The 288358-nt window shown below is 39.9% G+C and overlaps 16 protein-coding genes, 1 non-coding gene and 1 pseudogene across 29 annotated transcripts; 6 read left to right on the forward strand and 12 right to left on the reverse strand.

Annotated features, from left to right (window-relative positions):
- Positions 1-8747: 8747 nt before the first annotated feature.
- LOC119741618 lies at positions 8748-19672 on the reverse strand. The gene is made up of 6 exons (XM_038217443.1): positions 19103-19672; positions 14326-14430; positions 11570-11823; positions 11104-11179; positions 10783-10920; positions 8748-10348 (listed from the first exon to the last, which is right to left on the reverse strand). The coding sequence occupies exons 1-6, from the start codon at positions 19194-19196 to the stop codon at positions 9789-9791; spliced, it is 1227 nt and encodes a 408-aa protein (XP_038073371.1). The 5' UTR covers positions 19197-19672; the 3' UTR covers positions 8748-9788.
- A 6827-nt stretch (positions 19673-26499) lies between these two features.
- Positions 26500-40177, reverse strand: LOC119741609 (E3 ubiquitin-protein ligase RNF126-like). The gene is made up of 10 exons (XM_038217429.1): positions 40007-40177; positions 38710-38777; positions 37349-37421; positions 36760-37046; positions 35868-35936; positions 30530-30605; positions 29670-29763; positions 29385-29500; positions 28099-28226; positions 26500-26838 (listed from the first exon to the last, which is right to left on the reverse strand). Exons 1-9 carry the CDS (start codon positions 40091-40093, stop codon positions 28119-28121), a joined length of 978 nt encoding a protein of 325 aa, XP_038073357.1. The 5' UTR covers positions 40094-40177; the 3' UTR covers positions 26500-26838; positions 28099-28118.
- A 1883-nt stretch (positions 40178-42060) lies between these two features.
- Positions 42061-50219, forward strand: LOC119741766 (ADP-ribosylation factor-like protein 15). Of its 2 annotated transcripts, none has more exons than XM_038217657.1 (7): positions 42061-42173; positions 43288-43436; positions 45942-46086; positions 46279-46338; positions 46582-46682; positions 47182-47289; positions 48589-50219. In XM_038217657.1, exons 2-7 carry the CDS (start codon positions 43368-43370, stop codon positions 48742-48744), a joined length of 639 nt encoding a protein of 212 aa, XP_038073585.1. In that variant the 5' UTR covers positions 42061-42173; positions 43288-43367; the 3' UTR covers positions 48745-50219. The 2 variants fall into 2 exon arrangements, with proteins under 2 accessions (XP_038073585.1, XP_038073584.1); XM_038217656.1 differs by having other exon boundaries at positions 43306-43436; positions 48589-50218.
- A 2146-nt stretch (positions 50220-52365) lies between these two features.
- On the reverse strand, positions 52366-56366 carry LOC119742208 (NADH dehydrogenase [ubiquinone] iron-sulfur protein 4, mitochondrial-like). The gene is made up of 4 exons (XM_038218260.1): positions 56184-56366; positions 55170-55345; positions 54061-54134; positions 52366-53363 (listed from the first exon to the last, which is right to left on the reverse strand). The coding sequence occupies exons 1-4, from the start codon at positions 56313-56315 to the stop codon at positions 53260-53262; spliced, it is 486 nt and encodes a 161-aa protein (XP_038074188.1). The 5' UTR covers positions 56316-56366; the 3' UTR covers positions 52366-53259.
- Positions 56367-56378: 12 nt separating this feature from the next.
- LOC119742209 (28S ribosomal protein S36, mitochondrial-like) lies at positions 56379-60717 on the forward strand. 2 transcript variants are annotated; one of them, XM_038218261.1, is made up of 4 exons: positions 56379-56467; positions 57126-57186; positions 57454-57602; positions 58719-60717. In XM_038218261.1, the coding sequence occupies exons 1-4, from the start codon at positions 56444-56446 to the stop codon at positions 58734-58736; spliced, it is 252 nt and encodes an 83-aa protein (XP_038074189.1). In that variant the 5' UTR covers positions 56379-56443; the 3' UTR covers positions 58737-60717. The 2 variants fall into 2 exon arrangements, with proteins under 2 accessions (XP_038074189.1, XP_038074191.1); XM_038218263.1 differs by having other exon boundaries at positions 57126-57180.
- On the reverse strand, positions 60590-70248 carry LOC119742207 (RAB6A-GEF complex partner protein 2-like). Of its 4 annotated transcripts, none has more exons than XM_038218259.1 (9): positions 70070-70248; positions 68068-68205; positions 67750-67904; positions 67325-67408; positions 66719-66868; positions 66262-66402; positions 63787-63917; positions 62499-62676; positions 60590-62196 (listed from the first exon to the last, which is right to left on the reverse strand). In XM_038218259.1, exons 2-9 carry the CDS (start codon positions 68166-68168, stop codon positions 61967-61969), a joined length of 1170 nt encoding a protein of 389 aa, XP_038074187.1. In that variant the 5' UTR covers positions 68169-68205; positions 70070-70248; the 3' UTR covers positions 60590-61966. The 4 variants fall into 4 exon arrangements, with proteins under 4 accessions (XP_038074187.1, XP_038074185.1, XP_038074184.1 ...); XM_038218257.1 differs by having other exon boundaries at positions 67750-67907; positions 70066-70248; XM_038218256.1 differs by having other exon boundaries at positions 67750-67907; positions 70070-70247.
- Positions 70249-70744: 496 nt separating this feature from the next.
- Positions 70745-96743, forward strand: LOC119742205 (non-lysosomal glucosylceramidase-like). The gene is made up of 16 exons (XM_038218251.1): positions 70745-70914; positions 76560-76645; positions 79784-79899; positions 82551-82778; positions 84433-84684; positions 85071-85173; positions 86382-86535; positions 87510-87635; positions 88528-88718; positions 89345-89449; positions 89801-89908; positions 90408-90559; positions 91471-91577; positions 91960-92102; positions 93116-93429; positions 94353-96743. Exons 1-16 carry the CDS (start codon positions 70745-70747, stop codon positions 94587-94589), a joined length of 2592 nt encoding a protein of 863 aa, XP_038074179.1. The 3' UTR covers positions 94590-96743.
- A 7483-nt stretch (positions 96744-104226) lies between these two features.
- LOC119742206 (tyrosine-protein phosphatase non-receptor type 9-like) lies at positions 104227-144861 on the reverse strand. 3 transcript variants are annotated; one of them, XM_038218255.1, is made up of 10 exons: positions 144719-144861; positions 128228-128371; positions 124083-124172; positions 122995-123119; positions 112734-112950; positions 108570-109465; positions 107210-107370; positions 106039-106268; positions 105619-105826; positions 104227-104942 (listed from the first exon to the last, which is right to left on the reverse strand). In XM_038218255.1, exons 1-10 carry the CDS (start codon positions 144785-144787, stop codon positions 104716-104718), a joined length of 2367 nt encoding a protein of 788 aa, XP_038074183.1. In that variant the 5' UTR covers positions 144788-144861; the 3' UTR covers positions 104227-104715. The 3 variants fall into 3 exon arrangements, with proteins under 3 accessions (XP_038074183.1, XP_038074182.1, XP_038074180.1); XM_038218254.1 differs by lacking the exon at positions 144719-144861 and adding an exon at positions 129594-130371 and having other exon boundaries at positions 122995-123113; XM_038218252.1 differs by lacking the exon at positions 144719-144861 and adding an exon at positions 129594-130365.
- A 5641-nt stretch (positions 144862-150502) lies between these two features.
- Positions 150503-156714, reverse strand: LOC119741978 (kelch-like protein 24). 2 transcript variants are annotated; one of them, XM_038217965.1, is made up of 3 exons: positions 156395-156714; positions 151732-153142; positions 150503-151259 (listed from the first exon to the last, which is right to left on the reverse strand). In XM_038217965.1, exons 2-3 carry the CDS (start codon positions 152947-152949, stop codon positions 150783-150785), a joined length of 1695 nt encoding a protein of 564 aa, XP_038073893.1. In that variant the 5' UTR covers positions 152950-153142; positions 156395-156714; the 3' UTR covers positions 150503-150782. The 2 variants fall into 2 exon arrangements, with proteins under 2 accessions (XP_038073893.1, XP_038073892.1); XM_038217964.1 differs by having other exon boundaries at positions 151732-153497.
- A 1542-nt stretch (positions 156715-158256) lies between these two features.
- Positions 158257-169135, forward strand: LOC119741732 (galactose-1-phosphate uridylyltransferase-like). The gene is made up of 11 exons (XM_038217604.1): positions 158257-158462; positions 160245-160414; positions 161798-161876; positions 161977-162025; positions 162161-162290; positions 162895-162951; positions 163928-164050; positions 164178-164310; positions 165173-165256; positions 165928-166082; positions 167317-169135. The coding sequence occupies exons 1-11, from the start codon at positions 158438-158440 to the stop codon at positions 167374-167376; spliced, it is 1065 nt and encodes a 354-aa protein (XP_038073532.1). The 5' UTR covers positions 158257-158437; the 3' UTR covers positions 167377-169135.
- Positions 169136-171479: 2344 nt separating this feature from the next.
- LOC119740900 (ubiquitin-conjugating enzyme E2 R2-like) lies at positions 171480-193134 on the reverse strand. Its single transcript, XM_038216375.1, has 5 exons — positions 192826-193134; positions 180963-181049; positions 177666-177766; positions 175415-175549; positions 171480-174392 (listed from the first exon to the last, which is right to left on the reverse strand). Exons 1-5 carry the CDS (start codon positions 193000-193002, stop codon positions 174161-174163), a joined length of 732 nt encoding a protein of 243 aa, XP_038072303.1. The 5' UTR covers positions 193003-193134; the 3' UTR covers positions 171480-174160.
- A 5745-nt stretch (positions 193135-198879) lies between these two features.
- Positions 198880-208493, forward strand: LOC119740716 (retinoschisin-like). Its single transcript, XM_038216098.1, has 5 exons — positions 198880-198928; positions 199792-200016; positions 203791-203938; positions 206104-206281; positions 207224-208493. Exons 1-5 carry the CDS (start codon positions 198880-198882, stop codon positions 207371-207373), a joined length of 750 nt encoding a protein of 249 aa, XP_038072026.1. The 3' UTR covers positions 207374-208493.
- Positions 208494-214987: 6494 nt separating this feature from the next.
- LOC119740533 lies at positions 214988-216818 on the reverse strand. Its single transcript, XM_038215876.1, has one exon. The coding sequence runs from the start codon at positions 216336-216338 to the stop codon at positions 215589-215591; it is 750 nt and encodes a 249-aa protein (XP_038071804.1). The 5' UTR covers positions 216339-216818; the 3' UTR covers positions 214988-215588.
- Positions 216819-221252: 4434 nt separating this feature from the next.
- On the reverse strand, positions 221253-240445 carry LOC119741166. Its single transcript, XM_038216872.1, has 11 exons — positions 240083-240445; positions 232942-234083; positions 232193-232330; positions 230725-230943; positions 230164-230244; positions 228388-228573; positions 226100-226237; positions 225376-225510; positions 224156-224310; positions 222637-222796; positions 221253-221504 (listed from the first exon to the last, which is right to left on the reverse strand). The coding sequence occupies exons 1-11, from the start codon at positions 240171-240173 to the stop codon at positions 221409-221411; spliced, it is 2541 nt and encodes an 846-aa protein (XP_038072800.1). The 5' UTR covers positions 240174-240445; the 3' UTR covers positions 221253-221408.
- Trnal-uaa lies at positions 228746-228817 on the reverse strand. Its single transcript has one exon. It is a non-coding gene; the product is annotated as a tRNA-Leu (tRNA).
- A 4035-nt stretch (positions 240446-244480) lies between the features above and the next one.
- Positions 244481-264753, reverse strand: LOC119741246 (major facilitator superfamily domain-containing protein 12-like). Of its 4 annotated transcripts, none has more exons than XM_038217000.1 (12): positions 264601-264749; positions 257522-257806; positions 254111-254241; positions 253024-253231; positions 252183-252291; positions 250710-250898; positions 249769-249861; positions 248794-248886; positions 248036-248203; positions 247149-247243; positions 246162-246292; positions 244481-245003 (listed from the first exon to the last, which is right to left on the reverse strand). In XM_038217000.1, exons 2-12 carry the CDS (start codon positions 257710-257712, stop codon positions 244825-244827), a joined length of 1587 nt encoding a protein of 528 aa, XP_038072928.1. In that variant the 5' UTR covers positions 257713-257806; positions 264601-264749; the 3' UTR covers positions 244481-244824. The 4 variants fall into 4 exon arrangements, with proteins under 4 accessions (XP_038072928.1, XP_038072925.1, XP_038072926.1 ...); XM_038216997.1 differs by having other exon boundaries at positions 244825-245003; positions 257522-257809; positions 264601-264753; XM_038216998.1 differs by lacking the exon at positions 264601-264749 and adding an exon at positions 264392-264563 and having other exon boundaries at positions 244825-245003.
- Positions 264754-265803: 1050 nt separating this feature from the next.
- LOC119741247 lies at positions 265804-270646 on the reverse strand (annotated as a pseudogene).
- A 3613-nt stretch (positions 270647-274259) lies between these two features.
- Positions 274260-285039, forward strand: LOC119741757 (snRNA-activating protein complex subunit 3-like). 2 transcript variants are annotated; one of them, XM_038217638.1, is made up of 9 exons: positions 274260-274346; positions 277072-277358; positions 278205-278315; positions 278698-278758; positions 280085-280186; positions 280842-281089; positions 281631-281783; positions 282513-282620; positions 284162-285039. In XM_038217638.1, exons 2-9 carry the CDS (start codon positions 277132-277134, stop codon positions 284307-284309), a joined length of 1158 nt encoding a protein of 385 aa, XP_038073566.1. In that variant the 5' UTR covers positions 274260-274346; positions 277072-277131; the 3' UTR covers positions 284310-285039. The 2 variants fall into 2 exon arrangements, with proteins under 2 accessions (XP_038073566.1, XP_038073567.1); XM_038217639.1 differs by having other exon boundaries at positions 277125-277358.
- The last annotated feature ends 3319 nt before the right edge of the window (positions 285040-288358 follow it).

The raw sequence follows: 288358 nt of genomic DNA on the forward strand, positions 1-288358 counted from the left end.
CACTTTGCTTATCTACCGGTGAAACCATTTCCCTGGAATGACCCCCGGTGCAGAATATTGCATAAAGTCAATTCCACAGGACCCTTGTATGTTAATAATCCAGATTAACATTCAAATTGTCCCTGAAACTAATCAACCGTGCTCTTTCATTGTATTTTTTCAATTCAATAGTTTGCGGTGACAACACGTGACAGCAAATTTCCTTCTTGAGTTACGTGTCTATCTGCGAAGGACCTGTTTTACCTTTGCTCGTCGTCAAGTGCCGACACAAACTTCCCCTTATTACTGACTGACCTCATCCTCCAAATCTTATCAACTTTCCGATTCATTTCATTAACGCGATAGGAACAATCCAGAAAAAAAAGTGCAGCGTAATAGCAAAGATTGTGACAGCAATTTTTTTTTCTTAAATTATCTTTAGTACATAAATATTAAACACCTTTAGCAGACAAATGTTCCTACTGTCGGCCTCCAAAGGATGAGAGTAAGTAATAATATTAATACAAGCTATAATGACAGAAAACGGCCAGTGTTTAGCTGAAGAAAACGTCATAGAAAATAATTGAAAATATGTCTAATTGTTTATGTTGTTTAGTCTCGTTATTAATTTTATTTCATTTTGTTCAAACGACGTCAGAGTTCAACGACATCAAATAACAACTGACGACTGGCTGGTTGCGTGTTTACTGAATGTGTGCATTACATTCTGTAACATGCCGCGAAGCAGGCAAATTGAAACTAAAAGCGGACGTTCAACGTTTTTGTTGAGTTTTCCCTTTTTACGCTGTGTTGAACAGACGGGCGTCCATTATTCCAACCGCACTGTCTCAGATATCATTACCACTGAAGAATTGGTGCATCTGGTTGCTACTGTTCGAACTCCATCTAGTATCGTGCGCTGACGTGACGCGGAGCAAGGCATCAAGCATTTTAGTGAAGAGCCCCCCTCCCCCCGGTCAGTTCAAGCAGACTGTTGGAACTGAGCTAATTAGCATTTCTATAGTGGGTGATCGTCTAATTGATGCTGGAAGAGAATTAACTTGTGCAGTCGTCCGTGGGAGAAAAAAGAACTTGTAGTTGCCAGTTTTCTGAAGGAAATGGCTTATGTTTGTCTTGTGAACGTTGGCTAGCTTCTTCAATAGCTGCAGATTGGTTGGCTGCTTTGTAGAGAAGAGTCAAACAAGCTCTCAGCCGTTTCTCTTCCAACAAATCCCATTCCAGGTTCTTTTTTATTGATGTTACACTACTTTCCCTGCCAAAATCTTTGGATAAACCAACGGAAGAAAAGCGCGGTTACCTTGTTAAGCAATTATCTAGAACAAAACTCTCAAGTCCGGATACCGGATGACCGTTAACCGCAGTCATTGAGGATGTACAAATCTATTTGGCTTTTTGCCCTAGCCAAAAAAAGACAATAGCAGATCGGTTGTTGAAGTGATTAGGAAATAATCGATTTGGCGGTCATAATTTATGGCAGTGACCCCGGTTAACGGAACAAAAGGTCATCCGAATGACCTTTACCACCACGATTGTTTTTGTTCTCAAGGTGAGCACCATGGAGTTTCATTCATGGATTTTCATTGAAATGCAGGTATCCGTGCTTTCGTGGGCTGCAGGTATCCGTGCTTTCGTTGGGTGCAGGTATCCGTGCTTTCGCATTCTATCACAAAAGGCTCACGTTTGTGTTATTGGGTGATCTGGTGCGTTAAAATAAATCTAAATCGTTAGAATGTGTTTCTTTATATCTTTATATATATCTTTCTTCAAGTGATGACGTCATCTAACTTAGATGACGTCATCTAACTTGAAGTAACGTGTATGTAAATAAATGTATACTGATATTTATCAAACCAAAAATGACGCATATTTTAAAATTAAAACCAATGGTTCCACTGTAAGGCTGGATTCTATATTTTTTTTTTCTGCTTCGACCAAAAAACCAAAAACAACTTAACTGGGCAATGTTCAATGAAAAAAAGACTTGTCCGCCCGATCAGCCTGCGTTTGTAACTCAACAAACGCGAATCTCTAGTTTATTTTTTTTTAAATGTGAATTGCACCTTTAATCCATTTCAGTTCTCTGGGACGTTGTTGCTGTGACGTCAATTGAGGTTATCGTTGAATGCCTAATAACTAAATTAAGGTATTTTTTTTTAGAGATGACCTCAGATACTTAGTAAAACAGCTTTCGAACCAAAACTCCTTCAATAGAATAAATCATTCCCTACGTACAGAAATTTACATTTTTCAAGTCGTGATGATTGCTTTAAAGTGGGGGACACCTTCATGGTTACACGCATGCTCAGACTGCCAACAGTGCTAAGGTGTTAAACGGAAACTTATGTAGGCCTATGTGCCATGGATTCGAGGAAAAAAAATATTTCCACAGACCCTTTCAGTCAATTGATATTAAAAGAAAGATTATGGCAGCCACGATCTCAGCCAACCACCGTGTGATTTCTGAATATGTAGGCAATTTACTGGAAGTCTAATAAGGTTTTCACACTTGATCCTTGTCTCTGAAAATCGGAACAACAGCTGTTGATTTACTTTTAATCCCTTCAAGGAGTGATACACTTCCGTTATCTTATATTGACACATTTTTACGGAAACAGATGGTAAGGGATTACATCGACTTAGTAAAACTTGCATGCTGCTTAGGGTTTTTGGTGAAAGATACGTCTGCCTTTAGATGAATTTAACAACTTCGGCAAGGGGAAGAATTGCCGGGATAAGTTCGCAAGGACTACAATCCCGGCCAAAACGGTTGGGACACTTCCTGAGCCTGGCACGGTCACCCATTCCCCCGCTCCCCCGGTCAATATTGTTCTCTTCAGCGGATGGAGCACACACCGCGCAGTGAGAGACAACATTGAATGGGGGCCGGGGGTTGGGGGCCCAGCGAGATTTGGCCAGGATTGTAGGTTGTTTACAGTTTGTGCTGGGAAGGAAGACTGCTCCCAGAATTGAGTTCAGAGTTTGGCAATAGCTCAGGACTTCCTTCAGGAAGAAACCAGTAAAAATCTCTGTTTAGATTCCGGTGTTTACTGAGTGACGAGGTGTGGAGAGTCAGATACCAATCTGTGCAGGTTAGAAATGAATCATCCGGAATGGCATCATGCCAGATAGCACCAGTCAAATTAAATAATCCTCGTCGAATCCTCAAATCTGTCGTCCAGTAAATTATGAAAAAAAGGAACGATAGATCGATCATTGGTATTCGACTATGTTAGGTTTGGATATTGGACAGAAGGGGTGCATACCTATGTTTCCCAATCCTAACCCTAACCATTTTTAACCCTAACCCTAACCCTAACCCTACAACTCCAAGGATTTTGGGGAACATCGGTATTGGAGGACATCGGGTAGACCCCGACAGAAATGTGTATATGAGAAAAGAACGAAAGAGTGCAACAAAATACAGTAAAACAAAAACAGCATGGCACGGCAAAGCGGGCATATGATATGTAACCAAAAATGTCGGGGGAGGGGTTCCAAAGTCTCGCCGGACTGACCAACATGTATGCAAAGCAACTATAGGCTGGACCACAGTGCTCAGAATTTGGTTGCAGTCAGACCAATTTTATCCACTGGACTCTGGAGTCGCTTTGAATAACTGTAATAGTCAATCGTTCGCGTGTAGTCGCCGGTAATTGTTTCAAGTGGCCAACGTATTATTTTCATTAGAGTATTCGGGTTAATTTAGTTCGTTCGACTCTCAAATTCCAGTCTTAAACTTGTGTAAATAAAATCAAGACAGATTGAGCTGAGCATACCTAGACCAGGTGACAGGTCAAACCAAACTGGAGACAGAATATAGACTTTTGGTGACTGCTCTATGTTACGGCATCCCTACTAGAACGGAGCATGGCAGGATGTGGGTTCATATCACGGCTTGTCGAGTGAGGCTGGAAATCCGTTTCTCGTGACTTTCTGCAGAATTGGACAGAGCAGGAAAATGATGGAAAACACGATTTCTTTTTCAAAAGTTAAAATGTTACAAACTCCAGCCAATATGCAGTATCACATGTTCATGTTGATATAAGCGAAACAGGAAATGGAGGATTGATTGCGAGGATGAGTGGACGTAATAATTCACAGCGAAAGTTAAAATACGTAATATATACGTTGGAAATAAAAAAGCACCAAGTATACACGATATAAACCCACCATTAATGTATCGAATCAGGATATAGACCATTATCATGTTGCGGTCATCTTGATTTTTTCCCATTCAAATCAACGCAACCAAAGCGAGGCTGGAACGGAAAATAATCTGTTTCCTTTTTGCACAAAAAACATTATCATTCAGTACTTTATTGGATACAGGGAACATGACTGGAAATGATGGCAGCATGATAAAGGTCTATAGGAAGAAAACTTTGCCATCGAGAGGTTACTATTGAAAACGAGGTTGAAAATTATGTAACCCCTGGGGGCAGGGAGGGTCAAACCAACTTAAAGTTCAGGAAACAGTTTTCAGAGATTGAAAAATATTAGTTCATTTCGATAGCGAAAAAGAGTCCAATATCAGCATGCTACCCCCCCCCCCTTGATTTTACTGCAGTCAATGCACTTATCGTGAAGTGAGTCATATGACTTGCAATGTGTAGAAATTATACCTCATTACGTTTGTGGAAATGCGCACAGGGCTGTTATCAAGATGGCGGTCGAGGGACAACAGGCATTGGGGGAGGGGGGGGGGGAATACACGAAGGCTGCGTCAACTTTACTTTGATTTACATGTAACGTACCCAGGGTGTCTGTTCTAATTTCCGGTTCAAAACATTAATCGTATCGTACTTTCCCGACCCTCGCCAGCTCATATTCTCCAAACTGCATCAGCTGAGGGAGATTTCTGTAAATTATCAAATGAAAGCACATGTGTCGGGATAAGGAAAAACAAACTGGCTAACTTTTTATCTTGTTGGCAGAGGGCGTATTCCTCTTTGACACTCATCTGCGGAGTTCAGATTAAGTACAAACACGAGGTAGCGTTTAAGGCAACGTAGCGTTGATGGTGACCTTTGATCCTTAGGCTTTTTACAAGTCTCTTAGGAATTGATATTAGACCATCTTAGTTCTTGATTCATTCGTTTCAAGCCACTTTGCAGTCGCAAAAAAGACCGCCGTTGCAATGACGTCATACGTTAAACTGAAACCAACTTAACTGCTTTCTGACCGTGCATGAACTGTCTCAAGAGGGCGCTTCATGTCATATTGACCTCAGTTTATAAGTTCACCTCTGCAATCAAATTCCCATAGACGCTAGTGCTAAATGCCCATACTTCAAAATTCTTTTTTATAAATACTCAGAACTCTCACAGGTATTTTAGCTGCACAGAAAAATGATGATCAACATGTCATCTTTCATTTTCTTTTCATTTTCTTTTCATTTTTTTGGTGGGTTGACCATTGACTTTTCGAGATATTCTCACCCAAAGAAGACGACCCCCATTTCCCCAAAGCGGAAAAGTAGCCATCTTGAAAAACGATTCCTCCGCAACTTGGCAAAATAGCGCCACTTTCGAGCCTTGAAATGCTTTAATGTACATTCATAACTGAGTGATAGCAATAGTGTGACGTCATTGTTATTTTCTTATGAATGAACATCGAACTAGCTGAATAATCATGATCCATTGACGATATATGCTGCAAATAAAACACCGCGTGCCGGTGTAGCGTGAATTTACGTTTCTATGAAATTCGGACTCATTGGTAATACTGCGCATGCGTAAGTATGGTAATTAGGAAAGTGACCGGTCACGTGAGAGGGATTAACCAATTATAGGGAAAAGGGGTCCAATTTTCATAGGAGACGGATTTTCATGTGACACCGTTCCTGAGCGAATAGAGCCTGAAAGTTCACCCCTGGTGCAAGGGCGGATCCAGAACACAATTTTGGAGGGGGCCAAAAAAATATTTGGTCCCCCCAAAAAGTTGGTCCAAAAAATTACGGCTTGGGGTTCGGGGCCCGCTTAAGGGCCCCGAAAAAATTTTGGATTCTAGAAGCTCTGTGGTGCGATCTGAGGCAATTTCTGACCACTTTAACCAATGTTTTTTTGAGGAAAAGATGGTGGTGTACTCATTGCCTGCCTTTATTGCGATGTCACATAAAAACAAAAAAAAATTGGTTTCGTTTTGGGGGGGGGGGGGGCCATGGCCCCCTTTGGCCCCCCCCCCCCCCCCCCCCCCCCGGATCCGCCCTTGCCCTGATGGCGCGCTTCCAGAACCCTGGAATGGGATTATAACGTGCAGAAGTTCTAAAATTTGCAATTATTTTTGGTACATTTATTTATTTGAAAATAACCTTCGAAAAACGCTTTTGTTATGCGCCTATCAAATGTCCCCCCCCCCCCCCCCCCCCGCTGCCCAAGGTCCGATGTCGGGAGTTGGTCAAGTTTGTTATGCCCCAGGGGGGCATATTGGTCTCTCAAAAACATTTTTACTATTGGCGTACTACATGTACATGGAAAGGCAATCACTAGTGCGCCCCACGTATGTATGCCGGGGATTGTCACTTAAATTTGCCCGAGGGGTGGGGATTCTGTCACTTCAAAAGTGACAATCCCCACGTTTTGGGTGGGGCAGCCGGGGGGGGGGAGGGTCTGGGGAAATTATTGATAGGCGCATTAGTGTTACTAGCATCTCAATTTATGGCAACTGAAAAATCGCCTGACGTGAAAATCGTGCCAAAAAATTACCTCTCACTTCCGAAAATCTAAAATACATGTGGACTAGCGGAACTCGATCAGTGTACTCGTACGAAGATGAAATTGTATGACATAATAATATTGTGTGGCTGTCTTGGGCGCAAACTGAAACTTAAATAGGAGACTGAAATGTCGTTTAGGATATACAATATTTTGAATAAACTTGAAGGACTCATTAGCATGGACTTGCGGATGAAATGAGCCAATTGCAAAAAACCTGCTGGAGCAAGTTTGACTTGTATATTGAGAGTGCACTTGTGTATTCTCGCCCTCACTTTCTGTGGCCAGGTTTGAAAAGGTTTTACTGAGCTGAATCCCCCATGGAAGAGCCTGGTATAGATAAGCCTGACTAAGAAGTGTCAATGTACCTGTTGGGTGGGGTGAGGTGTGATCACATGCGTGTCCGGTGGGGTGGGGGTTGGATATAAAAAGTGCAAGAAAATGCAGAGAGTCGGTGCATGAGTTATGTTGTGCTTATTTGGGAGTCTGATCAACTGCACGGAAGTCAAGTTCGCTTGCAGTTTGCAATAAAAGATTAGCATCGTGACTTCAGAAAAGATCAAGCACTAGTATTTAAGCTGTGGAATTTGGTTTTAATTAAGGAAATTAAAAAATTGCGGGTCCAAACCGATGAGCGATGGGCCACTGTGACTAAGACAATACTCTGTAGAAACTACATCCGTGCAGACATCATTGCTTGTGTTAAAAATTAAAGGTTTTATTTGCATTAAAAATGTCCTTTGAATATCAAATTGTTATCTTCGGCTCAGGGCATAGATCCACATACATTTACCTCTTTATTTCGGAAGGCAAACATGCATTGATAACCAACAGAAGATAACCCAAAGTGGGCATTTACAACCAAAAAAGTGTGGCAATTAATCCTCATAATTTTAAGCAGGATCATTACATTACAAATCTTACATCTGAATACTTTTGGTTAATGTTCGGTGGAATTTACAACAAATCGATGATATACATGCCACTTTCACGCGTCACGCGAAAATAAAGCGAACTCCCCCATGACTACGTTATTTGCGTCTATAGCAGAGCCAATATATTGGGTCTGTAGTGTCTAAATTTAACTAAAACAAGAAAACTCACGGATGACCATGAACTTCTTAAACTTTACCGTCCCACCAGCAACCTCCTAATTTTTTCTACGCTTGATGCCACTAAGGCCTACCGGCGTCTTAAGCCTTCCTTTGATGTCATCTGACGGACCGGATCCTGGGCTTGTATGGGGTAAGATTTGTCCAGCCCCTAGTGTAGGGATATCCTCAGGTCTAGCCCATACCCAACGTACCCAATAAAACTCGTTAATACAAAGACATCTATATTCTACGGCCTATCTTTGCGTTACACTGCTCCCTTTAGTTGGGCAAACCTGTAGCTAATCTCACGCCCCTTGCAAAGCCGATTCGCAGAAAGGGAATTATAGAAAATGTGCTGAGTTAGTGTCCGAAATTAAATGGGGAAAAGTATTACTTCAGACAGGCCGAACAAGAACGGTCATGTTCTTGGTGTTGATAAAATAAAATCTGCTTTACAGGATGAGTTAAAAAAAGAAACCCAAATGGCAGGACCATTTTGTGTTAATGAAGTTCTGCATGTAGCACTATCAAAATCTAGGATATGAAAGCCCAATTGATAAGCTTTCGTTTAATACTACAATAATCACTCATGTACTTTTCAAGTTACAGAATTTTAAACACAACCGCCGTTTTAAAGTTCTGTCCACGGATCACAAAAAAGGTGTGTGTTCTCTCAGCAAAACGAAAACAATTCACACACATCTCTATGTGAATTATTGAAAGAACACTAACCTTTTTTTGTGATCCGTGGACAGAACTTTAAAATGGTGGTTGTGTTTAAAATCCCGTAACTTGAAAAGTACATGAGTGATTTGAATGATTCTTATACTAAAAGAGAGCTTATTAATTGGGCTTTCATATCCTAGTTTCATATTAAGAAAATGGTCCTGCCATTTGGGTTTCCTTTTTTTTACTCACCCTGTATCGTTAGATTCGTTAGATTTCATTTTTGGTATATGTACGGCTTCAACTGGTATCAAATGATTTTGAAAACGATCTTTTTATTATGACATTGCAGGTGAACCGATACGAATTAATGGCCAAGGCTATTCCCATACAAATTCTATCTTTTTGTTGCAATAACTATTGGAAAATGATTATATACATAATACAGTTGATGTTATTCGCCCAGCTGTTATCTCTCCCGCCCTGTAAGAAGCTTAAACGTTATTCGCTGTTTGAAATATCTTAATTCTAATTTTAAATATGGAATGGTTATTTGTTAACTTTTTATGTCCAAGAGATAAATACCTAAAATGCTATTTCGTTTCAAAATATTACATATCATTTCGCACAAAATATTTACAGTCTTGCATTTTAAAAATAATTATCATACTTATGTACAGAAGAATCACGATGTAAAAATGTCATCAGGTGTTTCAAAAAGATGGCATCGATAAAAGGGAGTGCATGTCGACGGGCATGTGTCGAAAGATATAAAAATGTTCGATGGATCGTAAATTCAATTCGGCAAGTTGTTGTTACTGTTAACGTCGACTTGTCCTTTAAGCATGTTGGAGTTTTGCAGTTAGCCTGGAAAACTCTAAAAACTCTCTTAGCTTAACCCTAACCTTCTTAGCTTACTTCTTACAAAACTTTGAGGTATTTTCAGGAGACAAATGTGATCAAACCTTCAGTCTTTGCATGCGATAAAAACGGGGCATTTTTCGCCTGTGCCCTATTTTTTTTCTTTGGTTGAGAATTGCAATTCCGACAAAGTGTTGTCTTCAGGTCGTATAAGCACCATCAAATTGAAACCTCTCAGGTTTTGTTGCTGTAAGCTAAGACAACATTGCTATAATTTAGCTAAGGTGCTATGGTGCAATGGAGTTGCGGACGGCAAAATGTTCCCCGAGGAAGCCAAAAATGTAAGGATTTTTACAAAGGAAAAAACCCATTCTTACTTCAATTAGGGAACAGAGTTGATATAAAACTGCAGCCTGAGTGTGACTTCATTTTCACTTGAGACATTCTCACCGAATCAGTACATGTTATCGATGTTGTAGCCAGTATTCACCAGCCCATTAGTCGGCGATGCGACGTAAATGTTCTCGACTTTTTCAGGGAGGGGGTCAGTCTCCTCGACCGGCGTGAGTTCTGGTTTCGAGGCCGGATTCGATCCCGGGATATCGACGGTACTCGTCCACTTGCCGTGGATCGATTCCGAGTAGTTGCTGACGTTCTCCATGGACACCCCCCTCTCCTGGTAGCGGGGCTGCCAGGATCTCTTCTTAAAGTACAGCAGTAACCAAACGACGGAGATTAAAACACCGATGAGTACCACTGAAGCAACGGCGATTACCGCGATCATTGTGGATTGTGCCATCCCTTTCCCATTGCCGTTTGTCTGTGGCAACTTTTCAGGCGTCGAGACGGTGCCGTACTTGATTGTCGAGTCGGTAGAGGGCGGTGTTTCAAACGTCGTAAACGTATGCGGCGCGGTAGAGGGCGGTATTTTAATCGTAGTTGTTTTCTGTGGTTGTTTCTGCGTCGTTGGTCCAACAGAGCTTGTGGTAAACATCTCTGTGGTTGTCGGCGGAACTGTTGAAAAAGAAGATTTATTTGCTTAATTTTTTTCACATGACCTCTGAATTATCGGCAACAGAATGAAGACAATATAATAACCGCAAACTGGAAAGCAGATAAAAAAAAAAAACCTGTTGTGCAAGTAGGCGAGATTGACGAAGAAAACAAGTGGTGCCCAAAAATAAATAAATAGGCGAACTGACTTTATGTCCATCACGGAGAAAGATTTATATACAAAAATATTTTCTGACACCAAAAAGGATGTAAGTAATGTACAGAACACATAATCAAACGTCAGTTGCCTTTGTCTTGTGTTATTTTATTCAACTTGCTTAAAAAACAAACGATGATCTTTTTCGTCACAATGGAACCACGCTTTGGTATTGCGAATTCTTTTTAAAACTATGAGAAGTTAAAATCATGGAGAGCGAATCTGAATGTAGGCCTACCTGTTGTTTTTGGGCGAGGATTGGTATCAATCTGGCAGACTTCCCCCTTGAAGCCACTGTTACACACGCAGGTGAAGGAGTTATTACCATCGATACACGCTCCGCCATTTTGGCACGGCGTGCTGGCACATTCATCGGCTGTTGAAGAGAAAGGAGGTTTTACTTTTTCAAAAAATTAACAATCATTTCAAAATTATTTCAAAAGTAGAATTTACTAACATAAATTCCTTCAGTGCACTGTGTTAAATGTTCTCTTAAGTGCAAGTTAATAAAATAATTATTCACCTTTCCGGTTGTTATGAGATTAAACATGAAACTAACCTCCAATTCGAAGCGTTATATTCGTCAGACCGACAAAGCCCGTCGAGTTTTCAGGAATATCAGCCTTGAAATAAATCTACAATAAAGAAAAGCAGAACAATAAGTAAATGGTTACGTAAAGACGCAAAGGTAGCTAGAATCTACGGACCACTATCTAAAATCACTGTTGTTTATACCTGTTTTCACAAAAGTTTAACAATTTAATCAAAATACTTCTTTTTTTAAAAGGAAATTGAGTTGGACAGTGCCATATAATTTCGTCAACGGTCGTCATGTATTATTTAATAAGTAATTTTATGTTACCTTGTTTTCAAGGTAAAATAGCTAAAATATTTTTTTTTTCAAAACTTTCATTCCCCCCCCCCAATGGAAGTTTTCAGCACTCCTCATCATCACGTATACAGAATGGTTTCCATTTCTGATTTTGTGGAATAAAACGGTCAAAAGAAGCTGAAACAAAGGTTACCTTGAAGTTACTACTCTGAAGGTCCAGGCCTATGTCAACCTCGATCCAACCGGCCCCGTCCGTACCGTTGCGTTGCGTCAAGACCTGCTCTGGCCGCCCAGCCACCTCGGCTACTACGGTCAGTGTGTTTGGCGCCCCCAGGCGGTAGTAAAAACCCAGCATGGTCATGACATGAGGTTGGGTCATGCTGGCGAGTACAGCTTGGTGAGGTCCAGGAGGGGTGGTGTCGGTTAGAAGAACCTCCGCACAATGTTCTGATGTAAGAAAGAAAAATACTCAGACTGTTACAAGGTCATGGCTTAGACTGAGATATCAAATTAATGTAATGACCATCCTTATAGGCTAGTTCTTTAAAGGGTCCGTGAAATGATTTTTTTTTTGAGGAAAATAATTATTTTGTGCAACTTTCTGTACTCCTCTACTATTTGATATCCCTTTTTGGTTATTTTATCTTGAAAAGTGCACTTCTTTAAACACTGAAAATATTACATGCTTTTCCGGACAACTGAGGGCGCTGCTGCCGTGATGTCATTTCAGGAAAATACTGCTCAGTTAAGGGGTTTTCTGTTCAAATTGTGAACCCAAAAATTTGCTAATTGAAAACGTCCGTGAGAAAAGTTTGCTCACTGGCCTTACAGCCATGTATACTGACACAACAACGAATCACAAAAGGAAAGAAAATTTAGAACAAAATAGTATCCAAAAAGGCACAAATATCCTTGAAAATGGCAACACGAAAATCGAAAATAAGGTTAAATGGGACAAAGGTGCATTTTCAAAGATTGCATTAAAAAAGATTACATTGCAGGAGCCATTGAAAGTTGCAATCCACGTGCTCTTTTTTCGCATAGTAAAATTTTTTTTGTTCAAATTTTTTGGGTGTCTGCAACCCTCCGAAAAAAGGGTTTTTATTTTGGGGAAAAACAGATCCGCTTTGCGAGCAGACTGGCTTCCAGTCCGTACATTATCGATACTGATTGTGGGGCGGCAACCAGCCCACCCGGCTGGAACGGATTTATTGTCAGGTCGCAAGTTATTCAATAACAACTTGGGCCGATATATTTGGTCTATGTCTCATTCAAAAGTGAACAACATTTGTACATATTTGTATAAAAATGGCAATAAAGGAAATGAATCTATCTTTTGGGATGAAATTCGAAAAAATGCACAAGGAATGCAACTTAATTAAGCTTTTGATCCTCAAATCCAAACCGAAAATGTATTTTAATCTATCTTGCCCTAATGTAGGCAAGTAGACATGTAGCGGGTCTAGCCTGCAAAAATGTTAGAAGGAAGACTTTTAAAATTATTTTGTTGATAATTAATTTGAATTGTTACGGAGAAGGATGTACTGTGTCTCCACTTTCAGAAACGTTCAAGCGCCGTTGACCATCATTCGATTCATTGAAAAACTAAAGTAAATGCGACATGTCATAATTCCTTGATTCGCCGCTTTTACATTACTTCGAAACTGCGTTCAACAAAGCCTATACTCTGAAGAGGCTATATATTTGACATGAAACTGATCCTCTCTACGATAAGGAATTTTATATTATCAACAAAGGAGTGGCCATAACCTTTGACAAGGGCAGAAATATAAATTGGTTTTATGTAAATACGGAATACGGTGGCGGCCTTTATGTTCTTGGACTCTGAACTATGATGTTAGCAGTCGGGAACGCGGAATACAATGCATCCAGTGCGATAAACACAATTATTTCGCAGTGTTTGAGGAGATCTTGCGTAAGTTTCGGTTTAGTGGTTTTTGTAATGGGTGGTAAAGCAACAGATAAATGATTAACTTTTCTTAGAACAAAAATGTAGACGTACTTTCAGGTCGACAATTTATCAAAGACTGCCAAATTTGGTATCAAATATTTCCTTTTTTAAGAGTACATGCTCTTCGTTTTCCTGTATAGGCCTATTGTGTAGGCCCTAATTACGTTTGTGGAACTTAATTCAATCTGTTTTAATAACATAAATTGGGTCGATGTACATATCGATAATCAATTCATACAATAAACGAAACAATAATAACCTGTTTCACATAAGCAGGTGATGGGAACATACGGGATTTATGCGTAAATGCCCATGACGTTTAGTCAACTCTGTCTAAGTATAACCACACATTGCGCTTGTTTTTCATTATAATACATGCGCTCTATAAAACGGATAAGTGTATTCAAACAAGATGACTCACGATATTAAACCGGTTCGATATTGTGGGGTTATCCCACCAGCGTATTTGACACGTGCGAGGCACGCCCTTCATTAGATCGCTGTGGGAATTTTCTAAGCTGCGTTTAAGCTTTAAAACGTTCGTGTTTAAACAACTAGTACGAGGTCTATATTTTTAACACGTGTGTGAAATACCGAGGCTGGCATATAATTAGAACCGGCAGGTGCGCTCTACTTACCACTGGTAAAATATGAATCGAAACTGAGAAATTCAAACCGAGAAAATTGCATTTTGGTGTGAAATGGTTGGATAAATATCTGAGGATTAACAAATGTGTCTGGTATGTAAATAGAGGCCTACTGTTCCAGCAATAAATAGCATGCATGTGTTATTATGATGGACGCATTGGTACAAATCGACACAGATGAATAAAATACGCATGGAAAAGTACGCTTCTGATGTTGGGATATTTGGTCATAACAAACTTTGTCTTGTTGAGCTAGTGGCTCACTATAAATTTTAATATAACATAATGTCGTCTGAATACGTCGACAAAATGAATATTCAATAAGCTTACCTGTTCCCGTACTGGCGGAGTCTGACCTCTGAACCCAGTCTACGTCACCGTCATTTGACCAATCACAGAGGTCGTTCCGAAAAAGACAGTCTTGCGCAAGCACCCCTGAAATATAAATAGAATATTGACAATATTTATATCTTCCAGAAATCATTTTTGCTATTGAGATATAATAAAACAATTTGTTAACAAGTCTTCAGCGCCGCTTTTTCAGAAGACATGCGCAGGTTCTGTGACCATGCGTGATAGACTATAGAAATAGACAAATTCATGTGTACGCTGTACTGTATGTCCCATTTTTTTTCATAAGTTGGGATGAAAGGAAAATCCTGAAATTTTCCGGAAATAGTCTGAAATTTTCCGGAAAATTCTGAAATTTGAAAAGTAGGCGGAGAGTGGGCTGTCTAACACTGATGTGTTGCGTGGGTGTACAGACAACTGAGTAATGATTCTACGTCCCATCCCCTGAACAACAAGTTGGACGGATCATGGGACGGACGAGAAGGGGCGGTCGAGGACGAAAAATCCCACACGAAAATTCCCTTATACTTTTTCAACAAGTCAACATTTGTGTTTTCTTCTTTTAATAGATTTTCAACTTGTATGATTTATTCGATCAAAAAACTCCTTTCTCCCTTTTTGGACGCCTGCAAACCCCTGAAAAAGGGTTTTGTTTTGGGCACAAACAGATTCAGAGCAGACATGCAAGGAACGCGGAACGGTTTTCAAACGGGGGGTGGGGGGGGGGTCACCAAAAAGGGGCACTTGTTCAGTAAAAGCCATAGGCTTATTCCGTCAGTGCAGCAGCGTATCCAGCGTATTTTTGCACCAGGCACTTCGCCTCCGTAAAATCAAATAGTGTCGGGGGAGGGGGCACTTTGGTACATGGGGACCCCCTGCCCCCGGTTCCGCCGCCCCTGGCAGACTGGCTCCCGGTCCGTATGTTATCATCGAAACTGATTGTAGGGCGGGAACCAACAGAGTTATTGTCTGGCAACCAATAATTCGAAAGTGTTTAGTAATAAATCAGTAGGCCTAATTAAACATGGGGATGATTTTTTTTTTTCGTTTGATGTCTCCTTTCAAAAGTTAATAACCTTTGAATTGCCAGAAATAGCAATTTAGAAAAGGATATTTTTTTTCAGAATGAAACTCGAAAATAGTACAAGGAATACATTAAAAATGAGCACAGACACGAGGTTAGGTTAGTTCTTGACAAACTCCTTATTTATTCAGGTCAATCTGTTTTATTTGGGATCAGGATTGGCCTTGATCAGTTCAAGTGACGCGTCGACCACCCCCCGGATATGATGGGATGTAACTAATGGTCCACTAATCCAAGATGATCCACGCGGTGCTAAAATAAAAGTCTGTAGGCTATGTTTGGTGCTGATCGTCATACGCGCTGAACGGATTCCATCGCGTGTAAAAAACGGAGTAATGCAAGCTGTGAAATTCTGTCCATGCAGGAATATTAAATTATTTTGAAAACTTATGCTACTGTAAGACTTGATATTTCGTATACAGATCAAACAAAGTAACGTGAGGCAGCGGCGTATACGGGGGGGGGGGCGTAAGAGGGCGCACCGCGCACGTCCCCACCCCCTACAACCCCCCCCCCCCCCCACTGGAAATTGAGCAATCGGAAAAAAATCACGAAACCATGATTAACGTGTTTAACATAAGGTGTGTTTTCCTTTTAAATGTATTTTAGCGGAATGACCATGAATTCGGTCAAGTTGAACAGCTCCCCAACGAAAGATGGTGTCCAGGCCCCCCCCCCCCCCCCAATTTGATTTTACGGAGGCCGGGTGTCCGGTGTAAAAAAAAAAACCATCCTTTGAGTACGGAGAAATTGGGCGCCACTCCACTGTAACATCCAGCCCCTCCCCCTCCCCAACCCCCAACCCCCCCCTCCCCAGGATGAGAACCCTTGCTACGCCGCTGACGTGAGGTGGTGGTCAATAAGAATGACATATATTGTCATCGTCACAGCAGAAACGTTACTCACATTTTGATTAAAACACAACATTGACGATTTTGGCAAAATTATTCAAGGTGCATATAGCAATTACTGAACTACTATGAATACCGTAAACATCTTTGGGATCTGCTTTAAAAACTATTGAAAAGTTCCGCCACATCCGCCGATTCCGAAACAGGAAAACAGCATTTGCAACATTTTGGACAAAAACAACTTATCAAGTTTTTCTCGCCAGTATAATTAAACGTGTAAGACCTAAAGGGGTTCATTTCATGTGTAAAGATATCAAGCAGGCATGATAGCGGAAGACAAGGGCTTTATTACGGAAGTTTAAGTGTTCGTTACCCTGAAATCTTTGTGATGCAAAAGGTATAAACATAGGAGTACATGTCAAGTTGGGCTTTTCTGTAGACTATCACTTCAATAGATTGGCCAGTTGTCTTTCGCAACAGACCAGTCATGGTATTGTCAGAAATGTCGTTTGTAGCAAAATCATGGTTATGTTACAATCTGGCATTTTGTCCTAACATGGGCGGGGCCACAAAACTTCAATGGGGGCGGGTTTTAATGATATGCCACTTCTACAGTGGGTTGGCACACAGTGAAACTATTGTAACATTTTATGCGCAGTTTGGATGTAAGCACAGTCCCGAATTGGAAAAACAATAGTCAGAAAAGTGGTTGTTCCTTCCTCCCTTAAAATAGCTAAGCCACGCCCCTCGACCTGTCCCCCGTTGATTTTCGTGTTATTCGGCACATGTGGTGTAGGAAAAGCACAGTCATGAGAAAAAAATTAAATCAAAAAGTTGTTGAATTGTTGGAATTACTGTTAAATTTCAAAGTTCAATGCGTCTTCTAGAAATATTCGTGGTTTCACAATATTTCCGTCACTTGCAGTTATTCTACGCCTCGGGTAGGCTATGGAGTTATCCCGCATATAAAAAGCCTAAAATAAGTTCCCACCCGACTCTGAACTCACTCAACACCCCTAGCCCTCCACACGCCCGGAAATACAAGCACATTTAGTCACGGACACACAAGGGTGACTAAAAGCACCCACCTGTGTATTGTACAATCGATCAAAGGAGGATTTGTCAAAAGTACGGGGAGGCATGCCCCGAGCCCCCATGCTGCGCCGTGTCAGACAGGGTAATGTTTAGGCTAGGACTGCCCCCGTCCGTGCATGACTCCAAACGCAAACATGTCACATAAAAGAGTTTCAATGAACTATGTTCGTCATATGTTCTGTGAATTGTGTAGTCTTCGAATCATTTTCGGTCGAATGCATACCATACATGAGCTACAACTTACAAGTTGTATCAGAGCTACTGATATAATTAATGTGTTCTTAAGTTATACATCCAAATTCGTAAGTATATAGTCTGTTACTAAAGTGCAACATTGGCACAGGTATTTATAAGTATCATAATGATGCATGTTTTTTTTTCGAGAGCAAATTAATCCTTTGTTTTAACCGTCAGAAATCCATGTATAAACACGTGTATAAAATTACGAGAAGTTCATTGTTCCTCCAGTCAAAGCATCAAATTACTTCAAAGGAAATCTCGAAACAAAACCCGGTTGATCTGGAGAGAAAAAAAACTGCCGTAGGCCTGTCTCCATTACTAAACTGGTTGAGTGATATTATAATCGTTTACATCCTGCCATTTCCGCACTCTAGGAATCTAAATTTACACGAAACCCGAGATGGAATGATCGTTATTGAATTAACAGGCCGTAAGCAAATGGGCGAGGTTCTACGTGATCTCTGGGCCCGTCCCGTCTTCGAATAGAGACTAATTGGGAAGAATCATACTCCATTTTCTTCGGGGAGGTCGGCAATAAAATGCGACAAAACCTCTTAAAATGACAACCATGACGGTTTAAATGCCACTGAATACGGGTTGAAATAACAGTATTTGATATTCGATACTTCAATATGTCAACTCTTCTGTATTCATTTAAATCAGCTGTTCTGTAATCATCATGAAGCATGCACGCAGTGGAATAAGAATTTATTCATTTTTTTTTTACCAGTACGAATTTCAAAAATGATTTTAAATGGGCCAAAACTAAGCCGTATCAATTTGTGATGAAATATATCTCAGGTTGTTAAAGTGTATTAAGCATATTTATCACCGAGGGCTTGTTGAAAACGAAAAACGTTGAAAACGTTGAAAGCGTGAATTTTTTTTAAACCTCTTTCAAATATTCACTTTTTGTGAAAATAACGGAATTGCATGCTATAACATCAATTTTGGGTTCTGAGATTCAGCTCCATTGCAATACACTCGTTCGCTAGTATAGTAACACGTATTTTTAAAACCATGTATAAAACGGCCATGAATTATGTTCATCGTTGATTATTGCATGATGATAGGATAGCATAAACATTTATTGTGGAACGTGCAGTTCATACATGCATGCCAAAAAGCAATATTCGATAGCACCACTGTCCTTGATTCGTAGTATCTGAGCGGTTGTTCTACATCACCACTCCACTGTGCTGAAGTGATATGCTGCACGCCAGCATGCACAAGACTATAAGGCCCTACTCAAGACGCATGAGTTGCCATGACAACGACGTGCATCCCGCTGTAAGCCCAATACAATCTTGTACCTTAGGTTTTCTAATATTATTAAAATGCATCTCCATGTACTGTCGCATCAAGTACGAGTTCCTTAGATTTAAGAAGGGCATACATACATTTAAAAAATAGCATCATAATCTACAATAAAACGCATTTATTTATATCGATAAACAATGCAATAAAAATGTTAATTTTCGCTCACCTTTGTTTTGTAGGCCTACAGCGAGCAAAATACTCCAACAGAGCAGTATATTCCATGGACTCATGATTCTTGCGTTCCGTTCGCAGCGTTCCATCCTTCAAAATAGCCCCAAAATTGGAATTGGCTATTTTATTGAATCATTCCCTGTATAGACTCCCTGTCACGCGACCCTCAACCTTCGAGCGGCGCACGGCAGACGGATCGACGGGGTGTACGGTGCGATTGGTCCGGGGGAGTACGTGCGAGTGACACGGTGATGTCTGTCGTCCGCTGCTGAGTGTGATTGATGCTGGTAATATACAGTTGGGCGTTCCCACTTTACTGCATCATCAACAAACGACGATGTACACTCGCATACTGCGCACGCCTAGATGAGTAGGTTCATATCGATATGGGTACACAACACACGAGTACATTGCTCATACACTAAGCGCTGACAAAAATATTGTCATGGGTGTACACAACAGTGGCGCATTGTGTACCGTGCTGTGTGTGTGGGACGATAGGCTCGTTAAATATTACCCTTTCACAATAAAAGGAATGCCGAACTCATGAGTAATACCGGCCTACCACACACGCTTCATACACTGGCGCTCCGAAATAGTTCAAAGCGGCCGGGTGGTATATAACAACAGTCTCTTTGATAAGAATATGCGCACAATGACATTCAGCTTGGGTCTTTAGAAATTAATATTCCGGTGTTTTTATTTTATAATAAGCAAATTTGTGGTTTTTGTAAGGGTTGGGAATTGATTCAGATTCACAGACCGAATGTAATTCGGTGGGTCAGTTGAAACAAGGCAACCACTTGTTTGGGGGAGTGTGAGTCATAGGGAAGCCCCCCTTTTACTTTTAGAAACAGGTGAACAATGATAATTCTCTGTAAAGAGTTGACGACCTCGAAATGGAAGAATAACCCACAAAATCTTCAGATTTTGTGGTGGTGGGAATCGTCCAAAATGAATAGAGACCAAAAATTAGGTTCTGGAAAACACAAACACCATTGTTGGGTTCGGGCTGGGAGTATTTTGAGGGCCAAAACTGGGCAACTTGTTTGACTTGGTGCGGTCGTGGTAATATTAGGGTCTATTGATAATGGATTCTTTGTGTATTGTAGATTGTATTCAAATTTGTCTTGATGGTGCAAAACGGGGATTAGGGTACACTTTTTTTTTCTTGAGAAAAAGACAATCCAAAGATAACCACAAGAACTTACAATTCGTGAAATGATCTTGATTGTTTTTTTTATTTAATAGTCGTTTCATTTTACTGAAAAGAAAACTTCAATTATTTTACAAATTGTTATTAATTTAGCAAATTAGTCGGATAATCCACACGTTTCCCTCTCAAATAAATCAAACATACACAAGTCCAAATTTACACACAAAAATGCAGCTATTAAAAACAAAAAACTCAGTTTCAACAAGCTACAATTTTTTTTTATGTTCGGCTATTGTTGGTTGCATGGCGTTACTTGTGCATACTGCGGGGAAATGTGCATATAGAGCCTATGGAGGCATAACAATAATTGGTTGAGACCCAATATCAGTGTGATAATTCTTAAGTGAGATTTGTTGCAATACAGAGCCCCATACAGGGATGTAGGCGCTTTAACCCCCACTCAACCCGCCCCACCTCAAATTGGGCCGCCGAAAATAGAGAAATCATGGAGAAAAACGTATCTCATATTGTTCTGAGGATTGATAGGATTCATACGGCAGAAAAAAAAATCAATAAAAATACTTTTTTTAACAGATGAATGTTTTGAATGCTAACATTACATGCAAGTTCGGATTCCTTTAAGTAACAAGATTTGTTACGGTTTTTTTCTCAAAAACAAGAGCGCCCTTTACCTTAACAATTTTCAAGATTCACTTTGGACACACACTGAACAAAATAAAAACTGACATTTTTGTGCTTAGCAGCGCCGTAAAAAGGTTCACTCGTGCATATATAGTAAAACAAAGCGCTGTAAGATGGCTGCTACACATAAGGTCTTTTGTGGGGGTTTGCAACAGACCCCATTGCATGGTGTGTCCTTACTGAGGATAGTTTTTCATCTTTTTCTTCGACAGTTTTAAAATCAGTGACAATGATATTACACAGCCAACTCACTGGTATCACAGATGAACAAAGGCTTGTCCTCAGACCTTTCCAAATAAAGTAAATATTGTGTAAGTTATCGTATATTTATATTTAAAAAATAATAATAATAATCCATGCATTTCGAATCCATAAATTAATGAATGCGGGCTTTCAAACATATAAAATAAAGGCTCATTTATCCTCATTTTATGTTTAGCATCTTTACAAAAAAATGCAGATTTGGGGTTTGTTTAGGCAATTAATAGGGCAATACAATCCTGTAGCAATTTTTTTTTAAACTTTCGGATTCTTCATGCAAATCTTTAAGAAATAGTAGCGAGGGCAAGTAGATGTATAGCTACTCCGAGTGACTATTATAAAGTTTAGCTAGACATCTTATTGCCAGCTTTTCTTCCTTTCACGCACGGACCAGCTATGGATGCAAATGTCCTTTTGAACAGTTTTATTATTTTTGTTTAATCATTGATGCCAAATTATGACAAAAATGAACGTGTTGACTTAAATTACAAAACTTGGCTTATTTACAAGTTTAATTTAGACCGGTTTATATTACGATTATTATAAAATATCAAAATCAATCATAAAAAGATTTCAACAATTTCCATATTGTCCTTTATGAATTTATTGGTTTTTTAATTAATGTGGGTTTTGAATCAAATCAAACCTCGAGTGGTGTTTGATTTATGTTCTTCCAATTACAGCGAAATCTCGAAGTCAAACTCTGATAACTCAAAACAACTGTTAAGTCAAACAAAGAATCCATTCCCTTCAGTAGTATAACAATGATATACAACCCTGCTTAACTCAAAACTCTGCTGAAGTCAAATTTTGAACCTGTTCCCTTGAGGTCTGACTTATCGAGATTTCACTGTACTACCACCCAACCCCTCCAAAAAGTAATGCATTACAGATGTACTATCATTCCAAAATACAACTTCCTTTCAAACAACTTTGTCACCCTTCTGAAACCGCCCCAACCCAATACCCCCTCCCCCCCCCCAAAAAAAAACCCCAATAAAATTATTATGAAAAACCTTACTGAAGTGAAGAATAAACTGAAGCATCCTGTGAAATCATGGCACCTGGTGTGCTGTCATTGTCCAGAAAAGTGGAATTATTTTTTTTAATCAATTTCCAATGATGGCCGGCCGACCATTGTTGGAAAAAACTGCCTTTTGTCAAATACTGCCCCCAATTTACCAAATTTACTTAGTCCACATTTTGTCCAAGCCAGCTAGTCTGGTTCCTTGACCTGAAAATTACCTGACATCTATAAATTGCTCCGTTTTGTCTGAAGTAGGTATGGGAACCAGACTAAAAGTACAACATTTTGTTTCAAGGTTTTTCCAGCATCCATGAACACAAAACTTTCAATATGTAAGTGTAACAATATTTAAATACTATAAATTACTAAATCCCCAAATTCATCCATTTCTGAAAATTACAGCAAAAGCAAGTGTTGTACATTGCCTTTAATTGGCTGTACATGTACATGTATGTTTGGTAAAATTGCATGATTGCTGGAATTTAAAGTCTGACAAATGAAAAATAATTCCTAAACTTGAAATCTGCACAGAGTGAAGGTACCATTCATATTTACCAAATTAGACATCCATTCAGATACCAGCTTGATACAACAAATATCAGAAGAAAACGGCTGATATGTGATTACAAAACAAAACCAAATCAAAAAGAATCAAAGGAAAATAATGACAGTAATAATAAATGCAAACAGAGAATAAGTCTTAGAAATGAACAACTACAACAGCGAGAAAATAACACCGAGCTACATGTAAATAAAAATGCAGTGTTCAGGGTGAGTTTAAAAAAACAAGAAAACCCAAATGGCACCCCAGATCTGCATGTAGCACTTTTCAGATTTAGGATGTGAAAGCCCAATTAATAAGCTTTCTTTTAGTTTAAGAATCATTCATATTGCCAGGAACACATCAAGGAGTTTTTGCAGGAAGGGGGGGGGGGGGTTCAGGCCCGTCAGATTTTGTTTACGTCTGATTGTTGCGGACAGGCGGACATATTGGTAATTATTGTTACTATAATTGTTATAATTTTAGGGTAGGTAGTAATTTTAGGGTAGGTAGTACGGCTACGCATTCCATCCGCAAGTTGCGAAACCAACAATGTGCCCAAGTCTTCAACATTATGAAGTTGGCGCAGAGCTTGGAAGAAGAAGAAGACGTGTGGGACTTAAAATGGACCGCAATCGCCTGCAGATTTAGTGCATGCCTACTAGTTTCCCCCATTTTTTCGGGGGGAGATTTTACAAGATTCCCAAGACGTCATTGTGATAGTGTTTCGTGGGTGATTGCGGTTCATGGTGATAACGCCTTGTCGTTACAGGGGCTATCACTTAATATGGCCTGTTTGGTGTTGGGGTCGTCTGCTGTTATACAATAAGACTCATGATTACTCTACGTTATCACACCTTCAGTGTCTTTGTTGGTGAACACAGTTTACAGCAAGGTTAAAAAGTAAAATTGTGTTTTTCTATGACTTATTCAAGGAATGGGCTCTTTTGGACTTACAAGCTGCATAAGTGCACTTTGAACCACTAACAATATGTGCACACCATTCCTGGAGCGCACTATAGAAAAATGGAATTTTGAGGGAAATGGTTACTATTTCAAGGGGAAACCTTCCACATTTTATTGGTCTCTTACCTAATCTTCTTTGCATATGATTAATTTCTACTGAATTTGAAACTTTCCATTGCAAAGGGAAAAAGCATGTGGCGTAAAGGTATTTGATGGATACACCTAAAAAAAAAAAAGCTATTGTTTTATATATTAAAGAAGCTTATAATTCTGTGAAAAATATTGTTTCATGTCCTTAAAATGTAAACAAGTTTATATTCTGTTTATGTTTGTATTTGTCGAGCTTTTCAACACCTTACAATTGAAAATCTTTAAAGTTTTGCCTATTTTAAAAAATATGTAGTGACACAGAATTTTCAAACCTATTTACAAAACAAAAATCATTTCCCAACAAAATGTAATTTATACAGTTACAACCTTCAAACATCAATGGTATTTGTGTGTTGGATTACTGGTTTTTTTTAAAATTTAATACAACCCCAAAACGGTCACAGTTACTTTCAGGATATTTCTTTAGAAGCCTAAACTTAAAACGAAAATGGAATCTGGCTTTTGTCTAAAGCTACATCCATGTTTTTAAACGGGGTAAAATCTGCTGGAGGAAACAAGGATCATCTCATCTCTTTAAAGGTAGAGTAGATCATTTGCAGCTATCCAAAAAGTAACTGACAAAATTATTGGTGAAAACCACACTAACTTGGTTTAAAGATAGTAATGGCACTAAACTCCCTGTGAAATTATTCTTTCTGGCATGCTGTCATTTTGAAGAAAACAATATTAAAGAAGGTCACATCCAAAGATGCGTCTAAAGACGCATTTTTGGAAATTTCCGTTTGTAGTTCGTTTTTAATTCGGCGAAGCCGTGAATGGGTGAAGCATTGACACGACGCGCGGTTGCTATAATTTGTCGGTTCAGTGCGTGACATCGCATAGCTGCAATCGCCTGAATGAGAACGTGTCCAGGGCGCTGATTTCGGGCGCAATTCAAAACATGACGCGGCAACTTTTGAATTAAAATCAAGATCCTAGAATATACTTTTCTCGGAATATACAGCATCCACTGAGCTAAAAGTTCATTAGGTTAGTTGTTAAGCACCCTTCTTTAGATTTTGAGCATTTTGTTGCTTCAAATGAAAAACATGCACTAATGACCAATTTAATGAACAGTCTGGATGTGATATTTTCTTCTTCAGGACATGGAACAAGGCCTCTTTTTTATCATTACACCTCATACTTAATTTATGGACCAATGTACTTAATTTATTATTCAAATATAACATGGTTCAAGGGTGGATAGTTAACAATTGTTGACTGCATTGATGTGGGATATGTCATTTTTAACACCCGAGGGGCGCATAGCACGTGACCCGAGGTTGCTAAAATGTGGGTTAAAAATGGCATATCCCACATCAAAGCTTGTTTTGTTATATCGTGCCAATGAATCAAAACAATAGATGGTTGTAACTTACAATGCAAGAAATAAATTAAGTCAGTGCGGTGTAAAGCTAGATAACTGCAGGCTTTTCTGCCAGACATGAGACTGAGTGGTTGCGCATTGCATGCAGTTCTCAGTCGCATCGCATATGAGGTTAACCAATGGACCGATCCAGTAAGCACCGCCCCATGGCATTCTGACCAATCACAGACGTGATTTATGTCCGACATGCGTGCACAAATGTCCAACATGCGTGCACGCGCATATGATGCGCGCGGCAGGAAAATGCAGTGTGGCATTGGAGAGGAGCACGTGTTAATTTGCACATGTGCGCAGTGGGAGGGGCTTACTGGATCGGTCCATTACAGGCTGGATACATGGCCACTCTCGACCAATGAAATTACAGTATCCAAGCACATGATATAACAAATAATACTAGCTTTCCTAGGTATCAAAAGCTTACAAACTAGTTCCCGAAGTAAAAATGAGGGACCAGATTGTCAACTTCCAACAAACCATGTTATAATGTTTTACTATACCTCATATTACTATGCTCAACAAACTTTCATCAAGTTATACCTTCCACCATATTCATGTGTGGGCACTACTCCCATGTGATAGTTCTACAATTGCTTTCATAAAGCACATGCATAGTAGAAGCTATGTAGTAGAACCCATATTTATCCTATGTGTGAATCTTCGCATGCGCCCTTGGTAAATAGCAAAACTGACATGTGATGGTGAATGGACCAGTAGGAAGTTGGCTCTGGCTCATGAATATGTATGTGGTATAGTAATGATCAATATTCCCTTCCACTAAGGAAATAAGGATTTTTTTTTCTCCTGGAGCTTTCATAATTCCTAGAATTTTTTGGTTCGGAAAATTTGCGATCAACAAGACAGAAAATGCAAGTTAGCGATCACAATGCTTTGTAAATCAAATTCCACCTTATGAACACTATGCTTTGGCTCAGTCAATGACTTGCAAATCAGGGCCCATTTACACGGCGCTGCTTAACAGTTAGCAGAAAAGTTGTGCTTAGCATAGCAGAAAAAGTTGCTAACCCTAAGCACTATTTCACGGCGTGGATGTGCTAACGGTCGCGCAAGCATGGAGTTTCTATTGTTACGTCACTAAGTTAAGCAAATTTTTCCTCTGAAGTAAGCGTTTTTTTTTTGCTGTGCTTATGCTTACGGTCTCCATGAAATAGACGGAGAATCAGTAAGCAGAAAATCACGTGCTTAGCAGCGCCATGAAATTGGGCCCAGGTCAATTGTGAAATATGAGCTACCCTAACGAAGCCCTTTATAACACACAATGATAGCAAGATTTTGAGCAAGGTTTTCAAGACAGACTCATTGGAAATTTACAATTTGTTCAGGAGAGTAAATACAGAATGAAATAACTTGACACGTGTTATTGTCACAAGATACCTTTAATTACCAGAAGCTGCAAGTTGTTTGTATTGGTTGGTTGTAGCTTGGCCGGTATGTGGAGGGTGCATACAAATGGTGTAGAAGCTGTGGGAGGCTCAGGGTCTGGACGAAAAAAAGACAAAATGGCTGCCCACTGGCTGCATAACCTGTCATGGCAAGACAAAAGAAAATATTCCGAGAATTTCTTTAAATTTTTTATTTTCTGTAATGATGAACTGTGTTTCTTCTGTACAAAAATAAAATTAAAGGGCCATGAAATGGATTTTACACTGGAGCACATTTGTAGCAAATATCCATTCATCTGACATGTATATAAACTACAAGACATCCCTTTTTGGTAAAACAAAAATATTGAAAAGTGCACTTTTTTATCATTTAAAATGTTTCATGCTTTTCCGGACAACTTAGGAGGTCCTTGTTGTGATGTCACTTTAGGAAGATGCTCTTCAGATCAGGTTTTCTCCTTTAAATTGTAAACTGCATATTCTGCTTATAGAAGCGTGTGCATAAAGTTTTCTCACTGTACTGTCGTATACTGAAACAACAACGAACCACCAAAAGCAGAAAAGTAACCTCAGCAAAGCCCCCAAAATTCTAGTGACTCTTCATGCTGAAGCAGATGTAAAACTGAAGTTTCTGCCTTGAATGACATCACAGTTTTGCTCATAAATATGCATTAGCATACAGAACAAGCAAGGAATCAAAACTAGATAAAAAATATAGTTAAATTGAACACAACTGATTTTTCAAGGGAGACATTTTAAAATATTGTCCCTTTAAGTCTACAATAAAATTTTCACAAATCAAACGGATGCCATACCACACAGGCCATCAGCCTCGGTCCAAAATGTTGGCAACCGGTATCAAATGGGGGGAATAATCGTCATAGCGATTTTTGGCAAGGCATACACCTCCAGAGTTGGAAAATATGTGATAGCATCGCAGCGGTGGCAGCTTTTTGGGTGTTATCACCCTTTTTTCAAAATGTCCATCAAAATGCTTGTTACCACTCTAGGGGCGGTATACCTTGCGCATGTGCACTATAATCATTTATGCCCTGATTTGATACTGACCAAACCCCCAGGCTGATGGCCTATATGACATTTTGTAGTACTTAAAAATGTTGACAAATTCTTAACCTTTCAAGATTTTAAGGCAAGCTTCTGAACCAAGAAGAATGAACTAAAGGTTTCTTGGAAGCGTGAAGATCAGCAAATTCAATTGATTTCAGCGTAAACAAAGGGTTGCTCAAAATGAAGGCATGGCACTGTAACCTACAAGCCCGAATGAAGCAAATGAAATGCTCAGTTTCACAGCAAGATGCCAACTAAGTTTACTCTGTAAGATTCAAACATGAGTCTCGGTCTCTCAGAGTTGAAAAGGATGAAACCGAGGGCTCTTCTTACCTTACCAACTGCATGGTTTACTAAGAGAGAGAAGGCGTTGAATCACTAGAACCATTTCCGGTGGTGTCGATGTCTTTCTCAGTACTGAGGCCATCCAGGCTTTTTCTACATACTGGGCAGGAATTATGCTAAAAACAAAAATTGATAACAAAGGGCTTACAGACATGTACTAACAGAAACTACGGACTTCATTAATTTAGTAATATCTTGAGTGGTGGCTCAATTTCCGATGTTAAAAAAATATTACCTTTGTAGTAAAAGGAATTATATTGGTCACGTCTGCATGAGAGGGAACGTATGTAAGCATAGCCACATGGCTGAAACGACGCTGCATGTGTAACGTTTGCGTTTCAGCCACAGAGGCAGTATTGCATGGGAATTTTTGAGTGTGGCATTCTTATGGACACTGCACATAACACGCCCTCACTGGTGAAAACAGATAGATGATGAATATTTAAAGTTGCGTTCTCCATGCTCTTCAACAAACTCAATTTTTTGGGCCCTGAGCTAAACCACACAAAGAAATGTGCAGGGATTTCAAGTGTTATCCATACTCCACAGAGGATTACATCGAAGGAATTTGAAGTGTGGGTGCTATCTCTGTGGGCAGGAGTGGTTTTTGCAAATCTTGAACGGTTGTGAATCGCAGAAGACTAGGAGGGTAAAGGAGACACTTGAGGGGGTAGTCCATAATACTCACACCAGTACATGTGCTGAGTGTGTCCTATAAACTGGCTCACATGACCGACCTGCACAGTACCATCCAGACCTACTGCTACTACATGGAGTCTACGGCCAAGTGTTTGATGCAACAACGTTCAAGTGATATCTTATATTAATATTAATCAACCCTAACTCCCTAGACATTTTTGCTAGGATGTAACCCTCAATCCTGCAAAATCCTCCAACTGCCTCTATGTAAAAATAGCATACAGTCTCAATCCCGCAAAATCCTCCGTTATTTCTTGAATGCGGTCCTTGGAGGGGTGACCGCTGCCTAAATCCTGCAAAAACCGCCAGCAATCACTGTCAATATGTTGAGGCAGAGCCAGTGACATCCTGGAGCAGTGCAGAGGATTTCAAGTACAATACAGGCCTACATTTATGCACGGCTGAGCATAAACAACACAAGGTCCGGCCCAAGACCTTGACACAGTGCATCCTCCAAAATCAGCAACACACTTTTTCCATGTAGCCTCAATCCTGTGAAATCCTCCATTTTGCAAAGAGGATTTTGGAGAATTTGGGAAGAGTAGGGTTAAGAGAAGGGACAAGACCTCACTCACCAGTTCTAACCATGGGATGATGCAGTCGGGATGAAACAAGTGCTTACAGGGCATCTGCTTGACAACTTGGCCAGCGCTGAACTCGTCTTTACAGACGGGACATTCTAGATTATTCTCTGCAGTTGACAACAAATGGGACAAATAAAACCAATATTGAAACAGACACTGGATGTACCTTTAAAACTTTTGGTTATCCACACAGTAATGGAAAGAATTATTGGATTATTATTGAAAATATGTTGCAATGAAATCCGTCAATAATTTGTAAAATTCCAACAATCTTACCCGTCTGTTCATTGTTAATCGTAGTTGTCTGCAACTTGCCAATGTCTTCCTGTGATGCAGGTGATGGGCCCTGCCCTTCAACATTATTTAGTAACTGGTCACAGAGAAAAGAAATATTTCAAAATCTTTTTTGAAGGAAAACATTGTAAACCACTGATTCTAATTTTCTTCACAGATTTCACGAAACGCATCGCAACTGACGATCTACCAGAGGACTTGCGATGGATTGCCGCTCTACGATCAATCATGGCTACTATGGGTTTTACGAAGGATTTCACTAACTTCAACGTATTACTGTGATGCGCTGTAAGTGTATTTTTAGAACCATTCGAGGACTGTTTCATGTATGGTGTGTGAAATTATTTGACAGTCATCAAATATTCAGTGAAGAGTCGTTATAATTTCTCTCCAAAATTTTCCAAATCACAACACAACATGGCAGTAGTTACTTGACTACAGAACACCCTCGCGTCAGACCGTAATTAAGTTGGTAATTTGAAGTTCATTTTCTAAATTTAATGACTCTGTTCTTCAGGAATCATTAGTTCATGAATTCGCATACCAAATTTAAAGATTTTGATCCGGTCTTTTTGACTGAAATGCCTTTAAGCCGGCTGCGAAACAACACTATATTTACAATGACATGAAAACTCATTGAAACATACGATGAGTTTCCATGAAAGTTGCGATGTGTTATATCCATTGTAAGTTTCTTGAAATTCTGTACAGCATCCATTGTAAGTTACGATGTGTTATCCATCTTAAGTTAAGATACAATTAATCCTAGCGTTTTATGAAATCGGCATCTGCTACCGTAGGAGCACTTCAAATTAATTGGATGTTGGCCCCTCATGTCTTACCTGGGTAATGATGGCATCTAGACCTCCCTCTCCCCATGCATAGTCTCGTGGGTTGCCGTGAAGATTCAACATCTGACTGCCATTTCAAAAGTTAAAATAAAATAAACACTTCATCAGGTAACTTTACAATCTGAAGGAGGAAATGTACCTACATATATCTTCAACCATGCTGTACTTGAGTGAGCTGTTCATGAATTTTGAAATTTATACCAATTTGTACAAAGCATTCAGAAACAAACAAAAATGCATTTTTTCACCCTTTCGCACCTTCCTCTCTGAATTTCATGAATCCCAGAACCACCCCAACCAGAGGGTCTCCTATACCCAAGGCCAACTAGTTGGTGCCACTAGTTCCACTACCCCTCCCCTACTTAGTCAGTACTTCCCACCACATGCAATATATTCTCCACAAGCACAGCATCAGAGATTTTCACATGGCGCCCATGAAGATCCAGAACCTGCTTCAGTCACATGACTGGCAAGATCCCAATCGCAGACCAGGAGCGTACAGAATCCCCTGCCAATGTGGCAAAGTGTACATCGGCGAGACTTGCAGGACCTCCCTACCAGACTCAATGAACACAAAGCCCATGGCAGACGCTATGACAAGTCCTGCATAGCCAAGCATTCGCACACCGAAGATCATCAGATCAACTGGCACCAGGCTGAACTCATCACCAGCATCGAACGTTGGTTCCCTCGCCGCATCAGAGAGGCCATCGAAATCTTCAAGGACCATACAGTAAGGCCAAAAGAAAACAAGTCAGGTGTGTTTACAAACACAAATGCCCCGCAACCGTGACTGTTCCCATGACATAACACCACTCTTTTAACATCAACTTACATGTACCTTGGTCACATGGAACATTCATTGACAGCATTAGTGTCTTCTGTAGGTTTTATATGAATTAATACCTAATCCCTATAATCTCAGAATAAATACAAGATTTCTATTGTTTTAGCCACTGTGAACTTGACCCTTGACCTTTTGGCCCCAAATACAATAGGCTTCTTAGGATTACCAAGAACAATCCACAAACCAAATTTGAAGTTCATATGTTAAGTATTTCTCAAGTTATCGCGCTGACAAGATTTCTATTGTTTTAGCCACTGTGAACTTGACACTTGACCTTTTGGCCCCAAATACAATAGGCTTCTTAGGATTGCCAAGAACAATCCACAAACCAAATTTGAAGTTCACATGTAAAGTATTTCTCAAGTTATTGCGCTGACAAGATTTCTATTGTTTTAGCCACTGTGAACTTGACCTTTGGCCTTTTGGCCCCAAATGCAAAAGGCTTCTTAGGATTGCCAAAAACAATCCACAAACCAAATTTGAAGTTCACATGTAAAGTATTTCTCAAGTTATCGCGCTGACAAGATTTCTATTGTTTTAGCCACTGTGAACTTGACCTTTGGCCTTTTGGCCCCAAATGCGAAAGGCTTCTTAGGATTGCCAAAAACAATCCACAAACCAAATTTGAAGTTCACATGTAAAGTATTTCTCAAGTTATCGCGCTGACAAGATTTCTATTGTTTTAGCCACTGTGAACTTGACCTTTGGCCTTTTGGGCCCAAATGCGAAAGGCTTCTTAGGATTACCAAGAACAATCCACAAACCAAATTTGAAGTTCATATGTTAAGTATTTCTCAAGTTATCGCGCTGACAAGATTTGTCCGGACACACACACCCACACACCCACCCACCCACACACACACCCACACACCCACCCACCCACCCACCCACCCACGGAAGGACAAGGCGGAAACAGTATGCCCCTTCGGCTTCGCCGCGGGGCATAAAAATAGTTCTGCTTCCGATTACATGGCATTCGAAAATAGGGTAGGTAGGTAGGGAAATTATTTTTTTTTGCCAATTTTTTTGGTGTACAATCATATGGAGGCGTCTGCATGTAGTCAAGGGCAAAAGGTAGAAATTGACGGTTTTGGGTAATTTTTCCTCATTTTTCCAATAAAACAAAAATCAGAGTAGGGGCTGTCAAAATAGGGTAGGTAGGGAAACCGGAAGCAGAACTATTATTTTTTTTGGCCTAACCCAAGACATCGGTTTGTTTATCAGTGACATCTAGCCCATCCTCCCCACACAGTCCATTGGGTCTTCTATACCCAAGGGCAACACAGTTCACTCAACCTAGTCAGCCTATGGGCCCCCTACACCATTGGCAACCTTCCCCTCCACTCCCTTCCTCAACAGTGACACGCCTCACTGATCTTCAAGCATCCCCAAGCTTCTGCATGGACCTCACACCGACATGCCTCACTGACCATCCAGCATCTCCTGCTCCAACTAGGACTCCACTGTTCCATCCTTGAGGCGTCTCACTGCTTCCCATCCCACTGCATGACACCACGGGCAGAGTACACTGTCCGAAACATTGAGTTTCCCTTTTTTTCCAGAACCTCACAAACTCACAAAAGAGATTTGTCACATGGTGCTACCACATACCTTAACCCTAACATGATTTACTAGGAACCATACTCATCCTGGCAAATTCCATATGGGAAACTGCACACACATATTTCTACCTTTGATTCTGGAGGTGTGCTAACCCAATGTAAAAGACTGTCAGTTTAGGGGTACTGTACCCATGCTGACAGATTCCAACAAAACATGCCTTTGGGGTTTGATGGGTTGAGTTCTGTTAGGGTTAATCTTATTGCTATCTTCACCATGCAAACCTTCAAATTTCTTAAATCTGGACCTCCTATTGGCGTTACTCTGATGGGTAACAGTCGCAGTATGGTCTCCTCGGAAGTGCACTGAGTGGCAGATTGAATGAATCAAATAATTTTTTTTTGTGGTTAAGCTAAACCCCCATGAAGTGGCCATTGTGTAGTTACGGGCCCTGTTCCTTTAAGAGAACACAAATCCACTTTTACTTTAGGTTATTGGACTTACCAAACTAGTTGCCAACATTTAAAACCGACAGGAGCGTTGCGGATAGAGGACAGTGTTTTGATTTTTGAGCAAAATTTTGGGGTTAAACCACGGATCCTACACACAAGGATGAACGACTCGGCCCAACTCCTGGTTAGACGCGTGATAACGGCCTGTACTGGTGGCAAATACCATGAATACTTTTCAGCAAAGACCACTGCGCGCGGTGGCTTTCAGATTTGAAAGGCTCTTCCCCGATCTGGCCTCGAAGTCTGTCAAGCCAGCGAATTATATTTTTGAATATTCATGAGTCTACATTTTTGGTCTTTATTATTGAATTCTGATAAGTGATAACTACATAACCATGGTAATGCCGAGCACAATATCTTTAGCTTTAAGATGAACAATGAAATGTCGCTTTTGTTTCGTCGGTTCGGCATCCTATCTCTCTAAAACTTTTTAATAAAAGCCTAATTAAAAACGAAATTTGGGTAAACGGTGTTCTCCTCGAAATTTGACGTTTATTTCCTGGGTAAATACTTCATCTATGACGACAAAAACTGCACAATACCATCTGTTATATCCTGAAGTATTTATTTTTAAAATAATTTGGAACAATTATATCTTAAATAAGAAGTAGTTTTACTTACAGTTTTATGAATATTTCCGTTTTAGATGTCGTGCAAAAACCCAACACAATGGCACATCTGGAAAATTCGCGATTACGTGCCAACGGGTATTAATGCCCGTTATCACGCGTCTAACCAATTAAGGCAAGTCCACTGAGTGCATTTTGTACTAGAGCTCAGAACAGTCGTTTATCCTGGGTCTAGGATCCGTTGTTAAACGATGATGAAGACAAAAAAGACAACACAAAGATAAACGCACCGTGAATGCGCAAAACTTTGTTGATTCGTATGGCGTCAACTATAAAATGCCTAAGAAAATCGCATTTTCTACCAAAAGATACTGTGCAAAATTATTCAAAAATAGGGTCATTAGGATTGAACAAACCAACCTGGTAGCAAAAGTCATTTCGGAATGATAAAAACACTTTTAAGGACTTAAACGAAAGAGGGGCATTGCGATACAAAATTGCCCATGAAGCCATCTGAATCGGGATGTACTGTCTCCAAGTCCATCACAACATGGGATTAACACTAAGGCCCAAAAAAAAATAGTTGGTCTCTGGTCAGCGCGCGCGTCGATTTTAACCATGCGCGTCAATCTTTTTTTTTTTCCAAAATGTTCCGCGGTAGCTCCAACAGCGCCCTCTATTGCCACACCTCCTCAAATTTTTTTACCAAAGAGCACCAAGGAATGGGAAATTGCTCCAAGGCAAATGATTGAGGGCACTAAGGCAAATTATGCAGGACACCAGTGTACATGAGGACACAAAAAAAAATAATAGTACCCCACCTTGTCTGTACAATCCAAGCTTGAAAAAAAAAAAAAGCCGCGTCGCTGCATCAATTCCGGAACTTTTTGTCTGACCAGAGACCAAGTATTTTTTTTGGCCTAACAAAGGAATGTGTTTTTTTTTTGTCAAAGTTCATTTGAATAGCTTTTGGCTTGACTTGGGACTGAATGACTTGTATAGGACTTCTGAGGACTTGTGATGGACATGTGAGGGATTTGTGAGGACTTGTGATGGAGTTGTAATGCCCTTGTGATGGACTTGCGAGGACTTGTGATGGACTTGAGATGCCCTTATGATGGACTTGTGACGACTTAGGAGAACTTGTGATGGACTTGTGAGGACTTGTAATGCACTTGTAATGCTCTTGTGACAAACCTGTGATTGACTTGTGATGGACTTCTGATTGACTTGTGATAGGCTTGTAATGGATTCGTGATGGACTTGTGATGGACTTGTGATGGACTTGTGATGGATTTGTGATGGATTTGTGATGGACTTGTGATGGACTTGTGATGGACTTGTGATGGACTTGTGATGGACTTGTGATGGACTTGTGATGGAATCGTGATGGACTTGTGAGGACTTGTGATGGATTTGTGATGGATTTGTGATGGATTTGTGATGGATTTGTGATGGACTTGTGATGGACTTGTGATGGACTTGTGATGGACTCGTGATGAACTTGTGAGGATTTGTGATGGATTTGTGATGGACTTGTGATGGACTTGTGATGGATTTGTGATGGACTTGTGATGGACTTGTGAGGATTTGTGATGGACTTGTGACGACTTGCAATGGACTTGTGCTGGACTTGTGATGGACTTGTAATGCCCTTGTGACATACTTGTGATTGACTTGTGATTGACTTGTGATGGATTTGTGAGGATTTGTGATGGACTTGTGATGAACTTGTGAGGATTTGTGATGGATTTATGGTGGACTTGTGGTGGGCATGTGATGGACTTGTGATGCCCTTGTGATGGAATTGGCTACAACACTGTCTCCAATATAATACTCACACTGGAAAGATGAAGCCGCCGGGTCCTTGTGACATAGGGTTGCCGAGACCCAATAAATGCTGCAGAATTCTAGAATTATAAACAGAGAAACATTTACTTAAAGGGAATGTACAACATTTGCTTTTGCTGTAATTTTCAGAAATAAATGAATTTGGAGGAATAGAATGTTAAAGCAAAGGTTGTTACACTGACTTGTTTCACGTTTTGGGTTCGTAGATGCTGCAAAAACCAAGAAAACCAATCATGTTTTTGAAGGAAAAAAAAACAGTTTTCTCCAACACTGGCTGACCAGCGTTGGAAATTGATACAAAAATACAACTTTACTTAAAAATGTCAGCACACCAGGTGCCATGATTGTACGGGATGCTTTAGACTGTCATTCCTTAACAGTCCAGTAAAGAATTTAGTGGTAATTTGTATCTTCCCTTTAATTCCATGCTTGAGATTTACCCCGACTATCAAGCTTTCAAATCATAAAGGTAGACTTCAAAAATATAAATGTTCTCCTTTGAAAAGTATTAAATAGTGATGTTTTATATTCCAAAAATTGGTCTAGCCAATTTTATTCATATGTTTACGTTTTGAATTAAGACTCTCTTTCAAAATTGACCGTACATAGACGGCCAATGCCAGGAAAAAAATTCTTCAAATCAGTCACCAATCATGTGAACAATTGCCCTTTTCTTTTTTCTGTGCTTACGAGCTCAGAACTTAGGGGAGAAATGCAACGACCGATATCCACAATTTGCACAAAAGAAGGTCAGCTATGCTTTTGGCTGAACATTTTGAAAATGTTGGTGCCTTAAGTGGACTTAAGTCTTGAACGGGATGTGTTCTACAGCTGTGTTCTAATGTATGATATCATACTGTGGGCAAACCACCCATTACTCACGCTATCATATCTGCAGCAGGGTCGCCCCTGTTATCTCTAGGTCCCATGCGCTGCAGGGTGAGTCTGGAGGGCCCCCTCGACGGAGCAAAGTGATGTAACCTAACAGGATTGCTTCCACCTATGGTTATTGTGTTGTTGTTGCTGCGTAGGTTGCTACCGGGGTTATTACTACTACCACTGCTGCTGCTGCTGCTGCTGCTGTTGCTACTGCTGTTGCTGCTGCTAGCTTGATTGGGACCAGGTTGTGACCGGTTTCGTTGTTCCGGACTGGACAACTGATTCCATAACTGTGAAGAAAGCCGGTGAAATGATAAAAAAAAAACATAATTGAGTTTTTTTCTGTAATGGGACATTTCCATCTTTGTTTCGTCTTGAACACTTCTGTGAAGTATCAAGTTAATGTTTTTAACGACCTTAACTACTGAGGTATTTTTGCTCAGAACCATCCTGAGTCCTCCATAATCTGGCACAGTCTAGTCTAGTCGTTGCTCTGGCACTCTTGCACACTCGTGTCAGCTGTGTGTCCAAGACTCGAAGTACTCAGTCAACAAAGCGCTGGTACTCAGTACTAAACTGAATTGAGACTTACCGATGAGAAAACAAGCGCTGAATCAAATGGTTCGTTCCCGTCAGCCCCTAGATCATCACTGGCATCCGACGTTCTGCAAGGAAATAAAAAGGCTTTTCTTTGAATCACATTACACGGCTTACATTCAGAAAGAAAGTCAAAGCTCGAGTCCCTACTCCCTGGTCATAAATCACACAAAATCAACCAATCTGAGTACGAGTCTCTTAGTTTAGTTCAAATTGAGCCCAAATCTTGAGTGAATGACTCAGTCCAAAACTACCTTCATGGTCAGTCTGCGTTGAAATAACCTTCAAATATATTCAATTCATAAAACATGATTCATAAATGCCTAAGACAATTCATAAGATGAATTTATCTAAGACAATTTGATTTACCTAAGACAATTTACCCATTCCTGTTGGTCAAGAGCCCATCACGTGGGTGGTTTTAAACGGTTGATAAAACAAGGCTGGCTGGTTTGAAATATTTTCCGGTTTCACATGAAATTTGGACTCCTGTGAAATCTACTCCCTTTTACCCTTTTATTGGTTGAATGTTCACAATCTTCTATTAAGCATGCGCAAAACTACCAATGAATCCGTATTTTCGAGAGTCCTAACTTCAAACAGCATCGGCACTACCGCAAACCACCACATCGTGCAGTACGAGCCACGCGCGCCAATCTGCGCATACAACGAGATATCTACGACTACCCGCAAGAGGCTCATATCATAACATAGCTAGAGGGGTGTTTAAAAAAACATGAAATCAAATTGTTGAAAAAAATCTTTGAAAATTTATAATTTTCGACTTGGTTTGACTTTTTGACTCAAAGGTATAATTATGAATGGGAATAAATATGTTCTCAGCCGGTATTCAACCAGTATTGTAGATAAAACTGACTCAGGGGCCTGGTTGCCGATAGATGCCCCGAGCCAAATATCAGCGTCCAGGCCCCTGAGCCAGTTTTAAACGTACTAGCTTAAAAACCAGCCAAGCACATTATTTATTCCCTTTAACCCTTACCCTACTAAACCCTCCAACGCATGCCAATATGTGCCTCAAGAAAATCTCCTATGTTTTTTGCACGGCCCTCCAATATCTGCCATGTCATTTCAAGGGTAACTGGACAGGCACTCCAATACATGCCACAGAGAACAATGAGAGTCCTCTGATAACAAAGTGAGTGCCCCCAGCTGGTCAGTATGAGGCACCCTCCAGGGCCTCCAACTCCTGCCAATTGGAGCCTTCACTGTTAAGACAAACTATCTGCCAATAAACTGCAGCTGGAGGGCATTGGCATAACCAACTGACATGCAGTAAACTACCCACAGAGAGTAAGGGTTAAAACTCTTGTCAGGCAAACAGCGGCCTTAGGCTACCTTTCTTGATCTTCCCGTTCTCCCACTTCCTCTATGAAACCTCCATGGCAGTTGGGACATGTGAAGTCCTGCAGTACAAACATAAACATCAAATATTTGTAGTTATCTGACAGAAAAAAAAGTCAAAATTACTCTTGTATGCTGGAAAATGAAAAAATTAATTAAGTCAAAAGAAAATTGCATGCAGTATCCCGACCCTTTTTTAAAAACATACACGTAAAAATGTATTTTTCCTCAATAACGATGACATTGATATGCTCTAGCCATAATTTATTTAAGAAAAATACAAAATGTTATTGTGTCTCGAATCGTTTCAACAATGTCTGTGAAAATTGACAATGTTCAGGTTTCCTACATTTGTATTTCAATGTATTAACATTATCAAATCCTTGGAAAAAATGTTGCAAACTGACATCAATTCAGCGGTTGTGTACAAAGTTTCTGGAGAGTCAAGACAATTTTCTGAGTATTTCCTTACAAAATTGGAAATAATTTTCAGTCCCAGATTCATGTCTTATCATCATTTTTGCAATAACTGACCTTCATTGAGATGATTAATTAGCATGATTAGGCATAGGTCCAAGTTAAGCTAGGACTCTACGAATCGCCTTTTTTTTAACATTTGGACATGGTCAGGTGAAAGTTGAGTCCAAGAACCACCACCATTTTTCAATTCCCACTGAAGCCTACAGGAACACATAAAGCAGTTTGATTTGAAGACTGTTTTGGGGGAGAAATCTGAAGATTTTGATTTGGGGTAGGCCTACAACTTGAAGTTCAAGTGAAAATGGTAAAAAAAAAAAAGATTGGTATTGGTAAACGCGATACGGCTATGAATCTCAGACTCCTACTACTATCACCCGACCATGTCCAAATGTTAAAAAAGGCGATTCATAGATTCCTATCCTACTCCTCGTTACTCGGACTAAGTTTAGAGGCGACAGATTGCAACATTTTTTTCCAAATCCTTTTGAAAGGTCCCCAGTCATGCCTGCTTTGAATGGAACACACTAACAAATAAGGACTCTAACCATTTAATCTTCATAAAAAAAGCTTAAAAGATGAAAATAAGAGAGCAAGGGCCTAAAAAGAGAGCATCGATAGACGATAGGCTAAAATTAAAAATTGGAATTTCCCATAAAATTGCCATGACTGCAGTGCAGTGCAAAGTGCAATGTTCACAATTTAATTCTTTTCTAATTTTCTATTCATTTATTTAACAAAATCACACAATTAGAACAAACATAAACGCAAGCCCAAACGAAAACTTCAAACTCATAGTACAAGTGGGACTTACGGGTAGTTCTGGAGCAATTTCTGTCGAGCATTTGTGGCAAAAAAATCTCGCAGACGTCGAGCGAGAATCTACCACAGCTTCCGCCATATTTAGTGCAATGCAATGCGTATGCAAAATACACAGTACGTAACGACACGGATGTCAAGGAGCGCATACAAAATGTAATCGTCAGGGTGTCCGTAAGGTAATGGCAAAATTCTGCTAGATGCGCTTCAAAAATCTGCTAGATTTAACAAAAATCTACTAAATCACGTTTTATTACACGAAATACACTATAAACAGGCCTGGCAGACCGCAGATGTTATAAAATTTCCTCAAACAAAGCAAACAGCACAAAATGTCCTCTAAAAAAATAAAATTGAACAAGAATATAAAGAAACATTGACGTTTCTCAAACTTGTTATGGCTTGCAATGGTCTGAACATGGTCTGAAGTACTTTACCATGTACTAATAACACGTCAAGCTCAAATTGAAGTTTTCCAAAAGTAAATCAGCCCTATTTTTCAAATCTGCCATATTTTTCTGTCAGACCACCAATAATTTACCGATCCAGTAAGCACCGCCCCATGGTGTTCTGACCAATCACAGTCGTGATTTATGTCCGACGTGCGTGCACAAAAGTCCGACATGCGCGCACGCTATGGTGCACGCGCGTATGGTGCGCGCGGCAGGAAAATGCAGTGTGGCATTGGACAGAGAGCACGTGTTAATTTGCCCAGTGCGCAGTGGGCGGGGCTTACTGGATCGGTTCATTAAACTATCGCTGTTTGCGAGTAAGCCACGCCCCTTAGACAACCCTATTATAATGTAGTTTTTGAACACTGTTTTGTTTGTCTCAGATTTTGCACGTTCCGCGTCCATTTGAATATCATGGACAATATTTCACACAAGCTGCGACCTGCTTTGACTAATGCGATTCTAATGCGATTCTACCGCGCGCGATAGGTCAATTTTACAGAATTCTGCTAGAAACTTGCTGAAAAAAAAATCTATTCTACTAAATTTTCTGTCAAACTCGATTTTTTTTCCCGAAAAATTCTGTCAAATTTAGCCGAAATTCGGCTGAAACGGTCATTCTGTTAGTAACGTCTAAACTTTCACAAGTCGTTCCTGCTGAATCATGATACCCGTACCTGCTGTAACTGATATCCGTTGCCACGTTCAAGTCTCACGACGTACTTTACATAAAACATGTGGCCATGATGCGCACGAGGGGGCGTAGCCTTTTAAGTTTGAACATCTGGGGGTGGCCGGATGGATGGGGTACCGGTAATGGACTAGATAATTTCAATAGTATTGCCAGAAAGTTTAACCGAGGAAAAATATTTTGTGCGTCCTTGTCATAATGAAACCAAACTAGATTTTTATGTGCTCCTATCATCTATAATGTGATATGACCACGCCCTGATCGATGGCCGAAATATTACAAATTTTACGAGCGTCTCAGTGGTGTCACTAAAATGAATAAAGTGACTAATTTTTATAAACCACGTGTTTTATTTTATACATTGCTGAACCAGCTAAACGTTTTTCACAAGATTTCAAATTCATCAAATCAAAATTTGTGAATGTACATGCATGAATTAGAGCAATGGATGAGCACCTTCAGAATGTTCATCTTCATGTTAGTGAGTAATTATGAAATTATAAAAGAATACAATTGTAAACTCCATGCTTATTCTACCTTAATCATGTTAACTGAATAATGGGCCTATGTGTGAATTGGGTTAGTTTCGGTTCCTGTATATGTGCTCCGCGGGTCAGTTCTTCTGTAGCGGACTTGGCAAAGTTTAGGTGATGTCCTTCTCTAGCACGTTAGGGTACAATGCTGCAAAGAAAATTGTTCCCCTTTTAACTTTGTGTGGATTTTTTCCAAGTAATTCTCGCAATGAAGAAAAAAATCATGTAGATTTGTTTAATATATATTAATATTTATATAAATTGATTATCTCGTTAGAAATTTGTTACGATAGTTACGATTTACTCCAAAATCGGTGTCTTTTTGGGGGTGTCAATACCTTTCACAATAGCAATATATATGCCAAGTGTCAAAGGTCAATTGCACTTATGTTTACTGCAATTTTTCATGGCAGGCGGCTTGATGAGTCTCATTTGTCTGAAGTTACTGAGCAATATCGAAGAAAATACTGAAAATTCCGTTGGTTGGTAGGTGCATCAAGTCCTTGTGCTATTTTTCTCAATGGATTTTCAAGCTTATGTCGTCATAAAACAGGGGAAACTGCGCAAATACATCCGCTAAATTGACGTTCTCAGATTTACTAGTTTTGTATTTTGTTCAGTGCATTTTATTTGGCCATGGTTTGGCCATTCCTTCCTCCATGGTTTGGCTGACAGTGACATGGCTGAGTGTTGTTTTGCATGTTTTACTGTTTTACTTGTTAATGTTTGGACCATTTGCATTATTTTAAGTAACAATTTCCTCGGAATATTTTAATATGATATAGGGGCCTATTCCTGGTTATTCAGCAGACTAGGGCCTAGCCTACGTTAGCTCTACTGAGTGGAGCGTTGAATTACGGGTACCCCTCCATACCCGTAATTCAACGCTCCACTCAGTAGAGCTAAGCCTACGTAGGCATGGTAGGCCCCCCCCCCACTCCTGCATTAGATTTTGTCAGTTTTCCTGAAAAAAAGTTCTTGCTATTCACATTGTTTTTCATTGACTGTCTGTTGACATGCTTGACCACATTTGCACAGTTTTAACTTTCTTGTAAACAACAACATTTGTAAAGTTGTATTTGTAATTGGTCACAAATTCAAAACCTTTAGCGTTGGTTTTGGCTTAAGTTGTCACTGCTCTAAAGTCTTTAATAATCATGTCAGATTTATAAATATATTAGGACACCAAAGTTGCAAAGAAAAGTCTTTGATAATAAATCATATCACTCCAGGAAAGAATGTTGCAACCTGACGCCACTTCAGCGGTTGTGTACAAAGTCTATGGAGAGTCAAGAACATTTTCTAAGTATTTCCTAACAAAATTGGAAATGTTTCTCAGTCCCAGATTCATGTCTTATCATCATTTTTGCAGTGACTGACCTTCATTGAGATGATATATGACAGGTTGCAACATTCTTTCCCATATGAGATTTAAAAATAAATTAGTTATTTATTAAAAAGATATTCCTCAATCAATTATTACTTTACCGTTTCAGGGTATCATTTCACATAAGGCACAACATTCAGGTATCTGCAACCGGGAACCAGCGTAGTGAATAATTTTACCCGCAGCCTCTTTTGTAGTAGTGGTTGTACCCAGAATTCTCTTCATTCTTAGACTTTGCTCTGGTCTGGCGCCCTCTGCCGTGTGTGAGCTGGTTGATTAAATCCACCGGGATCATGGGGAGTTCCAGCGTCGGTCAGTGTTGTGGACTGGTCTGGGCCTTTTGCAGAATTGGTGCTCATAAGGTAATCTTACACCCCAACTAAAGCATCGTCCCAGCTGTAGTTCAATTGCTGGGGTTGTCACAACTGTAGTTGGGACCATTCCAACATCAGTTGGGACCGATGCTATAGTCCAGGTGTCACAGTAATATCATGGCATGCCAGAAAGATATCATGCGACAATTGAAGAATTGTAGTCAAGTCAAAAAGCATCTATAAGTCGGTCACAAGTCAATCAGTCCCTCCTGAACCAGTGTTGTAGTCGAGACCGGATAGTCCGAGACCGAGACCAAGACCGAGACCTGAAGATTCGAGACCGAGACCGAGACCGAGACCAGCCCCTTCAAGGCGGACCGAGACCGAGACCAATATGGTCCGAGACCAAGACCGAGACCGAGACCGAGACCGCTGATAATAAATAACAATAGTCGAAATAAAAAAAAAACAAGACACGTTATTATAGTTGAAAAATGTAACCCTTCTATTCACAAAGAATACGGACCAAATTTTGACCAGTGGCAATGTTTACAAATTGATACATGACACCTTACTTGAGCAACAAGTAGTTACACTTAAGAAATATGGGCTTTGACATGTTGTCTACACCCAATCGTGACAAAAGTAAAAAGTTAAAGGTAGATGTTTCATCTGTTATAGGAACTCGGATCCTAAACTCCACAGTCACCCCCTTGGTTTCAGCTATGACTTCTAACGGATATTTAAAGATGCAATTTTAATTTTACATTGTGCCTCTTTTTTCCTAAAATAAATATAGGACTTAACTTCTAACAAGAATTGTGTACTTGATTTTAAAAAATGGGAGCTAGAAAATGTTGAATTAATTTTTTAATTTTTGTCATAGAATGTGGACTTGTACGTATGTAGAACCACAAGTTGCGAGGTGGAAGCCAGAATGTGCCAGATATGGATTTTGAATTTTTTTCTGAACGGGATTTTTAATTTTTGAGGAATAATGGGGTACTTTAAAATGAGCAGCCAGAAAATGGGGTCTCATCATACACTCTCATGGCAACAGTGAGTGGTAACTGGTAAGAGTGTGTGAGTTCAAAGCTGGAAAATCAGGTAGAAAAATTTACTTTTTCTTCAAAATACTGTCCCAAATTAAAGAGAACATTGTGTGGGGTCGAAAATATAACTAATTTGAAGCACCTCATTTATTATCAGAATACAAAATGCAAGTGATTACGCCCACAGGGGTGGGCTAAACTACACAATCCCCGAAAATGGTTGACCCTTATTGCATAAATTGTTACAAGTTTATACTTTGCTTTATGTGGCCGACTCAACAGATAAATGCCGAACTGGTTCCAAATCGTTCAGTGACTGGTACTGCTGCAGTTTTACATGTACTTTGGGGACTTTCCAACGTGCAGTCGAGTCCAAACCGATCGCGATATATAACAAGCTTGATCTACAGGCTAGCAAATGTTTTAAATAACAATGGTTCTGAACGAAGTGAACACAAAGTAATCGATCGAGCTGTAAAAGCTACATATTGCCGGTCTCGACCCGAGACCAGCCAAAATATCGAGACCAAAGGGGACCGAGACCGAGACCAAGACCGAGACCACAGCTTCCGAGACCGAGACCGAGACCGAGACCAGCAAAAAGTGGTCTCGAGACCGGTCTTGAGACCGAGACCGGTCTCGAGACCTACAACACTGTCCTGAACTAACAAACTATTCAAAAGAACTAACAACATTTCTTTGTCATTTTTCATCCCTTTACTTTTCGACCTGACTTGTTTAAAAGTTGGTATATATGATTTTGTTTGTTTTTTCCGAACGAAATTTAAAGGAATATAATGTTCTGAAACAAATACATTTGTTTGTTTGTTTTTGCAGGCCTTTATACGGTTTTCAAAAGTGGTTTTAAATGGCACTCTCCAGTTCAGAAATTGTGCACATTATTCAGTGAGAATTAGGAGTGCCCTCTCTTAATTCAAAAGTCGAACTTAATTAATTAATTACCTGTCGTGGGTTTTTCGTGCAATATCTAATTGGAAAGCTCCTAAATAATGTTATATTAAGAATTATCAATTCAATTTGAAAATATATTTTTCAAGGTGCCACACACAAAAAGCATGTATACACCAACTTTAGCTTTTGAATGACTTTTGATTGGCTTGACTACCAGTCTGAACATTCAACATGTCCAATAGTAGGTTTGTCCAGTGATGTCAAAATTTCTTTTGGAGTATTAATGAGTAAAGTAAATTAGCCAGTTTTCCAAAAGCTTGACTTAGGCAGTGTCTGAATTACTTGGCAACAGCTTGAAATTACACACATGTCTATGGTAGCAGCTACAGTCACTTCCCATAGACGCGTCTGTAATTTCAAGTCGTAGCCAAGTAATTCTGACGTGGCCTAAGTGTACCTTAGCTGTGGAAATAGTAAGAACTAACATCTTGCAAAATGGGCTTCTTTTGAAAGAGACTGATAAAAACTTGGGTTCATTTAATAATGCAAGTGACCAAGATCGTCCATTTTGGTTGTAATCTTGTCCCAGTGTTGCCAGAAGCTGTGCTGCAGAAAAGAGTCACCACCACGACCGCAGTACACCGTCGTCTGTCTGGGTCTGTCCGGGGCCGGCAAATCAACTCTGCTTACTCTGCTGTGTGGGGAAAAGACAGAGGAAGTGATACCCACAGTCGGTAAGATTTGAGCATTCACATTGAATTCCAGGCTGGTATAGCTATTATTGATGCTGAGGTTAGTTCACTATTGACTGTTATGTAAAATTTATGGCAGTGTGTAGCTACTCACAAGAGCAAGTGAAGAAAACGTCAAATTGAAATTATGCTCGGATTTACTTTTCATTTGTTTCCTCTTTTGACCAATTCCAGGGTTTAGCATCAAAGCAGTTCCCCTTGACGATGCTGTACTAAATGCCAAAGAATTAGGAGGTCTGTAAAAAAAATTTGCTTTTATCTTTGTCGATCAATTTACTTATTTTTTTATTTATTTCAAATGCAGTTGTTGGAGAGCAAGGGACAAGAAATACACATGCAATTTTAATATGAAATTTGAAGGGTAAATGTTTGTGAAGAAACTCTTTAGCAGCTGTTAACTTAACTTGCAACTTTTAAATGAGATTTTGAACAAGTAGAAATGAAAGCAAGTTTTGGCAATTTTATTAATTTCCAAAGGAGGAGCCAATATCCAGCCCCATTGGCATCGATACTACGAAGGCACTGAGGGGATTGTGTTTGTGCTAGACAGTGCATGCTCAGATGAAGCTTTGCAAGAGGTAGGCAAGTTGTAAAAATGGAATACTTTTGTAATCCTACATAAACCAAGCTACTTGACATCAAGTCAGAGTGCACAGAATTCTATTCAATTGATTCAGAATGGCTATTGTCTTTTCATGCATCTGGTCTACATAATGGGCCAGATTTAGCCCATTCATTGGCGTTACAAGGTAATCCTATATGATAGCACTGCCCGGCTCTCTGCGCCAGCCTACAACCTAAGTCTAAGTAACAAGTGAGTGAGTTAGTCAGTCACGTACAAAGAGAACAATAGGTTGGTCTCTCTGGGACCAGCAAACTAATTTTAAAAACCAAGCAGCGTGACACAAATCAAATATTTGACATGATCCTAAATCACGAAAGTGACTTGGGATTGGTTTCTAAATTATCTAAGAAGGTAGGAACTAGAAACCCAACCGAGGTCTGTCTTAGAGAGATTCCAATCTGTCATTAGATTTTTCCTTCATAGTTCACTATGTCCTTCTATTTTCCATCCAGTTATCTGAGGTTTTGTCGTCCACCCTGACCCACCCATCCCTTCAAGGTCTACCCCTGCTGATACTTGCTAGTCATCAAGACAAGCCAACAGCTCGCAATAAAGACCAGGTTTGAACACTTTCCTCCTTTTTAAAGTTGATATAGCAGAAACATTCTACAATATTGCGATTAGCCCTTTCACAGGCATAATGTCATTTACACTGTATACCAAGTGCTGTGTTTAAGCTTGTGAGTAAAAAGTCATATGATTACGTGAGTGGGATAAGGATTCGAACCCACAATCTCCGGCTTACAATCTCCGGCTTGGTGCAGACATCAACCACCAAGCTTGCCACGGTTGGCTGGGGGGTTCGAATCTGATTTGGCAGTGGATACCACACTAAATCATTATGTTTTACTATGGGAGAGATTCCAAATTGTATTGTGCGCTTCATCAAAGACAAACTCTTTTTTTAGAACTAAGCAGGACTGTTCTTATCAGAACTAAAAACTACTTAACGAAAGTTGATAATAAGCAGGACAAGTTCTTATCAGAACTAAATACCTACTGAGCGACAGTAGTTATTACCACATGGTGTTACCGCAAACCGAAACGATACTGATACTCCACCATGCAAAGCTTAAAATCTTATATTCATAAGAACTGTACTACTCGGAAACAGGCTTCCAGATTTGAAAGGTTGATAGACCAGCAGTTACCTATGCTAAACATTGGTCCTTTTTTGCTGAGTTCAAGACTTATCTTGATCTTTGGTTTAAAACCAACCCTCCTCAATCCTCCAAAATCAGGTGTTTTGGAGGATTGATCAGGCTGTGTGCCATTTTTTGTGCCAGTTGATTTTTGGAGGAGGCATTGTGTCAAGGTCTTAAGCTGCACCTTGTGTTGTAGATGCTTAGCCATGCGTAAATTATGCCTCGATTATACTAGATATTATCCGCTTCATCACTGCTTCTGGATATCACTGGCAATTCCTCATTGCATTACAGTAACTGTTGGAGGATTTTGAAGGATTGAGGCAGTGGTCACCCCTCCACTGAACAAATTCAAGAACCAACAGATGATTTTGGAGGATTGAGGCTGTATCAAACTTTCACATGGTGGCAATTGCAGGATTTTGAAGGATTGAGGATGGATCGTAGCCAGAGGGGTCTAGGCAGTTAGGGTTAATATATGATGAGTGCCTCCATGTCAGAAGTCATGTTGAACATTGTGAAGATGATATAATCAGGATTTCAGGTTTGATAAGTTTTCTTCCCAAGTCTCAACCTAAACATTTCTTTGCCTTCTTCCTTCCATAGAGTTTTCAGACTTGCAAGCTACATTGCTAGGGCGCCTTGGAGGCATCTTCGTCCCAGAAATAGTAACAAATAATATTAACGATATGCATTTCTTTAATTGAATTCCAGCTGACAGAAGCCCTCAACCTGGACAGCCTCAAACAAAACCATGAAATGATTCTCCAGCTGTGTTCGCAGGACGACATTCCCAGCGTGAGAGAGGGCCTGGTCCGCTTGGCTCAGATACTGCACACGACGACGGACCACGAAGACAACAGAGTATGATCGGTAGGCTCCCCCATGTTGGCCTGTAATAAACTCCGTTGATCAAAAAGCGAGAACGTACTGTCATCTATTGACAGTCAAGTAGGTGAGTTTGGTGGGGAAGTTAGACCGAAGCCTTATCTTGTTGGAGTTGTTCAGTACTGTCTTACCAAGTTTAACCAATGCTTGGTAAGATTTTTAAGGGTGCTGTACATAAAGTAAAGTTGAACTGAGGTTTTTTTATACTAGACTTCAATGTGTCAGCACTGTTAGAGGACAGATTTGAAAATTGCCAAAGTCAACTTGACTAGAGAAATAGAGCCAGAGCAAGAATTTGGAAAAGTTTGGAAAGCCTTGTATTTCTGTTTTGAGCTCAAGGCAGTGTTAACTATCAGGCACTTGTGTGCTTCTATTAACCTTAAGGCAGAATTGACCATAAGTCATTGTGCATTTTTGTCCTTTGAAGCAACAAAAGTGCTCAAAATTCAAAGACAGATGCTTAACAACTAACCCATTTATGGAATCGCCCAATTACAAACCAACTACAAACTGAAATTTTAAAAAATGTGTCACTTGACACATGTTTGGAAAGGACCTTCTTGTAATGTTTTCTCTCAAAATGACAGCTTGCCAGAAGGAATAATTTCACAGGGAGATTAGTGTCATTTCTATTAGTGTCATTACTATCTTTAAATAGAACAGGCTTAACGATAACTTGGTAGGTTACTTTTTCGATAGCTGCAAGATGTCCACTCTACCCTAGCCAGTTTTGGAATTTGGAGGAAGTTTTGCTAATATTTTTTTCTATTTCTTACTTTGTGCAGGAAAATCATTGGTACATTCTCGTAATAAAATTCATGTGGCTGGGCCAGATGGCAGTGGGTCCTTTAAAGTTCTTTAACCCTAACTCCTAAATACAAATTGAAAGTTTGAAGGATTTGGAAGAGCTACGGTAGATGAGATTTGCCAGTCTCTCTAAAATAGAATGTATGTTATATGATTGATCATTATTTTTGTGGAGGACAGAGAATGCAGTGATGCTCCATATTTATGTAAATAAATGCTTGCGGGCAAATGAGGCTTGCCAGTAACATACTTCTGGATTTGCTAACTGTTACAGTGCAATACAAGTTTTCAGGGGGAAAGTTTTGCTAAATGTTTTCCACTATTCCTATAAACTTTGTGGTACCTAAATTTTCCCGCGACTCATTTTTGAAATTGAGTCAAGACAAGCATGATACTGATCAGTGATCACTGGAAAGGCCATTGGTGTCTCATTAAGTACATTGTGAATTATAAGAACTCCACAGAGCAGATTGCAAGTACTCTGTTATCTTTTATTTTAAAGTTGATTGTAGAAGTCGGATGTGAATGTATTCAGTAGTGAGTAAAGTCTGTCACGAGTCAGTGTGGCCCATCAGGCCAGCGTTTATCTCCGGTTTCAGTAGCATGAAACGACTGAGAATATTTCTATTCCCCCTGGATGGGATGCTTGTCCATCGCAGGTTACTCCCCAGCTAATGCCGGTACCCATTTATACTCCTGGGTGGAGAGAGGCAAGTGGAGGTGAAGTGGCTTGCCCAAGGACACAACATATGGCCAGCAGCTGGATTGGACCTCTGATCGCTGGTCCCAGAGCGCAGGCTAAGTCAGAAATGACAGTCAGTCAGTCAGTCGGTCGGGTACAAAGAAGACGATAGTATTGGCCCTCTGGGACCAGCAAAAAAAAAGGGGGGTGTGGTTTTGTCTTTGCTAGGGCAGGGGGTGCGGAGTTTCATAAATGGATACCATATGAATTGGTGCTTAAGATGTTTTTAGTGAGGGGTATTTTTAGAGAATGGCACACTTGCTGTATATTTAAGCATGCTTAGTAGAAGTGCATTTTTATACTGGTTTTTTTTTACCTATGTGTGTTGTGTGCTCTAGATGTTGGTATTAGTTGATAAGGGCTGGGACCCTATCTGAAGCCTTTCTAGTAATACTTGAGTTGGCTGTGTGCGATCCGATGGGAATGAATGGGGGCGGGGCTTGGAAACACTTACAGGGGTGGTTATGCTGGTAAGATTACATGTGTACAGTTGATAGGCAGGGACAGTTAAGAGTGTTTATATGATGATTACATGTATATGTGATGATCCACTGTATCTGTCATTTAGCTATCCTTCATTGTATATTATACATCTTTTTTTTTTCAGTTCATACAACTGCTGCTGTAAAAATCATGGTAAAATGTTTGTTTCGGTGCTCATTTTTGTTATTGTGTTGTCACAAATATTCTTCAGACAGAAGTGGAGTTGTACCAAACAAGGGTTTGTACATGTAATTGTAGTGGGCAGTGGGTGACGCTGTGGGTAGTTTGGAGGAATTTGTTTATCTATTCAGGTTGTATGTATTTTCGGCAGAGGAAGCTAATATTTGCTTTCTGGTTTGTTTGTTTGGTTTTATTTGGAGGGGGTTGTTAGGGTGAACATCTGTAAAATATAATTGGTTAAGCCTGAAATACTGTTCTTTTTATGAGTTTATAAATAAGTGGTAAATATTCTAAGATTGCTAATTAGCATTTACGTGTCTTACGTTGTACTTTTTTAGGTGTATTGTAAAGTTTCCTTTTTTACGTTACAGAATCGGGACCAAAGAATCTTTCATTTGAAATAGAGACTATAAATAGAGATCGATAGCTGCTAGAAATGTTTTGGGATATTTCCATGATAATAGTTACAATGCTCCCACTATAACCGTGTCCCATAAATATAGTGAACGCCTGACAGAGGATGTAATGTGTGCTCGGCATATGGATTACAGTGTGTACTGTATACTGAATTTAATGCGACATTAGCATGACCCCTATGAAGTGTACTTACATGTATGTATGCATGTGCAGGGGCCATCTTGTACTCTTACATTACAGTATGTACTGTATGCTGAATTTAATGTGACATTAGCATGACCCCTATAAAGTGTACTTATGTATGCATGTGCAGGGGCCATCTTGTACTATTACAAACATCATTCACGAGAGGTCACCATAGTGCTGTGGTCAGGAGAAACTCTTGTAGACCACCGATCTGCAACATAAAACAATTCAGTTGTTTCACTCATTGCAATACTGTAGTGCACAATGTATCGGACAGATTTATACACACTTGAATTAAATCTTCAAATTCTAATCATAGCATTATATGTTTTCCTTTTATAGTATATAGACAACAAAATTAAGAATTTTATTCCAGATATTGAATAGCCTTTCACATGAAGGATATTATTTCAAATGACAAATGACCTGTAATATTTTATTGTCCCTTCCATTGCCGTCCTTGTTTACTGTAAGCCTGATACCGATCAATTGTGAACAAATTTTAACCCAATGTTGGGGTTTTAGATTTATTTATGAACAAAAAAAATTACTGTATGGCTTTAATGCATGAAGTGTATGATAGACTGCATTTGATTGTACCGCAGCCAAACTATTCATGACGCAAATTCCATCGTATGAGTATTTGATGCATTGCTTTTGTGAATGGTCATGTGAATGAATAAATTGATTCAGAAATTAATAAAGCTTCCTCTTCTAGGTGTTCATGTCATTAATTTTTTTTTTTTGACTAATTTTTTTTTTTGAACAAAAAAGACAACACTGCAAACTCATCAAAAACATAACTCCCAGATTTTTAATTTCAACATATCAACTATTTATTTACAATGATCGTAAAACACACTGTTTCCAGATAAAAGCCAACTATGCTGCTCACTTATTACCATTCTTATAGGGGACAAATTAATCATTTTGGGGGACATTTTAGGTTTACGTCAGGTCACACTAAAATATCTTGTTCGTGTCTTACAAATCAATTCTCCCCCTCCCCCCCCCCAACAAAAAATGTGATTATCAACCACCCCAACCCTTCAAAATCAAACTGTATGTTTTGTTGGAATATGTTGGAGTGAGTACTGCAGTAGTAAACTGATCATGCACATGGAGTCAGGCATACCACCACAATCAGAGTCCAACAGTTTGGGTGTAGAGTTTACCATAATCAGAGTCCAACAATTTGGGTGTAGAGTTTACCATATGGTGTTGGATTTTGCAAGAGTGAGGAAGGGTCCTAGTAAATCATTTAAGGGGACTAGGGGAGGCTATTTCTGAATATAAAAATGGGTGCAAAACATAAACACTGGAGTAAAGTTGAGGGTAGGTCAAATCCGATATAAATTTGATTTATTTTAAAAGGGACATGGGACAGGCTAATCACATTGTGCCAACATAACATACGCATGCATGCACACGGGTAAACATTCCTATGTTTGAACAGCTGGCATAGCTTTTCAAAGAAGTAAAAGCGTGTATCCCCATTTAGACACGCATTGCCAGTGAAATGTAACAAACATTCCTAACATGTGAAAAGTCCTGTGACATTATGAAAATCACCTGTGGCGCAAACAATACCTGACTGGTTTTCTTTACACATTCAATCTGAACATCCCTAAATGACCTAGTTTGGAATAATTTAATGATACTGGCTAACTAGTTTATTATCTCTACTTTGTGGAAACTCTCGTCTTTTTATCCCAGGAGAAGTTGGCACCGTATGACTTGGGTCTCATGGTTTTGGCTGGGAGTTCCTCAATCTCATACCACCATCCTGCAAGGGGAAAAGAATATAGGAGGAAATCAAATTAATACATTTTGCTGAAATCTAAAAACAGAGAAGAGCTGACAGAATTAAGAGCAGGGCTAGATTAAGTGTTCCGTAGGCCCTAGGCACCAGTGTTCCTAGGCCTTACTACGCCCTAGGCACCAGCACCTATTTTGCAGCGCAGGTAAGAACTGGAGCCTCGCATTTCATGTTGATGCTACGCTGTGCTAAGCAAGCCAGGCCAAACTGTAGCTCTAAAAGCCTGTTGGCACCATGTGCTTCAGAACGTCAAACTTTATACGTAAATTCTATACGTTCATGTACATGCAGCTACATCAGTGACAGTTGGTGAAATCCAAAATTCAGAGAGAGATGCTAAAATGTTTAAAAACTTTTGTGCGTGCGTGCGTGTGTTTTATGCCACACTGTGGTATTTTTGTAGGCCCTCAAATTTTCATAGGCCCCCAAATTTTTCGTAGGCCCGAGGCACAGTATCTACTGTGCCTATTGGATAATCCGGGCCTGATTCAGAGCCCTAGCTAAAGAAGATGACAGAAGAAAGCCTCCGTCACAGAGTATGTGTACATGACTGTGTCATCATGCAATATTCAAGATGCCATTTTACTTTCAGTTTTCGCTGAAGAAATTAGCTGCTTTCAAATGATATTGACATATTCCAGATATTGTGGTCTTTTTAGCTCACCATTCTTCTCAGCAAAACTTGCAGCCTCTTCCTTGGATCCAAATGACAGTGCTATATTGGAAAGTGGATCAGCCCTGGATGAAAGAAAAAAAAAAAAAAGTTTTCTTAGTTTATTCAAACATTTTTAATTTTAAATTGCGTTCAAAAAGGACACATTCATACCACGGGAAAAATTGACAGTGGAGATACGTCAAGAAGATGCACTAGACTCTTCAGTTCCTTTCACACAATCCAAGTTCTCTGTGTTGGACCCGTTTAAACCCAGGGATTTCAGGAGCCCCTTTCACACTAATATTATAAAAATCTAACACGGCTTCTATACGGGTGAATTTCACCTTGGTCATCTATGCCTGACAGGTGTATAAGCTTTGTTGGACCATGTTTGAACAGACCTTATTCTGTTCATGGCAGACCCATGAGCAGACCTAGTCCAAACATTTGGGACTCTCAATACTGTGTATATGAGAGTCCCAAAATTTAAGGTACTGAAAACTTGCAATACAAGAAAATAGACTGGCACATGAAACAACCCGTCATCCCTTTAGTACTGCATCGGTCAAGGGTGTCAAAAGAAACATCTGGTACACGGTCTCTATTTCTACACATCACTCCATGGTCTGCCACCGGACCACTGCAGGGTCAATCTTATCAAACAGTTGGACATGTACCAGTCTAGTCTTAGACTTCAAATTGAAATCACTTGGCTTCAATCTCAGGTACAAAATGTTGAATAAAAGTGTTCTTTAAGAAATGAATTGAGACTTCAAACTTGGCTGGTGAATACCGAGGACCTTGTCATGGCCTCATGAAAATTTTGGAGAATTTTGTCAGCTAAAGGGTGAGTAAAGTTGACCCGAATTTGTTTTGCATGTTTTTCTGCACTCAAGGTCCCGGTCTGAGGCAGCTCCATTATTTCAGCACGGGTAGATGAGACAATAGTATGAAAATGCCTGATGTGAGACAAATGAATGTAAAGCTATGATTAGCGAGGTTAATTGTCTACACAAGGAAAAAGCATTGAAAGACCATAGAGTTTTTTGAGAGATAACTGGTGGAGAACGGAGCCAGTGTTCTGAAGTGATTGTGTCCAGGGTCGGCGTAGTACTTACGTGGATGCCCAGCCCATGAGGGGGTTCTCCCATCTCTCCCTGGTATCAAACTCCATCTTCCACTGGTGGGTCTTGTTGGTACCCGACTGCATGGCGTTCTTGGCAGGGATGAAGATACGGACCTTGCGGGTCTTGATGTGCTCCTCAGGGATGCCCGACACTGTGGTGATGTCCATCTGAAGTGAAGGCGATGTGACAGGTTTCCCTCATTGTTGGGAATTTACAATAGTGTGCAATATTGAAGAATTTGGGAACAAACTGATTCTTAGAAAAAAAATTCAGTTTGGTTTAGACTGTGCTGACATGAGTGGAGTTGCAAACAATTTTTTGGAACTCAGACAACATCTATATTTTTCCTACTTTAAAATGGAATTCTTTCCCACTGATAATAAACAAACATAGTATTATTCAGTATATTCACTTGAGCTTGTATTGACATGGCGTTGGTAAAAAACAAATGTTTTCAATTTTTTTTGGGGGGGGGGGGGTTTCTGGGCTATGTGTGCAAACAAGAAAAGGGCGCTTTTTGAACACTTTTGAAAGCCCAGTGGACGATTCACACCATGTGTGCATACTGATTCACGTATGCACTAAGTACGCACCAACAATTTTATTACGAATGTGCACAAAGCCATAGCGTCTTTGGGAAAGAGTTCCATATCCGGCCACCACGGCATATGCGCACCGCATACACTTCCTGACTCTTCAATATGGCTGCCTATACGATCGGATGTCCGAACGACATGTTGTGTAGTGTACCCAATTGAAAACAACTTTTCCTCAGATGTTTTCAATTTTGCCAAATCTTTAATGAAAACACATGGTGAGGTGAAATTTGTTGTTTGGTGGCGAATGTGTGGTGGTCGGATACGAAACTCTTGCCGCTTTTGAACAGCTATTGGAAACGCCTCCCCGAACCCAACCACGCCCCCAAAGTGGCCCAGCCTCCGCCGCGAAAGTAATGTCCGGAAACTGGACAATATGTTTAAATTCCATTTTCATGAGTAAACCTACGCTCTTTTCCTTCACAGTGTCAACTCTGGTTTCTTGTGCTCCCTCTTTTAAAGTTCTCCATGATGAAGTAGCGATGCACCTCCGAAAAATGCTTAAATTTGATGATTTTGATACACAGCGAAACAGCGACATTGTGTCGCACTGTTTACTAGTTAACTGGTGACCAGACGTATTTCTGATAAAGTTATCATTCATCTCGAATGGAACCAGTTAAGGAGTTCGCCACACTAAGTTGATAGGGCGCCCTCTTCGTCGTAAACATGTCGGCTGCTCGTGCAATCGAGGTAAATTTCTGGTCAGATTTTAGCGATTATTTCATTATTTTGGGCGGTGACTTGTTATGTTTTCAAAAATTGAGTGATGGATTGATGAGAAGATTTCAGTTTCGATTAAATGTAACAATTTGTTCCACTGTTTCTATTGATTTCGGCCGGGCCCGGGGGTGGGGAAAAAAGGGGGGGGGGGCATGCTTAAGGGGGAAGAGGGGGGTTAAGACTTTGGGGAGTTAGTATGGCCCTATTCACTCCCGTTATTTTAAATTGAATGATAAATGCCGGGCATGGCAAACTGACCTGCAAAACGGTTTGCATGGCTGGGGAAGGGGGGGGGGGGGTTGAAAGCCTGATTTGACAGCCAATTGGATTTGGAAAGAATGTTGCAACCTGGAGCCACTTTTTCTTCACATATCTCAATAAACATGATAAAGGTCAGTCATAATAGCAAAAGTGTTAAAGGACATGAATCTTGGACTGAGAAACATTTTCAATTTTGTTAGGAAATAGGGGCCTACTCTCCATAAACTTTGTACACAATCGCTGAAGTGGCGTCTGGATACTACATTCTTTCCCCTGCATGCCTCCAGTTCCTGCAGTCCCTACAAACATTTGTGAAATGCATGTATGCCTATAACTTGATATCTGTTGTCTTTCCTTTTTCTTACAGAGGATTCGGCCTCACATCCCACTGATCAAATTTCGCTTTGTCAAGGGATCTACTGGTACGGGTATATTCTTTCGTATTGGTATTTAAAAAAAAAAAAAGAGCATTTACGAAAGTGTAGAAGAAAAAAACACAATAAATGGAAATATAACGGTTTATGTGATATGAAATTTGTTATTTTGATTTCTTTACATCATACAAATTTTGAAAAGTTTTTAGTGTTTACATAATAAAAAAAGTATTCATGCAAAATAAAGATTGTGTAATTTTAACAATGGAGGTTGCTGACCAATGCCTTTCTAACAATTGTTTTATTCACTTTGCTTTTCAGGGTCAGTTGCCATTGGAGCCTCTAAGGCAAAGTCTAACTCCAGCACCTCAAATGTCGGCACCAGGAGAGGAGACAGCATAGAATTCACATCTTTGCCTCTAAAGTACAGGAGGCTAGCGTTAACTCCTCAAGAGGTGGATTACATCAATGTGAGTTATAGCTTGAAACTATATGTATCGCTCTTTATGTGTTCGTATCTGTTCACCCATTTGTCCCTCAGTCCCTGTACTCCATCCCCCCCCAAAAAAAAAACCTGCCTGTTACTCCCTGTACGCCCAAAACTGCCCCAGCCCTATATGGTTTTGTGGATTTGAGTAAATACAATATTAAATTCACATCACGCAGACGCAAAGTCCATCATATGAATAGTTTGGTTGCAGTACCCGCTGCTATATCAGATTTGAACCAGCCAGCCAACCCCGGCAAGCTCGGCGGTGGAGTGGTAAGACGTCTGCACTAGTAAGCAGGAGGTCGTGGGTTCGTTCGAGTACAAACTGAATAGTTTGTGAATTTTTCTCAGGCACACTCGGCACACAGTGTTCATAAAATACGTCGGTGAAGAGCAAAAGCATATATTGAATTTACATCACCCCGACACAATTTCCATCTTCTTACAGTGATATACGTAGTACACTTTACATGAAACCTGATGCCCTGAGAAGAATGTGCCATTTGATTCCTACAAATTTGTAGATTTTGAGGAATTTTCGTCTATTCTTTTGAAAACGAAAATTAAGAAAACATTTTTTAAAAATTAAGAAATTCATTAAGAGCTTAATTTAGAAAATCCTCAGAGTGTAAGGTTATTATTTAAACTTGCGTTCCTCGTGCTTGTCAACCCAAAAACATCCTGTTTTCCTTTTTTGGACCTCTGCAACCCTCTGAAAGAAAAGTTATTTGTTTTGGGCACAAACAGATCCGCTTTGCAAGCAGACTGGCTGTCGGTCTGCACATTATCGATACTGATTGTGGGGCAGGAGCCAGCCTAACCCACGAGAACGGAATTATTTTCTGGCAGTCAGTTATTCAAAATTGTAAAGTAGTCATCAATAACTAAACATGGGCCTTGTTTTGTCGGTCGATGTCTCATTCAAAGAGACAAAACCTTTGTACTTTTGTATTTTTTTTGCACTTTAGAAAAAGAACAATTTTTTTAAATTTTTTAACACTCAAAAATAGCATGGAGAACGCAAAATTTGTTCTTTTTGGTTCTGAATGCATTTTTTACTTATCTTGCCACTTTGATTTTTTGCTTTTCAAAACAGAGAGGAGGTCCTGACTAGATTCAGGAGTGATGCAGCACATCATTACCCAGAACATCTCAGCTTGATTCCAGCATGTTCTCCACAACAGTTATATACTGGCCTAGGGTGGCTAGGGACATTCAGTAACGTGGACTTTCCATTGGCTGTGTCAAGGAGTGAGTCATTTATTCAGCTCATTCCCAAAATTGCTTCTTGATCCTTCACTAATTTGAACAAGAGTGGTATTTTTTTCAGGTGGGGGTGTTATTTGTCATAAGGTTGTGTAAAGCTGCTATACCTTGATAGCGACAGGTGCAAAGGTTAAAATAGTAATTACAAGGTTCACAATGGTCATTTGGTTACCAAATAATAATCAATGTTTTCAGGTCTTTGTTCGGACTCAAGAGGTAAACATAAGTGCTGCATCTGCACAGGTGGATGGAGCTAGTTAAGCTTAGGAGGATCTGATAATGTTACGGTGTTGGGATGCTGGATCTTGATTGGGAAAATGTGTAACCTACGGGCTCCGTGCACATGTACCCCTTTCAACAGTAAGAAAGGGAGAGTTGGGGGAAACCACTGGGAGAGACATTCGATGCTGCCTGATGCTTACGCAATTTCAAAGACGCTGTGGTTTTGCGCATATAAAATCAGAAGTGCGTACTTCGCGCTATATGCATGCAAACCAGTACAGGCATGTGGTGTGTTCCATCCATGGAGCTCTTGAAAGTGGTTAAAAAGCGCCCTCTCTGTTTGTGCATGGAGCCCATAAGGAAATGGTTGGCACGTAATACATGTATGTTTCTGCCTCCCTTTTGCCCCCCCTTGTGCCTCCTTTGGCCGACCAAAGGAGTGCATTGAAGGATGACTGTCGCCACTGCTGTGCCTCCATTTGGCGTTGGTTGCCGTAGGTTGCACAGGGGAAGCACAGGGGAGGCAGGCAAGTTGCTCAGTGGACGCACAGGTCCACAGCTCATAGCTCGACATGAAAATGCCCGAAAATTGCAGTTTTGGTGGTTCAAGGGAGGCACAAGGATCGCTGGAGCAGTTACATAGAAATCAGATTTTTTGGGTTTAGGCGACCATTGAGCGTCCTGGCCGTTTTTTTGGTTGCTTATATGTGATACAAAGATTGCAGCCCTGTGTAAAGGGGGCCTTAACAGTAATTTTCCACCCATATCGTGGTGCCAGGTCACAAAAAGAATTGCGCATAAAAGACGTATCTCACTGATATATAGACATCCAAAACCAATTCCCATTAACCTTCATTCATGTACAAAATGCTTTCCTGTCTGTTCAGTACCTTTGGCATTTGTGTGCTTCGGTGTGCTCATGTGAAGTATACTGCTGTTTCCTGTGTACTTTGTGTATTCACATTCAGTTGACAGTGCAATACGTCTGTTACGTTTCCACTGAAAGCAACATTATTGGCAACAGTAACACAGGGTTGAAGACGTCACGGGGGGGGGGGGGGGGGGGGGGGGACAGATATATTGGCTACCTCTCGGAACAGGTGCATGTACCCTGAAGGCCAATTTACATGATTTACACATGCAACTTTGTTGCGCGCCAATGTCATGTGTTTTATAAGTACGCACAAATTATTGAGAAATTAGTCCCATGACTTTGTTTAAATGTTAACAACCCAATTGATTTGGGCATATCATATAACTGTAACAATGACGCACAACAAATCACTTTCATGTGTAAATTGGCGTTTACAATTTTTAAAATAAATTGTGTTAAATTGAAAAGGTTCAATAAACTGAGTTGTTTGAAGGGGACATGGGTGGATCGGAGAAAAGTCTGACATCGGGCACAAGCTCTGAAATTGTTGGTCAAGACCAAGCACAAAGAACACATTGACATGTAAAAATAGAGTCTGTGTTATATGAATGGGTTTATCTATCCCCCATGTTGTTTTTATTTGTACAAATAATTTAATTTCCGTTAATGTGAAGCATTTATGCTGTATAAAAAATATGCAAGTGTATAATAAAAATTCCATTTAGCATATAAATTCTGCTGTGTGGTGTTTCTTTACTTTGCCGTGAAATTTTCCCCTTGACATGAAATTATCAGCACACAAAAGGTAACAAACATGAAAAAGAAAATTGTATTAATAACATTCCTCCCTTTTACCAATAAATATGATCGGGTAATAATGATCCCAGTGTCAATCTTTGTAAGCAATGTGTAAAGGAATAAAGTTGAATTTCCAAGAAATTTAAGTCCTCTTAAGAAATAAGTTCTCTTAAGAAATATGACGATATGATACAAGTTATGTTCCATGATTGCTTTTAACCCTAACTCCCTAGCATGATTTACTAGGAACCATACCCATCCTGGCAGATTCCAACACCATATGGGAAACTGCACACATATATTTCTGACTTTGATTCTGGAGGTGTGCCAACCCAATGTAAAAGACTGTCAGTTTAGGGGTACTGTACCCATCCTGACAGATTCCAACAAAACATGCCGTTGGGGTTTGATGGGTTGAGTTCTTAGGGTAAATAAAGGGTGAATTTATAACTGTTTCTCGGTTTGAAGCAATATGGGCACTTGGGAGAAACTCTCCATGCCATTAACACAATTATATAATTGAATAATTAAGATAAAATTGAATGGTTAAAAAAACTGGTCTCACTTGATCCAGTTCAGTAAGCATGTCACTAGTAGAAAAGACAAGATTATTTTAAATAATATGAACTCCATCCACCAATTTGCACTTAATGTCAATCCAAAACATCATTGCCATTTTCTTCTGCGAGTCCATGCCCAGAAGTATTCCTCTAATGAAGATGCCTTTTAAACAGATTCAGTCCAATTTATAAGCAAGTTCGGACTCGATTTACAATTAACCATGGTTCAACTAACTTCACTCAAAAAGAAGGATGGTTGGACTACTCTAGATGACTATTTGAAACCGGACCACAGTTCACGGTTCCATCACTGGTTACCAATAGCCGTGCCCTTCATAAAGCACAGCAGGGAGCCAGGACCAAGAAGTTTTGTGCTGACGTTTTGACCATCGTTTGACTAGAGGCGTTCGCATGTTGCTATTAATGCGCAGGCCTAAGTTACGTCACAACTTAACCGCTGGCGGACTAATGGTCCTTGCCAAAACTGTGTCACTTGCATGCACAAACCACTGTTCACATGCGTGTCCTTCAATGGCTGTCATGAGAAGGAGATACAGCGCCCCCTACAGTCAGCCTTGCCCACTAATGGGCAACTTACAACAAGTCGGTGCATGGTCACAGTGCTCACACTGTTACAGCGGCTGGGGTCTTGGTCACCAGTGTTGTACTCGTGGAGGCGTGCATGGGGTTGGTTGGCAGAATCTTGATAGGCAGATTCCAGACTAGCGTGTCGACATTCAGATTCTGTGGTCCCTGCCACAGGGCACTCTCTGATTGGTCGGCTGGTATCACATGATCAGGCAGCGGCTCCTTGGCCGTGATGAACTCAAAGTGGAGCCTCCATTTCAAGCAAACTGAAAGAGAAAAAAGGTGGCAAAGTTGACTCTTCAAACCTTTATCTTTAGTAATGAACAATACTTAGCTGTCTTGTAAGATGGAAAAAAAAACTTTCTCCTTGTTGTTAGACATCGATTTTTGTCATAAGGAGGTACATTTGCCTGTTTAAATATTAGATAATACTCTTAACTTTGTCAACGTCGCAACAGTTCAGTCAGAGTTTGGCCAGCAGTGCATTTTGCCCTGGTTTCTTGGAAAACTGCAAGATCTAGATTGTGACAGCTATTAATTAGTGTAATAATTAAGCGGTCACAGATACCTATGTCTGTTATGAACCCTGGAGTGACGTGGAGTGGGATAGGCAGGACCATGTGTGATTTGCTCATGTGAAGGCAGAATTCTTGGTGTCGGCCGTGAGATGACATGGATACACCCTGATGAGGCTTGCGTCGACATTCCTCTGCTATGTGCTCCTCGCTTTGAAGAACCACAGAATACTGAAACGGAAAAGAAAATATAAAACAGACACTTAAATGCCAATTCGAAATAGAAACCAGTGCACGAAAGTTGTTATGTCCCATATTTCGAAGCTGCTTTGAGTAGCCAATGGCAGTAGAGGCAGAATCACAACGTCTGTGCTGATGAAGATTTGAGTTTCTGGTCGAAAATTTCAGGTACAACAATTTGTGTTGAGATCAAAATGTTAAGACAAGATTTGAAATCTAATCACGCGAACATATGTGCTGATCATCCTGTTCTTCACTGAACAACATGATCTGCCATGAGTCTCTTGTGGATGCTTTCACGTATCTCTCTTTTTCGATTTTAGCCCTTCACCCCGAGTGACTTTCAGCCCTGTAATAGAGTGTGTAAGTCTCGCCAATGCACATTCACTTTTTATATGAACGTCTTGGTACCAAACACTGAAAAAGTCTAGTCACAGACTCCCGTTTCTGAATTTACCCAACTGTTATCTGCGTAATCCATTGGATGGAAGTTGAGGTCAACAATTTTTTTCAATTTCATAATAGTTGTCAATTCACAATATTTTCAATATGTTGTAAATTGTAATGCTTTATTTTCAATCAAAATACCCATGTATTGCCTTGATTGGATGAGCCCAGTTAGGACACAAAATAAACACACACAAAATAGGACCTAACACACATTGTAGATCCTGGGCCCAGTCTTTTGGGCTCTACTTACCGTTAGCGAAAATTCCCTGCTTTCTATAGCAGAAAATTATGTACTTACAGTAAGCTTATTTCACGGGTTAGCGTGGAATTTCGACTTCTGCGCATACATACATCCCGTAACTAAGGATTCTGTGCTTACAGGGTTAGCACAGAATTGATCTGCTGGCCTGCTTAGCACAGAATGGTGATCGTAAGTACAAAATTCTGTGGTTAGCAGAGCCAAGAAATTGGGCCCATGGTACCCAGGGGTGCTATTTTCTCGTAAAATCTGACAGGTTTTTGAGGTCAACTTACATGCTCTATGGGAAAATTCCATCAAAAAATGTCAAATAGTGCCTACTTTGAAATATTGTCTACTGTTCAAAAATAACATCTACTATTCCTGCATGGCGTCCATTGCTACAAACCCACCTGAATGCATGGGACCGTGCAGCCTGCTGGGAACTCAATGGTACCAATGATGTCTTCTCCCAGCTTGTAAGCAGGCTTGAACAGGCAGAACCGTGCCACGGAGCCATCCGAATTCTTAATGTTATAAGAATCTGTGAATGTTGAAATAAAGACAAAATACTAATGAATTGCAGTTTGATTTAACATCTGAGGCCACTCCAATTTTATTAGTCGTTTTACGTATTTTGTAGGTGCTGAGAATGGTCGTCAGGCAGGGGAAAAAAACACCCTGTATTTTCACAATGGTACGACCTTCACAATCGATGCGCCCGCCTCGGCATACGCGAGCCATGCGGATCTCTTCTCGGCAGAAACAGCAGCCATCGCCCGCGAGCGTGGAAACCCAGAATTTGGTGATTTCTTCACTCTTTGTTACTCTGTAACTTCATTAATTCTGCTTAAGTATTGGATTGAAATTTTCACAGATGAGAGATAAGATATTAGAATGGACTGAAAAAAAGTGTTATTGGTTTGTTCTTTTTAATTATTCGGATCAATGTTTCGAGATATCTGTTGCCAGGGGAAAAAAATTAAAATAAGAAATATGTGTTTCCAATTTTTTGTTTTCTCCATTTTTCAACAATTTACGTCGCCGAAATCCATAAAACAACTAATAAAATTGGAGTGGTCTCAGCCAAAGTATCAGAAACACTGTTTTCTCAATTGTTCTCTCACAAACGCTTCCCTGCAACTGTGCTCTGAATTGTTAAACGTATTCTTTCAAATACTGATATAGTCCTCTTTGCGTCTGATTTACTGGCTCAGCTCCTTGACTGTCACTTGTGAATGAGACTTATTTAAGTCTCACTTTGGCCCCAAAAATTGAAAAAGGAATACCCTGTTATGCCAAATGGGCTAAATATGGCCACATGCATGACGTAACTTCCAGACAACAGCCATTCTGAATTGATTGAACAGAACATTTTGTAAGCTGGGACACTCTTTACTAGGCTTGTTTGTCTTGGTTTTTTTTCAGTGATAAAAACAAGGGTAGGATGGACACCAGTGTTGTAGTCGAGACCGGATAGTCCGAGACCGAGACCAAGACCGAGACCTGAAGATTCGAGACCGAGACCGAGACCGAGACCAGCCCCTTCAAGGCGGACCGAGACCGAGACCAATATGGTCCGAGACCGAGACCGAGACCGAGACCGCTGATAATAAAAAACAATAGTCAAAATTAAAAAAACAAGACACGTTATTATAGTTGAAAAATGTAACCTTTCTATTCACAAAGAATACAGACCAAAATTTTGACCAGTGGCAGTGTTGACAAATTGATACACTGACACCTTACTTGAGCAAAAAGTAGTTACACTTAAAAAATATGGGCTTTGACATGTTGTCTACACCCAATCGTGACAAAAGTAAAAAGTTAAAGGCAGATGCTTCTTTATCTGTTACAGGAACTCGGATCCTAAACTCCACAGTCACCCCCTTGGTTTCAGCTATGACTTCTAACGGATATTTAAAGATGCAATTTTAATTTTACATTGCTTCTTTTTTCCTAAAATAAATTTAGGACTTAACTTCTAACAAGACTTGTGTACTTGATTTTAAAAAATGGGAGCTAGAAAATGTTGAATTAATTTTTAAATTTTTGTCATAGAATGTGGACTTGTACATGTAGACCCACAAGTTGCGAAGTGGTAGCCAGAATGTGCCAGATATGGATTTTTTTTTTTTTTCTGAACGGGACTTTTAATTTTTGAGGAATAATGGGGTACTTTAAAATGAGCAGCCAGAAAATGGGGTCTTATCATACACTCTCATGGCAACAGCGAGTGGTAACTGGTAAGAGTGTGTGAGTTCAAAGCTGGAAAATCAGGTAGGAAAATTTACTTTTTCTTACTGTCCCAAATTAAAGAGAACATTGTGTGGGGTCGAAAATATAACTAATTTGAAGCACCTCATTTATTATCAGAATTCAAAATGCAAGTGATTACGCCCACAGGGGTGGGCTAAACTACACAATCCCCGAAAATGGTTGACCCTTATTGCATAAATTGTTACAAGTTTATACTCTGCTTTATATGGCCGACTCAACAGATAAATGCCGAACTTGTTCCAAATCGTTCAGTGACTGGTACTGCTGCAGCTTTACATGTACTTTGGGGACTTTCCAATGTGCAGTCGAGTCCAAACCGACCGCGATATATAACAAGCTTGATCTACAGGCTAGCAAATGTTTTAAATAACAACGGTACTGAACGAAGTGAACACAAAGTAATCGATCGAGCTGTAAAAGCTACATATTGCCAGTCTCGACCCGAGACCAGCCAAAATATCGAGATCAAAGGGGACTGAGACCGAGACCAAGACCGAGACCACAGCTTCCGAGGCCGAGACCGAGACCGAGACCAGCAAAAAGTGGTCTCGAGACCGGTCTCGAGACCGAGACCGGTCTCGAGACCTACAACACTGATGGACACCTACTTGGGCGTTTCCTTGAGGTGACTGTGTTCAACACTTGGATGGCAAGATCAAGGAGAGAATTCTGGGTTCTCTCTTCGGCAAGGAAGGGATTACTGGAGGCAGCCTGGTCATCTTGTTCCAGTAAGCTGGTGTCACCAAGACCTGAAAAACAAAAACAACCAATGTTACGAAACGAGTAACCACAATAAGAGACCATCGTTAAAAATCGATAAAAAAAAAATCAACTTTTCTTGAAAATGACAGCACACCGGGTGCGATGATTTCACAGGATGCTTGAGACTATTATTCACTTACAGTCCAGTAAGGTATTTCATAATAATTTAGTAGTTTTGTTTTTTGATTTTTGCAAATGTTGTATATTACCTTTAAAATAGATGAAGAAACCAGAGATGTAAAATGAACAAGGAATGAGAACGTGACTGCTACTATCATTCTTACAACAGGTCCATCATCTCACCGTAAAGCACCAGAACTCTGAAGGGCACTCGAAGTAGTTTGATGGGGCAGTTGACTCGCTGCATGCCTATGGTGACCTTGTAGGAATACTTGACGGCTTGACCACGATATGAGGGGGGTGCGTCGCTGGGAATGGTCTCACGATAAAAGACTGCGACAATGAAATTATAAGGCATATAGACTGAAATAACTTGCACTGTTCTTGCATTATGGAAATTGAAGTATTTTTTATAAACACCGTATACTCAGTGTTGTCCAGAGTCGTTGTGAGAAAAATTCACGAAGTACTCGGGTGGGACTCGAACCCACGACCTGCTGCTTACTAGTGCAGACAGCTTACCACTCCACCACTGAGCTTGCCGGAGTCCGCTGGCTGGTTCAAATCTGATAAAGCAGCGGGTACTGCAACCAAACTATTCGTGAGATGGGATTTGTGTCGGGTAACGTAAATTCAATAATGACTTTACATCACCCTGATGCAAATTCCCTCCTTTTAACAATAGAAACCAATTGGAAATGTCAATGCTTTCATCAACATAATCTCCAGTCAAATTGGGGCAAACCAACAAGCTAAGTTTGCTGTTCCCAAAAAATTTCAATAACTTACATGTTTTTCTTTCACCAGGTTTCAGCTTCAGATCACAGAAAAGAATCTTGGGCTCCGTTGAGAGAATGCAGTTGCCTTTTTCTCCTAACGAACACAATTATTGAGGGAACTTAGTTAATTTTTAATAAAACCAAAACACTGAAAGCAAATTTGTTACTGAATTTATATAATTCCCTATGCTTTTTGTCTTCCTGAAGACCAAAGGGTGCAGATAGAGAGGCAAGTTGTGGTAAAGTAGCTTGCCCAAGGACACAGCAAATGGCCAACAGCTGTCTTCGAACCTCTGACCCTCTGATCATGAGTCACAAAAACTAACCACTACGACACACTCCTTACCGTAAAAAAAGGGAGAACAACAGTTAGGTTCTGGGGGTCACTAGGGAATGGGCGGGGGAGGGGCGGGGGTTGCTCAAGGTTCTTCTTACCCCTGCTAGGAGCCAGGCTTGTGTTGACGGAACTCTGCAGCATCTCCAACTCCTCGGACTTTTCGTCGGCGGGCATCTTGGGCAGGATGACTTTAGAGCCACTGATGTGACACTGACAATGTAGCTGGGCACTGGCCCAAGCGAGGGATTCCACACTGCTTGGGTTGGGAAAATACAAGAGGAAAAGGCGAATTGGTTTAGTCAGTTAAAGGATGGTGTATATGAAAGAGTTCAGCGATATGCATTTCAGGAGAAATTTGGAATCAAATCTATCAGACATGACCAGTGAAGTGACCGGTAAGCTAGTACTTTTCTCACCTAGTGCTACTAGCAGAACATGTGAACGTAACGCTGCATTCCAAGACCTCCCTAGCAAGGAATGTTAGGCCTCTCGTCAAATGTGCGCTGACTTCAATCATGATGACAAGGGGGGCTCAGTATCAACTAAGGCAATATCTGCATAGAAACGTGAAATGGAAGAATCTTCAACAGATGTAATAAAATTATTTCACAGATTATTCATAACATGGAATTTGCGTCAGGATGATGAATTAAATACAGGGTTTTTGGCCCTTCACCGACGTATATTTTATAAACTCTGTATACTCAGTGTTGTGCTGAGTGTTTGCGACATAATTCACAATCTACTCAGGTGGGACTCGAACCAACAACCTCCTGCTTACTAGTGCAGACGTCTTACCACTCGGCCACCGAGCTAGCTGGGGTCGGCTGGCTGGTTCTAATCTGATATAGCAGCAGGTACCGCAACGAAACTATTCATAACATGGAATTTGCATCGAGATGATAAATTCCAAGCTGATGAAATTTTGAAAAAACTTTGTGGAAAGTATTTCAAAATAACAGATCTCATAGCGAAAGTAGCAGAATTACAGTTTATATATACGCCTGGTTTTTAGGTTGACTTAGGCAAATCTTCATTGTTAACAAAAATATGGGCACAGGAAAATGTGTATTTTTCAAAATTTCAATTAATCTTTGAGCTGGTCTAGTCTCGGGCAGTAAAACAGTTAATGTTATTGAGCCTTCTTCTTTATTCATAAAAGTAATCTTTCATTTTCAGAAACATTGATTCACAGACCTAATACAGGTGGCTACCAGACTACCCAGTCACGAAATTGTGCAGTGAAGGGGTAATAAGTGTTCTTCAGAACCCCTTTATTTGTTCAATTTGTACACAGTTTTATCGTTCCAAAACAACTTCTAGTTGGAATACATTAATTAAGCTGACTTATGGGACAGTTTGCACTGCACTAAATCCTGATTCGTAGCCCTAACTGTCCCACAATGCTATGCAACAAATACTGTTAAAATTGCACACTTCCGATCTGTCCATACCGCACCGTAGTATCATGTCGAACTCTATGTTAGCCTGAGGAACTCCAGACCTAACAGTAACACTCATGGCATTGGGAAAATCCGAATTTCTCCATGACGGGCATGAGCATCATGTGGGCTGGGGTAATACTCAAGCTATTTTCTATAAGTCAGAGTGGCATCCGATATAGACCAAGCAACGGAAGTTTTTTCCAAAAACATAAAACATGGTAATTCTCATGACACATGATTAAGCCATGGCTTAACCATGGAGGAATAAGAACACACTCCTCCATCTGTCCATGGCTTATTCAAAACAAAATGCAAGAACCATACAAAAATGGGAGATTTTTGAGACGCCTGGTGGCCCATAAATGTGGCCTATTATTTACTGGACTGCCTCCGTAAACATAGGCCACACATCCACATGTACAAAAATCGTGTCGACTTTGCCAAATTTTGATTTTCACATTTAGGCTTACTTTGTAGGTTTTTTTTGCTTTAGAAGCATTCTCACCCTCTATATAGGCTAATCAGAAAGTGCTGCCTTTTTCAGATGTATATTTTTCGTGAAATTTCCAGATTCATTTTTACACGTTTGCGTATCAAAATTTCAACATGAAATTTCACAAAAATTAGACATCTGAAAAAGGCAGCACTTTCTGACTAGCCTATAAAGAGGGTGAGTATGCTTCTAAAGCAAAAAAATCCTACAAACTAAGCCTAAATGTGAAAATCAAAATTTGGCAAAGTCGACACGATTTTTGTACATGTGGATGTGTGGCCTATGTTTACGGAGGCAGTCCAGTAAATAGGCCACATTTATGGGGCTAGTTGGCAGCAAACACGCACACCAGTCATGCCAGTGCAGTGTATACAAACCATCGAGCTATTTTGAGCTCAAAAAAGCGTCTCAAAAATCTCCCATTAATTTATTTAAAAAGCGTTCAGTTCGGTACACTAATTAAAGGCTTCCTAGTCCTACGTGTTGATGTTACACGATACGGTGTATCAAGTCCCACATGCACACAGCAGCTGCAGGTACTGCACTTCAGAAAACGTACACGTCATTCACTGCATGTCAGTTTTGTTCTGAGAATCATTGTTGACGTCATATCCACAAAGCAGTTACTAAATATAGATGTGTCACGTGGACGGCCTTTTTTTTTGGGACGTGAATGAACAGCTGATGGTTAGGCTGGTTCCGTCGTGAAAACTTCGTGTGTTTGAGCAGTAAAAACTAGAGGCGGGGACCAGTTCACTTGCGCACTTGTGTGTTTACAACACTGATACAGATGAATGGAAACGCACACGGAGTCGGTCGTCAGACGGAAAACTGCCGGCAAATAGTACAAATTTAACTTGAAAAAGTGTCATTTTACTGTAGAATTGGACTACGTGTTTTAGTGTTCGAGCAGGACCAAACGTGTTTAGATTGTCTGCCGTGAGTACATTATTGCATCAAAATTAAAGTTGTGTTTTAGAAGTTAGAAAGTCTGCTTTTTCGACACAGTATTCACTTCAATCAGTGTGTTGTGGAATTGAAACCACATGGTACATGATTAGACCGCAGGGTTTCTTTGTCGTGAACTTCCTGCTTCGATCCCATCGCCTAGTCTAGTCAGCACACGTCCACGTACGTACACATCGCACCCACGGTATGGCCAGTGCGAAGTCGGAAGCAGACCAGCAGGAGCTGAGTATGGGGCATTTTGGGGTGCCAGAATTTGGCTGGAGAGTACCGCTCGACCACGAGTTTCCGGAGAAGTGGCAAACACTGAAGCGTCTGAGATTCCTTCATATAGTGAAGCTCATTCCCACAATATACAGGTGTGTACAAATTCCTTCCTCCATGGTAAAATGTTATTAAACATGTTAAAGGCCAGTTTCTGATTGTTCTTTGAACTTTTTAAGGCACAATTGCAGAATACCCCGCCACTCAATCTATCCACCTCGTAGCCGGCTACGAGGTCACGGTTGATTGACCTCAATAAACATTCTCAGTGCTACTTGTATGTGCTATGCGTCATGCTCCATCCATTGCACTCCCACTTCGTGACTGCGTAGCCGCCAACAGGGTAGTTGGTTTGGACTTAGAATTTTTTCAGCAACTCCCATTCATTTTGTGTTGCTTCGTTCTCAAGCATATTCAAGGGGACTCCCACTCCGTAGCCTCGTAGCCGCCAACAGGGTGGTTGGTTTGGACTTAAAATTTTTTCAGCAACTCCCATTCATTTTGTGTTGCTTCGTTTTCAAGGGGACCCCCACTCAGTCATGTCAGTATCCGCGTAGCTGGCAATGGACTTGAATTGTTTCTTTTGCAGTGATTCCAACCTCGTAGCCAGTGATTTTAGGGGTGTATTTCCGAGTGGCGGGGTATTCTGCAATTACTCCCTTTTTAATTAAGTTAATTTTATCGCCAAATCAATTTGAAAAAATTAAATAAAATGCAAACATCCATGAATTGAATGAATATAGTTTTGAACAATTTTAATAAAATGATTATGGATGAAGGAGACAAAAAAATAGCATGTTGGAAAAGAATGTTGCATCCTGACGCCACTTTTTACAATTATCTCAATGACCGGTCAGCCTTGGCAAAAATGTTGACAAACATTTCCCATTTTGTTAGAAAATACTTTAAAAATGCACTCGGCTCTCCATAGACTTTGTAGTTTGAAAACAACCAAACAAGTGGCATCCGGATACTAAATTCTTTCAGTAAGTTTATACTTATTTTTTAAATGGCCGCCACTTTGACTCAGGAAATGACATGCCAGCTTTAGGCGAAGTAAAAAAACAAACATGTTTAGCGTCCCCGCCCGCTTCCTTTTTAGAGGCCGCCTCCTTTTTTTTTTTTTTTTTTTTTTTTTTAAAAGACAAAAATTGATAAATTTTAACGATCTCTGCGCAGAAGAGATGTTCGGTTCTGCATAGTTACATCATTTTGGTCTCATTTTCTGTTGCATCTTGCCCATAAGAAGCCAATATGTCATTTCCTGAGTCCAAGTGGCGGCCATTTTGAAAAAAAGCTGGTAACCATCTTGAAAAATAGCCCGGCCGCGTTGTCTTGAAAAATGTGTCGGGCGGCCATTTTGAAAAGAAAAAAAAAAAAAAAAAGGGCCTCCTCCTTCCTTTTTGTCAAAGAGGCAGGACGCTAAACATGTTTTTTTTTTTATTTTGCCTTATATGGACTAGATGCAACAGACAAAGAGGCCAAAATGAAGTCACTGTTTAAAATTTATCATTTTTTTGGTAAAAAAAAAAAAAGGAGGCGGCCTCTAAAAAGGAAGCAGGCGGGGACGCTGAACATGGGTTTTTTTTTATTTGGCCTTAAATTTTAAGTTAAAACCTCCACTTAAAAAAACGATATGGTAGGGAAATTGTGAATTTGTTGTGGCTTCATATAAATTCTCAAGGAAATGAATTTTATATTCCTTACCACATTGAATTTGTTCCTGCATGAAACTATGAAAATAAGCCTGCAATTGGCTTTTTGGGCTGTCCCAGATGAAATCAACGTTGTGTACGTTATCGTTGATTTCAACTGAATCAAATCAAATCAAAATCAGTAAGGTTAAAACTAAGTTTTAAATCAAAACTATTAAGTTTTAAAGCAAAACTAAGTTTTAAACTAGATTTTGAATCAAAATCATATCAGCAATATTGTGCACTGATTCTGTGCATCATGGTGGTATGATTTTTTTTCCCCTTAAAGTTCCACGTCTTCTTTTCTGAACAGTAATAACACAGTCCTCAGAGAAACAAAGTTCATTATCTGATTCTGATAAGAAAAGCACACAATTGATCTGTTTGGCAACTTGTGTTACATAATCCGCAGAGCCAGTCTCTCCATACAGATGTTATCCTATGGGATTAGTAAGATTTTTATCACTGGCCATTTGCCATGTGTTGATAAGATGTACTTTTTTTTGAAGAATTGTAAATGTTACATTCAGACTCTGCGTAATGAAGTCCAAATAGTCTCAGAAACTTAATTTGACCCTTCAGTAAAATCTGGGGTTTAATTAACAAATCCTGTCTGAAACTTAAAAAAGGTCAGTTTGTGAAGTCCAATACTCAGCCTAAATATTCCTTTAGAAAAATTGCTAAAAGCATATTCAAACATTCCTTGTTGTGGACTAGACAGATTATTGGAATATCCTTATTGACAGTTTAGATTTAAATGGTAAGTGGGGCTGTTAATTGCTGGGAAGTAACAACAGTTTGCAATATGTTTTATCATTAGACTTAGTTTTTTTTCTAAGCAAATGTTTTTCAGGCTGAAAATCTTACAAAAGATTGTTTGCTAGATTGTGTAACTTAAAACTTTAATCTGTTAAGATATGTAGCACCCTGTTATACAAATTGAAATTGAAGTGAAGGGTCCTACCATAGAGTAAGTTCCTTGCTTAATTAAAAAAAACTAATTTAGTTTCGGGAGATTAACAAGCAGATGAATGCACATACGTCTATGGTGGACCATGGAGCTATAATGGGTGGACATGGTAACCAAATCCGCACTCGGCAATTTTTCATCTTATCAAAACATCGTAAAGCATGGTGCTGTAAAAAATTCTCAAAAATTTGCATTAATTTCAAAACAAGAACTTTTCTTTGATTTTGTTGGTACCCCGCTATGTTTTTGCAAGCGTTTGGCGTTCTTGCATAAAGGCTTAGCTTATTATTTTAGATCGCTGTCATACCGTAAATGCAATCCTCTTTTTATTTTGGATTGATTAGCCAATGAAAATAGTCAAAGCACTATTCAGGGCCAGACGTTTATTGTGCATGCAAAAAAACTAGATGTGAGAAAACATGTTGTCTAATTTTTTATATTTTTTTGAGTTCCTATGCCCTTGCATACTTGATCTACGTGTACTCCTTGCAGGTGTACACACATGTTGATTCTAATGAAGAAGCTGTTCACCGTCGTCTGTCTAGTATTAACAGGAAACACACTTTAAATGGATCCACTGTTAAAATATTTGCTACATGTACATGTAGCTCCATGATGGATCACATGCTTAAAAAGAACTGAAGAACACAGTTTGTTATTAGAGCTTTAGTCATTCACAGACAGTCTACACTACAGAATAGGTACAGAAATGGTGGCAAACATAGGCCAAGAAAACAAACAAACAAACATGTGCTTCCTATTTCCCTACCCAACTTCAATCATGCAGAACCTTAATCTTTTTATTTGAAAAAATAATTTATGATGCTACAAAACAATGTAGCTGCCCCCACCCAAGTTCTTAGCGACATCGTAATGCATTGTTTGTAAGTTGTTCGGCAGTGCAGTTTTGCCGCACCGTGCAGCAAAGCTTATCAACAGCATAGCAAATGCAGAATGAAAAGTAAATTCAAATACTAAGTGTAATGAATGCATGAAAAGAAATGTTTGAAAATTTAAATACTTATCGCACCATTTTCCCACCCTATTTTTCTGGATTTAAATATTTAAAGCAAACCAACCAGTTTAGGAAAATAGAGCAGAGTTCTTAGTAAAATAATTTGCCTCTGAATTAAAATTAAGAAAACTACCAATAAAAAAATTGCTAAGAATTGACAAACTTTGAAAAGTCTGTACAAAGTTTGTTGATTCCTAGCAATTTTCTGTATCAGAATTTATTTCACTTTGAAATATATGAGTCTTGGTTTTTTTTGTACAAAATCCTGAGGTTTGCTGTGAAAGAAAATGACTTATTGATGACTTCTTGTTCAAAAGAGGAATTCCAGTTATTCCATTTCATTTGGGGGCTGAGTCTTGAATTTATTTGATCAAACTAGAAGGATTCAGCCCAAATCATGTTATTGAGACATTAAAAAAAGATGAAGGCCAAAAATATACATCACGTATTGCTTGTATATAATTTCAAACATAGGACGGGGAACGCATCTTTAAAAACAGATTCAGACTTGAGCTGAAATGGCTGAATTACAAGTCTGATTCTGATACAGTGTTAAACAAACCTTTGCCACCGAGCTCTCTCATAAATACTGGTACACAGGCACATGTACAGGTACAATGAACATGTGTTGTGGAGCTTCTTAATTTATTATGCAATTTTATAATCTGATGACGGTGTACACAAAAATGATGATACATACATGCACCGGTACATACATTTAGCCATTTTTTATTTTATGGTGAACGTATAAAAGTACAATGCTAAAGTGCACATGACATACCTGTAGTTTTTATTGGCTTTTAAATTAATAAATTGATGTTTTAATTTTATTTTTATTTTTTATTGTGTTTTTTTTTGGGGGGTGTATTATTTTATTTGATGTTATTGTTCTGGTTGTAGCCAGCTGTCCTGTGTCCTCAGGCCAAACTCGTCTTTTGTGATAAAAGACCTTCACGCTTCAGCTGTGCTGACTGACGTCATAACTTTATTGAAAAATTGAAACAGAGTGTTAGGCCTACTGTTACGTAAAAGCGGAATATTCATTATTCAAAAAGAGATTGATACATGTAGGCAGTCATCCAGTTATCGAGTTGTGCATCCTATTTATATAAAACCAGAATCACCTTTCGTTACATATTCTTGCATAACATTTTACATACATGTATGTAAAAAAAACCAGGCACATACATACAGGAAGATTTTATGATCAGAGTAAATTTGGACATTCAGTACAAGTAACACTGCATTTTCGGACGATCACACTTGTGTTGTAATATAAATTTGGAAAAAAAATTGTAAATTACAAAATTGGCAATTTGCTGGGATGCCAGTTATATTCTTATCTTTGAGCGCACTTTGCCCATTTATTATCTTGTGTCCATCAGCGGTCTCACTAAGTGACTTTCCTGAGTTAAAAAAAACATAAAGTAATTTGTCTCTAATGATGGTTTATTTTTTCTATCAACAAGCACTCAATTTTGTTAACATGCTGTGTTACCATGTGTAGGCACTGTACGAGGACAGTGTGGTACAGGGATTGCATACATGTCTTAACTAAATTGGACATATCATCTTACGTGTACCAGTATATTTTTGCATTTGCATTGTCACCCTTTGTGGGTACTTCATGCATTTCCTCTGATAAATACAGCTATCTCACAGTGTTTTTTTTTTCTCTTTGGCATCGAGTTTGTCTTTCGTTCTGAAAATAAAAGTGAAATTTAGCCTTCGGCCGCAAGTATAAACTAATCATATATTTGTGGGGTGTAGGGGTTTTGATTTATGTTGTCACATTTTGGGGGGATCGTGATGATTAATTACAGAGAATGATCAACTTTGCTCTTTTTTAAATCTATTGGCTGATATGAGGAACATTTCCCTTGGCTTTTTGCAAGGCAAATCAAAAGTTATTCTTTCTTGGAATACCAGTCATTTCATATTTTTATTGCATCTTCAGTCACTTGAGTTTTCTGGGCAGTGCTGCCTGATAATGTTCCTGATAATTGCTTACTGTGTACATTGTAGAGAGGTTTCAATGACTTTTCTTTCTTTCTTTTTCAGATATGTGAAATTTACGAAGCGAATGAGAGCTCTCGGTCGAAGACCTTTCATCGATGTCATACCCATCCCATTCAAACCGATATATGGTAGGTTTTAAGGCTTTTAAAGATTTTGTCTTCAATGTGCTCTGGGTCCTAACCCGTAGCAGATATGACCCAACTGCACTGTCTCAAGGAGTTACACAGCTTTAATGTTGAATTCTTTTCCAAGTCCCCAAGTACACTGAAATGTTGCAAGGAATGTCTACAGCAAGCATCATGCCTAGTCACTAAGTACATGTACATGTAGTAGGAATTATTATTATTATTATTATTTATTCGGCCAACAAGTACAATGACAAAGCAAATATAAATCAGAAAGTAAACAAAAAATAGAAATTGAAAAGTATGACCAGACAAGACGAAAGACTGATGCGAGTAGGAATGGGTTGGAAGGGGGGGGGGAGGGAGGGAAGGGAGGGTGGACAGTTTGACAGGGGAGAGGAGATAGAGGGACGGAAAACAAGAACAAAATAACATTTCAAACCGGCCAGGGTAAACAAAAGTGTACTTAAACACTGTAGCCCTAAGGCCTGCCTACCCAAGCTCGAAATGTCTACACAGAAAATAAATAGAATACAATGCAAATAAAAATATATAAATGAAAAGAAAATGAACGAAGAAAACAAAAAACAAAAAACAAACAAACAAACACCCCAACACCCCAACAAACAAACAAACAAAGCAAAACAAAACACAACAATCCAATCCAAAACAAAACAAAGCAAAACAAAACAAAACAAAACAAAACAAAACAAAACTAATCAAAACAAAACAAAACAAAACAAAACAAAACAAAAAACACCAAAAAACAGAATCAAAAAAACAAAACCAAACAAAACAAACAAAACAAAAAACAAATACAAAACAAAACAAAACAAAACACGAGTAACTGAGCATGTCAACTATACAAATCAATGACAACTACAGGGTGTATCAAAAAAAAGTATACACTTAGAGAAATGTATCAAAAAAGGATGTTTTATAATTTTTCAAAAATCTGTCACTAAATATTGATGGACCAAGGTCTTACGCTTCAATTGCCACCATGTCAATCTTCAGCTGTTCCGCATGAGTGAACACTCGCTATTTACTTTCACCAGATTTGAATTGGCTTGTGCACAAAAGCCAAATGGTTAAAACACAATCAAACACCGTGGTAGGGAAGTTTAGGCATGTGCTTTGTTGCTCACAAATTTTCAAGAAAATTGGATTAACCCTTAGTCCTCCACAGGCCCACCAAGTTTGGACTCAAGTTGCGCCTTCCTCAAAACATTAACAACAGCATGACCTTACAAGTCAATGATTAGGCCTAATGGTAATCGTCATGAGGGAATGCAACGTTTGCACTTCATGCATGCACGATTCAGTCTTCGACGTGGCCACCATTTCTTTGCACACAGACTTCTGCCCTCCTCAGCATGTCATAAACTGCGCACCTAATCATTGCGGCATCCTGCCTCACAACAGCAACTTCGGCAGTAACACGTTCTTGCAGGTCATCCAGGTCTCTTGGTGGAGTGGTGTACACCTTAGACTTAACATGGCCTCACAAGAAAAAGTCCAGTATGGGGTAAGATCGGGTGATCTTGGGGGCCACTCGACGGGACGGTTTAATGCGAAGAAGCGATCGCCAAACAATTCAGTCACGATCCTCCTCTTGTGCGGTGGTGCCTTATCTTGCGCCCACCAGGCATGCCTAAATTGTCCATTTCTTCTGCCAGGTCGATAATGACAAAAATCATTGACATGCTGAGGAGGGCAGAAGTCTGTGTGCAAAGAAATGGTGGCCACGTCGAAGACTGAATCGTGCATGCATGAAGTGCAAACGTTGCATTCCCTCATGACGATTACCATTAGGCCTAATCATTGACTTGTAAAGTCATGCTGTTGTTAATGTTTTGAGGAAGGCGCAACTTGAGTCCAAACCTGGTGGGCCTGTGGAGGACTAAGGGTTAATCCAATTTTCAAGAAAATTTGTGAGCAACAAAGCACATGCCTAAACTTCCCTACCACGGTGTTTGATTGTGTTTTAACCATTTCACTTTTGTGCGCAAGCCAATTGAAATCTGGTGAAAATAAATAGCTAGTGTTCACTCATGCGGAACAGCTGAAGATTGACATGGTGGCAATTAAAGCGTGAGACCTTGGTCCATCAATATTTAGTGACAGATTTTTGAAAAATTATAAAACATCCTTTTTTGATACATTTCTCTAAGTGTATACTTTTTTTTGATACACCCTGTATACAAACTACCCAACAAATAAACAGGAAATGAGCAAACAAACAAAAAATCCCAACAAGCAAACAAGTACCTCTTCAGACCGACACCCCAATAACCCCTCAAATGCCCGCACAAGCAAACAAAAAATAAACAAACACACATCCCCAAAACCCAACAACAAACGAACACCCAAACTACCCAACAAACAAGCCCAAACAAAACATTGGGGAAAAAAAACAAAAACAACCAAACAAACAAACACCCCCTACCAACAAACCCCCCAAATAACAAACCAAAACAACCCAACAAACAAACACTCCCAAAAACATACAAATGAAATGCTGCTGAAAAACAAGCACACAAGCGGAACTAGAGATTTACACATAAATATACATATCAAGCGAGCACTTTAGAAAAGTTATCGGAGATCTTGGAAGTGATCAGACAGACTTCTTTTGAATGAGCATGAAAGAGGACTTTTGAAGAATTCAGGTATTTTTATTGCTAGAATCTGCAGAACAAGAGCTTTCTAATGATATACATGTACATACACTTGTGAGTACTGAGTTCGGTAACAGAAATATAGACCGCCAACAAAATTCAAGTTGTCAAACTAGTTTTTAAGAACATGGCATTTAATAATCCCGCTGGAAAAAATATCTGGAAAAAAAACCCCGCAAAATGATACTGATAAGCCAAAAAAAACATGTTGTAGGCTTTTTTTTTCTTCAAATGACGTGCTGCCTGTCGGTACGCAGATGACTGTATCATGCCACGCCTTTCCTTTTTATATCATTTGTGCAGAGCGATAATCCACCATTAAGAACTGAAATTTCGTTCTAATTCGGCACTCAAGCGAACGAAACTACATTTTTCAGCAGTGTATGCTTTCGTCTGGATTCTCATGTTTTTGATGATTGATTTCCTTGTTGATAATTGGTTGATTCCATTCTGACTATAGGGGTGCCCATTGGTGGGATAGGATGTGGGGCCATCAACAGAGGCTGGAAGGGTGAATTCTGCCGATGGTCCCTCACGCCGGGGATATACACCTATGACATAGTGGAAGCGAACCAGGTAAGAGATGTATATTAAACCTTAATTCCTAAAGTGTTTGTACCTGGTGGAAGGGGGTCCAATCTGAGGACTAGCCCCCCCCCCCCAAAAATAATAGTTATGCTTCTGGTTACCTACCCTATTTTGACAGCCCTTAGCCTAATTTTTTTTGGGGGGGGAATTAGGGAAAAAAAACCAAAAAACATCAATTACAGCCTTTTACCCTTGACTACACGCAGACACCTCCATTTGATCGTACACAAAAAAAGTAACCCCGAAAAAAATTCCCTACCTACATACCCTATTTTCAAATGTCGTGTAATCAGAAGTAAAACATTTTTTTTGGGGGGGGGGGCCCCTTATTAGAGATGGATGACTCTAGCACAACAAAGTACAGGATGTTAAAAAGAAAAGCCCAGGCAAAATCTAGTAAAGCTGGACTCAGAGTGCATGGAATTCTATTCAGTTGAATAAAAGGTCAATTCACTGAAAATATTTTAATGCATCTGTTCTACACAATGGGTCAGATTTGGCCCATTCATACAGGGTAATCCTATACGATAGCACTGCCCGACTTACAAGCGACGGGGAGTCAGTCAGTGAGGTAGTAAGTGAGTCACTGAGAAGTGTTTACTAACCATTTACAAAGGTACGAAATACACAATTATGTCATCTCACATTTACATATATTAGAACATGTTGAAAATCATGTTTGATTACATCTGGCGATTATGATCTCTCCTAGTTCAAGTGTAACATCAATAGTTACTTGAAGTAATTGTTCTTTTTCTTCAATTTCCTTTTATCTCCTTCTCTTTGTAGCCCTCATCTTGATTGGCCCTTTAAAAGGGCCTTGCGATGGGCGACTCTCTTTAAAAAAATGCCTCTACGTACATTGTATTTCTAGCAGCAAATAAAGCCATTAAAACAGCAAAAGCTTTCAACATCACACTGTATCAAAATTCAGATATGAGCCAAAAGGAACCTTTCTAAATTAAATTCTAAAAAAATCCTCAAATTTACAAATTCCTTATGCCTATTCTTATTTGTTTGTATTTTTTTCAAGGAAAATCACCCCCCTTGTAAAGTTGTAGTGGTCAGGCATCATTTTATTTTTTTTCAATTTTGAAGATCTAGTAGGGTTACGGTTAATATATTGAGAGATGTATGCAAAATGAAAATTACGATGTTTATTAAAACCCATTAAAGTAAGGGTCTGCCGTCCGTGCACTATTATAATTTTAAAACCTTGCTGGCTGTGATTCACTGCGACGATAAAATCAAATTTGCTTGCTCAAGCAGTAGGCATGCCGAAATTACGTCAAGCCAAGCGAATAATGTGACATTATCCATCATATAGCACACAAAGTACAAGTGTTGGGGTTCATAACTAGCTGTCGATGTAGGTCATGCAGCGCTAATGTGATTTGGATCTTGAATTTGAAGACAGTTTTTTTCTCAACAAAACTCCCTTCGTTTCTGTAACGATAGTGAAATGGAAATGGTAAATAGCCCAAAGTTACAACAATTACTCTATTTTTTGGTTAGAAAGTCTGTACTAGCTTCTGTGAAAAAAATCTCTATTTCATATTGATTGAAACAAATAAATGCTGCATTGGTTATAAACAATAGTATATAGACTGCCTATTATAAGACTGGTAACATTTACCTCTTAACTTGCCCGGGGGGCCAGTGAAAAAAAATCAGCAACCTGCCGAGTCGAAACTGTTGTGAAATTCTGCATGACGTGTTTTTTAATGTGTGAAAAAATCAAGAAAATGTCTTACGAAGCTGTGAAAAGTGCAGTGAAAAGGCCTAGATGGCTAGTACACAAATTTGTTCTGTAAAAACCTCATGTGTATCACAAGACACTTACGGGATTTTTGAGAAAGGGAGCTTGAATAAAAAAAAAACCGGTGACCAAACTGTTGTAACGTACAGGACATACTTTTAGATTTAGATGACAAATAAAGGCCTGAAATACATGTACTCCCTAAAGATATTTGTCAAGTCTTTGAAACTCCCTGCCTTAATCTTGCTTTCATTCTCCCTATAATCTTTCACAGTTTTCTTCCGCAGATTTGTTATTTTTTCCCAATCTTTTTCCATTCCCTCTTAATTTCTAGCCCACACCTTTGAGTGGCCTCTGTCTTGTGACTGAGCGATATCCATTAAAGGGACCATGAAATGGATATTTCTTAGGAGCATACATGTATTTGGTGCAACTTTCTAATCCTCTTACATACATATGAAAACTAACTGACATCCCTTTTTGGTTCATTTTACTGAAAAGTGCACTTCTTTAAACATTTAAAATTGTCCATGTTTTTCCGGACACTTTTCCGGGCTGTTGCTGTGGATTTCACAAAGACACTGTTAATTTGAGGTGTTTTCTGTTCAAATTGTGAACCTTGCTCATTGGCTTTACTGCCTAAAAAACTGAAAAGGCTCCAAAATACCCTTGAAAATGGCAAAATAGAATTTGAAAATAAGGTTAAATGGGGACGCAAATGTGCATTTTCAATGATTGCATTACAAACAATACATTACAAAATGTACATGGGCCCCTTTATAAAAACAAAGACACAATGTATGTTACAAATACTCTCTACATTATCATCGAGAGTTTGAGGATTTAGTCTGAACCTCTCTGGCCTGTCCTCTGCCTACAGTTCACCGTCAGAATCCAGCGGCCTGGTAAGCCAGTGTACCAGCAGGTCTTGTACCCCGGCCAGGTCTCCAGCAGGCACCTGGCCCAGGCATGGCAGTGGCAGTTCCCTGGCGACCAGGCACACTACCACGGCCTGTATCCCCGGGCATGGACAGTATACAGGATACCAGACCAAGATGTCACCTTGGTGTGTCGTCAAGTCTCGCCAATATTCCCACATGATTATAAAGTAAGAGATTAAGTTATTTTGTTCATTTTTATTTTTGTAAATTGAGACAGATTTCTTCTGTTTTTTACTTTAAATTTTTTTTGGGGGGGGGGAGAGAGAGATGCATAGCATAGCAAGATTTATAGCACATCACTAAAACATTTGCCCTGAGGTCAGGCATGCAACTTTTCCTCAGATAAGCTGATTTTCCTCTTTTTTTTCTCTTTTGCTTCTCTTGTATGCCATTAACGACTGAAAAACACTGTACAGAGTCTTTAACAGTTTGGGATGTCCTTTTTTTGTGACTTTCCAGTTCAATGCTCGAAAGGTCTGCATAAAGTAGGTCAAATGAAGATTGAAAATGAAAGCATACAAGTAATACAATGGAACACGAAACGGGACACAATGCATCGCATTGTGCTACATGTATCTGTGGATTAGGTTGCTATTTCCTGGTTGTACAAATTTTGCATTGGTTAGGGTAAAACATAACTACATGCATTGGGTAGATATTTCCTGCACTTCCTAAACAAGGAAGAAGATTTCCACTTTGCCAAATTTGACTAATTGCACTTTGACAAGCACAAGAGGAAGAAAAATGTTTCGGGAATTGAGTTTTTTTTCCCCATTACTTAATTCATACTTAATGGGCTTACCAAGTTAACTTCTAGCAGGAATCATACTTATTTTGCTTCAATCTGTGTTAATATTTCATCCTTAATGCCGATTGTCTCAGAACAGGGCTTTGTTCCAACAGCTTTTTTAATTACATCAATTTTTTTCCCCTCAAATCTGGTTCTGCTTATTTGTCTGTACTTACAATGTACATGTATCGATCTTGTCAACGAAACATTTGCTTTGCACGTTATGTGACATGAAACTACAGGATCATGGGTAATATCTTCCTTGAAAACTCATGGACATTATAATATTCATGAAGCACACATATCAACAAGAAGATGCTACACGTGCACATCATTATTACCCCAGCTCATTGGGTCCAGAAAACATTCCAAATAACATCTCATCTCCCAAGGGAGTATACAGCTCGATGCTGCCATTTTCGCACAAATCAGCAAACATTAAAGGTATCCTTTTACATGTACTCCTTGGTGGGGAGTAGCAAATAGTAACAAAACGTCTTGCCTGAGGACACACGCACCACAGACCCAGGCTGGGCTCGAACCCACAACCTGCAGAATCACCTCGAAGATTTCAGGTTTGATGCTGTAGACCACAAAGCCACTTGGCATGGGTGGCTTGTGCGTAAAGCACTCGCCTCTCACCACTGTGGCCTAGGTTCGAATCCCGGCTGCAGACCGACCATACATGCCATATGTGAGTAGAGTTGTGCATCGGTTCTCTCCTGTGCCACGAGGGTTTTTCTCTGGGCTTTCCAGTTTTCCTCCCTCTGGAAAAATCGAACACTTTCCATCTAAAGCTGTGCTCCGTGGTCATATATGGGTCGATGTGGCTAACTGCCATGGGCGCCTTTACAAGCCAGCGGCTCGACCACGTTATAGCCGAGTCCTTTGCAATTCAGCTTCTCGGCCTCCCAAATTATTATTATTACATTCCAGTGAAAAAGTTAAATTAATTGGCAGAATCCTTTTCATTAAAATGAAATTTGGGTTGTTGTTTTCAAAATATAGTTTTGTCCTTTTCTACCATCTAGGATACTTGTCTACCAGTGGGCGTGTTCGTCTGGGAGGTCCACAACCACGCCCAGACCCCAGTCGACGTCAGTATTATGTTCACGTGGCAAAACGGGATCGGTGCGGACAGCGACAAAAACGGCGGCCGATGGAACGAGGCGTTCTGCAACGAGGGAACGGAAGGTTCCACTGAGGACTCAGTGATAGGGGTGTTGCTTCATGACGAGGCGCCCTCCATGGGATGCACCATGGCCATCTCTGCAGCTAGTCAGGTAAAGTTTTTTTACATTAAAAACAAAGTCAGATTCCTTGTCAACCATTAATAATCACAATTTTCTTTGAAATGATAATTTAGATTAAACGATTCTTCAAACGACATTTGAAAACAATCCAATAACAAGCCTTGTTTGAACCAAGTATTTTAATTTGTTACAATTTTTATGGCTTCTAACTAGCACCCCTTGAACAAAGACATTGACAAAATGTGGAACTGCCAACATAGGGCTGGATAGCTCAGTTGGTGGAGCACCGAAACAGCAATCAGGAGGTTGCAGGTTCAAACTCCACTCCAGTCAATTTCTTTGTTCAATTTTCTAATTGTTACAGTTTCGATAACAGTTTTCAAATGAATTTTGCCTCTGTTTATGACCGTATGCAGGAAGGAGTTAAGGTCACGTACTGCACAGTGTTCGATCCCAACACCAATGCTGATGCATTATGGGAAGATTTGTTGCTGGACGGACAACTCAACTCCTCAACAGGTAAATAAAGTCCCTTGCCTTTGAATTGGAACGGTATAGATGGCATTGTGTAACTAAGACATGAGATCCAGAATGTGAAAGTCATGCATGTGGAATTGTGCGTGCACATCCATTTTTTCATCTTAATGTGCACTCAAATGTAGCATCTTAAATGAAATCATGCGAGTGCTGACCCACAGCTACAATTGCAGGCCAGCATCTCTGTTTTTCACTGTTTTTGAATTTACCTGATTACTAGTCTGGTCCAGAACCAAATTGATGCAGCCAGTCCCAATTAGGGCTGTGCATTGGAACTGGGTACCTGAGTTCCCAACCTGATGTCAGGAACCGGTTCCAGATTATGGAATCGGGGAACTAACTACACTGTAACTTTACAAATTACTTAGTAACTTCTCAGACAATGAAACAGAAAGATTCCAAATGTCATTTGTGGAGAATTTTTTTAATGCAAACCAGGCTAAATGGAAAAACAAAACAAATTCATGTTTATGATGCTTGCGAAAATGCAACTTAAAGCTACGTGTAGGCCTATTGAGCTCACTGTACACACTTTTATCTTGCTACCGTATATCGACGCACCGATGTGGGAGTACTATCGTGCAGACCTTTATGGACAATCTGTACAGCAACTTCAGAGATATAAATTTTGGGGTTGATTTCTTTAATCGGGTACGCGGGTACCCGTGTCATTTTCAATCGGGTACCCGATTCCCGTACGACCCGTAATGCACACCTTTAGTCCCAATCGCTGACAATCACTGTGAAGTCAGTGTGGCCATAGAGGGCGTTATCAACAGCATGAAACAAATCCAGTCTTTTGAACTTTAGCATAGCGACCCGAGAAATACCAAGTATATACCTCAGCCATCAGCCATGCTGTGTTGTACGTGTCCATGCCCCCCCCCCCCCTCGCATGAGGTATGCTTGGAATTTCCTGGGTCTTGTTGCCGATGTTCCCATTACTGCATTTGATTCAACTTGTTGATAGCTCCCCCCACCGCCAAGCGTAGTGGTGGCTTTACTGCATAAAGCTGAGTAAAAATCCAGTCCAGCTGAGCTGCATAAAGTTGACCAAAAATCCAAGTCCACTCTTGGACCGAGACTACATGTGTACAGACCCTGTGTCTTGTACACATATCATGAAGGTCTAAAGGTTTTAGCTATCCGTTTTCTTGTAAAACAGTTAGTTACTCTTCCTTCCTTTGCAGTGCCAGCTTTCAAGACAGATCAGGATGAGTTGACTGCAGCGGCGGTCTGCGCATCGTGTCACGTTGAAGAGAAGAGTCGGGGCAAGATGGAGTTTGTCCTAGCTTGGGACATGCCTAGAGTTCACTTCAAGAGCAAAGGCCATTCCTACTTAAGGTACAAACAAACATTTCACTTTCACAAAAACATCTGACACTTAAACACTACATTCAGAGGAGACCACAACTAACGTAGAGACTATCAATGGTTTATTAACAGAAAGGCAATAAGTAAAGCCTGACATAAACGTCTTTCAAACGATTTAGATGAAGGAATTTCTGCAACTTTTAGGCTTCTTGTAGAATAAGAATATTACAAGGCTACCATTTTTTCAGTGATAGTTTAACTGTGGAGTGCCGTGGCCTCATGGTCTGGCATGTCTGGTTGTGGGTACGAGTCCAGCCTGGGGTTATGGTGCCTGTGACCTTACGCAAGGCACCTTGTCACTGATTGCTTCTCTCCACCCAGGAGTAAATGGGTACCTGTGAGGGCAGGGATGGTTATTGTGATTGATTGTAGCTGCTTTGCACCGAAACGGCAGCATTGAGCTGTATACTCCTCAGGGAGCTGAGATGGTATTTGGAATGTTTCAGTGGCCCAATGAGCAGTGCAATAATGATGTAGCGTCTTAAGCACCAATTGACCTATCGTCGTTTGCGAGTTAGCCGCGCCCCTTAGACAACCCTATGGAAGTTTTGCACACTAAGTTTTGTTTGTCTCAGATGTTGTGCGTTCCGCGTCCATTTGTATATCATGCAATTGGACAATATTTCACCAGCTGCGTTGACGTGATTCTTATGCGATTCAAATGCAATTCTTCCGCGATAGGTCAATACTAGTGGATACGTGTGCTTTATAAATACACACTATTATTAATAAGTTTTAGAGGAACATTTTTATCTTGGTTTTTGCCTATCACTGACATACTGTCAAGCATTGTATCCTCAGTTCTGTCAGAAAGCATTTGAGAAAAACATTCAGAAGAATTTTAGGAGTCTAGATGTCATACCACTCAAACAGAGACCTTGCCAGCCTCAGTTGCCAATTTAGCAGTGAGAATGATATAATATTGTGTGTCATATGTTTTGCAGGCGATACACGCGCTGGTTTGGTCACAACGGCAAGGCGGCAACCAGACTATGCAGCCACGCTCTACACAGCTATCCCCAGTGGGAGGAGGCCATAGAGTCCTGGCAAAGACCAATCCTGGATGAAGAGTAAGTATATCCAGCTTGAGTCAGGATTGTTCTGAATTAAAAAAACAACAACTGGAACTCTCACTGTATGTCATAGTCATTTGTAATGAGTCTGTGTAACATCATCAAACATGCAAGAAGAGCTTTGATAAGGCCGAGTAAAAAAAAAAATAGTTTCTCGTCCGGGGTTTTTGAAAAAAGGGAGGAAGCGGGGCTTTTTATATTTTTTTTTATATTTTTTTCAAGATGACCGCCTTTTCAAAATTTCCTGCAACCGTTGGTGTTCCACTGTTCAAAGACACTTTTAAAGATGAAAGACAAGTTGGACAAGAGAACTGAACATATTTACAGTGTCATTTAGAGTTGTATTGGTATTAGTATTTATTTTCCGATGAATTTGTAGACTTTTTCGGTGTTTTTCTACTACATTTTTCAAAAATAAAAAATAATAAAAAAATCCAGGCGGCCTCCAAAAAGGAAGCGGGCGGGGACGAGAAACTTGGTTTTTTTTTTTACTTCGCCTAATATCAGTACTACAAAACTCGAAACCCAATGGAATATGCGATGGATGGATTTGAAAGATTTTGATATGGCATTTGGTGGACTTAGGGAAGTCCCTGGTTGAAGAATTGCAATATCAGTGGCTACAATTCTGCAGTTGCTGAGTTGTGTTTTTAGGAGCTAAGGTTTGAAAAATGAAAGCAAGTTTTCTGCCAAGTTACAGACAAACAAACAAACAAACAAACAAACAAACAGACTAACAAACAAGGGTTTTTACATATTTTAAGCTTAGGTTGTCTCCATTTAACACAGTTGTATTTGGTGATCATACTTTTATTCTGATGGCAAACATAGTCACATGGGTTCTTGCTATAACCGAATTCTTTTTTTCGTCTTGCGTTTCTCACTTCAGTACCTACCCAGCCTGGTACAAGTCTGCCTTGTTCAATGAGCTGTACTTCATGTCGGACGGTGGCACCGTCTGGCTTGAGCTACAAGAAGACCAAAGTAACGGCGGCACGACCTGCAGCAATGGCGTGCAGGACCGTCCGTGTAAGATGACCGAACTCAGGAAGGATATGGGGCTGTTTGCGTACCTTGAAGGTGAGTAGCCGTGGGTCCGGCTGGGCTTATAAATGACCGACAGCCAGTGTCACAAAACAGTGCATAGCTAACGCCATGTGTAGGACTTACCCAACAAATTTGTTGCGCAGCTGAGCAAAAACCTTACAATCAATTTCACAAAACCTGACATAGCTGCACAACGTTTAAAATAATCTAAAGTAAAGTAAAAACTGATTGGTTAGGCCAAAAAAAAAAGTCTCCGGTTTCTGGTATGCGCGCGCGTCGCCATAGCCATGCGCGTCGGCAAAATGAAAAAGTTTTTTTTTAATGAAAGATGATGTCCCAAAACCGCCAAACTCACTGGTTTGACTGGAATACTGCTGCTGCACAATTTTAATGTGTTTTTAGATTGGGTTATGGTTGAGAATAAGCTTTATGTGGCCTCTCTGGACTCCCATATATTTGCTCTAAGTTTAGTCGGGCACCATTTGCAGTCATCAGCACACATTTGAAGCAAAAAAATCAGGTAAAAAAAAAAAAAAGCCGCGTCGCCGCATCACTTTTTGGGCAAGCTCCATACCAGAAACCGGAGACTTTTTTTTTTGGCCTTATGTTTGCTACTTTTATGTCACTGCGGTTTTTTTTTTAATGTTGACTGTTTGCAGGTCATGAGTACAGGATGTTCAACACGTATGATGTTCATTTCTACGCCTCATTTGCCCTGGCAATGTTGTGGCCAAGAATTGAGATCAGTCTGCAAGATTTTATAGGTAAGGTTCAGATCTAAGGTCCGTATTACTTGTTTAAAGTCAGTTCACATTGTCTCTCTACGCTTCCACGTCCAGCATTGAGGGGAAACGAAATGGATCTTTAACCCTACAAGTCCCTGTACCAAGTCTCTGTACCACCCCAAATGCTCTGTCTGTTACTTCCTGTAATGCCCAGCACTGCCAGAGCACTCTATGGTCTTGTGGCATCAACAGGATATAAATACAATGTAATACAATGTAGTCCAGGTGCTATTTTCAATGGGTTTATATACAATCATCTGATATAGAAGAGACTTAATGTTTATTCCATAATTTCACAACATATGTTGCATTTGCATATTTATTTTTCAGGGAGTTGTGTGAATGTGATCGATGATGAATCCTATTACCAGATAGCCAATGGTAGACTGGCCACGAGGAAACAGGCTGACTGTATACCACATGACATAGGAGATCCTGGTATGATAACAGGATTTTTTAATAATTTCTCAAATCGTGGGGCAGACATTAGGCAAATGTCTCAGTTAGAAGACCGTCTGTAAGCAGTCTAAATGGTGGAACGTGGCCTGGCGGTTAGGGTTTGTGGCTCAGAGGGTCAGGGGTTTGAATCTTGCCACTCGCCATGTGATGTGTCCTTGGGCAAGCCACTTCACCCCCACTGTCCCCTCTCTGCCCAGGAGTATAAATGTAACCTGCAGTATTCTCAGGTATTTCATACCAAGGGAACTGGAGATAAAAACTGGCATGAATTTAGTAACTTTAAGCATCCGGCAGTGTTTTTGCTAGCTCTTGGAAATAAAGGAGAGCTATGCAAAACAGTTGAGTAGAAAAAAAAAATGATCTCACATCATACTAGCCATTAAGGCCTACCTCCCGCGTCAGAAGCACCAGTCTATGCCTTTTTCATACTTATATATATGACCACATGTCTTGTTCCTTACCTTCTCATGCTCTGCAGAAGAGGAACCGTGGAAGCGAATCAACGGTTACTACCAGCACGACACCTGCAAATGGAAAGACCTGAACCTCAAGTTTGTCCTGATGATCTATCGGGACTTCTATCAAATCCAGGACCTGGTGTTCCTCAGGGAGATGTACCCAAAGTGCAAGGTCAGACAGTAGGACAACATTGAAACATGGGGAAAAAAACAATTAAAAAAATGATACAGAAAGGCACAATGTCACGTGTTTGGAAAGGTGACTTAGTTCTTTAAAGACAGAGTAGACCATTTTGTATAATGTACATTTTTTTCATTTGAAGCAGCACAACTGCTCAAAATCTAAAGACGGATGCTTAATAACTAACCCGATTAAGTTTTAGCTCTGTGTAGCTCTGTGTATGCTATATGTTTCGAGAAAACACAATATTCTGGATCTTAATTTCAATTTCAAAGTTGCCTAGTCATATGTTGAATTGCGCCCTCTTGTGACACAATCCCGAAATCAGTATTCGGAAACATGATTCTCATTCAGCCGGTTGTCACCCATTCGCGGATTTGCCCAATTGCAAACCAACAACAAACAAGAACACATGGGGCAGATTCACAGAAATTTCCAAAAATGCGTCACTTGACACGTTTTTGGAAATGACCTCTTTCGTGTCAAAATGACAGCATGCCAGAAGGAATAATTTCACAGTTTAGTGTCATTATTATCTTTAAACCAAGTAAGCTTTTTCACTTTAATTAAATTTGGTCGGTTACTTTTTGGATTGCTGCAAATTGTCTGCCCTGCCTTTAAAAAAAAGTTTGAGTCACTTCAGTGCCATGCTACTAATTTCTGGAACAGCCTGGTAAGTGCCACAGTGTGTCACAAAGAGCCCCAACAAGCGTACTTACTTTTGAAAGTACTATTGCCAAGGTTTATCACTTTTCTTTAAATACAAAAAAGCTGGTGGAAGATTTGGCCATAGACAGTGGTATTATTTTCTCTATTGTAAAATAGTTTGTCTTGTTTTTTAATAGATTTTTTTCCAGAATGAAGCTTAATTCTTTTCAATCCTTTTTCCTGTTTGTACTTAGTCCGTCATGGAAACGTCCAAGCTACAGGACACAGATGACGACGGTTTGATAGACAACTCAGGCTCGGCTGATCAGACGTATGATGCGTGGGTGATGACCGGAGCAAGGTCAGTCTAGAAATGTTCAGGCTTGGATGACTCCAACAAATTTGAAATTTCCCAGCCAAAAAAAGCTTTAATAAAACCTAATAGACTGCTTGCATTCTGCAGCCATTTTTGAGGTGATTTTTGTTATATTAATTCTCTTAAATATAATGTTTTCACCACCAATCCTGTGCATAAGTGGAAACAATTTTATTTAAGACAATTTAAGACAATTTTTTAGACCATTCTGTAATATATTTCTATCCTGCACCATACTACACTGTGCTAGGTTTTTCTTTCTGAAACTGAATTCAAAGCCATTTTCTTTTCTGATTGAGGAGCAGATATTATTACCGATGTTTCCAATAACAGCACTAAATGGTTTTGTGTTGTATTTTCTTTGCAGTGCATACTGTGGAGGTCTTTGGCTGGCTGCCTTGCGTTGTATGGTTGAGATGGCACACATCCTTGGCAATGAGGTAGACGCCGCGGACTATTCAGAAATACTTGACAAGGGCAGAGTATCCTATGAATCCAAACTCTGGAATGGTAAGACCGAACGTCAAAGCTTATCTTTGTAACTTATATATATCAGTGTTCTAGTGAGTGCAAAACAAGTCTATCACAAGTCTATCACAAGTCTATCACAAGTCCTCACAAGCTATCACAAGTCCTCACACGTCTATCACAAGTCCTCACAAGTCCATCACAAGTCTATCACAAGTCTATCACAAGTCCTCACAAGTCTATCACAAGTCCTCACAAGTCTATCACAAGTCCTCACAAGCTATCACAAGTCCTCACATGTCTATCACAAGTCCTCACAAGCTATCACAAGTCCTCACACGTCTATCACAAGTCCTCACAAGTCTATTACAAGTCCTCACAAGTCTATCACAAGTCTATCACAAGTCTATCACAAGTCCTCACAAGTCTATCACAAGTCCTCACAAGTCTATCACAAGTCCTCACAAGTCTATTAAAAGTCCATCACAAGTCCTCACAAGTCTATTACAAGTCTATCACAAGTCCTCACAAGTCTATCACAAGTCTATCACAAGTCCTCACAAGTCTATTACAAGTCTATCACAAGTCTATCACAAGTCTATCACAAGTCCTCACAAGTCTATTACAAGTCTATCACAAGTCCTCACAAGTCCTCACAAGTCCATCACAAATCACCCAGTCACTACCTGTTCAAGTGAGCTTTGACAAAGGCGTTCATTTATTATTCATGTGACTTGTGACTGGACTTGTGACTTTTTTTTTTAATAGGTGTTTTTTATAGGGTTTTATAGGTGAATGAATTCAAGAAATACATAATCAAAAAAATGTAACAACTAACAAGCACTGTTTCTTTTGTAACCTGTGTGACATCACAGACTTCAAATGGGCATAATTTTGCTGAGAAAAGTCAGTCTTCAAAAGTTAAACCTTCACTGTTTAGGAGAAAATGTACACTTTACCAATATTTAAAAGATGAAAAAGACGTATTTCTACGACCTTCTGAAAAGAGTCAGTTTTTGACAAAACACATCACATTTATTGAATCTCTTTTTCAGGCAAGTATTACAACTATGACAGCAGCAACACGTCGCCCAGTAAGACCTGTATGGCCGACCAGACAGCGGGTCAGTGGTACCTACGAGCTTGCAATCTAACCACAGACCGTTCAGGAGCCGACGTCTTCCCCACGGATCACGTCCACAGTGCGCTAGCGACCATCTACAAGATGAACGTCCTGCCGTTCAGGGAGGGGCGGTTCGGGGCCATGAACGGGGTCAAACCAAACGGGAAGGTTGATTCCTGTAGCATGCAGTGTGAGGAGGTGTGGACTGGGGTGACATATGGCCTGGCAGCTAGCATGATACAAGAGGTAAGGCAAGGCACTGCCATCTCGAAGTGTGATGACATAGAGCAAGTTGGAGCAAAGATTAAAGTTAACAATAGTTTACTAACTTTGTTCGAACACAGGATGGTTGGACTTCTCTAGTTGACCATTTGGAACCAGGGCACGGTTGCATCACTGGTTATCAATAGCTGTGTGCATCATAAAGCACAACGAAAACCCTGGACCAAGAGGTTTCGTGATGATGTTTTTGACCATCCTTTGACTAGAGGCGTTTGCATGTTGCTATTAGTGCGCAGGCGTAAGTTACATCACAAACCAACCGCTAGTGGACTGATGGTCCTCGCCCGAATTTGCTCATAGGTGCACAAGGGTAGTTCTAGATTGAACATTTGTGGGCTATAAAACTGAACTGTGTCATTTTTTTAATGCCTTTAATGCAAAAATGGAGTGGGTTGTTTGGGGATATTTTCTGGAACTGTTGAAGCCATTCAGATTTCTGCAACTTGTCATTTAGCTGAAAACAAGTTTTGGCAACCCCCTCCCAGCTCCCCATTGGTTATACTTTAAAAAATAGCTTTCCCAAAGAAGCTTTTAAAAAGATAAGGGTTAGCACTTTTACAGCTTCATAAACAGAGGAAGACATGTGGTAAATTAAACTTACCTGAAAATTTCACTTAAAAAAACAAACAAACGAAAATCAAAAACAAAGTCCCGTTCATTCAACATACAACGGATAATGGCCAGAAATATCATTATTCTAGCCATTTTAGTATGTAACAAATGTGTCATGAATTAATTTTCTTGCTTTGAGTGCTATGATAGAGTTTACAGCGCTTATCAAAGTACAAGAAATGCAAAATAGAATAATTCTGTGTTGCCACGCAACTTTTCATCAGAATTTATATCATGGATATCGCATGTATTTTAATTTTTCTTCTAAACCCCAGGGACTAGTCAAGGAGGGTTTCCAGACAGCTAGCGGTATCTATCACACCTGTTACGAGCGGGCTGGCCTGGGTTTCCAGACACCAGAAGCCATCTTGCTAAGACAAGTCCACCGATCCACGGGCTACATGCGCCCGCTAGCAATCTGGGCCATGCAGTGGGCCCTGGAGAACCGCCACAAGGGGGCAGCATCCGAGGACTCGGTGAAAACCACCAGCGAGAGCAACGGGAATATATGATTGTTCAATCTGTAGACTTAAAAGCTTTTTGTGTGATAAAAGTTTTTGCCATGAGTAAGAACATGCATGTATCAGTGTATCGCATTCTCGATATTAAAGATGTGTACACAATATGTATGTTTGTTTTGAATGCAGCAAGCTGTAATGCTTTGGCAGTTCGAAAACTTCAATCAGGGTATGTAAATTATAGATAAGATGCTCTTGACCAAAGTTGAATAGAAATAATTAAACTATGACTTTTTTTGCATGTCTAAATCATGTCAAGCTTTACAGTATTTGTTGTCCATAATCTTGCTGAGCTAAGGCGGCATACAAATAAAATGACAAGTTTAATTTATCAATCTGATCAAAAAATTGCCAAAATCAAACTGCTTTTCAAGTCCAGCAAAGGGAACTGCTTGAAATGGGATATGCACCTGTGACCTATGGATGTGCACCTATGGCCTTCGGATGTGCACCTATGACCTATGGATGTGCACCTATGGCCTTCGGATGTGCACCTATGACCTATGGATGTGCACCTATGGTCTTCAGATGTGTACCTATGGCCTATGGATGTGCACCTATGGCCTATGGATGTGCACCTATGACCTACGGATGTGCACCTATGACCTACGGATGTGCACCTATGACCAACAGATGTGTACCTATGGCCTACTGATGTGCACCTATGACCTATGGATGTGCACCTATGGTCTTCAGATGTGTACCTATGGCCTACAGATGTGCACCTATAACCTATGGATGTGCACCTATGGTCTTCAGATGTGTACCTATGGCCTTCAGATGTGCACCTGTGACCTACGGATGTGCACCTATGACCTACGGAACACCATACTGGTGCTGTACCATTTGAGCCATCCCTCCCCATGTAAGCAGCTTGCATTGAAACTCATACATGCTGTGTAAGTAGGGATCGTGCCCACAGTCACTATGCAACATTAGTCAGTTTCCTCCTGTGGTTAGAGACCTTGTGCAAATCACATTGTATGTTCATAGGTATGTACACGTCACTGTCTGGGATTTCTGTGCCACACGAATAACATTTTGTTCATGTGTAACATTAGGTCTAGGGACTAGGTAGGAATCTCAGAATGTCGGCTGAAAAGATGTTGCTCAATCAATTTTGCATAATCAATACACGCAATGCTATATGGTCTAAATAGTGCAAAGATCGTATAGTGCCGACCGCTGCGCGTCTTAACGTGCGTGTGGCATGCAATAGATCAAAAAGGGTTAAGACGAAAATGCACGGTGAATGGAACCAAAAATGCATGGTTGTGACGTATGACGAATGTCACATGACCTACGATTCTCCAATCAAATGACAAGGATTTACTTGGGTGTTATGTACAAATAATGAATGTTTATGAGTGCAACGGTAAGGAGAAATTCATGTGGTGACAGATGGAATATTTGGTTTCACGAGGCGAAACCGAGTGGAATGGAACATTCCATCTGTCGCCGAATGAAATTATTCTTTCCATTGTACGAATGTGAAACATTCATTATTTGTTTTATACAACGCCTGAATAAATCCTCGTCATCTGATTGATCAGAGCCTACAATTGTGTGACCGTGCAATGAACTTGTTTTTACCTTTGGATAGAACTTCTATTTTTGCATTGCGGCTGGGTCGAGGGTTGGGATGAATAATGCAATGACATGTGATCAATGACCTACCAATCAGGTGACGGGGATTTATTCAGGGGTTGTATAAAACTATTTAAAGGCTCAAATTAGGTTTTGCCCTTCTATTTAAAGACTGAAAACAGTCACAGGTGTTAATCATGGTACCGTGATGTCAAGTCTTTCTGCAAAATCAAAAAGTAAATAATGCTATTTTTAAGCTAAGAGTAACAAAAACATATTTTTAATTCCTTGTTGACTTGCCTCTTCCGTACCTCCATATACATATATTCCCACCTGACATGACATCCATGTATTGATGTAACAAACGTATCTGCTTCCACAACAATCATGGAATTGCAATTCTGTAAATTAACAAGTATTTATAACTATGGTAGTTTAGTGAGAAAAAAAGTTTTTAATGGCATGGAAGAAAAACGAGGCTACTTATTAAGTGTGCTAATGTGTGGAAGAAGAGTAAAGAGCTTATTTCTAAATGTGATATATCCTTTCATACTGCAATGGGGGAAAAGAACGCATCATCTTTATTTAAAAAAAAAAAAAAAATTCAGCAAAAAAATTAAATGCCTCAAATGGTTTGCTCTATTCTGATTGGTGGGAAATTACCCATGGGGGGTTTGATTCAGCCAATACGACCGCATTGTTCGGTGATGTTGATCCTTTTTTAAATTTCTGTATAAAATGTAATTGATCCGAATTTACAGACTACCAACAACGTGTCAGGCAATATGTGACTTGGACCCAATTTCATAGCACTGGTAAGCACACGATGTTCTGCTAACAGAGCCTCTGTCTATACCATGAAGACCGTAAGCATTAAGCACATAAAAGGCACGCTCACCTCAGATGAAAAAGTTGCTTAAATCAATGACGTAACAATAGAAATTGCACATGCAACCGTTAGCACGTCCATGCCATGAAATAGTGCTAAGCACAATTTTCTGCTCTAGTAAGCACAACTTTTTTTGCTTACTGTTAAGCATCACTATGAAATTGGGGCCTGTTCTGGGCTGTTATTTGCTGTGCTGTATTATACTTTGCTTAAAGATATAGTCCATCATTTGTAATTTGTGCATTTTGTTCGTTTGAAGCAACAAAAGTGCTCAAAATCTAAAGAAGGGTACTGAAGAACTAACCTGATGAAGTTTCAGCTCAGCTTCAGCTGTACATTCCGAGAAAAACAGCATTCTAGGATCTCAATTTCAAATCAAAAGTTGCTGAATCATGTTTTGAATTGGGCCTTAATTCAGCGTCCGAGACACGTTCTCACTGAGCCGATTGCAGCTATACGCGATGTCACGCACTGATCCGACGAATTATAGCAACCGCGCGTGCGTGTGCGGCGTGTCAACGCTTGAGCGCGCTTCGCCGAATACCAAAACAAACTACTTTGGTTTCACGAGGCGAAGCCGAGTGGAATGGAACATTCCATCTGTGGCCAAATGAAATTATTCTTTCCAGTGCACGAATGTGAAACATTCATTATTTGCTTTATACAACAGCTGAGTGAATCCTCGTCATCTGATTGGTCAGAGCCAACAATCATGTGACCGTGCAATGAACTTCTATTTACCGTGGGATAGAACTTCTATATTTGCAATGCGGCTGGGTCGAGGGTTGGGACGAATAATACAATGACATGTGATCAACGACCTACCAGTCAGGTGACGGGGATTTATTTAGGGGTTGTATACAACTATTTAAAGACTCAAATTAGGTTTTGCCCTTCTATTTAAAGACTGAAAACAGTCACAGGTGTTAATCATGGTACCGTGATGTCAAGTCTTTTTTCAAAATCAAAAAAGCAAATAATGCTGTTTTAAGCTAAGAGTAACAAAAATATATTTTTAATTCCTTGTTGACTTGCCTCTTCCGTACCTCTATATACATATATTCCCACCTGACATGACATCCATGTATTGATGTAACAAACGTATCTGCTTCCAAAACAATCATGGAATTGCAATTCTGTAAATTAACAACTATTTATAACTATGGTAGTTTAGTAAGAAAAAAAGTTTTTAATGGCATTGAAGAAAAACAAGGCTACTTATTAAGTGTGCTAATGTGTGGAAGAAGTGTGAAGAGCTTATTTGCAAATGCGATATATCCATTTACACTGCAATTGGGGAAAAAGAATGCATCATCTGTATTTAAAAAAAAAAAAAATTCAGCAAAAAATGTAAATGCCTCAAATGGTTTGCTCAATTCTGATTGGTGGGAAATTACCCAGGGGGGTTTGATTCAGCCAATATGACCGCATTGTTCAGTGATGCTGATACTTTTTTTTTATTTCTGTATAAAATGTAATTGATCAGAAAAAAAACAGACTACCAACAACGTGTCAGACAATATGTGACTTGGACCCAATTTCATAGCACTGGTAAGCACACGATGTTCTGAAAACAGAGCCTCTGTCTATACCATGAAGACCGTAAGCAGTAAGCACATAAAAGGCACGCTCACCTCAGATGAAAAAGTTGCTTAAATCAGTGACGTGACAATAGAAATTGCACATGCAACCGTTAGCACGTCCATGCCATTAAGTAGTGCTAAGCACAATTTTCTGCTCTAGTAAGCACAACCTTTTTTGCTTACTGTTAAGCATCACTATGAAATTGGGGCCTGTTCTGGGCTGTTATTTGCTTTGCTGTATTATACTTTGCTGAAGCAGCATTTTCTGTTCACAGCTCTGTTGCATTACACCATATTTGTGCTTTGAGCAAAAATCTGAGGTTTTTTTTGTTACTGATGGACAGAAAATGAACTTACAAGGGTCCTTACACACCGTCAATTGACCTCACTTCATGTCTTGATTTGTTCAGGTTTTGGCCAGCGTAGATGTGACAACTCTTATCGTATATTGCAGTGAGTTCTCTCTATACGTGCAATATTGGTGATTTTTGCCGTTTTTCTAAATATCGTAAATGAGAAAATTATACTCCTGTCCTATTAGAGTGTGCGTGCATCAGAAATAGCAGTGGCGATGAAAGTTTTGTGATTTATTAAACTTTCTTTTTTCGAAAATGAATTCTGGGATTGCCACGCCTTGCTAAAAATGCATGTTGTTTTTTGACTTTGCCGTTTGTTTTTACAATTCAGCTCAGATAGGTGTGTGCTGCCCCCAACGTGGTGTGCACATCTCCATTAGTGTGTTGAATGTTGCAACAGACTGCGCGGTATTAGTCAATCAAACCACTAAGAACACTTTTCTTTTCAATTTTTAAGCTTTTTTTTTTTGTCTTTATATTGATGTTATTTCGAGCTTACCAGTGGAGCTGTGAAGCTATTTTAGAAATACCTGTAATGATTTTACTAAATTGGTGACATGTTTTCTACTGAGCACAACCATGGATATTGAAATCCAAATTACCTAATAATTTACAATTTCAATTAAGTTATAACACAATTAACGATGGGATTTTTTTAATGAAAAATTGTAACTAATATCCCAACTGATTTGTATACTTAAGTTTCTACTCATAAACCTTTTTTTAATCCCCAAAGAAATTATGGTTTATAATTCAAGCGCACAATTGTTGTATTTGATGTGTGTGAGTGCATATTTTAATAGTTCAGATACATGTAAACCATTAACACAATGTACTTATTACTCAGAGGTATTGAATAATTTAAAAATTAAAAAATCTTTTAACAGATGGATAGTAGAGTGGATTTACACAATTTTTTTAAAAGATATCTTAGGTATTGACCTTCACCCCCTTGTATTTTGTTCAGGCCCCGCCCCTATGTCAGCTTCTCTGGGATAAAGCTGTGTTCAATGAACATATCTTGGTTAATGTTTTAAACATCTTGGTACATTGTTTGGAAATCTATGGTTTTGTTAATAATTACCTATAATACCGATGCTTGTCATTTACTATATTTGCCATATTTTAATACCCTCTCAGATTTCCAAATATCACCTGATCTATTTTAAAATTGTCTGTCACCTTATCGAGTATGTGTCATACAAGTACATTGGTTTAATAAGATTTTGGACTTCACCAAAATCTCTGGAAACGTATGTTATTCTGAGAAAACAGGCCATAATTTTAATTGGTAAGCCGAACAATGATATCATGTTTTCTGTTAACACATGTGCTTTCTTTATAGTGCCAGTTTGGGAAAACCAGATGTGTATGTACATGTATACATAGGCATTTTATAAAGACAGTTTTCTTTGGTATTAAACTACAAGTAAAATTCCTAGAACTCAAAGTGGGATAAGTAGAATCTCCACTTATCTCGAAGTCGTACTGCATTCCTAATCGAGAGAATAGGATATAATGTGTATGTTTTGTATGAGGTGGTTTTTTTTTTCTCCATTTTCATGGGGCAGTTTTCTCAGACCTTAATGACATTCCAAGACAAAACTTGCTTCATTTGGGACTTATAGCGAGGTTATTTATTGGGACTAAGAACAGTGGAAATTTACCCTCGTTTTAGGATATGCAGGGTTAGGGCAAGCACTTTTGTTTGCCGAAGATCTAGTGTGAGACGTCACTTTTGTCTGCTTTTTATGTAAATTTCAGTAAATTTTTACCCACACAGTTTAATAATTTAACTGAAAGATATAAACTTTAATATTTAGAAGGGGAAAAAACACATTTTACCTACATGTATGTCAGTTTAAATACGGGTTTTGACTATTACAAATGTCATTTTAGTCGGTATTTATTCATGCATATTACACAGGTCGTTAGTGTTTTATCCGATTAGTGTGTTTGTTTTTTTTCCTTCTAGTTAATGTTGTAACAAAATCCGCAAAAAAAGAAAAAAGAATTGCAATCATGCGAAGATTTAATTGAAAAGAAATGAATAATTACAAATGCCATCATTTTAAATAAACCAAAAATAGATGAATAACTTGAACTAATGTCTTTATTCGTTTTTTATTTTCTCAAAGGATATTTCCCGTCGATCTTAATTGTGCATTCGTCTGGCAGACGTACTCACTTCACATGACAACACAGACATACAGACAAATACAATCAAAAGCGAGAAATCACAGACATTGTTGTGCATATTTTTATTGACAATTTACAGGCAGTTACATCACGTTACTTCACTTTCTTTGAGATTTTGGTTTTTTTACTTACAACTATGCAGTGGTTTACAATAACACACTTTGCACTAATCAACTTGCTGCAAACGTACTGCAATTTCTACACACAAACATGATCCGACCTACGTAGATTAACTTTGTACAGTACCAATTTCATACTTCACATTTTGAAGGTTCCTTGCATTATCTTATTTTTTTGTGTAAGAGCATTTATTGTTTTAAATAATACGTAATTTTTCGAAGCATGAACGATGATTTTTCCCGATACCTCATTTATCATACAGTAGGAAAACGTTTTTAACAAAAATAGATAAATAATGTTAATATTTAATGTTAGCATGAACTGGTGCATATACTGTACATACTTTACAAACACAAACCCTTGTAAGACAAAAAGATGAATATACATGTATTTTTTTTAAAAATCTGTCGCTATGGATTAAATATTCCTGTGACCTACGGTACGTTAGTTTAATTATGTTTCATACACAGCGTTGTCACGTGGTACAGAACCTGCAGTCGTACCAACCACAAAGAAACCAACAAGCGAATATAAATACAAGAATAAACAGGTGTTGTCGCAGACTGAGCTGACAACTTTTTTCAAATAATACTGACAACAGCTTTTAAAATCTACATAAGAAACAAATTAGAGGTCGAAACTTAGAGTATGCAATTAAAGACGATCACATGATTCTAAAGGGTATGACAACAATCCATCTTACAGGATTCAATAAAAAATTCTATGCACCATGATACAAAGAGCATTTGTTTGGGACGAAAATTATCCAACATATTTTTTTTTTGACTCGGACTTTACAAAGGAGCTGTAACATTGCCAGTGCATCTTTATACAAATACACATATAAAATCACAGCTACATAATTAGAAAAGAGACCAATTGAAGGGGCAGTGCCAAGGAGATAAAATATCGACTTTTATCCCTGGCCGTTTACATTCGACCTACACAAAAATCATGCACGTTGTAGCACTGCCCCTTTAACTTGTGCTACAAACACTGTACAGTTCTGGATTTCGTAATTGCTTCATGATTTAAAAATCCCCTTTAAGATGACTTGTGTTAAAATAAAGCACCAGAGTCTCAGATGTCAAACTCGTTTGTAAATCGGTGCATATCTGTGCAATAACCGATAATTTCTGATACCCACTGCAAAAGTTATTAGCACAGAGGCTGGAAAAATTGCGAGTTGGTTCATGGCGACCTAAACGTTTCACTATTCTTCAACTGGAATGTTCAACACTATGCGCTTCAATTTATGCAGTAACGTTTTCAGCATACATTCTGCCAATGCTGTGCAGCATTATAAGGTTGTTGATAAAATCCTTCGAATAATGTAAAAACCAGGGGAACAGCCTCTTTTTGTAAATCTGTTTGAAGATGAAGAGCAGGCAGGCAGATATCACGGACGACAAAGAATAATAAGAAATTTGGACAGTAATGTTATCTTTACACCTCTCCCTAAACTTTGTGTCATTCACCACCCCCCCCCCTTTTTTTTGTCCCCCCAAACCTGCCCCTCATTTCAGGCTGGTTTACACTTCACATGAACTTCATTATGAAGGGTAATGACAAATGTCACAAATGAAAGTTCAATTCTTGACATCATAAAATTAGTTTCCTTTTTCGCTTTGAGTACACGCGGCTATGTTTACCTCCAAAACTACTTACTTTTCTTGCCATAATCCAAAACTCAAACAGTACTTTGTTGCCGAAAAACCAAACTCATTCACAAAAAAGACAGTTCCTCAACTTGACGTCAAAAATAAGTAATAAATTACAAACGCAATAAATAAAACCTGATACATTTATACACTGAGCGCCAATCCTTGCATAGAAAAAAAAAAGAAACAGCCTTTATGAGGTACGACACTCGCAACCTGGCCACACGGTTAAATATTTTGAAAATGAACTTTCTGATATCGTCTTGTAGAAACTACGGTCTATTTAAATAAATTTAAGTTGAGGTGAACCGGCTAGCATGGCATTATATACAGAAAATGCAATTAAAAATGTTCCTTAATTAAAATACTTTAGTTCAACACATAACCAATTACGGTGTACAATAAAGTCATGATTTTGGGACAACAAAAATAGGAAATAGAGTTTTGTCATGATCCTTAAAAAATTCCTACAATGCCACAAATTACGATTATTTACATCTTTTACAAAACAAACACAAAAAGTGAGACAAGCTACAATCTCAATATATTGAGAATATGCAAGTATGTATGGAATTTACAAAAAGAAACAGTTTGAGCCAACATATTGCATTTTTTTTATACACAAGGGCATTTTTCTAACCTCGTCTGTCCTGGCTTACGATTTTCAAATGATTTTGAGAACAGTGTATACAATCTTATAAAAGACAGACAGAAACAAATGGCAAACGTACAACTGCACTTTTTAAGTTGAATCCTTTTTCAAGTCTGGAAAGTATGATACACAGGTCTTACATTAAGTCGGATGACGTGTATACACGCAAAGGTTTTGCGGTATTCGGAACGGATGACAGATATTATCGCAACATGCGAGGCCGGAAATTTCTGTCTGCGACCCGCTCGCAGCGATCAAGGCCAGAAATATCAGGGTGTGCTACCCGCAGATGATGGCCTGAACCCGTCTAGCATTTAGGTTTGTGAAAAACAATCCCACGCCTGGGTCCGGTCGATGTCAAAATAATCCCGGCACGAACTGGTTAAAAAAACTGGCTGTGATCTGAGTACTTGGGATTTGGATTATAATAGCAACTGAAATATGTATATCAAAAATCAAACCAAGTATTTAGAAAAGGATTCCAAAATAGTATTTCTAGCATAACTGTTATAAGCTGTAATGTCCGGAAATTCTTAAAGCTAAGGCTTAGTTCCAACAGTACAACCTTCTATTACTGTAGGCATATAGGATCATTTGCTCTTCCTGCATTTTGTTCTTTTCCAATAATAACACCACTCAAAATCCAAAGGAGAATGTTCAAAACCTAACCTGCTGAAGTTTCAGCTCAGTGGATTTTACGCTTTTCCAGAAATCAGTGCAAAAACCATGCACAACCTTTTGAATTGATCACGAACCACCATTTCATTGATATCCAACGATCAGTCAATTGACTCATTGTTGGAAATCACCTACATCTCCTGATTTCTTCTAAACGACAGCAAGCCAGACGGAATAATTTCACAGGGTGTTTAGTACCAGTACGATCTTTAATCCATGTAATTGTTTTGATAATAATTCAGAAGGCTACTTTTGGATAAATGTCAATGATCCTATATGCCTTTAAGGGACTTGAAAAAGGACTCCGCTACAACATTGTGAAACTGAAGGGAAACCAAACAACAGACTGAAGCCTTACAGTAACAGACTCCTGGACTTGGAGAACCAATTCCAAATCAATCGCTTTCGCTCTCGCTGTCGTCATAACCAGAGAAATTGACGGGACCCAGCTTGCCAGCCCGCTGGGTGAACTCCACGATGGAAAAGTAACAGAACTCATACTGGTCGGGGGTCTGGATGCTGAATGCCCGCTGGGCTCGCATGCGACGCACCGTGTTGCAAATGTCGACGGTGTGGACGTCTTCCAAGCGGGACAGGCTGATATCTAGGGTACAGAAGGTCCCTGTTGATGAAACAAACAAATTTGAAGTCATTATTTTACTACTAAATAACCAACCGCTTTATATTTTTTTGCTGAAGTTAAGCAAATATGCAAATTATGCATGGACACCATGGGTGCTTTCGAGTAGCTCACACGGATTGACTCGGGTAAACGCAGACGGGTTAACCATGATAGCCGGACTAGTCGAAGGCTCAACCGCGAACCATCACGATTCACACGTGACGCCTGTAGCCGTGGCCATAGCCGTTTTGAATTGGGTCTTAGTTTGAGATTTACTGCTTTTCAGTCAATTGCAAAACTCAAAAAAGTTGGGCTGGAATTATAGCCTCAAAGGTCGCAATGAACTCAATACATGATTACCTTTAGACTTCAAATAAAGTTAATTTTAAGTCCACTTGAGATTTCGGCTGTCCAGCCGCCATATTTGTCTGATGTGTCCCAGTGGACGGGACACATCACGCGCATGTACTGGTTCGTGTAGTACTGGTTCGCACGCATATTGCACAGAGTATATGCAAGTAAGCACAAAATCGCATGAGCATCAGGAGTCTTCTTCCCTCCCAGTGGTCTCCCCCAACTCTCCCTTTCTTACCACTGAGGGGGGACTTGTGCACGAAGCCCATATGAAGCTGTATTGCAGTTTGTACATTTTTTGGAGAGCATCGGATATCCTTACCTGTCCGTCCTATCCCTGCACTGCAGTGCACCAGTATGGGTGGTCCCAGCGGATGGCTAGTCCACACAGACCCTAGCTCCTCCACAGCCTTGGCCTGGTACCTACGCACCTCCTCCCTGAATTCCAGCATAGCCTGGGCAGAGCGCGGCGTCCCAAAGTCTGGCCAGCTGGTGAACTGCATGTGAGTTACTCGTCGCGTTTCTCCCGTCTGTAAGAAAACAAAATTCGCAATCAACTTTATCTCACTTCTAAAGTCTAGACAAGTGGACAAACTTGCTAATCCTGGTGATTTTCAATAATCTGTGGGGAAAAAAATCAGACTCTTCAGCACTAGCTCTACCACGCAATCCAAAACACTTCAATACTTTTAAGAGAATGCCCTATGTTTACTGCAAGACTACTCTTTTCTTAACAACCCACCTGCATATTCTGCACGCTGAAGACAGTGATGGTGTAATCTCGCCGTCTCTCCATCTCCAGATTCTTGACGGCGATGAAGCTGTAGTTCTCAGACGACCCCACCTCCCCGGGCCAGTACTGGCCGCACTTCAGCCGGCCGCGCTCCACCGTACGCGTCGTCATGACAACCACCAGGACGCTCTGCTCCCAGATCATGCGCCAGAAGTCGCCAAATGTTCTTGGAAGCGGACCTATGCCAAGGAGGAGCGATTAATCAATCATTCGAACAAAATAGCCCCCAAAGTTCCTGTTATTGCAATTTTAAAAATACTTGGCATTCGTTCCCGAAAAAAAAACCTGGCATCAGTTTCAAAAAAATGTAGCTGCCATCTGGGCGTTGTCTTGGCAACCAGACTGAGAAGTCCAGATGGGATTTGAAGTACTTGGAGAATGTGCATGAAGACCTGGAGGTCATCATGTTTAAGATCTGGCTGCTAAGATGGAGTATCAGGTCTCAACATTTGCTATGGTAATGTGATTCCATACTTCACCTTCCAGGAAAAGAAAATTAGGTTAAGGAGAGGGTATTCTGTTGCATGTGTACATGTTTACGTGGTTTGTTTACATGGCTAACATTCCTGTCTGCAATTTCCAAAGAAAGCATCTGAACATTCCATTAACTGTTTGTGGTGTCAATAAATAACTCGGGGCAATTCCGTAAATTTGGACGTACATGTCAGACACTTTAATGAGCTGCTGCTGGAAAAGTGAATGTGATACATCACTAATATGTGACGTCTAATGAGTAGAACACCACCACCTTATCAATCCTTGTACATGTTTTTTGTACATCATGTGGTTGGACGTATGCTGGATTTTATGGAATTCCCCTCAGTTAAATTGGTTCCAATGGCAATGACCTATGTTTTTTTATTATATATATATATAAAAACAGCCAATTGCAAAATAGTGGTGAACAAATGACAAAGTTTTTGTACTTCAATTTCAAATGGCAATAGGTTCCATGTAATGAAATAATGGCTTACCTCTACCATCCTCAATTATGCAAAATCATCCAAATGTCCCAGTGGACTCTAAAGGATCTCAGAGGGTTGAGGCTTATGATATCAACGGTTTCACAATTTCCCAACAGAATTTTGAAAACGTTTTTTTTACTGGACTTGCAGCTCACCTTGGGCAGCTATGAATGCATTCTTCTGCTTGTAGCCATCCATGGTGTTTGCGTTGATGTAATCCGAGTACGGGTCACCGTTGGTCACTTTTAACTTGACCCGTGAGTGGTCGTAGCACAGGACGTCGGCGTATCGGTTCTTTGGCAAGTTGTACTTGTGCCTGCAGGACAAGTGATGGAGTGTCGAGTTTCATAAGAGATCTCTGGCAGGATTTTTTTTTTACATTGAAAATGACATTTGAAATAAAGATTTACGGATTGCAAATAGGTTTCAAAATTACTAAGTGCCTCTGTCCTGAAAAGCTTACATTATGATTTTGACAGGAAGATACAATGTCCCTCTTTTGGGAAGGTGTGCTGTAGTAATCGTTTGTATTTTGGCTGGTTTAAACAATATGAGACCTGCTCCCACAAAACCCGGACAAAGTTGACAAATTTAGTTTTTTAGGTTTTGTGCAAAATGATTAAGCTGCTGCAAACTGCTCACTGACTGGATGGACCTGAAATATACAAATCAAAAAGTTAGAGAGGCCTGATATATTTCGTCTTTAGCAAAGACTTCTTCAGAGGCAAAAGTCTTAGCTAAAGACAAAATATATCAGGCCTCTCTAACTTTCTGATTTTTTTTAGGTTTTGACATGTTCACAATGCTGAAGTTTTCAGGTTTAAAATGACACATGACTTCATAGGTACTGAGACCCTATCACATCTGGAAGAAGGGATTAAGTGATAAAACACTGACAACCTAATTATGAGATAAACTTGCATATTGAAATGTTTTTGTATGATTTTCTGTACACATTTTTTTTCACTGAATTGACAAAAACACACTTCTACTTGCTGGATGATATTCACACTTTTGTAGACTGTAGATTTAAAGTTCCCGTTTCAGAAACTCTGAAAACTTCAAAATGGTCAGCTCCAGCCCAAATTACTTCGCATGCCCTTTGTACAAAAACTAAAGCTGCAACTTTGTCCGGGTTTAGTGGGAGCAGGTCTCATACATGTATGTGCATTTTGGGGATGCATACACTTTTTGATAAGTGCTTATAAGTAAAGCCTGGTCCATACATGTATATGGCACAGAAGCAAACACTAATTTGTCATGGTAATTTGTCATGGTAAGAATTTGGTGCTTCAAATTCTCAATACATTTTCAACTTGGGCAAATTTCACCTCAACTGTTTCAAGATGCCAAATTTGTTTTCGACCTGTGTCTGTGGGGGAAAATGAACTGGTCTTCACCAAGCCTCGGCTGAAGTTAGCATATTACTCAAAATCATTGCCACTGATCTTGCATATTAAAAACAGCCCCCCCCAAAAATATTTGAGAGATGAGTAGTCTCAACTCCAGACTTACTTTGAAACATTAAAATGTCCTACAGGTGGTTCAGCCCGGATCATTGCATATTCCTGGTATATTCCCCTCTGTTTAGTCTGCAGTATGTAATCTACCAGTCCATCTAAGTCCATTCCTGTATCAGTAGGCTGGTGCACTGACAATTCCTCCTTGGGCGCATGCCTGACTGGCATGGTGGGGGCAGGGTCACAGACTTGTTCTTGTGGGCGGGGCGGTTTGGGAGGGGGTTCTGTGGGCATATCGTCCAAATCATCATCGTCGTTATTGTGATTGGTCTGGTTGATGTGGTTGGCGATGGCTTCTCGTACTGGTTCCGTTTCGTGTTTCTCCCTGGTCTCTTGTTGACCCTTTTCCTCTTCGTCGTCGTCACTCACCACGCACCCCTGGACAATCTGGGGGTGGGGATGGTGGTCAGTCCTGCCCAACACGGCTTTGCAGTCGGGGATGTCGCTGTTGTTAATTCTCTCCAGCATGCCCATGTGATCATTGATCTCCTGGGCGAGATTACGGAGCTGTGTTGGGCTGGATGGGGCCGAGTTGCCCGCGCTGCCTGTCTGGCTAGGCACGGCCACCCCATGACTGGCGTCCGATCCAATGCTAGACGTCCGCTCTCGCTGACCGGCCTGTACGTGGTTCAGGTACGGCAGGGGGACTTTGCTAGCAGACGGGATCCCACCAAAGAGTTCTACAGCCTTGCGGTTTGCCTCCAAGGCAGCCAAGCTATCGGCAAACTCGTCGCTCAGATCCTGTGAGTTGCGGTTGTTGTCGCCCGCCTGGTGGTTCAGGCAGGAGTTGAGCCAATCGAGGTGTTTGATCTCGGCACTGCCTCCGAGCTCACGGGGGAGTGCCATCGCTGGGATGTAGCGACAGAGACGCTCTGCACTTACTAACGTCACCTGCGCAAGACAGAGAAACAAGAATAAACATGAAGATGAAACCTCAATGATAAAAAAACAGTACTCAGAACTGTAGGTAGACTCAGAGGCTGCTCTGACTATAGTGACCAAAACGATACACTTGATCTGTTACACGCACTTAGTTTGCGTTATAGTATAAAATCTGCTGCCCAGAAAACATGGTAAATGGTTGGTTAACGTCCAATGGCCAAAAGTAATGTCAACCACCACAACCACATGCCACACTAATTGCTTGTTTTCAAAACCATTGCTGGCAAAACAGCATCCTCTAGGAAATATAACAAAACTGTCCTTCACATTTCTCAGAAAACAAAAAGGTAAAAAGTGTAAAAAGGATAACGTCATCACAAATGTTTATATAAACACTGCAGACAAAAGACAATAGCAAATCGTGAACAATACAATTCCAATCCCCAAATGATGACCTCTGAAAAAAAAGTACATGTAATATTCAAATTTCTGTTCCCGCCATAGAGACCTTTTCAGATATCACATATGATGCACAAAATGCTCAGGGTCGGAATAAATGGTAATGTGTAAGGAAAAAAAAGTGAAAATGCGAAGAACAAAAAAACAGTTTCAAAAGATCAGTGAACATGACTTTGTTGAATGAGCAAAAACATTTAAATAACATTTCTTGCTGGATCATATCCTTTTGTGAGCATTTTGGGAAAACAAGGTGCGGAACTACCAGTACAAATACACGTACACATATGTGTACATTGTAAAACCAGATACTTTTTTTACAGGAAAAGCTTTGATTTATCTTTGCTGATAAAACCGTCCAGTTCCACCAGGAAACTTCATACATGTATTCAGCAAATACTGGTATAATCCACGGTGACTTTCCCTCCTATTTCTCTTCACCGTTACATGTACATGTTATTGTTACATGCTATTGTCTTTGAAATGCAAGGACAAAGTAAATAGGAAACATCAAATAGTTGCTGGTAACCCGGTTTTTTTTGTTGAAAAGAGTGACTTGTGTGTGCAATGCAAATATGCACTTCATACATCTTTCAAACGGCTTCCGGGGGTGAATTGTTTTAAGACGACAATGACACTACGAGAACAAAATCCTTTTTTTGTGATACAGGAAGTGGTGTTTTGCACAAAGGCCTTTTGACTGAATACTTCTTTCTTGTTGTTGTTCAATAACTTCCTGGCAACGAAGAAACAAGTTTAGCTACTGAGGTCACACCGTTTGCACAAAGGCGTTTCGACTGATACTTCTTTCTTGTTGTTGTTTTAATAACTTCCTGGCAACGAAGAAACAAGTTTAGCTACTGAGGTCACACCGTAGGTGGTTACCGACCGAGGAAGTAGGGCACCAGTCAGGGCAATGTTACCACTTTCTTTCCTCTGCGAGCCTCGGCGATGGGATATGCAATACCTAACTATCGACAACGACAGGTACAATCTACATTTGTGCCAATGTAATGGGTTGGATCGGTGACTAGGCATCACGAGGAGTGATCTCCAGATAGATTCATTTCCTTTCCTCTCAGAGAACCCAATCCTGCGTGGGCTGGTGTACACACTAACGCACAACCAATTTCAAGACAAGAACTTCTCCGTATCTAAGTGGTGTGCCATTACTTTGGCAAAATCAACAGTTTTCCCGTTAAAACAGCTATAAATACAGTTACTTGAGACTGTCACACTTAGACTCTGGGATGGCTTATTTGGAAATGTATTAATCTGGAGAAAAAAAACGCTGGCATTCCAGGTAAATTACACAATGACAAATGGCACTTCCGGCAATCAGTCAGACTGAAACAGATTTAATTTTGCCGTCCCCCACCCTAAAAATAAACCTGGCTAAAATTTTAACGACATTTCGCAGAAAATGTTGCTCTCACCGAGTAACACCTCACATATCCGAGTACCGATATTGAGATCTTCCCGGAAAAAGCAACAAAACCCAACATATTCCAGGGAGAAATAGAATAAGTGAATGTTTTAAGTTTCAAGTTTGGTTTTATTCCACTCAACTTTACAGTAACATTTCAACAATAATTTAAGGATATTTGGGATGTATGAATGAGGGCCATCTACATGTACATGTGGAAACACATGAGGGTTTGGAAAAATGACCCTAAAGGTGGGTACCAATAGTTGAGTGGAAATATTTGTCAATTAAAGTTTCAAAGTAACCCAAGAACAGAAGAATATATAAGGATGTTGAGAAAACTTGCCAACATTAAGCAAAATATTGATACAAGGCATTTCTGACTCTACTAATTGGCGTTTACCAAAAGTTTCTTTTAGAATAATTACAAAGACAAATGACGCAGAAGGACTAACACAGACACGGACACTGGACATCATCAACAAACTTCAGCTTTGTTTAGACTTATCTGCCCAAAACAGCTGACTTTACCAAATATAATTTGATAACGAAGTAAGAGACAACAAGTACAGACCTCAATTAAAAAGAAACAGAAAGATTTGGAGACACGACGATCACTTTAAATATTGGCCAAGGAGATGATGCTGAAGAGAATGGTTGACAATTGGAAGAGAAGAAATGGATGTAAAATTTGAAGGAAGGTTGTTCCAGATTGTTAGTCCACGGAACAAAATATTACGTTGAGCAAAAGAAGTCCAAAGTTGGGGAATCTGAATTTTACTTTACTTGCCATCATTTCCCCATTATATGCAACAGAGTGGTAGCCTGTACATAAAATATTTCTAAATATTTCTAAATATTTATTTCCATTTTTGACCAATTCCATGAGTTTTCCTAGTTTTCTTGTGTGTTTTCAAAATTCCCTGAGTTTTCCCTGACTGGAAAAATGGAAATTCATTTTCAAGCTTTCCCCTGAATTCCAGAGTGCCTGGGAACCCCATTGTCTAAGAGTTCTTTTCTCGGAATTCAGTTAACAACTAAATCATAAATTCACTTTCAGAAGAAAACAAAGACAGCACAAGCTCAAGAACTCAACTACAAGTATAGTAAAAACCCTTGCCTGGTAGTTATCTCCGCAAAAGGAAGGAAAAAGAAAAAAATGGAAATGTTTGATCACAAAACAGTAAAGCCCTGTGTCACTTTTTACATTAGCCTAGTCTGAACTTTGCACGTCCTATGATAAACATGAGTGGTCTTCCCAGTAAAGTAGGACAAATAGGCATGGTAGTACTGCAAGTAGTACATGTACAACCAAACCATAACATACTACATGTAAATCTGATAGGTTTTGATTGATTTTGTAAGAGTCAGGCCACATTGCTGGGTCAATCTTACCCGTTCTTTAATTTTTTCTTTCAGCAATGGCGCAAGGAGCTTGTACATGGCCTTGAACCACAGCGGCGGTGTCACGACATACACCCGCTTCAGTCTGGCCGGGTAGCCCTCACGGAGCATGCCCAGTAGCTTCTTGCTCAGGTTCATGTCGAAGTTGGCAAACGACGACTCGGTCATGTTGTAGATGCAGGTCAGTCCGTTCCGCTGGGTGTCGTTGCTGCACCAAATAAATAAAAAAACAAAAATTTAAATACAAATCTCTGCCTGAAAATTTATTTTAGAGACTGTTTCTTGTTTGAAAATTGTAATATAATTCATCTTCAGAACTTCAGAAGTTAACAAAAATAATGACCTTTTCATGGGCAATAACCACATTTCATGACTTTTGAAGTGGTATATACCAAAAAGAAAATTTTCATAAAGGTCACATTAAAGAATATGTTTTATACTCTGTTAACTAGCCTGAACAAAAAAATATGACTACACTTGAGTATACCAGCTTCTTCACATGTAAATGATACAGACTTTTGTATGCATGCTTCTTTGTACATTACAAAATACAAAAATAAGATTTTCCAAAAAAAATGTACATCTTTATGAATATTAATTTTAAAAGGGTACTATAGATTAATTTAAAAAAAAAAAATTTGGATGAAGTATGTGTACCTAAATGAATGTCAATATCAAATACAAGCACACCCCCCCCCCCAAACAAAGAAAATAGTAGGGATCAAACCATGAAAGATACTGAATGACGAATAAATTACATGTACCGCCTATCAAGAACATGTGTGAGAAGATTTATGAATGGCGGGAACAGGGTCACTGCAATTCCCCACTACGATGACAGCAATCCTTACATTCTTAGAGAATTTAATAATGTCTGTATTCCCCCAGGCCTGGACCCTTCTAACACTTAGCCACCCCCCCCCCCCCCCCCTCCCCCCTCAGGAATCAAGATTCAATACTCGGTGCTTTGAGTCATCAATTCATGCCTGTGTGTGTGGGCAGGGATGCCATAAGGAAACTATGGGTACTGAGAAATGATAAATATACAGGTTTATGTACTACAGGAGGTGTAGCCTCAGCAATACATGCTACAGTTGTGGCCATTAAAATTCTATCCACCACCATAAAGTAAGGAGTAAAAATTTGACTTAATTTTTGGGGGAGGGGGATTATTTTGACAATTACTTCAATTGTTGGTTTGCCGTCTTTGGGTTTTGTTGGTTTTCTTCTGTCCCGCATTAAGCCAGCCTGAATGACACACTTCTAATCAGCCAAACTACAATGCACATGTATACATGTATAGAGGAAACATCATCCACATAACACTAAGCCTAACCCACCTCAATCCTCCAAATTCCTCCTTTGGAGAATTGAGGATGAATGGTGTTGAAGAGGAGGATGATTGAGGATGAATGCATTATGAGAGGCAGGACTGTCAGAGGATTTTGAAGGATTGAGGCACTAGGTACCGGTACATGTATCCTTCATTTGAACATGTGTGCACAATTTTGGAGGATTTTGGAGGATTGAGGATGATCCCTAGCAAAAAGGGTTAGGGCTAATGAGAGCTGAAATATGCCACTTTAAATGAAAGTGGGGCTAACTTCGATAGAGCATTAGTCATCAATTACAATGTGTGAGTACTGTAAAACAATACTGAGCTAAAAACATTTCGCAAGATAAAAATGTCGACCTTCTGCAAAGTATCATTATGGTAAACAACCAATCGTTTTCAAAGAAAAACCGTTGGAATACTAAATGTCGAGAATATTTATTTATAAAAAAAAACAGAAAACCTACAAACTTCCCTGAAATCCAAACAAAGATATCTGTGCAGGAATAACAGTGTACATGAACAGCTGCTGTTCATTTCTGATCCTTTTTAAGTCCAAAATTCATCATCAAAAGCAAAATCAACCATTTCTCATTAATTTACATTTTGTATTAATAAGTATAAATACCATGATAATACAGCCCTTAAATTGTAAATATATTCCAACTGCTCACACGATATCTTGTAATAAATTCAATTTTGTAATAAATTCAATTCACCGGCGGCCCCAGTGCATGAGGTATTTTCAGCGATATTGCCACTTTTTTGTCACACGGGTATGTTTGGGCATATGACTCATCTATTACTCTTGCACGGGCAGCCGGGGTGATCCGTAATCATCACAGGCAGAAGGAATGTCTTTTTAACACTCTCAAGCCGTACAGTCTTTCTGATGCACTGAAGAAAAGAACTGAACAATCGCACGCAGGTTTTCAAATTGGCACTAATCACACAATGGGTTATTTCACGCATGAACTCCGTCATAGTCATATCACATACAGTAGTAATGCTTCGTGATAATGACCATGAATTAGTAAAAAGGTAATTTCCTGTTAAACAAAATTAGCAGAAATTCACTACAGTACATGTACCGGGCACCGACTTTCAATGGACTTTTTTATATTGTTTAAACACAAATCTTGGTCCATAAAAAGATAAAGAATTATCATGTGAAATTTTACACAAAAATTTGCTGATTGACACAATTTCAGAGAAGAGGAATTCTCAGAAATGTGAGCAAGTTCTGCATTCATTTTACAGACTTTTTGTTATTCTGTAAAATCTTATGTATACATCACCCTATTCACATAGATCTGCAATGTCATCGTACACGTTCAACATGTACATTCTGTAATGTGTGTTTCATTTTCATTTTCTGGGAAATTTAAGAGGGTTTTTCCCTTCATGTTTCATAAATATATATTTTTGGTTTGCATTTCTGCATCAATGAATCCATAGTCTGTGACAGAAATGACTAAGCAGAGTTAAGCAACTAGCAGTGCCAGCTTATGGTATAATGGACACTTCACTGCCCACTTCCAAGGACATGGCTGTATGGTGACTTATTAGACCGTGTTTCCCAGCCAATAATTTGCCTTCAATAATATAAAACCCACTCACTGGATTACTAATCCTGAGGAGTTGTGTGAAGTTAAAAGGGACAATGAAATAAACAAAAAAACTGTGGATAAAACCTAAAAAATAACAGTAATATCCTGAAAAATTATTCACAGAGGTAGGTTGGAAAATAATTGTATTTTGGTATTTTTTGTTATTTTTTTTGAGGGGGGGGTTTGTTCTTTTATACTGACTTTGTTTTTAAGGATTTTACAATACTTTTTTTTGTTTAATTATGTTTAATTAGCCATTTAAATTATTTAATTAACTAATTACCTACATGTACATGTATGAAAGGAAGTCAGCACAGTTTACCCTTTCGAAATTGTTTTGGCTTAATGTGGCAACATAAAAGTTTCAGGTCGACAATGTGGGTACAAAAATATCCAGGTAGTAAAGTTGGGCTACCGTAAACACACTTTTAATTTTTGGCCTAACCCTGTAGTGAATAGCTGAAATTATGATTTCATAATTTCAAATGTTTCTAACAATATGTACATGATGCATGTACCGGTACTGGATGTTTCTAAATGACATACATTTACATGTACATACATTAACCTTTTACTCTCACTAAAAAGACATTCCTTTTATTTATCATACTTGTCACAACTTCTTATTTTTCTTGTATTATACATGTAAATCATAATCAGGTGGGTTTTCTTTTACATATTCAATGACTTAGCAATCGGCTATGTTTGAAAAAAAACCATGTCATTTCAATAGCCGTTTTTTAAAAACTACTTACAGGTATAAGTGTAGGCAGCAATCATGAGAAGTGATAAAGACGACAGAGGTGAAGCTTTTTGGAAAACTGACGACAGCAACACAATAAAACGTGTCTGTTTTCAGTTCCATTTCTGGATTTTTGTTCACAATTTTTTTAAATGCTGGCAGCCTAGAACTTCAAAACCAACCTAATGAGGCAATCGAATGAAAATTGGCTTGGAAAGTACCGGTATCTAAAAATGTATCGTCCAACCCCTTCTGACTTCCTGAAAATGAGCTCAAACCCCAAAACAAAACCAAAAAATACCCACCAAAGGCCAAATACATGTGGGTGTAAATGCTTATAATTAGATTTCTGCTACTCGGTGGGGATGGGCTGATGATGTCAATGTAACCGACCAAACGTGAGTCATTCCTATACGAAGGTACCTGGGCTTTGTTTTGCTTGCTCGGTACCCCGCATGTCCTACAAGTGGGAACAGGAAGGGCAGAGGACCACTCAACTCTAATTATCACAACTGAATTTAAGGTGTCGGAACCAACATCATACACATGCAGGACTATATGTATGTATGTATGTATTCTCAAGCTTCATTTCTTGTGAATTACATGTACTGTATGCAAGTTTCAAATTACAGGAAAAAAATACACACTGTGCAGATTGTTATGGATAATCACCACAATGACAAATTAATCTTCAATAATACCTACATGTACATTTGTACGTACATCATACAAAACATGTATTGTAAACCTACACCACGTTATGGGAAGGTTTTTTTATTCGGCAAAGTAGGACCAAGTTATGGGGACTTTCTGTTGTCCCCACAGCATCTTCGGTCCCCACAAATACCTTGTACAAAGTAATTTATCCCATCAACTACTGAACAACAATGTGTATCCACGTTACAATGCAGTACATGTCTGCCTATGCACCAGATTTTCATTCTCAGGTTTCAGGTGAATCATAACAGACACGTGATTCAGTTACAATACAGTCACTCTATACTCCTTTCCTAGCTCCGTGCTCATTACTACAGGTGTTTCTATACAACTGCACGTAAATTTGTGTATCCAGCATCAATGCACATATACGGGTCATGATTAAAAATTTAGCTTGAAAGAGTGGACCTCAAAATTACAGCGTGACCCAAATAATTAAGCACTCTCACAAGCTTGCATATTGTTTGTACCCATACAAGATATCAAATGCTTTTAAGATACTTAAAGTCTTATTTATCACTGACACAACGTCTCCTTGTCTCCTCAAGTCTCCTCCGTCTTATTAGATTAACTGTGACCATCAACGGTCACCCACAGCGAGAAACGTGCCGCACAGAATAACCTACAGCATCCCTGCTGAAGAGCAATTGAGCAAAGAGCCAGGAAAAGCCATCTGAAGTTCTGCACAGGATACAAAGGTTGAAACGTGCGAGTCTTCCACCTGACACCTTCAACATCCGACGATATCCTTGCAGCGGGTCGTGCATTTGTATTAATGGCTCTGTGGTGTCCCACTGTCCAGCGGGGTCAATTACATGGGGCAAGAATATTCAGTTCAATGGCATCTTTACTGCTTGTCAAGTTACAAGACTTACTTCAAGAATGGTTACATGTACCGTACATGTATAATATAGGTTGCTTACACATTTATAATTATTGAACTCATGTATACGGACATACATGTATGATATGTACCACGGATAAAATATTGCACACGTACATGTATTTCAATTCTCTTCATGTTAATATGTACATGTACATGTACATGTATGTTATGTTTGTACCTGTACATCTCATTTGTGCATGTACCGGTACTTCTCTTCACAAATATGGCATCTGCACAAATGTACTGTAGACACTAAAAATAATGTTCAAAATAAATATCTAATTCAAATAACTTCTACATGTACCTGTAGATGACTGTCTCACAGTGCCACGATTAGCGGCTCGATTAGCGGCTATATTTCCAGATATATTAATTTCAAGAATTTAAAAACTTTCTTGTTGATTATATCCTGGCTAAGCCAATGTGATGTATAATTTCGTCCATGGTTTGACAAGCATTGTAGCTTCACATACGTCAATTTTTTGCTAATCATGAAAGAGATTGTTTACGACACCAGAGAAGACATAATGTGTTCCAAACAACTTTCTGTGGAATAGCCATATCAGAATTACTCCATTACAAAGAAATGACTAAGCAAAGGTAGAACAAAAAAAAGTTCCGAGAATTCAATGCATTTCCACCTGATTGCGCCACGTTCCAATCAGCCCAGGAATTGGCAATTTTTTTTCCAGCCAGCCAGCACAGTGACATACAGCACCATGCTCCTCTTTTAGCTCTCAGCAATTTCATTAAGACATTTCTCCGACTTGTAATTCAATCGCACGAAAATGTTCCAGCAGGCAGTAACGTATAAAGGATTCTGAGTCAGGGGAAATCATGTGAGCTGTGTAGTTTTGGCTGCCTGTACACCTTTTGATGTGGATGATACCAACATTAACATGCGTTCTTTCTATTGGGGGGGGGGGGAGGGGGGGGGGGGGGGGGGGAGGAGGGGGGGAGAGGGGGAGGAGGGGGAGAGAGGGGGGGGAGAGGGGGGGAGGGGGGGGAGGGGGGGGAGAGGGGGGGGAGAGGGGGGAGGGGGGGGAGAGGGGGGAGGGGGGGAGAGGGGGGAGGGGGAGGGGGGGGAGGAGGGGGGAGGGGGGGAGAGGGGGGGAGGGGGGAGGAGGGGGGGAGAGGGGGGAGGGGGGAGGAGGGGGGGAGAGGAGGGGGGAGGGGGAGGAGGGTGGGGGAGAGGAGGGGGGAGGAGGGTGGGGGAGAGGAGGGGGGAGGGGGGAGGAGGGGGGGAGGAGGGGGGGGAGAGGAGGGGGGGGAGAGAGGGGGGGGGGAGAGGAGGGGGGAGAGGAGGGGGAGGGGAGGGGGAAAACTGCAGAGTGAGGCTTGAATTCGTGGTATGAATTCTGGGTGTTGGTAGAGGTGAGAGTTAAACATTCACTTTCGTCTTTCGTCCCATTTCTGGATGGATGATTTGTTTTCAGTACCCGTCTTCAAAGTGCTATTTGTTATTTCAACTGAGTAACAATGAATTCACATGTCTGCATACATGTTCATGTATATATATATACATGCAATTACTTTTGGAACACAGGCATCCAATTTTAAGTTAGCCTTGGTCAAGGCATTTGGCGATAGTGTCCGATGATCGTTGGTCGGCCGCTAACATAAAACAGTAGCCGCGTGCTATGCACTCACGTAACACATGTACATGTACTGTGTGAAGCGCGAATAGCGACCACACGTGACTAGACTACAATATGCAAATAATTTGGTGCTGAACGCATGCCTTGAAACAACCGTACGCCTTGGCTTATGTTTTTTCTTTATTTTGTCACTGGATTTCCAATGACGGCCGCATATCCGAATAAAGATGAGATTATTATTCAGTACTTGGTCGTGGAGGCTCATATTTCACATGGAGGGAGAGCTTGATAGTGTGGCTACATTCTCCAACAAGTTTGGAGTGCACGGACCAAATATCACTCGATATACATCCAGGAACAATAATGAAAACTGTCCGAAAAAGATCGTAACGGTTGCTCCAACTGATTTGCGTATTTAGCCTAGCTGCTTGAGGTCACTGTTCGCGCTTCATACATGTACATGTACAGTACGTGTGCGTGCTTAGCGCGTGGCTTCTGTTTATGTTAGCGGCCAACCATCGATCATCGGACACTATCATCTAACGCCTTGACCAAGGCTACTTTAAAGATGGCTGCAACAAAACTTCTTTCAATATTAAAGTACAAGTTCATAGTGCGTCTACATGTACCTAGTGTATTCATTTATTTATTCAATTCATTATTTATTTATTTGGTTATTTATCAACCACATCCAACAGCGGACGCACCGCCAATTACCGGAATGGAATCAAACTAAAAAATGCATGAGCATAAATATTAAAACCATTAACTATATACAAATATTTAAAAAAAAAATTACCTGAGAAAAACGTTTACTGGGGGGTGGGGGGGTGAACACCGAGGGAAAAAAAAGCTAAATTGAAAACAAGCTTTAAAAAACAAAACAAGCATGGAAATTTGTTTGATCATTAAGGATTTCCGTTGTCCTATTGGCGTCTTCAAATTGTTTGTTCATGTCCTTCAAATTTCTTGCAACTCTTTTATTTGACAGTACTTACATGGCAGTCCTGTTGCCAGCTCAGGGCATTGTGGAGGGTTGGGGGGGGGGGGAGCACAGTACCCGTTGAGGGGCACACCACAAGAAAAAAAACAAAATTTCATATACTTATGACGCTTTGGGCTTTTGCCAGAGGGGGGGGGGGGGGCAATTGCTTGCCAGTGGAGCCTGGCCCTTCCGGGGACGGGTCTGGTGCATGTTTGTAACCTCAGGACAAGCTGCATCATCATTCCCATCTCATTGTCATTCAGTGTCCTCAGTGTACATTCTATCCCACCAACATGCCAAAAAAAAATCCCTGTCAAGACTTTTCTAAATTATTTTCATTGTTTTCATTTCATCAAGGGGAGTGTGTGGCCTAGTGCTTAGGGTTCGTGACTCATGATCAGAGGGTCCGGGGTTCGAATCCAGCCGCTGGTCATATATTGTGTCCTTGGGCAAGGCACTTCACCCCCACTTGCCCCTCTCCGCCCAGGAGTATAAATGGGTACCGGCATTAGCTGGGGAGTAACCTGCGATGGACTAGCATCCCATCCAGGGGGAGTAGAAATATTCTCAGTCGTTTCATGCTACTGAAAACGCCGGCCTGATGAGCCACATTGGCTCGGGACAGACTTTACTTTACTTTTTTTCATTGGTCAGAACTGACAGGATTAGAAAAAAAAAACCTGACTGCCTGTCACGCGGAAATGCTGAAAGGGATGTTTCAGCACATTACGCCATGTCAGTGAAAAAGTGCAAAATGCAGCCATTCATGTGCTTTTAATTGCACATAAATCCTTGACGAATGACAGGTTCTACACGTAACTTCCTGTCCAGGTACAATGAACTTTCAGAGTGCATTTACCGACAGATAGCTTCAAATTAACATGTCAGCTTGATGGCTCTTTAATTCTACAAAGTGCAGAGTCTGAGTAAGGTGATCATCTTTATGCATGAGGAGCCGACTTGTCTGCCATCAATATTCTGTGCCTGATGTAAAGTTGTAGTCTATTTACTTGGAGGACAAAACGTGAATGATAAACAATGGAAGTTCCCAGTTCCTAAAACTCCAATTCTGGATCTTTTCCCCAATTTGCAAGCTGAGAAAGCAAACTATTTAAAAACCAGACATCCTAAATCAACATAAATCATGACTATAACTCATTTTCTTTTTTGATAATATGACATTTGTTTCCATCTTTTTTAAAACTATTTGTACAAATATACAGGGCAACTATTTATAAACATTGCTAACTATACTGTTAATCTCTTACCCCTTTACAAATTTATCGGTAAATTAAAAAGAAAAACATAAAGGATTGCTGTGTCTTTTTTAAACTATTTGAAACTGAAATTTTAAATCCAACACAAGTAAAATTCCCCCCAAACGATCCCAAAATTTCACCCCCCACACTCATTCAGGCCAGAGAGAGAAAGAGCAATGTTAAGCCCAACGTATCTCTATTTCTCTATTCTACATCCAGGCTAAGCCCCCCCCCCCCTCTCTCTCTCTCTCTCCTCAGATGACTCATGGGAAATCTCGACAAGCTAATAACCCAATCAATACTTCAACAACGCACTGACAGACAAATCCACAATCCTTGCGTTGGCTTAGGCTAAGAGGCACTCAGTCGACAATCGGATGATACAAACCGCCAAGAAAATCCTGAAGGATGAGTTATGTGTCGGACTGACGTTAAGGGACAGGTAACAGTCGCTGTGCCAATTGAGGAAATGAAATGTTAAGAGGGTCCACTCCCCGTACGGCCATGATGAACGGGGTATCCTCAGAGATGTCAGCAAGACACGGGACTCTTTAACGCATTACATGTAGATCATTCTATGCATATTTACTTTGTTGAATTATGGAAAAGCAAAGCCCACCGCAGCATTAATATATAGACAGTGAGATCTATGATGGCACCACAAGCAAAATTACTCCATACGACTCCCATTAATGGCAACACATGTTAACTTTTTCAGATTCTCTGATATCAATACTATAACATGACATCCCCTACACCTGTTGCTTTAAGTGGGAGTTGATAAAATTGTGCAAAATTGCCTAGTAAAGATTAAGCAATCATATTGAACCGCTCACTGTGACTTTCTGCCTTAACCCTAACCCCCTTGAGTGATTTACTAGGAACCTTACGTCACTATTACAGAATCCAACACCATATGGTAAACTCTACAACCAAACTGTTGCCTCACCCCATGTAAAGCATAATCAGTTTAATGGTGCAGCACTCACTCCAACAGATTCCAACAAACATGCAGTTGGATTTTGAAGGGTTGGGGTTGGTTAGGGTGAACAGAAAATCAAGTCGTTCTGGCGATAAACAGCCCGACATTATTACCACACACAAACACAAATCTGGACTTACTCTGACAAGGCATGGTCCAGCTGGAAGACCACTGCCTGTAGGACAGCCTGCATTGGTACTGCATTGGGAGCATGTAGCTTGGCTGAGAATAATGCAATGGCTGCCCCTGTTGTGTCTCTCTGTGGCTGAGGAAAAGTTGAGAAACTAATACACCTAACACATCACAAGGTCATAGCACACATGTTGCCATTATGGTCTAGTTTCCTGTCAGCAGAGGGGTTCCAATGAAGGAACTACATGTACATGTACATGTACATGCAATATAAGGCACCAGCTTAACGTGGTGACCATTTCAGTCTAGTTTCCTGTCAACAGTGGGGTTCTAATGAGTGGATTTTGTATAAAGCTTCAGCCTAAAGCGGAGGTCATAATGGTCTAGTTTCCTGTCAGCAAAGGGGTTTAAATGAGGATACGTAAATATAAGGCACCAGCCTAGGGTGGTGGCCATTATTGTCTAGTTTCCTGTCAGCAGAGGGGTTCAAATGAGGGTACATTAATAAAAGGTTTCAGCCTAAAGTGGCGGCCATTACGGTCTAGTTTCCTGTCAGCAAAGGGGTTCATATGAGGGTGCATACATATATGGGACATGCCTTGGGTGGAAGCAATTACGGTCAGGTTCCCTGTCAGCAGAGGGGTTCTAATGAACAGACTTAGTATAAGGCACCAGCCTTATGGTCTAGTGACCTGTCAGAAGAGGGATTCAATTGAGGGTACATAGACATAAGGCCCCAGCCTAGGGTGGTGGCCATTAGGGTCTAGTTTCCTATCAGCAAGGGTTCTAATGAAGGGACTTAATGTAAGGCACCAGCCTAGGATGGAAGCCATTATGGACTAGCTTCCTGTCAAAAGAGGTTCAAATGAAGGGAGTCCAAATGAGGCACCAGCCTATTTTCGTCATTGGTTTCAATGTCAAAAGCAGTCTTGTCCCTTATCAGTAGTGAGAATGCAATACATAATGGTTTTCAATGTACACTTGCAACAGGAAGATGCTATGGACTTATGTATTGAAACACTTTCCACCTGTTTCCATATTAAGAACTTTGAATTGCCTACTTTTGTAAGTATTTTTATTTTAGTTTCAAACTTACCAAAATAGTGAACTTTCCACTGAGCAACTCTCTGCTCAGAGGTTCCTCCGTGGGTGATAAGTGGCCCAGGCCTTCCCTTTGTCTCAGTGCCTGTGGTTCACACAAAAATTACACACTGATAAAAACACTGAGGGTCGATTGTGAATTTGTTAAATTTTAATCTGCATAAATTCGTGGGCATACATGTACATGTACATTTGTTTTTTGTCTACATTTACATGTGGAAACTCTACGCTCCATGCTTACTGTGAATACAGTCGTAGAATACTGTTGTATGCAGCATTTTGAAATCTGGGTTAAAAATACATGTTCACTGTCTATACATGTGTGCATGCAAATGCATGCTTGAATGGTAACTGTACATGCACATGTACATGTACATTTTCCTATGGTATCACTATAAGTACATAAAAATGGCAAGGAAGCATACGTGCACGTGTCACAATCTCAGTGCATACATATTGTAAGTACCAGAACCACTAAAATGTTTTTCAACAGAAATGTGCCTCATTGTGTGGTTTCGGGGGGGGGGGGGAGGATTGGTAAATTCCATCACATTCTGCACATGATGCAGCACAAACCACATTGCTAAAAAAAATATAAAAAAAATTTTTTAAAGAAGAAACACAAGACTTAAGCAATAAATCGTTGAGATAGCCTTATTCAAAATGTCTCAGTTGAGGGTGCATTCAAGTATTCACTGCCAAATCACCAAACCATTTAAAGTGCAGACATTAACCCTAACAGGGGTATGGATTTTGATGAATTCAGGGAGGTTAGGGTTAATATTAACAGTGTCTAGACCTACAATGACCTTCTTGAAGGTTGAATTTGTAAAAGCAACAGCCCATGACAATAGTATTAAAAGGCTCTATTTGTGGTGTTATTGAATACCGCTAGTGCACAGGGAGTTCTTTTTCCTCGTATTGACAAAGAACAACTTTCAATGGAATGTCTGCCAATTTATCTGATTTCCAATTTAATTTTCTCGGCATCGTTAACAGTTTGACTACATGTACATGTTCATTATAAGATGGCTGAAGGACATCGATACAACGTAAATCTTGTAACCAGTACCAAAACAGATCATCGCACTTAGGGTTATTTCAAAGACAAGACATATTGCAAACCAAGTAAAGTTGATCCTAGAGCACTCAAAATTCTATTCAATTGATTCAGAATGGCCTTTCACTGGAGGTGTGTTCATGCATCTGGGGGCCAGATTTAGCCCATCACGGGATAATCTTATACGTTAGCTCTGCCCGGCTCCCATCACTAGCCAACAATCAGACTTGGGAGGTTTTTCAAAACCTTTGCTTCCTCTTCGGCTTCAGATTTGCCTCCGACTTCTGAATCACCGAGAGGTGAACTAAACAAAGTATTCAAACTTTTGGTTTCATATCAACCGATTGAATGTTCCTAAAGCATAACAGGCACCAAAATGTAGCTGGAGTTCCCGAAGTTGGGGGCCTAAAAAAAGCCCAAGACGAAGCCAAAGTCAGTAGTTTCGAAAACACTCTCAGTCACAAGGGATAGTCAGTCAGTGAGTTGGGGAGTGAGTCAGCCAGTGAATGAGTCAGCCAGATACAAAATAGAACTATGGGCACTCAAAGATCAGCCCCCCCCAAAAATGTCGGTCTTAAAATGTAAAAATGCTCAACAAATTTACAAATAAAAAATAAAATTTCATTCAAAGCTAACAAGTTACAGGAATGTGAAGATTGTGTGCCTGTAATGTACTTGTGGTGGCTCCCCAGGATCAAACGTAATAATATTATTATTATTCAAGAAGGTTGGCCTAGAGTCTTAAGGAGTCCTCTGCCACACACACATGGTCAATTAATTGCGACGCTAGTCTTGCCCTGGCAAACCTGTACAGTACAAGATTGCCTTTCCATCGAGATCACCATGGCGTGAATTTTATGTTCGTTCCGTCTGATTTGTAAATTCCTTTTCCTATTACGGTCCTGCTCATCAAGAGATGACATCAGATGGAAACATCTCAAGTTCAGATTGAGCAATTTAGGGGCTGCTCATTTAGGAAGTTACTGTCTTTTCCATATGACTGTCCTTTGAAGACATGAACATATGTCCAAGTTTGAAGTTTGGAATTTTTTTTTGAGGGATGTATCCACCTTACTGGTAGAATTTCAAAAACTGCACTGTAAGGCCAAAAAAAAAAATAGTCGGTCTCTGGTCAGACCGAAGTTCCGGAATTGATGCGGCGACGCGTTTTTTTGGTTTTTTTGGTGGCTTTTTTTTTTCACGCTTGTATTGTACAGACAAGGTGGGTACTATTTTGCTTTTTTGTGTCCTCATTATACATTGGTGTCCTCCATAATTTGCCTTGGTGCCCTTTATCATTTGCCTTGGTGCAATTTCCCCATTCCTTGGTGTTCCTTGGTACAAAAATTTGAGGAGGCTTGTGGGTTCAAACTCTGATGGGGAACATAGTGCTTGTGTTTTTTGGGGCAAGACACTTGCCCAAATACAATTACCTCTCTCCACCCAGGAGTATAAATGGGTACCTGTGAAGGTAGAGACCAGAATGCGCTGATCTCGAGCTGCTGCAAAACCTGGTCTCATGGCCTGATGAACTGGGGTAATAATTGTGAAACACTATGAGACCTTTGGTATAAAGCGCTTTATAAGGACCACATTATACGTGTAAAGGTACCACTAAGGAGACACGTTATCGTAATTTCTTTGCACGGTGGGAGACATCGGTCATTATAATGTCACAGCCCCCCCCCCCCCTTTTAGAGGTACAATTTTATTGTCACAATTAGGTGATATTTGTTGCTCGTGGTCTAGTTAGTAAACGTATCGAAATTTGTGGAAAAAGGACAAGGGAATATTGGGTTAGGGCACATTTAAGTTTGAAAAATTTTGTGCACAAGTCTATGGGGATGTCTCCCAAATGTCCAATCCAGGGTAATAATAAGTATTATTATTATTATTAACATTGATGCAAAACTGTGGGGGAGAAAAAGGAGCACACTTGCAAATTCCATTTGATATTTCATACTGTATATAATTTTTTAAAAATGAGAAATGTCAAACCGCTAAATATCATGGGTCAATTGTCGCCCACCTTTCCAATCTATCCAAATGGCCACTATTCACAACGGCCCCAGTGACTTCTGCTTGGTTTTGTCTAAGTGGGTCACTCACAATAATGACCCAGAAATGATTATCGTTTCAAAATACTGATTGGAATGGCTTTACACACAATCAAATTTCAGGGTTGGATAAGGGTCAGGTTTGAATAAATTTTACAAGGTAACCACGTACTGTTCAGGTACCGTACATGTACGTAACAATGTATGTACATGTCCATGTATCCAACAATAGGCAAATGTGCTTGCTATACACGGACAAATGTATAACTGCCAGTATGATAAAAGAGGTCTTTTAAACTACACTATCACATGTATCGAGTAGGATATTTATACACTCAACCAAAAAGAAAGTCCCCCCTTAATACTTTTTTGTCTAACTCAAAAACTACTGGGCTCATCGTGCTCAAATTACGACTGATCAGTACAGAAATTCCTTAGCAATCCAGCCATACTCTTTGTTTGGCCCAAAACTGTGATAATGTGTACAAAATCATGCAATTTATGACAAACGTTACTGAAAAAAAAGTTGCACTTTTGTATACTTGCAAGGTGAGTGTGAACCACAACTCAAGCACGTATACAAAAGTGCAATGGTGTTCGGTATCATTTTCCATAAATTGCATAATTTCGTACACATGATCACTGTTTTTGGACAAATAAAGAGTATTGCTGGGTTGCTGAGGAATTTTTGTACTGATTAGTCGTTAATTGAGTGGAGGTGCTCAGTAGTTTTTGAGTTTGAAAAAAAAGTATTGGAAGGGGGGGACTTTCTTTTTGGTTGAGTGTAGAAAAACTAGAATGAGTATGGCATTGGGAGAATTTGAAATATTCACAAAATAATCAGCAGAGGGTTTCAGGGGCTGCTGAGGGACCAAGAAAAAGTTTGAATTTGCCCAAAAGCACCCCGTAAAATTACCTATTTCTTTTGTTCTAAGAAACTTTTATAGGTTAAAAAAGAAATCCTGACGAATCTCACCCTTGCCAGACACAAAATGTGAAACGTCTCGAGTTTGGGCCACTTACCGCATGGTTCTTGAATAATTCTAGTGCCCTCTTCACATCAAATTTCCTCGCCATCAGGAATCGTACGGCGGTCTTCCATGATACCGGGGCCACGTTGTACTCTGCCCGTACTCTGTTTAAATGGTCCAGGAACAGATGTGTGGCCTAGGAAAAAGACAAAACAAATTGACAACCGATCATAAGTACTTCAATTTTAGTAGTGGGGTATGATTTTCAATATTCATGCTTTCCTGATACGAAATTCTATCAAACATCATAAATCCTTGAGTTAAGATACAACAGAACACAGTTCACAAAAACAGTAACAATACATCTGTGTCAAGTAAAAGACCCCTCTTGACATTGTTTTGTACATGTATAAACTCTATTGATACATGTATTACCGAAATTCAGTATTACTGTACATGTACATTGTACATGTACATGTATATCATGCGCACAGTATGATTAGCACTCTATGTGCCCATGTAGAAACATTTCACAGGCTCTATATGTGTACATGTACATGTGTATGCATGAAAACATGTGTACACAGAAAATATCATGTTGTTTTGAGGGGTTTTTTTTTATTTGAATGTGCAAACATACATACGTTTTACATGTACGTAATCTCTGTAGCCAAAGGGAAACCCCCCAATACACACCAGTTGTAACACTGAATGACGGTGTCGTTTGGAGAAAAAAAAATCAGTACATTATAATCAAATAAACTGAATGAGACTTAAAGGTTCAGATTCAAATAAACTGAATTGAATCTTAATCTACTTTGTCATTTGTTTGTCATTTTACCACAAAATTAACAATAAGAAGGCCACTACTCCCACTATCAAGGTACTCCCACAATGTCAATTATCCATTCTAACACCACATGTGTCATTGAAATCATCCTTCACATGCCCACTATGGACCTGGTGGGTGAATTCATTCATGTACATGTACAGCGCCTATGTATGGAGTATACACAGTAATGTACATGTACATGTTTCAATGTCATATCTTTACATAAACAGCGCATGTACAAATTAAACTACCGGCCGGTACCATGAGTGCAACCTTGTACATTTAGATTGCACACATGTATGTACATGTACATGTATCATGTACATGTACACATACATGTGCATGTACATGTATGTATATTTGTACATTGTACTAGATTGTAAATATTTACATGTAGATGAACAATTTGTATTAAAATGTGACTGCATGGTCATACATGAACACGTACATGTATGAACATACGTACAAACATACACATGTACATATGGAAAAGCATGTGAATACAGTTTGTATGTATGTATGTAGCATTTCAATGGCTACACATGTACATGTATAGTACAAGTTTGACATTGATGTGTCCACTTACTTCCAGAAGATCTCCCTCCATGCAATCTCCCTGCATATTCTCATCACTGTTACCAGTATCTCCTGAACTTCCCATGTCAACCGGCATGGCTTCGTTGACAGTCGGTCCGTTATGTACTGCCACTACTAACATGGTCACAACCGTACCTCAGACAGCCGAACCAACAGAACCAGATCGAGTGACTTGAATACAATGTGACAGTTTGATGTCAAACGCACACGACGTGAAGTCTGCTTCAACACTGATGAAACAGTTCTCAGTCTTGCCTCAACTGTACCAGACACCAGTTTAACAACTTTAAGTTTGTAAGTCCAGAATTGTACCAAAGTGTGCTTTCCTTCTTTAAATGTAAGAAATTTCTGCAAGCCAAGCGTTCTAAAACTTCGCTACAGTTGCAAGTTCTGTTAATAATTGTGACAGTTTACAAACTTATGCTCAGATTTATACAAAAATTGTGCAGTTGGATTCAACAATGATCATGACGTGACGGTCTCTGGTCTCACGAATTGATAAGACGCATAGCAACTTCAATGTCTGTGTAGAGCAGTTTGACAGCAGTTGATGACGGTATTAAATCAAGCAGTATTCTCCAGCACTGCAGGCTGAGTGACAATGAAGTTGGTAATTTGGGACTGGTGAACGTACAGGAAAATTCCCAGAAAAACAACACGATACACGCAAGTCGCTGAGCCTGGGACGGTCAACCAGATAACAGTCTAAAGGCACGGTATACAAAAGCTGAATTCAGTAACAGACAAAGCAGCGTCACACACATACCCAGTGGTCATTGATATCTGCCAATGATAATCGCAGAGTGTTACGTGATCAGGTCCTGCAAGGTCTATTTTTTTTCTTTTTCTCCAACCAGGAAATGACAAGTTCCGGGAAATCCGTGAGGCAATACTTCATAATAGACCACAGTTCTGCATAGGGAAACTTGCTGACAGCAATTTTTTTTTGGTTTTTTTAATGTTTTTATTCCGTGAACAAAAGCTTGCACGTACAAATTTATATCCTGTTTCGAGTTCCAATGCACACAGGAGAAACACCTTTTGTGGAAAAAGGGGCGTTCCTGTCCTGGATTTCAACCATGTGAGACAATATTATTCCCAGAGAGTATCAATGTCATCCCCTGTGTAATGGAATTCACTTCAGGATTTCTCATTCATAAGAATATATATATTTCACCCGGGCATGCAGCTATGCTTCAGTTCTTTTCACTGTACCGTGAGCAGATTTCTGGAAACAGGACAAAACGACATCCGTGCTAAAAATTGCCACTTGATGAATGACGTAGTCTGGGAATTTATAATCCAAATGTGCCAAAAATAAATGTGGGCAGTTTTTAGATATTGGGCCTGTATTTAAAGTACGACTACACGCATAAGTTGTTTTGGGGTTTGTTTTTTTTTTCACTCATTTAGAACCACTAGTGCATGGTACCGTAATTTAAAAAATTTTGATTTTTTTTTTCCTTCCAATTCTTTTTCATTAAATCACTTTCATCGGTCTAATCATTCATTCAACTTATTTTATCACTACAAGTCTGTTTGTTACTTTGTTTTCTGTGAAATTAACTCCCTTTACCCCCTCCCCCATAGTATTCACAGATCCAACAGTATTTCTCCCAACCACTTAAATGTAATCAATGAACAAGTCATTCATACTCAAAAAATAAAGTACCGGTTCAACTAATTCTTTCCACGTGATGCAGCACTTAAGGTGCAACAAAAACACTCAAAAATGTTGACAATACGACATCATCATACTACGTTGTACATGTATGACATGGGCAGCCCAAAGTGTGATTTTCATAATACCATTTGAGGCAATTTACACATACCTGTGTGCATGTACATGTACATGTACGGGCTAACCTCTATGCTGGATCCAAGCGGATATTGTCAGATGTGCCCTTATTGATTTGACCCGGCGTTCAGAGTGACACCAAAAACAGTCAAAGGGGTTGACAGTTAAAGACAACACTTCAAACGGGCAATTGATTTCCTCACTGGGTTTGGTCTCTTTTCAATGTACACGTGTACAACTAGGCCTACTATATAAGCAAATCTATTACCTGCGATGGACTGGCATCCCATCCTGGGGCAACCAAAAATATTCTCAGTCGTTTCACGCCACTGAAACCGGAGATAAACGCGGGCCTGATGGGCCATATTGGCTCGTGACAGACTTCACTTCTTTTTTTTTTACTTTAACCCTAACCCCTTGAGCACTTTTACTAGAAAGTATCCTGAATCTGCCAAAATCCACCAATTTTGTCATGCAAAAAATGTTGGTGTCCTGAGTCCATCAGAATCCACCAGTGAGTCCATCATTATCCACCAGTGAGTCCATCAGAATCCACCAGTGTACATGTAGTACCTCATACACACCAAACATGCAAGGAGTTAAACTGTTGAGATCCTGAATCCATCAAATTCCCCCAACTGCTCAATATGGAGGTATCCTGAATCCATCCAAATCCTGCAGTACCGCTAGGCTTACTGTCCTAAATCCATCAAAATTCACCAACTCTTTCAATATTGAGGTATCCTGAATCCGATGAAATCCTCCAAAACAGGGTTATGTGGATTTTGATGGATTCAGGTACATTAGGGTTACTGTTACAGTACCTTTTGCCTCTTTTCCCCTCATTTCCATTTTTTTTAACGCATATTCTACCCCTTTCACACTAGCAAGAATCCAACATTGCTCTACACTACACGTGTAAAATCCAACCCCGTCAGGACCTGCAGGATCAGGCTCTACCCAGGTAGAAAATCCAAAATCTACAGCAGACTCGTGTACACACGTATTGGTCGGTGCAATTGTGAATCATGGGATGTACATGTAATGTTTGACGGTTCCTGGTTCAGTTTATGGTGAGCCGTGTTGATTTAATACAACACAGGTAGGCGAGACTATAATGTGAAAAGGCCACAAATCTCCAGGAAGAAATGGAGAAATGTTTTGCTGTTTTATACCTAATCTCCAACTTAATCTTTCAAAAACTGTCTAAATATTGTCTTGATTTATTTCTGCACAGATGCTGCAATACAATGTACGGTATGTACCGGTACATGTAACTACATACATGTACATTGCTACATTCCACTACCACCAGCTGCTGCACCATTCACATGTTCATGGATTGCTTCCATTTCTTAGTCTGCATTATTTATGGAAACCACATCCGCTTTTTTGTCCCTTTGAATTTGAATGGCTCAAATTCAGGACAAGTGGATGCTTACAAACTACCACGCTTTTAATATGCTTTAATGTTTCTTTGATTTGTAAGCCACAAATATTGTGGTTTCATTGCAATCTGTCCAGGTGTGAAATGATCCATGCTTTGATGTAGTGCACAAGAATGGCACAAAAGACATGAAAAACCTGTCGGTATACGATTACGTTACAAGTCTATAGTGCATACATATCTAGACACGTACAGATATGTGCATGCACTTTGGCGAGAAATTTGTTAATAACTCTAACCCTAACCCCCTAGGCCTTTGTGCTACGATGCACCCTCAATCCTTTGAAATCCTCCAACTGCCTCCAAGTCAAAATTGGATTCAGCCTCAATCCCCAAAAATCCTCTTTTATTTCTTGAATTTGTTCAGTGGGGGGGGTGATGACCACTGTCTCAACCCTGTAAAATCCTCCAACAATCACCGTTAAAGGGCTTTTGCAGCAATTTTCAGAAATATATGGATTTGGAGGATTAGTATGTTATAGCAAATATTGTTAAACTGACTTGTTTCACGTTTTGGGTTTGTAGATGATAGAAAACCAAGAAACCAATCATGTTCTTGTAGTCTGGTTCCCTGACCCCACTTAAGATGAAACAGAGCAATTTATTGACTTTGGGCAATTGTAAGGTCAGAGAATCAATCTGGCAGGCTTGTACCCCTTAACAGGTGTGTAATCAATTGCAAAGAAAATGCGGAATGACTAAATTTGAAAATAAGAAGCAGTTTTTAAAAAAAACATCAGTTTTCTTCAACACTGGTCAGCATACCAGGAGCCACGATTTTATAGGATGCTTTAGACTGTCACTCCCTAACAGTCCAGTAAGGTAGTTTGTGATAATTTGATCATTTCATTGTTTGATGTTTGCAAATGTTGTACATGTATCTTCCCTTTAATACAAGTACATTGAGGTAGTGCTGATGATATCCAGAAGCACAGTAGATGATTTCGAGTATTATCTAGAGGCATGAATTTATGCATGGCTATAATAAAACATAAACAACACGAGGTACATGTACAGCATAAGACCTTGACACAATGCATCCTCCAAAATCAACTGACACTTGTGGGAAGAGGATTTTGGAGGATTTGGGAAGGTTAGGGTTAATGTCTGCAAACAAGGACCACAAAATATGTCATAATAGGAACAAAAAGTTGTTCAATCTTTGCCACCATCCCATATACTATAGAAGCCAAGTCCCTTTGCAACAAACAGATGTGCACGTACATTCCTAAACTTAAATCCTTTCACTGGAAACTCATTCAACAAACTACTTTCCAAAAGTAACATCAGAGCGATACAGATTCCCAGAAACAGGCTCTAAAATTAGAGATGTCTTACAATACATGTAGCCGTGATGTAGGTAAATATCGCACAGGTGCGTTCGATGCCACTGATCTGATTTCAGGACCTCGATTCCTGAAAAACTGGGACAGAACAAGTACATGAAGTGTGAGATTTTTTTTCTGTTTTTGACAAAGCAAATCAGATTTTTTTTTCTTTCCAGGGAAATCTGTTCTGAATCGGCAAAACTGTATCATCTTACAAAAATATTGCAAACTGCAACTTTGTGCAAGTGTTTTCTGACGCATTCTAAAGTTCTGTAAGTTCTGGAAACATTTCTACTGTTCAGCCTGCATGCTCTATATTTTAAGTAGCCAGTCAAACGTATCAACAGTTTCAGATGAAGGCATGGTTGCCCTGCACACCCTGCTGAAGCAAACAAAATCCAACGAAATTATTGAGATATCTGCACTGTGCAACAAAATCTAACAGCAGCATGGGAGGCGCCAGCTGAATCCAACATAATCCAACGAAAAGACGGCGTAAAGTTTTATAATGTACAATGTACCAGTACGTAAACCTTGCGCACTGCTCCGATCAACAATCCAACTGAATATGCCCACTGTTTGACTTTGGTAACCCTAACCTTACAAAATCCATCAAAATCCATTCCCTATCTTGGGGGATACTGGCTGATAAGCCATGTGTACCAAGTCCATCAAAATCCACAAGCACCAGTGGTGGATTTCAACGGATTTGGTCCTGAAGCATTATGTGAAGCAGAGAGAGGACTTGATGGATTTTGACGGACATGTTCTTCTACCTACTGGTATGGTAAAACTAAGTAGCGAGTTAGAGTTAATTAAAGATATAGTCCATCATTTGTAATTTGTGCATTTGTTCGTTTGAAGCAACAAAAGTGCTCAAAATCTAATGAACGATACTGAACAACTAACCTGATGAAGTTTCAGCTCAGCTTCAGCTGTATATTCCGAGAAAAACAGCATTCTAGGATCTCAATTTCAAATCAAAAGTTGCTGAATCATGTTTTGAATTGTTTTGAATTGCAGCTATACGCGATGTCGCGCACTGATCCGACGAATTATAGCAACCACGTGCGCCTGTGCGTCGTGCCAATGCTTGCGCGCACTGCGCTGAATAACAAAACGAACTACTAATTTAAATTTTCCTACGGCGTGTCTTAAGACGCACCGTTGGGAATGCCTTCTTTCGTTGATTATTTCAACATGATAGCTTGCCAGAAAGATTAATTTCACAAGAAGTTTAGTCCACTTACTATCTTTCAACCAAGTATGTTTTTCAACAATAATACGCCAGTTACTTTTTCGGATGGCTGCAAATGATGGACTATAGCTTTAAGATACAGCCACAACTGAAACAGGTCTTTCTCTTGAAAGGATGTATTTTCAGCATCTTTTGGTCACAGGGAGGCATAAATACTACTTTAAACAGTAATTTAGCACACCCATTAGAGGAAACCAAGATCAATGCAATCAACCGCTGCATCCATTCCAAGAATCGTCGGCAATTAAGTGACATGCATGGTGATATTAGTCATGACCTTGGAGTTGCTCTACTGTCATTTTAAAATGCATTAGTATATCGCCGCTGAATCTATGTATACGTTATACGTGAACAGGTAATTTAAAGTATACGGCCTCCATTAAGCCAGGCTAGTAATTTATAGAGTTGACAATTTGTACCGTCGTAAATTCATTACATGAGGACATAAATACATTTTCCCCTTTTGTTTTTTTTTTACTTCTTTTTTTTTGGACAATAATTTGTACATAAAGTAATATAACAACAAACAGGATACATGTTGTTTCTATCTGGGTTTTTTTACATACATTGTAAGGCATGTAACGTGTTATCAAAGCTCCAAATTTCAGATGGTACCGGTAAGCGTCCACAATTTTCACAGAATCTCTGTATTTTAATATGAATGACATTTAGATTGTAGGCGAACCACATGGGGTGTATGTGAATGTACATGTTCGTAATGCGTAATTCACTCATACATAAATGCACCTTTCCTAACGCTCATGAATCTAATCTCTTGTGCATCTAAAGACATGTATTTATTGAGTGTCAGGAACTTGATACAGTATGTAAATATGTATGAAGTGTATGTACATAAATCAACAGGGATAAGTTTGGAATGTGCATTTCAGGCAATTTGTATTCCAAATTCAGTAGCTGAGCAGTTTACAAATGTACTATACAGGACTTGTCAAGCTTTGGCAGGAACCTCCAGAATGTACATGTACATGTATAGTACATGTCACATGTACAGTACATGTCACATGTACATGTACATGTACAATTTATTGTTTAATAATCAGTTAACGTCGGAGGCCGTGTTAACACACGCTGGCTGTTTTTATACACAGGCACGGCAGAAGGTTCAAACGTCAAGAGTGCCTCGACTCGCCTCCGGGTGACGCCTATACACGCTAATCCCTCGTGCCTTTTGTACACACACAAAGTCTGTGGAGGCAGACTGTGTGTTGATGCTGTGCATGGCCTATTGTTGTAGAAATCATGCTCCAGTGCACAACCCGGAGTATTGAAACATTAACCCTAACCCACCTAACTCCTCCAAAATCCTGCTAGCGGTTTTGGAGGATTCTAGAGGATTGAGGATGAATGGTGATTTGAATCAAATGAGGATTCTGGAGGATTGAGGATGAATGGTGATTGAAGCACATGAGGATTTTGGAGGATTGAGGATGAATGGTGATTGAAGCACAAGAGGATTTTGGAGGATTGAGGATGAATGCATTTTGAGGCAGGACTGTCTGATGATTTTGAAGGATTTGACGTTGGTTATCCTTCATTTAAACACAAGTGCAAAATTTTGGGATGAGGAGGATTTTGGAGGATTGAGGATGAATGCACTTTGAGGCAGGACTGTCTGACAATTTTGAAAAATTTAGGCGGAGTTGCAAAATTTTGGAGGATTTTGGAGGATTGAGGATGGTTGTAAGCAACAAGGGCCTAGGGGGTTAGGGTTAAGGATTTGGCAAGAAATATCGTACAAATATTGTTGGAATGACTCTTGCAAATCAGTATTTGTAGCGTTTGGCTGTATATCAGAAGTTGGCTGCTATATGTTGCCCTTTTCGTAAAATCGAAATTTTCGGCAAAAATAATCCCGGCGCGAACTGGTTAACAAGTACGTACACTGTTCAGAACAGATCTGGACACGAATAGACTCCATGCATCAACAGTATCAGTAGATGGCATTTTTACCTCTTTCAACAGCTCCAACATGGAGGGACACACTGTATACCGTATGTATACTTGTTATGTAATTGTGGGGACTACACACGAGTTGTCCCACATGTGGTACTATGGAAACTTAAGATGCTGTGGGGACAGCAGAAAGTCCCCACAACTCAGTCCTAGTTTGCCTAACAATAAAGAACGTCCCCATAACGTGGTGACGGCCTGTCCACACAGGTCCGTGTGTGTGTGTGGTGCAAAAATGTACGACTTATTTTATTCCGAGTGTGCACAAACCAGTTGTGTCTTCACGTAAGCGTCAGGTGTCATCGGCATTGTGTTCAGGGGGCGCGTTTTGGCGCTGTGACCGTTAACATGTTTCTGGTTCGCGGCCGTTTTGGCGCTTCGGTTACACTGAAATGACGTCATTGTTTCGACCAAAGTTGAACCGAAGTTTCGTGTCGGTTCACTTATGTTTCAAGATGGCGGAAAGGTAAACAAGCTTAGCAGTCGACGTTACTTTTTACCATAAATGGGGTTTAAATAGTGGGTTTTTACCTTCAATTGGTACGAAAGTTGATACAGAATATCAGGCCTACTCTTTTTAGAACTTTAGGGAAACGCTATAAAAAAAACCTCCCACTTTGCTTTGAATGTTATTGTTAATCATGTCCGGTCGCCTCGTGATGTTTTTTTGGGTTGTGTGCAGTCACGTAGCAGTAACATGACGTCATGAACAATTTTCCGGTCAGTTGTTTTCGCGGTGCATAGGAAACATGTTTCAGGTCACGGCTGTGACGTCAGAAACATGTTCCAGTTCAAGGGCCGCCAAAACGTGCTCCAGATGTCCCTCCCAGTGGTCTCCCCAGCTCTCCCTTTGTAACCGTTGAGGGGGTACTGGTGCACGGAGTCTATGTACTTGCAAAGGTATTGTGTACCTGTGCTTTCACATCAAGCAAAATGATTGAGTTGAGTTTCTGTTTGTTGTTAAGTGTTGAAAGACTGAAACAGGTTTTCACAGAAACTAAAAGAAATGCTTGAGAGCTGGCAAAACCAGGATGTGGATTACATGAGAGATGATGGTGTTACTCTTGAAAGCTTCCTGAGCTTACTCAAGGACCCTTTTACATATTTGTTCAAAGTTTGTTTAATACTATGACTTTAACCAATTGCGTCATTTTCTTCCTCGGTCAAACAAACTTGGAACTGAATTTTTTTTTTTTTTTTTTTTAAACTATGCACAGTACATGCCATCTCTGCAATAGTCAATATTCAGAGATGTTCAGTTGTTCACGTTTGATAGCCTTAAAAAAAACTACTGTAACAGAGTTCGACTTTAGCAGTAGCCCGCTAGCCAAACTATTCCTTCAGTAGCCTGGCTGGTGAGTCAAACATTATTGGGATACGGAAAAGATGAAAGGACAGGAAGAAATAAATCATTACATTCAGAAAGCAAACCTGTATCAATTTGTGTCTAATTTTAATAACTGTTTAGGGTTAAATTATCAGATCTGTTTATTAAAAACACTGACAAGATTGCCTCAGGATTCACGTTTTACATGTATGCACATTGCTGTTTATGAGACACTCTACAAAAGAAAAACATGCGAGCTAGTGAAAATGCCCGCGGGTTAGTTAAGAGTCTGTTTCAGTAGCCCGGCTGGCTAGTGAAATAAAAGTTAAGGACGAAGTCGAACCCTGCTGCAAGCACACTCATCCACATTCTCCATTCCAAAGTTTAAATTAATAAGCACACTGAAGAATTAGGAATTAAGAATTCCATTTACATGTAGAGAGTTGATGTTCACTATTTGCTTAAAGTTTATCATCTTTGAGAAGTTGGCACGTATTCAAGAAGTGTGTAGCTAATAATATTCCCTCCTATGTTCTTGACCTACATGTACATGAAAACTTCTTTATAAAATGCAAGGCTCTATCTCACCGAGATCCCTGAAATATTAAGTTGCAATAAAACCTTCCGCACACCAACTTGTTCCCCTTTGATGAGGAAGTTGTGATGAATATTTGATGATTGCATATCAACATGTCAGTCAGTTAGAATATTGAGTGTCACTGCCTGGCCAAAAATGGTAATTATTCAAAACATGGAGAAGTTGATACAGGAGGAAGTTGACAATGTAACCTTAGTTTCGACAAGAGGTTGACCTCTGCTCAGTATTTGCACAGGGAGTGATGTACATGTATGTGTTATTATTTGCAAACACGGTACAGCAGAAGTTATTATAAAGAAAGTAAAACTATGCGCAAGAATTGAAACCGAAATGTGTATCAAGTGCATTAGAATATGGACTATGTGCACAAGTACTCTCTCAAAGGTTACAAATGGAGAGTTGGGGCAGACCGCTCAGAGGGACCCTCGAACGCATTGCCGACGGCACCTGACGCTTACACAAATATATGACCAGGATGTGCAGATTCAGAATTGAAAAGTAGTAGTGCGCACTTCGCGCCATAGGTGCATGAACCAGTATGCACACACAGTGTGTACCTCCCAATGGGGCTCTGGAAAGTGGTCGCAAAGCGCCATCTACATGTAGTGTTCGCGCACGGAGTCCATTTTTGAGCTTTGCATAATGCATGGGCACTCTTACAGTGCACATCAACACATTCAAATTAAAACTTTATGAGGCTACAGTGACCACATTGTAAACACTCCATCATGATGAGGTGAACATGACAGTAAACAGCGACAAAATACAGGCATGAGAACTGAGTGAAGATTCATTGCCTGTTTTCTTTTAAGGAAGCAGTTTAATTAGAGGTTTTTTCAGACAGTTCCCAGCTAAGATCTTGTTTTTAACCACACAGCAAAGCTTTCACCCTGACCATCTCTATTTAGTGTCCGTGAAATTTAAGCCCTCCTTGTCCTTGGCCATATTGCATGCCCAATCAGTTCACAATAACTTACAAGTAGAGGAAGGGATTAATTTCAGTTTGGACAAATCGGAGAGGGGAGGACTAAGGGAATTGGTAACTACAGTGTACAGTATGTAGATTTTCAATTATATGGCAACAAATTGAATCTAAAAGTTATTTGTTGAACCACTGGGCATTGTGAATATATGCCTATAAAGCGTTAAAATTTGGTACAAGTATGGTCAAATTTTGTACAACACTAGTGATACCCCGGTATGTGTAAGTTGGGTAAAACAGAAAATTAGGAGAAAGTTATAACAATTAACCCTTACTCTCTGAGGGTAGTTTACTGCATGTCAGTTGGTTATGCCAATGCCCTCCAGCTGCAGTTATTTGGCAGATAACAAGTCTTAACAGTGAAGGCTCCAATTGGCAGGAGTTGGAGGCCCTGGAGGGTGCCTGATACTGACCAGCTGGGGGCACTCACTTTGTTATCAGAGGACTCTCATTGTTCTCTGTGGCATGTATTGGAGTGCCTGTCCAGTTACCCTTGAAATGACATGGCAGATATTGGAGGGCCATGCAAAAAACATAGGAGATTTTCTTGAGGCACAATTGGCATGCATTGGAGGGTCAAGTAGGGTAAGGGTTAAAAGCTAATTGTATTTCCTTCCTTTAAGACCTGTGCTTAAATTATATTATGTACAATGAAAAAAATAAAACACAAAAATCAGTAAATTTACCCGTACTTAAGGTATTGATATGAAACCAGATAGAAAAGAAACGTTAACATAAAATCTTGAGCATGTTATGGTATCATTTGATTGGGCATGTGAAACGACAACCAACTGTGTGACTCAGAAAAAGGTTTCCTGAAACAGAAAGTAGAAGAGCACTTAACAGTGGCAAGGAAATAAAGAAGACAAATATTCATGTGAAGAAGAGCAAACTTCTCTCGCTACTTCATATCCTGAATAAATGATTGGTTGCTTTTAAGAATTAACTCTCTAATCCATTAGTCTCTTACTCTCTTTATCATCATCATCACTGTTTCTAGAATGAACCAATATCAATACAAGTTGCAAAGAATAAACATTCCAAAAAATGTCTGTTTAAACTGCATAAAAATGAATAAATCCATTTCACATTTCATCCTCTATGACATGTGGGTATACCTTTTTGTGATGAAACAATTTGTGACTGAATTAAAATTAACTTTTATTAACCCTAACCCACCTCACTCCTCCAAAATCCTCCTGGCGGTTTTGGAGGATTCTAGAGGATTGAGGATGAATGGTGATTGAATCAAATGAGGATTCTGGAGGATTGAGGATGAATGGTGATTGAAGCACATGAGGATTTTGGAGGATTGAGGATGAATGGTGAATGAAGCACAAGAGGATTTTGGAGGATTGAGGATGAATGCATTTTGAGGCAGGACTGTCTGATGATTTTGAAGGATTTGGCGTTGGTTATCCTTCATTTAAACACGAGTGCAAAGTTTTGGGATGAGGAGGATTTTGGAGGATTGAGGATGAATGCATTTTGAGGCAGGACTGTCTGACAATTTTGAAAAATTTAGGTGGAGTTGAAAAATTTTGGAGGATTTTGGAGGATTGAGGATGGTTGTAAGCAACAAGGGCCTAGGGGGTTAGGGTTAAGGGTTAATTTTTACCCTTAACCTGCCCAACTCTTTCGAAATCCATCCCCCAATTTTGGTGGATTTTGGGGGCTTGGTCCTGCAGGTCTCGTTTTAATTATCCAACTTTTCATCTCAATATTTCCCAACGCACATGAAAGCCACTTTGGAAAGAATGTTGCAACCTGACGCTGTGGTTTTTTTCCTTCTTTTTTTCATACACATCATCTCAATGAAGTTTAGTCATTGCAAAAATGATGACAAGACATGAATCTGGGACTGAGAAACATTTCCAATTTTGTTAGGAAACACTGAAACAAATGTCTTGACTCTCCATGTGGAGTGTCATGGCCTAGCAGTTAAGAGCACCGGACTCATGTTCTGGTGTTTCAGAGGCAACAGTGACGTGGGTTCGAGCCCGCCGGCGGACACTTGTGCCCTTAAGCAAGGCACTTAACCATTCTTGCTTTGTCCTTCCGATGGGACGTAAAGCCATAGGTCCCGTGTGTTGTGTAATGCACGTTAAAGAACCCAGTAACACTTGTTGCTAAGAAAAGAGAAGGGGTGTCCTGGCAGTGGCCACAGCACCTTGTAAACCCTTATAAGGTGCTACATAATGGGTCTCATATTTCTCATGTACTTCATTCATCTAATAATAGACATAACTCCCAGTTCCTTGAGTACCTATACTCCGTTGCAATAATGCCTGAATAGGTTTCTGCAACGTAACCATAGGCCTACAGATACAGATACTTCAGATAGAGATACCTTAGTATAACCCTAGGCATGTCAACACGAACATAAAGTATACAATTTTCCTAATATGCAGCTTAACGGCTGAGAATACTGAGTTGGATTTTTGGTGCGGCTGCTAAAAATGTTACCCCAAGATTAACGTCGGGTACCTCTTGACATACATGTACATGTACTCATACATGTTCAAAATGCAATACCAAAAACGGAACAACTCAATCCTGATGGTGCAAAAAATGATGAAAAAAAAAACCCTTTCTGTACCCAGCAACATGCAGAAGTTACATGCACATATCGGAGATCGGCTGCGATTGACTTGTGCATGGCTCCTGGCAAGACTGTTTCCCGGCCCCCTAATATTGCAGTCAGAAGGACAATGGGGACAGGGAACCAGATTTCTCCATATTGCTCGGTACAGAAAGGGGATTTTGTTCACCATTTCTTGCACCATCCGGATCGATTCATACAGTTTGTGCACCGGGTGACAAGTCATGGCCAGATATGGGAATCTTTCCTACATGTACGGAGGTACCGGTAGTCCAGTGCGACGGCCACATTTATAGGGCTATGACCACCCCATACTGCATGGGGAAAAATGTTGCAACCTGACGTCACTTTTTTCTTCATACAGTCGTTTTCCTAGTTCCGGATAGCAAACATCATTCTGACAGCTTTCAGCTCAACTACTCCACGAATTCAAGTGACATTGATTAACAAGTTTACCTTGAGTGATGGAGATACTGCACAATAATTTTCCAAATTTAAGCTCCTTTTAATTTGACTTTACAACGCCAAAAGTACAGATGCCCTTTTTTCTACATGTACATGTAGTTCTGGATCAGTTCAATCAGTTCCAAATCGATCAAACCCTGCTTCGCATGAGAAAAAAAATCAGGCGAGAAAATCAATTTTCTTCCAGAAAAACCCCAAATCAAGTACATTTCTGATAAAGTATTATTTAATTTTAAAAAAATAGTTCATTCAAGAGAATTCCAGCAAATTCTAAAAAGAGAAAAACGTAAATGATTTTGAAATGTTCGTCTGCAGCGCAACGGCATGAACTCACGCACGGACCGAAAACATTTGACACAGCACAGAATACGTCACACACTATCAATTAGTTCGCGTGTAGTTGGGTCGAAAGTGCACACGCAATCCGGAACTACATGTAGGCAAAAACATACGGTCATTCGTAGCAAATTTTCTACAAACTGTCCAAACATGTCAAAGTGCAACTCGGAAATCTGGCCAAAATTCCTCTTCTAATTTTATCGAAAAGATCTTTGTGTATCATGAAGCTTACATTTTCCTTTTCAAAATGCACTTCGTCAGAAAAAAATTGATTGGAGACTAATCCAAAAAAGGTGGGTTTTTTCTTGAAGTGATCCGGAACTAGGAAAAATCTGGAACTAAGAAAACTACTATATTATATATCAAATTAGGTTTTGCCCTTCACCGACGTTTAAACACTTTATACTCAGTGTGTTACCTCCCGAGTGAAAGTTGGAAAAAATCACTCGGGTGGGACTCGAACCCACGACCTCCTGCCATGCCTGCTTTCTAATTCTAGTGTAGATGTCTTACCACTCGACCACAGAGCTAACTGGATCGTCGGGGTGATTTATATCACCCCGGCGCAAAATTCCATCTTATAATAATCATCTCAATAAAGGTCAGTCATGGTCATTGCAACAATGATGATGAATCTGGGACTGAGTCTGAGAAATATTTCCAATTTTGTTAGGAAATAGTTATGACAATTTTCTTGACTCTCCATATATATATATTACACGTCCACACGTCCTAAAGTAAAAGTCACGTTAAAAATGGACCATGTATTGTAAATGTAAGACTGTGCACTGCCCATTGCTAGCCACTGGCACTGATTTCACAATATTTCTGTAAGTGTAATGTAACCACTTCCTATCCTATAATTCAGGAAAAATTTGACTTCACTTGGCACCAGTCGTTTAGTTGCAACAAGATATTAAACCCACAGACAGTATCCCTCACACAAACACAACCAAAAAAGGTCTGGAAAGCGGGAAAAGTCGCCGATTTTCTACTTACTTTCTCTTCGTCTGCCTTCAGGACAGCCGCCATGATGCCGCCGTACCCGTGCTGACATCCAATGCGCATGCGTAATTGGCCGTGGAATTTAATTTTCCAAGAAAATGAAAAGCTAGGCGAAAGATGAGTGAAAACTTGCTATGCGAAGTGGGTGGGGGCGGTATGATCATCTGACGCGGTGCAGTTTGCTTGGAATTTTGCGGTTTGCGGTCCACAAAAATTAGGAAGTGGTATCGCACTTTCCCCCAAAAAAACTTAATTAGGCTAAGTATCATAATTATAACTTTCATTCCTCAGTAGTGTAGTTCAAATCATTCAATTTCAGATTCAAATCCTTTCAGTATATAATTAGGAATTCTTGCAGTGACGTAATTTTGAAACTTAATTGAGTTAGTTATTTTTAACAATGTCCTTTGTCCCTAGAATTGTTAATTCACCCCCCCCCCCCCAAAAAAAAGTAGGAAGGTTGGGGGCGGGGTTATGCCAGAGGGCGGGCTTCACATGCAAAACAGAAAATAAAGATGGGACTGAACTTCACTCGCATGTTTTATTTACCCGATTCTGACAAGCCGATTTCATAATTATCATGCAATCATCAGAGGTCGGGATTTGCCCTTCACCAACGTATAAACACTGTATACTCACTGTGTTACCTCCCGAGTGAAAGGTGGAAAATCACTTGGGTAGGACTCGAACCCACGACCTCCGAACCCGCGAGTCCCACCCGAGTGATTTTTTTCCAACTGTCACTCAGTATACAGTGTTTATACGTCGGTGTGAAGGGCAAAAAAGCTAGTTTGATTTACATCATCCCGACGCAAAATTCCATCTTTAATACGAATGATTAAAAAGAAGGTACGAAATCACTGGCATTATTTCCATTTCCTTTAATTTTCGAGTGGGAGGCAACATCCGCCACGCCCTACCCCGACATTGTTTCCCGATATCACCGCCACGCCTTTCCTTTTTTTCGAATTGATCCCCGACCCATGAGTGTAATATTGGGGGGGGGGTGTTCTGTTTTTGGGGGGTGTGCTTTGGTTTTTCCCCTGATATTTTGTGTTGCTCACTTTCACACCAATTCCATAAACTTGGCAGATGTGCAGAGCATTTCTTTCTACTTTTTTTTCCAAATTTAAAATAAAAGTCTTTCGGGTTTAATATTACAACAACAAAAACTTCGGATAGGTGGTCAGGGCGCAAGCGAAATTTTTTTCCCAAACGAGATTGGACAATATAAAAAGAGGGCCCTCTCGCTGCGTTATACATATCGTCACCGACACCACGAAGTAACAGTCTACCGTCACGTGTTAAACCATATTTTTTTCGATTTTCAGTTTTTTGGATTTTTAAACATTATTCATCAAGGTCTACCATTGCACGAAGTTTCAAAGCTTCAAGAGCTTTACTTTAATAATTACGCTAAGTATCCATGGCAACTGTTGCGCAAAAGTGGCAATTTTCGTTTTCACGAAGTAACACTCGAGTTCGATTTACCATTGCAATGCATGGCGCACACTCTGCTCATAAGTGAGCAAAAACGTTTTCACGAAGTAACACTCTTCTTGTAATAAGTTGTGCGCGCGCGTGCTGACGTGAAGTTGCACTTTCCTCGTGTTGAATACATTGATTAGTGTTACTTCGTGAAAACGAAAATTTACAGTTTCGCAGCCTTTTCGGTTTCACGAACTAACACTCATCTTTTTTCTTTTATTTCTTGTTTATTTAATACACAAACGGGTGAAAAACAGCAGATTTAATAAATTCAATTCATCAAGTGTCCACAACGAGAAACCCAACTGAAAATACTCAGTCGTTTTGACGAAAAGTGTTGTTTTAGTAGGCGTTCAACTTTAGTTGCCGTTTTCTTCGATTGCCAGTTGTTACTGGTATGTAGATGGGTGTTACTTCGTGGTGTCGGTGACGATATTCATGATGGCCATCAGGGTAGTCCTGAAGTCGTTCGGGTTTAATATTAAAAAAAAAAACTTCGGATAGGTGGTCAGGGCGCAGGTGAAATCGAGTTCGAGTCTCATAGTGAGCGTTTTTCACTTCTTCTCATGTTACCTTAAATAACTAAAGTGAGGAAAGAACCTCTCTCACAAGATGTAAAGCCTATCTTTGGTTTATGTTGGAGAAGGCCCCCCCCCCCCCAAAAAAAAGTCTCCGGTTTCTGGTATGGAGCTTGCTTTTTTTTTTTTTTACCTGATTTTTTTTGCTTCAAATGTCGGCTGATGACTGCAAATGGTGCCCGACTAAACGTAGTGCAAATATATGGGAGTCCAGAGAGGCCACATAAAGCTTATTCTCGACCATAACCCAATCTAAAAACACATTAAAATTGTGCAGCAGCAGGATTCCAGTCAAACCAGTGAGTTTGGCGGTTTTGAGACATCATCTTTCATTGAAAAAAAAACTTTTTCATTTTGCCGACGCGCATGGCTACGGCGACGCGCGCGCATACCAGAAACCGGAGACTTTTTTGGGGGCCGAACAAGGCATTAGATATGCATGTAATGGATCAATCAGAAGATGGGAAACGGATGTCGGGGGGGGGGGGGGGGAGGGGATTCGCGTCCCGGGGGGGGGGGGGGGGGGGTAGCAGGGAAATGGATGCATTTTTCTGCAGCAGACATCCTGAATGGATAGTTTCCTTGTGAAAGTTATGTTTATTCAAGAGCAAAGAATAATGACGTCACACCATTGTTATAGTCAACTACAGTGATGTGAATCAATATTAGGTTTTGCCCTTCGCCGACGTATAAACACTGCGTCAGTGTGTTGTATTATTACCCGAGTGAAAGTTGGAAAAAGGTCACTCGGGTGGGACTCGAACCCACGACCTCCTGCTTTCTAGTGCGGAAGTCTTACCAATCGACCAGCGAGCTTGCAGGATCGGTTGGTTCACGGACCATTTACATTTAGTGGTTGGTTCGACTCTGATAGCAGCTATAGCGGGTACCACATTATCATAAGATGAATTTGCGTCGGGTGATGTAAATCTAATTAGATGTTTGCCCTTCACCGACGTATAAACACTGCACACTCAGCGTGCAACCCTCGGGAGTGAAAGTGAGAAAAAAAATCAATCGGGTGGGACTCGAACCCACGACCCTCTGCTTTCTAGAGACGTCGAGTTCCTAGTTTCTAGTGAATCTCTTGTCTTCATGTAGAACCTTCACCCCTTTCAACTGGATGGAGTGGGCAAATGACAAGCGCAATTGCGTCAACCGTAGGGCGCTGTGTGCGTTCATGTTGTCTGTGGGAGTTGCAGCGGCAACCTCGTTCCTGGCCCAGGGCGTAGGGGCAAGTGCCCGTTTTCTGCACAATATTGCCCTTTTTCTGAACCCATCGGCTGTTTTACTTGTGCCTTTTTGTTTTTTAATTTCGACCATGTATCGATCTTAACAGCACCATAGATTGTCCGTCATGGGCGTAATCGTCGGCTTTGAAGTACGCCCCCATCGACAGATGGTACCTCCCCCCCCCCCCCCCCCAACATTTGATTTTACGGAGGTCAAGTGTCCGGAGGAAAAAAAACGTGTCTACATTAATTTGAGCACGGACGTGCCCAGTGCCCTTTTTAAGAGATTTTTACCCCCCCCCCCCACTAAAAAATGACCTTGCTACACCACTGCAAGGTGTCAAGCAGTACACTCCCACCACTACCCGCACTGGTAACGAGGTTGGAAATAAAGTAAGCCCTGAAGACGCCGTTGTTGCAGCGCTATACGGAGCAGTAGAATGATGATATACACGTTTTGCCAGATGTAGATTGGAGAATCATTCTAATAAAATACTTTCAAAACTCCCTAAGTTTATTGAGAGTCTTCTAAGTATTTAGAATTGTGTCCGTTCTTGTCAACTGTCCCTTTAATTAGGCTTCATTGCTTTCGAAATTAAATTAAATTTCCAAGTACAAGCACTTTAACTAGCCCATGCCTGTAGGCAGGTTTATACTTGCGTTATTGGTCGTTCACATTTCAATTAAAAAAAATAATAAGAAAGGTCCAGGTTTTTTTGTTTTAAAAATACATGTAGGTAAATTCAAAAGGACTTAGATTAGGCTGGCTACGGGCCTGTTTTTTCCGGTGTTCAGCTTTCCTTCGACTGTCTCACTGATGACACACTTAAGTCTCAACGGCTTTCAGCTGCAGGGAGACCCACAAAAAGTTGTGCAAGCAGACATCTTTAAATTCCTCAAAAAGTATCAAACATCAGCATTTCATGTTGATGGAGTACATGTATACAGGGTGAGTCCAAAAAAAGAAAGAAACCCAAATGTCGGGACTATTGTTTTATTGAAGGTCTGCATGTAGCACTTTCAAAATCTAGTATATAAAAGCCCAATTCATAAGCTGTCTTTTAGTATAAAAATCATTCAAATCACTCATGTCCTTTTTAAGTTATGGCATTTTAAACACAACCAACCTTTTAAGGTTCTGTCCACGGATCACCAAAAAGGTGTGCGCTCTTTCAGCAAATCGTAAAACAATTCACACACATCCCTATGTGATTTGTTTTCGTTTTGCTGAAAGAACGCTGAACTTTTTTGCGATCCATGGACAGAACCTTAAAACGGTGGTTGCGTTTAAAATTCCGTAACTTGAAAAGTACATGAGTGATTTGAATGAATCTTGTACTAAAAGAAAGCTTATGAATTTGGCTTTCATATCCTAGATTTTGAAAATGCTACATGCAGAACTTCCCTAAAACAATGGTCCAAACATTTGGGTTTCGTTTTTTTAGACTCGCCCTGTATTGTATGGTACTCTTGTGTATAAATCACCGCGGAAAACTTTGACGGAAATTCATTCATGCAAACAAGAGATGCAACAGATTATAGAAATGGCAATGTGTTTTTCACCCGTCCCAATGTGATTTACACAGTTAATGAAAAGACCCATTGCAAAGTGCCGGTTGAGCGATTTCCAATGCAATGTGAGCTCTGGTTTGTATGAATGGGTTTACATGACGTTTTCACTAATTATACACAAGAGTATAATAAATATGCTCCATCAAAATAAAATGCTTATGTTATACTTTTTGAGAAATCTGCTTGCACAACTTTTTGGGGTCACCCGTGCAGAACAGACTATCGGCAAATTGGGAAACGGATGGAATAATACACATAAACAATATTATTATACACATAAATTCATTGTGTGTTTTTGGATACTTAATTCAATCAAATAACGTGATCAAATCACGTTGTTTCACGACACTAAAGTACACTCCGTAAAATGTTGGTTTGTTCTTAAATACAAGTATTTACTAAGAAATTATTAAAATATTTCAACTCTTATAAATAATTATAATACGAGTTGCAAAAAGTTTCCCCCTTCAAGCATGTTCACCCAAGTTCTGTACTTTTCGAAAACATGCATTTCAATTTACTATTCAATAATAATGTTTGAATAACAACAGACGCATGAATTTACTGTCCAAACTCTTCTAAATATCTTTCAAGCAACTTACATCAACAATTTTCACGTCATTTGGTACCAGCCAAAAAAAAAACAGCCAAAATCTTTCTGAACTCGGTTTCACAGTCACATTGTATTATGGTACACTTCCTACTCTTGCGCAACGTGAACGTGAAAATAGAAACAAATGGAATTTCAAGGCGGATTTGAGATTTTTCAAAGATAGATGACTTCTTCTTATCGAGTCCACTTCACAAAGCTAAATTCGGCACAGATGGCCGAGATGATAACACATAATACAGAAATCAAATACCATCTGCAATGCATCTGTCTTTGGAGTATCGCATGTTGTTAAAAAAAAAAATTCAGTATAAATGTCAAAGTAATTAAATCGATAAGACGAGAGGCGGTGGCACCCAACCATCCCTCAATCCAACGGGGTTTGAACCTGCGACCTCCGGATTGCCGTTCCAGTGCTCCATCAATTGCGATATCCACACTATGTTGGCGGTTCCCAAGTTGTCACTTGGCGTAAACAATGTTTGGTTTCTTTTGAACTTGGTTAAGATTGTGTTGGTGATCATGCTCATTTTTTTTCAAACAGGTTCATAGTGAAGTGAATGGTCAATATCGATCGTTTAAAGTCTTTTGATGATCGCAACACAGCTGTGTAGTTTGACTGGATAGGGAAGTCCGTAGCACGGCGTCCATCGGTTTGCCACGGGGTCGTAGCACTCCATGGAATCCGTCAAACTGTTGGGTTGGTCCTCTCCTCCGTTCACGTACAACTTATCGTCACAGACTGCGGCCGAGCATAGCGCCCGCGTGCGTCGCATACTAGTCACCTGGCTCCAGGTATCAGAGATCGGGTCGTACCGGTGTACGATTTGAGACAAACACCCCACGATGTAGATACGGTCCCCCAGGACCCGGGCCGCGATCCCTGACAGAGCGTGAGGCATCGGTGCCCGGGGGAACCAACGGTTGGATCCTGGGTCGTAGCACCGCACGCGGTCGGTGGCCACCTCGTCCGAGAGAGCTCCACCGAAAACGTAGAGCTTGCCGCCGTGCGAGACGGCGGCGGGCGAGCTGACAGCTTCTGGTAGAGATGTCACCTGTGAAACAGCAAATTAGAACAACCAGTTTGATAAGAGAAGTTTTAAAAACTGAGGGATACCTGGAAGTCGTTTGTCATAGTTTAGAAAGTCAATCATAATCTTTCTTGATGTGAGAAAGAAATGAAGTCCATGCTTTGTTGCGTCCCAATATCTCTTTTAATGGTAAACATCAAACCATTTTTGGAGATAATTATACATGTACCTTGTACCAGACGATGGTATTTTGCGTCGGGGGGATAAATATTTTATATGATAGAGTTTTGCCCTTCACCGACGTCGTATTAATATTAGCACTGAGACATACAGTGCTTATTGTTTATTAATACTACGTTGGTGAAGGGCAAAACCCTATTTCAAAAAAATACATTTGTACCAAAAGAAGCGTCCAATTTGTGCGACATTTTGACGACCTGGTGCAAACTAAAACGGTGAGGGGCAATAACTTAAAAAATGATATACATGTACCAACCTCTTGCCATGTCTTGGTCCTCGTGTCGAATCTGTCCACTCTTGCCAACCTTGCCGTACCGTCATAACCGCCTACAAGGTAGATGAAGCCATCTAGTATGGCCGCTACCCTTCTCTGTCTGGTTCCCGCCTCAATCTCCGGAGATGTCAGGGTCTCCCACCGGCCGCTGGTCGTCTTGAATACCGAGACATCCCCCCTGAAGCCCGTGACATAGATGTCGTTGTTGACTACCTCCACGCCGCTCACGGACTCTGCTGAGGCCGGGAGCAGGGTCAGAGTGCCCCACCGTCGGTCGACAGGGTCGTAGTATTTCAGATCTCTGAGCTTGGTGTTTGCCGGCCCTACGCCACCCACAATGACGATGACTTTACGGGAACGAGTCTGTCTTCTGTTCAGCCTACCCGAGACAAAAATCTCGCTGCCACCGTAATAGGAACTCAATAGTTTGTTGGTGTCGATGGCCCCAGTGATGATTTCGTTGGTGAGGACTCTCTCCGTGAGATACTTCCGAGGCAGCAGGTGGGAGCGTAGGTGAGTAAGCAAAACGTGCAGATGGCTATGCCGCTGGCTCATGTCGGCCAGCGTCCACTTCAGCATGGTTTCGCACACGTCCTCCTCCGACTCAACTACAAGCTCGTCGCTTGAAAAATACTTGACCAAGATCGCCAGGGATTGCTTCAGGATTTCTCCATAGCAGCAGACCCGGGGAAAGTTATCCAGGGCATAGGACCAGGCCTCGTGTGAGAGCTCCTTGCAAGAATGCTGCTCAGCTAGCAAGTAGATTCCAAGACAGTTGGAAGCGTGGATACGATCCTTCAGAAACGACTCACACGCTTTCCTCACCGGAATTATCTGCAGTAGGTCCGCAGCGCTCAGAAGACCCTGCACGATACTAGGCGTGATGCTCACTCTAGACGAATACGCATAATCCAAGACCAACTCCATGCTGGTTGAAGTAACTCCTTTGATGACAACCATTCTCTCCCGACTCTCCTTCATGTCGTTGAGAAACATGCTCCTGAAGTAGGCACTGGAGGCCGTCAGAACATTCCTGTGGCAGTGGTACTCCTTATCTTCAACTCGCAAGACGACGTCGGTAAATCGACGGTCCAGCCGCTGGTCTTTCAGCGCGGCCAGGAGTTTCTCAGGATGGGCCACATTGTGGAAATCAACGGCATCTTCCGTGCTGCTCGTCTGAGCGTCTGTCAGTACTCGCATGGTGGCTAGGCTCTTCTGTAATGTTACTCAAATGAATAGCCTACTCGTAATGCAATCAACTGGGTTCAATAGGCTGAGCTGCATGTGTTTGGGAGGCAAATAATATTTCTAGTTTTATCGACCGTTTATCTGAGACAGGGTCCAACATGTGAGAGCCTGCAAAGTCGTCGCTGGTGTATACGTAGGCCTACGTCTGAAATGTGCAAATCAACAGAAACGTTACTGCTATAAAGCCTTGTAATGTTATGTTTGTATGCAAATCAAAGCCCGATTCAGGTGCAAGTGCTGTTTACTTGGGCTTTATGGATCTGTAAAACGTCACGGTTGGTGCATACTCAATGCTTGGTGTATAGCGGGTTCACGGTTAGGTCCCATCGATCAAGCATCGATGAAAGCATAAAAGTACAGACTGGAAAGAATACAGTTCTTTTTTTTGTGTTCGCAACAAAAACGTTCCATGTGACAACACCATGTTTTCCTTCCTCCGTGCATAAACTCAGTCACAATACTGTCTCTTGTGGGTCAACTGACAACGAACTCACGACTACCTTTAAAGGGAGGGAATGCAATGCACTATATTATTATTCTTTGGTCGCTGTTTACGGACATAAAACAATTTTGTTTGCGAAATTGAATTTTTAACCACGACGAGATAGCCTGCTGCATGAAACTCAGTCACAATACTGTCTGTACCGTTCAATACTGACAACCAACTTTCGTCGACCTTCTAAAGCGGGGAGGGAATGCACTATATTCTTTGGCCGCTGACGGTTTACAGACACAATAATTTCTGCTTTCAAAATTTAATTTTCGACTACGACTAGATGACCTGGTTTTTGCTATACTGTACATAAAGAACAATTGTCAATGGCCACGTTGTGTCACTGAAAGGACCTTGTGTATTTTTTGTTTAACTCAGACACTGATCGATTTGTTTTGATCGATATCTGAAAGAAACAGCTAGGACAAGCACTACCTTGTAAGTATTGGGACCAACTCTTTGTGTTTGGGTAAATTTTAATTATTTTTTTTGCTGTCGCCTTCATTGAGTACCGGGCAGATGAGGGCGATAGTTTTATTTTACATGTCGTGACAGTTCTGACCTCTTTTTCTTTTCTTTTTTAGAGATAAAAACACATTCCCGCCAACCCCCCCCCCCCCCCCCCATCACCAAATTAAAAAAATCGTCGTCGCCCCTCTGTATATGGTAAGCATCAATGTTAAAATGGAAAATATGACAGTAATTTACAAAAGAACGGACTTCGGGATACATATAGCCATATTAAACCATTTTATTTAATAAATTAAGATACGTTGGATGAAAAGGCCATAATTGTACATTGTTATAATAACGTCAACAGTGTGCGCGCTGCGCTGTATTGTGTTTGAGGCAACTCATAGCCTTGACCAAGGCTATCACCACGTACATGTATGTTCACTCAAACCATGGTCCCATTTTAAACCATTTCTCCAGTTTTATTACAAACAAATAAAATATGCCGCTATATGAGTGAACAATTGTTCAAAATGATATATTTCCAATGTATTGCGAATTGGACAGTTCAAGACCGTCCGCCGACATTTTGTCGGTGCAACAGCGTACATTATCACGCCGCTACCTGCCCGTGCTATTCTGCCGGACAGCGAATGTAGGGAATAGGTCAACTCGGACCCAGGTCAAATTGTACCCATTTAATCGAATGCAGGTTAACTCGTATCTATAAGCACCCGTATGAATTAAGTACAAGAAACGAGCTATTGACTTTGGGATGGAAATATACGAAACTGTCAGGTACATGGTGAAAAAAAAAAACTCTCCCTGAATTTGTACCATGTGCAACATACATGTACATCTCATACGTACGACACATGTATTTTAACGCGTACGTATGAATCGTATGTCGTACCTACGACATACGTACGACATGTAAGTCGTAGATGTAAATCGTACGAGATACAAGTCGTTCTCACAAGATATGTTGTATGTACGACATAATCGACAAACAAGTCGAACATACGAGTTACAATTCATATTTTGTACACACGAGATATTAAGTCGTACTTATATATACGACTTTGTCGTATGCGACATATATCGTACCCTGTCGACTCGACTTATGCACGACATATATGTCGTACCGGCACCTGTCGACATTATGTCATATGTTTGATATGTCATACCCTGTCGACATATATGTCGTAACCTGTCGATGATATTAGTCGTACCCTGTCGAAAATATGTCGTACCCTGTCGATATATTAGTCGTACATACGACATATAACTTATAAGTTGTTCATACAAGTTAAAATAAGTCTTACAGAATAAGTTTGCTGAAGGAGAGATACCCCTCCCCCCAAAAAAAGTCAGCGGTAGATACATACTCAATAGTGTGAGCGCTTTTTTGGCCGCTGAACGTGAAAGCGCAGCGTGTCTCACTGCATGGCGCCAGCCGGGCCGGTGCCTACAGTGGACGGCCCCAACGTGGCCTCTGTGCATGTTGACGTCGTTTTTGCCGGCGTGCGGTTTTGTACCGTTTGCCGTTTTTTGAAGGTCTAATTTTTCATCCTTTTCATTTCATTTTCGACCCAAACTATGTGTAACTTTATAAATATTATTCTACTATTATTTAAGATTTTAAGGGGGTGTTTTACAATAATTATTGTTACCACAGGCCGTCTGGTTTATAAACCTTTGGTCGTATTATGCAATTTAATAAATATTCATATTTTTGTCAGCCGTTATCCAATGAGAGAAGACTATTTACCATAGCGCGAACTAATTATCATATTCAGCATACACTGTTGCGTCAAGGCTATCTTCTGCCTCGACTTACTGTACGGCTGTTTGCGGAAGTGAGTGTGGGGCGTACGTACATGAACACAAAGCACACGCAAGGGTCGTTGGGGCTAACGGTATAGTACAACATTGTGTTGCTGCGCGCGCCGTGTGCGGTAGCGGGAACAAGCTCATATGGGAACAACTGATAGCCTTGGTCAAGGCTAGGCAACTCAAGGTTGAGGACGGCCATGTATCATATCAACAACAACCGCATAAAATTATCATAATTAATGGTGAAACAGCTTTAAATTCATTGCAATTGTTTGCCAGGAATGTGATGTAAAAAAAGACTGATACAAACTTTCAAAATGTAATAAAACAACATGAATATGTCCATGAATAATTACAGTGCAGGTCGATCAGCCTTGGGCAAATGAAGTTACTATTTTATTCTTCGAGATCTCGTGACAAACTCAAATCCGAGGTCCGTGAGAATTTGTTGCACTGTGAATAATATGTTGTTATAAATATCAGAAGGAAAAAACACAACACAGTGTTATATTTGTAAACAAAGCAAGAACCAGCTGAATCGTGTCTCCGCTTCCGTGTTATGCGGAGGCGCAGCGGCGAGCCAGACCGATTAATTGCTAAAAATACTAGGCCTACCTTGTTGCCGAATGGTTTCGCATCATAGCCGCATTGCATTCAACCAAGTCTTTGCGAAGCCGACCATGAGACTGGGCTCCGTGGATAACGGGTGATACTCGGCCTCGGAGGGACCGTATCGACAGAAGAAGCTGTTAAATTTTGGCAAACTGTACTTGAATTTTTCGTGATGCCGTGGCCGATAAATAAATGGTTTCGCATGACAGTTTGACTGATCCAATAGTCTACACAAACGGACCCATTCAAACGCGGTCATGCATTCATTAATGGTCCACCTGTACCGTGTGTTTATCAAAGGCGGTTCATAATTCAACTACGCGTACATAAAAAAAATACGAAGGCATCGATAGCGCAGACAGGTATACGTCTTGCTCAGTCAGGCGTGACGAAAAACGATCAGCGCTGTATTGGACTTGCGGCCTATGTATATTTTCAAGTTAGGCCTATGGGCCTATTTATTTCGTATCCTAACTTCGCTTTGCGTGCAAATGCAAAGTCACTGCTATACCCTAAGGCAGTAAGAGCCCAATCTGAGCAGCATTTGAGGGAAAACCTTGGCCTTTTGCCCTCTCTTTATTAATTTTGGTGCTTAAATGCCAATTCATTCCAATCAGCTGCGAAGTTACGGGGGGGGGGGGGTGGTCAGGTTGGCGTAGCGGTACTTTCTTCGCCTTCCACTACGTAACCCGGGTTTGAATCCCGCCTTGCCGGGCCACAATGTGGATTGGGTTTTCATTCCCCACCTGATTTCGTGGCTTTTCCCCGGTATATTATATTCATCTGGTGTTTTCCTCCCAGCTCTCTCAAACTTAATTTTTTTTTCTCATAGTCTTCTCTCTACAGGTTTCTTCAGGCTTGCAAGCTACATTGGCTTGGCTTTTGAGGACTCCTCGGTTTCATACATACGAGAAATTAATAATAATATAATTGTTGATCAATTTTGCTTGTCATGTGACTGCCACTCCAAGATGCATCAACATACCTACTATTAATTTAAAGATGCATTCCCCGCGCTATTTTTCGACGGAGTTTTCCCTCGAAAAAAACCTTTTTGTCAATGGCTATTTTTAAAGCATTTTTTGAATGAAGCACCAAACAAAAAATATCCACCAACGCGTTTAGTTGTTGAATTTCTTTCCAAAATTCAAATAATTTTGCCCTCGCATGGGGGGGGGGTCATTGGTGCGTAAAATGAAAGATCTTTTTCAGCCGCCCAAAATCAGAATAAACAAATATTTGTTTTTGCTTAAAGAAAAGATACACATTAGATATTTCGTTAAGGGAAAAAAGGTACTTTTTTTTTAAAGGTACGTCCCTGAACTTGTTTTTTTATGTAAGGGAATTCTCCTTTCGTTTGGTTTTTCCTGTGACGCGAATTACGAGTGAGAAATTGCTAGGAGGCAAGGCTTTTTTTTGCCATTTGCTATGGCACAACACCAACTCAGTGTTATGTCTCAGACTTATTTATTCACGTTCCGTGGGCTCTTTGGCTTATTATCCTGCATGCACTGTGTAAACTGACGCGTGGATACAACACTCTTTGGTTTTCATGTTGACAAGAATTATTAGCCTTTATAATGCTGAATCGTTATGACTTTGGCACACATAAATTGCAGTCATCAAATTGTGCACATGTTGTACAGTGGTACGTTTAATCGACCTTATATTACAAGCCAACCCAAAGTTGAAAAAAATCGTAAGAGAACGGAAAGCCAGAACCAATGTTCCCTCAATTTTTAATTTTCCAATCAACTAATTTTCCACTTCACATTCAGTGTTCACATTACCACTTTTAAAATAGCGCCCTCTCTAGTTTCAAAACATTTTCAGTCTGAATTCCAATAGCTACCAACGTATTCCTGGTTGGTTCTAAAAAGCAGCCAGACTAGCCTACCTGCAGAATTTGTCTCTCCTTCGAATGTGTGATAAACCTGTCGGTTCATCTGATAAGTGATAAAGACAATCATTTGCCTGAATTTATTACTTGCAGTGATCCCACTTGCTTGAGTATATTGTGTTTTAAGTGCAGATCGCGAAAGCAATATGGCAGAAGCCTTCGATCCAAAAGGTAAAGATTTTGTCACTGGTTTCGTGATAATTTATTGTTGATCAGTGTTACTGTTAGCGCATTGGCCACGCCCACGCACTGCCACGGAGTCACGGACGTCCGTGGCGTAGAGTATCCTCGTGTGACCATTTTTCGCGCACTAAGTACTTTGACCGATTTTTTCTTGCAAAAACTAAATCCTACACAGTAATGGACTATAGTATAGTATTGTAAGAATGACTAATAAACTACATGGAAAAATAATTTGAACAATATCGAACGTCAAGGAAGCACCAAGAACGTTGTCGTCTGCAGATGAGTCAAATTGGCTGCCACAAAGGTTTCGTGCCCATAATTCACGCACGAACGGAAAACGTCATTCTACGGAGTCTCCATTGTGTCCTACTTCTTAAAACAATGTGGATCGATGTTTGTTGAATAAAGGATAAGTTTATGTGCACAACTTTGGTCTCTACATGTAGTTTGATTAACTAACTTTTGTTTGCCATCCGACATTGTTACTAAATACACGTTTGTTTAAATATGAAATAAATGAATTTCTTTTGATTTTGGTAAAAACAACTGCATGCAAAATATTTAGAATCATATCATAATTGAAAATTTGAGGTAAATAAACTAAATCCACAAATATAATAATACTTTTGTCGAAAGTATAAGAAGCTTAGGTAAAGCCTATGCATGGAAAGAGTTCCGAGAATTTTGCTTTGCTGAAAATCAACCATGTGCCAATTACATAACATTTCACAAATGTATGCAGATTCTCCCAAAATGATAGAAACATTTGCAATATAACTTAAGTATGCTGTGGCTATATTTTTAAGTACATGGACAAATATATTTGTTGCTCATTTATTGCTCATTCTAATACACCTGCGATCAATCAATCAATTATACAGGCGCGCGCCTGCATGTGGTCGACCATACCATACCGTGGCCGATCCGATCGCGCCGCCTCGACACATGGTTGCATGATACACATCATTTCAATAAAAAAAAAAACAGGTATTGACTATTGGCCTACTCTTTGGGTACTTTAAACATTACAATTAGGTCTTATTCCCACAGAAATATGTTTTAAGCCATATTCATTCCAACAAACAACTCGGTACCGAAATCTGCATCTCTGCGAAACATCGTAAAATAAAAATGCGATATAAGGCGCACGTCGTATTTCGTGCTCCGTAATTCTGATTACGCCCACTGTTGTTTAGTGAAAGTCAACCGAAGTTGTCTTTCACGTTTCAGGGTTGGACGGCGACACTGATGATTGGAAATTCGTAGCAATGTTTTTATTAGTTTTCTGGGCCATTTAATAATGTTACGTTTTGTATCTAGTCAGTACAGCAATAATTTACACTCTCTTTGATTTCTTTCAAATTACTTCTCGGAAAAGCTTTTGATTTCCGCATAACTGCATCGAGAAGAAAGGCGATGTGACGATAGATCAACGACGGTGATTTGACGTTGGTCCGTGTTTTGTGAAAAAGATACAAGCCGAGAAAGTTGGTTGCGCGAATATTGGGCAGCGCGAATTTGGGGCACAGGACGATAGTAACACTCGACTCTCCATAGACTTTGTACACAACTAAAAGAAGTGGCGTCTGGATGCTACATTCTTTCTATCACGGCTATTAAAGTAAAGGACACAATCAGGCCAACCCTTTTGTATGGCGCAGGCAAATATTTGCCCGTGCACACGAGGTCGAGGGCACGAGTTGATCCCCCCCCCCCCCCCTGTAACATCTTTGAAGTAACCACAATGTCAAATGATTGTGTTCCCAGAGCATCAGCACACACGCTACAACCCACTGAAGGATGAATGGGTGCTGGTGTCCCCGCATCGGATGAAGAGGCCATGGAAGGGACAGGTGGAGAAAATCCCAGATGAAAACATCCCCCGGCATGACCCAAAAAACCCACTGTGCCCCGGGGCCACACGAGCACATGGCGACGTAAGTGGGAATTCAAGCAGTGCGTGATGTCCCACTGTTTAATCTGAATAGGAGTTGTCAGGCAGTCCATTTGCTAAATAAATTCAATGACTTTGTTGTTAAAATACAGAATTAATCCTGACCAGTACATACTTTCATGAAGTGTTTTGATGGATCAGCACTGTTCAAGCTAGCCATTTCACATATGTCCGAAAATAGTCTGGACATTTGGGACTCGCAAAACTGTGTATGAGAGTCCCAAAACTTAAGGTATTGAAAACATGCAATTCAAGAAAATAGACTGGCACATTAAACAACCAGTCCAACACCCCATTAGTACTGCATCAACCAACTGTGTTAAAGAAACATCTGGTAGCTAGTCTCTATTTCAACACATTCTCTCCATAGTGATACTGAGTGGTCAATCTTTTCGAAAAGTTGGATATGTACCAGTCTAGTCTTAGGCTTAAATTGAAATCACTTTACATCGCCCTCAGGTGCAAATTGTTGAAGAAATATCTCCTTTAAAAATTGAATTGAGACCTCAAACTTGGCTGGTGAAATACTTAAGAATTGTCTTTGCCTCATGAAATTTGGAGAATTTTGTCAGATAAAGGGTGCTCAAGTTGGCCTGAATTTGTTTTGCACCTTTTGTTCTGCACTTAAGGTCCCAGTCTTCTTGACAAGGATTTTTTTTGTGGCACTGGTTTACTGCATACTGTTGGATACCGGGGAATTCAGTTTTGTAGTCTAGGTACTTATGATAGGTCACAAGTCATCACAAGTCAATCACAAGTCATTGCAAGTCAATCACAAGTCATCACAAGTCATCACAAGTCAATCACAAGTCATCACAAGACATCACAAGTCATCACAAGTCATCACAAGTCATCACAAGTCATCACAAGTCATCACAAATCATCACAAGTCATCACACGTCATCATAAGTCATCACACGTCATCACACGTCATCACAAGTCATCACAAGTCATCACAAGTCATCACAAGTCATCACACATCGTCACAAGTCATCACAAGTCATCACAAGTCATCACACGTCATCATACGTCATCACAAGTCATCACAAGTCATCACAAGTCATCACAAGTCATCACAAGTCTTCCAGTCCTAAGTCAACTCACAAGTTGTTCAAATGAACTGTGACAAAAGCTTTAAAATATTACTGTTCAATCTCCTGTTACTTGCAACCAGACTTGCAATGTACTTGTGATCTGAACTCAGAACCGCGATTGCAACACTCGGAGAATTCGGACAGAAAACCCATCAAAGATTATTGGCATCCTAGGTTAAAGAAGGAGACTTTAGATGAACACACCATCCATGTCTGATGAGTTTGGGGAAAAAATATCTCTTTTTGAAATCCTATTTTGTCCTCTGTTGCAGGTGAATCCAGAATATACAAGTACTTTTGTCTTTGAGAATGACTTCCCAGCGATGTTGCAGGCTGGAGCGCCAGAACCAGGTCAGGTTACATTGTTGTTGTCATTTTACTCATTTTTTATTTGACTACGTATTTGAAAAGATCACATTAAACGTATTCATGCTTTTGACCCAATTTGCAGGGCCAAGTGAGCATCCGCTTTTCCAGGCAAAATCTGCAGTTGGAACATGGTAAAGAATCTTTGTGTTTTATAACTTTTCAATACTGTGGTTTAAGAAAAGACTTTACAAACTTGCCCCAACTAAAACAAAAAGAAAATGAAAGTGGACTGAAAGAGATTCTCTTATTTTGTGTTAAATTAAAAGTCAGGTGATGTGCTTTCATCCGTGGTCTGACATCACGTTACCTCTGATGTCACTAGTGGAGATTAAGGCCGTGGTCGACAAGTGGGCAGATATGATCTCTGACTTGGGGTCAAAGTTCACATGGGTTCAGGTAAGATTGGTAATGTGATTGGTTTGCTCTACCGCAGTTGTGAGAGTCAAGAATCATCTCCTTGAATATTTGGGATAGGTTTCCAATAGGGACGATTTGACGTTGAATGTTGTTAACGTTAAGCAAATATTTTAAAAACCGTTTAAACATTTATCCATTTCAAAAAGGCTGATGCCTGCACATTATGTTTGTAGAACAGCATGACTGACATGATAAATCAACACTGATTGACATTACAAATAGCAGGCAGTCATTAAAAAAGTAAAAACTTAACTATGTGTACCCAAACACTTTCTGCAGTGAAGTTGTAAGTATAAAAGCTGATAACTTCATTGCCGGAAGATTCTTACGGAGTTGTTCTAAATACTGTTACTATAATACACGATACAATGGTCCTATTGCGGATAAACTTGTCTCAGATATTTAATAAATGACTCCTAAGAAATTGACAACAAGTGAAGCATGTATTGTTTCCATTTCGGTGTTGTTTTTCTTGTTGTTTGCTGTTTTTAACTGTTTGCTGCTGTTCGTCTTGTTTTTTGTTGTTGTCCAATTCATATTTGCACAAAAGTAATTTGTGCTTTTGTCTTTGGTTAACATGCAGGTATTTGAGAACAAAGGAGCTGTCATGGGCTGCTCCAATCCCCACCCACACTGTCAGGTTAGTGTTTCAGTGCATCGTGTTGATGTAACCAATGAGAGCGTAGATTACAATCTAGATCATGAATATGCATAAGCAGTTTTCAATTTGGGCGATTCACAATGCAGTGCACCACCAAGAGTTTGCCACGGAGTTAATTTTTCCCAGTGCATTGTGGGAGATGGTCAACAAATTAACAGCGCGGGACATTTGAAGTTCGTTTTTCCAGTCAGTAATTTTCGTAAAGGTATGCTTCGAGTATCTGTTTGCCCTTTTGTTTTCTTTTTAACAATGTGGTGTTTTTTTGTGAGGCGGCAGAACGCTATGCCCCAATCTATAACAAATTAGTTCAAGTTGTCTACTGACACTCATTCAAATGGGCCATGTTTTGTCGACCGTAAACTAGAAAAATGGACTCTCCATGGCAAACTCTTGGTGGCGTACTGCATTGTGAATTGCCCGAATTCACTGCCGAAGTGTGATGTCACCTCCTCCTTAGGTCAGGCTGACTTCCTCGACAACAGTTCGCGTGCATTCCGTAATGACAAATTTCACGTACGTTTAACACACACAATCACAAACAGCAATTTTACATCCAATTTTTATAGAACATTTTCACAAATTAGTACCTGAAACGGGTAAAGTGTTTTGCAGAAGATTGTCGCTACACCGGTTACAACCACAGTTGCACTTATTTTCGCTTCCCAGAGGAGATTCAAGTCAATCATAAAACTTGGGTTTACAACCGCCATAGCAAAGCGCTGTGTTCACGTTTGGCCGCTGCATTGCACATGAACCAATAACCATGGTTGCACTGTGTTGATCTCTGAGTGACATCATGACTTCGGCAGTGAATTAAAACCAGTGGAGGCCTGATATATGGCAGTGCTGTGTCTTTAACAGATTTACGTATTTCAAGACATAGTTTAAATCAAAGAAAACTAATTTCTTTGGTTCAGAGTAGGGAGTTGACCCTAATCTTTGTTTATTTCCCTAGGTTTGGTGCAGCACGTTCATGCCCAATGAACCAAGGGTCAAAGACAAGAATCAGAGGGAGTACTACAAGACTCATGGAATACCCATGCTGGTTGAATATGTCAAGATGGAAGCTGAAAAGAAGGTGGGTTAAATTAGTGGACTTCCTCCCCTTGTTAAGTTTCCAAGACCCTGTGCATGTATCTTAATTTGAATGACTTTCTTGTTCAACCTTTTTTTTATTTTAACATCATGCACTCATTTTTTTTTAGGAACGAACGGTTGTAGAAAATGACACTTGGCTAGCAGTAGTACCCTACTGGGCCGTTTGGCCGTTTGAAACTATGTTGTTACCACGGCGACATGTACTCAGGCTGCCAGATCTCACCGACAAGGAACGAGAAGGTAAAAAAAAAATCTCAAACAACAGGTTTTTTTTATTGCAGACTTTTTTTAATTGGAAAATTATCAAAAATCCTTAAACTGACACATTTAGTAAAATTAAAGAAAAAATACTTACCTTGAACATACTTCAACACTTGATACATATTGTTAAAGGGCCATGCTATGTAAAAAAAAAAATTAATTTAATCCTTGAAAATGCACCTTTTCAGTGTGTCCATTTAACCTTATTTTAAATTTTCGTATTCAAGTGTATTTTGGTGCCTTTTTTGTGAATTTATGTTTATGCCAATTTCTATATTCATGAGCAAATGTGTGATGTCATTTCAGGCAGGAAGTGCAATGTTTAGCACCAAAAGTTGCCAGAATCTTGGATATTTTGCTGATAAATTTTCTTTTCTTTGGTGATTTGTTGTTGTATCAGTACATGGCAGCAAGCCAGTGAGCAAACTTTTCTCACAAATGTTTTCAATGGGTTCACAATTTGAACAGAAGACACCTAAACTGAACAGTGTCTTCCTGAAATGACATCGCAAGAACAGCGCCCTCAGTTGTCTGAAAAACATGGACAATTAAATGTTTAAAGAAGTGCACTTTTCTATAAAATTAACCAAAAAAGGAATGCCAAATAGTTTTCATACATTTAAGAGGAGTAGAAAGTTCCACAAAACATATTCCTAAGATAAAGTCATCTCAAGGACCCTTTAATATATCTGGTTAAATTTTTTTTTTTTTTTTTTTTTTTTTTGAGCCGTACCTGCAGTCCCTTCAGACCCCCTTCAAACTGTTTGTGTATTTTTTTCTTTCCATTCTCATGTTTTCTTCATAAAATCCATATTTGATTTTTTTTTTTAAATCTCCCCAGGCCTAGCGGATATAATGAAGAGACTGTGCACTAAATATGACAACCTGTTTGAAACATCATTTCCATATTCTATGGGTTGGCATGGTAAGCATTAATTGTTCAATCAAAATTCAAAGAACATTCACAAGTCGAATCACAAATAAGGTTGTTAGGAACAGGGGATGAAAAACGACAAAAGAATGCCGTTGTAGCAGAGAGATTGACATGAGATTGGATGCCTCTTGATTGACTTGTGATCGAATTGTGAGAACTCCATTTCAGCTTTGCAAAATACATACTTGTACACACTCTAAATTCAATAAACAGGCTTGCAACTTTTCCTCGGATCAGCTGATTTTTTCACTTCACACTTTGCCATTCAAAATTGTAAATCACTGTACAAAGTCTTGTAAAGATTGGAGTTTCCCCTTTTTTTCTTTCTTTCAAGTTGCATGCCTGAATAAAAAGGAAAAACTGGCAGGATAGAAACCTTGATACCTTTTCTATGTTGGGCTGTGTTTGCCAGAAACTATCGCATAACCATTGCAATGTACCGGCCCTGCCAGTGAACCCTTCCAGCCTGTCAATCAAACAGCACGCATTGACCAATGATATCATGACGTTTGGTCAGGTGACCACGGTAGCCAATCAAACCCAGTCACACGCACTGTGAGAAATGCACACCAACCAAATGTGGGCGGGGCTAAGGGCCTAGTCTGGACCGTTCCATTCTGACAATGAGTGAAATCAACCCCTCACCTTACATTCAACCTCAGGTGCGCCCACAGGGGAGGCGCTCACTGATGACAACAGCCACTGGCAGCTCCATGCAACATACTTCCCCCCTCTGCTCAGGTCGGCCACTGTGCGCAAGTTCATGGTGGGCTATGAGATGATGGCTCAACCACAGAGGGATCTGACTGCAGAGCAGGTAAATATAGGTTTTCCGGCTATTTTAAGACGTTTTTTTGTTTTCATTCCTATTCCCCAATTCTAATATTAAAATTCGTCCGAGAAAAACTTCACATGCTTTTAGTAAAATCAATTTAGTAATAAATTTTATAATTCAATTTCAAAGTTTGGCCAACCTATTTAAGTATTCGGTCAAGAAATATTCGTCAACACAGATTGAATTCGCCTTAGCTATTGCCGTATGACAGTATTCAGAGATCAAATTAGTCATATGTCAATCAATTTAAAAGTTGTGTTAAATAAATTAGTCTGGTGCGTGCTAAAGCATACTCCTTGCATTCTCGAGCACAATTGGGCACATTCCTTCACATGTTATCAGACCAAGTGGATGTGCTTTACTCAGAGAGCAGTTACCAAAAGACAAGCGTATAGATTACCAAGAACAACAAACCATAGATTACTTAAAAATTTTGAAACGAATCAAACAAGTGTTCGATTGAAAGACATTTCAAAAACTATGACACTTGGTTCCCCGTATGTGCCCAAAACTAAGTCTAACATGTTTTTTTGAGAAGATAAAATCAAAAGAAACAAACGTTAGTTTTATGAAGAAACAAGGAAATAAAAACAGTGGAAAATTATTCTTATCAGTAGCCTGTGCGTCTTCTACTGAAGAGGTCACAGTGAAGTATGATAATATTGATCACAATTTGGATTACATTGTGTGGCATTAGACAAATTTGTTTTCTGAACAACACTGTTCAGCGTAGACATGACAGAATTGCAAACGCATGGCGAACATGTGTGCTCATGGTTTTAATTTGCTTAAAAAGGACAAAATTAAACATTGAAAGTGCACTTAATTGATTTTGCTGGACGAAATTGGATATTAGAATGGGTGAATTGGAAACGAAAACGTTTGAAAATGGCCGGGAAAACCTATGATGTGCTATTGAAAAAAGAAAGAAATTGTGCTAACCAAAAGCACATGGGACAACAAATTTATCTTCAAGCAAACTTGACATTCAGTGAAGTTGGAACAAGCACTCTTTTCAGCGGTTATCCTTACGTGTAGCAGGATTGGCGTGCACATCTTTGAGTAGCGCGATACACGGAGTGCGGTATGGACCGTACTTGTGTATGGGATAATGTAGCACGGTTTGTTGCCATGGATCGACCAATCAGGATTGAGGATTCAAGGTTACTCGAAGATAATATAACTTTGTTCTGTTGTTCATTGTTTTTCTCACAAGGCTGCTGAAAGACTACGGAATCTACCAGACGTCCATTACAAGGAAAAAGCCAGCAAGTGAAAAAAAAATCAACAAGTGCAAGTGCATAAGCTCTGATCATCTTGCATAAACAAGTGTAGTCTAGGGGCTAAACATTGTTATTGTTTGATACGCAATAACCTGCCACCGCGATAACCGGCCATCGCGATAACCGGCCGCCGAGAGAGGGCGCTATCACGGCCAACCAATATCACCCACGAACCCGTCAGAACGTCTAGGCCAATTCTTAAAATCTCCCTCCCCCCACCCCCCCCCCCAAAAAGAAATAGGGGAAACTAGTGCGCATGCACGACTTCTGCAGGCAATTACGGTCAATGTTCAGTCCCATACATACTACTCACAACAAAAGAGCTGACCAGTGAAATTGCACAAAAGTCTTGCTGCATCTTTTATACTACTGGAAAAAATTTGAGAGTTTGCTTCGGAACTACATTTTTTGAATTGCGCCCTGCATTAGGCACCTTACACAACCAATAGCAATTGGCCTAGACGTTGTTCTGACGGGTACGTGGGTGATATTGGTTGGTCGTGATAGCGCCCTCTCGCTGCGGCGGGTTATCGCAACGTTTAGCCCCTAGACTCAAACAGGGGCACGTTTTGGCGCTGTGACCGTAAACATGTTTCTGGTTCGCGGCCGTTTTGGCGCTTCGGTTACACTGAAATAACGTCATTGTTTCGACCAAAGTTTAACCGAAGTTTCGTGTCGGTTCACTTATGTTTCAAGATGGCGGAAAGGTAAACAAGCTTAGCAGACGACGTTACTTTTTATCATAAATGGGGTTTAAATAGTGGGTTTTTACCTTCAATTGGTACGAAAATTGATACAGAATATCAGGCCTACTCTTTTTAGAACTTTAGGGAAACGCTATAAAAAAAAACTCCCTCTTTTGCTTTGAATGTTATTGTTAATCATGTCCGGTCGCCTTGTGATTTTTTTTGGGTTGTACGGTGTGCAGTCACGTAGGCAGTAACATGACGTTATGAACAATTTTCGGGTCAGTCGTTTTCGCGGTGCACAGGAAACATGTTTCAGGTCACGGCTGTGACGTCAGAAACATGTTCCAGATCAAGGGCCGCCAAAACGTGCTCCAGGTAACATGTAGAAACTCCTGCCAGAGCTTATAAAGATATAGTTTTTTCTGACCGTAGGTCAAATTCCACCTACCTTCATAGTATCAAGTCTTTTTTGACTCCTGTGCAATCAGTATTTTGCATCGGCAACTCAAAAGAAGCTGGTTTACCCCTCAGACAGTCAATATTATATTTATATTAACAGTAAATATTAACAACTTAAGGTTCTTAAAATAAAATTATATTTTGGAACAACATTCCTTCCAGGAAAAAAATTAATACATTAAAGGTTGTTTTAAATCTTTATACAAATATTTTCTCAGCATTATATTTTCTCGAGTATTACTCAGCAAGATTACTTTTAGTGGGAAAAAAAGTGCACTTAAAGTAATGAATCATGTATTAAATGATTGTCTTCAGTAATGTCTTCAATTATTTGCAAAAACGTAGAAGTGGACTAGCATTAGAACATTTAGAATTGTGGTGTTTAATTGCTGTTTGTGTAATACTGTTATTATTTATTTCAATGCTCAAAAGCTCTGTTTTAAAAATTGAAACTGATGAATATCAGCTTGACATCGAGGTACCTTTCCATCGAATTATCTTATTGAGATGGTTATATGATTACTAAAACCTTGTAATTTGAACAGTTCCAACAGGACATAATGATAGTTGATCTAGAAGATAATAAAGAAAATCACTTGCCAGAGATTAAAATTGTGGAAATTCGGACTTCTTTAGGTATTAAATTGATTCTTTGAAATTTAACAGTTTATAGTACCCATTGAAAGTTATAAGTACTCACATTGTTAATTGTGAAGCTGTGGCTAGAAGCCAGAAAAGTGATGTAAAACCGAAGAAAGGTTCTTCAAAATCGTACATTTCACTTCCCCCCCCCCCAAAAAAAAATATCTTGATTTTGAAACCTGATGGGTTTTCCCCCATTTTCAGAAAACTTTGCAAACAGTTACTCACACTTGATAATTTTTTTTGTGGGCAAAGTAGATTACTTCAAAGCTAAATGGCTTAAACATGCAAGTCATGAAAACTGACAAGGTTCAGGACAAGGTTTAGGACAAAATAAAAGTGAAACGTGAATTCATAGTAAGGCAGGAAACTGGAGTTGCAGTTCCACTGACATTAAAAGAAACGAAAGATCAAAGTTCTCATCGTATAGAGTAATTAAACTCTGATAATTCACAGAAACTTGACAGCTCAATGCTACACAGTCAGACAGAAAAGTGTTCAACAATCCACGGTCAGTTTTGGATTCGAATGAAAAAGTGAAAGTCTCAAGTCACACTTGCTTTTCTTGTACAGTCCTCGGGTTTTGAAGCCATCTTTGTCAAAAAAAAATGATGTGTATGATAACAGCACTCAAAAGGGCTGTTTTATGGGTACCGCCCAACACAAGGCCAAAGCCACTTAAAAGTGTGGGCTACAAATTAGAAAGAACAGAGAAAGAAAGAAGGTATCTAATTCTATTCACATTTCTCTCAAATGGGCCAAGGAGAAACAGTACCAGGTGAAAACTAGAGGAACATTTTCCAGTACTAGCCTCAATAATCGAAACAGACCTGGAGAAGTCCTAGAATTTTGTTTCAATTTCCAAGCCTGGAAAAGTCCTGGAAATTTGTGAGGACTAAGTTAGTAGCATCGGAAATCTGATTTGGCGACAAAATGCAACAAATTTCGCTGATACAAGCAATTGGATTTTGAAAGAAATTATTGCTTTTTGTTTTTCTGTTTCTGTTAAGCACTTTTCACGGAACAAGTTTTGCAGTCTTGATCTGCATTTTGATGAACTACGTCATGGATTTTCATAATTTGGTCATGGAAAAGTCATGGAATGCTATTGTCCTAAAGGTACAGGAATCCTATTGATAAGAACTATGACTGTGAGAGGATGTGAAGAGGCAGCAAAGCGTGTGGCTTTCTGGAAAGTACGGTCGGGGGAACAAGTGAAGAGCTAGGCCACTTTTTTTTATATCCCTGATTCTTTCAACTCCTGCCTGCATTCTGGGACCAAATACATGTAGAACGAACAGCTCTGAAGAGAAAAACTATGGGCAGTGGGCAAACTATCACACTAGAAATCCCATTATTCTGTTCCCAACCCAAAAAGAAAAACAAATAATAAATACCACTTATTGGCAACATAGCACAGAGCATTTTTCCATATGCCACAAAACCAGAATAAGACCAAACTGTGAGGGTGCCCTTTGCTCCAAAATCCATCCTCATTACGTGTAAATAATGTTTTGGAGACATCTGTCTATATAATCACTCTCACAACCCTCTCTAGTCATAATACTCCTTTGTTATAGGAGAAAGTAAAGTAGTAAAGGGTTTATGATAATCAGGGGATCATTATGCCAGCCACGTATCCCGAGTACCATCAACAGAACAGGACCCATCAATAGTGGACCACACATCTGCTGTACCGCGCCAATTAGAATTAGAACATCCCCGTTGAGAATTGTAGCCTGCTATTGGTTGACTGCCCAGTCATGGTTACAACTGACCAATCAGAATAGCCACCACATTCAGGCAGAAACAATGCACCAAGGTAAAGCCAGACCCTTAACATTTACATCTCCATAGAGTGTGATAAACATACCAGTACTTTTTCCCCCCAAAGTACCACTGGACATATGGCCCATTGTTGAGACACAGATACTTGCATCATAATTATGGACCATTTGCAGTTGCTTCTTAGTATACGACAGAGTTATCATCATCACAGATACTGCCATCTTTGTAGTCATATGGTAATCTCAGGGGAGTATCAGGGGCGGATCCGGATCTAGGAAGTGGGTTGTCGATGCAGTGGGTTGTTGATACGAACCGGGAGGGGGTGGGACACGCCCTGCTAGGGGGTCCAGGGCATCTACGATGCTTTATCCTGCATTCTAAGGCAATTTGAGAATATAGTTAGGCACTTCTATTTATTATTTGTTTTACCATATTTTACTAGTGTAACATTTTACTAGTATAACATGGCCAAGTACCTCACCAAGACTTTGTACAAAATGACTCAGTTTACCAAGGTGGTTTGTTTCTTACATTTATTGTTGACTATTATCACTAGTCCCACATAACTCTATCTGACTACTTGTACAGTGTATGTAGAAAGCTAAATAATTTAGGTCATAATGGAGACAAAAAAGTAGGAAATATTACAAAGAGATTTTATACTAAAGTATTAACCTAGAATCTGTGCCTATCAACAGAAACCTAACCATTTTATTTTTGCAGGTAAAAAAAAATGCCAAGAAAAAAAAAATCAAAGATGTTAGAAAACTGCTGGGAGGGTGTAATATATGAGCTGAAAATATTGAAGCAATGGAAGTTTGACATTCATTGAAGAGTTTAAAGATATTTGTACAAAAATTGCTGATTGAACAAAAAAATTATGTATAGAAATTGCCACTGAAAATAAACAGATTAACATTTTTTTAAATTTATTTATATATTTCTTTTTTTTTTGTTGCTTTTGGGTGACATTTGTTTTCAATATTCCAAACCAAGATCATTCTCCATCTGAAATTCGTTCTCAGGCCTTTTAGCTTGATTTTGATGTTCAACCCTCGTTAAATGTATTTCCTAAGCTGGGTAAAGTTTTTGAGTGTGTGCAACTGCAAAACCTATAGGGTTACTACAGAAAAAAAGTATAAATCATTATGCTGAACCTCCAAAATAATATCGCCAACATTTTGCCTCTACTTTCTTAGAAAAAATGTTTTGATGACGAAATGGACCCCAATTTTTGTTGATTTTTTTTTCAACATTTTCATCCCCTTTAACATTACAAACAACATTTAAACAACATTCTATGGTATAAAAACAGACCAACTGCACGATTAAAAACTCCAAAAAACATGAACTTCAAAATCAACTTCCCCTCCGAATTTTGTTAGGAGTTGATTTCGTTTCTATGATAACCTGATCACATACCAATGACAACATCTGCCAAAAATCTAACACTCATTTCTTTTATACAAAAAATCAACCTGCCGTTCCCGTAACAAAATTAGTGTACCTTTCAAATCTCTCGTAAAAGTCAGACCCATGCACCAATGCATTCTGGGTACTAGAGGTCAAAGGTCCATACTATCATCCCTCCACAACAGTCAAATGAATACATTTCAATACCAATGCAACGTTGTTGTAAACATCCATGAATATTCTTAGTTCGGAGAGTTTTGTTCTGAAAATACATTTTTTTTTCCTGATTACAAACTCTTATTCATAAAACAACACAAAAATCAGCTAATTTCTTCATTTAAACTTGTCATCATAATGCAGAAATTAATGCACAGAAATTGGTTTCAGCTTGCATAATTAGAGCAGTAATTTTTTTTTTTTTTTTTTCAAGTTTACAGGTTTAGTACAAAAGTGTCTTCGCCCCAGTGCAATCTGTGATAAAAGTATGGGTTGAGTTTATTACTTTATTACAAGTTTCGTTTCCCGTTAAATTACATCTGCTGGAATCTGAAATCATGACAATTATGAAACCCAACAGAAATATCAATGTTGAGGTATATGATACAAATAAAACCACACAAAAGAAAAAATGCAGGGGGGAAGAAAACAATTAATTCAAACAATAAACAGAAACAACGATTGGTGAATTCTGGCTCTGAGCAAAAAAAATGTTGCGAGAGATTCACTACAAGGTTCAGATATTCATTTCAAAATTGATGATCCTCCTCAGAAATCTTTGGTTTATAAACTAGGTTACATTATGCACTCTTTCTTTTTTCGTACCAAAAAAAATCCCAAAAACTCCAAAAATCCAACACCCATATTTTCATGAATTTTCGTAAAATATGAAGTGCGACGGACATAAGATAATTACTTCGAGCGTTGCTTGATTTTTTTGTTGAAGAATATGCATTGATTTTCTAAAGTGTTGGATGTTAAAAATTCGAAGTCAAGAAAAATGTCAAGGAAAATAGGGTTGATGACAATCTGGAAAAAAAAGATGAATTGGAAATCCTACAAAGCGTGGCTCCGGAGTGAAGTGGATAAATTTGTGCTGATTTATTATGGTAGCTCATTTGGAGATCAAGCACAAGCTCAAAACTGGATGAAATTTCCATCAAATCCCCCCTCCCCCCCCTCAAAAAAAAAAAAAATCGACAAAACATAACTAAATAAACCATGTAACAAAGAAATGGGTGAAAATATCCATTCTGGCACTTTTTGTCTTTGCCTTGTTGTATTGGTACAAGCACAAGTATTGAAGTTTTGCTCACTTGAGCACTGTAGGCCAATCCAAGTTCACCATTACATTTCAAAAATTACTGGGATGCTCCTAAATGAAGGAAAGTCATACTAATGGTGAACATGGATGGGTCAACGCCACAGACAATTTTCAAATGTACATGTGCATAGTCTACTACTGTTTAAAGAATCTGTGTGTATGATGTGAAGTTATGATGTAAGAATTCGTTAAATTCAGTCAAGATGGTCTCTATTTTCTCATGACAATGTCTGCTAAGTCTCAAAAGCAGAAACGTGGTCATCGCAACAAGGCAAAAACACTTTATCAAAAAATGGAGTTTTTCACCCAAAAAATGCCCAACCCACCCACCCATCCGTCCTTCCCCCCCAACAAAAAAAAAACAACACACATAAAACAATTAAGACAAAAGAAAGAAAATAATGTTCCCCAAATGCTAGTAAAACTATACAAAGTGTTCAGGGCTTTGTGCAGCCTGCGACATCATCATGATTCCCCGTTGCCTGAGTCGTCTTCGTCGTCATAGTAACACTCTTCCTCTTCTTCCTCTTCTTCGTCGTAGTCGCCATCATAGTCGTCGTCTTCGTAGAAATCCGTCAGGTCCTGGGAGCTGTGTGAGGGGGTCTGTGTCTTGGGTTTGAGGCAGTAGTCTTGGAGGGTTGTAGGGACCACCACGCCGTCCTTCTCGGCGTCGGCTTTTGTCCTAAGGACTTGTTTACTAATGGGCAAGGTGGGGGGAGGGGAGAGGAGGTAGAAACAGCAAAAATTATTACAGTGTTTCATTCAGGCATCAGTATTACTGTCCAGTCCTTTTCTAAGTGTACAATAATCTGTCAAACAGGATTTAGTCCAGTCCACCACAAGTCCTCCAGTCCCAATTCAAATCACAAGCTATTCATATCCTTTGTTATTGTTCATCCACTGTTTCTTGTGAATGGACTTGTGAATTACTTGTGTCTGGACTTGTGATGGACTCGACTACATCCCTGCTGTCAAACATAATACGAAGTCATCACTGAAGGGGTGCTGTTCTTTAAGTTGTAGCGCCCGCCTGTTTTAACAACCCTTTTTTATTAAAGGAGCATAAAGTACGGGCACATAATCTGCACACAAGCATGGTACAACCTCGGTGATGGGTTCTAATTAAAGTCAAAGGATATGTCTGCAAAACGTTGTCCCCATCTTTTCATGTAGCTGCTGTATGCTGCTAGGGCGATGTTCACGCGTGCGCACTACCCATGCGCGCTAGTTCTGTGATTGCTTCGTAAAGCGCATGCGTAGTGGACTAGCGCACTGGTAACCAGTGCGATAGTCTACTGTGCATGCGTATTTAACCTGTGCATGAAACCTCGCGTGCGCGCTCAGTAAACAGAGAACTAGCGGCTGTCACGTGATGGTGCATGAACCAGTGAGAACTCAGCTCTCGATCAAGAATATATTCATGTTAAAGTAATAGAAATTGGCAGATGGGAACAACTGCCTTTATAATAGACCGTTCCATTTAACCCCACCCAGGATGTTTGCACCAATCAATGCCGTGCTGTCCGATATGCGCACACAATTGTCCAGCTGCATGCATGTGCGTACGATGCCCGGCTAGAACATGTACTGTTACATTGGACAGGAGCTCATGCTGTTGCCCACATGTTCAGTGGGCTGGGGGGGGGGGGGTAAGGGATTGGACAAGGTCCTTCTAGAAACTTTTAGCAACCTTTCCTGAGGGCAACTCATGCTACTCACTGGATTATCTTTGCGTATTCGCTGTCTTTGCCCTTGGAGTCTTTCCACTTTCTGTACATGACGGAGGCATCGACGTTGGCAGGCGAGAATGTGTTGGGTTCGTTCAAGAGCGATATGACGCTTAGCAGGATCGTTCTGCGAGTAAAAAAAAAGGGAACGGCAGTTAAACAAAAAAAATTCCTCTAACACTTGAGCCTTTTTCAAGGGAGTATCCTGAACCCTCTAGTATCAAACAATATGCAGTATTAAAAGCAATGCCACAGCTTTAAGCAAATTTTAAAAAACATGGACCCTTTACGGATAGATCGAAAGTGTGCAATGCTGCAGGTTGCATCCTTGGACAGTTTGCCCTACAAATGGGGATTTTGTGCAGCACAAACTGTCCCACAATGCAGCGTAAGCATATACCTTCACTGCACAGTATCGGTCCGGCGGCTATCCATAAAAGGGTCCACATGTATGTACATTGTACAATTATTCATAAGATGGAATTTTGCATCAGGGTAATGTAAATTCAATATTGGTTTTGCCCTTCACTGAAGTATTTTTATAAACACTCTATACTCAGTGTTGTCCCTGAGTGATTGTGAGAAAAAAAATCTCTTGGGCAAGACTCGAACCCACAACCTCCTACTTACTACCAGACAATAATTCCGCTCTCGCAGGGCGGGTTATTTGTGCACAAAATGAAAGCCCTTTTTCAGAGGGTTGCAGACGCCCAAAATCGGAATGAAGTATTTTTTTCATTAAAACAAAATTTAGGATAAAATCTATATTAGGATATTGTTAGGATAAAATCTATATTTTAAAGAGCATGGGGTATGCCAGTGATGTAGTGCCTTGATGCTGGGCCTTGGCCTTAAGGCTGCCTTAAGGCTGGATTTTAGGGCCTTGGCCTTGGCCTCGAGGCTTGAGGGCAAAAGCCTTGGCCTTGGCCTTGGCCTTGAGGGCCTTGCAATTTTGAGTCAAGGCTCTTCAAGGCCCATAGATTTTTGAATTTTCCAGATAAATCTGTTCGAAATTTTGCTGTTACCATTTTAATCGTATCACCATGGAGGAGGGAAGCATCCTATAGATTTGTGTGTTGGCCACACTTCCACTTTTGTAGCATCACATTTTGTTACCATTGTAGTAGATTTGCTGCAAAAATATTCCGTACACTTGTGGGGCTAATGAGATGATCACTTTAATTGCATATAACTATGGAATAGATCTGATTGGTTGTATATTATGTCTCCCTGATAAGTGCTAAAGATTTGCATGTATCTGTTTTTAATGCTGATATTTCTGACCATGTTGGGCCAGCAAATATAAATTTCGCAAATCAGTTTCTTGGATCCCCCTTTTGTTACACTTGGGAGAATTGTGTGTCAATATAGAAGTACATCATTATTTTGTTTAGTTAAACCATATTGAAGACCTGAACTTATACTTTAATAGATACAGTGCAGTCATAAAACGGTGTAGGCCTATGCGAGCATGTTGATTGCAATTAAAGAAATGTTGTTCTTCGTAACGAGCAATTTGTGATGATAAGGGCGGATCCAGGGGGGCCAAAAGGGGCCATGCCCCCCCCCAAAAAAAACCCGAAACCATTTGTTTTTATGTGACGTCGTAATAAAGGCAGGCAATGAGTACACCACCATCTTTTCCTCAAAAAACATTGGTTAAAGTGGTCAGAAATTGCCTCAGATCGCACCACAGAGCATCTCGAATCCAAAAATTTGTCGGGGCCCTTAAGCGGGCCCCGAAGCCCAAGCCGTAATTTTTTGACCCACTTATTTTTTTGGGGGGGGGGGGAACAAAATTTCTTCCCCCCCCCCCCCAAATTGTGTTCTGGATCCGCCCTTGCGTGATGATGTGTCACTCATGTGACTATAATTAGTTCTATATCAGTGGTCATTTCATAAAACAGGGACTTGGCCTTGGCCTTGGCCTTGAGGGTTAAGCCTTGGCCTTGGCCTCGAGGCTTGAGGGTCAAAGCCTTGGCCTTGGCCTTGGCCTTGCGGGTCAAAGCCTTGGCCTTGGCCTTGAGGGTCAAAGCCTTTGCTCCAACACTGGGGTATGCATCTTTATCAGAGCTATGAAATTGGGCCTGGCCCAGAAAAAAGGCCTTGCTCTAAAAAAAAAAAGTCCTTTTTTTCTTTGGTTGACTGATTTTAGTGATAAACATCTCCTGCACAAAGGCCACTTTACTTCAACCAAAAAGTAAAATATTTAATATTCCAAAATGCAGTGACCCATTTCTCACCTAACACTCTGTGTAGGATTCCATCTTTCTGAAGGCAGCTCTCCGCTCTGTGGGTCGTCCACCGGCGGGTGCAGGATTGATATGCATACGTCACCGGTTTGCTGGGTACCAGGAAGGAAACAGTGACATTAGATTATCGGGAGTTGACGAGGAAGGAAGAACCAAAAAAAAAAGCACAAACTTTCACAAACTGACTTTCACACACTGAGATCGTGGCAGCCAGTATGCTGCAAGTTGAGTGCTGTGTATATATTGTACATTGTCCAACACCAGCCTTGGTTGTTTAAACGTTAGCAAAATTTGTGCAATTCATGAACAAGACATTTTTTTTAACCATTTTTTTATACAGGGTGAGTCAAAAAAATGAAACCCAAATGTCGGGACTATTGTTTAGTGAATTTCTTCATGTAGCGCTTTCAAAATCTAGGATATGAAAGCCAAATTCATAAGCTTTCCTTTAGTACAACAATCATTCAAATCACTCATGTACTTTTAAACACAACCAACGTTTTAAAGTTCTGTCCACAGATCACAAAAAAGGTGTGCGTTCTTTCAGCACAACGAAAACAATTCACGCACATCCCTATGTGATTTGTTTTCGTTTTGCTGAAAGAACACTGAATTTTTTTGTGATGCGTGGACAGAACCCTAAAACGGTGGTTGTGTTTAAAATTCCGCAACCTGAAAAGTACATGAGTGATTTAAATGATTCTTGTAAGTACCGGTACTACAACAAAGTTTATGAATTGGGCTTTCATATCCTAGATTTTGAAAGTGCTACATGCAGAACCTCGATAAAACAATAGTCCCGACATTTGTGTTTCGTTTTTTTTTAATTAAACCCTGTAGTTTGTGCAAAATTCTGACGTTGAATTCTCAACTGATTTTTGCATAGCAAATAGTAAAATAGGGCTGTTTTCATTGGCTAGTCTGAATGTTTTAAGGAAAACAAATAAACCAGGTTTAAACATTAGAAACGGCAAACATCTGACGACAAACAATGTACAGATTTCCAAGAAATCAGCTGATGCTGATATTTACATATGTAGCTTACATACAGTACTGTATAGCATATTGCATACAACTACATGTACATATTTTAAAAGCTAGGGGAGACTGGGATGGACTTTCAAGTAATGCATTGCTGACGATGCCTATGACTTTGTGAAGAATAAGAATAACATGCATGGTCAAAACGTGCCATCTAGTGTTCAAGCATGTTCCATAATTGATACATGAATGGCCTTGGGGAGCTTTTACACCCTTGTCTTCCAAGCATGCACAGTCATCATGTTTGAATCAAGGCATCCTTCCTAGGGGATTACCAACTCAGGTTCATCTCAATCAACATGAGTGGGGAAAAAAGTACACTGAGGTATGGTGGGGAGTTGGGTTGGCGTAGCGGTACTTTCCTCGCCTTCCACCGCCGTGACCCGGGTTCAAATCCCGCCCGGGCCAATGTGTGGATTGGGTTTTCCTGCCTGATTCTGTGGCTTTTCCCCAGAATACCATTCTGGGGTTTTCCTCCCACCTCTAAAACTGTAATTTCTTCTCATTGTCTCCTCTGTACAGGTTTCTTCAGGCTTCTGAACTACAGTGACTAGCATGCCTGGGGTACTTTTGAGGAATCCTTGGTTTTATTACCAGAAATTATAAATAATAATAGTAACAATAACAACTATCTGGATTTTTAAAAAATTGGCTTGCATTCCACTCTACGGTTTGGATTTCAGAAACTGGATATTCGAAACCAACATTAAAAAAAAAAATAATGTCTTCCTTTTTTTTGTTACACGGGCTAAAGAAACCTGGAACATCTCCCAATTTGCTCCATGGTCTCTACCGCGTTCACTCGCGAGTGGTCTTTTTGGTTCACGAATAGCCTGCCCATTTGACTAATCACAGTGTTCCCATCCAATTTTTTCACCATCACAGCTCTGGGGGGCATTGCACGCGGCAACTCACTGCTCACTTTTTGTTGTCATATGACTGTGAGGTAATAGGGACGTTGGGTGAAACCGGACAACCGTTATTCAGTTTGAAATAAAATACGATTTTGAAATCTCCTATTTCTCCCACCACTTCTGAGGTACCAAAACCTAAAATGCTGACAGCTAGATTATGCACACAGAAAAAGTGAGTTAGGGCGAAAGAGCAATTTCAAGATGTTACTAAGTGCATAAAATTATTTCCTGAGCACAGAAACTTAAAATTGGCAGAAACAGGCACCCAGACAAAACACTGTATAATGTACATGTGTAAAGCATACAAACAGTATTACTTATGACCAGCAACTTGCCATGTGCAAAAAAAAATTTGCCAAAATTCCTCGAAGTATATTTCATCATTTTCCTTGGAACAGGAAACAAATTCTCGATACTGCTAAACAGAAAATCATTCTATGGGGATTTCTAGGCAGTGTAATATAATTCAGAGGGAAGTGCCGACCTAAAATTAGCAGTCCATGAAAGCTGACTGGAAACTGAAACCGTTTCTACGTGGACATTTTCTTTGCAAAACTTTTCCAAAAAACTATTAGCAACAAGGATTCTGCGTGAGGTAAAATAAAAAAAACACATACATGTCTCTTAAATTTTTTTTTTTTTTAATTTATTACAAGTGAAACACTGTGCCAAACATGATTTGCTACACATAGGCCAATTTACAATAGGCTGTCACTGTTGCAACGAAATTAGGAATCGTCAGATTTAGACATTCGGTGAGCCGAAACTACCAGTAGGAATGTTAAATTCGGTTCCAAAAATACCACAAACATATGGACATACCAACATGACATAGTGATTGCATGGGTCTCTTTCCTGAACTTTGTTCAGGCGAGACAATAAAGGAGTTTGGCGGGAAAACTGTGAAATTATCTCCATGCTTAGCAACATTCATGTGATTAGCAGATCCGCCCAGTGCAGTGGCACCAAGCAGAAAACTGACACTTGTTTCTATGATTATCAGGCTTTGTTGTAAATGATCGTGTGCTAAGCAACTCACAAATACTGAGCCAAGTGAAACGAAAACCTACATCAAGGCCACGAATTTCGTCAGTGGAGATTGAGTTGCTACGCAAGCACGAACCACTGTGTAAGTGAATTATTCAAAATGGCCACCATGTGCACAGTGCAGACAGTGTACACGTACATGTATGCCCTCTACATTCCCTATGCACAGTAATTGTAATCAGTCGACACAATTGACGTCATAATTCTTGCTCATTAACAAAAAATAAAAGCCTGTTTTCTAGAGAAAGCCACTGGATGGCAGGCACCCTGCTGTGCTAATACTTACATCATATATGTTGGGATGCCACATTTTTGTGATAAACTTGAACGTTGGAGGTGAATACGGATAGTCGTGTGGAAACTTCATTTGTGCCTACAGAATCAGGAAGAAAAACAAAATGATACCAAATTAGTTTTTGATGATGTTCACAACTTGTGAGCAAAATACAAAAAAGGGAGAAAAAAGGACATGTACATGTACCGTACATTCAGGCATTGGACAAATATAAAATTACTTACCGTATTTGTCAGACAAGATGTAAGAGCATTTTAAGTGCATGTGACAGAGTCATCAAAAATTGATTGTGCCCGGTTATTTTTGTTCAAGCACTTTTTGGGTAAAATATTTTAACCTTTGAAAATGGAAAAGGAATATGTCGAGGCTATTTTCCCCCACATACTGCTGAGCCCATGCTCCCTTTACACACATACATTGTACATGTACATGTGTACATGATGTACAAAAGTTCCATGCATACAATAATATGTAATGTCAATTCCTAAAATTTATCCCTAAATGCATGCACATGTAGCATATCATTGAAAACGTACAATACCACCAAGGCAGAGCTACTTGTACATGTATAAGAAGAACATGAAGATATACATTTCAAAAGACAAAGAATTAATATTACATACATGTACATGTACCAAATCTCTTTTGGCAACAAACATAAAAGACATGTATATTTCACTGAGAAAAATACACCCACATTCATTTGCATATAAATAGAACTGTAGAGTGTTTGTGCCTTTAAAAAAGCCCACTGAAAAATAAATGCACTCATTTTTATTATTCTATGATGTATTCATTGTTAATTTAACCATATTCCTTTCCAGAAAGACTTATTTGCCACAAATTCTCAATGCACTCAAAACCGGATACATTTTACATGTAATAAATTTTGTTAAGTCAACTGAGAAATATTGCGCATAAATGTACAACAAATGTGTACATGACCCTCCAGCGGAATAGAACTTCATTATTTTTTTTCTTTTCAGATTTTCAATATTGGCATGTCAAAATTGGTATGTACACTATACCTTTACAGCTGAACATTTATGTGGTAACGAAAATGATATGAAATACATGCAGGTACACGTTTACTTGCACTGTATTCAAAGTCTCTTTGTCCTTAAAAAACATGGGGGGTGTTTCTAACTGTTTATTTTGTATCGGACATTAATTCTGTCATAGCGATTATTTGTTTGTGGACACAATACCGACAACCCCCATTGTGGTTTACTGAGTAATGTACATTTTGTAAGCATGAATTTAGACAGAGTCCTCTATACTGCATTCATAATCATGTAGCATAAAGGCTGGCAGTGTTTATAATCTCTCGTGGATAATTTTTTTTCTGTGGTTTGTAGGGTTTTTTTTTATCAAGCTTCAAGGTACAATGACTGACCATGAGGTATGAATCATCAGGGGGGGGGGTGGCAAGGTATCAGACTGGCCAACAACCAGATTGACCACGACTGGACAATGGATCAGATCATGGGCAGGGCACGTTTCTCGACCACTGCACTGACCATCATCCCATGGGTGGGTGTATGAAGGGCATATTATCATCTGATGGTCATCTTCCACATGTGAACCCAAGCTGACCACGCATGAAGCAATGGCCAGTAGTTGTGTGCCTTTGTTTGGAAATTATGCAATGAAACACTATCTGGTGCAACAGCATACATTGTATATGAACTTCATCTATTGTACACAATGAAACTCGCATTCCATTCCTAAAAACAATACATTCTGTAATTGGCATAAATACATACTCAAGTACATGTATACAATGTACCAGTAAACTTGTATGGAATGTCAGCATTTCAGCACGGGATGAACTAAAACAAAACCATGAAACACAAATAATTCATGTACTTTCCCACACCTATGGTACAATATCCACACACCTGCATGTAATCTACATACATAAGTCAGAGGAAAATATGATGGAGATACCGTACATATGCAGGATTTCAGACACCTGTTTTTTGTTTTCCTCCCAACTTCCTAGAATTCCGAAGGGAAGGGGAAAAGAGATTGGCAATGACTATAGGATGTTGGAGCCAATATAAATGGAATAAAAAAAATCGTGCATGGAAAAAATACGAGCACACATGCAAATTTGTACCGTTTTCAGAATATGTACAATACATAGTTCACACGCAGATATCATTGGTTCTCCCCCATCATATGTACTCAGGTGTATGTAAACAAATCAAGGAAATTAGGGAACCTTTACTGTATCTGATAACATGCGTAGTATCTTTTGTGTGTACATGTACATTTTGTATCACATCCGCACAGGTCACACTGGATGTCCCTCCAGATATCAATATTTAGTACTGAAGACTTTCACATGTAAATCATGTGAATATGATAGCTACATACACGTACATTATACTGTATTGTATACTGTGCATGTACATGTACATGTATACTGAGAAATGTCAATGGTATCACACTATTACACTGGGTAGATTGGTTACTGGTACAAGTCTTGATATTTTGATAAAATCGATCTATTAAAATAAAATGTATTGCAACTTCAACACTCTTGAAGTAAAATTTTAACACACTACAATGTAGAGTGAATTTCAATAGTCAAATTTTTTGAGACAAAAAAAATGATTCAGAGAACAGCATGGGCTTATACAATTGCATTTTGACTGAGATTCTTCGCAGAACAAGCGGAATTAAAAATGAAAATTGTGCCAATTTCTGATTCCACTTACTGGTTTTGTTTTTGAGTCAGAATACCATTTATTTTGGTTGACACATGTGAATGACTGCATGTATGTTGAGCAATTCATAGAAATTCACAAACTCATACTGCAGTGGATTCTGTGAAACTGGAGTTCACAACTTACATACATGTATATGATTATGCACATATTCTGTGAAATTGATGATTTGTGTATCTAGGAATTAGGATGAGGAAACATTCTAAGGGATATGTCTGGGTCAAAAAGTGTCCAGTAACTTCAGCACAGCGTTTGACACTTTAGGCCTGTTAGGTTGTTTTCATCAAGACAAAGGTTTAAAATGTTAAACATTGGCAGCACCAAATCTCATGCTTACAGACATAACTCCATACTTGCAGAAATCTGAAAATTATAAGCCTAGTTTCTATATCGACGTAAGAAACGCAAAGTGAAACGCAAACAAGACCCAAACTGCAACGCAGACATACATGTACACCGGTTTTATATGGAAACATTTCATCCGGAAGTGTCACGACAACTCAGACAGACGCAAACTATCGCGCAGACCATCGGCAAAGTTGAACCCGGTTCAATTTTGCCGACGGTTCCACGTAATGTCTGCGCGTCAGCCTAACGATATGGAAACATCTTGTTGTAAATGCTCATGTACAAAGCAGTGTCTACCTGCACCGGTAATCTCTACCAATTACAGTTTCTCTATGCTTATTTTAACTACATTTTTGGTGTAATTAGTGTTACACACTAAAGAGTTATTTTGTATATTGTTTGTATACAAAGGGCATTGAAGGAACTGGCCTCTATTTGACCCATGAAGCATTTGAAGGTGCTCTCCGTACACAACAAACCACAGTGCATGTATGGATTTTGTCTTGTGCAGGCAATGTACTCAAAACAGTGGTCTGAGTGCATGGAGTGGTGCATAAACATATAGACAGATGGAATACAAAGGCATCAGCTGATGTCTAATGCCTTTGAAATGTACACATACATGTAGACATACAGTGTATGTGATGATGTAGGGTATGTATAGGCACATGTATTATGTACATATAACCAAACAGTTTATGTAGGCAAATTGGAATTTACCTTCATTGACAAATGTTTTAGAATATAGGGGCCTGGGGCACAAATGCCTGAAAAAAATATCCCCCAATGGTGTAGGGACCACAAAGAGATCAAAGCACTTGCAAATGTACATTACAACACTGTGCTCTACATACATGTACATGTACATATGCATAACATATATGTTTTTATTGTGACCTTATTTGGAAACACCCCATAACTAGAGATTGAGTAGTACTGTACTGATGTACATTGTAAGTGCTTGGTACATGATACATGTACATTGTAGACAGATGCTCTCCCAAGTATTTTTACGGTTTTGCACATTTTTGGGGTCTCGTCACTAAATTCCGTTGCTACCGCTTTCGTTTTCTTAACCAGTTTGCGCCGGGATTATTTTGACATTGACTGGACCCAGGCGTGGGATTGTTTTCACGAACCTCGATGCTAAACGGGTTTAGGCCGTCATCTTCAGGCAGCACACCCTGATATTTCCGGCCTCGGAAGCTGCGAGTGGGTCGCTGACAGATATTTCCAGCCTCACGCGTTGTGTGTGTATCCGTCATCCGTTCCGAATACTGCAAAACCTTTGTACACTTCATCCAACATGAACTGGGCCAATTTTATAGAGCTGCTTAAGCACAAAACTTGCTTAAGCAAAAAAACCTTGCTTGAAATAATTAGGTTCCCGGCCAAAACGCCATGCCATGTACTCTGCTTGTGACTGGTATTTAGCTGTTGTCTGCTTGGCATAACAATCACATGGGGTTTTGTGGGTAACCTGAATATATTAAGCAAAGGGTTTTTTATGCTTAAGCAAATTTTGTTCTTTTAAAAGCAGCTCTATGAAATTGGCCAAACCACTTTCAATGATTCTTTTCTTCCGAATGACACCATTTCAGATGAAATAATTTCACAGGGTATTTCCTATCTTATTTTTGAGAAAGGATTTTCTTGTTAATTCAGTACATGTAGGTCCATTTCCAGGTAACTGCAAATGTTCCCACACATGCACAGAAACATAGAGCAACAGATGTTTCCCATTCAGGTCAAAGGTTAACAATGTACACACACTGTTGTATTGTTGTCTACATGAACACAACATCGATCTACCCATAGAGTAAACAGGCATTGTTCCAAGTCCATAACCTACACAACTACACATGTACAATGTACATGTTATGTAGTTGTACCTGTACAACATGTAACAAAAGACTCAAACAATATTGTGCTTGCATACATCATACATGTACATGTACATGTATTCATGTGTGCACATTCATGTGTGCACCAAACATCACCGTTGATCGTGGACGTCCTATTGTCCCTCTTTTGTTTGAACTAACTGTTTAGGGAGAATCCCATTGGTTTTGTATACGACCCCAATCGCGGACGTATGCTGGGAATCGTGGACGATATTGTTCTCTTTTGTTCTCTGGTATTTTTCGGCCACGGTTTGAAAAGATGAACATGTACCCGGTACACAATGTGCACATACAATGTAATTTGTATGTATACTGTACACGCATGCATTATTATGTACAGCATGTTAGACCAAAAAAAAAAATAGTCGGTCTCTGGTCAGCGCGCGCGTCGATTTTAATCATGCGCGTCAACCTTTTTTTTCCAAAATGTTCCGCGGTAGCTCCAACAGCGCCCTCTATTGCCGCACCTCTTCAAATTTTTTTTACCAAAGAGCACCAAGGAATGGGAAATTGTACCAAGGCAAATTATGGAGGACACCAATGTACATGAGGACACCAAAAAAAGCAAAATAGTACCCCACCTTGTCTGTACAATCCAAGCTTGAAAAAAAAAAAAAAATCAAAAAAAAAAAAAAGCCGAGTCGCCGCATCAATTCCGGAACTTTGGTCTGACCAGAGACCGAGTATTTTTTTTTTGGCCTTACATACCGGGGAAGTACGTATGCACTGCAATATACTGTAAATGTGCGAACTTGTCAAACTACTCTACAACTTTTACAAAGTTCTATAGACGCAGTTTACAATTTGATTTTAAATGCTGTGGGTATTGAGACGAACATAAATTCAAAGCACGATGAACCGTAGTCTGGGACTCCTCAGTCCACAAAACAATATCTGGGGGGTTATTTTGGGACTAATCTACAAGCTATTTCACCTAATATGGGCACTGTCTAGTACAGTCAACCACACACTGAGCAGGATTGATTTGACAAGGATTGAGGACAGCCACATACAAACATTTCAGTGAAACAGAGTAAGTTGGCATGTTCCCATGACAGACACAAGAAGCTTGGTTTGTTTTTGCGTTGTTTTTGCGTTTACATGCACAGATGGCTACTTTAAAAAGTGCATTTGGGGGGGGGGGGGGCTATTTTGTTTTCCAACGAATCGTTACAAATCCTGAAATGTAGGGAAACCTTACAGAAAAGAACATTTAATGTTTTGGTACCCAACTACATGTATGCTGCACCCCCCCCCCCCCCCAATCCCCACAACAACAAAAAACACAATGTGCATGTAATGATAGGATAATTTCACACAGTTCTCAATGTTTGGTACAATTAGGCTGCATGTATTCTATTTAATCTGTATTACTTTTTTCTCAAAATGACTAACTGATGACTGGACATTGTCTGTAACAACTTTCTAAGGCCCAAAACTGGTGAAATTTCTTTGTTTTCTCAAAATATTATCTATAGGCCTACATGTACAAGTACGTAGATATAGAAAACACATGCACAAGTATTTACCGTATGCAAAATCACTATGAGCCAATGAATACAACTCATGATATTGCTGAGAAACCTATGAATTGTCCATACTTACCAAACAAAATCTATTTATTTCAATAAAGAGGGGTACCCCCACCCTATCCCTGATTGTACAATAATAATACACGTCATGGTATGTAATTTCCTTGAAAGCCCAAACACACACACTATTCAGCTGCAGTGAAAAAAGGGAAGCCAATCCTCCATTTCCTTGTTGAGTCATGATAACATAAAATTTGTTGACTCACGATGTCAATAAATAGTATCTACAATGTACATGTAAATATGACAAAGCAGACCAGCGTTGGAGACTTGTTTTCAACAACTGCCCCCAATTTACCAAATTTAGTCAGTCCACATTTTGTTAGCAACTGGTTACACGTCCGTGAACGGGTGCAAGTCAGCAAGACTAGTTCCCTGACCTTACAAATTCCTTGACGTCTTTAAACTGCTCTGTTTCATCTTAAATGGGATCTGGGAACCAGACTACAGAAACAAGATTGTTTTTCTTAGTTTTTCCAGCATCTACGAATACAAAACTTCAAAAAAAGTCAGTGAAACAATATTTGCTAGAAAAAAAAAAACCCTCCCAAACCATCCATTTCTACTTTGTAAATGAATTTTTATGTCAGTATGGTTTGCACAAACGCATCCCATAATATATTCATTTCTTTTGTTTTATATACATGTTTTATACATGTTTTATGTAAACCTTTATGGTAAACTCTCACAATTTCTTTACAATCCTGAAATCAGGGAAAACTCGGACAAATCTCATCCCTGTGCATTACTAAAAAAGAAAAAAAATGTTCAAATTTTTATAGCACACGTCGTTTTTTTCCCTGTGTCTATCAGACAATGATGTGCAAGGCTATCCTAGTGACAGCCAAACATGAACGCCAAACACCTGGGGTCAAAGGTCACAGTATCAGCTGGTCCTGTGCACAGTATAAAGACGACCACACAAATAACCATTGATTATACACCCATGTGACCTGTGAATGCTCATTTCTTAACAATAGCTTGCCACCTGTGAGCGCAACAAAGAGTCTGAGTTTGAAAAATTACCCCCCCCCCCAAAAAAAACGGGAAATTATAACAAATCCTCAAAATAAATGGTGCAATCATGGGTGCTGTAATAAAATACATGTGTAGAGAGTCTGTACACAAAGAAAAATACATGTTGCTAAGACAACCTCCATCATTCCTAACAGGCAAAATCATACATGATGTTTCTTTTATAAACCTAGGTTTCTAAGTTTTTTTTCCTTTGTACTACATGTACATATCATGGAGCTATCCGTTTTATAGCTACTTGGTACTTTAAAGTACATGTACTGTACATGTATGCACTTTTATCACTATAAAAATGAATGATTCAGACAGTCCTTGCTCCGTGTTCAGTACATGATTCAATAGACATTTCTCACAGTCGGATTATGGAGCAAAGAATAGGGGATTTTGTATCGTGCGTTATCTCTTTTATTTATTGACCTTATAAATGAATAAAGACCAGGTTGGATGGCAAATGGTTTAAAAATTGGTGTGCTAAAATGGCACCCACTACAGACTTGAAGAGCCCATCAGCTTGAACGTCATAGTGCCTTGTTTCAATGCCATCTCATTACAGCAATTAATTCTGTACTCCAAGGGTATAAGAAGCTTGTCACAAAAAACCTCAAACAAATGAGAACCTTTCTCACTTTCTAGACTATGGTCAGTGGCGCACCCAGGGGGGTGGAGGGGGGCACGAGCCCCCCCCCCCCCCCCCCCCCGAGAGGTTGTCAATTTTTTTTTTTTTTGAATTTTTTTTTTTTTAGTCCCACGATTTTACCTTGGTGATACGTACGTGGCCTATTTTCAAGTAGTATAATAAGGGTGTAAGTGGCGCCACCAACGTCAAAATAGTCCGCCCTCCAAAAAAAAATCCAATTTTTTTCTGCAGCCCAAAATTTTGGGCAATATTTTTTGAAAAAACATTTGAGCCACCTCCAAAACCAAATCCTGGGTGCGCCACTGACTATGGTACCGGTATGTAAGGCTGTCACCAACATCAGTGATTCAGCGACCAAAAATACAATTTTTCTGCAATCTGTGAAGAGGCTATTCATGAATAATGAAGACTGGAGTACAGAGCATTCTATGACTAATGAATGATGTACTGTAGTGTTAGCCCCAAGCTATTATCAAACACTCATGATTCATGCCAGCAAGGGTCCAGCAAAAATGCACAGTTATTAATCACATAAAAAATATTATCTTTGAAGTCCTCGATTTTCCTTGGGTGGGTAGGATTGTATGACCCCAGCCAGTGGCTAGATAGAGTGCTGGCGGGGAGTTACCTAGTGTGATGTAATTATAATAATAATTTGGGGGGCTAATCATCCTTACTCGCTTTGCGAAGCTGAATTGCTTAGGACGCGGCTACAACATGGTCGAGCCGCTGGCTTGTAAAGCCGCCTCAGCCTGCCGCCATACGACCCATGTCTGACCACGGAGCACAGCCAGAGATCGAAAGTGTGGATTTTTTGCGGAGGGAGGAAAACCGGAGAACCCGGAGAAAACCTTCGTGGCACAGGAGAGAATCAACGAACAATTCTACTCACATGTGGTCCGAGCTAGGATTCGAACCTGGGCCACATGGGTGAGAAGCGAGCACTTTACGCACCAGCCACCCATACAGGTGGTGATGGTTAGATGTGGTTTTAGCTCAGAATTGAAGTACAGTGTACACGACCAGTCGACCACAACTAGACATTGGCTTTGTGTTATGTGAAATGACGTCTAGAAATGTTGACATTATAAGGGTTAATGATGCTAATTAAAGTGTAAAACTTTTATCCCAGTTTTTATACTAACTTACTTCCGATACCTAACCTACAGAAAAATAAAAATACCAGCTGCAACTACATGTACATGTAGTTAAATACTCAACAAGGAAAACAAAAACAAACAATTCAAAGAAACTTCTTCCGTATCACACAGGTTGAAGTTGAAGTTGAACCCCTTTTCTGGTTATGTCAGGTTTTAGGAAATTGACCATTTTCCAATCATTTCAAAAGATTTACCCATTATGATCTAACGCAACTTATGTTAACCAAGGCATGTATTGATTCATTTTGTGAAACTGAACTCAATGAAATATGATATGGTCTAGATGAATCACAGAAATGTTAGAATTTTAATTGTTATTTCTGAAAAAAACACTCAATCTACTTACATTTAGGAATTGTTTTGAATTTAATTTGTTCAGTTCTAAACACATAAAACAAACAAACAACACCCCTCCCCCTAAAAAAAATATAAAAAAACCAAATCGGCAAATCTAGTATCTGTGAGAAAATTTGCAACACGGTCACCCGTTTGCTAGGGCAATAATCACTCAACGTCAAGTAGGGCAGTTTCAGTCCACTGGATACTACTTCAGGTAAAAACATTCCTTTCTTTATGCTGTATACTCACACATGTACAATTGTGTAAATTTGGGATTTAATGGCCTAGTCCGACTTATTCACTATAGTGAACACATCACCATTTAAATGAGGCATCAGTGCTCGGGGCAATACGTGAGCGTCTGTATATTATCACACATGACCAGTTCTGAGATCAGATTTTCATCATGCACACAGTATTCAAATGGATTTTTTTTGCCAGAACTGTGGACGTTGGTGCGTCATTCATGTGTGTGGTCTGTTTAGACTGTTCACGCAAATCAAGGAAGGACAGCAAAGTGAAAAAATTAACAGAAGTTATCAACAAAAAGATTGTGATTTTCCAACAAACTACAAAGGGAAACTGCCAACCATACATTGTACCAGTACATGTAGGTTCCCTTTTGATCAATACGAGCCTCATATCGATTCAAACTAAAAACTCAGGTTTCTCAAAAAAATTGTCGGTCTGAGGACCTAAAAACAATTGTTGACAAATTTTAAAGAGTTATGGATCAACCAGGGAAGCTTTTTGGGGAATTTTTGTTTGAGAAAGTGGAATTCTAGATGTAAAAGCAATTTGTCTATCATGGGGCCCAATCAAATCCCATAATACGAAGATCCAAAAAATGAAGGCAGGGTATATTTAGCCAGCACCGGCTAAATTTAAGCAAACGATATTTTGCCGGCTAAGCACTGAACATGCGCAGTAACTTTTTTGGGGATTTAGAAATTTGTACCAAGTTGACAAATTTAGTCTGGTTCCGCGCCAACATTGTAGTTGTGACTAGATGGGAATCAGACCATTTTATAATTTCGAACTTTATTTCCCTTTTTTAAAAAATCCTTCAGAGCTACAAATCACAAAAAGAAAATGTAAAACTCTGTAATTAAATGCTGGAGTCAATTTAAAAAAAGAAAAGAACCATATTCTTAATTTTTTTAGGATGAAACAAAAATTGAAAATGTTGCCAGCAGGAACTTGAACCACTAGGATCTCTCAATCACGAACTACATGTACATGCCCTTATCCACAGGTTATTGGGTGCTGCACTTAACGGGAAAAAAAGTTGCAACCTGCCGCCACTTTTTTCTTCATATAATCATCTCAATGAAGGTCAGTTATTGTACAAATGATGATAAGACATGAATCTGGGACTGAGAAACATTTCCAATTTTGTTAGGAAATACTTAAAAAAAATTCTTGACTCTCCATTGACTTTGTAGTACACAATCGCTGAAGTAGCGTCAGGTTGCAACATTTTTTCCCTGCACAACAGTGGAGGTAATTTAATACCTTTATACTGTTTACTGAAACTTGAAAGAAAGCCGGCTAAACTAGCTGACTAAATACACAAAGTGGAAGGCACACGGGGTGCCTTCTTATTCTAGAATTGAAGTAGAAGTAATGCATAGAAGGCAGGGTTTTGAATTTTTGAGGGAAATTTGGGGGTAAAAAAATGATGACAAAACGCAACACGAAAATACAACGATATGTACCATGCAAGGCGCGCTGAACTGCATGGCACCAATCATAAAAACCACGTACAAAAATCGTCATTTCTACCCCAAGAAACTGTTCACAATTACAAAAAGGTGTCATTTGAATCGAGAGAAGTCTGTTTTAGGTTGAAAAGGTCATTTTAAAATGATAAAACACCCTTGACTCTAATTTGATCGAATCTAAAGAAACTAAAATCATGAAAGTGGGGCTCGTAACTACACGATCACATGCTTAATTCGCACAAGTACACTGCACAGTCTGAAGACTGAAGCCATTCATAACAAACATAAAAAGAAACAACCACAAAACCGGCATGAAGATTATCAAAATCAAGTCTGGATATTAGACATGAAAAGATTTCCTCTATAAACTTTGGAAATACCTTAAAATATCCCCCTTGGTAGAGCGTTTCCGGTGGCCCAAAGATCGCCACTTCCCATTCGAACAGATTCGCTTCATTTGGGAGAGTTACTTTGAAACCTTCCACTGGTTCATCGTTTATTTTCTTTAGTTCTACACTCAGAGCTCGCAAGGCAGCAGACGGTGGTGTCGTTGCCATGTCCACCGTCTCGACGATCGTATTTCCACTGGTTGTTTTAAGCACAAAAAATGGTCAGATTTGTTGTCTTCCCGATGATAAATTTCGTAGTTCAGTTCCCATACGCACCGCAGTACATCTGATGTGTGTTGTTGTTGCGGTTTCGATCCAACTCGGACCCAAACCAACTCGGACCCAAGCCAACTCGGACCCATGCCAACTCGGACCCACTACCAACTCGGACCCATGCCAACTCGGACCCACTACCAACTCGGACCCAAGACCAACTCGGACCCACTACCAACTCGGACCCATGCATGACCAGCTCGGACCCATCGTTTTCAATCATTCGAAATCGTTTTCAATCATTCATTTCAAAAAGTTTGTCCACTTCTCATCTGTTATTACAGTGATGCTGTTTAGTATAAATTTTCATTGTAATTGTAAGGTAAATTATCTCATATCTGTATTGCAGCAGTATAACATTTTTAAGCGCATTAAAATGCTATTTTGAAATGCACTTTAACTTGAAGTGTAATTAATTATTATTATTTTCATTTGTTTTCCATTAAAACATATTGCGCTTTAAAAGTTTAACCAATTGTTTATTTCATTAAATTAATTGACATCGTTCACACCATCTTGCTAAATTTAACAGCAATTTATTTCATTTTTAATCCAAACTTCAACGTAACAAGTATGCAAATTAAGAACAGATCTTCATAGAAAAATAAAATTGGAAAGTATGGCATTAAAACATAAACACTTTCAAACATAACATTATTAACTCAATAAATATAAGTAAACATAAGTCACTAAATAAAATAAATAAGATATAAAAACGAAGTCTATTCTAATCTCTATTTAAAAAAAACCCCACATAAACACCATTGCATACACTGCAAGAAAAACGAAGGTTTCATATTAAACAAAAAAGTTAAATCAAAAAATTATTAAAAGTTAAACAGATTCATAAAAAAATCCCACAAAATTCAAAGCCAGCATGTGAATTAAAAAAACAACAATTACATGAAATGAAAGGCCTAAATAGTTATTTCAAATTAATAACTTCCTCACTGAAACAAAATGTGCCACTTAAACCACTTGTTACACAACAAAGGCCTGCAAAAACAAACAAGTAATTTATTTTTTACTGAAAATTATAATCCTTTGAATTTCGGAAAAGAAAATCGAGATTTTGAAAAAAGCACGTATATATCAAGTTGTACAAATGACATACGATATGCCTAACCTATACTATACGCTATTAATACCTCTTGGTTTAGCTTCACAGGTCACAGTTTCAAAAAGCTAAGCACGTTTAGTTTCATGGCGTTCAAAACGATGAGTGTTTAGCAACAGTATTTACTGTACGCATCATAAAATAACGCTCCACACAGCGGCAATACAAGAAAACAACAAAACTAAAAGCGCCATTCTGCCCAATGTAATTACAGAATATCTTCACTTTATAAGCACTAACATTAAGATCACCTATAACTATAATCTCTGAAACTAAAATGATTGAGTCATTGTTGGGTCCGAGTTGGTCGTGCTTGGGTCCGAGTTGGTAGTGGGTCCGAGTTGGTCGTGGGTCCGAGTTGGTAGTGGGTCCGAGTTGGTAGTGGGTCCGAGTTGGCGTGGGTCCGAGTTGGCATGGGTCCGACTTGGCATGGGTCCGACTTGGTTTGGGTCCGAGTTGACCTGATACCGTTGTTGCAATGGCGAAAGTAGATATGACGTCATATAATAGATGTCCGGAAATGACCGATCAAGGCCGAAATCCTCGTCGGGTGGTGCACGAGGGCCCCGAATGCACGCGTCTAAAGAAAAATAACATAAATGATAATGCTTTTTCGTTGGTCCTGAAAAACTTGATGACAATACAACATATCAAGTGAAAGCCTACTGTTTTTTAATTGATCCTGAAGCTACTGAATTTGGTATTAATTGCTTTATTTACATATAAAATAGCAGCGAGGACGCAAAGAAAAATTCTGCTATGTTTTGTTTAGGCCGCCATAGAAAGGTTTACCGACTGCCCATCTATTAACTATTGAGGTCGCTATTGTTAAAGGCCAACAAGAAAATCTCTCAAGGTCTTCATGTACGCCTGGCTGTTTCAATCGTTGACCCTGAAAGTGAAGTGGTCACGTAGATTGATGCGGATCGATGAACAACATAATGTGCAAGATATTTCACGATTATACTGAACAACAAAAAGTTCCTCAAAAATAGTAAAGCAGAACAATCACTTGCAAATATAAAAATTAATTCAAAATAACTTGACACATAACTTTTTGAGGAGGACGTCTATCCTTTATATTAAATTGCATTTTTGGTTTCATCTCAACATGATTTTTATTCATTTATAAGCGGGACTCTTTTTTTTCAGTCTTGTCAGTGAAATATGGCCTCAATGATCCAACTTTATGTCATACCTTTTCTATCACCCCATTCGTAGGAATACGCACTTTTCATTACAAATTCGAAGCATTCAGGAAAAGACTTTGGGGGGGGGGGGGGGGGGTTGCGCACCGTCCGTTGTGGTCATACAAATTTTCCTGATCCATGACAGTGCTGATGACAAAAACAAAGTGCATCACGGATGTTTATTTTCGATGTTTATTATCTAGGTCCCACCATGGAACGGTCAACTAAATTAGGCAAACAAAAAAATAGTCCTGCTTCCAATTACATGGTATATTTGAAAATAGGGTAGGTAGACAGGGATTTTTTTTTTTTTGGCATTTTATTTTTTTGTTGATCATGTAGGTATCTGCGTGTAGTCAAGGGTAAAAGGTTGTAATTATTGGTTTTGGTCTTTTCCCCTAATTCCCCCTCCCCCCCCCCCCCCCAAAAAAAATTAGGGTAAGGATTTTTTTTTTCAAGCTTGGATTGTACAGACAAGGTGGGGTACTATTTTACCATTTGGTGTTCTCATGTACATTGGTGTCCTCCATAATTTGCCTTGGTGCTCTCGATCATTTGCCTTGGTGCAATTTCCCATTCCTTGGTGCTCTTTGGTAAAAAAAAATTGAGGAGGTGCGGCAATAGAGGGCGCTGTTGGAGCTACCGCGGAACATTTTGGAAAAAAAAAAGATTGACGCGCATGATTAAAATCGACGCGCGCGCTGACCAGAGACCGACTTATTTTTGGGGGGGCCTAAGGGCTGTAAAAAAAAAAAAGGGTAGGTAGGGTAACCGGAAGCAGAAGTATTACTTGTTATGGCCTTATCGCTTCCTTCAGACCACCCCCCCCCCCTCCCCCCCCCCAAGTCGACAAGAAATAGCCTACGTTTACCGTACCGGCCAAGCTTGAAGATATCTTACCTTCGGCAAATTTCATCCGAACACAACTTTAAAACATCTTTCGTGGTGATATTCATCGGAATTTAGTTTCTTTTCTCCCCGAATTGGTGAGATTCCTTGCAGGATACTGGCGGCCAGGGGTTCCATTTAAGAGCCCTCGTATCGTCTGGAAACGGCTTCCCCGTTTCTACGTGCAGTGCAGGAAACGTTTGATATTTCCTTCAACGTTTTATCACGACCTTTCGTAAAAGCGAGCGTTTAGAAAGTCTGACATGCGAGAGCAACCATCATCATTCAAAAATATGGGCTTTCATTTAGTTGAATGAAACACATTTAAAAAAAATCATATTATGGTGGGTTTTTTTAGGTTCCCAATGAAACAGTTCGTATCGGACCGCGGCTCAGACTTTTTATTGTTTTTCGAAAGTCTGGTTGGGAAGGATTAATGTTAAATTAATGTTAAATTGAAAACTTGGTCCCATGATCAATTTGACCTCTCTTGAAAAATTACTCATAACTCTGTCAAAAATTATCAGATTGGGACGTTTGATGTCTTATTTTAAAGTAGAAAAGTGTATCTTTCAAACCATACCTATCATCTATGTTGGTGACACATTCTACGTCTGGCATTCCGTTTTATTTGATTTGAATTTATTTTGATACACACTGTGTAGCCTGAGTTTATGGACTGTGTCTACAACGTTTTCCCTATCCCCGGGGCCCCTTGTCATCAGCCTTTTTGTTTTGTCACAGAATATGAGGGAGTTGAAGTTTCTCTTGAGGGCGCTGTGCATGCAATGAACGTGGGTTCCACTCAGGTTCAACTGCACCAAATACATATACGCATTAATAGAAAACAACACAAAATCGGACAGAAACATGCCTCCCGGTGATGATGGGAGCAAGGCGGCAATGTGTTTTTCACTGGAACTTAAAGATTACGACCTCTCGGATAATTTTCTTTTCAATTTCACCAGAGATAGCCGCATCAGGTTTTTTATATTCCCGTCTCCCGAAACCACCCCGTGTTGCCGATCCCTGGGCCCAGGTCTAAATGTATATAATGAGTCCATTTTATTCGGCAATTGTATAATGTCCTTATATATTGTTATTTATTGTATATTTCAATAATCCTGTGCAGAATGTGAACTGACGATTATGAAGATTCTCACAGAGGCAACCTCGTGCCCCGTGGGTACGATCTTGCAGCGCCATGTTGTTTCCCATCATGCCTTGCGCGATCGTAACCCCTGGAATTGTGTAATTTAAATATACCGAAATACGGTACATTATAATTAGGGCTGCAGTTTATCCTTTTTACGTGCCGACGCCATCTTTAAAACGTTAAAAGTTGTGATTTTGAAGAATCAATCCTTTCAAACACAACGTTTGGACGTTGTGTTAATTAGCAAAGATTTGTATTAATGTACGTAGGCCTACCCCTTTCGTGCCTTTACAACCACAGATACAGGGTTTTTTAACGAAAAACGCGGCTGACATAATCCATATCGTACAGGCATCGCGACTTTTGAATTATAATTTTTTTCGTACGTGACGTTACGTGCAAAGCTAAGCGCGCGTGCGCATTATGGGCGCGCCCGGCGTGCAATCTTCGAAATGCCCGCGCAGTACGCCGTGAATAGCCATTCAGCGTCATTTACGTCATCATCACAGCCAGGGGTTAGTGTAAGGAACGAGCACGCGCCCCTGGAGTGGAGGCTGTCACAGAGGCCCCAAAAAAGTGCAATTAAAGGGTGCACACCACAAAAACGCTGTAAATTCACTACGCGAGCTCATCGATATTTTGTGCTCCCACGGGTAATTTAAAATTAAAGGTCCTTGTGGCCAATAATTGGGATAGATTGTAGAAATCATGATCAAGTTCATGTAAATCAAGCATTTGTGACTTGTGGTTCCCCAACTTGTGGGTCTATTTCGCAGAGGGGCGGGGGTTACATACTTACATAGTTAGACCCGGGCCCAAGGATTGGCAACCGTTTTAGGGGTGTTTTTTTCGCCGGAAGAGGGGAATATAGAAAAATTGTCGTGGCTACCTCGGTAAAATTGATCAGAAAATTGTCTTAGAGGTCATAATCGTTCATTTCCAGTGAAAAACAACATTGCCACCTTGCTCCTGAGACTTACAAGGTGGCGCTCTTTAATTATGTCGGACTTTGTGTTGTTAAAGAGCACGTAAAATGATTAGTGTAGGCGTTCAAATTTAATACGCAGTTGTAATTTTCCTAAGAAGATGGCTGTCTCGTCACAAGACATGTGTAGCATGAACGCAAAGTGAACCCCTTAATTCAGTTCCATGCAATAACACTGAAATATTACCCGTTGCGCGCTGAATATTATAAACTGTCCTTCAACTTCAATACCCAAAGACATACGCTCAATATAAGATGGAGCTAATCATGCCTGATGGCTTGTATTGAACACCATGCATCGTGCTCATTTATTGTTGATTGGTTACCATTGATCCACCATCACGAAAGTTAATCAGGAGTAAATGTTGTCTTGCAGTATCCCGGCAGTTGTTGTTCAGCGTTGTACTGACGGGGAATACAAATTGTGTCGTTGAAAATGGCAAGAGACGTAGGCCTGTGCTTTATTTTCATGGTGCCAATTGCAGGTATGTTTTTGTCAACGATTTTATTGATAATTAATCATTGATTATTGATCAATGATTAAATGTCTTTTTTAGAAGGTCTCGAAACTTTTTTTTTTCATTTTAACAAGTCGTTTCTATCGTACCTTTTTAAGAAAAAGCACGAATCAGTTTCATATTTCCTCAAGTCGATAAGCAGGTGTGATCATCGAACGTTTTATGCTAGAAATGAAATAAAACTTAGATTATTATTATATCGATGTAGTAACATCATAAAAAAAAATGTGTCGCTTCCATGCCTCAAGAAGCCTGAGACTCTTCGAATTGTCTGTCTGACTGTCAAGGGTTGGTGGATGTTGAGGTCTAGGTCGAAGTCTCGGCCGAGCGGTTGTAATACGTCTCTCATAATTCAAAAAAGCAATTGTACAAATAATTCCATTTCTCGAGGTGAAACTCGTGAAATAGCACGGGGAACTTTTATCTTTAAGCTCTCTTTAACTGCCTCGAGAAATTTTCAATAATAACTTCGCGTGCGCGTGGCGGAATCTTCCGTATGTTTTACTAGACTTTTTTTCATAAAATTAGGATTTAATCAATTTAAAACCCATGGTATACTGAGAATTTTTTTTTTTTTGCAGTCCTGCATCCAGCATTTTGGTTCAAAATCCCATTGTTTAATATTTTTCTCACTTTTCCACTATGAACTTATTCGTATTTACGCATTTACGCTACGTTTTTTTGACTGTCACTTTCAAAGCGTCGTTCATTTTTTGCATGATTCATTTTTTGCACGAAAATTATTGCTATTGGTTAAAATTGCTATTGGGAAAACCTATATTGTGTCATAATTTACTCCAGCCCATAATTTACTCCTAAATAATCTACAGTGTTGGTTGCTTCTGACAAAATCTGCTTCATCGGATTGGAATACGACCAAGAGTATGGCGTTCAACCCCGTTGGTTTTTACCCTACGGAGACCCGTGTAAATGCACCGCCATTCGTCTCGCTGGGCTGAATCGCTATGGGCCTATGATACCCTCGTACCTGCAATCGGCGCCACTCATGCTCAGTGAAGACCACGAGGAAATCCGCTCATTCTTTGGCTGCCCAGGTAATATAATATATCGTATTTTATATTATCTTATACCGATACAATGGGACTAAATTAGTTCGAAAAGCTCCGGCGAGACCGGTACTACCGTAGGCCTAACTGATGCGTAACATCGCCTGAAGGTTCGCCTACGTATACGCCATTTCGTCTTTCAGCTTCCGGAACCCTCGCGTGACCCGCCTATCGGCATTTTACACTGGTTGCCCTTTCTCTTGCTATACATCTTTGACAGAATGATTTGCTACCGTAATCAACCCAAGAAACATCAATGTTGGAATTTTATCTTGTCATTCCACAAGACAAATCATGAGAATTCAGTTAGAAATAGGCAGTGGCGTAGCCACCGGGGGCGTGGGGGGGGGGGGACCGCCCCATGAAACCTTGTCGCCCCCAGTCGCCGCCCCCCCCCCCCCCCCCCCCCCACTGAGATTTTGAGTTTCTAAAAAAATTGTCATTGATCTAAATCTAAATAGTCGCGAATGATCCACATGATGACCACTGAGAAACGACCCTTCGACCGGCGACCGCGGAGCAGTAAGCTGACAACCGGCGTGACATAGCGCATAATGATAATCTAAAATGCGTATTAACACCCACTGCACTGCTCGCTCACACCACGGAACACGTATTATAGACAGGTGGTCCGTGGGTCACACAGTTTCAGTCAGCGATATCACGCAAATTGGCCACGCACAAACTTGTTCCTCCATTCATATAAGCTAAATAATAATAATAGACCAATTAAAATTTCTTGAAATCAGTGGCGTAGCCACGGGGGGGGGGGGGCGTGGAGGGGGGGCGACAGCCCCCCCCCCATGAAACCTTGTCGCCCCCCCCCCCCCCCCCAGTCGCAAGTTTCTAAAAAAATTATCATTGATCTACATGACGCCATGGGCGTCAATCCTGGGGGGACAGGGGGACTGGTCCCCCCCCCCCCCACTTTTTGAAGGGTGGGGGACACAATATCAAATGTCCCCCCCCCCCCCAGATTTTTGAACTGTGTCTCATTTACAGGGCCCTATTATGTACTACAATGTATCTTTTGCTTAAAAAATATTGGTTAAAGTGGTCAGAAATTGCGTCAGATAGCACCACAGAGCATTTAGAATTCCTGGCTACGCCACTGGAAATAGGTACAAACCAATTTTACTTACGACCTTTCACATCCGGCATTTTTGTACCTACAATCCTGGCCAAATCTCGTTGGTCCCCCAACCCCCCAGCCCCCGCTCAATGTTGTCTCTCATTCATTGCGCGGTGTGTGCTCCATCCGCTGAAGAGAACAACATTGACCGGGGGAGCGGGGGAGTTGGTGACAGTTGGAGAGCTAAGGTTATTTCCAAGTGTCCCAACCATTTTGGCCAGGATTGTCTGAATGTACAATAGCCTTGATATTGGATTTGGATATTGCGCGTAGTACGCGCTCAAATAATAATACACACACGCGCGCGCGCTGGTAACATGGTCAATGCACACGATTCACCATGACGGTGCACCATGTCATTTTGGCCGATATTTTTACAAAATACGGATTGTGTTCGACGTGAAAGCCGTATTAGGATACACAAACAACGTATCATCTACTTCAATTTGTTTTTAATCCCTCATTTGGACGAAAAATCCATCCAAACCACAGTGTAACCACGGTTCACCACTGTAAATCATATAAGAAGCAGAGTCACTCAATTCCTTTATACTTTGGTTTGGATGGATCATCGATGGATTTTTCGGCATATTAACGGAATGAGTGAACACAAACTAATTGACAAGGATTGTATATTGTTTGTGTATAATAATGAGCTTTTCAAGTTAAACACAATCTGTATTTTGTACAGTTGTTGGCCAAAATGGCATGGTGAACCGTCATGACGAACCGTTTATACGATGCACGCAACAATAAAGTTGTGATTTTAAAGAATTGGAACATTTGTATTTTTAATTTCCATTTTTGTATTACTATCAATCATTATTATCTGGCCTAAATATGTGTTCTTTCATTCAAGCTTCGGCCGCCATTTCATATTTTGGAAACAAAACTCAAGAAAACAGCTCCCCAAACGGCATGTCATGCATAAATATTATTTTGAAAAATGAAAAAAATCAGACAATCCTGGCCAAATCTCGCTGGGCCCCCAACCCCCCGAGCCCCCGCTCAATGTTGTCTCTCATTCATTGCGCGGTATGTGCTCCATCCGCTGAAGAGAACAACATTGACCGGGGGAGCGAGGGAGTTAGTGACCGTTGGAGGGCTAAGATTATTTCCAAATGTCCCAACCATTTTGGCCAGGATTGTCCGAATGTACAATAGCCTTGATATTGGATTTGGATATTGCGCGTAGTACGCGCTCAAATAATAATACACACACACGCGCGCGCTGGTAACATGGTCAATGCACACGATTCACCATGACGGTGCACCATGTCATTTTGGCCGATATTTTTACAAAATACGGATTGTGTTCGACGTGAAAGCCGTATTAGGATACACAAACAACGTATCATCTACTTCAATTTGTTTTTAATCCCTCATTTGGACGAAAAATCCATCCAAACCACAGTGTAACCACGGTTCACCACTGTAAATTATATAAGAAGCAGAGTCACTCAATTCCTTTATATTTTGGTTTGGATGGATCATCGATGGATTTTTCGGCATATTAATGGAATGCCAGTGAACACAAACAAATTGACAAGGATTGTATATTGTTTGTGTATAATAATGAGCTTTTCAAGTTAAACACAAACTGTATTTTGTACAGTTGTTGGCCAAAATGGCATGGTGAACCGTCATGGCGAACCGTTACGATGCAGGCAACAATAAAGTTGTGATTTTAAAGAATTGGAACATTTGTATTTTTAATTTCCATTTTTGTATTACAATCAATCATTATTATCTGGCCTAAATATGTGTTCTTTCATTCAAGCTTCGGCCGCCATTTCATATTTTGGAAACAAAACTCAAGAAAACAGTTCCCCAGACGGCATGTCATGCATAAATATTATTTTGAAAAATGAAAAAAATCAGACAATCCTGGCCAAATCTCGCTGGGCCCCCAACCCCCCAGCCCCCCCTCAATGTTGTCTCTCATTCATTGCGCGGTGTGTGCTCCATCCGCTGAAGAGAACAACATTGACCGGGGGAGAGGGGGAGTGAGTGACCGTTGGGGGGCTAAGATTATTCCCAAGTGTCCCAACCATTTTGGCCGGGATAACGGGATTGTAGGTCTCCTTGTTCGATCACGTTTTTTTTTTCACATCGCGTACTTGCGATAAGGACGCGAAGATTTACCAACTTATAGCCAATGGGTTCTAGACCTAGTCGGGCTTGCAATCGCTTGCATACAATTCTTATCAACGGTCATTTTAGATTTGTTTGTAAATGATAATAAGTCCTTCAAGTTTCAGTTTTTCACCCAAGGACCGCCACAAAATAATTTTTCATACATTTTCATCTTTGTACGAGTACACCGAGTTTCACTAGTCCACATGTATTTTAGATTTTCGGAAGGGAGGTCTATTATATTTCCCTTAGTCACGTCAGGCGATTTTTCAGTTTCCATAAATTGAGATGCTAGTAAAATTTTTACAAAGGCCATTTCAAGGGTGATTTCTTAAGAAACAAATGTACCAGAAATAATTGCAAACTTTTTAATTGTCCTATTCAAGGGGTCCGGAAACGCGCCACTTGGGGTGAACTTTCAGGCTCCATTATTTTTTTTTTAAGCAACAATATTTTTGAAGGGTAGCACTCATTTGAATATCGATGATTTCTAGATTTCCAAAGCAAGTGTTTGGAACCTTTTCCTTTGGGCCTTGAAGACGGCACCATTGGTGATCAGCAAATTCAGGCTTCAAGCACCTACAGCGCCTACTTACCATCAAAGGCGCGTCTGAACAATCAAGGAAGCTGGACTCCCGACGTGTAAGTTAGTGTATAGGCCTACATTGTTTGATGCAATGTATTATTGTTTGTACGCCTTTTTCAGAACCTTGTTGACAAAAACGTGGAAACCTGTTTTGGTTGAACTTAGTTCCCTTTATACTCACTGGAATGGCTAACAACGTGCGTGTACTTACATTAAATTTACATTTACATTAACATTTATTTCGTTTTTTGGGATACATTTGTTATAACAAACAACAACATTAAATACTCAGAAATACACATGAACATTTTAGACAAAACATACACATTATAATATTTAACCAGCTCCCGCTGGATCACCCAAAAGAAACATGGTTTCTGTCGAGGGGCTCTCCAACTGATTAAATATGACACACTAAAACAATGTTAATAAATTATAACTATATTATACGTACAACTTTAAGGAAATAAAACAATTAAACAAGTCCTTAAATGAATAAAACTATGAATAAAACAAAACACTGCATTGTTTTTAAATTGCTATGTATACAGTAAATAAGTAAACACAATAAAATGATTTGTTATAGTACTGACATAAAATGGGCTACCTAAGAATAAATAAACAAAATAAATAAATAGATAATAGTAAATAATGGTGAAACAAGCAATCAAACAAACAAACAACCCCCCCCCCAACAAACCCATACAAACAAACCAGTACCAACAAAACAAACATTCACACCCCAACAAACAAACTAACTAACAAACAAACTAACAAACAAAAAGGGGTTGGGAAATACATGTACGGTCGAACACCCTTATAACAAGGTCCCCAGGACTTCACAAATAACCTTGCTACAGGGTGAGTCAAAAAAGCGGAACCCAAACCCCATAAAATATATTTCATATTTAAAAAAAATATGTAGCACCAAACATAATAATGACTGGAAAGCCAATTTCATAAGTTACTTCTAGATTAAAAAAATTATTGAAATTGCTCAATCCGTTCAAAGAATATCACCATTTAAACGCAATGACCCTAAATCCTGTCTCGTAAAAAAAACCTATTTATTATGTGTTTTGACTGTTTGGAACAACGAAGAAAATGACACAGAATACTTGTTCCAACAACTGTCAACAACTGTAGTACACAATATCTTTATTAACAACCCTGGTTAGGCAAACAGTATGATTTATAAAATCCACTTTTTTTTAAAAAGATGTTTGAAGACAATTGTGACGACGATTCTTGAAATCGCATTTTTTGGACGAGACAGGTTTAAGGGTCATTGTGTTTAAATGGCGGTATTCTTTGAACGGATTGACCAATTTCAGTAATTTTTTCATTTAAAAGTAGCTTATGAAATTGGCTTTCCAGTCATTATTATTTTTTGTACTACATATTTTTTTTTAAATATGAAATATAATTGTTGTTGTTTGGGTTCCACTTTTTTGACTCACCCTGTACAACAAGTACCCTGCATCAACAGCAATGGAAAGCAAGGAAAAACAAAAGACCAGGGACATAAAAGCTTGCTTGTTATTAGCAGGATGCCGTGCCAACAGTGCTCTTACCATCAGGGTTCGACTGTACATGTAAATAAGCAATCTAGAAAGCATGGGAGACAGGGTCTTGATCAAAGAGGTGATCACGTAAAGAATGAAGGAAGTCCTTTCTAGAGGGAAAGAGGGTAAATAAAGAAAATTTCACACAGTTAGTTCGGCAATATTGATGTTTGAAAAGCAGGGTGTCTGTCTTCCTTGTGTTCCCCATTAATCATTTCTTCATCAAAGTTTTCTTATGAGCACTCCCGCTCACGTTAGCAGATTCTGAAGTTTTGAGCTTTGTTTTCATTCATTTAATTCAGTTCAATAATGGTTTATTAAAAACATGTCTCGTATACGCGTAGTTAAAAAGTCAATTGTACCATGTTAACTGTCAATATTGTGAGATGCCCTTAAAGTGGGAAAGACATGTGAACGAAGTAATTAGAAAATGCATCAGAAAGTTGTACATGCTCCGTTGTTTACGTTCATACAACCCGGTTTTTGTTGTGGTTTGAATGTTGATGTACTAAAATCTGCTTCAACCTATTAGGCCCTATGTGTAAAGCGAAACACGATATTGTGCACTGCTCCTGTTGTAATTCACCACGCGCCGTAATATGGCATAACATATTACTGCCAAAACCCATTACAATAATTTGTTTTTTTTTACCTAGCAACGACGGTTGCTGGATCGAGGTTGATCTAGGTGAGGTTACCATGGTATCGGGAGTCATCACCCAAGGTTCAAATGCAAACCCCGACTACCGTGTCACTGCGTATCAGGTCATGTATCTCAAATCCTCAGAATCTACTACGCACGAGCACGTAATGGACAACAACGGAAACATAAAGGTAAGTGGTATACAATTTACATGCCACAAACAAATAATCGATTAGGTCCTTGTTATCAATCTCAATATAGGCAGATTCGAAGACAAAAAATCAACAGACATGATCCGTTATAAACCCAGACCAAAACATTTCCAATCGTCAGCCGTCGACCAACCCGAATAAACTGAATACAATTAATGAAAGATTTTAAAATATTATACTAACACAATTGAGGTTCTGAAACACAATTTTTTTTTTTAGAAAAGCCCATTTAAAAACATCCAAATCTAAAACACGATAAATTCGACGAATTACGATATTAAAGAACAATACAAAAATACAAAATGCATATAATTATATCGTGGAAACATCCAAATAATAAAACAGCCCTACACCCGTGTAACCTTCCTGTGAAAAGAATGAAGTGGACAAAACGTTCTGCAAACATGCTCGAGCATTTCGGACATTCTGCTTAACCGTTTTCCTTATTTATTTTTTCAAATATACCTGAGATCTTAAGTTATTGATATCATTTGGATTTGGATAAGTTAAATCGAGTCATTGGCGATTCCAGGGGTCGACGGGGGTCATGCCCCCCTTCCCCCGACTTTTTTTTAACCAGAAGAGTAACGACACATTTTATCTGAAATTTTCATGAAATCCATTAAAACGTTGCTTTTCTCCCTCGCAAGCTATCAGCTACACATGTCTTTTATTTTTAATATTACAGTGTGGAAATAGCGCGCGGTACTATTACTTAATCCCTTACCCTTTTGAATAAAAGAAATACTCGAGCCCTCTTGCCCACCCCCCCCCCCCCAAAAAAAATTGGGGTCTGGATCCGCCCTTGAATCGACTGACCAAATCCCCCTTGTCGGTTAGCTCTCAAGGGATTATTTTAAAGATCAAGTATTGTCGCTTTTCTTGTAAGATTTAGTCCTGTTATTTTGCTCTCTTTGTCAGATATTCATCGGGAACCTTGACGATGCGAATACTCCAATCACTAGTCGCTTTGATGAGGTTGTCATGGCTACCAAACTGCGCATTGTGCCAATAGAGTGGTTCAGCGTCGGTCCTGGTCTGCGCTTTGAACTACTTGGCTGTCGTATGTAATTAACAACGAAATAATACACAATACACAGTGGTTTAAAACCATGCATAACCCAGACATCATCGATTTTCTTGAATCATCGTCAAAAATATTATTGAAAACGAATTCAAATGCAATCGATTACCATGTAGAATATGCTGCACGATCCTCAGCACGTGCATTTTTGTCAAAACGATGTAGATTTTGCTATTCGTGAGATTTACTCGCCGTTGGTGAGTAGCGCCCTCTGTTGACCAATAGTGTACAGCGCGACAACAATTTTTTTTTTAAGGGCGAAACATCGCGGATCTGGGACAACGTACGTTCATTGCACTGTTTTGTGAAATTAAAAGTAAGACTTACCCATGTTTTTATTCAATCTACACAAATAGGACTTATCAATTTACTGGAGAATGTCCATTTTCGAAGGAATGCAGAGTAATTTGTTATTTTTTCCCTCGAAATTTGGGAAATAAAATTAATGATGTGAGCGACACAGGTAAAGTAATGTACGTTTTATTCAGATGAATTTTAATTCTGGGCTGTTTGGTTTTGAGGAAAAGAGGGCGATCATGGAACATCATCAACATGTTAATTCTAGTATTTTTTTATCCAAAAAAATAATAATAATAATCAGAAGTACTTTTTAACTTACTCTATTAAGTATCGATTAAAGTCTATGTTGGGCTAAGGAAGGTTACATAAAAGATACCCGTTTCACGGTGTATAGGGTGTTCCTTGCTCATGCGATCGCGAAATCTGCCTGATCTGACCGACCGAGAAACTCATCAAGTCACACTTTTTTGTTTGTCACTGGGCCGCGTTTTGTAAATTTGTTTCCATTCATTGTTGATTCGATGTAGAATTTTTCATTGGGGTCCAGGTTATTAATGGGCAACATAATGTGAAGCTAGTAGTAGACCGGTGCCCACGTTTTACTTTGAGATCCCTCTAAAAAAATCCACATTTTGTAGCTTCGGCTAATTTGTTTCTTAAAGAAAAAAACAGTTAAAAAGACCTTAAATTTGAGACGAAAGGCTTGCACAGTTAATAGGCAAACCAGGTTTTGCTGTAAGTGACTGTGAAAGTCAAACAGAATCGTTCTGAATGCTTTCCCCCACTTTATAATGAAATAGAAAGAACCTATTCATAAATAAACTGTGTTACAATTAAGCACAGTTTATTTCTAAATTCTGCTAAATGCGCTTCAAACATCTGTCAGATTTATCAAAAATCTGCCAAATTCCCCAGAATTACTCGAAATACACTATAAACACTTAAAATGACATGCAGATGTTGTAGTATTGCCTTTATATAATGTTCAAATTACATTATAAACAATTCATAGTCACATAAAGATTTTATGAAATCGCGTAAGTTTCAAGCAAAACGCGGTTGCGCCACGACGAAATCTTGTTTGCAGTGAACCTCAGCACATAGACCAGCCAACCTGTCCCATTATGTCCCATTATGCAAGGGTTTGTTTGAAAGGATTGAAGCTTTTTTTTTTAAACAAATGTACAATTTTTGTTCAAATTTGCTGTTTTTCTGTTAATAACCATTCTTGCAGAATTCTGCCAGAAATCTGCCAAAAAATCCATTCTGTCAAATTTTCTGTCAAACTCGTTTTTTTAACAAAAATTCTGTCAAAGTTAGCCGAAAATCGGCTAAAACAGTCACCGTGACGTAATGTATTTTTATTCGCGGTGCATGGCCAACTGACAAAAGGTTTATACAGAATCGTCGAGGAATCGTTAGGTCATGGAACCAGACTAATTTCGTAATTACGTCGTATTAGAGGAAACATGTTGTTTGTATATTTGAAGAGTTGATTTCCAAAAATTATATGATATCCTTTTGAAAAATGTATGAACATTTATAGAACATATTCTTCGCTTTATTGTATTCTTAATTGTGTTTAACTCACGTGGACACTGACTGGGCAATGGGAGAGGGCGAGATTGCTAAAGGTGACAAAATGGCGTTTGTAGCGTTTGGAAACAAATCTTAGAAAGGTATTTAGTTTGTTTTGGATCTTTAAATAAAATCCGTATATATAGGTAGTATCACGTTTGTCTGGCGATTCACAGCAGTTTTACCCGTTTGCACGCCGCGTATTCGTTTAATTAATGCAAACTTGAATTGATAAGTGTAAGAGATGAGCAGCACTACGACCGTAAGACCATCGATCTGGCATTTCAACACATTTGATTTTTGAAAAACGCCGCCTCTCTTGTTTCGAGCACAGTAATAAAGTTACGGTATATTAGGTTGCACCAAACCAATTCAAGCCCCATTGAAAACAGTGTAAAATCAACAAAACAAAAGTTCATGGCCAAATAATATGCGAGCCGACATCACTGCTGGGTATTCTGAAACAAAAGTGAAATCATTGTCTAGTCCTTCATCTTTCCGTTTCTTTCAAATTTGGTTGGTTATAGCAAATAACATTTTTAAATATTCACACGAAAACAAATTAACCCCCCGAAAAGTGATACTTCCCGAGCCCGCATGCGGCCATCTTACAAGTGGCATCCCTCCATTTTTCTCAGGCAAGTAGGACCCATTTAATTTTCGACCGCAAATTTATCAAGTTTGCTCTCAGATGGAAGCCAAACGGTCTCCTTTTTTCAAAACAAGATGTGGGGGCAATTTTCATGTTAATGAGCCCACCTAGACATTCTCACTTCAATTAGTTCTGTGAACCCTTGTCTCGATATTTTGGTTTAATTTTTTTTTTTACACCATTTGAGACCTTCTCCCCTGCACAAAGCCCTGACAAAGTTGACGAGTTTTTTTTTTTTTTAGGTTTGGAAATTATAAAATTCCTGGAAAATGCTAAAGCTTGGAATGACAAAGGAATTGGAGCAGGTCTCGTTTGTTAGTAACTCCAAGGGGCGGATCTGGCTTCACGAAATGGGGGGGGGGGTGATATGAAGAGTGGGGGGGGGGGTAGGTGAAGGCATGCGGAAAGCACAACCTGCTATTGGGAGTTCAGGATCTAGGCATGCCCCGGGAAAATTTTGAAATATACGATGCTTTATCTTGCAATCTAAGGCGATTTGAGAATAATCGCTGGAACCAGAAGCATTCTAGGCCTATCAATTATTTGTGGCCCAATTTTACAAGTATCTATTTACTTATCTTTATTTATTTATTTATTATTTTCACTGGCGAGCCCATTCAGTGGAATCCAGGTCCAGTAAAGAGAAGAAAATGTTGGGCAGTTAAAGTTTTAGTGTCACAACATTAGTTCGTAGTTGAATGGGGGGGGGGGTGCAACCCGCCCCCCCCCCCCCCCCCTCCGTTAGATCTGCCATGCACTAACAATGCAAACGGAGAGGCAAAGAATGTTCTTTTTGATATAAGCATATAATCAACACCGTCAAGGGCAATTCAAAGCACGGTCTGTCCATATACCAGCCCCTAATCAGATTGATATCGAGAGAGGCATGTATCAAATCGATCAGCTTTCCTAAGTTGGTATAATATAAACTACGTTTTCACCCGAAAATGTTAATGTATGCAAAATTAATGAGGGCCATGAGGCGGAAGTGCAAGCGGGTCCATTGAAAATGTACAGGGGTCCAAACATTCGGGTCATTTTCTCTCAATTTGTCGAGGATTTTTCGGGGTTTTTTTCTTCAGAGAAGCCTCTAAAATCGTCATAAGTAATACTATCCAGCATAAACCCTTTTTTATGCACAAAAATAAATCTTTAAAAAAATGTTTTCGTCCTGTGCAGATATTTTTTTTCACTCGTGTTAAGAGTCTGTGTTAAAAGTCTGTTTATTTTACGGAATGAAAAAACTTTTCCGGAAATTTTGCTGCAGGAATACGGAACGCTATTTTTTTTGCTGGCAGCAAAATTTCCGGAAAAGCTTTTTCATTCCGTAAAATAAATAGACCCTTAACATGAGTTTGGACATGTGTACACGGTTGTGGGTGAAATAACAATATGTAATTGGATGTACTTTATTATCTGTAGGTGTTTGGTTAAATTTGGTTGATTGTAATCACGTTAATTAGCATAATTAATATTTGCATTTACGGAAAGTCCGTAAAATTACGGCAAGAAATACGGAATATTTCATTTTACGGAGTCCGTAAATTTACGGACATTTTTAACAGTGTACGTTTAAAACCGCGTAGGGGCCTGGTCGCGGCTAATATACCTCACCTCAAATAGGCTCGGGCCATTATCAGCGTCCAATGCATTATTTTAAGTCCCATACTAATAGAAAGAATGTAACACAATCATAATGTTTATAGTTTAATAGTTACTGTGCAATATTGTAAATTTCAAAACTATATGTGATTCCTTAAATTAAAGATAATTCTTACATAGGCCTATCTTTTAGCATACACATATACTTCTAAACTGAGCATCATCACAACACTATACTATTATGCTCTAGTGTACACTGAAACACAAGGGTATTGCATATCTAAAAATGCTAGTAATTTCTCATTTTGCTATCACCAATTTAAAAAAAGTGCACCAAAAAAAGAAGTGACCACTTTGCCGGAAAAAATATGGGGCATGCATGTTACCTATCTCTTCAGAAAGTGCTTTCTGCAATTATCGCAAGGTTATCCATCCTTAGATGGCCACGATCTTAAGTGTTCAATTTAAGGTTTGGTTAATGAACTACATGTACATGTAATGTAACTTATAAAGGTATGTTTACACTGAAACACAAGGGTATCTAATATGGGCATGCATGTTTAATGGAATGCATTATACCTATCTCTTCAGAAAGTGCTTTCTGCAATTATCGCAAGGTTATCCTTCCTTAGATGGCCTCGATCTTAAGTGTTCAATTTAAGGTTTAGTTAATGAACTACATGTACATGTAATGTAACTTATAAAGGTATGTTCACACTGAAACACAAGGGTATCTGATATGGGCATGCATGTTTCATGGAATGCATTACACCTATCTCTTCAGAAAGTGCTTTCTGCAATTATCGCAAGGTTATCCTTCCTTAGATGGCCACGGTTCAATGGTTCAATTTTAGTTTGGTAATAATGACACAATGTACATGTACTGTAACTTATAAAGGTACGTTTAGACTGAAACACAAGGGTATCTGATATGGGCATGCATGTTTCATGGAATGCATTACACCTATCTTTTCAGAAAGTGCTTTCTGCAATTATCGCAAGGTTATCCATCCTTAGATGGCCATGGTTCAATGGTTCAATTGAAGGTTTAGTTAATGAACTACATGTACATGTACTGTAACTTATAAAGGTATGTTTACACTGAAACACAAAGGTACCTGATATGGACATGCATGTTTAATGGAATACATTATACCTATCTCTTCAGAAAGTGCTTTCTGCAATTAGTATCTTAAGTGAGCAATATTAGGTTTGGTTAATGAACCACCGTGTACTGTAACTTGAAAGGTAGTTGATGACCATCTGATGACCATCTCCTGACCAACTTAAAGTTATACCCAAAAAAGCCAATGAATTTGGAGCGCGGAACGTCGTCAATTGGCCATTATATACCTCACCTCATCTTCGAACTTTCCCCCCAAAAAATGTATGTAAACAGTATTACATTTCATTATACAAGGTTCCAAAACCCTTCGATTGTAAACGTTTAGTCTATTTTCGGTGCAAGTTACAAATAAAAGTGGCTTGAAAGTTGGAACACAATCGAAAATCGAATAACTCTTGCAATGATGTGCATACAAATTTTTAGAGTGCATGGTTTACACAACACCTGCTCCAGTTGAATATAGCTAGCTTCGGATATAATATTACGTTACAATAATGGCTTGAATATCCAGCCGTGCCTTTATCGAGTGTCAAACAATAATAAACTTGACTGAAAGGTAGTCGATGACCATCTTCTGACCAACTTAAAAGTTGTACCAAAACAAAAGGCCAATGAATTTTGACTACAGGAACATTTTCAGTGGCCATTATCTCATCTGATTTTCGAACTTTTCCAAATCTATGTAAAAAGTATCAGATTTCATCATTATCAAAAACCCTTTTAGTCTATTTTCGGTGCAAGTAACAAAAAGTGACTTGAAACACAATCGAATAACTCTTGCAATGTGCATATATACAAATTTAAGTGCATGGTGTACACAACTGATGATAATCTATATTATGTTATCATAAGGGCTGAAATATCCAGCAATGTCTTGATCGAGTGTCAAACAATAATATTTACTAAGCTTGTGCGTTATTTTAACATTTACGCAAACACACACAAATTCTAAATTTCAAAGTACTCACAGTCTTGTTGGTTACTTTTATCAAGTGCTGTAAAGTATTGCGACTTTGATTAAACCATGTTCCTTCCTCCATGATTAAACCAATATTATCCCAGTTTTAGGCCCATTTCATTTCAAAATAGCCGCAGTCTTCATCTAGCTTGAGGTACTTGCCTTGGTCTACCTGGGAGATGGTGACATTGTTGAGTTGACACGTGTTCCCTGACAGGTTGAAGGAGTGGCAGTTGAGGTCCTTGAAGCAGGCGATACAACACTGCATGGGGCTCTTGACCTGGGTGACAGACAAGGTGTGGTCCAGTAGGCAGTAGCTTCCGGTGTGGCCAGCATGATTGAGGCTGATAGCAGAGCACTGAAGGGTCTTGGTCAACCTTGATGGAGTAGGACGCTCACAAATGACGTACCTCTTCAAAACACAGTCTACCGCAATCCACCGACGATTACTAACTGTACTCATCATCACACATGTTTTGTCAGGTGTCGATGGCGGAATGAAGGTGTAGTAACCGTCGGGACAAGTGAGCGCAGGAAAACACGTCACATTATGTGGCAGCGCAGCCGTGCATCCCAGCCATAGACCTCTGTTTGGATTTGGCCAAGTTTCTTTAAACAACTTGAACACAAAGTCGTTCTCGGCCTTCGAGTTGGGAACGGCCAAGTTGCTGTCCATGCTTTGACAATTCTCTTGGGCTTGGATTGGGCCGAGGCGCATGCCTTCAAGTGCCTTATAGCAGGACTGACCATTGAGTATCCAACCCGATGGACATCTGGGTAGAAAGGCGGTCAGTGAATAAACTTCACCTACGCCGAGAACCAAGCCAATCAGTGAGGTCAAATTAACGTTGAGAATCATGACTGATCTGTTAGCACACTCACCGAAGATTGATAGAAATTAGAGTTAATTTTTGGCTTTTGCTTCTCGTCTTTATGACGATGGTTCTACTCAATTTCGAAAATCAACCTGTACCAGAATTCTGGATCATGTATCTCTTAAATTGACTCAGTTCTTCAACGCCACACCACTCGTACATAGAGGAAGGACTGTTAATGCGTTGAAGCGCCGATGTACAATGATCGAGCGCTAGCAAAAATTACTTTCCATGTTTAAAAAATTAAGCAGGCATGTTTCGTAATTTACAATCATAACTTATTAATGAAGTAAGCGCCACGCAAAGTGTGTTCTTTAATGGACCTCAAAGTCAAGAATAACAAACCCTTTTCAAACAGGTTGTCTTGGCAACCCGCGCCACATGATTATTTCATTAAAAACATGATGGGACTTGCGGTTTTGCCAAAGTCAAATGAGCATGACGGCTGACTGATAAGGTTTACGCACAAAACCACGAGCCAATGAGGTTTCGTATACTAAGCTGGCCGAACCACTTTTTGCGAGAGTGTGCCGGTAATGTTGGCAGCGTCGTTTTAACTCATTCGTAAAGAAGTTCATAGTCCATTTGATCCCTAATAATCCATAGAATCCTTTACATTATAACCACGTACAAAGATATTTACTTCAGAAAGTGCTTTCTGCAATTATCCCAAGGTTTATCCATCCTTAAACCACTACGATGATCTTATTTCAGTGTACTTAATGAACTACATGTACTGTGACTTGAAAGGTAGTTGATGGAGCTTGATGGCCATCTGATGACCATCTCCTGACCAATTTAAAGTCCAATACCAAAACAAAAGGCCAATGAATTTTGACCAGGAAGGTTCTCAGTTGGCCATTAAATTTTATACCTCATCCGATTTTCGAACCTTTCCAACTACTTTATGTGAAAATGTTAGATTTCATTTGAAGTTCCAAAACCATTTGGTTGCAAACGTTTATCTATTTTCGGTGCTACAAAAAGTGGCTTGAAATGCAATCAAATAAGTCTGGCAATTTCTAAATTTACTAGTACTCAGTCTTGTAGGTTACTTCTATTAAGTACTGTAAAGTATTTCAACATTGATTAAACCAACATTTTCCCGGTTTTAGGCCCACTTCGTTTCAAAATAACCACAGTTCTCGTCTCGCTTGAGGTACTTGCCTTGGTCTACCTGGGAGATGGTGACATTGTTGAGTTGACACGTGTTCCCTGACAGGTTGAAGGAATGACAGTTGAGGTCCTTGAAGCAGGCGATACAACACTGCATGGGGCTCTTGACCTGGGTGACAGAGAAGGTGTGGTCCAGTAGGCAGTAGCTACCGGTGTGGCCTGCATGATTGAGGCTGATAGCAGAGCACTGGAGGGTCTTAGCTGTGAGCCTTGTAGCAGGACGCTCACAGATGGTGCGCCTCGAGATACCACAGTTGACCAAAGACCATCTACTTCCCTCAACCTTATCCATCATCAGACATCGCCTGTTAGGTCTATCAGATGCAACGAATGTGTAGAACCGCTCAGAACCAGTGAGACTTTCAATGCACGTCAGTGTGTTATTTGGCAGGGCAGCCGTACAACCCAGCCACAAACCTATGCCTGCATTCGGCCAGGTTTCTTTGAACAACCCAAACACGAAGTCGTTCTCGGTCTTTGAGTTGGGAACGGCCGAGTTGCTGTCCATCCGTTTGCATCCTGCCTGGGCGTCAGTCATGATCTTCTTGTCTGGTATGGCCATCCAGCAGGACTGAGCATTGAGTATCCAGCCTGATGGACAACTGGGTCTGAAAAAGGCGCTCACTGAGGCAACACCACCTAGGCATTGTATGATGGCAAACACTGTCTGTAATTTTGAAGCCATGTCTGTTTCACAGTATGCTCAGCAGTGTTCAAGAATTTTCCTTTCTTGACCAAAGGCTTGAAAATAATGGGACCGAAATTGCCTTTCTAAGCCTCCACGCAATATTTTGACTAGACACTGTAAGTAGCTCAACTGAACAGTTGTCAGCATCAGGCACCAGAAATATGATTTATTGAAATGAGGGTGCCGATCAGATATCGCCTGAAAATTATTATAGGGATAGCGATAGTTATTATTATTATTTTTATTATTATTAATCATTTCTGGTAATGAAACCAAGGATTCCTCAAAAGCGCCCAAGGCACTGTAGCTCACAAGCCTGAAGAAACCTGTAGAGAGAAGACAATGAGAAGAAATTACAGTTTTAGAGGTGGGAGGAAAAGCCCAGAAGAATATTCTGGGGAAAACCCACGGAATCAGGCAGGGACTGAAAACCCAATCCACATATTGGCCCAGGCGGGATTCGAACCTGGGTCACAGCGGTGGAAGGCGAGGAAAGTACCGCTACGCCAACCTGACTCCCCATTGTAGTTTAATTAATTACACAATACAAGTCAGGGTCCATCATTATGCATGTTTGAATGCACCACTTCTTGGTATCTATATATAGTCACAGAAAATTAGCAGCAGCGGGGCTAGCAAAATGTGTATTTGTCACAGTGCTGTGATGTGTGAAAATTTCTTGTTACGCTCGTTTTGCGTGCAATGCGTGCAATGAGAATTAGATCACCTGGGTGCGCCTGAATAACCAACTGACCTGTTGTCAATACGTTGGCTTGGTTTTCTTTTGTGTATACATCGCAAATTTAAAGTCAGCTTCAAAATCAGTTGGCCTCTGCTCAGCCCTAAAATGTCAACTCTGTAAAACAAATATATTAGCTAGTCTATAGTGAACATATTAAAGAACTGTCAGTCTTGAAATCGATAATGTATATTGACCTTAAATTTTTGTAGAGATCGGTAGACATGGACAATGATAGACAAGCTTATTGAACCTACCTGCCTAGGAAATTAATATGAAACTTGGAGAATTCTGGGCTTTAGGGTTAAAAGGAATATACAACATTTGCAAACATCGAAAACAAACTACCAAGTTTTTACAAAATACCTTACTAGGATGTTGGTAAATGACAGTCTAAAGCATCCTGTAAAATTATGGCACCTGGTGTGAAGTCATTTTCAAGAAAATGGCATTTTTGTATACATTTCCAACGGTGGTCGGCCGACCACCGTTGGAAAAACCCAACTCTTTTTCAACTACTGTTCCAAATTTACATTTTTTCTTCAGTCAAAATGTTGTTTGCTATTGGATACATGTTCATGAACGGGTGCAGGCCAGCTAGACTGGTTCCCTTACCTTACAATTTTCTGGCATCTATAAATTGATCCATTTTATATTTACTGGAGTCAGGGAATCAGACTACTTGAGCATTTTTGTTTTTCTTGGTTTTTCCAGCATTTTCGAAGACAAAACTTCAAACATGTCAGTGTAACAAATATTTGATCTATTATACTCACCCTTCAAATAGTTCATTTCTGAAAATTACAGCAAAAGCCAATGATGTACATTCCCTTTAACTGTGATATTCGGTCTGATAAAATGTGCGCAAACAAGACAAGTTATGGACACATGCGTATAAACAGCAGTCTGCAAGTCAGAGGCAGTCACACCACTAATAAATGCGAGTGTCAAATCTTTTAAAGGCCACTTTCAGCCAAATGAAAATGTTTGGACACTATAGACCATTATCAAGTAACGGCCATTGGGAGTTTTCCCATTCAAATCAACGTTACCAAAGCGAGGCTGGAAGGAAAAATAGTCTGCTTCCTTTTTGCACAAAAGAAACATTATCATTCAGTACTGTTATTGGATACAGGGAACATGACTGAAATGGTGGCAGCATGATAAAGGTCTGCGTTGCATGTATCACAGCGGGTATTCTTTGTGATTTTTTAGTAACAATAACTTTTTTTATAAGTGCACAAAAGGTTTACTCATGGTGATCCAAGTGATAGAATACAATTGTCCTGTTGCCTTAATGTACAAGGTCTATGGACAAATGCCACAGGTAGTCTGGTTCCCAGACCAAACGATTCTGACTATTCCTGATGAATCTTGGGTCAGGTAGCCTCCGTGGCTAAAAATAAACATGACCACATTGATGGCCCTTTTTCAAAGCTCGGCTTCGTTTCCGATTTCGCTTGATCACTTTTAGCTTTTAATGTTCGATCTGATCAAATTTTTAAATAAATCACTTGCTTCGTAATATCATACAGTTATGATAATACAGTTTGATGTTTTTGTAAGATAACATTGACTAATGTTGATCTGGAATCTTCAAAATTAGGGAACCAAAAAGCACTGTTAGCAGGCGGAGATGAATGAAGACCGAGTTTTGAAAAATCTCAGTAACGGTCGTCAAATTCAAAACTGTACATTACGCAGCAAAAAGTTCGCCAATACGATTCGAGTATATTTGATGCACAAAATCGTCGTTGAATTCAAGTTTTCTAAATGAAAGCAATGAATATTAATTATCAACTCATTTAAAAAAAAAAAATTAGCAATTAGCAGTTAATTAAACCTATATTATATTCGGAAATATCGGGCGCTATCCGATTGTCAACGAAACAAATTCGGCAAACTTCGGAAATTTTCGGAAAAAGGAGGAATTCCTCCCGTTTTAGTCACGTGACATGAATTGTAATACAATGTATTACCGGAGGCTACCGGACCTAAGATTCATCAGGAATAGTCAGAATCTTTTGGTCTGGGAACCAGACTAATGCCACAGGGTATTAAGACATTCTTTTATTCAACATGGATTTTTTTTTTGTTACATTCAATTCCTAAGTACATATATATAATTTCACATTTCATTGGTTTAGAGGGAATGTACATCATTGGCTTTTGCTGTAATTTTCCGGAAATGAACTATTCAAGGGGTTAGTATAATAGATCAAATATTGTTACACTGACATTTGTGAAGTTTTGTTTTCGAAAATGCTGGAAAAACCAAGAAAAACAAAAATGTTCAAGTAGTCTGGTTCCCTGACTCCACAAAAGATAAAATGGATCAATTTATAGATGATGGAAAATTGTAAGGCAAGGGAACCAGTCTAGCTGGCCTGCACCCGTTCATGAACATGTAACCAATAGCAAACAAAATTTGGACTAAAAAATAGTAAATTTGGAGCAGTAGTTGAAAAATAGTTAGGTTTTTCCAACGCTGGTCAGCCGACCACCGTTGGAAATGTATACAAAAATACCATTTTCTCAAAAATGACTTCACACCAGGTGCCATAATTTTGCGAGATGCTTGAAACTGTCATTTACCAACATCCTAGTAAGGTATTTTGTAAAAACTTGGTAGTTTTATTTTTTGATGTTTGCAAATGTTGTATATTCCCTTTAATAATAACATACCAAGATGCGTGCAAAATAAATTGAAAAAAAGTGCTCCATGATGAACACTGCTTTAATTGATACAATCAAGTACATATACCAGTACATTCATTCAAGTACTTGGTGTGCAGCAGTGGCTGACTTGCATTTAGTACTTTTAAGCAATTTTGGTGAAACATTTCAAGAATAGTCCAGGTGCTTTCATACATGGAATTTTAGCTATCAACAAAAAACAGTTTTAATTAAAGTAATTCTTTTCAGAGCACACTTGTCAATGTCCATTATTTCATCTTTGGTTGAATACAGTGATTGGAACTCTAAATGCTTTTTAAAAAAGTTGAGTTTATATGCGTGAAAAGATATATGCTTTATGAAGAATAAAAGTCTTGAATTCATTTGATCTATAAGCACACTTTCGTTTAAAAAAAATTAGATAATTTTATTTGAGTTGTATTACGAACTAAAAACTAAAAATTACACCGTGCATAGATGCAGCAATTATTTATAATGTGCAAATGAGGGTATATATTTTCATTCATTTATTTTCTACATATATTTGAATTTCACAAGAAAAAAATTAACTGCTTTTGCGTACCTCACCAAGTGTGACTTTCCAAACATGGCCTGAATCAAATGTTATATAATTCTTAAACAAATGTTAAATTTCTGTAACTTAAAATAAAACAATTGGCAAGTTTTTGATTGGATTTTACCTCCCGCGAACTAATATTTACATAGTAAACATGATAATATAGTACTAAAACATTTGAAGTGATAAAAAATATCTATCGAGTTGCAAAAAAAAACGGTATTTGGAGCATTGCGCACATTTTTCACAATGTGAGTTGTACATGTATTTACTCATATCTACAGAGTTTGTCTCCATTCTGAGAAGATTTAATTCTCCAAACTGATTTATGTTTCATAAAACAGTTCACTGAATTGGGAAATTTGTGAAATGAGAATTTGACCAAAATATAAAAATAGGCTTGTATATGGGGACCACCAATTTTGCATTACTTTCCTTAAAACCAATCAGATGTCAATCACAAGTCAAATCACGAGTCAATCATATGCCAATCACATGTCAATCACATTTCAATCATATGCCAATCACATGTCAGTTCCTTAAGCAGAGTTGTAATAAAGTCACTCAAAGTCATCATAAGTCATCACAAGTCAATCACAAGTCAATCGCAAGTCATCACAAGTCAATCACAAGTCAGTCATACAGTCTCAAGTCAATCACAAGCTATTAAAAGCAGCTGTGCCAAAGATATTCCTTTGTCATTGTTTATCACCTGTTATGATTACTTGTGAGCTGAGTTGTGACTTGATCTGTGACTTGACTTATGATTTAACCTGTGATTGACGTGTGACTGGTATTTGATTGACATGTGTTTGACTTGTGATTGACAAGTGATTGACTTGTGATTGACTTGTGATTGACTTGTGATTGACATGTGATTGCCCCTTTAATTGACATGTGATTGACAAGTGATTGACTTGTGATGACTTGTGATTGACATGTGATTTACTTGTGATGACTTGTGATGACTTGTGATGACTTTTGACTCAGCGACTCGATTACAACTCTGCTTAAGTCCATGTTACATTATATATTGTGTACCACCACTGAATCTGATCACAAGCGGTTCCGATGTTTAGCAAAGGCTAGCGTCTGTGTCGATCCCATCTACCTCGGCAGCCATGCCGTCTGCCAAGCCTCTTGTCAGCATGACCGAATACTCAAACAAAGTCTGTGACAAGCAGAAAATTGGTTGAGAACAAAAATACGGATGGGTCAGAAGTCAAAGAAACTTTGAATCCAGAAACAAAAACTCACATTTCATGGAACTGTCTTGTTCAGAGTTTTCTGTGAGAGTAACCATTTCCCCAAATACCAGTTAACCAGGTAAGTACTTCTAGACATTTACCCATCTGATGTTTTACTGAAAATTTTTTAATAAGCCAAACACAACACGTTTTGGGTAAATATACACTAACTTCTTTTGAGGGCTAAAAATCCTCCAATATGGCTGACATTTCTACTTCAACCACTACATAACACGAAAGCTGTGAGGACTGTGATACAATGTATATACACCAAGTTGTATCTATAAGACTCTGGGAAAAGTCACCAAAGACAGAAGGTATCAGTTCTCATTTCATCTGAACTGTCAAACATCACAGCTAGAATAGACACTAGATTGAGATCAGGAGGCTCAAAGAGAGCATTATGAGAGGGGGGGGGGGGGGAATTCATGCAATCAATGGAAAAGGGGACAAATTAACAAGGTAAATTGTACAAAATCTTAAGAAGGGTGCGTAACAACTACCTTGTTGAAAATTTCAGCTCAGTGGATACTATACATTTTGAGAAAACTGAAAAAAATTGTGTGCACAAAGTTTTGGGTCTCGTATTAGCGCACGTTAAAAAAACTGTGCGTACGGGCACACTTTCTTTAACCATCTTTAACCCTTACGATCCCCAACCAGCCAAACTCCAACACCAGGGTTTGTTGGAATCCATTAGGATGAGTATAGTAAACTGACTGTGTTGTAGGTGGGATTAGGCATACCAAAAATAAACAGAGTCCAACTGTTTATGTGCACAGTTGACCATATGGTGTTGGGATTTGCAAGGATGAGGAAGGTTCCTAGTCAATCACCCTAGGGAGTTGGGCTTAATGATTGTGTTCTTCTGAATGATACATTATCAGGCGGATTACTTTCACAGGGTAGTTGGTACCAGTCCTATCTTCACTCTGAGCAAGGATTTTCTCGTAAAATCTGTAGGTACGTTTTTCGGCTAATTTGCAAGTACATGTATTCCAAAGTGCCTTTAAGGACAATGCCTTGGTACAAAAATCATTCAAAGGTCCTTCTTACCTTGTAAATGAAGACGTAGTGCTCCTTCTGTAGTACTGCTGCTCCGCGATCGTGTCTGATGCTGCACACAATGGACGGGACGTCAACGGTGCACAGATCCTCCATGCTCCGCATACCACTGTCTATGGCTAGCAGGGTACCAGTTCGGCCACACCCATCGCTGACAAAGACCCCGAAAACAAAAATCTGATTTACCCTAACTCTGTGAGTTCTTTTTTATGAGGAACCCAATCCCACCAAAAACACAGCGTATGACCTCGAGAAACTGACCAATCAGCAGGCACATTCTATATGCACGTAATTCAAGCTCCCCAAGTGTGTAATTCGAGTTCCCCGCATGCCTCACATTTTTCTATAGGTTGCTGTATTACAAAATACGCAGCATCGAAATTTACCAAACACAATCTAAGTCCTGATTTCGGAATGAAATGACGTCACCCATGCTTAGATAGGTCAGACGTTATACAGGAGACTTGGCTCTGTGGATAACGGGTGATACTCAGACTAACATTCTACTTGATAAATATAGTCGTGTTCCCTAACGTGGCGCACTTCGAAGCTTACCCGACTTTCCTCGTGTGGTGTTGCCAAACCTCTTTGTTGACAAACCTCAAATTCATGCAGTAAAATACTAGTACTTTTACCTTATTAATGCTTGCTATTTAACCTCTGTAAACAATTTCAGTTTCATGAAATTTAATCCGAAATTAAAAACGGTGGCGTCCGGAAATTGGGCACAAGTTGGCGGAGTGTTCCCTAACGTGGCGCACTTGAATAAATCTCGGAAAATTCCAAATTAACATTTAAGAATTTCTGTAAACTTAATTATCTCCTCTACTTATATACCCAGCCAGATGTTTGTCAAAAAAATATTTTCTTATTTTTCGGGGCATTTTCAAAAGGTTCACTTTGCACTTGAAAATAAAATCGGAAAATCACCCCAAAATAAATTTTTCTTCTAACTTTGTTACGGGTAAATAAACTCGCGATTTATGAACAGGAGTGTTTAGAACTTGATGAAATTTCACTTTCTGTGAAATTTCAGTTAAAACTTTTGCTCTAGGTAGGCGCTACAGGCGAAAAATCAAAGTGCGCCACGTTGGGGGCCGCGCCACGTTAGGGTACATCAACAATACTGGAATATGGAAAAAGGAGGAGGATTAATCAGAAGTTATGATACCTGAATAGAAATTTAGCTACAACGGCATATGAAAGTTAGTGTGTGAGTTAAGTCCTTCACAAGTCCCCACCTAGTCCATCACAAGTCAGTCACAAGTCCATCACAAGTCATTCACAAGTCCATCACAAGTGAGTCATAAGTCAATCACAAGTCAATCGTAAGTCTCATGAAGAGTCACAAGCTGTTCAGATGAACTGCGAAAAAAGGCATCCTTTGTTATTGCTCATACCCTGTTATTGACTTGTGTCTAACTTGTGGCCGGACATTTTATGGGCTCGACTAAAAATTGATGAAAGTCTGCCCCAAGATTTTGATATTGAAATGTACCCCTAGCCTTACCTGCAGTGGGCCACTATGGGACCGTAGCTATCCTGCACTGTCTGTCTGACTTGCAACAGGAATGACAGCAGGAGGGTCGGGGAGGAAGGAACCTGGTTGCAGACTACCGGCCACTGGGTGAACCAGAAATGGTTGATGGGACGACATAGGTTTTTCTGAGCATGAGATTACAAAAACGAAATTGCTTTAAAAATCTGAAGGATATAAATATACACATATGGAAGCTAGAATAACAAAAGTGGTTCAAATGCAGAAACAAAAGGTTATCAATGAATATACTTTAGAGGCAAGTGCATTACGAAACTGTGATTTTTAAAATTTGTTTGCCTGCTTCTAATCCCTTTTTTAGCATTTGTCTATGCCCTTCACCTATAAATTTAACAAGCACTGTTTCCTATGTACTAATACAGTGCTTATGAGAAAGTTCACTTGGGTGGGACTTGAACCCAGGATCTACTGCTTGGTAGTGCAGGGGTCTTACCATTTACATGTAACTTGGACCCTTCCCATACCTAATTAATTCCAACTATGTGACAAAATAAAATAGAAGTCTTTTCAACTCTATCTGAACAAATTCAGCACCATGCCTCACGTGAAGTTGCCATGCTATGTTATTAGCATGTTACCTTCACGCCCGATTTCATTTGAGTTGGTCAGCAGAAAACCTCGCTTAGCAAATTTGAGAGTTAAGCAGAAATTTGCTGAAAACCAGTCACAAGCAATATCAATCACATGACATTTTTGGCTGGCAACTTGTGTCTGCTAAGCAAACATTTTCACTGCTTAGCAATTTCTGTGCTTAGCAGCGCCACAAAAATGGACTGTTCCAGATTTGGCCATCAGCCCCGCCCATGTTTGGTTTGTGTACATTTCTCACCGTGCTTGTGTTTGAGTTTGGTCATCTAATTGGTCAATGTGCACTGTCAAGACCCGCCCACATATGGTTTGTGTACATTTCTCACCGTGCTTGTGTTTGAGTTTGGTCATCTCATTGGTCAATGTGCACTGTCAAGCCCCGCCAAGCCCCACCCACCTTTGGTTTGGGTACATTTCTCACAGTGCTTGTGACTGAGTTTGACCAAGCTACTGTGGTAACCTGACCCAAAGTCGTGATCTGATTGGTCAATGCCGTTTGATTGACAGGGAGGGAGGGTCTACTGGCCCCCAGTGACTTGGGTAGATTGGGGAGTGTTGAGATCTCAGGGAAATGTTGGACTTACCTGTATGTTCTTGATGAGGAGCGTAGACATGGAGTAGTTCTCAGTCAGCACGCAGCCCTGTCTCATGACCAGGATGTCTCCATACAGCTGGGCATTTTGGATGCCTTCGTCACGTGGCCAATACCACGGACACACCTGGTTTGTTAAAAAGACAATTGTGAACGACACAGTAAATTGGCCAGAACTTGCACTAGTGTGCTTCACCCCTAAAAGAGACGAGCTTTTTTAGGCTTTCAAACAGATAGGGCTGGTCTGGGGGGGGGGGTGTTTTATCCCATTATTATCTTAGAAATGAAATGACAATTTTTTTATGAAATCTGGTGTAAAAGTAGAGATATTAAGTTAGAGACATTCATATACAAGTTTAAGCTTAATCAGATAATTCGTTTTTAATTACAATTAAACATATTTCATACATTCTTTCTTGAAGGAGGGCATATTCCTTTACATGGTCAATGTGAGAAAAACTTTTGCGGTAGCATGTGTCAAAAACTTTAGAAGCTTAAAGAATTTAGATACAATTGGGGGGGGTAAAAAATGTTTAAAACATGTCAGATCTTAATGGCTTAGGTCTATCTGGGAGTTCAGAATAAGTTCTTAATCAACTGCTCTACGTCATGATGCATATTAACCTTAATTTTGTTTTAGCGCAAGCGTTAAGTATCTGCAATGGTTGGTTCAATTCAAGATCTATCTGAAATGACTAAGGGCCAATAACACTTACCACACCCATTTCCTCAGGAGAGCAGAGGCAGACGATTGTCCGTGATTGCTGTTCCCATATCATCTCCCAGAAATCATTCAAGTTGGTGCCCCAGGGGTTTGTGGTGGCAATGTAGCTGTACGTGGTATTGCCGTAACCCTGCAAGATCAAGAAAAAACAGAGAAAATATTTATTTAGACAGTTCAGTGTTTGCAATGTGTTCATTTTAAGTACTGCTGGAAAAAAATAGAATAAATAGTTTGGATTAAAGAAAAAAGAAAAAGAGGGGCATTAACCCCAACCCTCCTCAATCCTCCTCAATCCTCCTGCCGGTTTTGAATGATTTTAGAGGATTGAGGATGAGTGGCAAAGATGTATCACTTTTTTGTGGAGGATGCATTACGTCAAGCCAGTAGGCCATATCCTGCATTGGTTATGTTCAGCCATGCATAAATCAGCCCTGTGTTTTTCTCTTATTTCATCCGCACTGCTTCTAAACGCCATTCGCACTGCCTCAAACCATAGCAGTAATTGGCAGAGGATTTTGGAGGATTGAGGCTGAATCCAATTTTTTCTTGGTGTCAATTGGAGGATTTTGCAGGATTGAGGTTGCATCCTAGCCAGAGGGCCTAGGGGGTTAAGGTTAATAGTGACAGGCTGCTGTAATTGTAACCTTGCTTTCCCACATTTTGAAATGAGTTCATTTAGAAAATGTCTGTGATCAGAAAATATCAATTAGTACTGGTGTAGACATAAAAAACAACAATATTCAGAGTGTTCAGTTATTTATTTATTTTGTCGCAAATTGAAAGTTGACCTTTCGCAGTATCAAATTTCATGTTTATTGTTCAAGTTGAGCTTTGGGTCCATTCCGCCAACATTACTTCCGACTTTTTGTGTGTGTATTTTACTTATTCTAAAGAATGAAATAATTCATGTTTGAGTGGATTGCAGCATTTTTAGCTGAGCCGTATCCTTACATTGCAGAAATTGAAATTTTAGACACCACTTGTTTTCTCTCAGGACGAATGAGATGGGATGGCAAAATGACCACTGATGTCAAAGACTACAGGCATGCAACTGGGAATTTGGAAAAAAACGAGGAAACTCCAAACCACACAAGACTCTGTACAGTATTTTTCAATTTGTAATGGCATTCATGAGAAGTAAAAAACGAGGAAGTCAGCGGATTCAAGGAAAAGTTGCATGCCTTTACAGCAGAATTTCAAACCATTTAAAGGGACACTAGGTCCTGGGACAGCCCAATGGGGCTACAAAACGCGCTTTGAACGAGATGATGTTAATCAGAAATAACATTTAAAACTAGGATATAAACATCCACACAACTATCCTTTCCAAACTGGGCATTTTTGTGTTATTCCTGTATTATACGTGCGAGAACGAATTTCGGGTCCACCTTGCGACCCCATAAATTTGAGCTGTTTGGATGCTAGTTGTGATTTCATTCGTAAAGTGTTCGCCTTTTGCGGACGTTGAAGAAACCACTTTTTTTGCATTGGTAATTGGTCACCGCTGTTCCCGAGACACACAACGTGTATATCGTACACAGAGAACGACACGAAAAACATATTCGTACTCCGTCATGTTCGATGTAAACACGCGGTGTTTTTTTCGTCTTTTCTCGGGAACGGTAAGACATTAGGTTGGTTTCCTTTCAACCAGATGTTTGAAATATGCTAAGTAAACAATCCAAAACATAAAATTTTCGGGGATTTCAGGACCTAGTGCCCGTTTAGGTTGACAGCAAGACATGATCCACTATTAAGAGGCCAATTTCATAAAAGAGTCATTCTATAAATTTGAGGTTCAAAACGTGGCATTTTTTCCTGTCCCTGTTACCTTGTTACTTTGTAATTTGCCAATGAAGTATCATTCATAAATACCTAAGACAGTTTACCCATTCCCATTGGTCGAGAGCCCATCACGTGGCCGGTCTTAAACGGATGATAAAGACATGGCTTCGCCTCGGCTAATTATCAGCATTCCAGACTCCAACCAGTCTGAAACAAAGTGTTTAACACCTGCCAAGCACACATTTATTCCCTTATTAAGAATGACTTCAATTGATTTGTTATTTGTTTGGAAGGTAGTTTGCTACTCATAATCACTCTTGGAGGATGACTGCATTAATGAGAACATCAGAATTACAAAAACATATGTGTCAGATGTATCCAGGACAGGGAAAAAAAGTTGACGCCAAATGTATAGAATGACCAATACCCGTTTAGACCTTTGCTAAGCATACGATGCTTTTGCCTTAAAAAACCCTAGTTAACAGCCTGAAGTACCTTGACAAAGCTAGCATTCAGGAACCCATGCTGGTTGTCTGAGCTGCTTTTCTCTAGCGGGACTCTGGTCCTGGGTGGAGGGTGGAACAATCCTGGGCTCAGCGTTGAGGTCTTGATGGGGCTCAGCGATGAGGTCTTGCTTGGGCTGTGGGGCTTGGAAAGGTCCTTCTGAAAGTCTAGTAACGTCTGCAAGAGACAGATGAGGTATGAACAAGTCAGAATTTAGTACAGTTTGTTTATTATTCATAAGATGGAATTTTGCATTGGGGTGACGTAAATCAAATCAGGTTTTGCCCTTCACCGACGGATAAACACTGTATAATCAGTGTGTTACCTCCCGAGTGAAAGTTGGAAAAAATCACTCGGGTGGGACTTGATCCCACGACCTCCTGTTTTTAGTACAGATGTCTTACCACTCGACCACCGAGCTAACGGGATCAGATGTACATAGCAGCGGGTACCGCATTAACTATTCATAAGATGGAATTTTGCGTCGGGGGGATGTAAATCAAGTCTGTTTATTCTTACTCCAAGATAACATCCCAAAACATTCTTGTGTAAAAACCGGAATGCAGTGCTGTATTCAGGGTAAGTTGTAAAGGATTGCAAGTAAAACCATTATTCCATTCACAACTCCCATCACAAGTCAATTCACAAGTCTGGGCACAACTGGGGATGAAAAAAATAACGGAGTGCCTTTTGTCACAATTAGTTGGAACAGCGCGTGAGTTGACTTTGTAGTGGTAGCTTGTGATTGACTTGTGGGCCATCACAAATACCTTGACTAAAGACTGCTGGTGTGTATGACTTTGTCCAATATCAAAAACAATTTCACGAAGATTATTTACTGCTGTTCACCTGATAATATTAAAAACAAACAAATGAAGTAGATGATGCTAAGTCACTTGTCAAGTCTTTTCTAAATCTTTGAAAGATTGGGAGCCGCCAAAATACATGTATGGTGTCGCGGAGGTCCCAGGTTCAAATCTAGCACCGGGCAATTGTTTTTTTCAAAGTTGTAATTATTTTCCAAATTCTTACAGATTACAATTTCTCATAACATTACCCCCAAAAAACACCTGCAAAACTGTCTCAAAATAAGCCTGGAAACAAATTTTTGTAACAAAATCTTCATCTGTCCATCACTAGTTATCATTATTTAACTGACCTACAGATCCCTGTTATTTGATTGGTGGAATGCACATCACGTGACATTCGTTATTGCTCCTATTCTGCCAGGGCTCAAAAAGTCCCATTCCCCCATGGGGAATGGGAAATAGTATTCAACAGTTAGGATCATTCTTGTTCCTTTGACGCGGTATTTGTGTGCAAATGCATGCTGGTGTGCGCGTTCAGCGTTGCGCGTAGCGTGTATTGTTCTAAAAAGCCAGCGTTACAGAGTTGGGTTCAAACAGTTTTGTGAAGGGGTGGTTTGGAAGAGAGAAATACATTTTCCACCGATTTTTTATTGAAATAAAACTTCAAATATATCAAATGACAAGGATCTATATGTCAGTTATATAAAACAAATATTGAGTGGCTTTAAATTGTGAAATGGGAGGAATACTATCGCTCGGTAAATTATGGACTTTTCCAATTTTACCTTGCAAAATATTCCTCCCATTTCACTCTGAGCCACTCAATATTTGTACACTATTATATGCATTAATCGTTCACCTACCATTACTTATGAACTGACTTGTGATTTGACTTATGACTGTCTCAATTACAACTCTGCCTCCTTATGCTAAGTACTGACAGACTTGAGTCACTTACCTCAAACTCCTCCGTGATGGCCTCCAGGTAGCTGTAGAACTGTGACAGGCCGTGCATGCTCAACACGTGGGACGGATATTTCTGTTACAGGAGGAGAAATTTCTTATTGATCAAAACTGAAAACTGTTTGGTTGTGTTGATAGTAATATATCTGAAATCCCATTTCAATGTAAAACATGCATTTTCGGAAGGATTTATTAGCAGACGCTTCGTGACTTGTCCCTACTTAGGAACTTCCGATCAAATGATTCCCTTTAAAAATTCAAAAGTTATGTGTGCCTCATGCAAGTGCCATTTGTGACTTTTCCTGCTGCTTTAAGAAAAAAAATATTCAAACGTTTGGTATTGTACATACACTGTGCCAGAACATGACGTCAGCATTTTAAAATATGAGGTCAAGTCCTGTCGAGTTTTAATGTAAGAACTGATCGCACTTTCTGTTGTTTTAATTTGGGGTTTTTTTCAAACAAACAATTTTGGAAAACATTTTGATCAGAAACTGTAATTGCCAAAATGCAAAGATGAGAAACCAGGGTGATTTTTTTTTTAATCATGTATTACCACAGCAACTACGTCCTCTTCATCATCCATGATCAACCCCTTGTTGATGGCCGGTACTAGCCGATGGGTGATGGTGATAGTGGCAGGCATAGTGAAGGCTGCGGTGTGGTGCACCGGGCTCAGCTGATGGGACTCGCTGAAGGTGTCGTGCAGCTCCTTGCCGTCGAAGTAGTAGCGGTTGTTCAGCGCACGCCGCTTGGCCAGACGCGATTTGTTGATCTGAAAAATAAAAGTTTAGCAAAGCAACAGGTGTTTATTCATTGTCTATACTGGAGTCTGCTTAAAACATTAGCACCTGCACTACATTGTATTACATTGTATCTACAATGTATTACATTGTATCTACAATGTATTACATTGTATCTACAATGTATTACATTGTATCTACAATGTATTACATTGTATCTACAATGTATTCCTTGATGAATCCATCAAACCCTAGAGTGCTCAGGTAGTGTCTGGGCAGTACAGGGAGTAACAGGAAGGGTGGTTTGGGGTGGTACTTATGGGTTAACCAATGGCATTTTAAGCTGAACAGCGGGGCCCAAAGTCTTGGCTCCGCTAACCTCAGAATTCCGCGCATACGACCACGAATTTTGTGCTAACCGCGCTAGCAGAACATTCTGCGCCAACCCGCAAGCACAGAATCCTTAGTTACGGGATATACGCATCCGTAGAAGCATAACTTCCTGGCTAACGCGTGAAATACGCTTAGCGTAGACATGGAATTTTCTGCTATAGTAAGCAGGGATTTGTCTGTAACGGTAAGCAGAGCCAAGAAATTGGGCCTCGTTCTGGAGCACCACCACTGAAAACAGGTTATGGCTTACCACCAAACAAAATCCTAGTACAAGATTACAGCATTACATGAAAGTTCCCCTTTTGTTTTGTCTCAAGCAATCGTTAAGAACTACCGTTATCTCCCGACCTGAATGAGAATCATCGTGAGATTGCTGATTTCAACCGTCCCTATTGAGTAATCCTGGACCTGCTCTAGAGTACTGAAGTGAAAACATCACGCGCACAATTATGCGTGTAAAAGACATTAGCCCATGATTCAGCCCGTAAACCAACACGCGTGCATACTCCATTTGTTTACTCCAGTTCAAAATGATGTCACACTTCGGTACTCTATTGCAAGGTCTAATTTCAAACAGTTAGGCACAAAATATTGCTTAGAACACAAAATATTGCTTAGAAAATGTTTATGCTAAGCATATTTAAGGTGAGTACCAGTAACATGCTATCTACATCCCATGCAATTTTGGCTGGTAACCGGTTCCTGCTAAGCAACTATTTTGTATGCTAAGCAAATTTGTGTGCTAAGCAAGAATCGGCTGAGAACCAGTCACATGCAATATACATCCCATGTAATTTTGGCTGGTAACCGTTTTTTCTTCAGCAAATATTTTCTGTGCTTAGCAAAGCCCTGTGCTTAGCTGCTCATCGAATTGTCCGCTGGTCTGACCTTGAATGCACCAATAGAAATCACTGACGCCATGATCAGGAAGCCAAAGCTAAGTCCGACGGCGACTCCAGTTGCCGACTTGGTTGGACGAGGTCCCGGGGTCCCTTGCAAGGGTTTGTAGACACGTACGGACAGGACCTGAAACAAGTCAAGTTATCATCAAAATCAGTTGTGTTGTTGTGATTTTCATGAAAATGAAGGAGGTCAGTTTGAGAAATACGCTCCTAACTATTTTGGCAACACTTTGAACGATTATTACGCCACCTACTTTGGCATCCGTTAACCAAAACCAAATCCTTCTAAAAACAACTAGGAGTTTCTGAAGGATTTTGCAGGATTGAGGAAGGAAGAGCACAGAAACTCTAACTTTATATTGGACTTGCCCACTGTATATTCAATTACACAGTGTACCATTGAGCTCTAGCAATGTGGTGAATTCTGAAGAACTTGGAAGGTCCCCTAGCTGAAATGAAAGGGAGTTAGAGCTTCCTTTGTTTAATTTCAAGGGGGGAGGGAGGGGGATGGAGAGGGAGGGGGATGGAGGGGGAGGGGAGGGACCAGATGATATTTCTACCATTTCACAATACTGAACTTCTTAAAAAAGGAAATCAACCATAAAGCAGACATAATCAGGTTATTTGGAGTTATGTTTCTTCAAAGTCAAAAAGGTTTTGATAATTGTGCTTGAGGAGTGACTTGTAACTGGCTCTACTGAATGTTCCAATACACATTTTAATAAATCAACATACCGTTGGTATTAGGTACCTCTGAAGTTCTTCCTGATTGGATTGCATTGCTACACCCACACTCTCTGTTAGATTAGTGTCACAACTTCCCTCCTTCGTTTGAATACAGATGTCCACCTGCACGCGTATCTCATTAAACGGCGTGTCTTGCAAATTTGTTTCAGCCTCAAAGCAGCTTTTAGTGTCATTGAGAAGTGCAATGTAGGGAGAGTGAGAGAGGGACAGGGCCATTTTAGAATACTCTGCAATGGATGAGAGGAATTGCTTGATGCCAGGACAGAAGTCCTTCCATGTTTCTTGCAGGACAAGCTGGATGGCAACAGAGGGGTATGGGATTGGGGTCTTGGGAAAGCTGGTTGGTGTGCTTCCTGTTACACGAGCTGTTGGGCGGTTCGTTGGTCTGCTTCCGGCCTTAGTTGTTGGAGGGGGTGGATTTGTCGGGTGCGGCCTGGTCGGTTTGTGGGGCTTGGTGGGTGGGGGAGGTTCGGTTTCCGGCGGGGGTCCCTGGGTGTGAGGGGGAGGGGGTTCCTCAGTTGGCTGGTGTTCTGTGGGAATGATAGGGGGGTGTCGGGTAGAGGGCCGGTGAGGTTCAGTGATAGGGGGTGGTGGATTATGGGTGGTTAGATGGGGTTGACTAGTCGTTACTGCCTCCGTGGTGTGAGCTCTGGTCGTGGTGCGCAGACTCCGGGTCGTCGCAACTCCAGGAATTGTTGGAGTTGTGGGTGGAGCTACAGTTACAGTTGTGATACTTGGACTTGTGCCAGTAGTTGCAGGGCCAGTTGTCATGCCGGGCGTAGTAGCAACAGGCACCGGTGTAGTGGGTACCAGTGATACAGTGGTTACAGATGGCAGGGTCGTTAGTTCCGGCACCTGAGTGCTGCCTGCATGTGTGACGACCGAAGTTGTTACCTTCGGTTCAACAACACCACCCCCTGTAGTGAACCCACTCCCTGCAGTCACCACCGGTTCCCCTCTGGCAGTCGTCAGACGAGGGGGGCGGGCCGTGGTCTTGTCAGGGGGAGGGGGTTCATCGGTAACCCCTGGCTGGTTGTTGGGAGTGTTAAGACCTGGGCCTTCAGTAACCTTGTGGGGATCTTTGGTGGTTGGAATTTCTGGCTGTGAGTCATCAGCTGGAGCTGACAACCCTGTGAGAAAGATAAAACAAAACTTTTTTAAAGAATTATCAAATATTACACATTTCAGATTCAATACTTCAGTAGAGCTAGTCAGACAAACTTATCCCTTGGCCCTTGATACAAGAGTACCCAGATTTGTAATTCAAGTTCATTTTAAATTAATCATAAAGTCAAATCATATTAGACAATTACATGTCCATCACATTTGATGGAGTTGGCCAGGTTAAGTTATCAACTTTTGTTATCATGTTAAGCATGCTTTTACTGTGCTGACTGTCTCCATAGACGGAGGACATGTTAGCAAAAATTGGCTGTTAAGTAGCGCTTCGAATTGGGACACGGGTAAAACTTTGAGAATGAATTTTTTTTAAATGTAAATTTGATATACTATCATATTCTCCCCCCCACCCACCCTTTTTTCAACCATTTTTATTTCATCTGTTTCATCTACATTCCAAATTGGCTTATTTTATCATTAAATTTCACATTTCAATTAACTTTAACGGGAAATTAACTGCTTCTGTTTCCAGTTAACATCAAACTTTTATCACAAATGGTTCTTTGACGTCATTTGATAGATACGGTAATCTACACATGAAGCTTGGCTCACAACAGTAATTCCCCACGACTCACTAATTGCTTCAAAATTAAACACTCCATCCCAACCAGCGCAAAATGCGCATCAGATACTGACACTTATGCCCAAAAAGTAGGGCACTCAAAACTACACAACAAAGAACCGTTTGCCCGAGGATGTAATGCATTGTCAACATGGTTTGCGAACACGCACATCCTATTAAAAAGTTCAAGAGTCAAGTGTGGCTTATGCAAACTTCACTTGTGACTTCTACCACTACTTCAAAGATAAAAACCAAACATTTGGTATTGCACATACAGGTATAATATGTAATAGGTAGGCTAAGGCCAAAAAAAAAAAGTCTCCGGTTTCTGGTATGGAGCTTGCCCAAAAAGTGGTGCGGCGACGCGGCTTTTTTTTTTTTTTTACCTGACTTTTTTGCTTCAAATGTCGGCTGATGACTGCAAATGGTGCCCGACTAAACTTAGTGAAAAATATATGGGAGTCCAGAGAGGCCACATTAAGCTTATTCTCGACCATAACCCAATCTAAAAACACGTTAAAATTGTGCAGCAGCAGGATTCCAGTCAAACCAGTGAGTTTGGCGGTTTTGAGACATCATCTTTCATTGAAAAAAAACTTTTTCATTTTGCCGACGCGCATGGCTACGGCCAGTTTTCATTGAGTTTTCATTGAAAAAAAACTTTTTCATTTTGCCGACGCGCATGGCTACGGCGACGCGCGCGCATACCAGAAACCGGAGACTTTTTTTTTTTGGCCTAAGCATAACTTTTTTTTGTTCAGTTTATGTGACCTAGCTGTCTGAAAGAGTTTTCAAATTATAATTTTACAGTAGGCCTAAATAATTTTTAAATGCACCAATCACTTTAGTAAATAGTATGGATATTGAATAGAACAATCAATTAAGCCAAGCCCCATTTTGTTTGGACCAATCACAGCCTTGATTAATGTCCGACCAGCTGGTCCAATTTCACGGTGCAATGAACGAGTCGTAAGTTCCTTGACAACTGTTTAAAACATGTTGCAAGTTGCGACATGATCTGTTGGTCATTGTACAATAAGATGCATCTTCTCTATAAACGAGACTATAATACCAAGACAATGTGTGTAAAGTTGTAAACGGAACAAACATCGTAGTCAATATTAATTATAATACTCCTTGAATATTGCAGTTGAAATTTTAAAGTAGCTCACTAGTCCACCACTTGTTTGCCTTCAAAACTGCATCATATGTCCGTCATTTTCTTTAAAATCTGAAAAATTTTCGAGAAGAGATCTGACGACTCTTTGCTGTATATCAGACAACTTTTTACTGTACATAGAATTACGACGTTTCACAGATGCGACGTGTTTTGTGAAATGAATCGCAGCCTCGCAGGGCACGTCCTAGCTGCAATGCATCTGAGGGATTTGATGCGTCGCAGCGCTGAGATGTATCATAAGTTATGATGAGTTTCATGAAAACGGGTGCAGGCCGCAGTCTAGCTTTGGAGTGGTGCACGTGTTGCTGCTCAAGTGCACAGTGCGTAAGGCCTATTGGATTGATCTAACTATCAAAGTTCAAACTTTACTTCAGCCATAGCCCTAACTTTACCAAATTTAACCTGTTATAATTTCATCTAAATTATTTCATCTACATCTTTCTGATCAACTACCGATGAAAGAAGTCATGTCACTGCAAATGCTTCCTCTAGAAACTGATAATTATGATCATAAAAAACTGAAGAGTATCAAAAATCTAGGTAAGTACAGACAACAACCAAACAATCCAATTCATCTGGCCGTATGCAAATACAGGAAACATCAAGTCCAAGCAACGGGACTTGGGTGGACCACAAGTGCAATTTTAACACAAGTATCTGAGTCATGCGTTAAAATAAGCTCAAGTTTACAGATAAAAGTCAGCATATTACTGCTGGTATTTCATATCTCGCAAACCAGGAAAATACTAAACTCCTCATCAGGTAACTTTACCACATGATTTGGACAAGTGTGTCGGTGTTATTTACAGAATGTATTTCAATACATTGTATGTCCTGGGGGCATTGCCTTATCATAGGGCAAATATGTGGCATTGAGTGGTTTCATTTCAGTTTCACTCTTTTCGTTATTTTGCAAACACTTTGGGGTTTGAAGGTAAAAGCAAAACCCAATTGATGACCATTAATTTTGCTACATGTAAAGCAACTTTCACAAATAAATTGATTTATGAAAACACTTTTAAATATCAATCACGTCTTCTAAGTTTGAAGTGATCCCACTTACTATTTATCAAGTCTCTTAATCAAAATGATAAAACCTTCATGATAAGAAGCCATGTTTGTTTCCACACGATACAGAGAATGGAAAATATTCAGACAAATTTAATACAGGACCTTCAGACAAATTCAGAGTGACATTTGAGAAAACAGGGGGTCATATGGGCAATGCCACAGAAAACTATTTGAAAACTGGACATTTTTTTTGACATCTTCAGAAATACAAGCATCACCACCTCAAATATAGTATCAAATTAAAGGGGACAACAAGACCTTTTATTGGAGTACTGTACCAATGGGAAAGGATATGGTTCAGTGTATTTTTTTGGTTAAAAAAAAAACGGTTTGGGGACTAAAATAATGGATTTTAGGTACAGTCAGTCATTTTGGTACCTTGTTTTCACATGCAAAATGCAAGTGTTATTGCGAGTTTTTGTTTTGAAGACAGAGAGAAAGGATGCCAAATGAGTTTTTGTATAAGAAAAACATCATTTCCAACTGATTATTTCCAATTTTGTAATATTTCAGAGTTCAGACACGTACATGTATGTCCGACACCAATAAATGTACGTCCGACACCTATATAATAAATGTGATTTCGGTAAGTCACAATCAAACAAAAACATGTTTTGCCTTGAAGAGTATTCACTAGTATGTGATGAAACTACAAATAGGAAACAGATTGAAAAAGTTTAAACACTTCACAGAGTTTTTTATTGATGCACACCAAAAAATGGATACAAAAAAAAAATTGATTTGTGAGTACGTCCGACACCATGGTGTTTCAAGCCAATTTAAGTTGGATGAATAATTTCCTTTCTAACTAAATGTAGTAACTAGTAACTTAAATATTAGAGGAGAAATCCTCTTTTTGATTTATTTATAACTATTTTATGCACACTGTGAAAGTGTCCAAAATGCACGTCCGACACAGTGCAACTGCCCCTAGGACAATTATTGTTGACTGGGAAAACAATTTTCAGCATTCTAGAACACAATAGTATTGTAAGGTCAACGGATTTAATAGGGCAAGGGTAAGGGTTGGTGTCAATGTTAGGGTTAGGGTTAGCGTTAGGGTTGGTCAACCAAGGGGACTTTACAAAAAATCATTAGGCACCTGCCTTCTTTTTCTAAGCCACTACCCTTGCCTGGATGTAAAACTGTAAAATCTACAAATACATGTAGTATTTTTACCTCGTGTAAAGAATTTATGCAGAAAATTATCACTTGACAAGAATAGATGCTACATATAAGTTTTATTTTGAGTAACTCTAGCTCCAATGCTCATCAAAAATTTGACATTTAGATGTCGAATTCTTGATGAGCATTGGAGCTGGAGTTACTCAAGCTATATTAGTTTAAGTGTATAGTACTTCTTTAGTCTTGACATGCACAATGTTGTACTTATGTAATGGGACGCATGACTCTGTGTAGTTTAATACAACTTATGAATAGTTTTGAACAACTTCCTTCTATACCTGAACACAACAATTGAAAACTTCCTTTCTGCAAATTGATACTGCCAATAGGCGTAGTTTATACTCGCATACATCCTTTCAATTTATCAACTAAGTTTTGCTGGATGACGTGCCTTAAATATTTCATACTGGAAAATGCATCTATGCAATGTCAACTTATTTTTATGTACAGTAGCTAGGCCTAGCTTAGCCCCACTAGTGTGGCCGTCGGTATGCTGCGCTGAACCCAAGGCCACACACCGTGGTCCGCGCACTACTGAGGACGTTTTCATAAAATTTGCAGGGAATTTCTTACATATGGTTGTATTCTACGATGTCCCAACTATCACTTCTGGGATGCTTGGGTGTAATGATGTTCAATTTTCCGAGATATTCTTGAATCTTTCTGGAGCCCATATGCACTCGTGAAACGTCTGGTGATGGCAGCCATTTTGAATGTGACAAGAGATGACCTCAAGCTGTGACGTCGAGTTTATGCAAATTGCTTGTCGAGCGAGGGCGCGACCGCGCGAGTTGCAAATGCGACGGCTGTTTCCTGTGTCGCGCGCGTCGTCCAAGCCGTCGACATCGATGCCCGCGCAGTGCATGCACAGGGTATTATTTTCATTTTTAATTGGAACAGGAAACAGCCGTCACATTTGCAACTCGCGCCCTCGCTCGACAAGAATTTGCATAAACGCGACGTCACAGCTTGAGGTCATCTCTCTTGTCACATTCAAAATGGCTGCCATCACCAGACGTTTCACGGGTGCATAATTCTCCAGAAAGATTCAAAAATATCTCGGAAAATTGAACATCATTACACCTAAGCATCCCAGAAGTGATAGATGGGACATCATAGAATACAACCATATGTAAGAAACTGCCTGTAAAATTTATGAAAACTTCGTCCTCAGTAGTGCGCGGTACCACGGTGTGTGGCCAGAGGTTCAGCGCAGCATACCGCGGCCACACTAGTGGGGCTAGGCCTAGCTTAGGGGATCCGTGCACAAGTACCCCTTCAACGGCCAGAAAAAGAGAGTTGGGGGAGACCTAGACTGGTTCCTGATTCATCGACTGCGTATTTCAAATGATCCAAAGTTATTGGGGGCAGGGATTAGTCTGGCAGACTATCGCAAGTTAAATTCGAACACATTCGCATGCCGATGATGCCTGACACTCACGCGAAGACGCTGTGGCTAAACATTCAGGAAGTCGTGCGTACTTCGCACGCGATCCAGAACAGTACAGAACGCACAGTCACACACGCCGTGTGTCTCATCCGAAAGTGGCAAAAAAGTGACCTCTTTTGTTGGCACACGGAGCCCATACCACAAAAGTTTAATGTTTGAGTTGTTAAAAAAATTTAAATTAATTCAACAACTGTGTAATCTAATTTCAAACTGTTGACACATAAGTTTTATTATTAAAGTAAACTGGATGCCACACTTCAAGAAATAGAAGGCACGGCCGCCTTCTAACATGTCTAAGTAGTTCCCGAATATTGCCTTTTAATAATTGGAATTTCATGAGAAAAAGTTCAAGCTAACAAGTTATTATAAGTTTCAGCAGACGAACTAACTTTACGCAACTCAACTTGTGAACTATTGAACCGTACAATAACAATAAACTGTCTCCTACTTGGTCCACGATTTAACCAAACAGCAGAGCCATCTATACTACTTCACTACATACCGATCTTGTGTCCGAGAATAACACAGCACACCAAGTACCACTGAACGGCAAAGCGAAGACGAAATGACCACCGCCGCCGCGACTTCACCATAGCGAAAACGTGTGCTGCGACCTCCCCACAGAACTATCGTCGTCACACGGCAAATCAGAAAAACTTCGCCAAACTTCAGCAGCCAAAAACTGGATCACCCTGATTCACAAAAACCATCACCTCTTTCAGGTCTACACTCTGGGATATACTCTTTTCACTCCGTGCAGATTTTGATGGAGAAATAAAACTTGAAAGTTACATTTTGCGGGATTTTTGGGACTAAACTTTTGGACCACTGCCCGTGGAGAAAACGACAGGTGTTTATTGCTGATATCGCGTGTCTGGTATCTAGATATGTCTCGGCGCAGTTATTGTTTATCCAAAGTTTCAATGAAGGGTCCAGACTAAAGTTTACTTATACTGTTGGAGAATGGTGCCGATTGGTACTCCCCCCCCCCCCAAAAAAAACACCACCACATACACAGTGGCGCACCCATTTTTTTTGGGGGGGGGGGCGCCTTCAGGCGTTATCTTTTTTTTCAGGCGTTAAGTTTTTTAGGTCAATTGTTTTTAGTCCCACAATAGTTTTACCATGGTGACTGTATTATTTTCGACTATATAATATAGGGGAGTTAATGGCGCCACCAACGTCAAAATAGTCTCCCCCTCCCCTTTTTTCTGCCGGCAAAAATTTTCGGAAACATTTTGTGAATAAATTCAAACTTCAAAAAAAGGGGGGGGAAATTGTGAGCCCCCCCCCCCAAGCCAAATCCTGGGTGCGCACTAACCACCACCACCATGCACCGCCAAAGTAAACTTGGCCTCTTGTCTTGAGGTTTTTGTTTTTAGTATTTGTTTGTTTCCCTTGCCGATAAAAGCTTGGCCGACCGGATAGGGGCGGGGCCCTGGGGCGTACCAATAGGTAAAAAACGACGGGGCTGTCACTTTTCAAGATATTTTTTGGGGGGCGGGGGTTGCGGGGGCGGGGGCGTAAGGGGCAAAGTAATTAACTGGGCCATAACAAATAATTGAAAAGAAACACATAGCTTAATCACACTGGACCAAAAGTCCCATGCCTATATTTTGAAAGTTCACATTTTGAAGGGGTCACTAATGGTTCAAAGTTGCTTGGGGGGGAGGGTAGGGGTGAACACTAACCACAGCCGATATGCACTGGCTACAAAGGAAAGGGTGTGAAAAGCCCATTATTTAGATTTTCCCATTCTGCAAGTGCAAAGACATTTTTGAGTTCTCCACGATGTCTAGATGCTAGAAATATATGTAAAGTATATTTCACCCTTTCATTTAAACTAAAGACATCCACAATTGACAACAAACTCCAAGATCTTGTTTCTACCATTGAATGAACTGTTTTATTTTCCAAAAATACATATAATCTCAATTTTAATCTTTCAAGAATTTGCAGGCAATAACTTGTAAAGCAAAATAGGAATAAATTAATGCCACAATTATCCACATTTTAAAGATATCAGAGAAGATACGTGCACATTTAGTCAAACATAACTGATAAAAAGACTAAATGCCATACCTAAGCAATTAAATAATGCCTTTATTGGAACTCTTATTTTGTGTAATAATGATAATATCAAAGCAAATCAGGCATAATTCAATTTATTTGTGCGGACAACTACATTACAGGAATTTTCTGAGTGATAATGACGGAAGTTGATAATAACAAAGAAAAAAAAACATAACTTGAATTCAAGGAGTAGATAATATGACAAGTAAAAAATAAACAGTGATATTAACAGTTTAATGATTAAGGGCCCATGCAATGTAATATTGTTTTCAATGCAATCCTTGAAAATGCACCTTTGTCCAATTTTGCTTTAGTTTCAATTATCGTTTTGCCATTTTCAAGGGTATTTTGGTGCCTCGTTGGTTTTTATGTTTATGCAAATTTCCATGTTCATGAGCAAAAGTGTGATGTAATTTCACGCAGAAACCTAAATGTTACAGCTATTTCAGCATCAAATGTTGCCAGAAATGTGGATGTTTTGCTGTCGTCAATTTTTTTTTTGGGGGGGGAGGGGATTCATTGTTGTGTCAGTACATAGCAGTGAGCAAATGAGCAAACTTTTCTCACACAAAAAATATCGACGTTTTCAATGAGCAAATATTTGGGTTCACAATTTGAACAGAAAACCCATTAACTGAAAAGTGTCTTTTTGAAATGAAATCACAGCCTCATTTGTCCGGAAAAGCACGGAAATTAAAGAGGTGCATTTTTCAATGATAAAATTAACCAAAAGGGAATGTCAAATAGTTTTCATATGTTTAAGAGTAGAAAGTTGCACAAAATGTGTTCCTAAGAAAAGTTCATTTCATGGGCCCTTTAATAAAAGCATGCTATAAAAAAATAAACTTAAAAAACACAACACAAGTAAATAACATTCAACTAATCAAATCTTGTTAATGTTTCTGCGACTTATCAGCACACTAAATATTTCAAGACTTATCTGCATGTTTTGGATTTTTTGGGGGGTACTTTTCATGAATGAGCGAGGTAGATAGTATTGTACTGATACTTTTCTTTAAACAAACAAAAAAATACAGAAAACACATACAAATTTGGTAACAGAAAAAACACCATCCTTCAAAAAAAAACAACCATCCTTTGATAATTTATCCCTCAAAAGGAAATCTGAAATGAAAAATAGACCCACAAATACACCATCCCAAGCCCCCCCCCAAAAAAAATGAACATAATGGAAAATCCAAAACAAAACAAAACAAAAACCCTTTCCCCCCCCCTAAAAAAAAGAAGGGAAAATCAATAATAAAAAAAAAAAACCACCCCGAAACACAGTACCTTCGATATTTACAACTTTCTCACAAATAACTAGCTCCATAATTTTCTTTCTACAATATATATTCAAAGATTTCATACATACAATATATTCCTAAATTTGAGTTATTTGAGATAGATACAATATTTTATTTTCAGAAATTCACAAATAATTGTTATACTACAAAAGAAACTAGTTAAATCAGTACCCTGAACCATGTGAATTGGCAACAGCGGACTAACACTGCCACTAATTATTATATGAAAAATGGGTGTACATATCCTACAGACCACTCTAGGCACAGCATGTGAACACTGTACAATCATAGTCACCTCCCACCTATAGACTTCGTGCCCAAGTACCACCTCAATGGTTACAAACATAAGAGAGAGGGGAAACAATTGGCACACTTTGAAGCATTGCTCTATAGAGCTATATTAAATTACTAGAGCGCTAACTTCGTGTAAAAAGTAATGCCAGCTGGGCGCATCCATGTTTGTGCACAAACCTATGGAGACCTAGAAATTTTGTACAGCTTTTGTACGGCTATTTGCATATCTGCATTTGTATTCCAAACCGGTGCGATATCGAAGCCAATACGCCCAAAACCGAAACGCGAGATCAGCAAATGAGCGTGTCATTTTGCTCTACGCAAACAGCGCAACGTGTGCGCGTATTTGCTGCAGATGCTTTTTGACATAACGTTGTTTTTTTAACCGTCAATGACGCGCTTAAGTTGTTTTCGTATGCTCTACTTGCGCATTGCATGTAGAGTACACTTTCAAAATTCAATCCATCTAATTTCATTATGTTCTACAAACGCGCACCTGAATTCAACATGTCTGCGCCCAGAGCGGCTTCAAAGCGTCTCCGCGCGCAGAATGAGGAGTTAGCGCTCTAGAAATTTAATATAGCTCTATGGGTCAAAAGTAGTAAGAGATGAACAATGACAAAGAAATGCCTTTGTCACAGTTGATTTGAATAGTTTGCGAGTTGACTAGGGACTGGAGGACTTGTGATTGACTTGTGGTGACTGGTGACTGACTCGGTCACAGCTGCTCTGGCCTACTTCACGCCATACGCACACAAACCAACACATGTGGTGTGTCTCCCCCTATGCAGCTCGTCAAGAGTGATGACAAAGCGCCATCTATTGCAGGGGCGGATCCGGGAATTTTTAGGGGGGAGGAAGATTTGTTTATATCCGCGCATGTACTTTTCATGCACAGAGTCAATTGTCCAGAATAACCCTCCAAGAGCAGTTAGTTGTGCAATAGCCGACCTAATAGTTTCACCATTACTGAGCTCCACGCGCAAACAAGAGGGGGCTGTTGACCACTTTTCAACGCTCCAGTGGCGGGTTCGATACTGGTTCGATTTTTGTCCATGACCACAAGCCATCGTATTTATTTGAATGCACAAATTGCATATACACACAAGAAAATCTTGCCGTCTAGCCTGATTCTTCAATATGTAAATGTCCCCCGCTCACCCTAGAAAATGAAAAATTGCTAGAAAAAGTACAAGGATTTTGGGGGAAAATGTGCATTGCCCCCCCCCCCCCCCCCCGAAAAAATCTTGGCGACACCCATGACCATGTATTAGTGTCCTGACTGGGTCCACCCATCAATCAAGGGCAATAAAGGGGTACCTTGAAAGAAAAGACAGCGTTTCAATTTACAATATAATGGAAATATTGCAAATTAAAGTGTTTTTACAATATTTAAAACTGTTGACCTTAACTTCCGTTCAACCAGATAACAATTGAGTAAATTCAAACACAGGGGTCATTGTTTGGTTCCAAGACGTTCACATAAAATGTGAACGGCTTGCGAGACTATCACGCTCTGAAGCCCTAATCTCCCCATGTTTTGATTTTCCTAAGAATGTACACTTTGTATCTATGAACTGCTAGAGTCGCTGTCTTCTCGTGTGGACTGAACCGACCCGTAGCCGTTGATCGGTGAGTTGTTGTAGCTGGTGCTCCGCGAGACTGGGAACAGCTTTTTGCACTCGTCGCAAGGCTCAATCTCACCCTCACTCTCCATGTCGGAATTCGCGATCACGGAGTACGACCTCGCTAGACGGAACAACCAAAACAAACACATAACCAAAAATAAATAAGTTGAACAAAGAAATTGACTAGGCCAGCAATTTGAACCGGCAACCTCCGGAACACACTATTGGCACTTTGCCAACTGAGCTGTCCATCCCCATGTTGGTGCTTCCCTGATTAGTAAATGTCTTTCTTCATTGGGGCGCAGTTTCTAGTTTGAAAAAAATCAAACCCGAAAGGGTCACACTAAAGCATTTCACAACTTGAAAATAAATTGTGTGACCAAAAAGTAACCAAAAATATATTTTTTTTTAAATCTGCAACACATATTGTGTAAATGGTAAGGGGAGAACACGAAATTAAACGAGCCATGTGGTAACTTGAGTAACTTGAGCTGTAAAACCCTGTAAAACCTCAAGGTAAACTCAGAGTTGCCGCCTCTTTAAATTTTGCATTCTCCCCTAAGGAAAACTTTAAAACAAAGAAGAAAAACTAAAAGGGGAAATAATTGTTACACTACAATACTTGCATACGTCATATGAATTTATGATATATCAAGCAGCAATGTGGGGATTTGGCTGACTGCCAAGTTTAGACCAGAACAGATTCACACTCAGAATTGTATCTTGCAAGGACCATCTGTGCCATAAATGCTTTGACAATTTTTCCAAAACACTATCTCAACACTAGTTCTGCGATCATGTGGAGCGCTGTGGTCCAACGGTTACGGTGTTCAACTCACGTACCGTGGTACGTGGGTTTGAACCCTGAAGGGGAACATGGAGCTTGTGTTCTTGGGCAAGGCACTTTACTACAATAGCATCTCTCCACCCAGGAGTATAAATGGGTACCTGTGAAGGTAGAGACCAGATTGCACTGGTCTTGAGCTGCTGTAAAAACTGGTCTCATGGCCTGATGAACAGGGGTAATTATCGCAAAGCGCTTTGAGACCTTTGGTACAAATTGACCTATCGCCTTTTGCGAGTTAGCCATGCCCTTAGACAACCTTATGGAGTTTTTGTACACTGAATTTTTTTTGTCTCAGACTTTGCACGTTCCGCGTCCATTTGTATATCATGTAATTGGACAATATTTCACAAGCTGTGTTGACGCGATTCTACCGCAATCGGTCAATTGCTACAAAAGCACCACCTTTATACTATTCTGAAGCAAGATACTCACGTGGGTTTTTCCTGACGCCTACAGTGACTGGCAGCAGAGTAAGGAGGATGATTATTCCAACTATGGCCGCACCACCAGGAACAAAAACCTGAATATCCCTGTAGAACCACTTGCAAGCTGGACAACAATTTCTGGATTGGAACAAAAATTCAAATCACAAAGTGTTAATGCAAACACACTTTACAGTGAGAAAACAAATATAAAAAAAACACACACATTTAATTATCAATTTTATGTAATTTTAAAAGGTGGTTTGTACAGAGTTGGAAACAAGTAATCCAAAGACTCAAGTTGTCACAAGTCAATCACAAGTCAATCATAGGTCAATCACAAGTCAATCACAAGTCAATCACAAGTCAATCACAAGTCAGTCACAAGTCAATCACAAGTCAATCACAAGGCAATCACAAGTCAATCACAAGTCAAGTCAATCACACGTCAATCACAAGGCAATCACAAGTAAATCACAAATCACCACAAGTCAATTATACGTACTCCACTGCGCACACTGCATTGATGTCTATCAGGTGCTTGACTGCATTCTTATTAGACTTGTCACCAGTCCATCCATTATCGCGACATTTCGCCAGAGGTTTTCGGTCAAAAACGATACTTTACAAGTATATTTTTTTTTCGAAAATGGGAAATTCGTAATGTTTTAGTGGCAAATCGTATTTTCGTAATTTAACAAACAATTCGAAATAATTACGAAAAAATCGTAACAGTTGGCAGCTATGCAATAACCATCTCTGCCCTCACAGGTACCCATTTACTCCTGGGTGGAGAGAAGCAATGAATGACAAAGTGCCTTGCCCAAGGGCACAAGCACCACGACCCCGGCTGGACTCGAGCCCACAACCCGCAGCTTTACCCACAGACCACGAATCCAGTGCCCTTAACCACGAGGCCACAGCACTCCATTTAGTTCTCCGTTGGATCTGAGCCTAACTTTTCTTGAGCCTGTTGGTACTGGATGAGCATACTCACACGCATGGATGACAATACTGGATGATGATGACTGTGATTCCGTTGGACAGCTTGTCTGTGAAACTCATGGCACCGTAGACAAATGCACCGGACTCCTGGAAGATTAATTTCAAAAAATCAGTTTCACTATATTAGTGACAAAAGTTGCAGGGCCTGATGTTTCGGTCCTGGTGGAATTGTTTTCGTTCATCTGTTTCCTGCCAGAGTGGCTTAAAACTTGATCCTCAAATAGGCGTTACGTTTGAACTGCTTGACTGATTTGAGATTTGCAACAAAGCACATTCATCAATATTGTTTCCGTTTACTGGGATATTAGCAGAAAATGAAAACCAGCAATAAATGAATAACCAATTTCAAATATTATCAACTTCATCAAATGTTTACATAACCAAAAGCATGCATATAACCCACAACTTATTGGAAGGAATCCCAAATTTTCACTGTACGTTTTGAAATATTATATTCAACTTTTCAGTTATCTATGGAAAAGACTTCTATGCGCTGGCCATTTTTGATGGTGTTCTTTATTATTTTATCAGAGCATAAACCAAAAAATGATAACAACGAATTTAAACCCTATTTAAAATGTTCTCAACTTCCTCAAGTGCACAAGCATGTATATAAACCTACTGACATGACTTGTGAGTGAAAATTAAACAAATGCGAGTGCATAATAAGCTTTAGCCGTGTTGTAAGAAGTCTTGCATGAAAGTTTTGCATGAAATCGATCTAAATGATCCCTGCCAGAGCTTAAAAATGCGACGCCGAAAAATGTGACGCCTATGGAAGATATGAGAACACCATACTTTTGGTCAATTTTCGGGACAGAGCTAAAAAAAAAATTACGCTTTAATAAATCTACTGTAAATTAATGTAATTCTACACACCGTGTTATGTGAGATGAGATCAGACGTCAATGCTAATGATGTCACCAGAAGCGTTGAGCCCCCAGCACCAAGGAGGGCAGCAGCACCATAGACCTGTAAGCCGATGCCAGGGAAATACAGCCAGGCACAGCCACCGAGGAATACGAGCACAGCCAAGAAATATGTTAACTGGGTGGGAAAAGAAACAACACAGCACTCATCATTGGGACATATTCAGTAAGTTCAGGTTGCTTTGCTGTTATGGATCAAGGCTGGTTCATTTTCAAGCCTTCCATCGCTGTGCTTTCCCCCGCCTTTCCAACGCTGTGACCCGGGTTTGAAACCTGCATGGGCCAACATGTGGATTGGGTTTTCAGTCCCTGCCTGATTCTGTGGGTTTCCCTAGCATCTTTCTGGGGTTTTCCTCCCACATCTAAAACTGTAAATTCCTCTCATTATCTTCTCTCTACAGGTTTCTTCGGGATTTTTGAGCTACAGTGCCGAGGGCGCTTTTGAGGAATCCTTGGTTTCATTACCAGAAATGATTAAACTTCCAGGTGCGGATTAGTATTTCATCGGGACAAAAATGACCCCCAACCTTCTCCACAAAACAGGCCCAAGAACAAAAACTACTGGACCGAATCAGGCGATCTTCGTTTCATTTTCCTTCTTAAAAGATTCTCCATACATTGGTATACATGTATGTGGTTTGAGTCTCGGGGTAGTGGAAGCATGCCATTCTAGGCTTTTTTTTTGACCACCCTGAATAATATGCTTACCTTTCGGCCTAAACATTTATTCAATATGCCAGCAAAGAATGAAGTCAAAAACCCGCTGACGTAAATAACTAACGGTACCAGAGCAATCGTGGTCTGCAAAATTAAGGAAAATGACTTTTGATTAATCAATCATAAGATTTTGCACAAACTTCTTAAATCGTTTTAATAAATTCTAAAATGAATGGAACATTCATTATGATTCCATAACCTTAACTTTAAAGATATTTTTTGCCCTTAACAAATGTAATGTTATAAGCACTAAACACTAAGCAGGGGCGGCTCCAGGAATTTTCGCAGGGGGGGGGATTTTGCAGGATTTTGCAGGATTGAGGCTACATTCCAGCAAAAAGGCCTAGAGAGTTAGGTTTAAATTAAGAAGAAAACAAAAGGTGATAAGACCACAAGTTATGACACATTAGCACTGGTCCTCAGTTCACAGAAATGCAGAATTATATATGATTTAACCCTAACCCCTAGGCCCTTTTGGCTAGGAACCATCCTCAATCCTGCAAAATCCTCCAATTGCCAACTTGTAAAAATTGGATTCAGCCTCAATCCTCCAAAATGATCCATTATTTCTTGAATTTGCTCACTTGAGGGGTGAACATCGCCTCAATCTTTCGAAATCCTACAACGATCACTGTTAATAGGTTGAGGCAGTGCCGCCGACATTCAAAAGCAGTGCGGATGACATCGAGCATAATTCAGGACTCAATTATGCATGAGTGAACATAAACAGTGCAGGGTACAGCCTACGAATTTGACGCAATTCGTCCTCCAAAATCATCCGACACTTTTCATCATTCAGCCTCGATCCTTCAAAATTCTCCAAAACCACCTGGAGGATTTCTGAGGATTGAGGGTTAGGGTTAGGACGCTATACTTCTATAGCAGATAACACCAGACAAAAATGCCGATTTGGAGAATACAAAAAAATAATCTGGGACTCGGGGAAATCCAGAAATATTTTGTCACCTTGCTCATCATTAGAGTCTCTGTTACATACATCGGAATGTAAACTTGGGATATGTTGACCATCAGTCTACTGCACATGTATATCATCGCGACCTTTCAATAGGAAACAAACATGATAAGGAAGAAAAATAACAGGAAAAGCTATTATAAACATTTGTTTCAAGAATGTAATGAATTGTTTTTTTGTGAAATACACTATAATTTTATAAGATATTTAAGAGGTATATTGCAATTTCCAGTCCCAAGTGTCTTTTTTTACATAAAATTCTGTTCCAAGTCCTCATCTAGGTATCCAATGATATTCCTCTGAGGAGAAGGCCAATTAAAGTAAAGCGTCTTGCCAAAGAACACAAGCATCATGAACCTTGTACGGGCTCAAACCCACATACTGCTGCACACGAGTCGGACAAAGAAACCAATGGAACATGACACTCTAACCCAGTTGGCACTTGACCTTCCATACCTAACTTCCAATACAATTCCCGCACTTTTAAAACTTCCCAACCTTTTAAGTCCTATTCAATTTAAAGGGATCAACATTACATTTTTCAATTTCTGCTGGTACCACATAGGGCCAACCAGTAACACTTATCACTAAGAGAAGGGGTTTGCCCTGATGTGCAGTGGCTGCAATATGCGCCGCAGCACCTTGTATACCCTTTATAAAGCTGCTACATAATGGGTCGCATATTTCTCATAAACTTCATTTCCCTTTCTATACAAATAGACATAACTAACAGCGCATTGAGAACCTAATCGTTGATAGATACGTGTGCTATATAATTATAAGACTCCATTATCATTATATATATTATAAGTGACTGGCCACTCTGATTCAACTAAAATACAATTTTGTGTGCTCAGGACCATGGGTTTTTTTTGAGGGGGGGTTGTTTTTGTTTTTTGTTTGGCTGCAAAATATTTTTATCAATTTCAAATACCTGATAGAACTGCGACTCAAACAGCCAATCCTTCCACAGCATCTTGCATTGCTCACTGCTGCCATACTTCTTCTTGTTGACAATGCAGCATTGCATCTGAGACGTGCGGGACTCTGTGGGCTCTTTGGTCCCACAGTGGAAGATTAGGGAAAAGATGGCGCCTGTCCCGACGACAATTATGGCAAGATACTATCGGAAAAAAGGGAGAAAATTGACGAAAAAGTTAGAATTAGCACATTTGGTATTCAAAATGCGAGTGGGAATATCAAAACTTAATGATTTTCACTTTTCGATAGAAAAAAAACATTTTAATGTTTTTCACTTAATAATAAAATCCTTTCAATTTAAGGTGCAAAACGGAAGAAAAAATTGTTATGCTAATGTTAGTACAAAATTCAAAACAACTAAGGACTGCACCATATTTTTATTGATCCAACTTATGTGCTTAATTTACTTCCATCTTTTTTTTCCGATTGCATGAAAAAAAAGATTGCAGATTAATTGCCTTTAGAATATATGTTTATACCCCAGTCAGTACGATCAATTCTTGAGACGCTTACACGTAGTTAGAATACTTAACTCGTCATGCTCAGAAATCAACAGAATTTGTCAAATCAACAGATCAGTCAAATCAGTCCATGTATGTATGTGGCCTTGATTTTATATTCCATGGCCAAATACCACACAGTTGTGCTTGCTCCTGAAACCTTGAAGCATGATTTTCATGTTGATCACGAGATTCCAATATCCAAGATTCGTAAATACATAGACACAAACACATGCCACGCCGCTGTCCGAGCACTTGTACTATCCAGACTCGATTATTGCAACTCTCTTCTCAATGGTATTAATCAGTATGAGGTTGATCGACTCCAACGGCTCCAAAACAATGCCGCTCGTATCACATTATCTCAACCCAAATACACACATGCCTCTCCACTCCTTCAACAATTACATTGGTTACCAGTTAGACAACGCATCAACTTCAAAACAGCAGTTTTCATGCACAAAGCACTTCATAACACAATGCCGCAGTACATAATGGGATCACTCAACCTTAATGCACCCAGCCGTAGTGGCCTCCGCTCCAGTAACAACCTTAGAGTTCCACGCACATTCAAAAAGGCAGGGGACAGGGCCTCCTCAGTGTCTGGTCCCCGGTGTTGGAATTCCTTGTCACACAACATCCGCAACATCAGTTCTCTTGACAACTTTAAGGGCAGACTGAAAACTGATCTGTTTTCTCCACATAATCTGTAACTTGTCTTCTGGAGTTGTCCTTAGTCGCGCATTGTTACTTGCGAAAATGCGCGCTATAAATTGTGTTATTATTATTATTATTATTATTATTATCACAACATCATGTCCGCCAACATATAAATATTCATGACCTGCTCAAATATTCACGACCGGCTTACAAATTCATGACCCAAATCTGATTCCTTATTTGTCAAATTGATAAGATTCACTAACCCTGAACTGTGGAACATCGTTGTGAGACAGCTTGTCTGTTCCCGTGGAATTCAAAAGTACCCAGCAAATGCCATACACAAAGATGTTGGCAAACACAGTAAATGTATACCTGTGGATAAAAATAAAAACATATTTCAAGATCAAGACAACCAGGGCAAATCCCACAGTCAAAATCAGTTTCGATTAGACAAGGAATCTTGGCTGACAATGGCTGAGTAGGATGCAAAACCTCAACTTTCAGAACACCTCATCAACATCACGAAAATTAAATTATCACTTCCTGATAGCCAAAAAAATGCATTTATTGCAATTAACAGGTACTGTACGAACCGCGGACAGCAACCTAAAGTGGCTAGGGCAACGATATGCAAATCAGACGATGCTGAAAGAAAGCCGTGGAACATCTGTGGGCCATGACCTATCTTTTTCAGGCAATTATCGTTATTTTGTCCCTGGATATATATAGTGAAGTTATAGTTGGTCTGCACACTCCAAACTTGTTGGAGAATGTAGCCACACTATCTAGCTCTCTGTCCATGTAAAAAATGAGTCTCCACGACCAAGTACTGAATAATAATCTCCTCTTTATTCTCATATGGGGTCGTCGTTGGAAATCCAGCAACAAAATAAAGAAGACACAAGCCAAGGCTCACGAATGTTCCAAGGTGTTCATTCAGCGCCAGCTGATTTGCATATTGTAGCCTTCGCTACGTCGCTGTTCGCATTTCGTGCAGTACATGTCAGTGCATAGCTACTGTTGTTTGCAGACAACTGACCAAGGCTATGTCTGAGTAAAACCAAGAAGTATAGGGACTATTTGTGACCATCACACAGGACTTACCTAATGGCATTAAGGGCCACCCTCTCAGCAGCCACATTGGTCAGTTCAGGGATGAGAGACAGGTGCGAAATCTGAGTGGACGCCCAACCAAACTGGAAGATGACGATGAACGGAGCGAAGTACAGCAGCTCCGCCCACTGGCTGGCATGCTCTGTGGCGATGACGGGACTGAAGATGAAGACGAAACTGCTCATGACGCAGATAGTGCCTGTTGGTTGACGGTTTGAGAATTAGATAAGGCTGTGCTCATTTTACACTTTCATCAAACCCAGTATAAAACATGACAGCGGCCGTCAATGGCCGTCAATCAAACAGTACGCTTTGACCAATTAGATTGTGACTTTTAGTCAGGTGACCTGGGCAGCTTAGTCAACCTCGGCCATGAGCACTGTGAAAAATGTGGCTCGGGCATGTGGCCAAATCTGGAGCAAGCAATTCTAGGAAAAGCCTGAATGCATCGCACATACTCCATATAAAGAGATTTTTTAGTACTACCTGCGCGAGGCACATACCATACCCAAATAGCTAGAGAGGTGTTTCGCAAAAGGCGAGGCCATTATCCCTGTCCAGGCCCCTAGCCAGGTAGGGGTACATACACATGCACTTGTTTAATACCGGCAAAGCACATATTTATTCCCTTGAAAGGTAGAGCTCTAATTAAGGACACTTTCAAAACGGAATTCTTTCGCACAATTTTGTGAATTTCAACTCTGACGACTTGAATTTAAACTATCAACCAGCATCATCACTAAACTGCATTTTCAGTTTTTAATAATCCAAACTGGTTGCACAAACTAAATATCTACATATGAAAAGGTTGACCACAAGACAACTCATATTATATGTTGTGTTTCCCCTCATATTGGAAAATAAACTGAAAATGATGAACAGATATATTTTTTATTATTTCCATCATTAATTGAAGCAAAATGGATGTTTTCCATAACCACAAGAGTGACCAAATGTAGTTTTTCGGAGTTGCACTGATTTTTTTTTTAGTCTTGTTTTTTTTGTACTGGCCAGCAAAGTTTTTCCCTTGAAAAAAATAACGAATTGCATAATCACTCGTCTGTGACTGGAGACTTACCTAAGAGATGCCAGGTTTTCCGTTTGCCGTAGCGACAGCCCAGCGATTTGTCAGACTCGTAGCCAATCAGGGGCGTGCACATGGCGTCACTGACTTGCCCAATCAGCATCATGTAACCTGCATTCACATTACTTGTTTTTGACAGAGGAGAAAAAAAGTTTACAAAATTAACAAAACATGAGACTAGACAAGTCTAGTAAAGGTAAGTCACAACTGACAATAAAGATAGGAAGAAGGACGCCACTCGGCTGTGCAGCGCGCACATAGTTCTATTCAGTTTATTCAAAATGGCTATTCACTTGAAATCTTTTTAAACATCTGGTCTGCACAATGAACCGGATTTAGCATATTCATTGGTATACAGGGTAATCCTATACAATAGCACTGCCCGGCCCTCTTCACCAGCCTACAACCATGTAGTCTAAGTCAGAAGTGATAGTCAGTCAGTCAGTCAGTGAGATCATCTGTACAAAGACGACACTAGGCTAGGGCCAAGTCAATTCGAATAATTGACTCAAATTGACATTGATCGATTATTCTGATATTCGAATATTCCGCACTACACTAGACTGGCAATCTGGGACCAGCATAAAACTGAAATTGTTTTTACAATTTTTAAAAAGGTTCTTTGTTCTCTCATGTAGTGGATAGACGCATCTTGATGAACCCTAACCCCTTAAAAATTGTGCGAGAAACCCTCTAGAATCCTACCAAATTCACAACTTGACAGGAACCCAAACCACATTCTTACAATTTTTCAGGGGCATCGAGCCCCAGGTTGCAGGCCAGTAAATGGGCCCGAAATTGCCTGCCCTCAATTCTTTTTCTATCAGAACATTTTGTGGGCCATGAACTTAAGGGTTTGTAATAAAGATAGGCGGACGCAGTGAACATTACTGTGAGCTCATATTCACTTCGGGTGAAATTGGGCCCTAAAATTGCTCTATTTTGCAATGGAGCGCAGGTACATGTATCATTTTTTTCAAAATGGTAATGGGCTTCAGGACTATTTTTAAGGGTGATCAACTTTGGATGGAAGTTTCACCCCAAAGTCATGGGTTAACCCAAAAAATTGAACAGCAAATGAAAGATGTTGAAATAAGCTTCAATTTGATGTGTGTCCCAAACACCATGGAGAGTTGTGAGTATTTTCCTGATCTTGGGAATTGGCCGTATTTATCCATCATGCCTTTATAGAAAGTTCTCATTAATTGCACGGGTTTCCACTTATTTACCACATTATGTCAATGCCAAATTGGCAAAGATTTTTACTGCATTTCGTGTACAACTTATTAATTTTCCCTTGTGATGTACACCAACTACATGTTCAAAGATAGAAGCATCTGTTAAGTTTGACCTTCCACAAAAGTTTCCCTGAAAACACAGGTGAATAGGTCTGGTGCAGAATTCAGCTGGCTCTGTTCCAGGTAACTGGATTTTGACTTGGTTGCTAGACAACAAGGTCAGACGTACAGGGTCACTCTCACCTGACTATTTACTTCAACTGACAGTTTATAAGGGAAACTTTTTATGACAAAACAAGAGAGGTTTTGTCAACTTCAAAAATTTGGCGTAAATCAAGCTATGAAGAATATCCTTGCTGTAAGGAGGGGAAGTATGGAAACAGGATTTTGAAACTTCTACTTAAACTTTAAAGGGACAATTTGAGTTAACCCATATATCTCAACATCAACATTTGAACGCTCGTTCTTGCCTAGAACCATCAAGGTATTGAACAATCTTTTATATCGTGATTCTTTCTCGCCAGCCGCTTTAAGTGACAACTATGGGCTCCGTGCGCCAACAAAAGAGGGCGCATTTTTACCTCTTTTGATCGAGAGCTCCTTGGACAGGACACAAAGCGTATGCGTACTGTACTGTACTGGTTCGCGCGTGAAGTACGCACAACTTCCTAAATGTGTAAAAGTTATAGCCACCGCGTCTCCGGGCCGCGTGAACGTCAGGCATCGTCGGCGCGCGAATACATTCGAATTCAACTTGCGATTGTCTCCGAGACTAATAACTTTGGATACATTTGAAATACGCAGTGGATGAGTCAGGAACAAGTCTAGGTCAACCCCAACTGTCCTTTTCGGGCCGTTGATGGGGTATGTGCACGGAGCCCATAGGCAACAACAATGTGATAAGCCGTTCAAATTATAATCTGATTCCACTCTTCTGGAGGCCTCCTTGTTAATCTCCCTAGCGAGATATTTAGGAGGATTTTCTACCAAGTACCAAGAAAATAAACCCCAGATGAAGTATAAATACATGTATGTTAGAATATGCCTTCCTAAATCCTACAGAATCTTCTAAAGCTGAGAGATTTTGAAGGCTCTCAGTTTAGGGTTAGTTCCAACTCCTTCACATTTTCCCTCAGGGCGGCCTGCTAAATCCAAATAAATCTAGCAACTTTTTAAAATCGAAACGCCCCTCTTAATTTTTTTTTTATTAGTGTATTTCTGGTCGATCCAGTCAGTAAGCAGTTTGCAGCAATTCTAGTCATTTTCAACTTCAAAAGGTGAAATTTGATAAATTCATAACAGTGAACATACAGAACAAAAAGTCTTCATTTCCTGCTCTGATTGACAACAACACTCATTTTTTCTCCCAGTCAGATACCATGTTTATCATGGTCGAGTTGTGGGTCACAAGTCATAAACCACATTCCCTCTTTGATTGACTAGATCGTACAGAAAGTTCAATTTGGTGTTTGTTCTATTTGATCTCAGGTATTATCATGTGACAAGATCTGGTATCCTATTTCCTCTGTCTGACATCCTGGATCATATCCTGCTGGTTTCAGGTATCGGCATTACAAGGCACCAACCTGTTTTTTCCATATAAATTATATAATTTTTTTTTCTTTTTCAAACTTTGACTTTTCAACAAGGCCTGGAACATGCCCAACTACTTTTTGCTTAGGAAATGAATAAATGAAATCGTTTCAAATTTTTTATCATCAAGTGTTCAGAACGTTTAAATAAATTGTTTGACTATGTGGCTTCTGAATCTGATGTTAAGGTCAAATACTTGATGGCAAACAGAAGTCGGGAAAGAAAAAATTTCTGCCGACGTGACTTTTTTTTTTGAACTCTGAATCCATGATAATGGCCAAATAAAAACAATGCCTTTTAGATTGTCTGCATAGTCAATAGTTCAAAGTTCAAAAACTAAAGGAAATGCATTTGGCTTAACACAATAGTTCATTTTTGGGTGGGCAAAATTTCCCCAAATCTCACAGTTTTCTTTGATTTATGTTTTGATTTTTTTTCTTTGTCATGTTTGTAGGGGGCGATGTTAGGATAAAAAAACAAAACTTATTAAAGTTATCAAATCTATTATTTAACAAAAAAACCTTGCTTTAGGGCCTAACCAAAATTAAATTCTCACTTAAATTCAAATACTTACTTGAAGGATAGGACTTTATGGTAGAAGACAAGAAGATAGCTGAACCACATGGAGGCACACAGATCATTGAGAACGTGGCCGACGCCGTAGGCAAATCGGCGGGGGAAGCTCAGAAGAAATGGAGCATCTGGCGCTGTGATGGTTTTCCTTCTTTCTCGTAACGACGCTGGAGTCTTTCCATCCTCCGCCATTTTTGGGGAGGGACCAGGTTCAGGGGAGGGAGCAGTTTCCGGCACGTTTGGCTCGAGCAACTCTAGTTTTAAGGTAGTGCGAAACTTAGTTTTTCTGCTGAACAAAACAACAACAAGAATATCTCAATAAATAAAACAACAAAACAATCATTCATCTTTAACCTTACTCCCTAGGCATTTTTGCTAGGATGCAACCTCAATCGTGCAAAATCTTCCAACTGCCTCCATGTTTTTGCATACAAATCCACCATTATTTCTTGGAGGGATCCTTGGAGGGATGACCACTGCCTCAATCCTGCAAACTCCTCCAGCAATCACTGTCAATATGTTGAGGCAGAGCCAGTGACATCCTGGAGCAGTGCTGAGGATCTCAAGTATAATCTAGACTTAAATTTATGCACGGCTGAGAATAAACATCACGTGATCCAGCCCAAGACCTTGGCAAAGTGCATCCTTCAAAATCAGCCACACAGTTTTGCAACAGAGCCGCAATCCTGCAAAATCCTCCATTTTGCAAAGAGGATTTTTGAGGAATTGGGAAGGTTAGGAATAGAAGCTGGAGGGGGTGAAATGCAATTATACAAACAGCTTGTATGCACATAAATGATGAAAAAAGGGGTGAACGGCAACGTCAATCATCCCAGTTGGGTGAAAACAAGAATAGGCGAGCCTAGTAAACCTTAGACCAGTCAAAGGCAGAGAGTACAACATTTTATTCAATAGATTCAGAATGGCTTTTCACTGGACCTCTTTCCATGCTTCTGGTATTAACTAGCCGGATTCAGCCCATTTATTGGTGTTATGTGGTAATCCTATACAACAGCACTGCCCGGTTCTCTTCACCAACCCACATCCAGTCAGTCAGCCAATGAGATAGCTACAAAGAGGACACCAGGCTGGCCCTCTGGGACCAGCACAAATCTGCTTCCTTCTTACCGCATCTTGCGTTTCTCCTTAGTCATGATTCCAGCAAACAAAGGCACAGCTTTCTGTGCCAGTTCATGCAGGTGTAGAAACAGTGGTTTTTGACACAAGTTAAAAAAATACTGTAAATGTGCATCAATAGAACACTTGACCGTGTTGTTTTGACAAGTAGATCCTGGCTTGTACGAGCGCACAGTAGAAATAAAATGAAGAAGCAATGGTATGAGCTCTTTTTGCAGGTACTCGGTACCACTTTCCTGCCAGGGAAAGTGTCACATCACATCCTTCATGTGACGCACACCATCACATGCATCTCAAATTTCATGAATCTCAAATTACATCACCCCGATGCAAATTCCATCTTATGAATAATTTAATTGGAACAGATTTTGTTGGGCAGTTCCAGCTGGTTGAACCAGCTGCCAGGAAATGCAATGAAAAAAAACCCATAAAAAACTACAATTGAAATTGAAATTGCATTGAAAAAGTATAAACAGTGTCAACTTGTGAAGTTCATGCTCTGTGGTTTTCATATATGGTATTGTCGACATGTAATAAAAGTCTATTCACCCCGACGATCGTCGACTGTGTGGATTCACTGTACTAGGATATACTTCCCAACAGCGCATTGGGGGAGGGGGGCCAATGGGGCCATGCTCCCCCCAAACAAAACAAAAACCTTTTTTTTCTTCTTTTCATTTTTAAGTGACGTAGCCAAAAAGGCAGCCACTGCTACCGGTACATCACCCACAAAACTCAACAAAAGTAATACATAGTGCCCCCCCCCCTTGCTTTTCATATTAAATATGGGGCAGAAAATTTTTGGAACCACATTTTTCCGTGAAGAAAAAAAGGTTTTTGCCCCCCCTCCCCCCCCCCCCAAAAAAAAATTGTGTTCTGGATCCGGCCTTGAACATGCACAGTTGTGTGCATTAATGCACAGGGCTCGGCCCTGTGGTTTGTCTCTGTGTGTGAGTCCGTGTGGTTTCCGCCCTCTCCAATGTTTTGACTGGCTGCAGTGACTGGTCCCAGCCTTATTTATTGAGCTGGTTCTAAGCTCTGGGGTTTGTGTACAGAGAATGGGGAATTCATTCTGACACTGATTCTTTTAGAGCTGGAACTGAGCTTAGTGGGTACCCCGTTCTTGAAAGGAACTCGCAGCTCCACTTCTCATGTTGGACTCGGGCAGAACCTGATACCTGTCAGATCTGCCCAACACTATTACTTACTGAGTCTCCAGCGTTTTATAGCATCACAAGTCATTGAAAGTTAATCACGACTCATCCAGTCTCAAGTCAATTCACAGCATATTCACATTTATTGTGACAAAATGCAACTGGGAATTTAGAACAGGGGTGTGAGTGACCACTGATAAAAATAGCTGAAAACAGCTGGAAAAGGTGTAAAAAAGCTGAACTTTGGAAATCTCCTACATGTATACTTTTGAACACGGCAAGTGAGGGAAAAAGCTGAAAAAAAGCTGAAATCCAAAACAAAAAAAGCTGAAATCAGCTTGAAAGCTGAGATTTCACACCCCTGTTGGACCTGGAAACTCCAAACCACACAAAAGTTTGTACAGTATTTTTATATTTATAATGGCATTCATTAATTTTTTTTAAAAAACGAGAAAATAAGCAGATCCGAGGAAAAGTTGCGAGCCTGCGTTCCATTGTTATACACGTACAAAATGTACATGAAGCTCATCCCCAGCCCTATTACTTGTGATTTCTGTAATTTTCAGAAATGGATAGATTTGGGGATTAGTATTTTATAGCAAATATTATTACACTGACCTATTTAAAGTTTTTTCGTTCATAAATACTGGAAAATCAAGGAAAAATGCTGTTCTTGTAGTCTGGTTCCCTGACCCAGAAACGGAGCAATTTACAGACGTCAGCAATTACCGATTGCAAACAAAATGTGGAGTAACTAAATTTGGTAAATTGGGGACAGTACTTGAAAAAAGTTGTTTCTTTTTTCCAATGATGGTCGGCCGACCGTTGTTGAAAATTGAAACAAAACTTCCACTTTTCTTGAAAGTGACAGCACACCAGTTGCCATGATTTCACTGGATGCTTGAGACTATTATTCACTTTATACAGTCAAGTAAGGTATTTCATATAAATTTGATAGTTTTGTTTTTTGAAGTTTACTTATGTTGTACATGTATGCCTATGAACTGACTTGTCATTTTTGTACTTGTGACTATAGTCGACTTTGTGGTGTACTTGTGAAACAAATAAACAGTAACAAATACAAAAACCATCTGTTTTCTTAAAGAAGATTGATTGCAGTGCTGTAGGAATGATTCTGGAAAAAGAGTAACTTATTTTTTATTCCTAAACCAAAGCGACTCGCCACACAATGATACTGCATAATCACAAGCTGTCACCACACAAAACAGGATGTCGGTTCTAAGTTTATTGATAAATTTACGCTTCAATGGCCAAGGAATGACAGGAACATATTGAAACTTTGTCATGTGCGCTGTTATCATCAGGTTGACAATGGATTTAATCAAGTCATGAGACTCCAGATAAGCCATCCCGTCCAAGGGCACATTTTGTGATTATCATCACAAACAGTGACCCACTACTCTCTTTGAACAAAGAAACTGACTGGAGGCTGGAGTGGGAATAAAACCATAGTGTTCTCTACCAACTGAGCTATCCTGGCAAGCAGCAAATTTCAGGTTTATTTTGTTTGGGGGAGGGGGCACTGCTTGGGGGGGGGGGGCACTGGAAAACAAACAGAAAATTAAAACAATGAAGCCATTGTGTTTACATTTCATTGTTGAAATCATTCAATAAAGCCTGGTGAATTACAAGTATCACATGATTTGGTACCAGCATATCAGAAAGTCAACGTACAGTAACTGACCCAGATACGCTGATGGATCAGAGTAAGCATACAAAGTGTTGTGAACAAACAATTTTAACACATGACTAGAACTAAGTAAATATGTATGCAGCAAGGCAAATTTATATATTTTTATTTCTCTTGCATCACCTCAGTAAGCTTTACTTGACAGATTATCGAGCCAAATTTATTTATTTTTGTTTGTTTCCGTTGCATCATCTCAGTCAGCTTGTATTGACAGAATATCGATCATAAAAAAATGGGGTGGTTTTCATCAAACTCCGCAACACAAAAAGACATTGTACATTTCATGAAAAATTACTTTAAAATGGCAATGGATATATGTTTGCACTCTAAGGGCTGCATACATTTTTTTCTGCGGTTAAGATTTTGTTTGAATAAATTTATTTTAAAAACAGTGGTTTATAACACTGTACAGGATCTATCAGAGACCTAGTCTTTGTTCAAGACTGGATATAGATTTATTCCCTAAATATACAGCCGGTTCCTGACAAGCGCAATAAAGCTGCCACAGCGGTAGACCAGGATGGACTCCTCCGTTGTCTACACGCGACGGAGTCCAGGGTATGAACGTCTGCTGCCATAGCGAAATATGTTCACCTGATGGAGGAAGCTGAAATTTTGTTTACTTCCTTGTGTCCGGAATTTTGCATACATTTGGTTAAGAAAAAGGTAAATATGTCCTTGAGCGATGTGTTTACCAAAATAAACCGCAGATCCACACTTTCGTCGAAAACGTCCTCAGTACGAACATGTCGTGTGAAGACTTACGCGCGCGCATGCACATCCCACATACACATGGCATACACTGTAGTAGGCCTATAACGTGTTGCACGTGTGCGTAAGTCTTCACATGGGGAGTTTGTAGAATGTCTTAGACAAAAGCTTGGATCTGCGGTTACTTTCGGTAAACACATCACCCAATGACATATTTACCTTTTCTAAACCAAGCGGATGCATAATTCTGCACACAAAGAACATGTAAACAAAATTTCAGCTTTCTCCATCAGGTAAAAATACGGGGGGACAAATGTGTTATAATATGTTTCGCTATGGTAGTAGAATTAATACCCTGGACGTCAGTCGTAAGGCAATGAAGAAGTTGTCCAACCTGGGCTACTAAAAGAGGCACAGTTTGCTATCAAAAAGATCCTGAAGCAAATGAATTCAGCCTTAGGAACTTTGACAGTGTTTTCCAAGAAACTTCAAGCGTACCTCAAGCACGCTGCATTAAAGCTAATGCACACACATTTCGTATGCTCGGAGTTTCCTGGGTAATGCTGTCAATTTTTCCAAGACTGCCACAGCAGCTTCAGGATGGTGCGTTGTCGTGGAGAGCATTCTCGTTGTCTTGCTTTCCGCGACAACGCACCAGACGAAAATTGAACTCACTTGCGGCGCCTGAAAGCGGTGTGGTACCCACATACATGTACATCACGCGCGCAGATTTTTTTCGATATCATCACGTGATGCATACATTTACATAATTAGCAAATTAAAATAGATGACAGCCGTTGAAACTGGCGTTTTTTTACAGACAAGCCACCGAAATCGTCAAGAGTTTTCACATTTTTTTTGTGTGGTCTGTTTCAAGTCGATCATTAGGCTTCGTAAATGACTGCTGAATGTATGAGGTATGTTAGCTCTACTGAGTGGAGCGTTGAATTACGGGTACCCCTCCATACAAACGCTCCACCGATTTGGCATACTTTGGTGACGGCGTCACTGCACAGTAGCATAGTCACAAACCCACGCGAGGACAAAAAGGCCCCCCCAAAAAAAAACGGTAAAGAGAATACAAATGAGAGAGACAGTTACCCTGGATTGATCTACACATTCATGACATTCCATCAGACCCCTTACATTGTTCCCAAACAGAGAAAATTTTGATGAAAAACAGCAAAATAGTCTGAAAACTTACAGCTCAATGTGTTCGCCGTGAGGCTCAATCCTTGCACCGGTTTGCCGAATGAGGGCGTCTGACGCGCGACGTCACCGTCGTTGCTCGCGCTTTATCAAAGACTGTTTCGTGTAATAATACGTGCTCCGATCCGCGCCGTACAACAGTATGGGCTTTGAACACACGCAGGGTGGATGGAGACGGCTGAAGCGTACACGTTCTAAATTAAAAACAAATTAATGACTGCAGATACCCACATGAAACTTGTATCAAAGAACTACTAATTCCTTCCCCCATGCTAATACTGACAAATGAAAATCTCATTGTTATTAAAATACGTTTCAGCCGTCTCCACCTTGCGTGTGTTCAAAGCCCACAGTATGGGCTGAGGTGAAAATGAACAATTTTTGAGAGGCCATTTTTTTAGGGTCTCTTTCTACCACATTCTAACGAACAGGTTATTCCTCCAGCGCTACATGTGAATGAATATGAGCATGTCAGCTGGAGTTACTCAAGCTAATGCTTGTCTAGTCCGAGTAACTTGGACCCAACTTATCGCCTTTTTTAACATTTGGACATGGTCTGGCGATCGCCAGACCATGTCCAAATGTTAAAAAAGGCGATAAGTTGGGTCTTTTTTAACATTTGGACATGGTCTGGCGATCGCCAGACCATGTCCAAATGTTAAAAAAGGCAATAAGTTGGGTCCAAGTTACTCGGACTAATGCTTGTCTATGTCTGAGATCCTGGTACTTGCTTCTATTTTTAACATTAGTGCAGAGTGCTATTCTTATTTTTAGTGGACACAGAAAAACAGAGTTTCAAAAATATTGGTCATGCTGGGACTTAACTCAAGCAACACTGCATGCGAGGCGGGCGCGCTATCCCCTAGCCCTACTGGCCTCGCGTTCGCTCGCCAAGAAATTGTAATTTCCCAATCGAGTTATCAAACTCAAGCGATACAGTTTAACTCACGTGTTACAGTCATGCAGACATGGCAGAGTATTTACTTCACATTGTGATTGAATGATAAAACTTGTCAGACCCCCTAAAGCTACGCGGTCCTATTTCCACGCACTCGCATTCAATTTGTGTGTGACAATGCGCGCGCGTTGCAAGCGTTACCTGCGCAGATAATGGAGGGTCGATGATACTGAAATAAACAAAGCATTTACAACACTTACCAAGGTCTAACAATCACCAACTCGATCCACACTATGCATCAGCTCATCGAAACCTTCGTGGCAAATAAATGGAAAGACGAAAACACGAGATCAACAATCAGCTGTTTGCTTTTACAACTCACGGTCTGTTTTGCGGTACCATACTAAATCTTTCCTATCAAATTAACAGACGAGACCACTGGGCACCATACACAATGTGACACGGACTACAGTCACGTGGATCGATCTTTCTTTCACAACAGCCGGCCATGAATGAAATAAAATTTTGTTTCGTTTCAAGATTTATCAACACTTCTACATTCCTCCCGCTTCTGTGATTTACTTGCTAAAATCACAACAAAAAGTATTAAGCTCAGATAATTTACGTTACACAGAGTGGAAAATTTCTAGGCGAGCTTGAGTGGACATTATTAAAAATTTTAAAGAATGATGTCTTATGTAAGTAAAAGAAGTGACAAACAACATGTTCAATGATATGGCCACTGAGTGGGGCTAGAACGTCACGGGGGTGTGTAGAGGGCGGGGTGATCCAAACAAACAGAGGGATTTGAATAGAACGAATCGTCACGTGCACGAGCTCGGTGGCGTTACGCGTTGTTTTTGAACAAACATTTCTGGACCTGGCCCTGGCAATTACAACTTGCAAGTAGTTAAAAAAAAAAGGAAAGATGCAATTTCATGCACAAACATCCCCCTTTAATTTAATAAGTTGGGAAACACGTTTGCTATTTTGACAACTCGTTACATACCAAGGAAGGAGATTTGAAATTGAAACTGTTGTTCACGCTAATATTTGTGATAGGATATAATATGGAAATTGAGTGTCTATGGAAAGCCTAATATTGTAACAGCTTTTTTTTTACTTGTGTCAATTTAGCGGACTGTTGGGTTTCAAAAGGGGGGGGGAGACTGACCCCAAAATGGGAGAATTTTAAAGGGATGTCATCCAATTCTGGTTATCTGTTAATATCACAAATGCTTCCTTTGTGATAGGCTTTTAAAACGTAAAAAGAGAGTGCCATGGGGAAGTGAGTCAGGGGAATGGGTCAGCTAGTTGCCCCACAAGCTGCCCCCCCCCCTTGAAAATAAACTCTCTCTAGGCTAATAAAAAAACCTGCCAATATGCAATCCCAGAATAAGCCTGTTACATTCCCACGGGAGCATTTCCAACAAAAGTTTATTAAGAAAGTATAACAAAACACATTTTCCCAGAACCCACTCACCACAGATTTATTCCGACCATCCAGAATATCATAGAGTTATTAGTTGTAACATTTGCAGCTGTTTTTACTTTAAAAAGAAACTAAAAATCTTAACTGTTCTGTGCCCCAACAATAAGCATTGTTCTGCAACATATGTTTACAACCCTCTGGGTGGCCTATGCGGGTAGCAAATTTATTTCTGGACCATTCTCGAGTAGGTCATATTTATAAAAGACCAATAGATAAAAAGTCCACACAATTCCCACATTGACATTGAAATGTAGATAGTGATCGATGCTGCAAATAAAAATCAATGCAGTAATATATTAGGTTTTTTTTATAATAGTGTTTACTGTCCTCTGGAATATCAAATCATGTGACCTTCAGATCATGTGACCTTCAGATCGTGTGACAATTTTGATGATTTTGAAACTCCGGGCTTACGGTCTCCAGCTTGGGCTACACATTATGGCTTCAGAATCATTTAGAAGCTTTAATGCTGAAACCAGCTGAGACAATGCCGCAGTTTCGAAATTCCCCTTTATTTACTGTTGATGTCCTCAGTAAAAGGTCTTTGCACTTGGAACGAATGCTACTTTTAAAAATGTGGGGAAAAAAACAGAAAACAGTGATACGTAAATACAAATTAAAGAAATACCGGTAGTACTTGAAGGGCCTACTGTTATTTTCCAAGTTAAAAGAGAAACTAAAATTCAACAAATCCCTAGATAAAGGTTTAGTTAGTTTGGATTCAATTTCCTTGAACAAGCAATTTAAACTAAACGTTTTTTAAAACAAAGAACTTGGTTTATATTTCATGTATGTGGGTCAAGCATCACTAATTAATATTCCATTTAATTAAATAGTTATAATTTAATTCTTACATAATATTACACTTTGAACTAAATACTTCAATTGTAATTTTTTATTTTATTTTCACATCACCAATATAGACGCTAGAATATTTTATTTAAGCTGCTTTAACATTTAGTTACATAACACACTTGTTTTTTTTTACTTGTTTTTTTTTACATCACCAAATAAAAACCACCATGCCAAACGTACGATAATGCAATTTAAAGTCACTTTGAACCTAAAAACAGTACCTGATAACATTATAAGTCTTACTTTTTTAGGAGCTATATTAGAATGCTAAATCACTTTTTTTCCTGTTACAATTGTTTCTGTGTATTTGTAAAATATGTGTAGAAATAAAACCCTGTTACCTTGACAATGAAATTTACATGTGTTAAGCTCCTTTAAAGAGTAATATGCTTACAGCAATTGCAACACACCTGCTTTTTTAATTCTGTTTCATGCTGGTTAGTGATTTGCAGAAATAAAACATTGCAAAGCTCACCTTTAAATTATTTAAGGATTAGGTTGTGTGTTAAGAATAATTGCTCCGATGTTTTGTGCTGATGGTGGGTGGTTGTCTAGGTAACACCTTGGCACTCAAAAGTTGTACAGCTGGGAGGATGATAAAGCTGAAAAAGACAAACAAAACTAAAACTAAAAGTTTTTTTAAAAAATTAAAAATTATAACAATTACAAATCTTAAAAACGCAATAAGTAACAAACTTTGAGCATAATTACAGTCTCAGTGGCAAATAGAGTCAAACAATATTGTTAAAAAATTAAAAGGTTTTTTTCAAATTTGAACAAAGAAAATGACTGGAATGGGTCTTGAACCTCTAGATATCCATTCTAGTGCTCTACCAACTGAGCTCTCCAGCACTATGTAGGCGGTTCCCTAATTTGTGAATGTATTTGTTCAAGTATACCGTTAGCCAGATGCCATAAACCCATAAACATATTAAAACCGATACTATTATAACGCCATTTGCGTATCCTCTCTCGTATCGTGCAAAGATGCTTCAACTATTTTCGTGTTTTTTTGAGAAAGGAATGTTTTACAATTCGTCTTACCTTTCTCATAATAGTCAAAGCCGGTGATGACTCCATCGTGAGGATCCTTCACAAAGATGTCTCGTCTGGCAAGAAAGTCCACACAGGTTTCCTCATGACCAAGCTGTAAAAGCAAAATGAGATGGATTATGTCACTGAAGATGGCTAGAAGTTCCTGTAGTATGTCAAACCAAGGCCGTTCATGACGCTACAGAACTACCATCATCATTATCATCGTTAAGGAGTCGTCACATCTTGGCCATAATAACCACAATCTTATTGTCGTGACGACCACAACAAATCACCCCTTCACCAAAACCATCAAAGTTACAGGCTTTTAACCACCACCATCACTACCTCCTTGTTATTACCAAAGTCACCACTGTGACCTTATCACAGCAACTACCACGCTCACCTCCTACCATCACATCACAATTATGCCTATCACCACTGTGATCAATATCAGCACAATCACCAAAATCTCACTATACAAAACCTTAATCACTACGTCACCACCTACAATATCACCATCAACCCCGCAGTCATCACCCTTGCCATTACAATAATCACAATCATCAAAACACACCACAAATTACCACCATCATCTACCTACGACCCTTATAATCACAACAACCATGGCATGGGTGGCTTGTGCATAAAGCGCTCGCCTCTCACCACTATGGCCATGGTTCGAATCCCATCTACGGACCATACATGCCATTTGTGAGTAGAATTGTGCGTCAGTCCTCTCCTGTGCCATGAGGGTTTTTCTCCAGGCCCTCTGGTTTTCCTCCCTCTGAAAAAATCAAACACTTTCGATCTGTGGCTGTGCTACATGGTCATGTATGGGTCGATGTGGCTGGCTGCCAGAGGGGCCTTTACATGCCAGCGGCCTGACCACGTTGTAGCCACGTCCTTCCCAATTCAGCTTCTTAGCTGCCAGTAAGGATGATTAGCCTCCCAAACCATCACTCTTATCACCATCTTGACCTCCTCAATTACCTGATCAAAGTAGAAGAAGACATCTTTTCCCTCTTCCTCGATCCTCTTAGGTTTGGCGAGGGCAGCGACCTCAGCATACGGATGGCTTTAGTGTCCGCCTCAAAGCCCGACACCATGCGCACCTGCAGGATGGCCATGTTGGAAAACTCGTCCTTGCCGTTGTACCTACATATGGTTCCCCTATTCCTATGAACAGAGGGAATGAATTGACAATTTTTGTGGAGATGGTCTTTTTTTTTTGGGGGGGGGGTTGATATAGAAAACACAAGCAATAATTGCCCACTTCTGTTCCTTGCTCTATGCGTAAAGGTACAGTCCATCATTTGCAGCTATCCCAAAAGTAATCGACAAAATTATTGTTGAAAAGCAAACTTGGTTTAAAGATAGTAATGGCACTAAACTCCCTGTGAAATTATTCTTTCTGGCATGTTGTCATTTAATTTGAAGAAAACAATAAAAGAAGGTCATTTCCAGAGATGCGTCTGAAGACGCATTTTTTTTAAGTTTCTGTTTGTTTGTTATTAACTTGCCGAAGCCGTGAATGGGTACGCACAAGCATTGACACGACGCACACGCGCGCGGTTGCTATAATTCGTCGGTTCTGTGTGCGACATCGCGTAGCTGCAATCGGCTGAATGTGAATCTGTCCCATCATTGATTTCAGGCGCAATTCAAAACATGACTCAACAACTTTTGAATGACATCAAGATCCCAGAATATTGTTTTCTTGGAATATTGCAGCAGTTACTGAGTTAGATGTTAGGCAGCCTTCTTTAGATTTTGAGCACTTTTGTTGCTTCAAACGAAACAAAATTAATGCACAAATGACAAATGATCCACTCTAACGAGTGACATGCATCTTCTCATTGTCTCCTTACAAAGACACCACAAATGATTACAAAAAGCATTGTTTGCTTGATTCATTGGTTCTATTTGTCCAAGTGGTCAACAAAGGTCCACTTTTGGAGCCGAAAGTGCAAACCTATTTATTCTTTGAATAGATGAAATTTGATGGATTCTGTTTTTTCCAAAGGACGACATTTGGTTTTGTCCCCAAAAGGAATACATCAAACAGGCATGACCTCGTCATACATGTACATCATTTCGGTGAAAACAACAGCCAGACCTATTACGGCTTTGTTAATTTCATTTATAGCCGTAGTTAGAAGTGGAGGCATTTGGACACCAAAGGGCCATTTTGATCTTTAAAAATATAATTTTCACTCAATCAAGATTAATTGACATTTAAGTGCTTTTGGCACTCACTGGGGCTTTCGCGTGAACACTCATCCGTCCAATAAGTGAACTATCACAAGAGCTACAGCATTTATATTCATCATGTTGGTCAATAATACTCTTGGCACTGTACACAGTTAAACAATTACGGCACCTTCTTTGTATTTATTCAATTTTCCTAAATTTGCTAAAAGAGGCACTGTCATCGGTTATGAATGAAACTCATATATTAAGTTGTTCTGACACGTACTGCTTGCCATCAGTATACACAGAGTTGGTACAGCCGACACCAGGCTATTTCAGTCTGTAATTCCACTTGCACAGATGCACATCCCAGCACCCAAGAGCCCACATTTTGAATTGGCAATCACATACACTGCGCAAACATTTGGCATCGCTTCACTGTTATCACAAGATTTGACAGTTGAAAGCTTCTTTTGACATTAAGCGTTGTCTATAACATCCTCAACTTGCTCCAAAAATCTGACAGTCTAGAATCATGCACTGTGTACAAATTTTACTCTGCGGTTTCTTCGTTTGGGTGTGTGGTTCTCTGCTCTGCAATGGATCGACAGAATCTGATGACTGTAGGTGTTCTAAAGGATGGGCCGAGCATGACAAATCTTGCTACAAGATATTCACCGATCGCCAGTATACCTGGTCCCAGGCGAGAGAGATGTTCTCAGAAGGCGGTGGGTGGCTGGCGGAATGTGCCTCTGCGACAGAAACCTGCTTCATTGTGAGCATGGCGAGGGATGCCAACGTCTCTGTGTGGTATGCAGGCAGTGAAGACGGGTGCTCGACGGATCATAATCAGAAGGCTTTGAAACTGGGCTCTGACAACTGCACCATCATGGTTGTCACTGACAGTGGGGTAAGCAGTGAGCTCGAAAGTTGTTCCAGCAACTACAACGCAATCTGCGAGCGCAACGTCCACCAACCCATGGCTTATCTCCACTGCTTTGCTGTGGCGGGCGTCGCGGATGCGGGGAACGGTCCGAACGGCACCGACGGTTTCCCCTGCCTGATGAACCACACCATCATGGAAACCGGCGTGGTCCACCCCTTGCAGTGCTGCAAAGCTTGCTCCAAGGAGCCCGCCTGCCGCTCCTTTAACCTCCTGGAGGATCTTGGGATGCTGAAGTGTCATCTTAACAACGCAACCATATCTCAAGCCAGCAGTGAGGACTTCACCGCACGGCCAGACTGCCAGAACTACGAGTACAACTTTGACATAAAATCCTAAACTGGTATGACTTTGGATTTCTTCTCTTTATTCTCAAAAGATTTTGGATGAGTAACAAACGTTGAAATGGATTTGAACCCAGAACCTCTCAAATAGGGCTCCAGTGACTTGACCAACTGTACGTCGTCTTTATATATTGGATAAGGATTCAGAACATGGCCACATGCCAGCAAATAATTGTGAAACTTGTTGCAAATCGGAAAAAAACCCAGATAATACAGGATGTGCACCTGAGATTTCAAGATCACATTACCCATGCTCTGTCAACAAGAAACTCTGATAAGGTGCGTCATTAATTTTGAGTTCACGCTTGAGGTTGTCTTGGTCGCAGGCATCAAAGGCTCTCTGTATGTACTATAGGGTCTGGTTGACTGATGACTTGATGCTGGGGTGATGAAACGACCGCTGGTGTTGATAGCGGTCGGTGTGGGTTGGTCTCCTATACCCATGGGCGTCGCGAGGGGGGGGGGGGCAAGGGGGGGCACTTCCCCCCCCCCCCTGGAAAAGCAAAAAAAAAAAAAGGAAGAAAAAAAAAAAAAAAAAAAAAAAAGAGGCGCGAAGACAAAGTGGTGTAAATTTAATGAGTTGGGGGGGGGGCAAAATGTCCCTGCCCCCCTCTAAATCTGATAAATCGAGAATTTGTTAAGAAATACAAGCATTTTTTGGCAAAAAAAATTTTGGCCCCCCTCTAGAAAAAATCCTGGCGACGCCCATGCCTATACCCTACGTCCTCCCTCTACTGAGACTGCAACCCTATACTGTTCCACTTCAGTGGGCATCAAGCTTGCTCTAGGATCCCAGCTACTTGGCATCCACACAGGATGCAACTTCACACTTCATCGATTTCGCTTTGCTACTTAAATATTTACTTTCTTGACACGCTCCTGAAGACAGTCAGAGCATACTAATCGGAACCATTCTCTTAGATGAAAAATTATTCGCACATGGTGTTTCTTCAAACCTTTCATTTTTTGGTACACTTTTTGCTAAATCCGCATATTATATAAAAAAAAATTGATAACGTGGCGGATCCATCTCATTCAGCTGAAACCAAAATAGAGTACAGACGGGCCACCACTCTTTTAAGATGTCATTGTCGGCAATTTGACTGCTTCTCCTACACTGGTTGGTACACTTTGTCTCAATGTTAGGCATAATGTAAACCGCAAAATACTATTTTTTAGTACGAATTTTCCCAGGACAAGTATCACGTGATTCAAGCTGCCCTAGACTAGCCTCCAGTCCTCAATAACTGACCATCAAACATAATACTGACGTGTTGTATTTGGTACACTTTTTGCAAAAATCATTAATTCTTTATTATAAGAACAAAGGTGAATTTGGCGGTGAAAGCCCATTTTGCAATGCCATTGATCACGTGACGGATCCATCTCATACAGCTGAAACCAAAATAGAGTGCAGACGGGCCACCACTCTTTAAGATGTCATCGGCGATTCGACTGCTCCTACACTGCTTGGTAGGCCTACACTTTGTCTGAAAGTTTAATAGGCATAATGTCGTACAACTGCAAAATGATATTTTAGTACGAATTTTCCCAGGACGAGTATCGCGTGATTCATAGCTGCCCTAGATCTGAAACCAAAATAATTTAACTGAAGTCTGTAGTCCTCAATAAATGACCATCAAACATAATTCTGACCAGTTGTATAAGTTTTTGGTACACTTTTTGCTTAAAAATCCGCATTAAATATTGCGATGAAAGCCCATTTTGTATTTACCATTGATCACGTGACAGATGCATTGTATACAGCTGAAACCAAAATAGAGTACAGGTGGGCCACCTCTCTATAAGATGTCATCGGCGATTCGACTGCTCCTCCTACACTGCTTGGTACACTTTGTCTCGAAATTTACCTTATAGAGTTTAATGTTGTAAGCCTACAACCGCAAAATGCTATTTTAGTACGAATTTTCCCAGGACGAGTATCACGTGATTCATAGCTGCCCTAGATCTGAAACCAATATAATTTATAGGAAGCCTCTAGTCCTCAATAACTGACCATCAAACATAATACTGACGTCCTTCATTTTAAATTTTAGGTGCACCCCTTGATGAAATCCGCATTAAACAGTCATACGGTTAATGAAGGGCGATTTCTAAAGGTTACGTAACACTTCATTTTGAATGAAACTACATCAGTACATGTGCACACACATGTTGGCGTTGGCAGGCTAAATCTTTGAAAATTAATTTCTCCCGTTTGGAAGACCTCTTCTTCATACAACTTTCAGGGTTTACTTTCCTCATAATGGTCCAAGTATGTGCTAAAAATCGTTGTGATGTGTTCATTACTTTCGTTGAAATTGGAAAAATAGTCCTGGCTACGTGCATCATTGAAAGTTGTAACAATGACGTTTGCAATAGCTGTCAGTCTTTTCAAGCCTCACGAATATTAATACGGTTCCTATCCATTATGGTATGCAGTAAAAATTTTGAGAAAAGCCTTTTCCACAAGTTATTAATTTATAAATATGAACCTTTTTGCCGGCTTCCATTGGTCGATACCGAGACCCACGCAAAAACACGCCGAGTGACGCTAATGAATATGCTAATCTACAATACGATATTGTGTGGCTTGGCCGAAATCATCGTTGAAATTTTCCATGGAGATCGTTCAAATTGTAGCACTAGCGTTTGCAACAACATATTAAGCTAAAATTCGGAATATACTTAGATGATAATTATAAGTGTTCAACTGCTAGTGAAATAACAATTTTGAGAAATTCCTAGAATTGAGATTTGGGGAAGTTTTCGAACGATTTCTTCCAGACTTGAAGGTCAGCTATACCAGTAACCAGTATTGACGTTTCGGCATCGATGACGGCGATTTTTTTTGTCACTGACATGAAGCTAAGAATTTCTTCTTCCAAGTCTTCCAGCTATCTAACTTAAACAAAGCGCGGTGGAACGTAAAACTCCGCCTGCTCGCTACGCCCTTTGCATAGTTTAAAAAGTAGCGGGCAAAATTCTTGGTGGCGCGCGCTGTGCTAAAAAAAAGTTTAGTTGGCCGCAAGAGGGCGCTAGGCAAAAAGCATGTTCGCAATGACTGCTGACATGTGTGGAATGACAAACACGGAGTTTACAAAGGTTGTGAGATGAATGCTGGAGTAGGGAACCTGTCGGGTAAAAGTAAGTACTGAAACCAAACCGGAGCAACTATAGAATGCAGGGCCACGCCGGAGCAAGGTTTTTTATTTTGCTTGGAGGCGTGGATGGATAGGAGTATACTAATACTAATAGATATGCAAACCTGCAAAAAGTGCTAAGTATTGTTGATGTACCCTAACGTGGCGCGGCCCCTAACGTGGCGCACTTTTATTTTTCGCCTGTAGCGCCTAGCTAGAGCAAAGGTTTTAACTGAAATTTCACAGAAAGTGAAATTTCATCAAGTTCTAAACACTCCCGTTCATAAATCGCGAGTTTATTTAGCCGTTACAAAGTTAAAAGAAAAAATTATTTTGGCGTGATTTTCCGATTTTATTTTCAAGTGCAAAGTGAACCCTTTGAAAATGCCCCGAAAAATAAAAAAATAATTTTCTGACAAACATCTGGCTGGGTTTGTAAGTAAATATAATAATGATTTATCAGAATTTATCAAGTTTACAGAAATTCTTCAATGTTAATTTGGAATTTTCTGAGATCTATTCAAGTGCGCCACGTTAGGGAACACTCCGCCAATTTGTGCCCAATTTCCGGACGCGACCATTTTTGCATTTCGGATTAAATTTTATGAAACCGAAATTTTTCACAGAGGTAAAATAGCAAGTATTAAAAAGGTAAAAGTACCAGTATTTCACTGCATGAATTTGAGGTTTATCAACAAAGAGGTTTGGCAACACTACACGAGGAAAGTTGGGTAAGCTCGAAGTGCGCCACGTTAGGGAACACGACTATACAGCGAATGCACTTGTCTTCTAAGCTTCTCATGAAGGATCGGAAGGGAGGGCGTGCTTGTAAATGTGTTGGGGGCACGGTACGGATCGGAGGCGCAGAGTCGCGGAGTCGCGGAGACGCGGGGCACTGGAGTGGCGGAGGCGCGGAGTCGCGGAGTCGCAGAGACTCGCGCCGATAGAGGGCGCAATTCTCGGCGGAATTTTTTTGAGAACGAAGCATCCATATCCATTTTAAATGGGCTCGCAAATTAGGAAGGGAGGAGGGCGACGGGGCACTGTCTGGAGTGGCGGAGGCGGGGAGTCGCAGAGTCGTGGAGACGCGGGACACTGGAGTGGCGGAGGCGCGGAGTCGCAGAGTCGCAGAGTCCATTTTAAATGAGGTCGCAAATTAGGAAGGGAGGAGGGCGACGGGGCACTGTCTGGAGTGGCGGAGGCGCGGAGTCGTGGAGTCGCAGAGACGCGCACCGATAGAGGGCGCAATTCTCGGAGATATCGACTGCGGCTCCACGGTACGACTCCACGAACGATTTTCGGAGGTAGGTCGGCTCCACGCCTCCACGCAGCCGTACGGAGGCGCGGATGTAGAGTAAAGTGGCCCTGCATTCTATAGTTGTACCGCCAAACCTAACCTGGTTACAATAGGGCTGAATTAGGAGTAGCCCCATAAATGTGGCCTATTTACTGGACTGCCTCAGTAAACATAGGCCACACATCCACATGTACAAAAACGTGTCGCATTTTGCCAAATTTTGATTTTCGCATTTAGGCTTAGTTTGTAGGGTTTTTTTGCTTTAGAAGCATACTCACCCTCTTTATAGGCTAATCAGAAAGTGCTGCCTTTTTCAGATGTATATTTTTCGTGAAATTTCCAGATTCATTTTTACACGTTTGCGTATCAAAATTTCAACATGAAATTTCACAAAAATTCGACATCTGAAAAAGGCAGCACTTTCTGATTAGCCTATAAAGAGGGTGAGTATGCTTCTAAAGCAAAAAAACCCTTCAAACTAAGCCTAAATGTGAAAATCAAAATTTGGCAAAGTGCGATACGTTTTTGTACACGTGGATGTGTGGCCTATGTTTACGGAGGCAGTCCAGTAAATAGGCCACATTTATGGGGCTAAATTAGGAGCAACTATAGAATGCAGGGCCACGCCGGTAAAGTTTTTTTTTTCTTGTAGTTGGATGCGATTGGCACAATTGCACATTTGCAGAATACCCCGCCACTCACCTCCCACCTCGTATCTGCATACGCGGATACGGAGTCACGCTTGGATGCTCAACCAAAACCACACGCGTGCACGTCCGCTAAAGTCCACCCCGTATCCGCGTATCCACTTCCCGGCCTTTTTTAATTATAATTCAAAGACATTTTAAGAAGATGATCAGTTTTAAGTTATATGAGTATGAGCAAACAACAAAAAGAAAAAAAAACAACGAGACCAATTCGTCATTCTTGTTTCATAAATTTATGCATGTAAATTGTTATTATATAGGCCTACAAATGTTCTCAATTATGGTGAACTTTTTTTATGCGTGGAGTGTCTGATTTACTGCTACGGCTGTAGGAGCAGTGGAAATCATGCTAATCAGCATATTTGATTTTTATTTCAATGAAATAATATTTGCCCTTTTTTAATTGCTGTGTGATCCTCAAACCCACAACCAGTGCAGAAATCTGGCAGCTTGCTGACAAGTGTCGGCTGGCTGGTATGGTGGTGAAATTGTTATGTCCCCGGGGCCAACTATAGCATCGCCCCAACTATAGTTGGGACGCCCCAACCATAGCTTAGACTAACCCAAATTATTGTTTGATTTATCCCAACTGTAGTTGGGGCCATGCTATAGTTAGGACGCGACTAAGGTCGAGTCGATAAGCAGAAGTTGATATTAAACTTAATAATATACATCTCCCTTGCGTAGAAAAAATTATCACAAAATCTACTGATTTCTTTTTGCAGGCTGAAGTCCCATTCTTTGCTGGCTTCTAGTCCGTGTTCCATTCCCATTCCAGAGGCAAGATGGATGATAATGATGAAGACGTCATGCCAGAAGACATGTACAGGGATGAGTCAGGATTCGTTGTGACTCCCTTGGTACACGTCGGCGACTTCTTGACGGAGTGCGAGCAAGTTGTGGGATCAGAAGAGCTCATGCTGCCTGAGAAGATTCAGAAGTCCACCGGGGAGATGGCAGAGATGATGGAGACAACGGCAGAGGTGGTTGAGGAACTGGAGAAAGTCTGTAGGTCAGTCATTCCCACTGAGACTGTCGACTGTACTGATACCTTGCTGACTTGACTCGCTCTGAGCCTGACTTTACCTACTTGTTTATCCAAGAAAATCCTCAAGTATAACCCTAACCCTCCAGTAAATTTTGTTTAGAAACCCTGCCCATCATGCAACACTTGTCAAAGTGAGAAGCCTGCCCACAAGACCCATCACGTCTAAATTTTCACGGCCACACTGCCTCAGAATCTGTGGTTGCCAACTGCAACACCGGGGGCGTTGCTCAACATGTTCAATGGTACTAGCTCCCACCATCTCAAATTTGGCCATGTGTTTTACTTTATATGTTGATCGCCCAATGCTTCTTGGTCCGCACTCAAGAGTTTTACACCTGTTGCTCTGTGTTGCATCTGGAAGGGTTAGGGAAAGCACTTACCCTGCCAGATGCAAAACACTGCATCAGGTGTAATTGCCTGTGGGACCTTGCTGCACTGAACCACCAACACCAGTGCATAAACGGCCAATTCTGAAACAAAGCTAGTCCCATTGAACAATGCCACAGTTGTATCCTGCAGCAATTGGTGACCACAGACTCCGGGGCACTTTAGCCTGTAGAGATTTTTGATCTGATGGATCTTGCTACACTGAGCAGGCTTGTCATTAAGACAAGTGTTTCATGTTGCTGCATTTAGCAGGGTTTCAAGCCAGAATACTGAGAACACCCTGGAGGGTTAGGGTTAGGGTTAGGGAGGCTAGAACTTTAAGACTGTTCTGTACAAGGACATGATGAAGTGAACAAAAGTTCTGTATGCTTTTGAACTTTTTTTCCGTAACTAGATGACAATTTTTTTTTCTTTGTTGAACAGTCCTGAAATGCTGCACTCTCCAGCTGAGGATGATCATCCACTTGACATAGGGTGCTCTTTAGGCACATCGAAAGGCATACCGGAAGGAGCAGAACACCTAAAAACATTACAGTAAGCAGCCACTTTATAGACTGGGGTAACCATCCAAGAATATGTGACCTAGCTGTCACCAGGAAGTGATCCTGAAGTCACATATTGCCACGTTACAGCACAGAGAGAAAAGCCAAAATAATAGGGGTTTTAAATTGGTTAGGCCCAAAAAAAAGTTTTACTTCCGAATACATGGCATTTGAAAATAGGGTAGGTAGGTAGGGAAATAATTTTCTTCCAAATTTTTTTTTGTACGATCATATGGAGGCATCTGCAAGGGTAAAAGGTAGACATTGATGGTTTTGGGTGTTTTTACAAACCTCAACCTCAACACTTGCAATCACTTTCAAATTTGATAAGTGTTTGAGATGAACTTATCTGAATAATTTTGGTTGTTCCCCAGGTTACGACACAAAAAATACGGAAAGATGGACAAGCGATATAGAAAGACCGACGTTTCTCGCGTAAGTGAGACAACAATTATTAAAAGATTATTAAGACAACTGTCTTGCGGGTCAAGTAAACAAATGAAACAAACAAGTAAACAAACGAAAATAAAATGGATTCCAAGCAATTCATAGGTACCAGACCTATTCCCTGACCTAAGACTGGGGGAGGGGGTTCGCCAAACCTAAAAGTAGAATGGTTCACATTAAATCCAGAGTCCATCATTTGCAGCTATCAAAAAAATAACTGGCGTAATTATTTTTGAAAAACATAGTAAGGGGACTAAACTCCCTGTGAAATTATTCCTTCTGGCAAGCTGTCATTTTAAAGAAATCAACAAAAGAAGGCCTTTCCAACGGTGAGCACTTCTTAAGAAGCACCGTAGGAAATTCAAATTAGTATTTCGTTTTGTTATTCGGCGAAGCACGCGCAAGCATTGGCATGAAGCACACGCGTGTGTGCAGTTGCTATAATTCGTCAGATCAGTGCGCGACATCGCGTAGCTGCAATCGGCTCAGTGAGAATGTGTATCGGACGCTAAATTCAGGCCAAATTCAAAACATGATTCAGCAACTTTTGATTTGAAATCGAGATCCTAGAATGTTGTTTTTCTCAAAATATACAGCTAAAGCTGAGCTGAAACTTCATCAGGTTAGTTGTTCAGTACCCTTCTTTAGATCTTGAGCACTTTTGTTGCTTCAAACGAACAAAATGCACAAATTACAAATGATGGACTATACCTTTAAAGTCCCTGTCGTGTACAGTGGGGTGCGTATGTGAGCTGCATTTACTGACTGAATCAAAAGGATATTCACTGCGTATGTATAATGCATCATACTGGCATGTTGTGTACATCATGTGTTCTGGTTGTCGATCTTAAGCAAAACGATGTCAACTTTTTCCCCATCCTGTGCCATCAGCTGCTGTAGTTTCTGCATTGTGATTCAGGCGTTTTACTTCATTCATTTATTTATTTCTTATTTTAACTGGTACAGCCCATTCAGTGGAATGCACTGGTCTCCATGGGGCCCAGTAAAGAGAAGACAGTGTGAAGAAAGTACAGTTTGAGAGGAAACCACAGAATAATCCGAGGAAAACCCACGGAATCAAGTAGGGACTGAAAACCTAATCCACATATTGGCCCAGGCAGGAATCGAACCTGGGTCACAGCGGTGGAAGGCGAGGAAAGTACTGCTACGCCAACCTGACTCCCCTTAGTCCCCTAGAGAAACGTTAGTCCTTGAGTAAAACACACACACAAAAAACATGACACTTATTATGAACCCCCTAACTTGTTTTCTTTAAATGCTGCCGATCTTATCGGTTTTTGTGTGTGTGTAAAGGATTGCTTCAATGCCGCCATTGATGATGAGGAAGAAATCTGTGTCAAAAAGCCCACGGCCGTCCTCTCTGTCACATTTTTCAGAGCTTCACAAGCGATTCATGTAGGTATAGCCTCGAAACATTCTCCATTCATGTCATTATCTTACTTAAATACTCCTTTTTAAGTGTTCAGTCAGTAGGTAGTCATGTAGGTAGCCTCAAAACATTCTCCATTCATGTCATGATCTTACTTAAATACTCCTTTTTAAGTGTCCAGTCAGTGATTTTTTGTTTTGTTGTGGAGGCTACAATGTTTATGCATATTTCAGTTGCTGTAAGATTATGGGTAACTTTCAGTGATGTTTGCCTTTTTTCCTTTGTTGAATACACTCTTGGGCTACAAAGTTTTTTTTAAATGTTAATAACATTTAAATGTTTCAAACAGAGTTAGATTTCACAAAGGAGTGTTTTCAAAAGTAATGACAGTTGTCTTTTGACCCTAATTACCCCCCCCCCCCAACCCTTCAAAATCCAACTGCAGGGTTTGTTGGAGTGAGTACTGCACTAGTAAGGACTATGCTTTACATGGGGTCAGGCATACCACCACAATCAGAGTCCAACAGTTTGGGTGTTGAGTTAGCATATGGTGTTGGAACTTGCAAGAGTGAGGAAGGTTCCTAGTAAATCACTCAAGGGGGTTAGGGTTAATGTGACTCTGATCCATCTGGAGTTTTCAGGAAGAAACTGTTTCATCCCTCCGTCCCTCTCTCCTCACAGCAATCGAATGTTTACAGGCCCCATTTCGTCGACCGAGCGATCCTTGTGATGGCCGACCAGAAACTCACGGCTCTGCGGGACAAGATCATCTGTGCAGCGGACCTGTGCGTGGCATCGGGGGAGTACAGCCAGGTCCCCGACGCTCCCCAGGAACCCAAGCAGCAAGACCTCTACAAGTCCTCCTACTTTGTGATCGAAGACACCTTCTACAATGACCACCGTGACCCTCTCAGCCGAGATTTGAGCAAGTAGGTCACCGGTCAACTTTTCGTTAAGACAAGATAGGTTTGCGGTAGCGCCATGTGAATAAATCTCTTTTGTGAGTATGTGTGGTTCTAAAAGAACTGGAGGGACTCAACGTTTCGAACAGTATGCTCTGCCCGGTGTCAGGAGAATGTTATGTTATAAGGATGGGTGCAGTGAGGCTTGAGAAGGATGCAAACTGGTGAAGCTCGAAACAGGTGAAGCTGAGAAGGATGCAAGTTGACTGAGGGATGCTGGATGATTATTCTTTTCATTCACAATCGCTGCTTGTATATTTGACTTCACAATACCATGTCATAAATATAATTAGTAGCGTCTCGACAAATTTGAGGACTGCCATTTGATAAAGGGCTTGATAGTTCAGTTGGTAGAGCACAAGTATGGTATTCTGGAGGTATTCTGTTCAAATCCTGGTTCTGTCAATTGCTTTGTTAAAATTGGGTAAAATGAAATGTGGAGACAAAGAAATTCAGGTGTCGGCTTTTGTTATGTAGATTTTTTATCAATTCCCCCCCCCCCCCCCAGGGTTGTCCTAGACTGGATGAAACCCAAGAAGACAATGCAGTCCAAGTCTATGGATGACTTCACATTTAATGACCTCGACATCCGTCTTGGCTATCCCTACCTGTACAACCATCTCGGGAACTGTCAACACATCATGGTGTTTACCGATCTCAGGTAGCGACCAGTATTTGAAATTGTGAAGTAATGTTAGTCTGATTCTGCTCAATTTCAAAGTCTTGCAGAAATGCATTTTGTGTTTTGAGATACCATCATCGTTAATTACAGACAGTCACAAATTTCTTCCACCTACCCTGCCACGCAGTTGTATACTGGTTAGTAAAAAAACGATCACATTCATGTAAACACTGCAACTAGTCCAATTCAATCAACAGACAAAAGAGGTAACTGGTAGGAAGAGCTGGCATATCGTTGAAATGCACATCAATTAACCGGGGGGAAGGGGGGGGAGGGGGCTATGTGAACCTTTCATGGGTAAAAAAAAATGCATGCCAATTATAACCTTTGCATGGCAGAAAAAGTGAAGTGTGATGGCCTAGCGGTTAAGAACACCGGACTCACGTTCTGGTGTTTCAGAGGCAACAGTGACGTGGGTTCGAGCCCGCCAGCGGACACTTGTGGTCTTAAGCAAGGCACTTAACCATTATTGCTTCGTCCTTCGGATGGGACGTTAAGCCGGAGGTCCCGTGTGTTGTATAAATGCACGTAAAAGAACCCAGTAAACACTTATCGCTAAGAGAAGGGGTTTGCCCCGGTGTTTCTGGCCTCCTGTATAAACTCCCACGTGGAGTATGTAGGAGAAGAACCAACCAAGAACCAAGAACCAAAAGAAATCTTAAAGAGGCCAACATTCGATAGAAAGTTGCTTTTCCTTTTTGTTTTCAGGTTACTGACCAACACTGACTGTCAAGATCCCAGTATGTACCCAGTACTGATTCACAAACCAGGCTGGAAACGTGTCATCTGTACCTGCTGTAATATTTATACTTCCAAGTGAGTATGTTAAACAACTTAAAGATATAGTCCATCATTTGTAATTTGTGCATTTTGTTCGCTTGAAGCAACAAAAGTGCTCAAAATCTAAAGAAGGGTACTGAACAACTAACCTGATGAAGTTTCAGCTCAGCTTCAGCTGTATATTCCGAGAAAAACAGCATTCTAGGATCTCAATTTCAAAATCAAAAGTTGCTGTATCATGTTTTGAATTGGGCCTGAATTCAGCGTCCGAGACACGTTCTCTCTGAGCCGATTGCAGCTACGCGATGTCGCGCACTGATCCAACAAATTATAGCAACCGCGCGTGCGTGTGCGTCATGCCAATGCTTGCGCGCGCTTTGCCGAATAACAAAACGAACTACTAATTTAAATTTCCTACGGTGCGTCTTAAGAAGCACCGTTGGAAAGGCCTTCTTTCGTTGACTACTTCTAAATGACAGCTTGCCAGAAAGAATAATTTCACAGGGAGTTTAGTCCCCTTACTATCTTTCAACCAAGTATGTTTTTCAACAATAATTACGCCAGTTACTTTTCGGATAGCTGCAAATGATGGACCATAGCTTTAAGACACTGTCTTAGTAAATGTCTCAATCCTGTGAAGGCCTAGAGTGAAATCGAGAGATCAGGAACCAGTCTACTTCACTCTCACTTTTAGGCTAAGCCAAGCCTACCACGGTACCCCGCAATTCACAAATCTAAAGTGGTGAGTGGGATAGTGAACCAGCTAAATTTTGTTGCAATCCGCTTTGCCTACATGGTTTTAGTTACAGGGCGAGTCCAGAAAAGCGGAACCCAACCCCCAACAAGTTTATTTTATATTTAAAAAAAAAAATGTAGCACCCCAAAAAAAAATAATAACTGGAAAGCCAATTTCATAAGGTACTTTTAGATGAAAACATGACTGAAATTGGTCAATCCATTCAGAAAATATCACCATTTAAACACAATGACCCTATAAAACCTGTCTCGTCCAAAAACATGCAATTTAAAAAATAGCTGTCCTAATTGTCTTCAAACATCACAGTTTATAAAATATCAGTTGAAACGTTAAAAACGTTCAACAGAATCCGTTTGAAGGCCTGTCCTTTAAAAAAAGTAGATTTTATAAATTGTATTGTTAGCCTAACCAGGGTTGTTAATAAAGATATTGTGTACTACAGTTGGTGACAGTTGTTGAAACAAGTATTCTGTGTCATTTTCTTTGTTGTTCCAAACAGACAAAACACACAATGAATTGCTTTTTTTTTTGGACGAGACAGGTTTTAGGGTCATCGTGTTTAAATAGTGATATTATTTGAACGGATTGAGCAATTTCAGTCATTTTTTTATCTAAAAGTAGCTTATGAAATTGGCTTTCCAGTCATTATTATTTTTGGTGCTACATGTACATATTTTTTTAAATATGAAATATATTTTATGGGGTTTGGGTTGAGTTCCCTTGTTTTACTCACCCTGTACACATATTTACTTGTTACACAGAGCAGTGATTTGTTACATATAACATTTAACTTACATTTCCTCTCTTTTGTGTTGGCCAGGTGGAAAACATACGCAGACAGCTTCTCCAACGTGGATCCGAGCTTCTACTGCGAGAAGTGCTTCAAGATGCTCCACTATGACAAGCACGACAACAAATTGGGTTCCTTCACTGCCTACCCCTTTGTAGACCCTGGGATATTCAGCTAACCAGAGTTGGTTGACCAATACAGTGGGCAGGACAAAGAAGAGGCGATGAGTTTTTGTGCAGGAATCATTGTGTTGCCTATTCAGGATAGCGAAGTGCATGAGGACAATGTTGTTCTCTTGTGTACCTGTGATGTGGTTAACATCAACTTCAGGACATATGCTGCAGTGTGCAAAACCAATTTTTCAAATCTGCAGCTCATATATACTGCGCTCACAGACAGAAATATGCAAACATTGTGAGTAGCTTACCACATGATCAGTGCACATTGATACGTTCTGTGGATGCATGTCATTTGCATGCCGAACTGTTAGCCCTAGGTCAGCAGTAAGACAATAACCTGTCGAAGGAGAGCTGAAGGAAACTAGCCTTCAGCAGGATGGGCTGAAAAAACGAAGCCAGTCACATCGCAAAAACCATGAGTGTATTCATTTCATGGTAACCAATGCAAGCAGTGGAACCAAACTTGACAACTCAGTGTTGTAGTCAAGTACATTTTAATGAGCACGAGTACTTCGCCTTAAGTATAAGAACAATGATATTTTTTTCTTCACGAGTGGGAGTAAATTTCCATGAAGTATGGATATGAGTACTTTCCATGGGTTCAAACATTTCGATGTTTTCATTGGCTTTTTGTTGTCAAAGTAGGCATTAAACGAATGAAAAAGCCTCCCAAACGGTAAAAACTGGTTCTTTTCTTGAATGTACCTCTTAACCCTTTCATTACCACATTGTTTTTCACGGCCAAGCAGTGATTAAAATCATAGGTGGTGTGTGTAAAGTTTGTTCCTTGAACCTTACTCTTTTATGTGATGTCAAAATGAAGTCCATACGTGCAAATATAAGAATGTTATGCCTTTTTGTCCATCTTGTCCCATTTATCAAACTGCAAGCCATTTCACCACATGACCGAATGGCACTCCATACCTCAAATTGTGCGTGGATACTTCTGAAGCACTTTTCTCATTTTTTTTGTAATGGTAACACTAAAGTCGCCCATGGGAATCAGCAGGGGGTAGTTCTTGTTGACAAAAGTCGCCCATGGTAAGGAAAGGGTTAAAAGAGGTATAAAATTCTAGTGGAAGAATATTTTCATGATTGCAAGTACATTGTAGTATACTTCTTGCGAGTATGAGTACAAGTACATTCTCATGGGCAATTCTACGGTTACTCGCGTTACGAAAATGTAACATGAGTAACCGATTTTGTGCATCTTGTTTATCTTACATAACACATTTTTCTGGATGTCATCTTTGGTGCTTAGGTAGGTCTAGGTCTACTCTATCTACCATGGAGATAACAGTTATTAAACCTTTTCAGTATGGTAATTACAGCCCAAGAAAACTCAAAAAGTACATCAAAAATGTAACGTGAGTAACCGTGGAATTGCCCATTATGCATCCCAGTTCGAAAAAAAATCTACTTGGGTAGGAGTACGAGTACCACAACACTTCGTTGGAATACAACCAGCCTGGATGTACTCAAACCTCTATTTCATCTAGAGAGCAGCTATTTCATTTGTTTGTATTATAAACTGTGCCATTTTGTATTTGTTTCTTCTGTACAGAATATATATGATTAAAACAAAAGGAAACATTCCTTCATGTTTGTTAGCTTTGGGTTTTATTTCAAACCTACAATGTAGTTGTATTTACATACTTAATTATTGGATGTGGTCGCGTGAAGCAACACTTTTTTCAAAAAAAACAATGGTTTGGTTTTGGCTACAAGTATTAAACTGTCAACAAATGTTAATTTATACAAAGAACACGATGAATTCATAATTTAGACTGGAGTTTTGATTTCATCTCTTCCCCTGGGACCAGTCCATGTGCATCACAAACGGCCCTCAAATTACGTTAACAATTAACGTCTTACACCACCAGAGAACACTTAAATAAGGCCAAGTAAAGCGAGAATAGTTACTTGTTCAAGTTTTTTATAAAGGGAGGAGTTGCCCCCCCCCCCCTTTTTTTTTATCCACGATGGTGGATTTTCCAAGATGGATTCTTCCTTTTTCTCGTCTCTTTTGCCGAGACATTTGGGTCCAAAGGAGCCACCCCCAATTCTACCACTTCTAAACTTGCATTCATAAAAAAGGGATGTGACAGGGGGAAAAAGGAAGCGGGCGGGGACGAGAAATTAGTTTATTGTTTTACTTGGCCTGCGAGTCAATATAAATGTACTGCTGTTTCATGAGTTGGACAAATTAAATATCTGTAGTAATAAAAATAATAATGTGTATTTATAAAGCGCACGTATCCACCAGTATTGGTGCTCAAGGCGCTACATCACTATTACCCTGCTCATTGGGCCAACGAAACATTCCAAAAACCGTATCAGCTCTCTGGGGAGTATACAGCTTGATGCTGCCATTTCGGCGCAAAGCAGCTAAATTCACTCACAACCTGTGGATTTTGCAAACCTTCAAAAACACTGGGTATGGCCGGAGGAAGAAGTCAATTATGCCACTTGGTAGCTTTACAAGACCATCTGCAGTGTTTATCCATTTTTAATGTCAAACATGGAAAGCGAAAGAGGACATCAAAGGAAAGGTTGCATGTGCACAAACAAAATAATAAGCCTCTGTACTGATGACGTCACCCTTTGATTACATGTGCACCTTCCTGTGGAGCCAGTGGGGGCCCACGGTCCACTCAGCACCATAGGAAAGCACACACGTCAACAAAGTGTGACGTTATATTTAAAGGTAACTGAAGCATTATGACTTTCAACAACATTGCTTGCAAACTTTCAATATAAAGTTGTGGTTAACTTAATTTCACAATTTTGTTTCTATGAAATGCAAGAAAAATATGTAACAAAGAAATCAAATCCACAAGGAGACATATGCTGAAGATAACCAACAGATACAGACTTCTACCAATTGAGTGCATACTTCCACATTTTTGCCACCCTACAAAAAATGCACTATTTGTACACACCGACAACTGCGTTTTGCACAATGCGCAAAAAAAGCAACTGGTATATGTACGTCAATGATATGTTGGGGCATCGTTAAAAAGTTACTTCAAAAAGGTAGTAGAAAAATATCTTTGGGCAAAGATCGTTTGTGAAAGCGGTTTAAGTATAACATGGGTCTATGATGCCATTGTATCAAAACAAAGGGGGATATTTCTACTGCAGTTATTCAGTTTGTTTGGATATACAACTTTAAAAATCTACAAACTGTACAAATGAGGGGATTGAAAAAGCCATGATTTCCCCATTTCCACTGCGACAGACGGCACACAATTAACTTCATTTTGGAAATATTCTGGAGATGGGTATTCGTAACGATCCTTTACAAAAAAAAGAGCACACCATACCTACACCATATTAGATAATTCTGCCACAGCAGTGTAGAGTACTACAGCTAATTAATCCACTACGCAATCTTTTTTGTCAAGTCTGGGTCAAAGTCCATGGCCAAAATATAATTTTTAAAAAAACCTGAGTGATTTTTCAAAAATACAGATGGATGTTATTTTATAAGGTTTGCCATGACATCGCCCTGTAAACGTTTCCCATAATTTCACTGATGTGTATGAAATATGTCCTTACCCATTAGCACATGGGCTACACTGTATTACATTGTGTTTAAACCATTGTTAAAAGTGTGGATTCGGAACTTCGAATCTGTTACGCTTGTCACAAAGTGTGGATTCGGAACTTCGAATCTGTTATGCTGGTCACAAAGTGTGGATTCGGAACTTCGAATCTGTTATGCTGGTCACAAAGTGTGGATTCGGAACTTTGAATCTGTTACGCGGGTCACAAAGTGTGGATTCGGAACGAAGAATCTTTAGTAAAGTGTGGATTCGGAATTACGAATCCACACTTTGAACACGTCGGACAATTGTTCTCCATAACGAGCATTAATAGGACCGTATGCGTGGAAATTTCCTTCCGAAATTACTAATGCATCTTCCCTGTCAGATTCTCCGCCGTCACTGCAAAACCCACTTCGAGTCAGAAAGAAATCATCGTCTGAACTATCCACATGCCGACGGAAGGAGCCAAGAAAAATGTTGCAACCTGACGCCACTTT

Source organism: Patiria miniata, unplaced genomic scaffold (genome assembly GCF_015706575.1).
Source record: "Patiria miniata isolate m_02_andy unplaced genomic scaffold, ASM1570657v1 HiC_scaffold_5, whole genome shotgun sequence".
NCBI classification, from domain to species: Eukaryota; Metazoa; Echinodermata; class Asteroidea; order Valvatida; family Asterinidae; genus Patiria; species Patiria miniata.

Excerpts from the sequence above, each read along its gene's own strand:
- LOC119741618 (XM_038217443.1), bottom strand. The coding sequence starts at position 19,196 with ATGGAACGCTGCGAACGGAACGCAAGAATCATGAGTCCATGGAATATA. Across the intron at positions 10,921-11,103 it reads TATAACGCTTCGAATTGGAG|CCGATGAATGTGCCAGCACG; the intron begins GTTAGTTTCATG and ends TCTCTTCAACAG. Across the intron at positions 10,349-10,782 it reads TCCTCGCCCAAAAACAACAG|TTCCGCCGACAACCACAGAG; the intron begins GTAGGCCTACAT and ends CTTTTTCAACAG.
- LOC119741609 (XM_038217429.1), bottom strand. The coding sequence starts at position 40,093 with ATGGCGGAAGCTGTGGTAGATTCTCGCTCGACGTCTGCGAGATTTTTT. Across the intron at positions 38,778-40,006 it reads AAATTGCTCCAGAACTACCC|GACTTCACATGTCCCAACTG; the intron begins GTAAGTCCCACT and ends TTTGTACTGCAG. Across the intron at positions 30,606-35,867 it reads GGCGGCTTCATCTTTCCAGT|TCAGATGTTGAATCTTCACG; the intron begins GTGAGTATTATA and ends TTGAAATGGCAG.
- LOC119741766 (XM_038217657.1), top strand. The coding sequence starts at position 43,368 with ATGGGGAGTTCCAGCGTCGGTCAGTGTTGTGGACTGGTCTGGGCCTTT. Across the intron at positions 43,437-45,941 it reads GCAGAATTGGTGCTCATAAG|TGTTGCCAGAAGCTGTGCTG; the intron begins GTAATCTTACAC and ends ATCTTGTCCCAG. Across the intron at positions 46,683-47,181 it reads CAGATGAAGCTTTGCAAGAG|TTATCTGAGGTTTTGTCGTC; the intron begins GTAGGCAAGTTG and ends TTTTCCATCCAG.
- LOC119742208 (XM_038218260.1), bottom strand. The coding sequence starts at position 56,315 with ATGTCGCTGTTTCGCTGTGTATCAAAATCATCAAATTTAAGCATTTTT. Across the intron at positions 54,135-55,169 it reads CTCATGGGCTGGGCATCCAC|GGCTGATCCACTTTCCAATA; the intron begins GTAAGTACTACG and ends TCTTTCATCCAG. Across the intron at positions 53,364-54,060 it reads AAGTTTTGCTGAGAAGAATG|GATGGTGGTATGAGATTGAG; the intron begins GTGAGCTAAAAA and ends TTCCCCTTGCAG.
- LOC119742209 (XM_038218261.1), top strand. The coding sequence starts at position 56,444 with ATGTCGGCTGCTCGTGCAATCGAG. Across the intron at positions 56,468-57,125 it reads CGGCTGCTCGTGCAATCGAG|AGGATTCGGCCTCACATCCC; the intron begins GTAAATTTCTGG and ends TTTTTCTTACAG. Across the intron at positions 57,187-57,453 it reads CAAGGGATCTACTGGTACGG|GGTCAGTTGCCATTGGAGCC; the intron begins GTATATTCTTTC and ends TTTGCTTTTCAG.
- LOC119742207 (XM_038218257.1), bottom strand. The coding sequence starts at position 68,168 with ATGATTGAAGTCAGCGCACATTTGACGAGAGGCCTAACATTCCTTGCT. Across the intron at positions 66,869-67,324 it reads ACCTGGTGAAAGAAAAACAT|TCTTTTATCGTGAGACCATT; the intron begins GTAAGTTATTGA and ends TCATTGTCGCAG. Across the intron at positions 66,403-66,718 it reads CAGAGTTCTGGTGCTTTACG|GTCTTGGTGACACCAGCTTA; the intron begins GTGAGATGATGG and ends TTTGTTTTTCAG.
- LOC119742205 (XM_038218251.1), top strand. The coding sequence starts at position 70,745 with ATGGCCAGTGCGAAGTCGGAAGCAGACCAGCAGGAGCTGAGTATGGGG. Across the intron at positions 86,536-87,509 it reads AAAGGCCATTCCTACTTAAG|GCGATACACGCGCTGGTTTG; the intron begins GTACAAACAAAC and ends TATGTTTTGCAG. Across the intron at positions 89,450-89,800 it reads CAGTCTGCAAGATTTTATAG|GGAGTTGTGTGAATGTGATC; the intron begins GTAAGGTTCAGA and ends TTTATTTTTCAG.
- LOC119742206 (XM_038218252.1), bottom strand. The coding sequence starts at position 129,725 with ATGTTAGTAGTGGCAGTACATAACGGACCGACTGTCAACGAAGCCATG. Across the intron at positions 112,951-122,994 it reads CTGGACCATGCCTTGTCAGA|CAACGACACCCAGCGGAACG; the intron begins GTAAGTCCAGAT and ends TATTTGGTGCAG. Across the intron at positions 107,371-108,569 it reads GGACATTTTAATGTTTCAAA|GCACAAGTACAACTTGCCAA; the intron begins GTAAGTCTGGAG and ends CTTGTCCTGCAG.
- LOC119741978 (XM_038217965.1), bottom strand. The coding sequence starts at position 152,949 with ATGCGAGTACTGACAGACGCTCAGACGAGCAGCACGGAAGATGCCGTT. Across the intron at positions 151,260-151,731 it reads GGACCAAGACATGGCAAGAG|GTGACATCTCTACCAGAAGC; the intron begins GTTGGTACATGT and ends GCTGTTTCACAG.
- LOC119741732 (XM_038217604.1), top strand. The coding sequence starts at position 158,438 with ATGGCAGAAGCCTTCGATCCAAAAG. Across the intron at positions 158,463-160,244 it reads AGAAGCCTTCGATCCAAAAG|AGCATCAGCACACACGCTAC; the intron begins GTAAAGATTTTG and ends TTGTGTTCCCAG. Across the intron at positions 161,877-161,976 it reads GGCTGGAGCGCCAGAACCAG|GGCCAAGTGAGCATCCGCTT; the intron begins GTCAGGTTACAT and ends CCCAATTTGCAG.
- LOC119740900 (XM_038216375.1), bottom strand. The coding sequence starts at position 193,002 with ATGGCAACGACACCACCGTCTGCTGCCTTGCGAGCTCTGAGTGTAGAA. Across the intron at positions 177,767-180,962 it reads GGCATCCCAACATATATGAT|CAAACCGGTGACGTATGCAT; the intron begins GTAAGTATTAGC and ends CCTGGTACCCAG. Across the intron at positions 175,550-177,665 it reads AATCCTACACAGAGTGTTAG|AACGATCCTGCTAAGCGTCA; the intron begins GTGAGAAATGGG and ends TTTTACTCGCAG.
- LOC119740716 (XM_038216098.1), top strand. The coding sequence starts at position 198,880 with ATGGCAAGAGACGTAGGCCTGTGCTTTATTTTCATGGTGCCAATTGCA. Across the intron at positions 198,929-199,791 it reads TTTCATGGTGCCAATTGCAG|TGTTGGTTGCTTCTGACAAA; the intron begins GTATGTTTTTGT and ends AATAATCTACAG. Across the intron at positions 206,282-207,223 it reads ACAACAACGGAAACATAAAG|ATATTCATCGGGAACCTTGA; the intron begins GTAAGTGGTATA and ends TCTCTTTGTCAG.
- LOC119740533 (XM_038215876.1), bottom strand. The coding sequence starts at position 216,338 with ATGGCTTCAAAATTACAGACAGTGTTTGCCATCATACAATGCCTAGGT.
- LOC119741166 (XM_038216872.1), bottom strand. The coding sequence starts at position 240,173 with ATGGTGAAGTCGCGGCGGCGGTGGTCATTTCGTCTTCGCTTTGCCGTT. Across the intron at positions 234,084-240,082 it reads TATTCTCGGACACAAGATCG|GGTTGTCAGCTCCAGCTGAT; the intron begins GTATGTAGTGAA and ends TCTTTCTCACAG. Across the intron at positions 230,245-230,724 it reads AAGAGGACGTAGTTGCTGTG|AAATATCCGTCCCACGTGTT; the intron begins GTAATACATGAT and ends CTCCTGTAACAG.
- LOC119741246 (XM_038217000.1), bottom strand. The coding sequence starts at position 257,712 with ATGGCGGAGGATGGAAAGACTCCAGCGTCGTTACGAGAAAGAAGGAAA. Across the intron at positions 252,292-253,023 it reads GTGGCCCTTAATGCCATTAG|GTATACATTTACTGTGTTTG; the intron begins GTAAGTCCTGTG and ends TTTTATCCACAG. Across the intron at positions 247,244-248,035 it reads ATCTCATCTCACATAACACG|GAGTCCGGTGCATTTGTCTA; the intron begins GTGTGTAGAATT and ends TTAATCTTCCAG.
- LOC119741757 (XM_038217638.1), top strand. The coding sequence starts at position 277,132 with ATGGATGATAATGATGAAGACGTCATGCCAGAAGACATGTACAGGGAT. Across the intron at positions 278,316-278,697 it reads GAACACCTAAAAACATTACA|GTTACGACACAAAAAATACG; the intron begins GTAAGCAGCCAC and ends GTTGTTCCCCAG. Across the intron at positions 278,759-280,084 it reads GAAAGACCGACGTTTCTCGC|GATTGCTTCAATGCCGCCAT; the intron begins GTAAGTGAGACA and ends GTGTGTGTAAAG.